Below are 288,358 nucleotides of genomic sequence, written 5' to 3' on the forward strand. Positions count from 1 at the left end.
ACGTATTCCACTTTTGTGTGTCCAAACGATAGCAACACGACCACCAAAACCAGATGTAAATAAATACGTTTTAAAAAACGAATATCGTTCAACATGATGGCAACATTACGATAACGAGGTATTTTTACTTAAGGCTATCATACTTTTTCATACGGGCCTGAGCAGATATTTAACGGGTCCCAAAAATCAAAAACATGCATGTATCCTTTTATAATATTTTTATTGGTTTTTCAATAATTAATAACTTTGATACATTCATAATAAAAAGGCTTTTATTAATATAAAGTTCTGTTGATATAATTACTCAAAACTTTTCAACGTCCAGTAAAAAGATAAAACACGTATTTTAGAAAGAAAAAACACCGGACAACGCGTAGATGAAGAGTGCAGTAATAAAAATCTGTCTAATCGTCAGTTTCGTCATATGTAGGACTACTTGGTGAATAGGCTGGGCTTGTAGGGCTGTATCCTGTTGAAGAGGGAACAGTCGGCGAATACATCGGACTGGTTGGGGAATAGTTCCTTGAAGTTGGTGTATAGTTTGGACTTGTGGGTGAATATTTGGGACTGCTCGGTGAATAAATTGACATATTCGGGGTGTAATGCGGACTTGTCGTTGAATAGTTGCTTCCAGTTGGGCTATATTGGTTGGCCGGAGAGTGCTGAGGCGAACTTGGTGAATATAGCGGTGAAGTTGGTGAATATTTGGGGCTTGCCGGAGAATGTTGGGGTGATCCTGGGGTGTATTGTGGACTTCCGTCGTAGGACGGCGAAGGTGGCGAATAAGTCGGCGAAGTTGGCGAGTATTTGCCTCCTGTTTGTGAGTATGCTGGGGATGCGGGAGAATAGTGTGGGGATGCTGAAAAATTGGGAGATGTAGGAGAATACGATGGCGTATTCGGGGTGTAGTTTGCCGATGATGGAGAATACGACGGTGATGCCGGCGAATAACACGGCGATGTCGGTGAATATGATGGACTTGAAGGGGAATAAGAGGGAGATGTCGGGGAGTAACTCGGGGAGTTTGGTGAGTAATTGGTGCTTGTGGGAGAATAAGCACTGTTGGGCGAATATGTATTTGATCCACCTCCCGAAAATGACGGTGTCGACGAGGATTGATACTTCAAAGTTGGAGAAAAAATCGGGGATGTCGGTGAATAACCGCTCGATGTTGGAGAATAACCCGTTGACTGTGGCCCGAAATTGGGCGTTGTAGAAGTGAATCGTGGGCTTGCTGACCCATAGGCTGGACTTGTTGGAGAATAATTGGGGCTTGAAGGTGAATATGTTGGCGATGCTGCTCCGGGAGACGAAGCGGTGTAATGGGGACTCGTTGGCGAGTACGCAGGTGATGCACTCGGAGATGGTGGGAAAAACGGCGACATCGGTGGTCCAGGAGAGCTTGGTGAAGATCCTGGATGACCCGGAGACCAACTTGGTGACATTCCAGAGGCATCTGATTGTGCAGAAGGAGAGAAACTCGGCCCACCTGGAGTCATGCCGCTTACTATAATAAAAAAAAAAAAACAAATTTAATTTTGTCATAAATGCAATAATTTAAAGTGTAATTTACTTGTTCCTGATGGTGGCGAGAAGAATCTCGGTGTACCACATTGCACCCATGGTGTCATAGGTGGGGTCATGCTTGGTGTTGATGCTGCTCCAAAGAACATACCTCCGACTAGATTGCCAGCACCTAATGTACTGGGGATTTCAATTCCAAACCGACATTTCTCTGCGTCTAACAGTAAATCAAAGCAACCTAAAAAAAAACAGAAAACACAGTTTAACAAAATAAGTAAGCAATGACAACAACAAAAATAAATAGCTTACCAGTTCCCATTTTTGGCAACTGCCCCATAATAATATTCTCAGAGACACCTCTCATAGGGTCGGTCTCTGCATGAGCAGACGCATCCATCAACACATCAACAGTTTCTTCGAAGGAACATCTCATAAGAGCACCAGTATCCTGTCTGTTGATACCGTGCCGAGTGATGGCCATCAAATGGCCCTTCGCTGTCATTACGTCACACAACAAAGCCAAATGTCGGTAGTTCACGTACAATCCGTAGAACTGCAACACAGCATTCATTTCCTTTTCAACCGACTTACGTACAGCCTCTATTCCCAATACTTGGAAAATTTCACAAATATCATTGGAAAACGTTCTCACAGGGTCCACGTCCCGCTCACTCAGAACCTTCATCATTGATGTACCATCAGTTTCCAGAAGCCACTCTCCAATAGCCTTGAATTCACCAGTTTCCGTGATGACAATACGCTTCTTACTGTCTGTTTGTGGTAAATGCATATACACTTTGCCAATGGCCTCGATACCCTGCAGGGTCATGTCGGACAACATATTTGCCTCAATGCAACGCAGGAACATGTCATCTTCCATCTTATCCACGGCATCCTCCTCGGAGTCTTGGAATTTGTTTTCTTCGTTGTTCATTATACGAATTCGGAGGACGAGTTTATCTGCATTGTCGTCATTAAAGATGCAGTTCAAGTCATCTCCGAAGCCAGCGTTAATCTTCTCCGCAATTTGTTCCATTGTCAGTTTCTTATCTGTCATACGCTTGCGATCGAGTTCGATACGCAGCAACCACGGAGATATACGTGTGGGGTCGAAATCAGGCATTTCGTAGTAAACATTGACGAACTCCTGATCCTCTGATATGACTGTGCGCTGCGGATCTGGGTCGTAGTAAATAGCTGTGTTTGCTGTGACCTTACGCAAAGTTGTGTGCTCCAAGCGACAGAGGACGTTCTTGGCTTTTTCTGCATCACGAGCCGCACCTCCAGTAAGGAACACCGTTAGGGAAGGAGCCTTAGGTTTCTTGGATATATTGATAATTTCCTTGAGACGCGGTACACCCAGGGTTACGTTCTTCGACGACACACCAGCAAAATGGAAAGTGTTCAATGTCATCTGTGTGGCAGGCTCTCCAAGTGACTGGGCAGCCAAAGCACCCACCATCTCACCAGGATTTGCCTGCGCCTGTTGGAAGCGTGTTTCGATTTCTCCGATCAACCACTCAAAGGCCTCAGTAGAGAGACGGAATTCTTCCGCCACATACTTGGTGCACAGAGTTGAACGAACCAAGCACTGGAACAGTAACGTGGCGTTTTCGTTGGCTTGTTTGGAAAGCCGATCGTTGCCTACCACTATTACACAACGCTGCAGAAGATCCCTCACACCATGAATTACTCGTAGTGGACTCAAATCAGTGGGTACACGTTTGTTAATATGGAAAATCTTCTGGACATTCCAGATCATACGTTGCAAATTACAAGGCAATACCACCTTTGATTCTCCACTGGGGAAAATTTGTCTTAGAGCCTCACGATCACGGCACAACTGTTCCCATTCGGTCTCCAACTCTGGGAGGGCGTTATTCGATTCGCTTAACTCCTTTATGACATCATCGGCGAAAACCTTCCGCATGTATCGTTCATTGGACCAATCAAATTTAAACCTCTTCTCAAATGACTTATTCGAAAGTTTGACTGTCGGCAAATTCTGAAATTCGACAGTTTCTCCACACAGACCATCCTCACCATAACGCAACTGAATCAGCTGACCCACTGAATTACGTACTGTACCGTCATAGTTTACCATGACAGACTCCATAGCCTTTATCAGACGACGCTGAATATAACCGGTTTCAGCTGTTTTTACAGCAGTATCAATAAGACCTTCTCGACCTCCCATAGCGTGGAAATAGAATTCGGACGGTGTCAATCCGGCAAGATATGAATTTTCAACGAAACCCCTGGATTCAGGACCGTAATCGTCTTTGATGAAATGTGGCAGGGTACGCTTACGAAAACCATATGGAATACGTTTACCTTCGACGTTCTGTTGACCCACACAGGCAATAACTTGGGAAATGTTAATGTTGGAACCCTTGGCACCAGACACCACCATAGCCTTCAAATTGTTGTATTCTGTCAACGATTTCTTAGCAGAGCCACCAGTTTTGTCACGAGCATCGTTCAAAATACGATTTACTTGATTCTCGAAAGTCTGACGTAGGGTATTACCTATTAAGGAATACAAAAAGCTTGATTAGAAACGATAGTAATATTTTATTTTAAAGTTATAGGAAATATTTAATTTTTCCGAGAGCATTGTGTCAACTAGAGCATGTTTAACGTTCAGGAGCATTAGGAAAATAGGGAAAAATTTAAGGGGACATATACAGGTTCACATTTGTGAACCACACATTTGTGGTTAAAAGAGATTCTCGATGTCCGGTTAAAATTAGAATCTCTACACTTGAAAGTGAGTATGAAGTTGAGCTCAAGGATAAACTGATGAGCATTTTTTTTTTTTTTGTTATACGGTCACGTTGGTGTCTCGACACTATTTTATTAATTTGATAATTAGACACTCTTTGGACCTTCGAGCAGATTTCCCATGTTGGGGACAGACAACAGACTAATGCTGGGCAGAGACAGAGAGGCCCGTGTAAGCATTTACGAGTCAGGGTTGCAGTTTATGAGGGGCTGGATAAGTTCCTCCTCTAGAATGACAGACAATGAGACATAATTAGGCACTGAAATATTCGTACATTGTATTGGAAGCTCGAGTATTACAGCTAGGCCACGTAGAAAACCAATGCATATTGGTTTACAACCCTCCATCATTTCTGTGTGCGAATAATTCAAGGGATGTTAGCGATCTACAGCTGAACTAATTAGGACGCATTTGTCATGAGAGTTACTCTTGACCGGGGCGTTACCATGGTGTGAAGAACATTCTTGAAGCTGATACAATGGCGATGCATTTTAAAACTGTATCGACAGCGGGGGTGAACGTTCATACTCTTAGCTATGCTTACAGGATGTGCATGTGGTTGAACTTAACTTTCCACACATTGTGGATTTTTTCAAATTGATCAATAGGAATGCTTGTGTTCTAGCCAATATTACGAAAGCCGTTATATTTGCAAGCCAGGTTTAAAATTACTGAAAAAGATTGTCTCCATAATTTTATATGGAAGACACTCAACTTGGATTACGAAATGCTCAGCAAATTCCAAGCTGGTTTCTGACCTGGGTTTTCAACCACAGATCATATTTTTGTTATAACTAGTACTGCTACAAAATATATCTAGAAGAATAAGAAGCAGTATGTGTTTTTTGAGGACTTTAAGGCATTGATTTTATAAACTGGCATCGATCGGAGTTTCAACAAATTGTTTAATGTTGTACATGAAATGTATGGCTTCATCTTCAGTGCAGCTGTATAGGATGGTTCTAAGTTTTCAGAATGGTTTGATACGCCCGCTGGTGTACCACAAGGATGCATTTTGAATCCTATTTTTTTCGTCTTGATGTTGTAGCTGATATTTTAGGCAGGGCGTAAACTTTGCGGGAGATCCCATAAAGGTTCTTCTCTAAGCAGATGACTTGGAGCTAATATCAGACAATCCCTTTTCGCTTTAACTTCAAAAACAAACCATTTTAAACGTACTTCAAGACATGGGATCTTCAAATTAAATAATGATCTTTTGAGAATCGACAGACAGGAAGACAACGGGAGGAAACTTGGCCACTCAATAATGAGCGGATAGATGTGGTGACAAAATTCAAATACTTCGGCGTATTGTTATCATCGAACCAAAACATGCAAATTAAAAAAGGACAAAATTGGCAATTAAATTGATGTGGTCGAAATTTTTCGCAAATCCAATTATTAATCTTGCATCTAAATATCAAGTCTCTAGAGATACTGTCAAAACGTCTATGTGTTAGGGAGTGCAGGCGTTTGGGGTCAGTCGGATTGAAAAATTTGGACCTATGACATACGAGTACATGTAGAAACTGGTTTCCATCCTAAAACCAGTTTATTTAATAAAATTAATAAAAAGAAATGAAAAAAGTCTTCATAAATCAATCGCTTTAAGATCATTGAGAACCAATTCTTTTCACACAGGACATCACATTATTGCTATCTGAGATAATCGTTCGCGATTGGAAGGAAATATTTTCAATGAAAAATATGTGTCCACCACTTAACTAGAGCATCATTATCAGCATCTAAACTGTTCTACAAATGCCTCAACCATCAATTGCCTACTAGAGAAAGTTATTTCAATAGTAACTACTCATCTGAATAAATCTGAATTTTTACCTCACAGAGCAGATCTTTCGCAAAACTGTAATCTATGTGTTGGCAACGTGAAACCAACTACTTTTATATGACTTACGAATACTACAAAGATAGAAGAAATAGAAGAAAGAAGAACTGTCGGTTTTATGATGTAGACGAAGAAGGACATAAAATGTCAGCTATCTTAAATATAAATTAATTTTGATACATTTACTATTTTTTTGATAAATAAAAACATTTTTGAATTACAGAAAATTGATAACATACAAACTTAATTTTAATGACTTTAAAAACATAACAAAGCGGCGGCGAGGTAAACAGTATGTAGATTGCATCTTGCCACGAAAACCACAAGAACTTCAATTTGAGGACACAGTCACAGAACTCAAGAAACTTTTTGACACAAAAGAATCGCTGTTCAGCATTCGCTACAAATGTTTGCAAATCACGAAAAATTATGCTGAAGATTTTATTGCTTATGCAGGAAAAGTAAATGCAATGTGAACATTTTAAGCATGCAGCCATGTCGAAGAATCAATTTAAGTGTTTGATCTTTTTAATTGGTTTAAATTCATCCACTTATAATGACATTCGTAGCAAGTTACTTTCGATGCTTGATACAGATGCCGAAATAACACTGGAAAAATTAATCACAGAAACTCAGCGAATTTTGATTGTGAAAAGTGATTCGCACCTTTTAGAAACAAAAGATACAGCCATCAATGCTGTTTCTTCTAAAAAGGCACTCGCAATCAATTTTCTTGCAACAGCATTAGCCAAATTGATCATCAAAACTCACAAGTACAACATAAACGTATCGACACACCAAGAAGACCAATTTGGCAATGTGGTGCCATGCATTTTGTCAAAGATTGCACATATACACAACACAAGTTCAACATTTGTAACAAGCAAGGGCATAATGATGGCTATTGTGCATGTTTCCAGAAACACCTCAAGGCCCGCTAATAACAAATTTAAGAGCAACAAAAAGCAAGCCTTCAGGCAAAATGTTACAAAATCAAGTCCGCATAGTGTTGGCAACTACACTTCGAACCGAAAATTTGTCACAGTCGAAATATCTGCGAAGCAAATTAATCTTCAATTCGATACAGCAGCAGACATTACGATTATTTCGAAAACAAATTGGGTCGTCCTAATCTACAGCCATGTAAGCGCAGCGCATGAGGTGCATCACGAAATATACTTCCACTCATCGTCATGATAACTACACAAATCCGGCACAAAAACGAAGTAAAAATAGCTTCAATTTATGTCACAAGTCTTCCAAGTTTAAACATTTTCGGAATTGACCTAATTGAAGAATTTGGCTACTGGAACTTACCCATAAACTCTATTTGCAACGCAATCAAAGCAGATATGAGTATGGATTTAGTTCTTAAAGAGGTCCAGACAAAGTTTTCGGATGTGGTTTCTTCAAAAACAAGACACGGTACCATATTTCAATTGCGGTAAGAGCTAAAACCTGATTCCAAGCCTGTTTACATTCCAAAAAGCGATGTTCCATATGGAGTTGCAGATCAAGTAGAAGCTGAATTGAAGAGACTGGAAAGCTCTAGTATCATACCACCAATCACACACTCAGATTGTACTCAGCACGTAAACCTAACAATAAATTTCGTATCTGTACAGACTACTCCACAGGTTTAAACAACTGCTTGGAACCAAATGCTCATCCAATTTCTACACCCGATGAAATGTTTGCTAAGACATCAAATTGCTTAATATTTAGCAACGTTGACCTTTCCGATGCATACATCCAATTTGATTAAGAGAAACTTTTCACCATAAACACACAAGGGACTCTTCTTGAAGAATTTTTTAGCCCCTGGATCGAAGCCAGCATCCGGGCTGTTTCAAAGAGCAATTGAAATACCTTGACGACATCTACATCGCAACAAAAACATTCTACGAGAACTACAACTTTCTTATGGAAATCATAAAACGTCGTCCAGATCCAGCAAAAACGATTCTATTCAACTTATGCCTAGACCAACCAAAATTTCTAAATAATAGGTGCAGTGAATTATTAAGTAATATACCATGTCTCACGCGCTCTCACACTTTTAGAGAAGCGTTATAGTAAAATTGAGAAGGAGGATCTTGCTCTCGTTTTCGCGTGTAAAAAGTTCAACAAAATAATTTATGGTCGTCAATTTTCACTGCTTACGGATCTCAAACCGCTCCTCAAGATATTTGGATCAAAAAAATGTATTCCTACACACACCGCCAATCGGTTGCAAAGATGGGCTCTCATTCTTATGAGCCATGATTTCCAAATACAACATATACAAGGAAGTTGGAAATGTTGATGTTTTGTGAAGACTCATCGATTTCATAGTGACACAAATCGAAAGTGAAATAAATACTATTCTTAAAGACAACATTGTTCACCTGCAAGTCACACTCAACATGGTACGAAAATAAACAAGCAAAGACACTACGCTTCTTAAAATTTTCAATTGCATTGAAAATGGTTGGCAAAAGTCTTCGAAGAACCTTCATTTAGTAGATAACTGCCTTATGACATTAGATAAGAGTTATTATTCCTGCTATTTTTCAAAGAAGGATCCTTAAACAGATACACAGAGGTCATCAAGGAATACAGCGCATGAAATCCATAGCACGATCATACGTTTACTGGCCCAAAATCGATACAGACATCGAGAACCATGTCAAACAGTGTCACTCAGTTCATGGCCAGTACGACAGGAACCCTTGGAGAGGATTCACATAGACATCGGTGGACCAGTTCGAGGTAAATATTATTTGGTAATGGTAGACTCTTATTCCAAATGACCGGAAGTAGCACAAATAACGACAATAACAACAACTGAAATAATGAATTAACTACACGAATTTGTGAGCAGATTGGTCAACCAAAAACAATTGTCCAATTTCAAAAATGTTTGCCCGCAGTCCAATGGGCAAGCTCGCTTTGGTTACATCATAAAAAGAGCTCTAGCTAAATCATATACCGAGTACTCCACGGATGATAAAACAAACTTGCTTGTATTCCTTTTAAAGTATCGTGCTACACCTAATCCAAGCGCATCTCATGGTAAATCCCAGTCTGAATGTTTCATCGGTAGAAAACTTCCAACTCCTTTGGATTTATTTAAACCGAAAACAACAACAGAACAAATGAAGAATTTATCCATGCAACAAGCATTCAACAAAAAACACGGGGCGAAGCCAAGGTACTTCAAAGCAGGTGATGAAAGTATTTGCAAAAACATTCCACATTAACAAATGTTTTGAAGTTCAGGTGTGATAATCGAAAGAATAAGCCAAGTGTTGTATAACTTTCTAATTCAAACAAATCGACGAAACCAATTGATAAGATCTCACACAAATCAACTAAAGGGACGTTTTACGGAAGATATGCCTAAGGCTGACTCATGTCCAACAAATTTTAAGCCTGATGATATTCAACCCACTATTAAAGACGTTTCTACTAGTCCCAATTCTGAAGCAACTAGAAACCCGATTAAACGCAATGCAGATAAACTTCAAGACTGCACTTCATCAAGATTAGAAGAGTTAAACAGTCCTGTGCTACGCAGGTGGTGGGGTGTTGTAGGATCTGAGGGCTTATGCTGCAACTTTTCCTACACACCAAGTGTTTACTTTACCTCCTCTTGGTAACTACCGGATACTGGTTATATCTTTAGATATAACTTGCGAAACTTGTAAGCGCGGGTGCAAAATCGGGAAAAAAGTACCTTATCAACGGCCCAACAAATTTGGTGGTTAGAGCGAGGGGCTAACAACCCCTCTACAGTGAAACACTTGAAAGTTATGAGAGAGATACCAGCCTCGGATAATGAACCCCCTCATATGGTAATCAGACCCGGAACGGCAACGGACTACGCATTGAGAGTTTGAACCTGGAATGTAAGAACCCTCTACACTCCAGGTGCAACTCATCATTATTTAAAATATTTCCATCACAGTATAAGGCAGATATTACTGCGATCCAGGAATTACGAAAGAAAGTAGTTCAACATCATTGGAGAATGCAGAAATGAGAAAAAGACCCTGCGAAGAAAGAAAAGAGCATCCGCAGTTTCTCAGCTCAAAGATCTAGAGGAGTCTCGGGCCAAGAACAACACCCGGCGTTTCTTTAAAAGGTCGAAGCAATTAGCTTCTGGTTTCAGAAGGAAATCTTGTCACTGATGCACAGGAAATTGTAGATGTTTTCAAGCAGCACTTCCAACAGCTTGTGAATGCGCAAAATGTCGAGCAAGATAATGACGAAACAGAAGCAAGACCAGTCAATGAAGACCCAGTCCCAGCCCCCAGCAGAGAAGAGGTAGAAAGAGCCATCTAAAAACTAAAAAATAACAAGTCCGCCGGGTCGGATGGCATACCCGCGGAACTCTTTAAACATGGAGGAAGTGCATACCCACTGACTGGTCGATAAGCTCCATATGCCCCATGTACAAAAAAGGCGACCCGATGTTATGCAAAAACTACCGTGGCATATCCCGGCTTAATGTTGCATACAAAGTCCTATCCAACGTACTGTGTGGGCGTCTTAAATATTTCTGCAACACAAATATCGGCACGTACCAGTGTGGCTTTAGGCCATGCAGAACAACGATAAACAAAATATTCACACTGAGGCAGATCCTGGAAAAGACGAACAAATTTCAAGTCGAAACGCACCATCGACTTTAAAGCTGCTTATGATAGAATTCACCGCCAAGAGCTTATGATGGGGATGTCTGAATTCGGTATCCCGAACAAACTGGTCCAGCTGTGCCGCATGACGCTAAACAATGCGCAGTGCAGTGTGCAAATGGGTAACAGTTCATCCGAGTTATTCCAAACTTGCGCATGTGCCTTCTTCAATATAGTCCTGGAGCAGATGGTGCGTAAGGCAGGTGTGAGCACGGAGGGCACTATTTTCAACAAATCCACCCAGCTCCTAGGCTATGCGGACGACATAGACATAACCGGTCGATACAAGAGAGCTGTGCTAGGAGCCTTCACAGCGATTAAAGAACAGGCGAAACTAGTTGGTCTTGAAGTGAATGAGGACAAAACAAAGTACATGTTATCAACAAACCAAGCAACATCTGTCCAACGCCTAGGACAAAACGTCACTGTTGGTAGCAGCAATTTCGAGGTAGTTAAGGAGTTCACCTACCTTGGAACAAACATCAATCCCACGAACGACGATCCGAAGAAAAAATTACCCTAGCGAACCGCTGCTGCTTCGGTTTGGCCAAACAACTGGGTTCAAAAATCCTCACTCGAAAGACAAAGTGTCTGCTATACAAAATTTTGATTTTACCAGCCCTACTCTACGGCGCGCGCCAAATGCTGGACGATAAGTAAAAAAGGGGAATTGATACTGGGCAATTTCGAAGAAAAATTCTTCGACGGATTTTTGGTCCCGTAAGCGGCGATGTCGAATGGAGAAGAAGATGCAACCGAGAACTGTATGAGCTGTACCAAGATGTGCATGTAGTCCAGAAGGCCAAGAAAAGACAACTAAATTGGCTCGGCCACATCCAGTGAATGGACGACAACGCTCCAGCCAACAATCTCTCAGCCCAGCTTCCAGGTTCAAGACGACAAGGAAGACCGAACCTACGGTAGAAGGACCAAGTGACTGCGAATGCCAGAGCGCTTGGTCTCGGTGACTGGAGAGTGCATGCGAGGGATCGTTCACGATGGAAGACTCCAGTATCTCAGGCTGAGACCTTTCATGGATTCTGAGCCGGATAATTGAGTAAGTAAGTAAGTACTACGCAGGTCTACAATGATAAGCCGTCCTCCGAATCGCCTTGATCTTTAATTCAACACAGAGGGATGTTGGCAACGCCAATCCAACTACTTTTATATGACTTACGAATACGAAGAAAATGGAAGAAAGAAGGGCAGTCGCCTTTATAATAATTTAAACGAAGAAGGACATGAATGTCAGCCATCTTAAATATATTTAAATTTACATATTTACTATTTTTTTGAATTACAGAAAATTAATAACATAGAAACTTATTTTTAACGTCTTTAAAAACATAACAATTACCTTTCTTGAAAATTGATACAAGGAATAACTTTTTCCATATACCAGAAAATTTTGCTATTTAGGTAAAATTTTAATATGAACGTTAGGGTTTCAAGCTAGTTGGTGAAAAGGAGTGCAAGTTACGAAAAGCAACAGAGTCCAACGCACTGCATGTCTCTGCATTAGCGGGGCATTGAGAACCACACTCTCAACAGCGTTAAACACTCTCCTCGATCTGACACTCCTCGACATTTTCAGCAAACAAGTGGCAGTGAGTACAGCTATACGACTCAACGCATCATCTCAACATTTTGAACCTCTTTGGTCCTATACCAAAGTACACGTGATCCAACTTCTGATAGCCGCATCTTCTCTGACAATTAGGCTGCTATTAAATCTCTTGACGGTGTCTCAACCAAATCTCAAACGGCCCTCGATTGTCGATCGTCTCTTATAGAGATGGCGCAGTAATTTAACATTCACCTATGTTGAGTGCCGGGCCACAGAGACATCACGGGAAATTGTAGAGCCGATGAACTCGCTAAAAATGGAACCGTCATACCTATTTCGCCTGAAAGGGAGGAGATAGGTATAACGATAGCTACATGTAAACTTATGCTAAAGAAACAGCTTTTGCGATAGCAAACTCAAGGTGGCACAATTTACCAACGTGCGCAACCACAATACTCATATGGCCTTCACTTGACCTAAAGCGCTCTAAAGACTTGTTATCTCGAAGTAGACTTCATATTACCTCACTAGTAATTCTCTAGGTTCATGTGGTGTAACAATGGGCCTTTCTTTTGGCCTTATTCTGGGTTCTGTATCTGCAGCCACTTTAACCTAACCTATCCTAACTTAACCTCCACTTGATATTTGCCTTCTTCCCAGCGTCTTGCATTAGCTAGAGTTTACATTTAAAATTTCCTGGAATGTCCCTATGGCCGGCACCCGGCAAAGGATTATTAAACTGTTGTGCCATCTCAATTAGAAATGATCGTAAGTTATGGATTGTTATACAGTTTGTTGAGATAGCTTCCAGAGATTTAATGGCGGCCGGATTATCTAAGAAAATCGGGATATTAGATGTTGATATGACGTTTTCTTTCAACGACAAGACTTCTTTTATCGCCAAAAGTTCCACCTTGAACATGCTACAATGATTGTGAAGCCGGAACGAGAGATTTAATTTCAGTCGTTTACAGTCACACATCCACCAACCTTTTCATTTGTTTTTGAAGTTGACTGACTCGTCTTCGAGGAATGCCATATCCTTCCAGAAAGATGTGGAAGTTTCTGTCGAATTGTAGTTGGGGGATGTGCTTTGAAATTGGTTCTTAAGCATTACTGAGTGGCAAATGTTGTTAATAATCCATTGAGACGATGCTTGCAGCTATTTGTTTGCTCAGTGCGATGGGGTCATGCTGAATGCTTCTTATTCAAACAGTTTTGCATTATTTCCGCTTTATCACCTTTCTTGAAAGTTGGTATAAAGAATAACTTTTTCTATATAACAGAAAATGTCCCTGTTTATGAACGTAAGGGTTTTAAGTAAAGCAGTAATCATTCAAAACAGAAAGAAGGTCTGGACCGTACTTTGTAGCACACAGATTTGACTCATCAACTATTTCAGAACTTGACTCCTTGCAATTGGTCGCAAAAGCGTTACAAATATCGACTGTTTTTGTTTTAATAAAAGGTTCTTTAAAGAGTTTGCTTTTAACAGACTCTTAACTTTTTTCACCAGCATGACGATCAAACTTTTCCCTTGCTAAGCAAAAATCCTCATATCAAACACTCCTCGTGGGTGGTGTGCGGTAATGATCACTACAGCTTACTTGAGACTTGTCAAGATGGGGATCAGCTAAGATCAGGAGAAATTGTTCGTTGGTTTTTTTAATTTTTAATAACCATAGATGGGTTCCCTGATTTTCAGTGGCAGTGTACGTGTTTCCATAATCCGGTTTGAAAAATAATAAATAAACCAGATGATACCGTGCTCATTCGGACTTCTTGGCATGGTATGTATTATTTTCTTGGCTTACCCCCGTAATCGGTTCTTGTCGGGGCTGATTTTACCCTTTCGACCTACTCTTAGGAGCTTTATTTATTTTTTCCTTCTATGAACGTTACTGACATTACAAACTTTGGACCATCCGCCGACTTTGAGGATGAACTTTTCGCCTCAAGCCAGGAGACCGTAACGGGGAGCATTCATACATAGCACTGGAACTTTCGATGCTGTGATGCTCTTCCCAAACCCTCAGGAGCACAGCGAGCACCAGCCATAGCACTCTTGTGCTTCCTTAATCGACCAACCAAGCCAAACCTCGGGGAAATAAAAAGGAAAGAGGCTAATTTTCACGAACTAGTTTAATAGAGCCACCTTCATTCTTCTTGCCAAAAATGAAGCGGCTGGAACAGATCATGAAAAGGATGCTGAAGACAAAAATAAATTACCAAAAGAATATTGACGATTACAATAACCTTTTGGGTACTTAAGAAAAGGCCTTAAGTTTGAATTAAACCAAGTTTCTGTCGTGTGGAAATGATTGTGTTAAGAAAGATATCATAAGTCTTACTACGAGAATTACTTACTTCCTACTAGTGGAACCATTTTGAGCTTTTTATAAAGCGAAGGAAGTAGAGTCGTTATTCACGACGACGCTGGTAACCCTACGAAAACCACCACTAGGAGCATCCTGGAGAGGTTTACTCTTTGTGGTAGTGGAAAGATCATTATTCACGAACTTTCCACTACTGACCTGAGGAAGCGTTTTCACCAATGATACATGCTCTTCCGCACTAGAAGATGGGCAGTGACTTGGCACAAACTCTTCTCCAATGTTTGTCACAGGAGTAACGACAGCCAACGTTGCTGCTAAACTGACGCCCGGTGTAGCTGGAGTACCGGTATCGGTTTGACGTTTTTGTTTTATATCCATTTGATTCCCACAAGTATGCGAAGTAAATGGGGGGTCTGTCTGTGCAGAGATTCGCTTACACAGATAAGGCTAGCTAATCCGTATGTCGCCTGGTATCCGGAAACTCAATGACTAAGCTATTTTTAGAAATTGGGCCCTCAGCCTGGCTGATCATCGGCACGGGTTGTTTAACACCTTAGATCCAGCCTAATTGAAGGGAAGGATATATTTTGGAAAAGGAGAGACGAACAGCAAATAAACCGAGTGTCCCAGGAAGGAAAACTAGGTATTGACAGACAGTGATAAACTATACAGTCAGGGGATAAGGTGCCATCAGCCAGCATAATAGCACAAAGCCGACGTAGGAGGAGGTAAGGATTGAGAAGGGAAGTGGGGAGCGATCTTTGGTTTCAGGCCTCTTCTGGAGAAATAATTGCCGAGAATCATTGACCTTACTCAGCTTCTTCAACTCGACAAGTTCGACGCTCATGTATATTCGGGTTCCTAAATATATGATATTTTTGTAGTTAGTCTTCAGACGTAAAGTTTTCTACCTCAGTTTTGTTTACTAACAATTGTATTCTACTAACATCATGGCTTAAGGGGAGTGTGTCTATTTCAGAATGTCTACAAGATTAACACTTTGGCAGCTATCCTAACCTTTCCTAGCTATTTGTTCAAACATATTCCGTTCAAAAGTTTCAAGTCTTAACAGGTCCTTAAAATGATTTTCGCAGTATCTGTTTCACCCACTATAAAAATGTATACAAAAGTCAAACTAAAGCAAAGAAGTTTACAACAGAAAAGCCATTAAAGCTTATTGTCTTGCTCTCAAGATCTTTTAACCTATGCAATCATATTTAATAGGGATTAAAATAAGTTTGTTATCTCATATCTCTAACCTGGTGTTGGTTCAAGTTCCATGTTGTGCGCCTTCTGAATAACACAGATGACATCGTCTTTGGCCTTCTTAATGGACATCTGAATCTCGTTATATGTCTGAGGATCAGCAATTGTATCACCAATACCGATACTGTGGCCCTCCAGCAACAACCAGTTATTGATGACAGTCTGAATGTTACCATAGAAGCGACCGGCGATCTCGTGTCCCAATTCCAAGAAAACAATATGCAGCAACGATCCTGCCGAAGTACCCAAGGTCTTCTTACACAAAATACCCATTATCAAGTCTCCATGCTCGACCATGACTTTGGTGTCTCCGGGTGAGATCCATTTGTACGGTCCGTCATCTTCTTCATCAGGATGGGTTGAATGTGTACGAATCATGTTGACGTTGCCAGGAATAATCAGCGAGAATATTTGCTTGCCCGTCCACAATGGACGCGGCTTCAGAATACACGGTTGCGGTACCTTGCCATCCCAAGTTGGCAAGAACATCAGTAGATTCATGACCTGTTCGCGATTTATGAACACATCACGCTTGGTCATCTTTCGAACGGCCGTCAGGGTGTCCTGCACAATACCCATGACAGGTTTATTGGCCTGCGGTGTAATAATCTGTCGAGGAGTGATGTGAATGTTCTCGACCTCGGCACGCGTCTCCATTGACTGTGGGACGTGCAGATTCATTTCGTCACCATCGAAATCAGCGTTGTAGGGTGAAGTACACGACAAGTTCATACGGAATGTCGACCAGGGCAGAACCTTCACACGATGCCCCATCATACTCATCTTGTGCAGCGTTGGCTGACGGTTGAAGATAACCAAGTCGTCATCTCTCAAATGCCGCTCTACCTTGTAGCCGCATTGCAAATGCAAGTCACTGGGTTTAGGGTGGAAACGTAAATCGATACGCTCTCCATTGTCCCGGACAATGTATTTTGCTCCAGGATACTGCGAATTACCACGTCGCACCAATTCCTGCATTCTGTCAATATTAAACGGCGTCACCAACTCGGGGAATGTTAGATTCTGGGCGATAGATCGGGGGACACCAACCTGATCGATACGCAAGTTAGGGTCAGGTGTGATGACAGTACGAGCGGAGAAATCCACACGCTTTCCCATCAAATTACCACGAATACGTCCTTCTTTACCCTTGAGGCGAGTTTTCAATGCCTTCAGAGGTTTTCCGGACTTCTGCATGGCCCGAGGCATTCCCGGCATATCGTTGTCTACTAGAGTTGCCACATGGAACTGCAACATTTTAATGTTTTCTTGAATAACGTGGGCGGCAGCACCCGACGCTTCGTTCTTCTTTAACTCGTTGTTGGCCTTTATGATGTCGGCCAGTTTGTGCGTCAAATCATCCTGATTCTTGGCTGCGCCGAACATGACCACAGCCGGACGGACGGATAGCGGGGGAACTGGCAACACTGTGACTATCATCCAATCGGGGCGTGCGTACTTAGGGTCCATGCCCAGGATGAAGCACTCCTCGTCCACTATGTGCTTAAGGATTTCCCAAACCCGTTCGCCAGTTATGGCAATTTTCTTCTCCTAAATACGCGCAAAACCAAAACAATGTCAAGTCAAGGACTAGCAATTTCGCACAAGATTTCAATTACCTGTGAATCTTCATTGACGTTCTTCCATTCGGCAGTCAACTCAAGTCCTGTACGGCGGATAGAAGGCTGGTAATGACCACAACCTCCGTGGCCTTGCTTCTTGCCCGGATCCACTTGGTGGCCTTCCTTAGTCATGTCCATGTCTTCACCACCCTCGCACACGGTTTTGCCTTTGCACAAATCGTACACATACGCCAATCGCTTACGAGGCTGACCCTTGGATTTCATGACAATTTCTTTGATCTTTGGGTTGTTCGGGGAGACCAACATTTTGGAACAGTAGAAGCATACACATCGTAGGATCTTGATGGTTTTTGTTATGAAACCAATGTGAAAAACTGGCTTTGCCAGATCTATGTGGCCGAAATGTCCAGGGCATTCTGTCATATTTCCGGCGCAGGTTTGGCACCTTGAGGTACGATCGATGACACCCTGGCGGGGATCCATGAGTCCACCAAGTTTGGGACGACCACCTTCCATGGTTTCTGGGAACATGACTCCCCCTTCGGTCACAGACATGCGACGCTATGAAAACAATAATGGAGATTGTGACTACAGGGTGCAACAGTGGTAACTCTTACTCATGTCGGGGTACTTACGATTTCATCAGGGGATAAAATACCGAATTGCACTCTGCGAACCTGGCGAACAGGAGCTTTGGAATCGCTCGACGCCATTGCAGTGTCTATTTGGGAATTTGGTTAGTTAATTTACGTCTAAATCCCAATTTTCTTCTTAAATTTTTCAACTTAGTGCGATGCGAAGATGAAAGTTTCTTTGAAAAGTCTGTGCGTCACATATATGTAAAGAAAAATTTTAGAATGAACAATTAAATGGAAGAAATATTGTTTTGATGGACATATTTCATATCAAAATGAGCGCAATTTTGTTATTTGTTTATTTATGTTTATGCGGTTAATTAAAGAACTCTTGTGCAGTCGGCAGAAACAAATATTCACCTGAAAGTTATTGCAACGACAGCACAATGGTACAAGCAAAACTAGCAGACATGTTGGTTTTCTTTCAACTTTCTGCTGCTATCTGCTAAAATGCTGCCAAAAAGCCAGTTTAAATTTTAGTACAAAAGAGAGAGAAAGGTAGCAGAATTTTTGTGTTTGTTTGGGCTAGTTCGGGAATTAGTTTAATGGTGCTTTCACATCGATTCATAAAATTAAACTAACTTCTGGGAGGCATAGGGACTCAACTTATAGGTAGAAATATGGAACACATGAGGACAGTTGAGAATGGTAATAAGTTTTAACTTTGTATATATATTTGAATAGTACTACCATAGAGGAAATATATTATATGACAACTATAATATATTAATTTAATTACAAAGATATAACCGTTTTAAATAACATATGTGTTTAAAATAAGGAATTATATGGAAACCAATAAAATTTAAAAATTCAAATAAGATACAGTTAAAGGTTTGTTTAATCAAAAATCTTCGTTAATTATTCTTGCTCTATATCTGAGCGCAATTACACAATATTCATAAAGTCTATTAACGTTCATATGATTCAATTCGTCCAGTACTTGCTCTTCAGATAAAACATCGCTCCCAAGAACGCTTCTTCTGGTTTCTTTCAGAGTTGGGCATCTTCCCAAAAAGTGAATGACGTTTTCTCTTTCTCTCATGTTGCAAATGCTGCATTCTATTGGTAGATCAGGTCTGTGAGGCATGAAGTTCAAATTGATAAGCTCGCTGCGAAGTCTGACCATTGTAGCGATAACATTAACCTTATTAGAGTCACGAAAATAGTTTTTCTCTGCCAAATTGTGATTTAATCTACTGTAAACTGTTCTGTAGATGGAACTGGAGGCTTCAGCTATATATTCAGCTCTACATTTCTCATCCACCTTCGAGATTACATTGTAGAAGAGAGTCTTGCAATTACAAATGTTTTCCAGGTTTAAATCAAAGCTTAAATTGCATTCTTCAGCTGTGGATAAGATGCCTTAACGATTTGATCTAGCAAGCGAAAGTCCGTATTTTGGCGATTGTGTAGATTCGTGTCCAAACGTTGTCTATATAATGAGGCTTTTGAGAGTTTCCAGTTGAGTCTAGAAAGTAATTGGTCGATGTTATTTACTATAGTTGAATGTCCAGTCATCCGCAAGGTAACGACTATCGGCAGATGGTCTGAGTATGGAAGTTCTCGCACCTCGAAATCAGTCACAAAGGGTTCCCAATCTTCGCCTATCATTGAATAATCAATAGATGATGAACCTTGACCACCAACAAAAGTAAAATCACCAGAAACGTCACTGGGCATTGTTTCATTAAGAATTCTCAATCCAAACGAGTCACATAGTTCAATTATTCGTTTTCCTCTTGTATTGCACACTACATCTTTAGTCTGCCTATTAATTCCTTTTGCTTTGTTAATTGTTCCTGCAACTTGACCGATTCTCCCGTTCAGATCCCCAATCAGCATTATTTTCGATGAACTAATCGTATTAAATATCTCGTGATTTTGATTGAGAAACTCACACTCCAAGTTTACTAACTCTTTTTTGTAACCAAAGTAACATCCTCCACTTGCTCTTCCTCTTGTTTGACTTCGCATTGCTGGAAATCCAGCATCATTGATTTCCGAACTTTCCGAGGAGCTAACATCGACTCGGACCACTAGGCAAAACAGGGAGGTGCTGGGAGAAGGGACAACGTCGAACGGCTACAATCGCCAGAGATCGCCAAATCCTTTTCCGACCGAGTTACCAGTAACCTCGCTTAAAGTTCTCTGCCGCAAACCCAATGTATCGATAACCAGTGGCAACGTTGCCAAGATGCAATCAGAGAAGCCGCCTCTGATGTGTGTGGTTTCAAGAAGTCACCGACAAGGAACCCCTGGTTTGATGAGGAATTTCGGCAGGCAAATGCAGCCAGACAACAGGCACGCAAAGCGGTGCTGCATAAAAGGACGAGAGCTGCTCATAAGCTCTATGAGCAGAAGATGTGAGAGGAACACCGACTTCTCAAAAGGAAAAAGAGAGGGCATGAGAAGCGTGCGGTCGAAGATGTTGACAGGTTTAAAAGCAGGAATGAAGTTCGAAAGTTTTATGAACAGGTGAAACGAAATTTACAGGTACATAAACCTAGAACCGAAGGCTGCAAAGTGAAAGTGGAAACATCATAGTGCAACCGCAGTCAATGCTGAGGATATGGAAGGACCACTTCTGCGGACTGTATTACGGCGACAACGAACCGAATTCCGCTGTCAGGCAGGACTTAGATAAAGTAAAGATTGCCATATCTAAGCTGAAGTCTAATAAAGCCGCTGGAGCAGATAGCTTGAGAGCCGAGCTCTTTAAAGCAGCTGGGGATAAGCTGGTTAGGAGCATGCACCAACTTATCTGTAAGATATGGTCGGAAGAAAGCATGCCCGATGAATGAACCTCAGTATTGTTTGCCGGATCCTGAAAAAAGGAGACCCTCTAAACTGCACCAACTATAGAGGAATCAGTCTATTTAACATCGCCTAAAAAATCTTTTCTGCCGTAATTTGTGAACGTCTAAAGCCCATCGTCAACAACCTGATAGGTCCTTATCAGTGTGGTTTTAGACGAGGAAATTACACAGTTGATCAAATATTCACATTACGGCAGAAAAAAACTAAGAATACCAAATCGACACCCACCATCTTTTCATCCATTTCAATGCCGCATATGACAGCATCTTCAGGGGCGAGCTGTATAGAGCCATGTCCAGTTTCGTCATCAATGCCAAACTCGCCTGTTTGTGCAGGAAGACCATGGAGAATTCACGCTGCTCCATAAAGGTTGAAAACAACTTAACAGAACCTTTCGATGTTAAAAACGGCTTCAGACAAGGTGATGCGCTGTTATGTGATATTTTTAACATCGTACTTGAAAAAATAGTGCAGAGCTTACACGTCAACACTAGATGTACTATCTTTTAAAAGTCTGTCCAATTACTAGCATATGCTGATGAAATTGACATAATCGAAAGAACTCAGCCTGATGTCAAAACCAAAGTGTTGCTATAAATGACCCTTATCATCCCCGTTCTGCTATACGGTGCAGAAGCATGGACAATGACAAAAGCGGATGAAAGCACCTTGGGTCGGTTCGAGAGAAAAGTTATTCGTGTGATCTACGGTCCTGTATGTAACGAAGGGGAGTGGGGAAGATGGAACGACGAGCTGTATGGGCTATACAGGGACGTAGTTTTAGCCAGAAGAATAAAATTCCAGCGACGAGCGTATGGAATCCAATGCTCTGGCTCGGAAAGTCTTTGAATCCCCATGGGGCAGCGCAGTAGAGGAAAACCGCGGATCAGATGGCGCGCACAAGTGCAAAGCGACCTCACCCGACTTGGAGCGCGAAACTGGAGACATCTAGCTAGGGACCGTGCTAGATAGAGAAGTTTGTTGGGTAAGGCCTTACTTCACACAGGACTGTAGTGCCACCTTAAGTGAGTAAGTAAGTAAGTAAGATATGCTTTATGAACTCAAACACTAGGAAACATAAGATATTTGAAGCTGTTGCAGAAAGCATCCTTTTTAAAAAGTTGCAGACATTTTTAACGCATTATGTGAAGAGAATATTTCGCCTGCCAACAAATACTCAAAATTAAGTAATAATGCTGAAACCGGACTAGCACCTCTATTTATGAAGACTTTAAAGATATTTTCAGAATGCCTGAATACCGACATGTTAAAAAATTAGTATTAGCAATACAAGACCAAATCACTGGTACAGTGAGTGGTCGTATCTCGCGGAAGGATGCAATTTAAATACGATAAATAGATCGTAAAATAAAGCTCTTATGTGCAAGGTTATAGCAGCGGTAGCTGAGAAGTGTACAGTAGAATATGCAGCTGAAGCAGTTGTTAATAACAACTTTCAGGGTGGTTAAGCCTAGTGAAAAGAAAAATACTTGTCTGATGCTACTATGGTCATGCTAAGAAACGAAATATTTCACTACTGAACTTCATTTTGCTTCATTTTTGTATATTGCAATTTAGCAAAATTTCTCCAAACCAGAACAAATATTCTTGGAAGTGACTTTTTTTATTTCGGCAGGAAACTGCATTTTTATACTTTTAGTCTTAAAATAATGTACTCCTCACATTTTTATTCAATTATTTTCTCTTGTCATTCCTAACTCTCCACCAAATATTTTGGTACACCCAGTGACCTCACTAGTTGCGGAGATGGTATACAAATTATGCTCCATATACAATTTATAAGTTTAATTATAATTTATTACATATATTATATATTTATTACATATATTCGCAGTATCATATTTTATAAATTTATTTTTCTCATTTCATTTTTAACTCTCCGCCAAGCATTTTGATAGTATCACTGTCTTGGATCTGCATAATGGCACTTAAAATTGTGAATACAGCTTTTCTTACATTAAAGTTTGTCTCATTTGAATTTACAAACAGAACAAATTTATTTTACAAAAAGTGAATTGCCGCCCTTAAGTTTTCAACGGCGTGATCTTATAAAACCATTAATTTTAGTACACAATAGGCGCCCTCTACATTTCACTTTGCCTTTCGTTAAATAACACCGGTTTCGTTAAAAACTGCGTTAAATTGATAACCAGCTGTCATCTGTGCCCTAGCCAAACTAAAAAACATGTCAAATTTTCAAGACATTTTTCTCTCTATCTCAATCATTTCATTTATTATTGGTTTTTGGTTTAAAAGCCACCCCATTACAGCGTGTGGAAAGAAAACTTGACGATAAATTAAAAGCTAACCAATACCAAATCCAAATGACAAATTCTCAATTCTGGAAATGTTTCCTTTTCCAAGGTTAACCCGCTAAGGAATCTCCAGAAAAAAGTGTGTTTATAAACAATTAGAGGCAGAACAATAGCAAATAGGATAAGCGCAACTTCCCTGGTAAGGGCATTAAGCCCACAGTTTACGCAATTTATTGGAGAAAAAAAGAAATAGGTTATATGTAAAAGATGAATGTGGCAAAAACCACCGAAAATGGATCGAGCTCAAAGAAGTTTGCCAAGCCCCTGCATCTGCAACGGTTGGAGGCAAGTCTTGACATGGGACCTTTCATGGCATTCGCCCATAAGATGCTTTCACAGCCGCTAGCCAGCTCTGACTCGGACACTGATGACGAAGAACACGAAAACGATGGTGTGCGTAGAGCTGGTGGCCGCTTCAAAGGCATCAACGGCTCCAAGGAAGGTAAGTTGACGACATTCTCCTCGAAATTGTATTCCATTCAACTCATTTGATCAATCTGTAGAACGACAAAGTGATAAAGCTCATGTATACAATCTGTCCAGTGTGACCAGCGAGAGGGAATGGCTGTGTGACGCTCTGCTCAGTGACACCGAAACTGATTCAGATATCTCCGATGAGGATGACCACATCAAGGATATGCTCAGGAGCCATCTACGTGAGCAGAAGTACCGGGAATCATACTATAAAAAAGAAAAGGTAATTTGAATTGAATCCTACAAGTAAGATCGTCCTCTAGACATTCTATGAACATTCAGAACACCCAATACGGCTACTATGGCACGGGGCTGCTATCCGCTTATGACATGTTTCCCGAGCACCAGCGATCCATCGTTGGAGTCCGAAAACGACGCAAGGAACGGGAGAAGAAGGAAAAACCACCGAAAATTCCAAAACCGAGAAAACAACGACGCAGCAAACATGGAGACGCATCGGGATCAAACGATCCTAAGGCTCAAAAATGGGCAGCATCTCAGCATCTGCTGCAAATTAAATCGGAATTCGGTGAGGATGACATGGACTCAAAGTCCCGCAGTCCAATGGGTTCGCTCAGAGTGCCTCACTCCGGCCGTGGGAGGAAGAAGAAGTCGGCAATGGCAAAAACCCCCGAACTCATGGCTGCCAGAAGACGCAAAGTCTTCCAATTGATGTCGAAAAAAGAACTCGGTAAGATACAAAGGGCCAAAGCCAACAATCATAAGGAAATGCTGCAGGGTTGTAAACGCGTGGCTACCATGTGCATGAAGGTGACCCGTCAGAAGGCGATGCAATCGCAGAAGATTATGAAGGAGACAGTTTGGCGGGCAAAGCGATTGACCCGTGAAATGCAAGGCTACTGGAAGCGGTATGACAGGGTTGAAAGAGAAACACGCCGACGAATGGAGAAGGAAGCCGAGGAACAGCGTAAGATCGATGTTGAAATTATCGAGGCCAAACGACAGCAAAGAAAACTCAACTTTCTCATAACCCAGACTGAACTTTATGCGCATTTCATGTCAAAAAAGCTCGGATTTGGCACCGAGGAGGAACAATTGAGGATCTTAAATCAGCTCGACGAGGAGATAAATCCCCGCTTATCGGCCTACGATGACTACGACTCGGAATTGATGAAGCAACTAGCTCAGCGACATGCAGCCGAGGCCTTCAACACAGATAGAGCTAAGACGCAACAGTTTGATGTACAAATCAAAGAGGTATGTTTTAAAGTTGAAAGTCTTGAATTTACAGCTTCAATATAATTTTATAATTTTAACAGGAAAGTGAAGAAGAAAACCCATCAGAGTCGATGGACTGCAAACCGGACTTACCACAGCCCAATATCTTCCGAGGAACTCTAAAAACATATCAGCTCAAAGGAATGACCTGGCTAGCGAACATTTACGACCAAGGAATCAGTGGAATTCTGGCTGATGAAATGGGTCTTGGCAAAACGGTTCAATCCATAGCTTTTCTGTGTCACATAGCTGAGAAGTACGGAGTATGGGGTCCCTTTTTGGTCATTTCGCCAGCGTCGACGTTGCACAATTGGCAACAGGAGATGCAACGGTTCGTACCGGATTTCAATGTAGTTCCCTATTGGGGCTCTCCCAATGAGCGAAAAATTCTGCGGCAATTCTGGGAGCAGAAGGATCTCCACACGAAGGATGCCAGTTTTCACGTCGTCATTACCAGCTACCAGTTGATCGTATCAGACTACAAGTATTTCAATCGAATCAAGTGGCAGTACATGATTCTGGACGAAGCGCAAGCTATCAAAAGCTCCTCATCGATGCGCTGGAAGCTGTTGCTTGGCTTCAACTGTCGCAACAGATTGTTGCTAAGTGGGACTCCAATTCAGAACAGTATGGCCGAGTTGTGGGCTTTGTTGCATTTTATAATGCCAACCCTGTTTGACTCGCATGATGAATTCAACGAGTGGTTCTCGAAGGACATTGAAAGTCACGCTGAGAACAAAACCGGAATTGATGAGAAGCAGATCTCAAGACTTCATATGATCCTTAAGCCATTCATGTTGCGGAGAATCAAAAAAGATGTGGAGAACGAGCTCTCGGATAAAATCGAGATAATGGTCTATTGTCCATTGACCACTAGACAAAAGCTTCTCTATATGGCTCTGAAGAAGAAGATTCGCATTGAGGACCTTTTGCATTTTACAATTGGAGGCAATGATGGACATCACGTCGATAGAAATTTCACTTCGAATCTCATGAATCTGGTCATGCAATTCAGGAAGGTGTGCAACCATCCGGAGTTGTTCGAAAGGAGGGATGCCAAGAGTCCGTTTTCGATGAAGTGTGAGGAATATGTTATGCCAAGATTGGTGTTCAATGAAGCTTTACTTAGTTGTGCGGCTTCGGCGTTGCCAAGCAAAAAGCATCTTTTGTACAATAGGTTTGTTTTTTTATAAACATGTTTTTTTTTTTGAGTGATACTAACCACCTCCTCTAGATTTAACATCTTTAAAACTGAACACGTTCAAAGATCTCTGTTTTATGAGAAACCACGTAAAAAATCTCAACAATACCCGAAGTACGTAGACGTAGGATTGGACTCTGCATTCAGTTTTAGTCGATTTTGTGATTTCAGTCCAAAGGATATTGAAGACATGACAGTTGCGGGGCTGATTGGATTGTAAGAAATCCGTTTTGTTTTAAGAACTTTTAGAATCTTTGTTTTCTTTTTACAGTTTGAAAAATTATTTGAAAACTTTGAGAGAGTATGCAGATTACGCTTATCGATTGGAGTGGTGGGAAAACTATTCCCCTACAAAAACAATGCTTTTGGAACCGCTTTTGCAGAATATATTGGACCAACGATTGATGGCAAAGTGTAGTGCGCTAAAGGAGTTTATTTTCACAAGAATGGTAAGTTTAGTTTGTTTTGTTATATCAGATAATTTCAGGTGCAAAACTCGTCAGTTAAGAGAACCGCTTTTTTGCTCACTGTAATTTTTGCAATGAAACAATTAAGTTACATTAACTTTCCCAACGTTTGGCAGGGTTTGCTGCCTTCTTCAAATGTACTTTGTTAACGCAAAAAATATACAAATGATCTTAGTTGTTCCAATGGGATACAAATACAATAAAGTTTACTCACTCAAGAAAAATAGGAAAACAATTTAATATTAATTATATTAATTAATATAAATTAAAAAATAAAACTATGAATAGCACTTAGCACTTCTAAAAATCAAGTTAAGTCAAAATTGAGTCAGAAATGTTTTGTGTGTCTTGTTTTCGGTTCACGTTGTTTTTATTATTGAGAATATGTAATGTTTCTAACGTGTATCCTTTCGAAACATGTTTCTCTGTCTGTAGAACTTCCACGCCTTTAAAGTTTGGAGAATGACCGCTTTCAGTGCTGTGACTGGCCAGTGCTGTCTTCTCAGAATTTTTTAGTTTTATGTCGGATTTATGATTCGAGATGCGTTGTCTAAGCATTTGTTTTGTGGTCCCAATATAACACAGGTTACACGGTTCATTTGATTTACCAGTGCAGTTAATTTTGTAGATAACATTTGTTTGTTTGTCCTTATCAGGTTTCGTCTTGAGACAATGGTCAAGTATTTTGTTTGATTTGAAAGCAAGGCGAACCTCTGTCAATTTTTTGGGATTAAATTTTTTTAAGTTTTCGGATAGAGTTGGAATGTAAATCATGGTTTTGTGGTGCGTTGTAACGGGTTCATAAATATTTTGTTGTGTAATTTGCATTTTGTATTTTAAAAGAAAACTTCGAATTATGGTAGAAGGATAACCAGGATTTTCTCGTACATCACTTATTTTGAAAATTTGATTCACGAGATTGGACGCAGTATTGATGATAATATTTATGCCTTGCTTGGTTTGATCGGAAATTAATTAGTCACCCAGATGCTGTTGGTTTTTGATACCAGTCGAAAAGCAAACGATTTTTTTCACGGTAGATTTTTACATCTAAGAAGGGTATTGTTTTGTTAACCTCATTTTTGATTGTGAATTGAATTTTTGGGTGAAATCCCTTTAGAATTTTTAGTACTTTGTCTATGTTTCTTTTATCCATTATTGCAAATATGTCGTTAACATATTTTGCTATGAACGTAGGTTTTTCTTCGATGTTATTTAAACCTTCATCTAAAACGTGGTCCAATGGTCGGAGATAGTGGGTTGCCCATTGGCATCCCAAAAATTTGTTTGTAGATAATGTCTTTGTATTGAAGAAAATTGTTTTCTTTAAGACAAAAGTCTAGAATTTCAATAAATTTGTTTTGTGCGATCTTCGTGCTTTTATTTATTCAGCCCTATCATGAATTCCATCGTAATCGGAAATTTTTACGAATCCCGAAAAACTGTATCATGAAATCCGTTCGTAATGCAAAATTGTATGAGATTTTCCACTACCAACGGATTTCATGATATAGTTTTTCGGGATTCGTAAAAGTTTCCGATTACGATGGAATTCATGATAGGGCTGATTGTATCCCATTTCTTCTTGACAATGGTGATAGCCAGTTGAACGTGTATGTTAGTGAACAATGAGACTGCATCAAACGAGACTAAAATATCATTTTGACTTAGTTTTACATTTTTTGCTTTTTCAACAAATTCAAACGCTTGAATTTGTTATCACGCACTGTAAAATTTTACCAACGTACTTAGATAGCTCATAGCATGGTACAATCATGGATGACGTAATCGGGCGCAGAGACATGTCTGTTTTGTGAATTTTTGGCAATCCGTAAATAGATGGGAGCTGTGCGGTGTAAGTGGTCATCTTTGCTTTCTCTCAATCGTCAATATAATTGTTGTTTTTCAGCCATTTGACTATTTTATTGTTTCGCGTTTGAAGTGTTGTTGTTGGATTATTCCTTATTGTTCTGTAGGTGTTGCGGTCAGACAATAATTCAACCATCTTATCTTCATAGTCTTTGCGTTTCATAGCGACTGTGACCTTACCTTTTTCAGCTGGTACAATGTCGATATTCTTGTGCTGTTTACATAAAGTAAATATTTAGCAATTCTATCGTTCTTTTGATAACGTATGAACAAGTGTAACATGCTGCTGTATTGTGCTCTCATGAGTTCTTGTTCTCTCTTTCGTCTTGTATGCCTCGAATTACTTCTTCTCCTTCGGCTATGAGTTGAAAAAGAGACTATGTTTATCAATTGGAAGTTTGAATTTTTCCCAAGTGATGAAAGACATTTTACCTCTAAGGGAAATTGAATGCCTGTACGATTTTCAAACCATTTTCCATGTAATTGAATGTTAAATTCTTCCCATACCGATATTTTGAGAGTGTCTATTGTGTGTTTTTGATTGTTGTTTTTTATAAAAAATAAATCTCTTTGTGAAATTGTTTTTGTTTTTTAATAAATTGTCTGTATTCATTTTCTGGTATATTTACAATACAAATAAACTCAATTTAATCAGTCACTATATTTCCTCAATAGTGACGTTGGCTCTAGTGCTGAGTTTAATTTTTTTTTATCCAACAAACTTCTTCATTTAGCTCGGTCTCTCCCCAAATTGGGTGAGAGAATAATTGCTTACAACATCAACACCTGGCTATGATCCTTAATTTGATGGCTTGCTGCCCCTCGCATTGTATATTCGCTTAGTTTTTGAAATTAACCAAAAGGATTTACGCAAAGATTTACTTGCTCTTATTTGGCGAAATCATTCGAGTGAGTTCCTCTTTCTAAGCTACCAAGACATAACAAATTCACTTCCTTGTTAACCTTGGGTATTGGCTTTGTTTATCTATACTCGTACATTGATTTTTTGAGTAATGTAAAATCAATACCCTATGCATAAAGGATAAACCACAGCCACCACAATACCCTCACAAGGGGGCCATCCCAACATATGTTCCAGGAATTAACCAGGGGGCCTCAACATATCCCGTGGAACCACATCTTCAGTGGTATGTTAGTTTAGTCTTTGATGAAGTGACATCTAGGGAAGATAACCCTAGAAGTGACCGCCCGCCGAGCTTTATCTACAATGTATATCATTCCTAAAAATAATTTTTAATTCCACTTCAGACTTTTTACTTGCGACATATAGGAACTATATGGCAAGTTTTGCATTCGTGCAAAATTTCGAACTCGAGATTTTAATCAAACATGATATTACGATGGTAGAGAAGTCGAAAAAAGTGGGTCCCGCGATTCCGTCCGGTCGGTTTTGTCTGTCTGTCCACGCTTCTACAGCCTAAACCATTGGGTCGATTGAGTTCAAACTTGGAAGTTAAGGTTTTGAGCAGATTCGCGTTAGGCGTTTTTTTATTTTTTTTTTAAGATCAAAACTAACAGTGGCCCCCATACAATTTTTTTGGTCAAAAACCGAAAATTCGAATTTTCTCAAAAACAAACCGATAGATTTTTTTTAAATTTTCTTTAAAATTTAATTTTTTAACTTGGCTTCTTTTTATAAGAAAACCATATTTTTGTATTGCTCAGGAAAGGTACCGCTCATAGAACCGTTATTTTGTTTTTTAATTTTCTCAGCAACCTATGACCTGATTTTAATAATTTTTTTTCTGAATAAGCTCCTATATTGTTTTAACAATATTTGATTAACAAAAATGCAATTTTTAATTGTTTAAATTTTTTAAAAAATATTGAATTTTTATTTTTGAAAACTTTATATCTCAAAAACGGGTCAACAGTTTTTTAGGAAATTCAAACGTAAGACGTATATTTACAATCACTAAACAACTGCATTCCAAAAATATTTTTAGAACAAAATTGGAAAATTTTATATATAAAAAATTAATTTAAAAAAAAACCGCTCTAACGATTTTCAAAATAAAAATTTGAAAAATCAACGGTTTTTTTATTTATAAAATGGCATTTAAATTTTTGAAGACAAACTTATTTTTCAGGTAAAATTTTGAATCTTAAAATATTATTTTTTAAATTATTTTAACTGTGCATGAGCCCGAAACAGCGCATTATTTTGGCAAAATTGTAATTACATTCCTATCTTTCATCCAAATTAATGCATTTGGTACACATTCATATGATATATTTAATCAAGAATCTATTTTAAAGAGTCTATCAAGAAGTATTATCTTGGTAACTTCGTATATGTGATTTTAAAATATTATTCTTTACGAATAAGGTTGTTTCACACATGATTTACTGGCCTTCGCCTATATAAAAAATAAATACTTAGTACATACAAGTTAAAGAAACTGGCCAGAAAGAATATATGTATTTTCTATTAGAATCAGTTTTTTAACGCATACACATTGTACCTATTTATAAAGGCATTACGTACAACTTCTACAACTACTGCTTACGTGTCACTTTATAACTAAAATCCCAAACGCACAAAAGCCTGACTGTAAATAAAACATGAATAGCAATTTCTTGTACCTGTTCGTACCTATGCTTGTTATTTTTTATAATAAACTGAACGTAAAAACTTCATTTTAACGCTGAAAACCTATGGTAAAGAAGGAATGTAGTATGTACCTTCTAGCCACCAATAACATTCCTTCATTATCATTATAAACATGTCCTTATCTATCTATCTGCATAAAGCTAAGCACGCCAAGTGAACTATTCTATGGTCGTTTTAGACATCTACCTGCTACCTAACTACACAACCAATAGGCGATCGCCTTACAATTTAAACATTCATGGTCTGCCTCTTTCTTATCTTATTTATTTTCCATCCTGGTTCTTCTAATATAAAATTACAATAAAGCTATCTAAAGGAAAAAAGCTTTGAAGGAACAAGTTGAATCTATATGAATCGCATCATAGCTTTATACATAATACAAACCAGAAGATCGTACCCAAGTAAAAGCAGACTTATGAAAGTAAATAAAAACAAATATCGGTAAAAGATCCTAAACAGCTGACGTACCTAAACATGGAAAAGTTTGTTTCATCCCCTTATTAGATACAATATTAAGCCATTTTGTTTTTTATATTGATATAAATAAAACAAAAACAAATTCATCAACCTTCATATGGAAGCTTATGTGAAAATATATATTTACAAGGATAGACTCAAATATAATGAAGGAAATTGCGTAGACTTTTTGGGTCGAAAATTAATTATCTCCCTTATTCTGCTGGCTGCTTATGGGAATGGAAATAATATTTTTCTCTCGCTCCCGCTGAATTTCTCCAGTTTCGATACTAACGCCACGCCAACGACTCTGCATCTGGTCGCCCTAAAAGTTTCTGCTCATGAGAGTACTATGGTTTTCATTATGTACAATTGTACATATTGGCATTTATATCTTTAAAGACAAACTTAATTTACAGGTATATTTTTAAATCTTATATAAGTACTTTTTTAAACATACTCTTAGCCTACAGGAGCAAGTTCGTGCGACCCAGTCGTGCATTTTATTTATAATTATATTGAATATCGATGAAATTCACTGATACTTATTGGGTTTGTATAATTTGTATCAGTAAGTCAACCCCCGTCCCAGGAGCATAGGGCGGCAACCAGTTCCTTCCATCTCTCTCTATTCCTAGCACAATACCTCAGCTGGGACCACGTCTCCAAGTTTTGGGACCGAGCTTCCTTCAGACAGATGATCTTCATGTTTCTATTGGCCTTCCAGGCCTCCTTCTACCTTGAGGATTGCATTGAAAGCACTGCTTTGCTATGTTGTCGTCCGGCTTCCTCAATGTGTCGCTAATCGAACGCCTCTCTCTCTGCGCGATATCAACATCCACTTTTGTTTGCCTAGTCCCTAGTTCATCTTTAGATGTAGTTTGTGGCAACCGGATGGTCAGGATGTAGCGTAGACAGCGGTTGACAAAAGTTTTCAACCTTCTCCAGATGTCAGCAGAGCACATCCACGTTTTGCAGGCATATAGCGGCACGGATTTTACGTTGGACTCAAACAAGCTTTTTTCCTGGAGTTCCACACTTTAGATAGAAATTCCGAATGCACTACTGGCTTTATTTATTCTATTGGTGACATCCAGGTCCGTTCCACAATAGAGTGCCAAATAGCTTCCCAGATAGTTGAACTGGGTGACCTCTTCTACTGCCACTTGTCTCACAAAAACCTGTTGTTGTTGGTTGCGGCAGGTGTGCATTAACTTAGTCTTACTGGCATTAATCCTTTAGCCAGTCCAAATGGCTTAATGTTTCCTTTAGGCGCCATTGGATACCCACTCTGTCGTGTTCACCCACCTTAGCAGTCATAACATCATCAATAGCAAGCAAGAACAGATTCGGTGACAATACATCACTCTGTCTCACTCCCTGTCGCACTTCAAATGCGTCGGAAAACTGTCTATTGTGCAAAACGAAACACCTTGCGTTGTTGCAAGACTCTTTTACTATAGCAACAATTTTATCAGGAATGCTCTAGCAACAATCGATCTCCATATAACATCACGACTAACGCGATCGAAGGCCTATTCAAAATCGACGAATATGAGGTAAAGCGGCGATTGGTATTCCGACGATTGTTCAAGAATAATTTGCCAGGTGTTAATGTGGTTGACCACTGCGAAATTCCTCTTGATGCCTCTTGAGCGTAGACTCGATATTAGATTTTATCCTCTCGAGAATGATGGTTGCCATATACTTTAGAAATACGGACAGAATGGTGATTCCACGCCAGTTATCGCAGTTCTTTAGATCAAATTGTTTGGTAGCTTGACGATTACCCTGTCCTTCCATTCCCTGGGAAAGGTTTCGTTTTTCCAAACAGACTCAACAAGTGGCAACAAAATACCGGCAGCCAAGTCGGGGTCTGCTTCGAGGAATTCGGCAGGTATGCCATTCAGCCCAGATGTCTTGGGATACCCACAAATCCTTATCTCTAGATTGCCTCGGTACCGTTTCAGATCCAGCTTCAATAAAAACTCTTTTTACCTTGCCCCACAATGCCTCAATGGGAACATTTGCGTTTAACCCCTCATTTGACAGCTTGACGTTAAGAGTGTTTGCAAAATCACGACAAGTATTTGGGTCACTTAAAGCGATTGTATTAAATTTTTGTCTGGTTGCCGTGTCTGTACGTCTCAGGATAGCAGCTGTTCGCAGTCCAATTTTCGCTAATAGCAGATGATGGTCGCTTCTTGGATCTGCACGTCTCTCGTTCCTCACATCGCAAAGTGATTTTCTCCATCGTTATTGTATTATAAAATGTTGATTTGGTTTTCTGTTCGACCATCAGGGGATACCCAGGTAACTTTGTGGCAGATCTTATGTGGGAAAAAGATCTTATGCTGGAGACCGAGTTCAGTTGAGCGTAGAATGAGCTTTTTTTTTTCTACTGCTGCATCATTCGTCGGAGCGTGACACTGGATGATGGTGAGTTTGCGAATACTGGACTTAAACCTTGCTGTCATTATCCTAGATGAAACTGGTTCCCAGGAAATTAAGTTTTTTTTAGCCTTATTATTCAGCATTATGTCAACATCATTCATCCTTTGACTGCTACCTGTCTCATCCTCCCCAAAATACAGCATCCACATCCGCTTTGTTGCTTCTCTGTGCTCTCCTTTTCCCCTCGACATCGATCGTCTCACTTGTCGCCTTTTCAAGCCTCCCAATATGGGTACAGGCGCTACCTGCTGCTGCCGTTCTTCTAGGTCGGAGTTTTGGGGTCCTTGCACACTACGTTCTGTTCGTCGTTGGACTTCTATTCTTCTAGCTAAATCCACGTGCCTGTTCAGCCCGTACAGCTCGTCTTTCTATCTTCTTCTCCACTCACCTTCTATGCATACGGGACTGTAGATCACGCGAAAAACTTTTCTCTCGAAACGATCCAAGTTGATTTCATCCGCTTTTGTCAAGGTCCATGCTTCTACACCGTACAGCAGGGACAGGATGATGAGGGTCTTATATAGCGTCACTTTGGTAGCCTGAGAGAGGCTTTACTACTCAAATGCGTTCTTAGCCAAAAAAAAAGAGTAGTTAGCAGTAATTCTTCGCTTGATCTCTTTACTGGTGTTTGTGTTCATAATGAGGTTACATCTGTCGATGGTGAAGTTTTGACCAAGACGTGTTTTAGGTCCTTTCTTCATGACAGCGTGTACTTTGTTTTGCCCTCATTAACCGTTAAACCCATTTTTGCCGCCTCTGCCTCAATACTCACATAAGCCCAATTGACATCACGCTGAGTTCTTCCGATTACATAATCGATAAATGTCATCAGCATATGCCAGTAATTGGACAGACTTTTGAATGAAAGTGCCTCTATTGAGCTATTCTTTCAACCGCTTTTGCAGAATATATTGGACCAACGATTGATGGCAAAGTGTAGTGCGCTAAAAGAGTTTATCTTCACAAGAATGGTAAGTTTAGTTTGTTTTGTTGTATTGGTTAATTTCTAGTTTTAAAACTCGTCAGTTAAGAGAACCTTTTGGCAATACGAGAAAGACAAAAGCGACTATAGTTTTAGTTTAGTTATATACACATTAAGATATAATATCTTATTAAAAAGTGATAGCTTTATAATGTATACATGAGTAAGAAAAAAGCTAACATTAGTTGGAATACAAAACTACTACTTACTTACTTAAGGTGGCGCTACAGTCTGGGGTGGACCTGGGCCTCAACCAACAAGCGTCTCCAGCCAGTTCGGTCCCTAGCTAGCTGTTTTCAGTTTCGCACGCCAAGTTGGTTGAGGTCCTCTTCCACCTGGGTGCGCCACCTGAGTCGCGGTCTTCCTCTACTGCGCCGTCCCTCGGGATTGGATTCGAAGACCTTCCGGGCTGGAGCGTTGATGTCCATCCGCTCTACATGACCTAGCTATCTAAGCCTTTGGACTTTAATTCTGCTAACTAGGTCAGTGTCGCTGTACAGCCCGTACAGTTCGTCGTTATATCTTCTCCTCCATTCTTCATCTATGCGTACGGGACCAAAAATCACCCGAAGAATTTTTCTCTCGAAGCATCCTAAGCCTCTCTCATCTTTCTTTGACAGGGTTCAGGCCTCAGCGCGATAAATGAGAACCGCGATGATGAGTGTCTTATAGATGGTGATTTTAGATGCTCGAGAGAGGACTTTACCTCTCAATTGCCTTCTAAGTCCAAAGAAGCAGCGATTTGCAAGAGTTATTCTTCGTTTGATTTCAGCGCTGGTGTCGTTGTCTGTGTTAATAGCGGTGCCTAGGTAGACAAAGTCCTTAACTACCTCAAAGTTATAGCTGTCCATGGTGACGTTTTGTCCAAGACGTCGTCGTTCAGTGTCCTTTTTTGATGACAGCATATACTTGGTCTTGCCCTCATTGACCACTAAACCCATCTTCCTCGCTTCCGTCGCAATGCTCAAAAACACTAAATTGACATCACGCTTTGATCTTCCAATTATGTCAATATTATCTGTCTGCGTATCCGAGTAATTGGATGGACCTTTGGGAGATTGTGCCTCTAGTGTTGACGGTTGAGTTTTGCACAATTCTTTCCAGAACGATGTTGAAGAAGTCGCATGACAGTGCATCGCCTTGTCTAAAACCTTTTTTGACATCAAATGCATCGGTAAGATCTTTTCCGACCTTGATAGAGCAGCGTGCATTCTCCATCGTCATTCTGCACAAACGGATAAGTTTGACAGGGATGCCAAAACTAGACATTGCTCTTCCCTATAGATGCTGTCATACGCGGCTTTAAAATCGATAAAGAGATGGTGGGTATCGATTTGAAGCTCCTGGGTTTTTTCCAAGACCTGCCGTAGTGTGAATATTTGGTCGATAGTGGACTTTCCTGGTCTGAAGCCACACTGATAAGGACCTATTAGGTTGTTGACGAACGGCTTCAGACGTTCACATAATACGGCAGAGATGATCTTATATGCAATGTTAAGGAGACTGATGCCTCTGTAGTTGGCGCAATTTAGAGGGTCTCCTTTCTTATGTATCGGGCAATTTATACTGAGATTCCACTCATCGGGCATGCTTTCTTCCGACCATATTTTGCAGATGAGTTTGCTCCCTACCAAGTCATCGCTTGCTGCTTTAAATATTAAGGCAGCGATGCCGTCAGCTCCAGCAGGTTTGTTTTACTTCAGTTTAGATATAACTATCTTCACTTCGTCTTGGTCGGGTAGGCGGAATTGTTGTTCTGCGTCGCCTAGGTTGAGTGGTTCTATTTCCCTTACAGCGGAATTTGGGTTGTCATCACCGTTATATAATTTGGAGAAGTGGTCTTTCCATATTCTCAACATAGACTGCGGTTCTACTACAATGTTCATCTGATCGTATTTACAGGCTTCGGTTCGTGGCTGGTACCCTTGGAAGGTTTTGTTAACTTTTGGTAAAATTAACGCACCTCATTCCTGTGTGACATCCCTCTATCTCCTCGATCGCGCTTCTCATGCTCTCTTCTTATCCATCTAAGAAGCCGGTATTCCTCTCTTCTCTTATGATCGTAGAGCTTGCGAGCAGCTCTGGTCCTTATGTTGTTTCGTAGCGTGCGCTTGCCGGCATTTGTCGTCAAACCAGGGGTTTTGCTATTCTGGCCGTGTGAAACCTAGCACTTCAGAGGCGGCATCTTTGATGCCTGCATGTTGCCACAGGTTTTCAATGCTTAATGCAGGCAGCATAGGACTCCTTAAGAGGTGACTAGAGACTAGATCAGAAAAGAACATGGCAGTTTCTTGCGATTGTAGCCGTCTAACGTCAAAACTTCTCACAATACTTCCTTGTTTTGGCTTGGATCGGGATATCCGTAGCCGTACCTTGGCTACAACGAGGTAGTGGTCCGAGTCAATGTTGGCCTCTCGGAATGTTCGGATATCCTGGATACTGGAGAAGTGTCGTGTGTCGATCGCAATGTCGTAAATCTGGTGGACGGTTGATTGATCAGGAGATTTCCATGTCCCCTTGTGGATATTGAGATGCGTGAACTGCGTACTAGCTACCAGAACGTCTCGCCCCGTAGCGAAATCGACCAGCCTGAATCCGTTGTCGGAGGTAGTGTCGTGCAGGCTGTATCTCCCGATTATGCCATCAAAGATGTCTTCTCTTCCTAGCTTGGCATTTAAATCTCCTAAGACAATTTTAATGTCATAGCCAGGGCACTGCTCATATGTCTTGTCCAAGAGCTCGAAGAATATGTCTTTGGTGTCTTCATCTTTCTCCTCTGTTGGGGCATGCGCGCATATTAGGCTTATGTTGGCGAATTTAGCTTTGATGCTGATTGTCGTGATGCGCTCGCTCACACTGTTGAAACTCAAGACTTTTTGCCTAAGCCTAGTTCCAACAACAAATCCACACCCAAATAGACGCTGTCTTTGTTCTCGGTAGCAGTCGCCGTAGTAAATTTCGCAGTCTTTTAGTTTGCGTTTGCCCGGTCCATCCCGTTCCATCTTGGATGGCTGTAATATCTGCCTTGCAGCAGTTTAGGGCTTCCGCTAATTGTTCGGCTGCACGTGGTCTGTTAAGGGACCTAACATTCCACGTACATATCCGAAGTTCGTTGTCCTTATTTCGTTTGCGTTGGTTGGTTGTCCCCCTCTCTCGTTTCTGGGATTGGGACCCAATTTCCAGTTGAGGTACTAGGCACCCGATGTTTACCACGGGGAGGTGAGAGTAGGAGTTTATAGACAGAGGTGGGTTTTGAGAAAAACCTGTGGCGCTTGTGTCCTATTGAATGCACTTGTCTACCATTTGAACATCCACAGAAAAACAAATCTTTCTCAAACAACAATTATTCTAAAATATTGGCTCATTTAGTTTGGCTGAAGTCACCTACACAAAAAGGTGTAATAACCAGATGATGCAATAAAAAAAAAAGCTTTAGCTTCACTTTAATCAGTACTTTCATTTAATTTTAATTTCCCCAAATTTAGACATCATCTGAAAGCTCTATATACACATTCGGCGATTATCAAATTGCAAACATGCAAGAATCAATTGAACATCGTGTCATCCGCAGCAGAAATCGGAAAATCACTGAAATAAGATCTCCTATCGAAGGAAATCTTCTGTTCAAATCAGAACTTGACACTGATGACGACTTCGCCAGACCAGTGGTAGTTAAAGAAGAATCAAAAACATTTACATCTCCCCCAAGAGGTCGACCTCCAAAAAATCCAGATAAGAGCGTTAAATCTTCTACCATTCTTCTACCGGAGTTTCCTCATATACCAAAACCACCGAGAAAATTCTTTTGTGAAGCAATTGAAATGCCGCGGTTTTTGTATGGTTTGGGACAAAAGGTTCAAGCTGTCAAAAGGAGAACTTAGTAAGTTTTTGTGTGCCTCTTACTTATTTAAGAATTGATTAATTGTATCTATTTCAACTTAGTTGTGAAAGTCGAGCAGCAGAATGGGCTCACATTCGTCACATTCAATGTGATAATCAAGAAGGTTATAACTTACTTCACAACGGATTGGAATTGTGTAAGCCTAAATATGGTTGGTCATCGATTGTGATACCTGATAAACAGACTCTCGTCTCCGACGCTGGAAAACTAGCTGTGTTGGATAGTTTATTAACACGTTTAAAAGCCCAAGGACACAGAGTTTTGATTTACTCGCAAATGACAAAAATGATTGATTTATTAGAGGTAAGTAGGTCGCTATTTAAGTTTATAGTCACGCCTATGGTAAAAGAAATTAAGGAAGACTAAACCAATTACCTATTAAAATATTTAGGAGTACATGTGGCACCGCAAACATCGTTATATGAGACTGGACGGTTCGAGTAAAATTTCAGCACGTCGTGATATGGTTGCCGATTTTCAAAATCGTGCTGACATATTTGTATTTCTTCTATCGACACGAGCAGGTGGATTGGGTATCAATCTGACGGCAGCTGATACTGTAAGTATTTTAGTTTTTAGTTTAATTCTTTTTATCAAAAACTGTTTTTAAGTTTTCGGCACCAAAATATTCTTATTTTATGGTTTGATGCTAATTTTTAAAATATTTCCTTTTATTTGTGGTTCGAATCAATGAAAAATTGTTGTCTTTATGTAAATAATAAAACCGTATTCGAAGCAATTCCATATTTCGTAGATCCTATAGCAAAATTGTCAATTTTCAAAATTTTTCTTTAGACAAAAATTACCATTTCTGAGGCGAAATCAGAAATGAATCAAAATCACCATTAAATCATCTCTTCAGATCATGTACATTTGTCTTTAATTTTCCAGACAGCATAATTCTAAAATGTTAAGACTTAAAATATCTTGTAAGCGCAGTAAAATAAGGCGAACAAATCGCTCATAATACGGAATTTTTCAAAATCATTTTAGCACATGAATACATCTCTTTTCCTAACAAATCTCGACACTTTCTCAATCTGGTGTATCAAACATAAGAGCTTAGAGCTCATTACTATCTTCGAAATTATCTCATACAAATAGTAAAAAATATAAGAGATCTTGATCTTTATGTGACCGGGAACTCAAGTTTCTAATTCATAAGGCTAACTAAGCATTAAAAAAGAGGCTGGGATGCGACCCACACTGATAACTTCCACTCCCGTCTGTCGATTTGTCTTGCGTACTATTTTTTGTAGATTCTATTTTTTTATGAAAAAATGGTTCGATTTTTATAAAATAAATAACAACTGGATGTCGAAAATAATATTTTCTGTGAAATAAAAATAGTTTGAAGACAATATTTTAATTTTTTTTAAATCTATTTGAGTCGTAAGTAAATGTCTACCAAGTTTTATTATTGTTGTTTTTTTTTGGATTTTATTTAATAAAAACTGTCAATTCGATTTTTCTCAAAACGTTTTCCGAATGTTGAAAACAATGTTTCTGATAAGATAAAATTATTTGGAAGCCATAATCTCAAATTTTTGAAAAGATATTTGAGTCGAAAATCAATGTTTACCAACTTTTGTTAGGTTTTTAGTTTTTTTGTAAAAAAAACTTTCGATTTGATTTTTCTCAAAATTTTACTTAATGTTGAAAGGTAAAGAAGTTTATAGCCAATATCTCCAAAGTTTTGAAAAGATATTTGAGTCGAAAATCAATTCTTACCAACTTTAAATAATGTTTTTTGTTTAGGTTTTTATTTTTTATAAAAAAACTGTCAATTTAATTTTTCTCAAAATTGTACCAGATATTAAAAACGTTATTTTTCGTTGCACAAAATTGTTTTGGAGATCGAATCATTCCTTATTCGTAAAATTTTCTAAGTAACAAATGTTTAGCGTCATTAACCAAAGTTTTCACCTTTTTTAAACTGCTATGGTAAGAAAACCACCCACGCAATTTTCTTGAGAGCCTTTTCTGCATCTTTTTGCAATATTATCTGTATAACAAAATTTACTTGAAGTCGATATCTTCTCTGGTGCTTGACCTATATGCGACTTAAAAAACGTCGCAAATGTACGGACGTACGAACGTATGTACTCACGCACGCACAGACGTCTTCCTAAAAATGTTTTATTTCGACCCTAGGGACCTTGAAACGTCGAGAAATGTCAAAATTTTCAATTTGACAAATCGGACCAATTACAATAACTTCCTATGGGAACTTAATAAATAAATTAGTTCGCGCAACAGTCCATTGAGAACTCTCAACCATTCCTGTGTGCCGAACGGCTAATTTGAGAAAGAACTTTTCATGACAAGAATTACTTTTGGGGACTGTGTCAATACCTCGCAAGAGGCAGTACCCGTGAAAAAAATCTAGATGGCACAGGCAGGGATTGATTTAATGATTTTCTAAAGAATTTTGTAAGACTTACTTGATTAAGCGTTTCAGATTTGGAGTTCATGTTTGAAAGCTCGCCCGTGTGTATATGTCAGGTCATTCAATAATACATGGGTTGTAGATTACTGTTTTGATTGTTAGAGTCCGGACCAATTTAACGTTACTACTAAAGGCATAACACTAGTAGTGTGTATCTATTGTAAAGACCTCATAAATAAATTTATACAGTGATATACTTAGAAGTTCGTCTGTTTTATTTTAAGGTTTTCTTTTTATATTGCAATGACTGGTAATTTTAGAGTAGATTATAGTAATGTTCGTGGGCTGAGATCGAATTTTCTGTCTATGTACATCCAAACCCAAGTAGGTGTAGATTACGATCCTGCTGGATTTTTTATTCATGGGTATTGCTTGGTGCCAATATTCTTCTCACACCATGTTCTCGCCATATATGTTGCAACTTTTAACACAATAAGGTCATTGTACCAACTTTCTCTTTTATTTCATGTGGTTAAAACTTTCCATGAATAAACACATCATTCACTATTGTTTTCTTTATCGGAGCCAAACCTGGACAGAGTTTCGACTTCTCAGAAGTTTGATGCTCTGTCTAGCTCCATAGAAATAATTGTCTCCCTATATCCTCACACTGCAATCGTTATTACGGGCGATTTCAATGCTCACAATTCTTCATAGCTTCGCCATTCGGGGCAGACAACACCCGCAGGAATGTGTGCTGAGATTTTTGCTGAGTTTAACCATTTTACTCAGCTTGTCAATGAGCCTACTCGTATATGAGACGTTAACGGCCGAGCAGAAAATACAATTGACTTGTTTCTCACTTCTGATCCTGATAAATACACAATCAGTGTATTGACGCCTCTAGGCACATCGGGCCACAGTGTCAAACAAATCCAGTCAAAAAAAGAGCTCAAAAAAAAAACTGGTTGGCAGTATGAGAAAGCCAACCGGGACTATTTCAATAATTTCTTCATGATCTTTAACTGGTCGCTATGCTTCCTCGGGAGCGACGTAGACTCCAATACAGTATGATTCATCTGGAAATGGAAACCTTTATCCTGAATAGTGTTAAAAGTATTAAACCCAAGGTTAAATCATGTTTCGATTTGAATTGCAAAGAGGTTATCAAGGAGAAAGAGGTGAGCTTCCGGTGTTTTAAAGCCAACCTAACTGAGGAAAACTGGAAAAGGTTCAAGCAAGCCAGAAAAGCCTGCAACGGCTATATTCGAAAGACCAAATTTTTACATGACCTAAAATTACGGCTAAAAATACTGCAATGTCCCAAAGGCAGTACGAATTTTTGGTCATTCGTAATAAACAAGAGGAATTCTGCCTCTTCCTCGGTTCTTACGCTTGTTGTCAATGACACTCCTTTATTTATAGAGCCAACTTATTTGCAAGGCAGTTCGGAGAAAATTCCACCTTACCAGATAGTGTCATGGCTTCCCCAGTTCTTGAACGCGTAAATGATTCTAGACTTTTTTTGTACTCGAACTGTGGTGAGAGTTCTAAAAGATCTCAACATTCATAAATCCGCTGAATAGTTTGGAGTCAATTGGTCCAGGTTCTAAGTTCATGAGGTTGTTGTTGATATATATATGTATAGATTCATTAAATTGATATATACATATAGGCATAGATTTGTTAAATTGTCGTCCGCTGATGATGGTTCAACAGCTGAGAACCAAAATGCATTCGTATTGAATAAAAAATATTAAAATTTTAAAAACAACAACAAATTTTGCCATTTTATTATGATTTTTGCGGTCAATAAGGAAAAACCTTTTTTAAATAATTGCAATGTTCAGGAATTCAAAACCGACACCTCCTATCCAACCCTTCCCTCTTTTCCTTTTTTTTTTTTCAAATTCATTTTTATTTATTCATTCTTAAACCTATCTTAAAGCTAGACAAAAATTCATAAAACTAGCCTAATTATCCATAACTTACAACTAACTTAATGGTCCCATACGGACACTCTAAGTTAAACTATAACACTTAATACTAATGCCTTTCGGCCCTAAGATCTATTTTACTTCATTTAAAAAAACTAATATCAATATCCTCTTCCCTCTTTTCCTAATGATCGCACTGTGTCTTTGGCATATTAAAGGTATACAAAACCCTTTTAATGTTTGCTAATTATAAAAAAAAAATTGGTTGATTCTGAAAGAATGACAAGGTCATCGACGTATAATAATACATTTACGCTGCAGCTAGCTATTCTTATTCCACCAGGAAGTTCATCAGCAACATCATTTATAAATAAAGAGATCAATAGAGCGCTTAGTGGGCATATTTGTTTGACTTCCGTGCGGGTGCTTAACCATTCTGATAAGCTCAATCCATCCCAAACAGCAGCCTTCCCATCTAAATTACTATAATTCGAATAGACTAGAATGATTCGTTGTTAAAGTTGACTTTGTTTGATAAGATCGCGTTTTATGTAGATACTTGTGCCCTTTAATTTGGAATCATTCCTGTATTTAGTTTCATTTGTATTGTTTTGTTGTTTTGGATGAGCTTTATAGCATGTTGCATATCGGGAACTCCGTTTCCTAACAAAAGTTTGGTTACTGTGCTAATTCACTCCGGTGGGTGTTCACATTCACTTGATAGAATAAAGATTAACGGTTTGTTTTTTATCTCGCGGCTTATATCATTTATTTCAAATGAATTTAATTTTTGGAAAAGGTTAGGTTAAAGTGGCTGTCCATAATAGAGTAGGACATTGTGAAAATTTCCAATTCTCTTTGCGAAGATGATCGATTTATTTGTTAAGATTTTCAATATCGTCTTTTGTGGCCATATTGGCCAGGGTTGTTCCCTAAATCGCATTATTCGGATAAGGCTACTTAATCCGGAGGTCGTCAGGTATCCGGATACTCCGTTAGAGGCTAAGCTATTTTTTGAATTGGGCCCCCAACCACGCTGATCATCGGCCCGGGTCGTTTAACCCCTTAGATCCAGCCCAATAGTAATAAGAGACAGGAAGAAATAGTAAAGGAGTCAATTAATGTTAAGAACATGTACGTGAATGATAAGGACCGGTAAACAACAGTTGAGCTATGTTACCTAGGATGATAGTACTGAAGAGCGGAGCGCTGTCTAGCTTTTTCGCCATCACAGCATGGGAGATGAGGATGGGAATTGGTGACGTAAGCGTTGGCTTGTATGACTGTAGAGAAGTAGAGCATATGAAGGTTCTTTGGTTTCAGGACTCATCTGGAAAAAATATCTCGAGAATCATCAACCTTACTCAGCTTCTACAACTCGACAAAGCCGACTCAGAAGTAGAAGTCAAATTGACCTAACATTTTTGGTTTATTATTTGTGGTCCTTTAAATATATGTTTGTTATTCTGTTATTTGAATGCAAAGATTTTTTTTAATTTTGTTCAAAAGATGACTATATGTATTAGTTTTTCAAAGATGACTATATGAGTTTCTTAAAGATGACTATATGAGTAGAAATTAGGGTGGAGTGAAAAAAATGTTGTCTTATTTTTTGATATATGTACATATATAGCCAAAATGGGTTCTATTTGGAACTTAAAAACGGCAAAAAAGTTTCAGATGGATCAAAGAAGTTTTAAAGGATTCACAAGTCACTTGAAAATACTAATAACTTCTGTAGAAATGTGTTGTGTCAGAATCCAATTTATAGAACATTTACTTACTGTAAACATATCATGAATACAAATATAATAATAATCTTTAGTTTCCCTGTTCACAGCCTTCTTAAAAAACGTTGTTGCTTCATTCGATATTTTGTACTGTGGCGAACGGTAACGTTTAATTTCAGCGGAAATAAAAATAAATTTATCATAAAAACAATAATATTTATTCTTATCCTAGTTTTTATAAGTTAAGTTTAAAAGTATCATATATTGCAAAATAATATTTGATTCAGAAGCTATATTGCAAAAATGTTAACTACAAGACACAAGTCAAAAGATTTAATTTTTGGTAACTTAAAACCATTAAAACAATGATGCTTGTCAACTTTTAAAGATATTATAAAAGAGTATTTATATATTCTAAAAAGCAACCAACCATTTCAGAGGTTTCTAAAATATTAGCTCAAAACGAAGTTGAGGTATGGAAAGAAGCTTCCTTGCCTACTATTTTTCATTCGTCTATTTTTAGAAAAATTAGACAACATCACGAAAAATATAAAAAAACACCTACAAAAATAAAAAGGAAACGAAAAAAGAAATAAGCTGGAAGATTTTAAATTTCAATTGCAACCATTTTTGAATCAATCTGATAAACTTTTCGAAATATGCTCTTGCCAGTATGACTTATCTCTCCTGACAAAAAAAAAAAAAAACAAAGACAATCAAACCAAACACAAACCAAATGCGATTAAAACTACCTAGTTTGGGAACTGCTTGCGATCGAACAGGTGTATCAGATAGAAATGCAGCTATAATCGCAAGTAGTGTTTTACAAGACGTTGGCTTAATTTCTCAAGAAGACCAATCAAAAGTCAAAGATCATTCTAAAATAAAGCGTTCGAGGTTCGGAATCAGACAAAAATTACAAACAAATGTTCTATACAATCAATCTCAGCTTGAGGCCATTTATTACTAAAACTATGTCAAAAGTTGGTGAAAACACGTACCACACAATTTCTGTTGAAAACCATATATCTTTTGTCCAAGAACCTGGTTCACACTACATGGGACATCTCTCTCCTAGCTATGGAAAATCAAAAACTATTTGCGAGCCCATAATAAGTTTTTTGATTCGAAACAAATTTCATTGGTTAACCTTGTTGCCATAGGCTGTGACGGAATTGTTTCAAATACTGGTTTCAAGGGTGGTGTAATCAGATTGATCTAAGAAACACTAAAAAAGTCTTTGCAATGGAACATTTGCTTGGTTCATTGCATTTCGACAACTTTTACAAAATTCGGATGGTCAGACAACAGGTCCATATGGGTTTTCTGGGCTTATTGGCAAGAATTTAGAATGTTGTGAAAAGATGGATCTGATAAATCCAATATAAATGGCCTGTGTGTGACCAAAAATACCTTCATAATATATGTCAAGCTGTAGCTGCGGGAAATGTCCCAGTATCTTTATTGTCAAGAAACCCTGGAAAATTATCACATGTTGGTAGTTTTAGTTAACTTTGTTGGACGTGTTTATGCTCCAGTATGGTTTTAAATTAAGTCATCCTTCTTGCAAAGATGGCTTGTATTACTTATGGAAAACGATTTCATTGTTGCGATATATGCATCTAAAACTGACAAAATCATTGACCCTGTTATACAAGGAAATGCATTTAACGCTCATCCTTGAAAACTTGATTTTAACTATGATGGCCGACTCGAGAGTAGCGATCCGTGAGTTAGCGCTCAGACGATTGTAGAAAGCACAATCACAAGAAAGTTTTCAGTTCCTAAAATAAACTTTAAAGCCAATGATTATGTGCATTTAATCAACTGGCAGGAAGTTCTGGGTGGTTTGGAAAAAAAAACTAGCTAAACGCTGCAAAATTATTAGTTTTTGCTTTATATTATACTTCCAACAAGCATATACGTTTTCAAGAGCGTTGTGAACCCTCAAGACATTTTTTGATCGGACTAAAATTTGTTGTGCTCTTTTTTGATGACTAATGGCACCCTTCCTGGTGTGTACAAGAAAAGAAAAAAAAATGAAATTTCATTCCACCCTAGTAGAAATGCCTTAACTTGTACCTCTTACCACTATGAAAATTAACACTGACAACGTTAAAAGTTTAGAATTTTTCTCTCAAATCAACAGGATATGTTCAAAGTTCAATGGAATGGCATCATGATCAGTCGTAAAAATTCTTTACCAAAAATTCATGATTTTGGTTTTTCGATTCACAGTCAAACACACTGCACTACATCACACGACTTAACACATCGCAAGTTAAAAGTTAATAAATTAAATAAAAACAAAAACAACATAAAACAGCTAAACCGTTTAAAAATCTCAATCGTTTTCTGATGTGAACCTAAATCGATCTCGTAAATTTCCCACATCACCATCATCATCACCCTCAGCGGGCTATTTTACTCGTAGTGGTGAGGTATTTATTTGTGAATTTTATTTCCACATAAAAATAAAGTAGAGTGTTCCAAAACGTGAACAAGCTTGACAAATTTTAAGCATTGAAACCGCACCACAAACATATTTAAATTCCAAGCATATTCTCTCATTTCCGAACAACTTAACAAAAATAAGAAATAACCATAACAACAAACCATACAGAAGTTAATTCTCCCCGATTTAATCCCAAAATCGTGGATACAAATCGTTTTCCCATCACATAATCTCAAAAATTAAATAAAAATAAAAAAGAAATACTCGTGGTGCTCCAAATCGAAATGAAATGTGTGGACATTTAACCGACACGGGAGACACCAAATTCCAGGTGGCAACAAAGACAACATACAATATAGTATATAGCTACCTTTCGGAAGGGTTACCTCTTTCAACTATGGAACCATTTTGCAAAAGCATCAAGGGCCGCTGTTGTTGGTAAGTTGGTTGGCTGGTTGATAGCATTTTCCCAGAAGCGATTTCGGCAACCGAAACATCGTCTCGAATACCAATCACTACAACAGCTATCGATGCCCCACAAATGGTTAATTTATTGCTGAAGCAAATTATAGATCTTCTCGAGTGATTGTAATACACATCAGGCAGAGTCAGTTCTATTCTATGCACACCTCCTTCAGCATTTGATCTTGATCGTTGGGTTGTCTGACTATGAGGGGGGACATAGCATAGCAGTTGCGCGGAGTGTGAGTTTGAAGGGAACTTCTTCGCGAAATGACCCCACTATCAAAGAATCAAATACAATACCCATAATAAATTCTAAGTAATTCTCTAGTTTTTAGCGTGGCTTGAGCTGACTATAGATTTGATAGTGGTGAGAGTTTGGCGCATGCGTCATGCCTAGAGGCAGATGTGGGAAAGATTATCAATTGTGTATCGTGGTGTTGGGTTGGTGGGTGATGTGAACATCCCCGCTTCAATCCCTTCTTTCTAAGAGTTGTCATTATTTATTGATCGCACCTTTAATCGGTAGCGATAGCGATACATGGATTGAAAGAAGCTCTTCTCTTGAATGTGTCTCTACTCGTTGTAACTTCTTATGGAGTAGTAACTGTGTACCTTCGGGTCTTAACAACAGTGGCATACAATTTTTAAGAAGCAGTAGGTACAAAAAAGAGGGATCAGCACCAAAGATGATGAGCAGTTGTTGGCGTTGCAAGAAGTTTAATTGATTTATGAAGTAAGACCGAATACGACATTTGTCGTTTGCACATACAGAAAAGCGCTTTGTTTTTATTTTTCTTCTTTTGCAAAAGGTAGATGTTGATGTTGTGTGTAGAGCTCTAAATCTCGGAACTGGATAGGTAACCGGTTGGTTTGAACTTTATGTACTGCTTAAATCGAAGTGTTGTAGGCTTAGAGTGCTTTTATTTGTATTTTTATTTTTATTTTCATTACCAAAGCGACTCGTTTATGGAATTTTCATAACAGGTTGCCTTTGATTTTTGGATTGGTTTTATTCATTTTTGTTGGTTTTGTTCTTCGCTTTACTTCCAATAAGAAATTGTGCAAGGGAATTGTTAGAGTAGACAGAAGTTTGAAATTCCTTAGAAATACGTGGATAGCCTTATTAGCAATAATACTATCTCAAAGAAGACAACAACAGCGATGCGAGAAGTCTTGTTTTGGGAGTGTTTTGTAATGCGAATTATTTTTCTGATTTTAATTGTTGTTCGTTATTTTGCATAAGGACGGGAACATTATGGTGCGGTTTAATGAATTGTTGCCAATTTGTATTTATGGTTTGAGTCTATGAGTGATGCAATTCTTTGTCTGTTTTTTAAGGGAGTTTTTAAAATTTTATATGTGCATATATAGAAAAACAACTTTCAGGCTACATACAATAACAATTTAGTGATACAAATATTTCAAAATGCCACCAATGTTAGATGTTTATGCTTTGTTATTTGGATATCTCAACCAAGGAAAGTTTGTGTTATAAATTATTTGTTGAATTTATAATTTATATTCTTTGTCTTGTGTTTAGTTCGAATCGAACTACAAAATCGATCTTTCACGTCAGATGAGATACAACCTTTTATAAATCGAAAAATACTTATAAAGGGTGATTTTTTTGAGGTTAGGATTTTCATGCAGTAGTATTTGACAGATCACGCAGGATTTCAGACATGGTGTCAAAGAGAAAGATGCTCAGTATGCTTTGACATTTCATCATGAATAGACTTACTACCGAGCAACGCTTGCAAATCATTGAATTTTATTACCAAAATCAGTGTTCGGTTCGAAATGTGTTTCGCGCTTTACGTCCGATTTATGGTCTACATAATCGACCAAGTGAGCAAACAATTAATGCGATTGTGACCAAGTTTCGCACTCAGTTTACTTTATTGGACATTAAACCAACCACACGAATGCGTACAGTGCGTACAGAAGAGAATATTGCGTCTGTTTCTGAGAGTGTTGCTGAAGACCGTGAAATGTCGATTCGTCGCCGTTCGCAGCAGTTGGGTTTGTGTTATTCGACCACATGGAAGATTTTACGCAAAGATCTTGGTGTAAAACCGTATAAAATACAGCTCGTGCAAGAACTGAAGCCGAACGATCTGCCACAACGTCGAATTTTCAGTGAATGGGCCCTAGAAAAGTTGGCAGAAAATCCGCTTTTTTATCGACAACATTTGTTCAGCGATGAGGCTCATTTCTGGTTGAGTGGCTACGTAAATAAGCAAAATTGTCGCATTTGGAGTGAAGAGCAACCAGAAGCCGTTCAAGAACTGCCCATGCATCCCGAAAAATGCATTGTTTGGTGTGGTTTGTACGCTAGTGGAATCATTGGACCGTATTTTTTCAAAGATGCTGTTGGACGCAACGTTACGGTGAATGGCGATCTCTATCGTTCAATGCTAACAAACTTTTTGTTGCCAAAAATGGAAGAACTGAACTTGGTTGACATGTGGTTTCAACAAGATGGCGCTACATGCCACACAGCTCGCGATTCTATGGCCATTTTGAGGGAAAACTTCGGAGAACAATTCATCTCAAGGAATGGACCGGTAAGTTGGCCACCAAGATCATGCGATTGGACGCCTTTAGACTATTTTTTGTGGGGCTACGTCAAGTCTAAAGTCTACACAAATAAGCCAGCAACTATTCCAGCTTTGGAAGACAACATTTCCGAAGAAATTCGGGCTATTCCGGCCGAAATGCTCGAAAAAGTTACTCAAAATTGGACTTTCCGAATGGACCACCTAAGACGCAGCCGCGGTCAACATTTAAATGAAATTATCTTCAAAAAGTAAATGTCATGGACCAATCTAACGTTTCAAATAAAGAATCGATGAGATTTTGCAAATTTTATGCGTTTTTTTAAAAAAAAAAGTTCTCAAGCTCTTAAAAAGGCTTTTTGATACCATGTTAATTCATTAAGCAGGTTTTATTCTTATCATGTTTGTTTTACACTTTAAAACTTTCAAAAAGTAGTTAGCTTATAGCAAGCGTCAAACTACGATCAAAGGCCCATCATAAGTGCATGTGTTAGTTGTAGGTACAAATTTGAAACTGCTTCGTCAATATTAGAAAATGCTAACGTATCAGCAATTCTAGAAATGGTTAAAATTAAAATTAGATCTTCTGAAGTCAAAATTATATAAGCAATCAAAATAATTACTGTGTTCAGTAAAGTGATTACTTAAGTCAAGAAAATTGTCCAAAGGGGGAGGGGGTGAATTTTATCAATATTAGTAATTCCTGATCTAGATTCAGAACAAAATACTAAATCGAGAATCTGATTTTCTTCATCATATCTGTAAAATCTTGACTGAAAAGTTCTGTGTCGGAAAAGCTTGAATTAAGCCAAGTTTCTGTCAAAACGAATACGTCTTGTGGGAATGATTGGGAGTTAAGAAAAATGTCAGCAGTCTGTTAGGTTTTTTACTTGGTTTTCAAAAAAACACCTCCTTTTTGACTTTGTGTAAATTCTTTCACCAAAGTCTCTGCGGGCCACAAATGGAATCTAAGAACGTGGGATTCGTTACTATTTTGAAGGAGAAAATAAAGCTATTTGGGTTGCTGATCTTAGTATACCTAATGGATGAGGTACAAGGTATGCTCTTGGTAGATACTAAGTGCGAAGTTAAATCTTTGATAGGGATGGTACTGTTTATTACTGTAACGGAGTCGCTACTGGGAGCTGTAAGTATTGTGGTGATGTTGACATTTGTTCTTTTTGAGGGGGAGAAGAATTTCTAGCAAGCTCAGAGTTTTTTCGGCTTCTTTTTTCAGACTTTTTCTTTTGTTTGTCAGGTTCTGCGTTAATAACACCAGAACCTGATTGCTCGAGAATATCTTCACCTGCAGAAGAGAAAGTAGAAGTAATATAGAGTTATCGTAAATCATTTGTCGAAGTTGAACTATCAACCATGGTGTTGGTTACAGAGTATGCATTAAACTTGCAAACTGCAGTGTTGAATGACTTCAGTAGCTCTTCAAAATCTTAAGAAAGATTTAAAATGTCAGCCTTGAAGAAGACATTTCAAAAGCTAGTTGGGACAGCTTACGGGAGTCATGACAGTACCAGTAAGCAGATTTTAAATTGGATATTTTTTCAATAAATGCATTCGTTGAACCAACGCATTCTGCATGGTAAAGATTACCAAAGGGACCGAAACAGCAAATAGTTGATTATTATTTTAACCCTCTTGGCATTTTTTATTGTAGCAATAATAGTCTCGGGGCGGGACTCGTATGCAGGTGTTTCAAAGAATCTTATCTATGGCACGCTCTTGCTATCTGATCTACGCAAGGGCTTGAAATTTCAGTTACAAAAATGTTTTCAAATAAAATTAAAAAGGTGGAATCAGTTCAATCCAACGAAGAAAGTACGGGAAAATTAAATAGGATACAATTTAAAACAAAGAGCAGCCACACATGGACAAGGGAACACTTTGGAAAAACAAAAAAAATACTGTACACCTTACCGGAAAAAACTTTTGTTTCAAACAATATATCATAATTTAAACAAAATTAAAATTGATTAAAAAACTATTGAACACAATTATTTCATAAACTAAGTAAATAAACAAAAAAAAAATGCACTTATTCAGTGAAAATTGACACCACTACAAATACTTAAACACGATTTCTATAGGAAAAATTAAAAAAAAGATAAAACTTTTAGAAAACGCGACTAATGATTAGAACCAGTCTCCACTTTTTTGTTTAAAAATGTTCCCTGATTACAAAAACGGTGTTCAAGACGTTTTACTTTCGGCCTTCTGCTTGTCAGACACTTTTTAAGCTTTTTTAAATGCATTTTTGAAATTGTTTTCTTGTTGAAAACTGCATTTATCAACTTAATCAAACATTTGTTTGCAATACAAACTTAATACTACCTTATTCATTCCCTATTTGGGTTTTACCAAAAAAAAACCTTAGGGTTTGAAAAATAACGGCAAATAAAAAACGAAAAAGCTTGTTCCTATCCGTGTAACACGAGGTGTATATAATTATAAGAATGGTATACCAAAATATCAGAAAACTTTCCCCGATTACTAAAATGTATGTTCAAGAAGTTTTGGTAGCAACCATTTGCTTGCCAGACGTATTTTAATAGTTTTTCAAATGCATTTCTCAATTTAAAACCCGATAACTTTTCTCTTATAATATGTAACCAAAATATGATTAAACAAAAATTGGTTGCCACGATATCTTAAAAGTGGACAGACTACAAAAATGTCTGAAGACTTTAAGAAATGAACCACAGAAATAGAAAATGACAGTTATACTTTTTCGGATACAACACGTCAGCAGAGTAAAAGAATTTTTAACACTTGCGCTGGTAAATATGCATCCCAACCCATCGAAAAGTTTTTGCTCAATTTAAAGTAGATCCAAAGAGATTTGAAAACAAAATTCTAAATTTTGCTTCAGTATACAAAAACACAAAGGCATGTGGACAAATTTAAGAAATAAAAATGGTAAGGAATTTGATAGGAATTATAGTTGTTTAGCATCACAGAGTTCCTCCAAATTTGATACGAAAGAAGTTTGTATTTTTCCAATAGCTCCCATTCCTCAATGATTTGGATATTTATGTGAACCGATAATAACATTGTAAAACTGAAATAAGTGACCGGAATCGCAGCCCCTGAAACCATTCGAAATTTCTGTGTAAACGAAAATGGAAATAAAGACACTGAAAGTGGAGGTATTGATAAAAAGGAGGATCCTCCTCACCCTCCAATTATCGACCGATTGCACTTACTTCCCTTATTTCTTATTATTATCTTAAGAAATATACCGAAGACCGAAAGCTTCTTAGTGACCGACAGTACGGCTTTCGCAGCAATAAGTCCATTGGTTATCTCATGGTTCATCTCACCGAACAGTGAAGCATCGTTTTGTAAAAAGTAAGATTATTGCACTTGATATTTTGAAAAAAATTTGTTAGGGTTTGGCATCAAGCTCACTTATCGAAAATGCGTGCTTTCGGTTTTCATGAATCCCTCCTCCATTGGATTAGTAATTACCTTTCGAATCGTTCAATACAAGTGGTATTGGATGGATTAAAGTCTTAAAACCACAAAATAAATTTGGTGTGCCCCATGGCTCTATTCTATCTCCAACACTCTTTCTTATTTTTATCAATGATCTGCGGTCTGCAACTTCTAATCGAATACATTGTTTCGCTGACGATAGTTCTCTTAGCTTTTCACATTCGTTTTCAGACTCACATCCCACTTTTTCAGATGAGGAACTGCATCGACCAATCTGACATCTGACCTAAATAGAACTATACAATATGGAACAAAAAATCGTTAATACGATATCCATGGATAGCACTTGCATTCAGGAGACTGAACAATGAACATCCTGATATTTTCAGTATGTTTATCACTAACCACCTATTGTGGAATAATCACATATAACTCCCATCTAAACTGGTGCTGCTGCAACTTTCTTAAACCTCTAGGGCAGTATTGAACGTAGGGCATTTAGATTGATTGGTGATAATACCATCATCGCATCATTTATGTCGCTCGAACATCGTCGTATAGTTTCTTGTCTTACCTTTTATATCGTCACTTTAACAGTTAACGCTATTGAAATAGCCAGCTGCATTCCTTCCCTTAAAGAGTTCAACGGTTGGCTACTGATAGACCATCATTACCAACGAGCGGTGTCTAACTGGATCTTTTGCTCATGGACACAAGCCTGACAATAACTGACACTGTGGGTCAAAGACCAAGAAACTGTTTACGGACGATCGAGTACGGCAGTGACCACTGCGGACTCGCCCCAGTTATAGGGCTTCCAAACGAGCTTGTGGATTTGGAGAAGTACGTGCCGGTGCACTCTTACAATTATAGAAAGACTCACTGGCCGCGCTTGACAATCGTTTTAGCGAGAGAACTTCGGTCTAGAAACATATCTCCACCAATCGACAGGAATTGGACACATGATGAGATTGACAGATATTTACAACAAATGGACGAGACAATCCAACGAATCATGGCAAGAACTATACCGAAATATACCGAAATACAAGGAACGAGACACTACGAACTTGAACGTGACTAGAACGTTCTGAATAATGCATATTATTCGGTCCGTTGGAAAGCAGCTGTGGTACATCCACTCCCGAAAAAGGGCAAGTATAACTCCAATCCGGCGAATCTCCGGTCGATAAGCCTGCTGCCAGGTATCAGTTAGGTATTAGAGAAGGTTATAAATAGAGCTCTGTCCAAGTGGGCTGAGAACAACAAAATAATTCCGGGTAATCAATTCTGCTTTAAGGCGGGACATGACACTATTTATGCTGCGTCTGAGTTTGTTTCTGATATCCAGTGGAACTAATCTAAAAGACAATGTACGGGTGCTTTTCTGGTTGATTTGGAGGAGGCCTTCAAAACGTATGGTTAGAGGGTCTAAAGTTAAACAGACTTGGCATATGTAAACCACTGTTGTATAGCTTTATGACATGCTTAATGGTAGACGGTTTATTGTGAAAATTGGCAATGAAACATCTACCAAAATCTTTAGTATTAAAAATGTTCAACAGGGAGCGATAAAATCGCCGATTTTATTTAGCATTTACAACAGTGATCTGATAGCAAGTCTGACTCAGGCAATAGCGTTTGCCGATGACCTAATTGCGTACAGAACGGCTTCAAAAATTGAGGTTATCAATACACTTTTGCAGGGTGACTTCGACAAGATTCAGCAACATTGCGATGACTCGAAGTTGAAAATCAACATTCGGAAATGCGAAACTATTCAGTTCAGGACTACGCTGTATGGAGCCCCAAGGGATACGAGAAAAAACTGGAAAAATCTAGTGATCGTTGGATAAATCGACAGCCACTGGCGAATAAAAGTGTAGTAAAGTACCTTGCCATCTGGTTGGCTAACTACTTTTATTTCGACAGACATATAAGTGCTGTTCTGGCCAGAGCTAGGGGAGCCTTTGCCCTGACAAAACGGTTCTTTTTTATCAGCCGTCTTGACAGCAGGGTGAAGGTGATTTGCTTCATGGCCCTTATCCGGCCGATGATTGCCCATTTCAAATGGAAAAGATTCGGGTCTTTGAGAAACAATGTCTACGACGTTGCCTTTTACTACACAGAATACCAGAGTCGGATTACAAACTTTACTATTCCAACCGGGTTCTATACAACAGAGCCAACATAAACAAAATAGATAATTTCTTGTTGAAGCTTGGTAGGCGTCACATTGCGAGAGCGATGTCGTCGACTAACAGCTTATTTTTTGGGGCTTTCTACCCCGACAATGAGTACTACGAAGGTACACGTTTAAGTGGCAACATTCCCCCCAAAGCTTTTCTCTATTTAGACAATCGAGGGCTGATACAGGATAGGGAGGCGGTTCTGCTAATCTACCACGTCAGTCGTAAAACTGTAGATAGGCGACTCCTTTACAGTGGAGACGTCCTCGCACTGAACGGAGCCGAGCGTTTTCGGTTCAGTAGGACTGTTTCCGAAGAGATACGGTGAGGCAGGAGAGCCAGTATTGGTGGGTTCAAATTGAGACTGTCATTTAAAGTTTCTAGTTTTTAAGTAGTATTATTGGTTTTGGTTACTTTTAAGAAGCTTAAGTATTATAATGAATTTCGGTTTTTTTAAATTTAGTTTTAAGTTTTATATAAAATAAAGAATAATGATAAAGATACCAAGTTTTTTTTTTAATTTTCTTGGTTTTAGATTAAGGTCTTGTTATTTAGTATTAAAATTGTTCTTAGGCCGAAAAGCAATAGTTATAAGATAATGTATTAACTAAGAGCACCCGCATAGGGCCAGTACGGTATATTTTTAAGTTTTGGAAATTAACGCTGAATTTTAGTCTAGCTTTAAGGTAGCTTTAATATTTTAATAAAAAAAAGAAGCTCAACCGTAATACTAGCGCTTCTAGGAACGCTCATCAGTATAACCACAAGCACAACTTCGGTCTTCCTGTCAAATAAAGAGATTCGTTCCTTAGCCGTACTACGCGAATGTGGAATGCCTTACCACACTCTATCTTTCCTAGTCACTGCAATTATCAGGAATTCAAAACAAATGTGCACCGACACCTTCTTTTAATCCCTCTCTCCCTTCCTAATGCTCCCACTGTGTCTCTGCATAATAAGGCTAGTAATATCCCCCTGAGTGTGCACCTATTTTTACCTGAGTTGTATAGAAGAGAAAACATTATATTTAAACCACTTACGCCACGAATTCATTGAATATAGGTTAGGTTATAGTGGTTGTCCAAGATGGAAACTTACACACTTAGGCCAGTTTATTGGCCAATTGTGATACCACATGAATCTTGAGGCTTCCTCCTAAGCTCAATGGAACCAGTTAGAGTCCCTTACGAAACGTGAGAGGCTGATTATACCGATATGATTTAGATCGTTAAAGAACGATTCTCCTAGGTAATTCTTCGGTTTTCGAGCTAGAGCAGGGCATGTGCAGAGAAGATGAAGAACCGTTTCTTCATCTTTCTCGTCCATACAGCTTCTGCAAAAGTCATTTGAAAATACGCCTAGTCTCGTGGCGTGTTTTCCTATTAGACAGTGTCCGGTTATGACACCTATTATCGAGCTTATATGCGATCTGCTTAGAGAGAGCAAGCACCTTGAACGTTTTAAATCCAGTGTTGGCCAGATGTTTTTTGTGGCTTGGCACGTGGTGAGGTTGTTCCACCTGGTGCCTGCCCTCCTCGCAGCGTCTTGCATTAGCAACAGTTTACAAGTAGCGATTGGTATGCCAGTACTTGCCAAACGTGGTAGGATGGGCTGTACTGTACCATTCCTGGCGAGTTCATCTGCCTTACAGTTACCTGGAATGTCTCTATGGCCCGGCACCCAGCAGAGGTGAATATTAAACTGTTGCGCCATCTCCATTAGAGATGATCGACAGTTATGGACTTGTATACAGTTTGTAGAGACAGAGTCCAGAGATTTGATAGCGGCCTGGCTGTCGGAGAAAAGACGGATATCAGATGTTGGTATCACGTTTTCTTTGAGCCAAGACAAGACTTCCTTAATCGCCAAAAGTTCCGCAACACTCTACAATGATTGGGAAGGCGGAATGAGAAACTTAATTTCAGTCGTTCAGAGTAAACACCACCACCAACCCCTTCTTTGGTTTTTGAGCCATCTGTGTGAAAGTGGATTGACTCATCCTCCAAGAATGTCCTATCCTCCCAAAAACATCTGGTAGGTATAGAAATCTGGAAATTTCTGTCGAATTGGGGGATGGTATGGTCTGTGTGCTTTGGAATTGATTGTAAGTACCTTAGAATTACGGAGTGGCCAATGTTGTTGTTAGTCCACTGCGACGAAGCATTGAGGCGAATAGCAGAGCTTGCAGCTATTTGTTTACGTCAAGAGGTGTAAGGTAGAGCAAGGTGTCCAGTGCCGCAGACGGGGTCGTGCGAAGCGATCCGCTTATACATAGGCAGGCTGAACGTTGGACTTTATTTAACTTATCCCTGTTTATACCTTTCTCTAAAGCAGTCCACCATACTGCCACACCGTACCTTAAAATCGGTCTGATTACCGATGTGTATAGCCAAAGCGTGAGTCTGGGTTGTAAACCCCATTTATTACCAATAGCTTTTTTGCAAGAAAAGAGAGCTACAGTAGCTTTTTTGACTCTTTCCTGTACGTTGCGTTTCCAATTTAGTTTTTTGTCTAAGACAAGACCTAGGTACTTAGCCTCGTCTGAGAATTTTAATTGGATTCCTTTAATGTAAGGAGGGTTGACAAATGGAATTTTGTATCTTCTCGAAAATAAGACCAAATCGGTTTTGTGTGCCCAAAGTATTAGTCTGTCTAAGGCATTTTGTAAGATTTCTTTTAGCATATTAAGATGCTTTCCTGAAACTGCTATAACAACGTCGTCCGCATAGGCTATCACTCTGAAACCCTCCGCATCCAGACTAGTTAGGATTTCATTCACCACTAGGTTCTAGAGGAGAGGGGATAGAACACCACCTTGCGGTGTCCCTCTACTAACGAATCGTCTGCTAGAATTATTCTGCTAGTAAGCATTAAATGAATTAACTCCCGAAGCGAACTCTCTGCATTTAGAGATGTCAGTCCAGATGTGTCCACGTTGTTAAAGGCACCTTCGATGTCAAGGAAAGCAACCATAGTGAACTCTTTATGATGGAGGGAATATTCGATGGTGCGTACTAAAGTGTGTGACGCTGTTTCCACCAATTTACCTTTACAATAGGCATGTTGAGACGAAGACAGAAGTCTTGTATCGATACGTGCCCTTAAATGGATATCAATCAATCTTTCCATGGTCTTAAGAAGGAATGATGATAGACTTATAGGTCGTAGATCTTTAGGATCGACTTGGGAGCATTTACCTGCTTTAGGTATAAAAACAACTTTAACTTCTCTCCATGCCGAGGGAACATGGACCAGGTAAATACAGCTGGTAAAAATTGCCTCAAGGATTGGTGCAATTATATCAGAAGCTTTTTGTAATTCGGCTGGTATTATTCCATCTGGTCCTGCAGCTTTAAATGGTTTGAAGCTGTTGAGAGCCCATTGTAGCTTATCCTTTGTGATCAGACCTTGTGGATATGTTGTATTTGAACTTGAACGTGTAAAACTGTTGCAAGTTTCGGTAAGAGAACTACCAGGAAAGTGAGTGTCCAATAGTAAGTTCAGCGATTCATTACTTGAATTTGTCCAGGAGCCGTCTGTATTTTTCAAGCAGCTTGGCATAGCTGGATTAGTTAGAAGAATTTTCCGTAATCTAGAGACTTCAGAAGTTTCTTCTATCATGCCACAGAACGATCGCCAAGAAGATCGCTTGGATTTCATTAGTGCCTTCTTGTAGATTCTTAGGGATTCTTTGTAGGAGTCCCAATGAGAGGCTAGTCTTGCAGCTTTGGCTCGATTGAAAAGATTGAATATAAAAATACTAAAATAAATATTCCCGAATTATTATTTGAATAATCTGATTTTGATTCAAATAATTACTGATGTTTCGAGAGCTCTGAATAAATTAATAAAAGCAAAACATCTTATTCCAGATTGTTATGAAATTCAACCTTTTCTAACGGTCTAATCAAAATTTTTTGTAAGTTATCAAAATCTCACACCTCCCACTTCAAAAAAAAAACGTCATGATTTTAATAAACTTTGACAAATCTCCAAGTTTAATATCAAAAAGATAAAATCACACAAGTGCCTGCTTAAATTTAACACTTAAATGACCTACTTGTGTTGATTAAGATACAAATCAAAACATTAAACATTTTTTGTCGTACAAAACTCACGATATCATAAATTGAATAATAATTGTAGCTTGTCAAATCCGCTTTAAATACATTTTTTACCATAGCTAGAAGCTTATCGATTTTAATTGTTTGTATGGTATTAAATAAACAATAAGTCATTTATAAATCATCGTATATTATAGACGATGATAGTGATCGTGAAAAATGTCCTTATCTAAATTCCAGAGTTATAAATATTATACCATTAGCTACCACTAAATCAAATATAAAAAACAAATGTATTTAAAAAATAGAATTTTATATACATATTTCTCAAAAGTTTGAACTTCATGCCAACCATTCACGTACTAATTGGGCAATTTTTAGCTTAGATGCTTGCATTTCACTTGTATCCGATGAGCTGATAGATCCGAAATCCTTACAATGAGCATATACTATGAACAAATCAAAATATATGATCTCATTAAAATGTCAAGGCTTGAATTATAAAACTTACATGGTATAACGGTAGCCTTGTCGGAATCCGTGATTCCCATTGCACTCCATGGATCCAACTGACCATGAGTAATGTAAACATTTTCTACATTTGGATTCAAGCCACCGAAGTATTTATTTGTGTTATCAACGTTCTTGTAAATGGTCTCATTTGTAAATTGAGTGCCGTACACATCGTTGCATGTCGCTATATACAAGTCTTCAGGAAACTTGCTTCCAAATGGTTGAGCTGATGAGCCCGATGTTTGATACCAGCCGTATTCATTGCATGTTTGGTAATACCATTGCCGCACTGTAATAATTATTGGTAACAGAAATTAACAATATTTCATTTTGCACTATTTCAAGACAGTCAAAAGTAAAACCAATCAAGTTTCAAATGACTTTATCTTAACTTACTCATTCCACTTGTATAAGTTGATTCCGACAGAGATGTCAACAAAGCCTTATATGAAACATCCGAACAGCCTGAGTTGCCAAAGTTTCTCAAAATAAATTTCGCAACACCTGTTACATCGTCTTCACCCTCCATAATGCTCTTACAGGTATTTTGAATATCATTTTTGCTATAAAGAACAAAAGAAACAAACTAAATACTTTGGATTACAACTTATTAATAAATTACCTATGAGTTTGGACAACACCAGCAAATATGTCAGAAATTTCACTAAATAATGTCCAGACATCCAATTCTTTTGTTTCGTCAAAATTGTTGCAGATTTTAAGCATTGCTTTTACTTCAGCACTCCGTTTGCTCACAATCATATTCTCCAGTTCAGCTATTCCGTTTTTGATTCTGTTGTAGCACGCATCTCCTCCGAGTAGTTTAATTGATCTACCAGTAACTTCCTTATATTCTGAAAGAATTTTAGGAGCATTAATTTAGGCAGCTATTTCAGATGCCTAAAAATATTGCCACATGACAGGTGAGTTGAAATTCATTTTCACAATCAGGTTCAAAAACCTTTGTTAAAAATGTCGAAGAAGTCTATGCCTTGAAATTTTAGTAACTTAAGTGGTTTCAGTTTTAGTTTTAAATCTTACCAACGAAGTCTACTTTAGCAAAAAGTGGAGCACTCGAAGACCAAGATCCAACTATTAAATTGGGGTACAAGCGCTTGAACCATGTCACCATTGTAGCTGAATATGATCCACCAGTCAAAATGACTTTAGAATTTTCCATTCCTTCAACCGTCTGCTTTGTGGTTGTTATAAAGTTAGCCAAGTCGGCTAAAGCTTGTTTTACATCCAAGTATTTAAGATTCTCAACGCTTAGATTACTGTTAAAAAAATATAAAATATGCAAACTTAAGTATTTTCGTAATTGTCGAAATATAAAATATATCGAACTCAGTCGGTTTGCTTTGTCCGTAGTATCTATGTTCTGTGTAAAACATGGCTCCATTGTGTTCCTTGGCCATGTCATACATGTGTCCTCCTGTTAGGTAACCACTTGAAATAGCCCATTCCCCGCCAACAAATATAAATATCGGTCCACCTGGCACAAAGAATTCATCGTTCGACATGTATCGCTATTGAAAAGAAATTTGTTCTACTAAAGCCTGATTTAAAAGCTGTGTAAGTGTTCAAACCATTCGCCAAGTCCTAGTTTCTTTTGAATCAAAATTATCTAACTTTTGATCTATCCATTTGATGGTGGCACTTGCCCGGCTTTTACTCAATGGCGGCGGAGGTTCTTGATGTAAGGTTCTGAAGGTTTTTTCGAATATGTTTGAACTTGCACCTTTAGCAGTGAGGCAGATAATCCCAAAAACCACCAACGATATTGTTAATTTCATCCTTATAGTTAAACGACCGACTCCGACAGATTGAATGAACAATGAAAACTTCTTGTTCTTAACATTAACCATGCACATCAAGCATTAGTTAGTTTATTATAATCCCTGACGATAAAGGTGTTATCGATTTAAGTTTTATAACTTGTTTAATGTTTATTGTATTTAAGTGATTAAAGCTGTAGTAAGGTTTATTAATGAGAATAATTGACAGTGAAACTTATCAGTTAATATGACTGTCAACTCGATTAGACTTTGTTAAATCGTTCCCAAAGATAAGATTTGGTATATGATTGAATGTAACAAGGGTGCAATTTGGTATGACACAAATCCGGTGTTTAATCGTGGAACATAGTTTAAGCTTTTTTTTTTTAGTCTAAAGCCATTTGCATATAGCTTCAATGAACATTGATCTACAGTCTAAATATGATTGGTCGACCAGCAACGATCTTATATTTAATCCTGAAAAAAACCAAAGCTCTTTCAATATCCAATAAAATCTCAAACCTTAAAAATTCCCTTCAGTTACATCAAATAATTCTATAATTGATTATGTTACACAAGTCAAAACTTAGGATCGATCTTTAACAATAGACTAACTTGGGATGCCCAGCCCACGTTGGAACTGTTGTGTCAAAGATTTATGCTTCACTCAGAGGACTATCTGTTATTAGTTCAATTCCACCCACTCATACTAAATCAACATTTGTTAAGTCACTCGTTCTACCTATAAATACATTTGCGTTCAATCTCTTTGCAGACCTTGAATCTCTTTCGGCTTACAAGTTAAACTTACTTAATTAGGTCCTCAGACCTGTTAAGTCCGTTGGGAACCCCTTAAGGGGCATAGGGCCTCTACTACGCCTACGCGCCATCGTGTACCGTTCTCGAAGATGCGTTTCAGCTCTCTCCAACTCTTGCCTTGTGACGTTGATTCCGCCTCGACTGTCCGGCGCCATGTGCTTCTGGGTCGTCCAGCTCTTCTTCCTTCTTGTGTGAGCGCATTCCACTGCATTGCTTGGCCTGCAATGCAGTCATTACCTTTTCGAAGCATATCGGTATTGTTAAAGGTTTTTTAATTGGCGCGGATAGATTTGGCGCCCCCCGTTGCGGCCATTTTGCTTTGGTGACATCTGTCAAATCTTTTTTTTATTATTTAGTTGTTTATTCCAAATCATCATGGCAAGTTACACGATTGAACAGCAGGTTCAAATGATAAAACTTTATTTTTAAAATGCCTTGAAATTTTAGTAACTTAAGTGGTTTCAGTTTTAGTTTTAAATCTTACCAACGAAGTCTACTTTAGCAAAAAGTGGAGCACTCGAAGACCAAGATCCAACTATTAAATTGGGGTACAAGCGCTTGAACCATGTCACCATTGTAGCTGAATATGATCCACCAGTCAAAATGACTTTAGAATTTTCCATTCCTTCAACCGTCTGCTTTGTGGTTGTTATAAAGTTAGCCAAGTCGGCTAAAGCTTGTTTTACATCCAAGTATTTAAGATTCTCAACGCTTAGATTACTGTTAAAAAAATATAAAATATGCAAACTTAAGTATTTTCGTAATTGTCGAAATATAAAATATATCGAACTCAGTCGGTTTGCTTTGTCCGTAGTATCTATGTTCTGTGTAAAACATGGCTCCATTGTGTTCCTTGGCCATGTCATACATGTGTCCTCCTGTTAGGTAACCACTTGAAATAGCCCATTCCCCGCCAACAAATATAAATATCGGTCCACCTGGCACAAAGAATTCATCGTTCGACATGTATCGCTATTGAAAAGAAATTTGTTCTACTAAAGCCTGATTTAAAAGCTGTGTAAGTGTTCAAACCATTCGCCAAGTCCTAGTTTCTTTTGAATCAAAATTATCTAACTTTTGATCTATCCATTTGATGGTGGCACTTGCCCGGCTTTTACTCAATGGCGGCGGAGGTTCTTGATGTAAGGTTCTGAAGGTTTTTTCGAATATGTTTGAACTTGCACCTTTAGCAGTGAGGCAGATAATCCCAAAAACCACCAACGATATTGTTAATTTCATCCTTATAGTTAAACGACCGACTCCGACAGATTGAATGAACAATGAAAACTTCTTGTTCTTAACATTAACCATGCACATCAAGCATTAGTTAGTTTATTATAATCCCTGACGATAAAGGTGTTATCGATTTAAGTTTTATAACTTGTTTAATGTTTATTGTATTTAAGTGATTAAAGCTGTAGTAAGGTTTATTAATGAGAATAATTGACAGTGAAACTTATCAGTTAATATGACTGTCAACTCGATTAGACTTTGTTAAATCGTTCCCAAAGATAAGATTTGGTATATGATTGAATGTAACAAGGGTGCAATTTGGTATGACACAAATCCGGTGTTTAATCGTGGAACATAGTTTAAGCTTTTTTTTTTTAGTCTAAAGCCATTTGCATATAGCTTCAATGAACATTGATCTACAGTCTAAATATGATTGGTCGACCAGCAACGATCTTATATTTAATCCTGAAAAAAACCAAAGCTCTTTCAATATCCAATAAAATCTCAAACCTTAAAAATTCCCTTCAGTTACATCAAATAATTCTATAATTGATTATGTTACACAAGTCAAAACTTAGGATCGATCTTTAACAATAGACTAACTTGGGATGCCCAGCCCACGTTGGAACTGTTGTGTCAAAGATTTATGCTTCACTCAGAGGACTATCTGTTATTAGTTCAATTCCACCCACTCATACTAAATCAACATTTGTTAAGTCACTCGTTCTACCTATAAATACATTTGCGTTCAATCTCTTTGCAGACCTTGAATCTCTTTCGGCTTACAAGTTAAACTTACTTAATTAGGTCCTCAGACCTGTTAAGTCCGTTGGGAACCCCTTAAGGGGCATAGGGCCTCTACTACGCCTACGCGCCATCGTGTACCGTTCTCGAAGATGCGTTTCAGCTCTCTCCAACTCTTGCCTTGTGACGTTGATTCCGCCTCGACTGTCCGGCGCCATGTGCTTCTGGGTCGTCCAGCTCTTCTTCCTTCTTGTGTGAGCGCATTCCACTGCATTGCTTGGCCTGCAATGCAGTCATTACCTTTTCGAAGCATATGTCCAATCCATTGACACTTACGTCTCCGTATTATAGATTCTATAGATTCCTGACCTGTCCTTCTATGAAGGACCTCATTTGACATATTGACCAGAAAATCCTTGGGATGTTACGAAGATAACTATTCACGAAGGTTTGCAGCTTTCTTGTTAAGGCTGAAGTAACCTTCCAAGTGCTGCAACCAAAAAGGAAGCACAGATTCGACATTTGTGCAAAACAGTCGTAGCTTTGTTCTTAAGCTGATAGAGTTTTTCCTCCAAATTTTTGACTGCATACCGAACTCCTCTTTTGCTTTGCCGATGCGGCAGATGACGTCTTGTTTGGTTCCGCCTTCTATAGAAACGATGCTTCCAAGGTATTGAAAGCTTTCCACTTTTTCCATTTTTGTTTTTCTCGGAATTAATTTCCAGCCCCACAATTTCTGCTTCTCTCTCCTCACTTATTGTCATTTGATGGAGATCCATGATCCTATGAGAGAGTAAGCAAACATCTCCCGCGTAATCCAAGTGCTTTAAATAGGATGTCAAAGTCCATTGGATCCCTCCGCTACCTGACAGAGCTGAGCGCAGTACATCGCTTATCACCAACAAAAACAATACTGTCTGACTCCGCTTCGGATTTCAAAATCATCTGACAACCTACCATAGTGCAGAACTTGACACTTGTTCAATAATGACCCGCACTGTGTTGATATGATCGAGTGTGGCCTCAAGGTGTTCTCTGAACTTTTCTACTATTTTGGCAACGGCTGGTAAAACGTAAATTCCTCTCCAGTTTTCGCACTTTTTAAGATCGCCTTTTTTTGTGAGCTTGAAGGTAATTCCCTTCTTCCACTCATGGGGAAGCTTTCTGTGGTCCAGGCTTCTTTAAAACTTAAAAGCTCTGCTGAAATTCCGTCAATTTCTACCGCTTTGTTGTTCTTAAGTGCTTTAATTGCGGCAACGATTTCATCTTTTCTGGGAAGTGCGGTGCGGATTCGGGGATTAGTTTCTTCAGGCGCTTCAGAACTTGTCGGTTGCACGTTGTTTGCAAACACTCGGTTTAAAACCGGGGAAAAGTGTTCTTTCCACCTTCTGACTTGTTCATCCACCGAACTTATCACAGTACCGTCTACTTCTTTCACCTGGTGTGTTACTTTGAGCTATGTGCACCGGTCAGCTCTTTAGTTATTCTGTAAACGGTCTGCTGTTTCACCTGTTTGCAGCATCTTCTGCTTTTTGCGCCAATGCGTTGATGTAGTCCCGGCGCACACTCTCTTTTTCATGCGATACGAGGTCTCCAAAAGTTAAAGGTACCATTTTATGCCACTGACTGCTCGATTTGTTTTTAACCTGCGTCAACTTTTTAGCTGTAACGTAGAAAATTTCCTCAAATATCGGTATTGTTAAAGGTTTTTTAATTGGCGCGGATAGATTTGGCGCCCCCCGTTGCGGCCATTTTGCTTTGGTGACATCTGTCAAATCTTTTTTTTATTATTTAGTTGTTTATTCCAAATCATCATGGCAAGTTACACGATTGAACAGCAGGTTCAAATGATAAAACTTTATTTTTAAAATGAGTGTTCGTTAACGCAAACGTTGCGCGCATTACGCCCATTTAACGTTCGGTGGCCAAATTTGAAACGACGAGTTCAGTTAACAACCAGTAAACAACCGTACGTTTAAGGAACGCAAGATCGGCCGAGAACATCGCTGGGGTCTGTGAAAGCGTACAGCAGTACCCGAAGCAGTCTATTCCTCGCCGTTCACAAGAACTCGGTCTTTTGCAGACTTTAACTTGGCTAATTTTGCGTCGGGGCTAAGCCTACATAAGTACAAGATCCAACTGACCAAGAGCTCAAAATTCATGACCATAGACAACGTCGTTTCTTTGCTGACTGGGCTTCAAATCATTTGAAACAGGACCCCAATTTTGACCGACAAATCATCTTTAGTGTCGAGGCGCATTTTTGGATGAATGGCTGTGTTAAAAAGCAGAATTGCCGTATATGGGAAGACACCAATTCACAAAAAGGCCATAAAGTTACCGTTTGGTGTATATTTTGGGCTGGCGTGGCTGGCGGCGTAATTGGTACGAACTTTTTCTTATGGCTCAAATTGATCCAAAAGGACCTAGACGATATATGGTTCCAGCAAAACGGGGCTACGTGCCACACAGCAAACTCCATGACATCTATACACAACATCTACCCGCCCTTATTGAAAACCCCTATAGAAATAAAATCGAAGTACATTTCGTGTTACATGGATAGGGACAACATCTTGATTTACATTTAAAATCGTTTAAAGAAAATAAAATACTAAAAATTTATGGTTTAGGTAAATACTGGTTTTATTTCCTGAATTCTGAATTACGTCAAGTAACCTGTGGATTCATAGAGTGCTGTCAGATAATTCAGCGAATTTGGGTCCATGACCGTTTTATGGCTTCAATAATCTCTTCGGTCTTTTGGAATTGCCGTGCTTCTTCGTAGACTTTTCTTGAAAGCTACCCCCTTACGTTTCCCAGGATGTTCAGTTCAGGAGAATATATGGGCCATGGTAATAAGTTCACATTTTGATTCCGAATCCAGTCTTTAGCTGTCCGTGCGGTATGAATTGATGCATTATCTTGTTGGATTAATTTAACTATAATTAAAAGCCTGACGCAGCTCTCACTATCGCCCACCTTTCCTGAAATGATGTGACCTTCTTGGGTCTTCCTTTGTGATTTTGTCATACCTCGCAGGGTCCTTGAAGTAGTTGTATACTAAATTTAAACTTCTTCTAATTTTGTTGGCTTTGCCGGCAAGCTCATATTTGGTCTATTTTCTCCTTACTTCTTCTATGGGTAGAGTCTTCTTGATTCTATCAAATTAACACTCGTACTAAGCTCCCTAACAATCAGAGTAGCCTTTTATTTTATTTAAAATACGCTTATAGGAAAATTTAGATCTTGTTCCTATCCATGTGACATAAAGAAACAGGTACTTTTTATGACCTTCTTCGGAAAAACCGGCTGTGGCATGTTAGTGCGTTCGACTGTCATGCTAGAGGTCTTGGGTTCGATCCCTGCCTATGCCACCTAAAGTTTTTTTTCACGGGTACTGCCTCTTGCGAGGCATTGACAAATTCTCCAAGAGTAATTCTTGTCATGAAAAGTGCTTTCTCAAATTTGCAGTTCGGATTCGGCTTAAAACTGTAGGTCCCTTCCATCCCTGACAACAGTACTCGCACACAGGAATGGTTGAGAGTTGTCAGTCACTAGGCCCTAGTTTTCAAACGGACTGTTGCGCCACCCAATTTATTTATTTATTAAAAAAACCCGCTAGAAAAAGAATGGTACTATGTAGTTTTTTTCAACTGGTAAAACTATTTGGGTCAACCTTTTATTTTCACGATTGGTGGAAATAAAAAGGTGTTAAAAGCTTCATCGCACCTGTGAAGGAGGTGTTGTTATATTGAAAGCGCTTAAATGTTTAGGTCAATCATTTGTTTGTTTGTCTCCGACGTTCTTCTTCATTGTTATAAATGATCTTTTGTCTAAAACTTCTAACCCACTAAATTGTTTCGCTGACGACAGTGCCCTCAGCTTTTCATATTCGTTTTTAGATTCTCATCCTTGTACTTCGGATGTGGACTATCAACGGCAGCGTATGATAAGCTCATTAAATTTTGATCTTGACAGCATTGTTCAATCGGGAATCAAAAACCGTCCTAGGTATGTGCATCACAAACCACTTGTTGTGGAGTGATCACATATCTGATATCGTCAAAATACTACTAAGTGTTTAGGTTTTCTCCGACGATGCAAGAAGTTTTTTACCCCTTCTGATCTGGCTATAATTTACATAGCTTTTATTCGTCCAATACTTGAGTACAACTCTCATATTTGTGCTGGTGCTGCAATAAAGTACTTGAGTCTTGTGAATAGAATTAAAAAAAGAGCTCTAAAAATGATTGGAGATCGTTCTCTTACCGAGACATTTGAACACCGCCGCAAGGTCTGATGCCTGTCATTGATTTATCGTTATTTTTATAAACAATGCTCTATTGAAATAGCCAGTACATTCCTCCCCTTAAGCAATTCAACCGTAATACCCGTACTGCTAGGAATGCCCATCAGCTTAACCTTGAGCCCAATTTCGGACGTACTGTTAAGTTCAGAGATTCTTTCTTTAGCCGCACTACACGAATGTGGAACGCTTTACGAGGCTCAATATTTCCCACACAATGTGCAGATATTCAAAACCAATGTGCACCGGTTTCTCCTTTCTTATCCTTTCCTAACTGCTCGCACTTTGTTCAATCATTATAAGGGTATTCATAAATAACCCCTTTAATGCGCGCACAATATATACAAAAAATGAAAATGAGAACACCGAAAAAATTTCCACTGAGCAACCAAGAACTCATAAGTAATTAGGTTTCTTCTCTAACCATTTTTTACCGTTATATTAACAGTTCATGCTCTAGAGAAATAGCCAGCTGCATTTCTCCCTTACAATTCAACCGTAATGCTCAACATTCTAGGAATGCTCATCAGTATACCCTCGATCCCAACTTCCGTCGTACTGTCAAATACAGAAATTCGTTCTTTAACCGTACTACGCGAATGTGGAATGCCTTACCACACTCTGTCTTTCCCAGTCATTGCAATATTCGGGAACTTAAAACTCATTTCAAACTCTCTCTCCTTTTACTAGTGTTAGTAATATTTCTTTGAGTGTGCACTTGTTGTTAAAAAAGTTAAAAAGAGGCTGGAATGCGACCCACACTGATAACTTCCCATCCCGTCTCTCGATTTGTCTTGCTTAAAAGTTTGTAGGTTTTCGTATTGGGTTAAAAAAGTTGTTAGTTAAATTATTTTTACAAATTTTAAAATTACCAACAATATTTTTCATATAAATAAATAGTTTAGTTTGAAAATTTTGTAGAGTTTAAAGACAATATTTTTAATTTTTAAAAGCTATTGGAGTCGTAAGTAAATTTTTACCAAGTTTTAGTATTTTTTTTTGTTAGGTTTTTATTTTTTAGATTTGTCATTTAGATTTTCCTCAAAATTTTACTGAGTGCTGACAACAATATACTTAAAACCCAATATCTCAAAGTTTTGAAAAGATATTTGAGTCGAAAATTAATTTTTACCAACTTTTACTAATTTGTTTGTTTAGGGTTTAATTTTTTGTAAAAAACTGTCAATTGGATTTTTCTCAAAATTTTATTGAATGTTAAAAACAATATTTCTTAAAAGATAAAAGTAGTTTAAAGCCGATTTGAAGCTCCTGGGTCTTGGAAAAATCGATACCCACCATCTCTTATCGATCTTAAAGCCGCGTATGACAGCATCTATAGGGAAGAGCTCTACCGAGCAATGTCTAGTTTTGGAATCCCTGTCAAACTTATCCGTTTGTGCAGAATGACGATGAAGAATGCACGCTGCTCTATCAAGGTCGGAAAAGATCTCACTGATGCATTTGAAAAAAGGTTTTAGACAAGGCGATGCACTGTCATGCGACTTCTTCAACATAGTTCTTGAAGGAATTGTGCAAAACTCAACCGTCAACACTAGAGGCACAATCTTCCAAAGGTCCATCCAATTACTCGGATACTCAGATGATATTGACATAATTGGAAGATCAAAGCGTGATGTCAGTGGAGCGTTTTTGAGCATTGCGACGGAACCGAAGAAGATGGGTTTAGTGGTCAATGAAGGCAAGACAAAGTATATGCTGTCATCAAAAAAGGACACTGAACGACGACGTCTTGGACAAAACGTCACCATGGACAGCTATAACTTTGAGGTAGTAAAGGACTTTATCTACCTTACTTACTTACTTGCTTAAGGTGGCGCTACACAGTAAATCCGTCCGAATCCGAGGCTTGTTGGTGCTTCGCAACTATGAAAGCTTTTACGTGGCCAGGAAGTCACCCCGACGCACAACCCCCAACCTGGAGGGCCAGATCCTAAGTATAACTCCAAGGATGGGGAGCCGGATAAAACCGCTCCTTACAGGCCTGGGCTCCAAATAAGTCCAAGAAGCCCTATAAGGTGTTCACTAAGTAGTTCAACCTTACTGGAACTGTAGGGACCTTAAAACGTCGAGAAATGTCAAAATTTTCAATATGACAAATCGGACCCATTACAAACTTCCTATTTATAAAACAAATATAATTATATTAATATAATGAACAATATTTTTATTTTTTTATTGTATTCATGTATAATAACTTAAGTTCATAAGCATGAAGCTTAAGTACTTAACCAATCACGTACAAGTTGTGCAATTTTTTCTTTTGACGCTTTCATTTCCTCCGTGTCGGATGATTTGATTGAGCCAAAATCTTGGCAATGAGCATGTACTAAAATTAAGAATATTTTTTTTTTTTAAACCAGAAAATTCGGGGTAAAATTATGAATCTTTCTTACGTGGTATCATCGTAGCCTTATCCTTATCAGTGATTCCCATAGCATGCCATGGATCCAATTCACCATGGCTAATATAAACATTTTCCACTTCAGGATTTAGACCACCAAAATATTCGTTGGTTTTATCGGCATTTTCATGCATCGTTTTGTTATTAAATTGATCGCCATAGACATCATGACAGGCTTTAACATATAAATCTAAGGGAAACTTCTTTCCAAAAGGTTGAGCTGTTGAACCGGATGTCTGATACCAACCATATTCGTTGCATGTTTGATAGAACCATTGTCGAACTGAAGAGTAAAAAAGCAAACAAAAAGATAGATTGACCACTAGTGACGTCATGAGAGCTTTGTATTTTGAACTTACACATCTTATTAGGATTGTTATCAGTTTTTTTGAGATCCAAAATCATATCTTCATATGAAACATCTGAGCAGTTTGAAGATCCACTGAAAGAAGCTATATAATTGGACATTCCTGTTAAATCATCTTTGCCTTCCATTATTTTCTTACAAGTTCCTTCAATGTTCCCTTTACTAGTTTATTTTTGAAATAAGAATAAATGTACAACCAAATACATGAACTGCACCTTTTTTCTTACCTATGGGTTTGAACCACTCCAGCAAATACATCCGAAATTTGACTAAAGAACGTCCAAACGTCTAATTCATTGTTTTCATCGAAAGTATCGCATATTTTAAGGAGACTTTTCATTTCTGCAGCTCGATTGTCAGTTATCATTTGTTCAATTAAATCGATACCATTTTTAATTCGATTGTAGCAATCTTCACCTCCGACTAGTTTAATTGATTGTCCAGTAACTTCCTTATATTCTAAAAAACGGGAGTGGTTCAAAATATTGTATTTCAAAATGTATGATACTGTTTCGTCAAAATGCTGTCTTAATTTCGTTTTTAAATTTAAGTTGAAAGATTAAATTGTTTTCTCAACTAATTCCTCGAAACTTTTATCACCGTAGAACCTCAATCAACTAATTTCTATGAGCGACTCATCGTGATGTTGGATTTTTGATTCGATGCTGAACCACTTTTGTATCCAACTAAAACCCCATATCCCTTATTTAAGCTTAAAACAAGTTTTCCCAACACCAATTTAAACAGAAAATGTGGAATTTGAAAAATTCCAAAACTCAATTTAAAACTTACCAACAAAATCAGGCTTTGCGAAAAGAGGTGCACTCGATGCCCAAGCCCCAACAATCAAATCAGGATACAATCGCTTAAACCATGTGACCATTGTTGCTGAATAAGAACCACCTGTCAAAATAACTTTTGAATTTTCCATTCCCGGCGTTGTTGATTTGACAGTTCGAATAAAATGTGCCAAATCAGCTAAAGCTTGTTTTACATTTAGATATTGAAGGTTTTCCGTTTGAAGGTCACTTTCGTATTAACAAATTATTAACAAACTTTTAAAAATAGATGATACAAAATTAAATACCTGGTCGGTCTGCTTTGTCCGTAGTATCTGTGTTCAGTGTAAAATAAATATCCCTTATGTTCCTTTGCCATATCATGCATATGCCCTCCTGTCAAATATCCCCTCGAAATCGCCCATTCCCCTCCAACAAAAATAAATACTGGTCCACCTTCTTCGAAGTATTGTTCATTTGCCATATATCTCTAAAAGGATAAGATGTATCTTAGTTATTAATGTGTAATAAATAAATTTTCTATTCGTCAAACCATTTTCCAAGTCCTTGCGTCACTTTCATTGAATTGATCCAATTTCTGTTCGATCCAACGTGTAGCGACGTCAAAACGGCTCGTTGACGGAGGTGGTGGAGGCTCCTGATGCAGAAGATTAAATGTCCTTTCGTACATTGACGAACTATAACAACTCGAAGTTGTAACAACTAAAATCGCCACAATTGTTGTTATTCTGATCGTCATTTTGCTGCAGTTGTTGTTCGAGGGAATGATAGTTTCTGTGAAATTCAACTGACTTTTATTCGTGTTGCTAATGAAGGTTCCGTTGTCTAATGTTCACTGATAAGCAGAGTTAATTTAAATATTTAATCTTGAACTTAAATGGGGGTTATCATATGTTCCGGTGGTAATTATTTTCATTTAAGTGGTTGAATATATGATAGAGGTAGGGAATCCACCATTTAACACCTATAGACGACTTTTAAGAAATGTTATGGCTTTGGTTTAAATTTAAAACAAAAAAAACTAGCTTAAAAAACAACTAGAATGTGAGAACTGATTAATGGGTTGCAATTATAAGCTTTGAAAGTTTGTTTCACTGTCGTCTAGATACTTGATTCGAATTTTAAGCGCATTTATGTGTCGATTTTTAAAGTCAAATGGCTGCTGACTCTTAAGCTTTGAAGAGATGACAGTCACGGAGTTATATTAATAAAACTAGCGATCCAAGAGCTTTGATTTTCATTTTCGGAAAGTTCTTTGAGCAATGCATTTCGAAGCTCAAAATTCTAGAACTGGTAAGGGCAGGACATTGACAGACAAAATGCATCACAGTTTTCCTTTCATGTTGGTCTCCGAAAATATGCCAGTGATACCCAACTTTGGTCAACGTCCGGTACATATTGCAGTGGCCATCGCTTTATCATCGCAAGTCATTCCTAAAGTTCTCCGACCTATAAGTCTATCATCACTCCTTCTTAAGACCTTGGAAAGATTGATTGATATCTATTTAAGAGCAAGTATTGATACAAGACTTCTGTCTTCGTCTCAACATTATTGTAAAGGCAAATCGGTGGAAACAGCGTTATACACCTTAGAACGCACCATCAAATATTCCCTGTATCATAAAGAGTTCACTATGGTTGCTTTACTTGACATCGAAGGTGCTTTTAACAACGTGGACACATCTGCACTAACATCTCTCAATGTAGAGAGTTCGCTTCAGAAGTAAATTAATTTAATGCTAACTAGAAATATAATTAACTCAAAACTGGGCACCTCTTCTGGCAGACGATTCGTTAGTAGAGGGACACCCCAAGGTGGAGTCCCCTCTACTCTGGCACCTAGTGGTGAATGAAATCCTAACTAGTCTGGATGCGGAGGGTTTCAGAGTGATAGCCTATGCGGACGACGTTGCTATAGCAGTTTTAGGAAAGCATCTTAACACCCTAATAGAAATCCTACAAAATGCCTTAGACAGACTTAGGGCTGATCGGTGTGGACTGGGTGTTAACCCACACAAAACCGATCTGGTCTTCTTTTCGAGGAGATACAAAATTCCATTTGTCAACCCTTCCTACATTAAAGGAATCCAATTAAAAGTCTCAGACGAGGCTAAATACCTGGGTCTTGTTTTAGATAAAAAACTAAATTGGAAACGCAATGACAGGAAAGAGTCAAAAAAGCTACTGTAGCTCTGTTTTCTTGCAAAAAAGCTATTGGTAATTAATAGGGCTTATAACCCAGAATCACGCTGATGTGTAATCAGTAATCAGACCGATTTTAATGTTCGGTTTGGCAGTATTGTGGACTGCTTTAGAGAAAGGTATAAACAGGGATAAGTTAAATAAAGTCCATCGTTCAGCTTGCCTATGTATAAGCGGATCGCTTCCCACGAACCCATCTGCGGCACTGGACACCTTACTCTACCTAACACCTCTTGACATATTAAGCAATCAAATAGCTGCAGGCTGCTATGCGCCTCAAAGCTTCGTCGCAGTGGACTAACAAAAACATTGGCCAGTCCGTAATTATTAGGTATTTAGAATGAATTCCAAAGCCCACACACTACACCATCCCCCACCTGCAATTCGACAGAAATTTCCAAAATTTCTGGGAGGGTAGGGCATTCCTGGAAGACGAGTCAATCCATTTGTATACAGATGGTTCAAAACCAAAAGAAGAGGTTGGTGGAGGTGTGTACTCTGAACGACTAAAATTAAGTCTCTCATTCCACTTTCCCAATCATTGTAGCGTGTTCCAGGCGAAACTTTTGGAGATGAAAGGAAGTCTTATACTGACTTAAAAAATACGTGATATCAACATCTGATATCCGTATTTTCTCAGATAGTCAGACTGCTTTAAAATCTCTGTCTCTATAAACTCTATAACAGTCCATAACTGTCGATCATCTTTAATAAAGTTGGCACAGAAGTTTAATATTCACCTTTGCTGGGTGCCGGGCCATGAAGACATTCGAGGCAGATGAACTCGCCAGGAACGGTGCAGTGCAGCCCATACTGCCACGTTTCGCACACACTGGCATACCAATCGCTACTTGCAAACTGTTGCTAATGGAAGACGCTATGAAAAGGCAAACACCAGGTGGAACAACATCGACACGTGTCAGTTCACAAAAAAACATCTGGTCAACACTAGATTTAAAGCGTTCAAGGTGCTTGCTATCTTTAAGCAGATCCCATATAAGCTCGATAAAAGGTTTCATAACCGGACAATGTCCTATAGGAAAGCACGCCACGAGACTAGGCGTATTCTCAAATGATCTTTGTAGAAGCTGTATGGACAAGGAAGAGGAAGAAACGGTTCTTCATCTTCTTTGTACATGCCCTGCTCTGGCTCGAAAACGCAAGAATTACCTAGAAGAATTCTTCTTTAACGATCAAAGCAATCTAAATCATATCAGCATAATCAGCCTCTCACCTTTCGTAAGGGACTCAAACTAGTTCCATTGAGCTTAGGAGGAATCCTCCAGATTCATGTGGTATCACGATGGGCCATTAAACTGGCCTAAGTGTGACCGTTTCCATCATGGACAGCCACTTTAACCTAACCTAACATATCGCTTTATAATTCCAAGGTCTTTATAAAAATTCGATTGAAGGGTTTTTGTTTTAGATGGGCCATATCATCGTGGATATTCTAAAGTCCGTTAGACTTTTCCACCTGCGGCGGTCAGATTATTTCAGAAAAATTAAGGCAATTTTGCCGTTCATATCTTCAAGAGGAACATTTACCCTTTGCGCAAGTGAGCTTGCCCGTTTGGTTCCATTAATGTCACTATGATCTTTAAGCTATATAAAAGAGTGACGCGGGGGTAGTTGTGTTTCTATTTTGGTTTAAGTATTTTGCATGATTCTTTGATTGCTAGTAATTCATCTGGCACAATCAGGTAGCCAAACGACTTAGAAACATTTATGGACTCAAAGAATATTCCTGACCCAATCCCCATTCCATCTTTGACCCGTCATCAAAGATAGAGTTATCGAAGTCTTCCGTAACCTTGCCATTCCTTCCAACCCCAGGGGTGCAGTAGTCGGTATCCTTCGCAAAAACATCCGTAAGAATTTTACTTTTATTTAGCGTGCTGCACGATAATAAAGGTGTAATGTGAAGGTATGCAAGTAGGAGGTGCAGGATAACATTTAAGGCATCTGTTGGGCAGGACGGTTCAGTCGGGGTAGGGTGAATGCAGGTATTTTAGTTTTGTAGAGAGCATCAGTTCAGTTTTGCTCTGATTACGTGGTGCTAAATGAAATCCTAACTGGTCTGGGTGCGGAGGGTTTTAGAGTGCTTGCATATGCGGATGACGTTGCTATAGCGGTTTCAGGAAAGCATCTTAACACCTTGCAAAGTGGCTTAAACAAACTAATACTTTGGACTGACCAGTGTGGACTGGATGTCAAACCGAACAAAACTGATTTAGTATTCAATTAAAGTTCTCAGAAGAGACTAAGTATCTGGGTCTTATCTACGACAACAAACTGAATCGGAGGTAGTATTTTTTGCAAAAAAGCTATTGTTAATAAGTATAGGACTTACAGCCCCGAACTACGCATTAGTTATACACATCGGTAATCAGACCGATTTTAATGTGCGTTATGGAAGTATTGGAAATTGCTTTAGAAAAGGCTATACGCCCTGAAAAACTAAATGCAGTCCAACGTTCAGCGAATCGGTTCACACGATCCTATCGACAATACTGGATACCCTACTCTTTCTAAAACCTCTTGATATACTTAACAAACAAAAAGCTACAAGATTTGGTATTCGCATCAATGTTTTATCGCAGTGAGTTAACAACAGGTTCCTAGAATCAATTTCAAAGCACACAGACTACGAAGGGCGGATCCCCACTCTCCGCTTAAAAATGTTCTTTAATGTTTTGAAAATTAGGATAACAAAATTTAAATAACATAATTTGTACGAGTATATTAATCTAACCTTTACACATTTCAATTGCTAAAATGATAACTTCAGTTATCAAATTGTTTTAGAACACTGTTGTCCAGCAAAATATGGTCTAAATATTTAATTTGTATGACTCCCTACGTATGAAAGCATTCTCAGATTCCAAAAGTTTTCTTAAGAGCTAAAACACAATAGTTTATAGGGTTTTTTCTGTATTTCACGCAAAAATGTAAGAAATTGTTTTGACACGTAGCTTTTGTTCCAAAAATAAAATATACGTTTCTAGTATCCATTTCTATTCATGCTAAGAACGCTAAAAAATTCAAAAATCCAGAAAGTGAGAGAGGATCTCATATGAAGAAATGTCGGGCTTTTTTGACGAAGTTTTTTCGAACTCTATTTTCGGGAGTCTATTATTACTATCGCTATCAGTCTGCTTACTCGTATTTTGATCTTAAAGGAGTCAACAAAACTTAAAAATTTTAGAGAGAAAAATGTTTGGTTCTTGAATTTAAATAAATAAGTAAACAAATAAGTTGGGAAGAAACGTTTGTGTGGCACTCACCAATTACACGTTTCAGAATCTCTTTTCACTTCAAATCTCAAGAGATTCAAAGCTTGTATATCAATATACATATATGACCCGTTTATTATGTTTTTCAATTAGCCATTAGTTTAACAAAAGTGTCACTTTTGCTGTTTTTGGGACATTTATATTATTGAAATTCGTGTTTAAATATTAGTTCGAGAGCATCCAAACCAAATTCACTTCAAAAGTAGATTTATTAATTTTTAACTTCCCATAGGAAGTTATTGTAATGGGTCCGATTTGTCAAATTGAAAATTTTGACATTCTCGACGTTTCAAGGTCCCTAGAGTCGAAATAAAAGATTTTTAGAAAGATGTCTTTATTACGTCTTCCATAGCTAAAGAACCAGAAGAGATATCAACTTCAAATAAATTTTGTTATACAGATAATAAGGCAGAAAGATGCAGAAAGGGCTCTCAAGAAAATTACCTGGGTGGTTTATTTACCATAGTAGTTTAAAAAAAAGGTGAACATTTTGGTTAACCCTAAATATCTTACGAACCAAAAACGCTAGAGCCTTGAATTAAATTTTATATAATAAACTGAAATGTGATCTCAAAGAATAATGTTTTTTGAAAAAATGTTTTAACGGTTTTTTTTATAAATAAACTCCAAAATTTAACGAATAAAACATAATATCATCTCCAAAACAATTTTGAGCAACGGAGAGTAATGTTTTTGAAATTTGATAAAATTTTAAGAAAAATCGAATTGACAGTTTTTTTACAGAAAATAAAAACCAAAAAAAAAATTAATAAAAGTTGGTAAAAATTCATTTTCGACTCAAATATCTTTTCAAAATTTTGAGATATTGGCTTTAATTTACTTTTATCTTTCAAAAAATATTGTTTTCAACATTCGATAAAATTTTGAAAAAAATCGAATTGACAGTTTTTTTTACAAAAAAAATAAAACTCTAAAAAAAACAATACTAAAACTTGGTAAAAATTTACTTTCGACTCAAATAGCTTTTAAAAAATTAAAAATATTGGCTGCAAACTTATTTTATTTGATATTTTATTATTTTATTTTGAAATAAATAAAATGCACGACTGGGTCGCTAGAACTTGCTAATTTCTTCCAAAAAGTCTGTTTAAAAATATTTTCTACATTTTAAGATTTAAAAATGTACATAGTTGCAAAATAAGTTTTTTTTTCAAAAAAATTTAAAGCTATTTTATTTTTCAAAAAAATTCTAGATTAACTTATTTGTTTCAAAAATCATTTTAAATGTTGTCTTACAAATATTTTTGCTAAATAAAGAGCTTATAAATACGTGTCCATTTTAAATTTAAATTTCGTCAAACAAAATCAATATTTGTTTAAAAATAAAAAAAATACATTTTGATCATCATCATCGGCTGAAAACCTTAATTTCAGTCAACACAATTGTTTGGACTGTAGGAGCCAGGAAAGACAGACAGACGGATGTAATCGGGGTACCCACTTTTTTCGACTTCTCTACCGTCGCAATGTCATATTTTATTAAAAGCTCTAGTTCGAAATTGTTTACTAATGCAGAACATACCATATAGTTCCTATATGTCGCAAGTAAAAATCCCTATTTATGTGTGTCAAACAAATTTAATAATAAAATTGACGACTAGTTTAAGAAATTTAAAGGCAACTTCATATAAAATTGATGATCTCTTATTCAAGGTTTCTTCTTAAGAACCTGAATATTTGCTCTTTTTCTTAGAAATAATTTTTATGAAAATAATTAAAAGCATTACTAATTTTTTTTCAAATTCTAAATTGAGTGAAAACAAACATTTTAGTTGTTTTTGACAGCAAACCACTTTTTGGTGAATGTCGTTAAGTTATTATTAAATCTATAGATAAAATCTTTACTTATAGAACTTAACTGTATAACCTTTATGGCTCATATGACCCCGCCATTGCAGACTACACCATCCTCAAACTGCAATTCGACAGAAACTTCCAGATTTCTATACTTTCCAGATCTCTCTGGGACGATAAGGCATTCCACTTTGATAAAAAAAAGTCAGTCCACTTGGATAAAAACAAATGAAGGGGTAGTGGTCTCAATCATTGTAGCGTGTTCCAGGTATAACTTTTGGCGAAAAAAGAAGTCTTGTCCTGGCTTGAAAAAAACGTTATATCAGCATCCCATATCCCAGATAGTCAGGCTGTACTAACTTTATAATAGTCCATAACTGCCTTAATAATTTTTACCATATTAACTGAAACAGTCTTTCACGTTTGGTAAGGGAATCAAACTGGTTTTATAGAGCTAAGAAGAAAGCCTCAAGATTCCACAATGTACCACATTGGGCCATTTCAATGGCCTAAGTGTTTCCCACCCCATCATGGACAGCCACTTTAACCTAACCTAATCTAACCTCGTTGACGTAGAAAAGTTTTCTCATGAAATGAAATCTTTAATAAAATAAAATTGGACTAACCAAGAATATCATAAACCCTATCAATGAGATTATGAAATCAAACAGCAAAAATGTATGTATGCTTTAAGACCTATTTTGAAAACACTTAGAATTGGATTTCTCCAATATTTTGTATATCCTTCAAAAAGATTTAAATTTTGTTATCATGCAAATTTTGTCTATGCCTCCTTGTTTCCTGTCATATTATGGATATCCTTCTTTTAATGTCCTTCGGTAGCTAGAAATTAAATATCCACCGGATATATCGAACATGATTTCCCTCCGATTTTACTCCAGTAATTGGATTCGGCACGAAGAAAAGAAAAACCTTTCGGCTCAAATAGTTAAACACAAAAGGATCACGTTTGTACACTTTACGAAAAAGGATGCGTTGTGTTCCCATTTGCATTGTTCCTTCGCTCCTTCATTCTACGAGTATATTGGCGCATCTCTTTGAATTAAGAATTATCTCATTCTTTTTTTTTCCAATTTTCCTCACGTGCATTAAATTGACTATAAAAAAGACACCCTTACGTCGCGTCAATTGAACAGAATAAATTTATTTGTGTCTTGAATTTCTTTTGATATAAAATAAAATAAACCTTGTGCATTGTTGCATATAAATTAATATTCCATCCAACCCCTTTTTTCTAGGTTATCTTCTATGACTCGGATTGGAACCCTACTGTCGATCAACAGGCCATGGATCGTGCACATCGCCTGGGACAAACTAAACAGGTAACCGTCTACCGGTTGATCTGCAAAGGTACCATCGAAGAAAGGATTCTACAAAGAGCGCGGGAAAAGAGTGAGGTATGTTTTTTTTTTTTTTTAAATAAAAAACATTAAATTACAACAATAAAGAGCACTACAATGAACAACAACAACAATAACAACAACCCAAAGCAAGAAATAATAATAATTTAAAAAATTACAACCACTAACCGATTGTACTTGCCCGCATTTGTTGCGCACGTGCTGCATGCGGTGCGCGGCAATGCCTCAAGGCGATGGAACATGATCACTTTTAATTCCATTTATGTAAATTTCAACCGGAAGCTTGGTTCCGATAGCGAGACGGGCGTGTGATCTTCAAAATATTTAAAATTAACACAAAACATAAAGAATAGACATAGAATAGAATATTATTCGTTATTACACATCTTTTCCAGTACCGTCTTGAATGGCGCCCGTTTTATGAGATTTTTAATATTTTATAGTTTGCTCTTTGCTTCTCTTGCATTTCAATGGATTTGATTGTTTTATTTGATAAACGATAATATTAAATTTTTGTTTGGTTTTACTTTTTTTTTGTTTTTAGATCCAAAGAATGGTTATAAGTGGTGGAAACTTTAAGCCAGATACACTTAAGCCAAAGGAAGTGGTGTCTTTGCTATTAGATGACGAAGAAATCGAACTCAAGTGTAAGTATACAGTGCGGTTTAATTGGTGATACACATTCAAATAATTATCGAATTATATTTTATTTTCAAATTATTTTTCTAAGAAAGACAAATAAGTTTTTAGGTATCTAGTTTTAGAAGTATACTAAGCACTCGTAGATATTAAGATCGATTAAAATTCTTTTTAAATAAAATCTTCCCAAGCCTTAAACTAATTCTAAGAATTAAACAAAAGTATTTACAAAAGACAGATGAAGGTTAAAGACAAGTAAGGAAAGAGTTGGTGAAGAACTTATTGCGGTCCTTAATTCCTACTTTGTTAACCGTCTTAATCGTTTCAAGGGTAATGTCAAGATGCAATGGAAAGTTGTCAATAACTTACTAGGAAACAGCCAAAAAGCAATGAAATTAAGAATGTTTTAATAAACAACAATATAGTCAATGATAACAGCGAAATAGCTAATAGTTTTAACGATTTTTTCTTAATATTTCGGATAGCTTAAAACCATCTTTTCTATTACAATTGTAATATTTTATCAAACTTAAAAGAAGATAGAATGCAAGTAAATAGCTTCTGTTTTCAAGGAATCACGCTCGTAGATGTTTTTAAAATGATAAGTGAACTAAAAAATATAAATTCTTGCACCAGTGATGGTATTTCTAAAAGGAATTGCACGGGAAATTGTTGATATTTTGAGTTTTACTTTTAATATTAGCGTTAAGAGTGGTATATTTCTAAAGTTGTTAAAATGTGCTGAAGTAATTCCACTATTTAAAAAAGGTAATAGAGAAAATATTAGTGACTAAAGACCAATATCGTTACTTCCTACCCTTTCAAAGCTTTTTTAAAAATTAATAAAAGTGCGAATGCTTTCATTTTTAGAAAAAATTGCAATTTTTCATCCGACCAGTTTGGATTTAGATCCGGTAAATCTACTGAAGATGCTATTCTAAAAGTATGCTGTAACTTATACAATGGTGTTGAACAAAATCAATCAAACATGACACTTTTCATTGATATGACCAAAGCGTTCGACATGGTAGACCATGATTTGCTATTAGTAAAACTTTATAATGCGGGATTTAGGGGTTCCACTTATGAGTGATTTAAATCTTATTTGGTAGGCAGAGAGCAAAAGGCTCGTGTTAATGGAGTTTTTAGTTCATCGGTTCTTTTTAAGAATGGAGTTCCACAGGGATCTGTTCTTTGACCATTATTATTTCATATTTATATGAACGCTTTCACTTATGAGGAAAAACCACCTTTCGAATGTATAGTTAGAATGAATGAGGACCATCAAATGCTCAGAATCTGGCTTGCAGCTCAAACTAATAACGAGTGAAAAAGCTAAAATGATGCATTTTGAGACATTAGGATACGCTTTTGATGACTAAGAAGTTTTCTATCATTCATACGATTGTAAAAAATTTAGTTTGCTGCTACATATTTGTGGAAGAGACAATTTCAAAGGTTCTAATCTTTGCTCGAAAAACTGTTTTAAAATTAATTATGTTGATTCATTTAAATATATAGGGGTACAAATCGACAAAAAACTGAACTGGAAGTGTCATGTTGAAACAGTACGAACCAACTTGACTGTAGTAACTCGAAAGATGTATCTTTTAAAACCTTACTGTTCACGTAGTGTTTTGTAAATGATTTATTACGGACTTGTAAACTGCAATACGGTATAGCTAATGGGGAGGAGTTTACATGAACACTTTTGAGTCCCCTTGGTTGCTCAAAAACATATCGTAGGAATCATAATGCGGTGGAAATCGATTCACACATAGCTGCCCTTTTTCTTGTGACCTATCCAAAATACTAAATTAAAATAAAATAAAATAATTTTTCATTACTGAATAAAAATTAAAAAACTTATAAAATACTTTGTCAGTTATTCTCAGTTAAAAATTATATATTAGATCAATCAACACTAAGTTTATAGTTATAGATTGATTGTATTGTATTCTTTTTCCATCATTTAATTATATAATTTTATATTTGTTAATTAATTATAAGTGAAATGAATGCAAAATAAATTTAATTGAATTGAATTGGTCCGCGCCACTTTTGCATGTGGGCTAATTAATTTGAAATTAAACCCCTCTATTTTAGACCTTGATATTGAACAATTCATTGTAAATGTTAAAATAGTGAATCCAAATTTTTTGTTTCTGTGAGCTTAATTCCTCCAAAGAGCAATTTAGATTATTATAATATTCATTTAAATAACTTAAAATGAATTTTAGATAATTCAAAATATTCACAAATAGTATTGTTTGTAATATTAGTTGACCCCCGAAGAAAACTTTTTAGTTCCATTAGCTGTTTTAGTTGTTATAGAATGTGTAGTTAAAGACTTTTTTATTCAATACATTTCAAATCCTATTCAATTCTCAATATAATAGTCTTAATCGGATTCTTAATTTGATTCTTGTTGATAATGATTTTTTTTATATGTCTTGATAAATATAGTTTCGCAGCTATTGAAAATTTAATTTATCATGTGTATATCTATTGATGAAAAATCAGTTTGTATTATTATTTAAAGAAAGTACCTCTGTCCCGAATAAATAATGAGTGTATTACCGGCAGACTATTGTATTGTGTCTGCTAATCATTCAAAAACACCCAGTTAAAGAAAAAGCTCTTATGAGAATTGTTTGGCAATATGAGAAAACCAACTGAGACAGCCTCAATAAATTCTTCAGAAACTTTAACCGATCCCAATGCTAACTCGATAGTAACTTGGATTACAGCGGAGATATAGATGCAAATTTAATTTTTGTTGCATTTATTTATTTATTTATTTATTTTATTTTGAACGCTTAGTAACTGTAAGATACAATATCTTATAAGGTAGTAACAAGCTTATAAATGAGAATGACAATGTAATTATTATAATTAAATGACATTTCAATTATTTATATTATGATTATTATTATAATATGAAAAGTTTAATAATTTTCTATACGGTCTATGTAAGTATGTAATATAATTTTAAATTGAAAAGTAATTTATTAAGTCCTTTTTAAGTCTTGTTGTGTTTTGATTTTCTTTAATAAAGCGTGGAAGGGAGTTCCAGAGGCGAACTGAATTTACAAAAAATTGACGCTCAGAAGTTAAGCATGTATAGCGAGGGTGAACTAGTTGACGAGTCCTGTTAGAGGTGGGGAAACATATTCTGTCAAAACAATATTGTGGTTGTTGTGTGTGCAATATATCGGAGAGGAGGATTAAACAACGAAGTTTTACATAATTTTCCAAGGGCATATTTAATAACAGGGAAGAATAATTAGATATTCTGTCATACCTACGTAAACCAAAAGCATAGCGAACGATATTATTAAATGCAGTATTAAGTTTGCGTTTACTATCATATCTACAGTTGCAATATAACTCACATCCATAAATCAAAATAGGTATAAGCAAGGTCTTTGCTAGCAGTATTCGTGTTTTTACTGGCGTAAAATACTGGGTTACCCAAAGTGTACGTAGAGCACCATACATTTTGCCGACAAGTCCGTTTATGTGATCGTCCCAAGTCAAATATCGATTAAATGTAACGCCAAGGTTCTTTGCAGTCTGTACGTATTCGATTGGACCATTACTTAACATAATTTGAGGAAAGTAAACAAGATCTAAGTTCTTTCTTGAGATAACTAAGCATTTAGATTTCTTCGGATTCAAAAAAAGACCATTTAAATGGGACCAATTTAAAATTTTCTCAAGGTCCTCATTGACATTGGAGACTCCATTGTCAATAAGTCCGAGAGGGCAGCTTAGATATAGTTGGACGTCATCGGCATACAAGTGGCAGGAACTATTATCGATCAAAGATGGTAGTTCATTTACATACATTGAGAATAGTAAAGGACCCAGTATCGATCCTTGAGGAACGCCAGATAACGTTGGTAGAAAATTGGACAAACTGTCACCAGCTTGGACTGCTTGCTTTCTATTGTTTAAATATGAATATATGAGCTTTGTGGCGCCTGTTGAGAAATTAAACTGCTGCATAAGCTTGTTACAAAGTATGACATGATTAACTGTGTCAAATGCCTTGGAGAAATCAAGTAAAACCAAAAAAGTTACATCATCCTTATCCAACGATTGCCTTATGTCTTCAGTTACGTTCAAAAGCGCAGTCATACAACTGTGCTTTTTGCGGAAACCAGATTGTTGCGAGGTAAGCATGGAGTTAGTCGTAAGAAAAGCGTTGATTTGTTTCTGCAAAATTTTCTCAAAAACTTTAGATAAATAAGAAAGAATTGAAATAGGTCTGAATTCGGTTCCTTTAGAATTTTTAGGAAGTGGTAAGATTTTTGCCACCTTCCAAATGTCAGGATAAACTCCAGACATTAAAATGGAGTTAAATGTAAACGTGATGTAGGGCAGCAAAAATGGCAGAATCATTTTTATAAATTTTGGATCAATTCCGTCCAGACCAATAGCATTAGACTTGATTGAGAGTAAGCTTTCTACAACATCAGTAGGATCTACTGCTCGAAAACCGAAACCAGGATGATCTCAGTCTTCCGCAAACGAGACACCCCCAGAAGTGATTGGCAAAGGCGAAAGTGACGGTCGTGAGGCAAATGCTTCGTTAAGTGTGTTTACATCAAGACCTACAGCAGTCGCATTTCTCAACTTTCCAATGCCAACGTTTCGCAAGTTTCTCAATAGTTGTCGCCCATTCAGTGAAACATTTAAATGCTTAGAGAAAATTTGAGATTTAGCTGTACGAATTTCTGCAATAACTCTGTTCCGAAGAGAACAAAATGCGAGTCGTAACTCGGGCAATCGATACCGCTTCCAATTATTAAATGCATGATCCCGTTTTTGCATTAACGATCTTAAATTATTTGTAAACCAGGGCTTATCATTTTGTTTCAAAATTTTTGTTTTCAAGGGAACATGAGTGTCGTAGAGAAGATTTATCTTGTTCGTTAAGAATTGAACTTGTTCATTGGAAGAAGGCATGTAAAAAATGTTATCCCAATTGATGGCTCTTGTATCTTCCTCCAAGTGCAGAACATTAATATTCTTAAAATCACGATATGAAATCTGTTTGACGGCATATATATAAACTTTATTGTCAAAAATATTAAGTCATGCCTTGAAAAAGCCGGTGCGGAAAGTTGATCATACAAAACCACATCCCTAATCTCACTAACCAAAAATAAGTCAAGCAGTGTCGCGCCCCCGTCAAAGAAGTGAGTCGGAGTCACAGTATTAACTGGGCTAAGATTGAGTGCACGCATGTTATGAATTAAAATGTTTGATCTTAGTAGATTGCAATTAAAATCTCCACATAAAACTATATTTGGAAAGCCCAGAGAGATTTCTTCTAAAAGTTCAGAAAATTGTGAAAGTTCTATATGCTTATTTGGCCTATAAATTGCTCCTAAAAGTAGATTGCTTTCGCTTCCAAAAACCTCAACGAATAAATATTCAATAAGACTACCTCTCTCAGAAGAAAACTTTAGTTTAGATTTTATAGAAGATTTTATATATATTGCCACACCACCACCAACACGATCTGCTCTATTGTTCCTAAAAATGCGGTAGCCCCCAACAAAACACAACTCGTCACCAATATCATCTCTTAACCATGTTTCAGTAACACAAATAACATCTACATCTGAATTAATAAAAATGTCACGAAACTCGTCAATTTTCGGTAACAAACTTTGAGCATTTATATGACAAACCCTAAGACCACATTTCTGCTTACTCAGGACCCAAACCATAGAATTCAAATTACTTGAGTTATTCATTATACACAACAAAACTGCAAAAAAGAAAATTCAAATAAATAGACCGACAAAAGTTTATGAAGAAAATTTGAAATTAAATTAAAATAAGAAATATTATTATAAATTTAAAAAGCAAAGTGTTTTAATAATAAGGAAATTCAACAATGCATTAGACATTTTATCGCGAATAATTTGAAATCTGTCAAACTCAAAGAAAACTTATGATTTGATCCGAGCTGTAAGGTTATTATAAGCAGATGTGTGAGTTTCCGTTGTTATAAAACCAACTCCATTGAGCAAAATCGGAATAAGCTCAGACAAGCTAGAAAGAACTGTAACGGCCATATAAGACGAACCAAATTTGACCATATATTACGGCAATGTCCCAATTTAGTCAAAATAGTAAAATATCCCAAAAGTAGTCAAAATTTCTGGTCATTTTTATAAAGCGTGCAAACCAAGACGTCATCTTGGGTTCCAATGCTTGTCCACAACGACACTCCCTTTGTAATTTCGATTGATAAAGCCAATTTGCTGTTAATTTGACTCTAGCAGACAAAGTCATGAGTCCTCTTGTTCTTGAGGACGTAAACGGTCTTATGGGACAAATCTTCTTTGGCACTCGTTTAATTCCAAGAGCACTAAAAGACATTGACATAAATCCTGATTGTATCCCCTCTATTCTTCTGAAGGAGTGTTATTTAACGCTGGCAAAACCACTGCGTAAGCTTTTCCATTTCTTCTACTCTACAGTTCTCTTTTCGAGGGGATGGAAAACACCATTTGTCAAAATATCGTCCAGTAGCACGCACGTGTCATCTTTCAAAGGATATGAAATCGCCGATTAAACACAGCTTAAGAAATATCTCGAAGAACGGAAGCTTCTTAGTGACCAACAGTATAGCTTTTGCAGCGATAAATCCACTGGTAATCTCACCAAAAAGTGAAGCAAATCCTTGCATCGTTTTGGAGAAAATAAGATTATTGCACTTGATATTTCAAAAGCATTTGATAGGGTTTGGCTTTAAGCTCTCTTATTGACAATGCGTGCTTTCGGTTGTCATGAATGCCTTATTGATTGTATAAGTAATTATTTTAGGGTCTTTCAATACAAGTAGTATTGGATGGGTTGAAATTGTGTAAACAACAAAATAAATATTGGTGTGCCCCAGGGCTCTGTTGTATCTCCAACACTCTTTCTCAATTTTATTAATTATCTCCTGTCTGCAACTTCTTATTCAATGCATTTTTATACTGACGATAGTACTCTTAGCTTTTCATATTCGTTTTCAGACTCACATACCGCTTCTTCGAATGTGCAACTACAACGACAAAATATGATAAGCTTATTAAATAAGAAGATTAAAAAACCGAGTGGAATTTAATGCTTCGAAAACTAATTGCTGTTTTGTATCGTCGAAGCGAGATACATACCCCTTACCATTGTTAATGGATTTCACTTGTATCAATTAGACTGAACACCACGCTATTTTCGGTATGTGTATCACCAAACGCCAAAAATTCTGCAAGGTATTTTATATTCTTAAAGCGATGCAAGAAATTTGTCTCCCTGCTGTTTTCTACTAGAATTATATACGTCCAAAGCTTGAGTATAACTCCCACCTCTGGACTGATGCTCCTGCAACATACTTGAGCCTCTTGGACAGTAATGAACGTAGAGCATTTAAATTGATTTGTGACAATATCATCATTGCATAATTTACGTCGCTTGAACATCATCGTTAAGTTTCTTGTCTTACCCTTTTTTTAAAGTTATTGGTAACAGTTTATGCTCTAGAAAAATAGTCAGCTGCATTTCTTCTATTAAACAGTCCAACCGCAATACTCGCGCTTCTAGGAATGATTACCAGTATACCCTCAAGGCCAATTCTGGTCGTTCTGTCAAGTACAGAGATTCGTTCTTTAGCCGTACTACGCGAATGTTGAATGCTTTACTAATAGTATTTAAGTTATGTATAGACTTTAAAGCAAATCATTTTGCTTTGAATCTGGACAATATGTGAAAAACAATGTTTAAAAAAAATCAACTAACATCAAAAGTTTTTGTTATAAATAAAAGAAAATATTTATTTTTGAAGTGTGTCTATGCAAGAGAACTGTAGTGTTTCAATCTATTAAATTTACTATTAGACTTAAGCATTAATTACTTTCTATCTATTTTTGATTCAACTGTATTTTTATTCTCTTTTCTATTTATAGATCGTCAAAAAACTGAAGAAGACAAATCCGATGAAATTATGGGTAAGGATAACAGCGACAAAAAAAGAAGACTCACTACAAAAGTAAGTGGAGATAAATTTATTTATATTTTTAGTTTTAACGTTTAATATTTTTTAAACTAATGTTTATTATTTTGCTGTTGTTGTATATGCATTTTTGTTTATAAACGTTTTACTTACCATTTGTTAAGTTCATTAAATTTGAATTTAATTTAATTTGAAGGCAAACTTCAGAAAAGTTGCTGATTTAGGTCCTTAAAAAATTAAAAATATAAATAGTTAAATACGGTGGCTCCCACGAATAATCGGTGAGATGTAGTATAAATTTTCGTAATGCCATTTAACACGTTTTTATATTAAACTCTTATACAGCAACCCTATCATTAAACACCTCACATAATCGGACACCTAATATTTAATAAATATGATTTAAAATCACGAAAATAAATATAAACCAGCATAAAAGTGTTCCTATATGCGTTTCGCCCCGATGTAATGGTTGGGCTCATCAGAAGATGACCGTTTTCCATTGTCTCATATAAATCGAGATTCCATATAATCCGAGCTACATAGAACAACTGCAAATTATATAGTTGCTACAAGTCTTCAAAGAAGATAATTTGTAGCTATTTTTATTGCCTTTGAATGATAAATATTTGACTGTTAACCTAATGATTTAATGGCTTCCACCAGGCGTTATTGAACAGACACATTTTTGGCATAATTCAGAACTTATTATTTGCCTCTCTTTTTAAAGGTCCGTCTTGAGTTTATGCTTCGAGAGTTCTTTTGAGCAACTCGTCGTCCCAGTTTATCCATTATATGTTCGATTGCATTAAGTTCAGGTGACTTTTTCTGTGTGTTTAAGCACCTTCGTGCTTCGGTAGAAGTTTTCCTGGTAGAAGATGAAATTGTCTTTTCTTCTAAGTTTACTAACACTGCACCGCAAATGTTGTTTTAAAATATTGATGTTAGACATTTTAATCTGCACAAAATGTTAGTTCCGAACACTAGGGCAAGAGCAGATCCTCACAACATGGCCGAACCACTGCACCCAGTATCTCAAGTTAGCTTATTTGCATTCCGCCATATACAATCATTCTTCTTTCCAAACCTTTAGGTTTAAATTTGCTTTCGCTCGTGAACAAAGCCTAATATAATTGTTTGTCATAACTCGTAAGTCTAAAGGTTTGTTAGATATTTATAAGTAAACTTAAGTTTTTCATTTCTATTTTTTAACTGATGTAAAGCTTTTTATACACGTCTTGCATGGCCATTACGGTCATTACTTTGATCAAGCTGCTTTTTGTGTTTATGGTTTCAGTTTTTTTTTTCGAGGTCCCTTTGAAAAAAAATCTTTGGAAATTCTGAAGATAATAAGGGATTTTTGTTGTTAAAAAGTAGCTTCTCATCGTACATCTCCAGGTTCTTTTTTTCGTTTAAAAAAAAATGAATTTATGTCATTGATTTTTAAAGGGCTCCGTTGCATAATTTTTGCTATATTTGATTTGGCGTTCTGGCTACATACAAAAGAACTAATCTTTTAATTTCCAAAGACGTTTGCTTTCGTTTTGGTGTCATTTCGCCGTGGAGCTGAAAACTACCTTTAATTTAAGTAACAGTCTTCGGTATTACAAGGTTAATGATAACATAGCCATTCGCAGGGCCGGATTTAGAGGTCCAAAGACCTCGGGGCAATAAAGGAGCGGAAGCCCCTTCGAACTAAATTATTTTCAAAATAAAGTTAACCATTTTTTTCACCTACGTTTTTCAATAAATAATTTCTTGCGAAACCAAGTAGATTTCTTTAGTATTGAAAAAACACATATAAATTTAAACGAAAAAAAGAATTATCTGAAATTAAATTTAGGGTTAACGAATGGAACCTTTCAATATTTTTTCGCCGAAAAATCGTTCATGACTTCGTTGAAATCCAGTTCTCGCAGTAAAATGCTTTCAATCCTCAGGAGAGAGAGCTTCGATAGACGGGTTTGTCCCATTGTGCCTATTTTGTATGAATTTCATTTTTGAAAATGAGAGCACTCCAGTGCAATTTGTTACCATCAGAACCAAAAACATTCGCAATGCAATTTCGAGGTTTGGGAATGTAGCTCTGAAATTTTGATTTTCGAGAATTTGATAGTAAAATAGTTCCGGCCATTGATCTGTTCCATAGTCCTTTTCCTTTTTGCATGAGTCAATAAAAGACACAAATTAAACCAACTCATTGCCAAGACTAGGCTCTAAGTCATCCGGATACTCTTTCACCAATGCCTCTGCTGCAGCGTGCAAATTTTCAGCATCCATCAGGAATCCAAATTTCGAACGTACACCTTCATAGGCATTCAATCTTTCAGTAAGAGAAACGGATAGCTGGTCAATCACTGGGATAAAGGCCGATACTTTGTATTTTTCCTTGGGTGACAGATTTGCGTCTTGTGCTTTCCCGTAATCGAGCGGATTCAAACTCACATTTCTCGTTCTGGTTCGGGTGCGTGATTGTACATATTCATCAGGTTGGGATATTTTTTTGGCTGCTTCCTCGTATTTATCAAAACCATTTCGTTTGGATTCCACGAAAAATTTCAATGATTCTAGTGCACGCATTGCTGATTTAAGAATCATTTTTGGGCGTTGCAACATCTTGTTTGTAGCGTTGAATCGCTCCAAGATATAGTTCCAAAATGTTGTAAACAAAGCGGTTTCAAGACCACTTAATTTCTGTAGAAGGTTCGTTGCTCCATTCCTCACGATGTGTTTTTGCTCATTATTGGAAGGTAGTTAGAGCTTCTTCGATTTCCGAATAGCCGTTGACTAAGGCTTTCGTAGCTTGAGCTCGACAAGACCAACGATTGTCGCTGAGCTTTTTCAGGACTAAAAACTGGCCGCTTTTCTTGTCCGACCGATAATTTCTAATCAGAATTCGGTGCCGATCTGTACTGGCAGTGAAAAGCGTATATGAGAGGCTAAATTGAGGAGTTGTTTTTGTTTGTTTTGCTAATTAATAACTTGAAATCCAGTTTTCTTTTATTTAAAATTAGTTTAAGATTAAATATGTTCCAAAATGGTGATCAAGTCCTACTGCTTGCAATAATTTTCGTGGAGAAATTAAATTGCAAAAATAGGCGTTATCTTTGTCCGATTAGTTGTGAGAGCCACTGTATGTACACATACTCTCAAAACTAAGTGTACACAACAAAATTCCATATTTGTTGGTATTTATTTTTTTTCTAAACTTCCTTAGTTAATATTTTTGTATGTTATATAAACAAGAGAAACATTTCTTAAAACAATTAACAAAACAGAATAACAATTAAAAAACTAAAACATTTTTCAAATACATGGCACAAAGTTAAGCGTACACTTGTAGATCAAAGCAAGAAGAAATGTTAAAGTATGTCAAAATTGGAAGATTACTATTTTTAGGGCCACAACCTGCAATTGCCAAAGCATCACTTCGACAAGATCTTTTGTGAAAGATGGGGGTATTATACCCTTAAATTTCGGGGACCTTACATTTCAGATGAATTATTAACTAATTAATTAAAATTGAGGAGGGGTCTTGAGCTGGTTTCAGGCATTATAACGCAATCATTCCTGAATTCAGTTTTACAGCGGATTGTGGATTCGGCTTTCTCCTAGAAAGCAATAATAGTTTCAATACAAAAAAGAAATTGCCAAACATTAAAAGTAACTCATTACTATTTGTTTTTGTATATGAGTGTACCCCTCATAAGAATGCTGACTAGCAGAAACAACTTTTCTGCTAGAAAATTCTTTGGAAGAGGGACACCGCAAGGTGGTGTTCTATCCCCTCTCCTCTGAAACCAGGTGGTAAATGAAATCCTAACTGGTCTGCATTGGTGATGACGTTGCTATAGCGATTTCAGAAAAGCATCTTGACACCCTTAAAGAACTCCTACAAAATCCATTAGACAAACTAATCCTTTGGGCTGATCTGTGTGGACTGGAAGTTACCCTACACAAATCCGAATAATTCCTATTTTTATGGAAATCCAAAACTCTATATGATAACCGTTCCTATATCAGAGGAGACTAAGTACCTGGGTCTTATTTAAGACAAAAAACTAAATTGGAAACACAATATACAAGAAAGAGTCAGAAAAGTTTCTGTAGCTCTCTTTGCTTGCAAAAAAGCGATTGGTAATAAATGGGGTTACAACCCCAAATCACGGATTGATTATACACATCGGTATTAAGAACGATTTTAATGTACAGTGTAGCTTTAGCTTTAGAAAAGGCTTTAAGCCGCCAAAAACTAAATAAGATCCAACGTTCAGCTTGTCTAGGTATAAGCGGATAGCTTCCTACGACCACAACTGCTCCGCTGGATACCCTACTCTACCTAACACTTCTTGATATACTTATCAAACAAAATAGCTGCAAGCTTAGCTATCCGCCTCAAAGCTTCATCGCAGGGGGTTAGCAACAACATTGGCCAATCCATAATTCTATAGTATTTAAAATCAGTTCTAAAGCACGAAGACTACACCATCCTTCAACTGCAATTCAACAGAAACTTCCCGATTTCTATACCTTTTCGATCTTTCAGGGAGAAGAGGGTATTCCTAGAAGACGAGTCAGTCCCCTTTTACACGGATGGATCAAAAACAAATGAAGGGGTTATGTGTACTCTGAACGACTGAAATTAAGTATCTTATTCCGCTTTCGCAATCATTGTATCGTGTTCCAGACGGACTTTTGGCGATAAATGGAAGTCTTATCCTTGCTCAAAGAAAACATCTGATATTCGTATTTTCTCAGATAGTCTGGCCGATATCAAATCTCTGGACTCTGTTTCTACAAACTTTATGACAGTCCATAACTGTCGATCATCTCTAATGGTGCCAGGCCATAGAGACATTCCAGGAAATTTTAAATTTTAAACTAAAGCTAATTAAAGACGCTGTAATAAAGGCAAATATCAGGTGGAATAACATCACCATGTTTCAAGTCACTAGATTCAAAGCGCTCAAGGTGCTTGCTATCGCTTAGCAGATCGCATATAAGCTCGATAATCGGTGTCTATACCGGGCACTGTCTAATAGGAAAGCACGCCATGCGGCTGGGCGTAATCTCACATGACTCTTACAGAAGCTATATGGATGAGAAAGAAGAAGAAACAGTTCTTCTCCTTCTCTGTACATACCCTGCTTTAGCTCAAAAACGCAAAAATTACCTAAGAGAATTCTTCCATAACGATCTAAATGGTCTCAGGCATATTCAAATAATCAGTCTTTCACGTTTGGTAAAGGACTCAAACTGGTTTCATTGAGCTTAGAAGAAAGCCTCGTGTAACTAGCCTAAGTCCTACTCCATCAAGGACAGCCACTTTTCCTAACCTAACGCTCAATTTTTGGAATAACCATACACACGTGTTCCTAAAATAAAACAAAATTGTAAAAACGTTTGCACTTCGAATGTGATATCTACACTAATATTATAAAGAGAAAAGATTTGTATTTTTGTATGTTACGAATAAGTTCAAAAAGAACTGGACCGATTTTAATAATTCTAAATAAACAAAGGCTATATTTAGTACTAGCGGCCCGACCCGGCTTTGCACGGGTAATCAAAAATAGTTGCAACTCTAGTATCCTCCACACTGTTTCGTTCAAATAATGTTTGTTTCAGGGACAAGTTTTTTCCATAGTTGGTATCGACTTAAGGAAAGATTGCTTTTCCCACGGAAAATTGTATGTGGCACTTTCTCGAGTAGGATCTCCTGAAAATCAATACGTTTTGTTGCCACCTACAAATACCACAGCCAACGTAGTGTACAGAGAGGCTTTAAGATAAGCATACAATTGTTTTCTAATTTAATGATTCGTGGTCGTTTTAATTAGCATGCTTATAACTTAAGTATCTGTACCTTTTTATGTCTACCCCTGCAAAGCTGGAACGGGCCTCTAGTGCTTTTTTTTTATAATAAACACACACTTAAGGGGATACTAATACCCTTCCCTTATTATGCAGAGGCACAGTGTGAGCACTAGGAAGAGGAGAGAGGGTTTAAAAGGAGATGTCGGTGCTCATTGGTTTTGAATTCCTGAATATTGCAATGACTAGGAAAGACAGAGTGTGGTAAGGCATTCCACTTTTGCGTAGTACGGCTAAAGAACGAATCTCTGTATTTGACATTACGACCGAAGTTGGGCTCGAGGGTATACTGATGAGCATTCCTAGAAGCGCGAGTATTACGGTTGAACTGTTTAAGGGGATGAATGCAACTGGCTATTTCACTAGAGCATAAGCCGTTAAAATAACGGTAAAAAAGGGTCAGACAAGAGACCTTACGACGATGTTCAAGCGAAGTAAATGAACTTATGATGATATTATCATCTATCAATTTAAATGCTCTAAGCTCAATACTATCCAAGAGGCTTAAGTAAGTTGCAAGAGCACCAGCCCAGAGATGGGAGTTATACTCAAGCTTTGGACGTATGTACTCGTAAGTCTTGTAGATAACAGCCAGATCAGGAGGGGTGAAATATTTCTTGCATCGCCTAAGGAAACCCAAACACCTTGCGGCATTTTTGGCGACATCGCGTATGTGATCATTCCACAAGAGGTGGTTCATGACACACATACCGAGAATATCGAGGTGTTCAGTCTCATTGATGCAAATGCCATCCATTGATAATGGCAATGGGGTATATCTCGCTTTAACGATACAACACAGCATTGGGTTTTCGAAGCATTAAATTCCACGCGATTTTTTAATCCCCATTGTACAATGCTGTTTAGGTCGGAATTTAATGAGCTTATCATATTCTGTCGTTGCAGTTCCACATCCGAAGAAGAGGGATGTGAGTCTGAAAACGAATATGAAAAGCTAAGAGTACTATCGTCAGCGAAACAATGTATTGGATTAGATGTTGCAGACAGAAGATCATTAATAAAAATGAGAAAGAGTGTTCGAGATAAAACGGAGCCCTGGGGCTCACCAGCATTTATTTTATGGTTATCAGACTTGAATCCATCCAATACTACTTGTATTGAACGATCCGAAAGGTAATTACTAATCCAATGAAGCAGGGATTCATGAAAACCGAAAGCACGCATTGTCTATAAGAGAGCCTGATGCCAAACCCTATCAAATGCTTTTGAAATATCAAGTGCATAAATCTTACTTTCTCCAAAACGATGTAAAGTTTTGCTCCACTGTTCGGTGAGATGAACCATGAGATCACCAGTGGACCTATTGCTACGAAAGTCGTATTGCCGGTCATTAAGAAGCTTTCGATCTTCAAGATATTTCTTGAGCTGATAATTAATCAGCGTTTCCATGACATTGGAAAGAAGGGACGTAAGTCAAATCGGTCGGTAGTTAGAGGGTGAGGAAGATTCGCCTTTTTTGGGAATAGGCTGGACAAATGCCGTTTTCCATCCGCTCGGAACAAGACCTGAGGAGTAGGACAGATGAAAAAGCTTACGCAGTGGTTTTGCCTGCGTTGAAGAACACCTCTTCAGAACAATAGCGGGGATACCATCCGGACCAGTGGATTTATGTGTGTTTAGATCTCTTAGGACTCTTGCCACAGTACGAGTGCGAAAAAAGATTGGTCCCATAGAATCACTAACTCGCTCAAGTACAGGCGGAGTCATAACACTCACTATCAGCGTAGAATTGGCGGCGAACTGCCTAGCAAAGCTAGCTTTATAATTATATAAATAGTTCAAAATGCAAACATTTGTATTAAAATTTCTTCAGGCCTAAATTTAGTTTTTAACAGATATATAAAAGCTATTTGCATATTTTAACTAGTTGTACAACTAGTAGTACAAAAATCTTGACATCTTTTAAAACTTTTTCGATGTTCATGGTATTCGTTGCCAATGATATTAACTAAACTTAACATCTGTCAATGTAAGACATTGCACATTATTTCTTTCGTTTCTTAACTCGTTAAAAATGCCCAAACGGCAGCAATGATTCCAGATCATTTATTCTGCTACATCGTTAAATAATTTCTGCACCTAATGATTTATTCCATTCATTGATAATATGTACAAAGGTACAAAGATAAAAAATAAAAACTGTGATTGTTGGTCGACAACTTACAAATCATTCATTCATAGAACGTGGCATCATCCGGTGTGGCGTGGCGGCAATGACGAGGCTCAAAAAAAATTATAAAAAAGTTTTAATCCAACCAAGCAACTAAGGGACCAATAACAGCCACAACAAGAAACTTCTTTGGTCCCTAGTTATAAAAGGGAGCCAGCACCGGGACAGACACAAAGTAGTTGTCAATAGGTCTTGTACGGTTTATGATTTCAAAAGTGTTCTTGTTTCATTATACCTATACATAAGTTGAAGACATACAGCATACTCGTACATACCAAGATCAACGATCAACCTTACCTAACAGGGTACTTCTTGTTCTTAAGTAAAGTGTAGCAAATGTAGACGAACTCTTCATCTTCGTTTGATATACCTTGTCTTGTGGTGGTATATGCAGCATTTTTTTTCTGTTCTTTCTTTTAGTAATAAAATAATCAGTCTTCCATTGAATGAACAGTCATTTACCGAGACCGATGATGGCAATGCCAAGAAGACACCGTCCTGTCTTCTTTCCTTGTCTTGAAAATCTCGATTAACTTTATACAAAACTTTGCTTCTTAATACAATACAATTTATTTGTATATACAAACATACTTCATATTACAATAAATTTTAAAGAAGAAAAAAGCATACAACTCGGTCTTATGAATCAGTTGTTATATTTTCAAGAAGATACAGTTTTGTCAGACATCTAGAAGAATTGAGTCTAGACTTTTATTTATTCGTACTTCAAGATTCGGTTTTAGTACAAAATATTGAAACATAGATTTAAAGTGCGATTCAAGTTTAAAAATAATTAATAAAATGCGGCTGGTATGCGACCCACACTTGCTTAAAACTTTAACTAAATATTTATAATAATATTTTGGGTGGGATAAATAATTTCAAGTCAATGTCTTTCTTTGTTCTTCTAATACTTCAGTCAATAACCATTTCTTATCTTTTTTTTTTGTTGTTTTTGTAGGTTTTCGTGTTTTGTTAAAAAGTTGTAAAATTATTTTTTCTAAAAAAATAACATAAAATTAACAACAATACTTTGCATACGATGAAAAGAACTAAAACTATTCTTACCAATTTTAGATGGACTTCTTAAAAAATGTATTTCTTATATAAACAAATAAATAGAGATTGGATTTTTCTTAAAACAAAATCTTCCTTTAACAACAAAATTTAGCATAGAATGAAATTATTTTAAAGACAATACCTTCATTTATCCATCAGATATCGAGAATGGAATATTAATTTTTACAAATCTATGTTTTGAAAGTTTTAATTTTTATGAAAAAACTGACTTGTATTTTTATAAAAAATTCACTGAATGACGAAAACTGCATTTAAAGTCCAGTCATTTAAGCTCACATTAGGTAGGATAGGTTTAGGTTAGGTTATAGTGGCTGTCCAAGATGGAAACGGACAGACTTAGGCCAGTTTAATGGCCCATTGTGATACCACATGAATCTTGAGGCTTCCTCCTAAGCTAAATGGAACCAGTTAGAGTCCCTTACGAAACGTGAGAGGCTGCTTATACCGATATGATTTAGATCGTTAAAGAAGAATTCTCCTAGGTAATTCTTGCGTTTTCGAGCTAGAGCAGGGCATGTGCAGAGAAGATGAAGAACCGTTTCCTTCTCTTCCTCGTCCATACAGCTTCTGCAAAAGTCATTTGAGAATACGCCTAGTCTCGTGGCGTGCTTTGCTATTAGACAGTGTCGTAGGTTATGACACCTATTATCGAGCTTATATGCGATCTGCTTAGAGAGAGGAAGCACCTTGAACGTTTTAAATCTAGTGTTGGCCAGACGTTTTTTGTGACTTGACACGTGGTAATGTTGTTTCACCTGGTGCCTGCCCTCCTCACAGCGTCTTGCATTAGCAACAGTTTACAAGTAGCGAATAGTATGCCAGTACTTCCCAAGCATGGTAGGATGGGCTGTACTGTACCGTTCCTGGCGAGTTCATCTGCCTTACAGTTACCTGGAATGTCTCTATGGCCCGGCACCCAGCAAAGGTGAATATTAAATTGTTGCGCCATCTCCATTAGAGATGATCGACAGTTATGGACTGTTATAGAGTTTGTAGAGACAAAGTCCAGAGATTTGATAGCGGCCTGGCTGTCGGAGAAAATACGGATACCAGATGTTGATATCACGTTTTCTTTGAGCCAAGATAAGACTTTCTTAATCGCCAAAAGTACCGCTTGGAACACGCTACAATAATTGGGAAGGCGGAATGAGAGACTTAATTTCAGTCGTTCAGAGTACACACCACCACCAACCCCTTCTTTGGTTTTTGAGCCATCTGTGTAAAAGTGGATTGACTCATCCTACAAGAATGTCCTATCCTCCCAAAAAGATCTGGTAGGTATAGAAATCTGGAAATTCCTGTCGAATTGTAGTTGGGGGATGGTGTAGTCTGTGTGCTTTGGAATTGATTGTAAGTACCATAGAATTACGGAGTGGCCAATGTTGTTGTTAGTCCACTGCGACGAAGCATTGAGGCGAATAGCAGAGCTTGCAGCTATTTGTTTACGTCAAGAGGTGTAAGGTAGAGCAAGGTGTCCAGTGCCGCAGACGGGGTCAGGCTGAACTTTGGAGTTTATTTAACTTATCCCTGTTTATACCTTTCTCTATACCATACTGCCACACCGTACGTTAAAATCGGTCTGATTACCGATGTGTATAGCCAATGCGTGATTCTGGGTTGTAAACTCCATTTATTACCAATAGCTTTTTTGCAAGAAAAGAGAGCTACAGTAGTAGTCTGTCCAAGGCATTTTGTAAGAGTTCTTTTAGGATATTAAGATGCTTTCCTGAAACTGCTATAGCAACGTCGTCAGCATAGGCTATCACTCTGAAACCCTCCGCATCCAGACTAGTTAGGATTTCATTCACCACTAGGTTCCAGAGGAGAGGGGATAGAACACCACCTTGCGGTGTCCCTCTACTAACGAATCGTCTGCTAGAAGAGTTGCCCAGTTTTGAGTTAATTATTCTGCTAGTAAGCATTAAATGAATTAACTCCCGAAGCGAACTCTCTGCATTTAGAGATGTCAGTGCAGATGTGTCCACGTTGTTAAAGGCACCTTCGATGTCAAGGAAAGCAACCATAGTGAATTTTTTATGATGGAGGGTATATTCGATGGTGCGTAACGCTGTTTCCACCGATTTACCTTTACAGTAGGCATGTTGAGACGAAGACAGAAGTCTTGTATCGATACGTACCCTTAAATGGATATCAATCAATCTTTCCAGGGTCTTAGGAAGGAATGATGATAGACTTATAGGTCGTAGATCTTTAGGATTGACTTGGGAGCATTTACCTGCTTTAGTTATAAAAACAACTTTAACTTCTCTCCATGCCGAGGGAACATGGACCAGGTAAATACAGCTGGTAAAAATTGCCTCAAGGATTGGTGCAATTATATCAGAAGCTTTTTGTAATTCGGCTGGTATTATTCCATCTGGTCCTGCAGCTTTAAATGGTTTGAAGCTGTTGAGAGCCCATTGTAGCTTATCCTTTGTGATCAGACCTTGTGGATATGTTGTATTTGAACTTGAACGTATAAAACTGTTGCAAGTTTCGGTAAGAGAACTACCAGGAAGGTGAGTGTCCAATAGTAAGTTCAGCGATTCATTACTTGAATTTGTCCAGGAGCCGTCTGTATTTTTCAAGCAGCTATGGCATAGCTGGATTAGTTAAAAGAATTTTCCGTAATCTAGAGGCTTCAGAAGTTTCTTCTATCATGCCACAGAAGGATCGCCAAGAAGATCGCTTGGATTTCCTTAGTGCCTTCTTGTAGATTCTTAGGGATTCTTTGTAGGAGTCCCAAATTAGGTAAGAGTCTCGGAATTCGAGATACCCAACTGTAAGTCTGTTAAAACTTTTATATTCACACTCTTATAGTTGTCTCAAAACCTACATATGGTAGGGTGTAAGCAACTATTAAATTTCAAGGTCAAAGGAGGCCACAAAAATCTTTTTTTGCGTTTTTTTTTTGGAAATATCTCTTTTCCTATGGGTTTTTAGCTATTTGCATTTATTATCAATGTAGTACCCGTGGCATGATGGTTAGTGCGTTGGACTTTCATGCGAGAGGTCTTAGTCCCTGCCTGTGCCACCTAAAGTTTTATTCACGGGTACTGCCTCTTGCGAAGAATTGACAAATTCTCCAAAAGTTATTCTTGTCTTGAAAATGTGCTTTCTCAAAAATTGCCGTTCGGATTCGGCATATAAACGTTAAGTCCCCTCCATCTCTGCAATTACTTGCAGGATGGTTAAGAGTTGTAAGTCATTGGGCCCTGATTCTCTACAGACTGTTGCGCCACCTAAAAAATATATTATGATCAATATTGTAGAACACAAAATTCTCTACAACATTTATTTAAAAAAAAATGTATATATTGTTAACAGTTTTCGAGATAAGGGGCGGAGAACGCGCGGTCACAACATCACTTCAGGTCAACCGTTGCCTCCGCTCGAAATGATTATAAATATTTGTCAATTTTTATTAACTATAATGTTATATTTTATCATTTTTTCCTAACTTATCCACTTTTTATTCAGTATTAATTTATTTAACAACACTTACCTGCCCATTTAATTGCAGAATTAATATTAATAACTTCTTATATGATGGAAAAAAAAAACAAATAAATTGTGAATTAATCTTTATATTAAAAAACATCATTGAATAAATTTGTTTTTATTGAAAGTTAAAAAATTTAATTAAGGGTAAAAAAACAATTTATAATATTAATCATCTTCTTCCTTTTCATCGTCGTCTTCTGGCTGCTGGTAAATTTGAAACTAGTCTTCATTATCGTCTTGAACGACATTTGTCTTAAGTTCTTTCATGATTTCGGGGTCAAAGGTTCCATCTTCGTTATTGTCGCTCTGATATTGACCATTGAGACAAGATTGCCCATTACATTGACCACAAGCTAAAGAGCATTTCAAGTCTGCTTTCCTGCATCCGCATCGCGAACCACAACCACTCTTGCAGTCGCAGAAAATTTTATTTAGCAAATCTTCTAGAGCAGGTGGTAAAATTGTCATGATAGGCTTCAGAAAATCGTTTCGCATTGTCCAACCCCAACCTGGGGTTCCAAATCATATCCTAACCTAGTTTGATCTTGATAATATACATGGCTGAAATGTTGATAAGTAGCTGCACTTGTTGGTGTAATATTTGAAAGCTACAAAGGTTTATTTAGTTTTGTAGACTTGACGTAATGCATATAACGAAGATGATCGAGACTTTTTACAGATTTCGGAGCATTATAGACTGCCAATAAGGTTTGAGTTCCGCTCTCTAATCTCTGGGCCGAGCAATTTTCTTCCTCAAATACTGCAGCTAGTTCATCCAAATTTGTCAGTTTCTCAAAAAGTTTTTAAATATGATTTGTTTCCCTTTTTAAAAAGCGCAGAAGTTGTGTCACAGCCACTTAATGCGTGCAGAAATAAAACATGTTTTTTGGAATGAGGATATTTATCAAAAATTTTAGTCGATTTTATCTCCGTTTTTACATTTCCTTTTCCAACTTTTTTAAAGAAAATTTCTTGTTTGTAAGACAGTGTACCCCAAATTAAAATGAAAAGTAAATGAATATCTTGACTAATTATAACTGCAGTTTTTTTAGACTTTGATTCTTCAATTGCAGTTTCAACAATAAGAACTTGCGCATCATCTCTGGCTTGTTTAGTAGTTATATTTGCAGCTTGTAATTTTTGAATTAACATATTTATGTACTTATCTTTGTTACTTCAATTTGATAAGAATTGTTCTTGAGTAACTGGAACAACCATTGCTCCATCGAAACAGACTTCATACGTTTTTGAAAGTGCAGCAGTTCTTCTCCGCTGCTCCATAGCTTCTACGTTGTTACTGTAGTCTGAATATCCGTCAAACACAAGAATTATTTTGGAACTGTAATGCCTTTGTAAATAATTCATGTATTTATCAAAAATCATAGAAAAAGAATCTTCTCTGCTCCATACAACATAAATTAATGCTGAAAAAAAAGTGGATAAGTTAGGAAAAAAATGATAAAATATAATATTATAGTTAATAAAAATTGACAAATATTTATAATCATTGATTTATCGATAGTTCATCAATTATATATGGCGCGTTTTCGACCGGAGGCAACGGTTGACATGAAGTGATGCTGTGACCGCGTGCTCTCCAGATATTTCCAAAAAAAGCTCGGAAAAAAATATTTCTGTGACCTTTAACCTTGAAATTTAATAGTTGCTTACACCCTATCATATGTAGGTTCTGAGACAACTTATAGGGTGTCAATGTACAAGTATTTACAGACTTACATCTGGGTATCTCGAATTCCCAGGTGAACTTACTATAATAACTGGACTATTTCTATAGGATGAAATAAGTTTGAAGCCAATATTTTTATACGGCTAAACCATGGTGAGAAAAGAATAAAGGCACTAAGCTATAACCGTTAAGGTTAAACTCCGAGTGGTCAGTGGTTTCATCACCAACCTGAGTTTCGCTTAGTGTCAAAACAGCTGGGCTGTCCAAAACAGTATGAACGTATGCATCATGAAAATGTTTCCTAAGCCCATGAATGTTGCAATACTGAACACAAAACTTACCAGCCATAACAATACACAAAAACACAAACAAAATAAAACAAGACAGTTAACTATGAGGTAAATTTAATTTGGGCACCAAAACTTCTTAGTTGCAATTTACCTGTAGTGTGATGCCTTAATGGTTAATTGAAACTAATCCGCTCTTGAATCCCAACAAAAATTTAACCGCAATTTATCAAGTAATTATTTCGCATAGTCTATTGCCGCACTGTATTTTATGTATCATTAGTAAAAAATGTGCCGAACACTACGTCATCGTCAGTTCCTGCGCTCGTTTCCAAAGACAATCCTTTTGTTAGCTTGATTGGTAAACCCAATTTGCTTGTAGCAAAGTTTGCTGTTAATTCGATGCTGCCAATGAGTGACATGACTCCTTCTATACTTGAAAGCGTAAACTATTTCATGGGACGAATCTTCTTTCGCACTCGTACAGTTGCTAGAGTACTTAAAGATCTTGACATTCACAAATCCGCTGGCCCAGATAGTATCCCCGCTAAAACTCTTCTGAAGAGGTGTTCTTCAACGCTGATAAAACACAGCGTAAGCTTTTCCATTTGTCCTATTCTACTGGTCTCTTTCCAAGTGGGATTAAATCTGCATTTGTTCAGCCTGTCCCTAAAAAAGGCGAATCCTTCTCCCCTTCTAGTGCAATTGCACGTACGTCCCTTCTTTCTAAGGTCATGGAAACGCTTATCAATTTTCAGCTTAAGAAATATCTTGAAGAACGTAAGCTTCTTAATAACCGGCAGTAGGCTTTTGTTGCATAGGTCCACTGGTGATCTCATGGTTCATCTCACCGAACTGTGGAGCAAATCTTTACATCGTTTTGGAGAAAGTAAGATTATTGCACTTGATATTTCAAAGGCATTTCATAGAGTTTGGCACCAAGCTCTCTTATCGAAAATGCGTGCATTTGGTATTGATGAATCTCTTCTTACGTTGGGTTAGAAATCATCTTTCGGACCGTTAAGTTCAAGTAGTATTAGACGGGTTCAAATCGGATATCCACAAAACAAGCGCTGGTGTGCCCCAGGGCTCCGTTTTGTCTCCGACTCTCTTCCTTATATTCATAAATGATCTGTTGTTAGAAATTTCTAACCCACTTCATTGTTTCGCTGATTACAGTACACTCTGTCTTTCATATTCGTTTTTAGATTCTCATCCTTGTTCTTCGGATGTGGGCTACCAACGGCAGCGTATGATAAGCTCATTAAATTCTGATCTTGACAGCCCTAGCTAACTGTGGGTACTTTATTTCTATCAATTCTCAAGGCTATTTAATAATATTGAGATCAGATGAGTACGGCAGCTATTAAAGGGAGTGCATATTTTGCTCATCTGTGAAAGACCTAGCGTGGGGCGTTTTTGAGCATTGCGACGGAAGCGAAGAAGATGGGTTTAGTGGTCAATGAGGATAAGACCAAGTATATTCTGTCATCAAAAAAGGACATTGAAAAACGACTTCTAAGACAAAACGGCACCATGGACAGATCTGAATTCGAGGTAGTTAAGGACTTTGTCTACCTAGGCACGGCTATAAACACAGACGACGGCACTAGCGCTAAATGGAACGAAGAATAAATAACTCTTGCAAATTGCTGCTTCTTTGGACTTTGAAGGCAATCGAAAAGTAAAGTCCTCTCTCTAGCATCTAAAATCACCATCTATAAGACACTCATCATCATTCTTCTCATTTATGGCGCTGAGGCTTGGACCCTGTCAAAGAAAGATGAGAGCGGCTTAGGATGCTTCGAAAGGTTTCGTATGCATAAATTGAGAATGGAAAAGAAGATATAACGACGAACTGTGCGGGCTGTACAACGAAACTGACCTAGTTAACAGAATTAAAGTCCAAAAGCTTAGATGGCTTTGTCATGTAAAGCGAATGGACATTAAGGCTCCAGCCCGGAAGGTCTTCGAATCCCTAAGGAACGGCGCAGTAGAGAAAAACCGCTACTCGGGTGGCGCACTCAGGTGGATGAAGACCTCAACCAACTTGACGTTCGAAACTGGAGAGAGAGAGAACTGGCTGGAGACACATGTTGGTTAAGGCCCAGGTCCGCCCGGACTGTAGCGCCACCTTAAGTAAGTAAGTAGTGCAAGACCTAGATGCAGTAATTTTAGATATAAAGACCTTAACCTTAACTATTCCATAATTACTGACAGCTTTCAATATAACATCCTCTCCTTCACAGTTGCGATAAAGCTTGTACAGTGAAACTTCCATAAGTCGAACTCTCAGAATGAAAGAAAAAAAATCGAGCTATAGAAACTTCGATTTAAAGAATTGAGAATTTAATTTTATTTTATTTTATTAAATGGAATAAATAAAATTTAAGAAAACACAATGATTTGTGATTAACAGAAGCTTAAAAAAAATCAGTAATCATTCGTTGGCGTTTTTCATTCATTCATTCTCGTTAATAACGTTGAAAAAACGATCTGGCTCGTTGTTTTCAGTAAGGAGAGCATTACGTATTGTTTCCAAGGCTTAATGGACCTTAGCTTGTTTCGGCTGCACAGTTAAGTCTTCACCTGGATCTGCATAAGCATCAACTTCGTCGTCACTGACGGCTTCCACTTCATCAGATGGAACCTATGCCAGATGAACAGATGCCTTTGACTATGATAAACAATAATTTCACTTTCCAAGTTAATGTACTCTGGAAGGCTGCATTTTATGTCTTGTGTATTTTGTATATGCTCTTGCATTTCTCTGAACTCATTTATGGGTACACCAAAGTCTGCATGGATTTCTCTTAGCTCTGCCAAAATTAAATCGTCTTCTTCATCCCAATGAGAAAGTTTGCCAAATTCGTATTGTTGTCAGTTCCATTGCTTGCAGTCTTCTTGATTAATTGAGGCACACTCTCCAGATTGGGTTTTTTGAACAATGCCAAATATTGTAAACATACATAAAAACTCTGTGTGTACAATTTGTTGTCACGCCAACCTGTTCTTGCAGCAAAATCAGTTGATCCTATTTAAATTGCAAATCTTTTAGCCTCCTCCTTTATAACTGTCCCTGAAATTGGGAGGTTTTCATTCCTGGCTTCTATAAACCATTTGAAAACAGCCTTGCCAACACGATCATATTTTAAAAGATTTTTTTCTCATTGAGGTTTTTTTCTTTTCGTGAAGTTTCAGCATTTTTTTTTGTTTTTTTTTTTTCTCTGTCCTTCAGAGGAAAGTGTACTTTGCAGTAACGCATATTTTATTTCTTAGATTTTCTCTTTTTGACATTTTAAATTCGTGAATTGCTGCTTTTGAAAACTAAAAAAACTAAACAAATCTAGAAACTTTTGCACATAAAAACTAACTAACCCTTTCATAACCGAAGTTCAAATGAAGAACGTACAAACTCTGAATAGCCAACAAAACTTAAATAATTATAGTAGCCTTAGTAAATTTCGAAAATTACTAAAATAAAATGAGATTTCCCCAATAGGAGAAAAAGTTCGAGTTAAAGAGACTATTTGGCATCAAACAGAATCTAAAAAGTTCGATTTATAAAGAAATTCGACTTACAGAAGTTCGAATTATGGAGGGTAAAATTCATGAAAATAAGGTTGAAAAATCAAAGTTCTCAATAAATTTTTGAGTTATAGAGAAATTCGACTTAAGAAAGTTCGAGTTATGGAAGTTCGACTGTAACACCTTTTTATTTTCTCAAATCGTGAAACATTCAAGGGAACATCTAAAGGAAGTCGTTAAAATCGACAGTTTAATACTTGGAAAAAATGCAAAAAGTGTTTTCGAAAATGTTTACGCGTATTCAGTTGAAACGGAGTGAAGCTACATTATTATATAAAGCTTTAAACTGTTTGCAAACATAATTTCTCAGATTACTGAAATATGTATATTTATTTTAAAAGACAAAATATTCCCTTACAAATTAAATTAAAGTTGGATAAGGATTTTATCTCTCAAAGTCTTATGTTTTCTTCCAAATATTTATACCCTACTCGCATTAGAGAATGGCAGACAAGTTGAAAGTAACTTCTTTCTGATATACGACAATTAATTGGACGATGATCTGAAGACTGGACGAAAAACGTGAAACAACCGACACACAGCAAATGCAATCAAATTTTGACAGCTACAATAAACAGGTAACCTCGATGGAAAAACAATTAGTCTAAATGATGCACCTTGACATTAGCCGAAAAATGAACCGTGACGCTTACACTCATTAGGAAGACCGAATAATGGACATGAAACCACCAACATTATTATTTACTTTTTTTTTCCTTACACTCACATAAAAATATGGAAAATCCACCTGTTCCGAGACGAGCAGGTTCAAAGCCAAAGAGTGACGAAAAACGACCAACAACCAACAACCAACGACGCGACGCGACGACACGGTCGATGCAATCGGACGTCATCTACAACACAATCGAATAATAATTGTATTATGAATTTCCCGAGGGTCATTATTTTCTCCAAAATTATAATTTATGAGAACTTGATACGCTTGCACATACAAATAATGGATGAGGAGGTATATTCGGTTGCATTTTAAAAGGACAACCCATAACGGTTGTTTTAAGGGTAAAATTATTTAGTGCAGGAGCGTTTCATGACAGGAAACGGGTGTGAGAGGATCGTCAGGAGAAAGTTGTGACTTTCACTGTATTATATAAGAACAAAAATTAAAAACGCTAGTCCTATCATTTGGAGTGGCGATTGTGTGTTTTTGAAGTTTGGTGTATTCTAGGATTGATTGTTCTGGAATTGTAAACTACAAAAATCTTACAAACTTGTATTCCTATATTGAGGTAGCAATCGTTCTATATGCATTGCATATCGTCGTCGTTCTAATAAAACTCCCTAAGTCCATTTTTTGTGTTTTGAGATGTTTGCATTAAAAGTTTGAAATCAACATGCAAATTAATAGATTTTGGGAGTTTTAATTCTTTATAATTTAAAAATGGTGCATCGTTAAGCTTAGGGAGTTTTGAAAAACTATAAATTTTGTCATTTGCATGAACTGTAAAAATTAATTATATTTCTGATTTTGATAAAATATGAGAATTGTTAATCCTATTCCTTATTCAGTTCAAAGTATTTGTGAAGTGCCAGTTTTTAGTAGTTTTATAGATGATTGCTTTTGTATACAACAAAACATCCGTAGTCTCAGAAATTTTTTTTTTTTAATTTCCTAGCTCACATTGAGTCCTTTAAAAAATTGCCAGCTTTAATAGTTCTTACAGAGATTTGGGTTTATGAGAGTGAAATGAGCCTTTATAATATACCGGGTTATTCGATTTTTGGTTGTCGCAATGAATCTTATTCGTCAGGTGGTGTTGCAGTTTACATTGATGAAAATTTTGTTCGCCAATTCTCAAAAAATCGACATTTGAAGCGTGGATGTTGTAAAGTTGTCGTTTTGTTATCAAAACGAAAACTATACAATGTTATGTTTCTACAGATTGCACGCGTTTAGTAAAAGTTTGTTTATAGAGGAACTCAGTCAAATTCTTTGTATAAATAAGACTTGTAATTTAATTTTGATTGGGGATATTAACATTGATATCTTAAACGGATCCGACAAAGATAGTAATAATTATTTGTTTCTTATGGCTTCTAATGGTCTTGCATTGACCACATTTTTACTCGTTTTAAAGTCAGCAATAAATCCAAATTTTTTGGAAGTGTTCTTGACCTAAATATTACTGATCATAAATCGATCATTTTATTTAATGAGTTACAAAATAATCTGAATTCTACTTCAGTAACACAAAGAAAAGAGCATTATATCACCGATTACATATTATTGCGGAATATTTTGAAGCATGAATTTCGGGATCAGGTTTATTCGGAAACGGACCCATCAACTTCGTTTGCTATTTTTATCACAATCTTGCAAAAACATATAGAGTCATGTACTTCTGTGTCGATACAAAATTCTAATAAAAAAAAATTTCTAAAGCCTTGGATGAATAAGAGTCTCCTTAAGCAGATTTAAAAAAAGAACACAATTAGTATTAAGCTAAAAAAACATCCAAATAATGTAAAGCTAAAAAAGTATTACCTCACACTTTGCAAAGTTGTTAGTACAAATGTTGAATTGGCTCGCGAAAAGTATTATTGTAACTTATTTGAAAAATCAAAAGGCAATATAAAAGATGACTGGAAGGATCTTGACAGCATTTTAGGTAAAACAAAAAAGCCTAACTGATGTTAACTGCATATCAAATAAATTTAATGAATATTTTACTGAAATATCTGAAATATTGAAGCCATCTAGTAATACCGGTAATAATTGTGATTGTTATAATCAACATTGTCCAGATGCTGAATTCATACAATCAAATAGCTTTGCGTTTAATTCTATAACCTCTTTTAAAACCTACAAAATAATTCTAACTTTAAAAAATAAAAATTCTTGCACTTCAGATGGAATATCTAGTAACGAACTAAAAAAAATTGCATTCTATGTTTCAGATGTTTTGAGTTACATATTTAACTTAAGTGTTGAACAGGGCTGTTTTCCTGAACAATTTAAATGCGCTGAGGTTATTCCCCTCTTTAAAAAGGGAGATAAGAAAAATATGGTTAACTACAGACCTATTTCTATTCTTCCTACTTTTTCAAAAATGGAGTACCACAGGGATCTGTACTCGGCCCTTTACCAATCTAATTCGGATTTTAATTGTGTTTTACTAATTGAAGAAGATCTCGAAGTTCTAAGAACTTGGTTTTCTAACCATAAGTTAATAATTAGTGAAAAAACTAAATTCATGACTTTTAAAACATCTGGCCATCCAGTCTGTAATCACAATATATTTTTTCATGCTTCGAGTTGTAGGCAATTTAGCTTTCCAATTACAATTGTGGTAAACCTAATTTCCAACATAAATTTTCCAATTCTTGTTTCAAAATTGATTCTGTGAATAATTTTAAATATTTAAGTGTAACAATTGATTCAAACCTCAATTGGAAAGATCATAGTTACAACATCAAGAATCATTTGATGCTCATAGGCGAAAAATGTATCTTTTAAAACTATTCTGCTCTAAAAAGGTTCTAACTTCAATATATTATGGTCTTGCGCACTCTAAACTACAATATGGGTTATATAGCTGGGGTGGTTCCTATGCAAATACTTTTAGACCGTTATTAATTGCCCAAAAACATCTTATTAGAATTATTTGCAACAAAAATCGTTATACTTAAAGTTGGCCTTTATACAAGGAATTGCGGATTCTACCTTTGAGACATCTTTATATTTTCAAAGTACTCAAATATTTTTTCAAGCAAAGCGGTAATATTCATAGTAGAAACTCGCAGTTATATAATATAAGAATAAACAACATGCACCTTGTCAATGAACCCACTGTTTTTTTATTTCAGTATATTCCAAAAACATCTGTATTTTTAAACCAAAATTAACTCACCAAATTTGAATACGAGGCTGAAAAACATGTTTCAGGGGTTAACTCGAGCTTAACTCTGAAACTAGGATGATCTTGCACTACAAGGGTTTTGATTATTAACTTCCCATAGGAAGTAATTGTAGTGGGTCCGTTTGGTCAAATTGCAAATTTTGACATTTCTCGACGTTTCAAGGTCCTTAGAGCCGAAATAAAAGATTTTTAGAAAGCTGTCTGTGCGTGCGTGCGTACGCACGTTCGTAAGTCCGTACGTTCCCGACGTTTTATTCGTCGTCCATAGCTCAAGAACCAGAAGAGATATCAACTTCAAATAAGTTTTGTTATACAGATAATAAGGCAGAAAGATGCAGAAAGGGCTATCAAAAAAATTGCGTTTGTGGTTTTTTTACCATAGCAGTTTGAAAAAAAAGGTGAACATTTTGGTTAACCCTAAATATCTTACGAACCACTGACGCTGGAGACTTGAATTAAATTTGATATAATATATTATAACATGATATCAAAGAAGTATATTTTTTGAAAAAAATCCATTTAACGGTTTTTTTTATAAATCAAAAAAACTGAAAAACAAATTTGTCACCTTCAAAATTTTACGACTTAAGTATGATTTCGTCTCCAAAACCATTTTGTGCAACGAAAAATAACGTTTTTAGCATCTCGTAAAATTTTGAGAAAAATCAGATTGACAGTTTTTTTTATAAAAAATAAAAACCTAAAAAAACATTACTCAAGTTGTGAAAAATTGAATTTCGACTCAAATATCTTTTCAAAATTTTGAGATATTGCCATAAAACTACTTTTATCTTTTAAACAAATATTGTTGTCATTATTTAGTAAAATTTTAATTAAAATCGAATTGATAGTTTTTTTACATAAAATAAAAAGTTAAAGTAAATTTAACAAAAGTTTGTAAACATTGATTTTCGACACAAATATCTTTTCAAAAATTTCAGAAAATGGTTTCGAACTAATTTTAACTTATGAGAAATATTGCTTTCAACTCAAATATCTTTTCGGAACTTAGAGATATTGGTTTTTCACTACTTTTATCTTTTAAAAAATATTGGTTTCAACATTAAGTAAAATCTTATTGAGAGTTTTTTTTTACAAAAAATAAAAACTTAAAAGAAAATTTTACAAAAGTTGGTAAAAATTGATTTTCGACTCAAATATCTTTAAAAAAAAATGAGACTATGTCTTCAAACTAATTATTTACTTTTAAGAAATGTTGTTTTCAATATTCGGAAAAATTTCGACAAAAATAGAATTGACAGTTTTCTTACAAAAAATAAAAACCTAAACAAAATTACTAAAAGCTTGTAAAAATTGATTTTCGACTCAAATATTTTTTGAAAACTTTGATATATTGGCTTTGAACTACTTTTATCTTTTAAAACAATTTTTGTCAACATTGAGTAAAGTTTTGAAAAAAATCTTAATGATAGTTTTTTTTACAAAAAATAAAAACAATACTAAAACTTGGTAATCATTCACTTTCGACTCGAATAGCTTTTCAAAAATTAAAAATATTGTCTTCATACTTTCTTATTTCACAGAAAATATTGTTTCCGATATTCAGTATTTTTTTTTATAAAAATCCAACAGTCGGTTTTTTCTTAAAAAAAAATAAAATCTACAAAAAATAGTACCTACGCAAATTTGGTTAAAATTGATGTTCGTTTCTTGATATCACTCAAATCAATTTCATTTATCCAATTTTTTAAAAATTTCAAAAATGAAAATAATAAAAATTAGTTTTTGACTAAAAATGTATTTAACAAAACTAGATTTTCAAACTAAACTTTTCCTTTATATAAATTGATTAATTTTAAATTTTTTTTAAGAATAATTCAACTGACACAAAAACCTACAGCTTATAAGCAAGAAAAATCGACAGACGATATGGGAAGTTATCAGTTTGGGTCGCACCCCAGCCTCTTTTTTTTATAATGATTTTGGGAAAATGGCTACCTCAGCATGTTCGAATTAATTCCATCCGAAAGGCCCAATTTTCGACCAATTTTTTGTAGCAATTTGCGTCGTATGTTAGCAATACCTCACCGAATATTTTCTCCCAAGGCGTCAATTGTCTCAAGTTATCTGCGTAGACAAGTGATATCACATAACTCCCAAAAAAGCCCAACGGTGTTAAATCGCACGCGAGATAAAGCGCTCGTCTAAAATTTCCTTCAATCAATTGATTGTTTTATTGGCAGTTTGACATAAAGCGCCATCTTGTTGGAACCAAATGTCGTCCACATCAACATCCTCCAATGCAGGCGTGCGATACTTATGATGGTCATTCGGCTTTAATTCGTACGCGAGTGTGATATTGTAAGCCCGCACATCAAGATCCTTCCGCAAAATCTTCCATAAATTTGTTGGGCACAGCTCAAATTGTTTCGTCTTCGTGAGACTGTGTATGGACTCATTCGGGTCTTCTTCAATACGTTGTTCAGTGCTTGACGAGCTGACCGAACTCGCACAACAGGAGAGGGCGTTGCAATACATGTACGTTAAAAATTACATTCAATCTCGTCATGTTAGATGTTCTGATGGTACTGAGGCACTTTACAAATGGTAGCTAGGTAGAAATGGCGATCTCAAGCCAACCCAGCCTGAGATCCAATTAGCGCTGTAGTGCGCCGTTCTGATACCAAAAACTCGTTTGACCTTTGATTAAAAGGGATAGATTGATAGAAAAGCTTCATAGCGATTATGTTAGAGCCATTTTGTCGCATTGAGAAAAAAGATTAGGTCTCGAATATTTGTCTCAGATAGCTCATCAAGTTCTTGAAAGAATGCTTTTCCAAAGTATATCATTCTAGTGTTTGCCAAAGCAGGACATTTGAAGAGGAAATGGATTATCGTTTCACTTTTTCTTTGGTCCCTACAACTACGGGAAAAGGTGTTGTAAGAGATACCCAACTTCTCTGCATGAACTCCTATATGCCAATGTCCCGTACAAACCGTAACAATCCTGGCTATGTCTTGGCCTTCATAGAAGATCGTTTGTACGGGTTTTATTATAGGTGGGCCATATCTTCCTAGATATAATGCAGTTGGGTAAATTGTAAATTTAAAATTGCAATTTACCCACTTTACTAATATTGTATAGATATTTTTGAAGTTGCTAATAAATGCAGTGTCGGTACTTTTATATGCCACCAACATTCCTTCCAGTGTCGTGACTTTTGTAACATCAATGTCGATTATTTATTTAGCGATTACTTAACAATAGATTATCTATAGTACATCGAACGTTCGTCGGTCTTCAAAGTTTTTTTTGGTAAAGTAAAGAACATTTGCTTAAGAAAAGATCAGCCCTATTATGCTATTCACGTGGATCGTATATTCGATTCACCTGTTCGATTCCCTCTCACACTGCCCTTGCATTCTGCTATCCATCGGCTGAACTACATTATCCTAAACCAAACTTAAGAATTTTGGATAAATTGTTTTGATTCATACAATAATTAAGTTGAATCAATCGAATTGTTTAATTTGTGTAATTTTTGGAAATGGACAGTTTTGGACGTTTTATTGTAAGCGAATCCTCAAACAGAGAGCTTCAGAGAAATGTTAGAAAGCCTTTCATTGGTGGCTCTAATAGGTTCAGCCTGTCTCTTAGGCTATTCCAAATTTCTCGGAGGTCTTCGGGTTGTCGTTTTGCATTATATTTTGCAACATCTGTATTTAATTTAATTACAAAAATTATTGTTGCAAATTGTTCCATGTGTGTCGTTTAATACTAATCTTTTATTTATAAAAAAAAATATTCTAAATTATGTAATAAATTAGTTTTTACTTACATTTTGCTAACAACGATTAACAAACCAGCCATCAAATAAAAAATCCGCTACATTTCATATGCGGATCTGAATTGTATAGAATAAATGCGTTCACTTGAATAGAAGAATAGAGCGCAGTATTACCGACGTTACCGACATACTCCACTGATTCATTTCGAATGAATAGCAGAATAGTGATTAGTGAAAACTCAAGAAAAATTCCCCCCGATGAATAGCAGAATAGGGCTGGAAGTCCTATAGTTCGTGGTGAAGATATTGATTTGGAGGATATGAACCGTAAATTCTCTACTTCCCAAACCCAATTTATTTGTATGCTCTCAAGAATTGCAGAGAACTATAGTATTAACGCGTTTTTGGTTAAAGCGGTTGATGAGTATCAAGTAAGAAAAGCACTTTTTGCTATAAAATAAAAATAGACTGGACTTGACAATATTCATCCTGTCCTTATTAAAATATTCCTACCTTACATAACTCACTTCTTCCAGACAATTATAATGACTCTTGATATCCCATTTTTTTACGATGCCCAATATTATCCCTGTTCCAAAACAAGGAAAGAAAATGGTGTACAGACCCATGCATAACCTTCCTTTTTATATAAGGTTTTTGAAACTTTTATAAATAATCAATTAAAAAAAGATTTGTCTTGCTTAAAAGTTTGTCTATATGTATACGTATCAATTTTTACCATATTTGCGTACTGTTTTTTGTAGATTTTATTTTTTAAGAACGAACTATAAGGATTTTTATATACAAATTACTGAATATCGAAAACAATATTTTCTGAGAAATAAAATAAATTTTAAGCCAATATTTTTACCAAGTTTTAGTATTGTTTTTTTTTAGGTTTTTATTTTTTTTTAAACTGTCAATTCGATATTTCTCAAAATGTGTCCTAAAGTTAAAAACAATATTTCTTATAAGTAAAAATTAGTTGGAAGCTATAATCTCAAATTTTTGAAAAGATATTTGAGTCGAAATTCATTTTTTACCAACTTTTGTTAATTTTTTTTCGGTTTTTAATTTTTTGTACAAAAACTGTCAATTCGATTTTTTTCAAAATTTTACTGAATGTTGAGAACAATATTTTTTGAAAGATTAAAGTAAATTAAAGCCAATATCTCAAAGTTTTGAATAGATATTTAAGTCGAAAATCAATTTTTACCAACTTTTATTAAATGTTTTTTTAGGTTTTTATTTTTTGTAAAAAAAACTGTCCGTTGCACAAAATTGTTTTGGAGATGAAATCATATTTTAGTCGTAAATTTTGAAGGTGACAAATTTTGTTTTCTTCAGTTTTTTTGATTTATAAAAAAACAGTTAAATGGATTTTTATATATTATATATTTTTCAAAAAATATACCTGTTTGGTATCACGTTACAATATATTATATAAAATTTAATTCATGTCTCTAGCGTTTTTGGTTCAGAAGATATTGAGGGTTAAACAAAATTTTCACCTTTTTTTCAAACTGCTATGGTAAAAAACCACCCACGCAATTTTCTTGAGAGCCCTTTCTGCATCTTTCTGTCTTATTATCTGTATAACAAAATTTATTTGAAATAAATATCTCTTCTGATTCTTGAGCTATGGACAACGAAAAAAACATCGCGAACGTACGGACGTGCAAACGTACGTACACTCACGCACAGACATCTTTCTAAAAATCTTTTATTTCGACTCTAGGGACATTGAAACGTTGAGAAATATCAAAATTTTCAATTTGACAAATCGGATCCATTAAAATAACTTCCTACGGGAAGTTTAAAATATATTAAAGACAAAAAACTCTTGACTCCTCTGAAGCCAAGATTCTGTTCTGAAAATAGTTGAGTTTAATCTTTGCTAAATTTTTCTGATGACATAAGACAGGCCTTAGACAAAAAAATGTACTAGTCTAGTCAATAAACGAAAAAAATGAGCTCACCCCAAAAAAAATACAACGGTTTTGAAACTTGGCACACTTACTAAGGGATGTCCGGTGATGACCCAAAAAAAAGTCCCCAAGAATCCGACATGAGCTCTAACGGCAGTTAATAGAAACATGGAGATTGTTTCAGTTTTCACGTTTATCTCGAAAACTATTTGTCGTATCAAAAAATGTTGTTCCACAATATTAAAACTCATTAAATTTTATAAAAAAAAAGCTTTCATGATTTTTTTGTATCTGTTATAGTTTTTAAAATAACTCTAGTGGCAGTGAAGAGAAACATACGGTTTTTTCGGTTTTTCGGGTTTATCTTGAAAACTATTTGTAGTATCAAAAAATAATCTTCTACAACAGATCATTCAATACTAAGCCGTCTTGCCTTATTGGTATACAGAAAGCTTGGTTCTAAGAAGTTGGTAAAACTTATATCAAGCTTATGTTTTTTCTTCATACTACGAAGCTCAGTTGTTGGAAATATCAGCTAATTGCCACACGCGACCAGGTTATAATGGAACAAGTCAACATGAAATAGAGGAAATCCAAAATCTCATGAAAAATTTTCTTGATGAATCTCCTTCGCTATGTGCACTAAAACAAAACCCTCATTTGATCCAATAGTGAGAAACTACAAACAAATTTTAACAAACTCAAACCTAATGGACCAACAGCTGCCTTATGGATTCAGTTGTTTAATATGATTACATTCCTTAAAGATTTTATTCAAGCTTAGCGGTCTGGCGATTGGAATGCCCATATTAACTGCGTGAAGAATATGATCCCATATTTCCATGTCGCCGGACACTTCTCGTACGCCAAATCATGTCACCTGTATTTGCAGGACATGATGAAACTGCTTTCTGTGATGACCCCAGATGAATTTATAAACCTTGTGTAAGAGGGTTACTTTACTATGAGAAGAACTGACTGATTTTGGACAAGGATGTTGTCGAACCAGACGATTCAACAAACTCTAATGCGTATAATGAAGAGTGGATGGCTTGACAACAAGGCGTGGAATCACTGATAGTGTACTTACTTATGAAATTTTCCCATCACTCGAAGAATTCACTGGCGTTCTTTTTTCTACTAGTGAGCAACATGAAGATTTTGGGAAGGCACGCAAAGTTAGAGACAATACAGACATTGCAAAGTTGTCAAATTGGTTCCAAAGTCATCCTCCAATTCTAGTTACAAATTGGCATTGTTGGAGGTGTTAAAGTAACTTGCTACAATGCTTATTCTTTAAGCAATGAACCATATAGTGGAAGAATTTCAGAATCAAGAAGGGATATAAAAATTGAATTCTACAGTTTTTTTCTTGTTGACAGTTGCAGACACACAAAAATGCATACCATATTTTTTTAGGATAATTTAATAAGCTTTTTTTCGTGTAAAAAAAGCATATGTGAAAAACTGAAACAATCTCCATGTTTCTCTTAACTGCCGCTAGAGCGCATGTCAGATTCTTGGGGACTTTTTTTTGGGTCATCACCAGACCTCCCTTAGTAAGTGTGCCAAGTTTCAACACTGTTGGATTTTTTTGAGGTGCAAACATTAATTAACTGGACAATACTGAGATAACCTTATACTTGATTTTTCGAAGGCATTATAACCTCCTCTGTGATAAACTGACTACTTATTTTAACTTCTCTAACACAAGTTAAAACCTTATTTATTCATATTTGACCAACCATATGAAATCCGTATCTTGTAATGCTAAACTGTCTTCGTTCCTTCCTGTTCCTGGTGTTCCTCAAGTATCAATCCTTCTGCCTTAACTGTTTTCGTTGTTCAATAATGATCTGCCTTTTGTTCTTCTGTCAATGATATATCTACGCTGATGATGCTCACTTATATTATTAATTATCCTGAGAGCTTGATCAAGGGTGCAATGGCTAAAATGAACATTGATCTACAGTCTATTATTGGTCGACCCGCAACGGGCTTAAACTTAATACTGACAAAACTAAAGCTCTTTCAATTTCGAATGAAAAACTCAAAACTGAAAACTTTCCTTCCGTCATATTAAATAATTCCATACTTTATTAAGTAACACAAGTCAAAAACTTAAGATTCATCTTTAACAATAGACTTACTTGGAATACCCACGTCGATACTGTTGTGTCAAAGATTTATGCTTCACTCAGAGGACTTTGTGTTATTAGATCAATTCTAAATTCTAATTAAAGTTGGTTAAGCCACTCGTTCTGCCTATAATTATGTATGGGTTCGATCTGTTTGCAGGCCTTGAATCTCTTTTGGCTGAGAAGTTAAGGGTATCATTTAATTCCACTGCTCGACTTGTTTTTAACATGCGTAGATTTATTCGTGTCTCGTTTCAGGCTCGTCAACTTTTTAGCTGTAACCTGCAAGCTTTCTTTAAGTATCGGTGTTGTATCTTACTTTTAAATTTGACTGTTTAAAAAAACACAAGTTATCTATCTAATAGACTTAATAATTGTTTCTCAAGAAGTCTTATCTCATTGCTCCCAACCACCCATACTTATTTTACTTTGCGTTGGCAGGCTGTGGAATAATCTTCCCAGCAATATGAGGTCAGGAATCGAAAACAGAAAGTTCCAAGATATTTGCTTTGAATATGTCTCAAACTCGAATTTCTACTATCTCCTCTCGTAGACAAATATTTTTGTTTTATTCCTTAGTTTTTAAGCTTAAAAAATTACTTATAAATAAAATATGAAAACCCCACTGTAGCTCTTTAAACAAAACTCTTCAGACTTTTAAATAAAAAATATGATTATTGTAGCTCTGTATCAATAAATACTCTTCTTTTTCAATCGATGACCATCTTTAAAAAAAAAATGTCCCTCTTTTACAGATTCAGCCTGCTGATGGTTCGACTTCTACACCTGACAGCCAAGCTGCCAAACGCATCAAACTGGACATAGACGATGATTCAAATATTGACGTAGGAGCCAACAGCCCCGTTCACAGCAACGACCTATCGCACACAGAATCTTTTGTGCCTGGGGCAACTCCAGTTATGCGAAATGATGAATCCAGCAATGAGGCTCTGATCGTCGATTGTGATACACCACTTAGACGAACATCACCAAGTAAGTTGTTTTCAAAGTCCATACAAATTTGTTCCCAATCAAATCCTAGTAAATTGAATATTTTTATTGCCAAATAATTGGCAATAGCACTACGATTGCAATTAGCTTTCGCTTAAGACTTAACTTGAAGGAGAAACTCGCGAACCCAGTAGTTGACGATGTTAAACGATTTTATTATAGGCATGGCGCGCGGCGGCATGCACGGTCGGCAGGGTTGTATGAGATTTCTTTGGTTGGTAAAAGGCAGGCTTGAATGAACATTATTACTTCAGGGTATTTGTTTATGAAAATCGACTAAAAATCGAATAATTATAAAAATCATTAATAATGTTCAACTTTTGAGTGGGTTTATCTTAAGGTTTTGATCTAGTTATTCAATGATATCTACTTTTTATTTTTGAAAACGAAGAATTTCCCAAAGTTAATACAAAAATCTGAATTCTCTACAATTTAATGGCCGAGAAAACAACGTTTTTTCATTTATGAGCCGTATAGGCGAAATACACTTAATTACACTCGTCGACAAAGTTCTGTTCTTGACAATAAAATTGCACTCCTCCAAATTACTCTGTCACTTAGGGTTTTTGAGATACCAATTTTTATCATTCGATTAAAAGTCTTTTTGAGGCTATCTAAAATCATGAAGTACTTTTTTAATAACATTCCAAATCTATAATACCTTTCTTCGATATTCCAATTGTGCTTAAAAGGTTTTATGTAGAAAAAGGCAAAACGGATTGAAAGTAAATAATCTAATTCGTTTCTTAACCAATTGTATTATACACAGCTTTTTAAATATGATTAATATGAATACGAACTTCCAGAAACTAATTAAGATACTGAAGTTCGAACGTTTTATAAGCAGGTGAAACGAAATTAACAAATACATAAAGCTCGAAACGAGGGCTGCAAAGACGAACGTGAGACATCATAGTGGAACCGCACTCAATGCTGATAATATGGAAGGACCACTTTTGCAGACTGTATAACGGCGACGACGAAACGAATTCCGCTGTCAGGCAGGATAATCCATTCAACATAGAGGACGAAAGCCAACAATCCCGTCCTCTCGACTAAGACGAAGTAAAGATTGCCATATCTAAGCTGAAGTCTAATAAAGCCTCTGGAGCAGATAGATTGAATGCCGGGTTCTTCAAGGCAGCGGGAGATAATTTGGTAAAGAGCATGCACCAACTTATCTGTAAGATAAGGTCGGAAGAAAGCATGCCCGTTGAATGGAACCTCAGTATTGTTTGTCCGATCCTGAAAAAAGGAGACCCTCTAAAACGTGTGAACGTCTAAAATCCATCGTCAACAACTTGATAGGCCGTAATCAGTGTGGTCTTAGACCAGGAAAGTCCACAGTCGATCAAATATTCACATTACGGCAGATCCTGGAAAAAACTCGAGATCACCAAATCGACAGCCACCATCTTTGCATCGATTTCAAGGCCGCATATGACAGCATCTACAGGGACGAGCTGTATAGAGCCATGTCTAGTTGTGGCATCCCTGCCAAACTCGTCCGTGTGTGCAGGATGACCATGGAGAATTCACGCTGCTATAAAAAGGTTGGAAACAACTTAACAGAACCTTTCGATGTCAAAAAAGTATAGAGAAGGTGATGCGCTGTATTACGTCAACACTAGAGGCTTTATCTTCCAAAAGTCTGTCCAATTACTAGCATTAGCATATGCTGATGAAACTGACATAATCGGAAGAACTCAGCGTGATGTCAATGGGCTTTTGAAAGTTTTGAAACAGAGGCGGCAAAAATGGGTTTAACGGTTAATGAGGGCAAAACAAAGTACATGTTGTCATTAGGACCTAAAACACCGACGTCTCGCTCAAAACGTCAATATCTAATTTTAATGTAGTTAAGGACTTAATCTACCTAGTAACACAGAAAACCTGTGAATACAGAAAACAGCACCAACACTGAGATCAAACGAAGAATTACTCTTAGGTTAGGTTAGGTTGGAGTGGCTGTCCAGATGTCATTGACACACGTAGACCTCAAGGGTCCATTGTGATACCACTAATGAGGTTACTCATGGGAGAGTAATGAATTTAAACAAACCATTTTGTACTTTTAATAAAGTTAGAGAGACGTTTTGTGTCAATCGTTGCCAGTTCACTGGTGTTATCGAAGAAGGGATTACCGAGAAAGTAATTCCTTCTAATGGAGAGTGCTGGACATGTACATAGAAGGTGTTGGACTGTTTTCTCTTCCTCCTCGTCCATGCAGCTTCTACAGAAGTCATTTGTGTAGACCCCTAGCCTCAGAGCATGACTTCCTATGAGGCAGTGCCCCGTTATTACTCCAATTGTAGAGCTTATACTTTGTCTGCTCAGTGATATCAAGCTTTTTGACCGTTTTAAGTCAATACTTGGCCATATTCGCTTGGTTGCATGGCTGGTGGTACTTTGTGACCATCTAGCATTTGTTGTTTCTAGAGCATATTGCTGGAGAAAATATTTGCATGTAGCAAGTGGTGTTTTTGTCTAACATAAGGAAGAAGTATTCCGTTTTTGGCGAGCTCATCGGCTTTGCAATTTCCCGGAATGTCTCTGTGGCCCGGCACCCAAATGAGGTGAATGTTAAACTGTTCCGTCATCTCCTTCAGAGATGATTGACAATCGTGGACTGTTCGAGAGTTTGTGGAGACAGACGCGAGAGATTTAAGAGCGGCTTGGCTGTCCGAGAAGATTCGTATATCCTTACAAGATATAACGTTTCCTTTGAGCCAGGATAGTGCTTCTTTAATCGCCATTACTTCTGCCTGGAATACACTACATTGATTGGGAAGTCTATAGGATAGACTGAGATTCAGTTGTTCTGAAAAGATACCACTTCCAACTCCGTGATCGGTCTTTGAACCGTCAGTGTAGAAGTGTACCGCATCGTCTTCCAGGGGTCCCTCTTCTTCCCAGGAGGATCTTGAAGGGATGGACACATGGAATCTTTTACCAAATACCATTTTTGGGGTGGTATAGTCTAAGCGATCTGGGATAGATCTGAAATTGTCTAGAATGGTTGTATGTCCAGTATTGTTACTGGTCCATTGAGAGGTGGCTCTAAGCCTTACACATGAGTTGGCAGCCACCTTTTTAGAGAAGATGTCAAGTGGTGTTAGGTTTAAAAGCACTTCCAGTGCTGCGGTTGGTGTTGTGCGAAGTGCTCCTGTGATGCACATACCTGCTGACCGCTGGACTTTAATGAGTTTATTTAGATTTACCATCTTATCCAGTGCGGTCCACCATACGACGGCTCCATAAATGAGTATCGGCCTGATTACCGAAGTGTATAGCCAGTGGGTTATTTTTGGGGAGAAGCCCCATTTTGATCCTATGGCCTTTTTACAAGTAAAAAGCGCTACAGTAGCTATTTTGACTCTTTCATCAATATTTGCCTTCCAATTTAGTTTTTTGTCTAAAATGAGGCCCAAATATTTAGCTTGATCGGAAAAGCTTAATGGTATTCCTCTAGTCTTGGGTGGGCTAATCTGAAGAATTTTATATCTTCTCGAAGAGAGTATTAATTCTGTTTTGTGTGGGTTGACGTCCAATCCACATTGCTTAGCCCTAGCCCATTTAGTTAGCCTGTTTAGGGCATTTTGTAGAAGTTCCGAGAGAACTTGGGGGTGCTTCCCAGATACGGATATCGCAACGTCGTCAGCATAGGCAATCACCTTTAAACCCTCTGCTTCCAATGCTGTAAGCAGGTCGTTTACTACCATGTTCCATAAAAGAGGCGAAAAGACACCACCTTTGGGAGTGCCTCGATTCACCGATCTGGTGGTAGTAAAACTTCTCATGTTAGAAATGATTGTCCTGCTTTTAAACATGAGACTTATAAGATCTATGAGTGACTTCTCTAATTTCAGCTTATCCATTGCTGTTGTGATCGCCTGGTAACTGACGTTGTTGAAAGCTCCTTCAATATCTAGGAACGCTACCAGGTTGTATTTTTTGTATTCGAGGGAATGTTCAATAGTACGTACCAGCGAGTGAAGTGCTGATTCTACTGATTTTCCCATAGAGTAAGCATGTTGAGGTGTGGAAATGAGACATGGTTTTAAATTATGTCTGATATAAATTTCAATCAATCTTTCCAAGGTTTTAAGAAGGAAGGATGATAGGCTGATTGGTCGTAGATCTTTAGGGTTAACATGTGAGGGTTTCCCTGCTTTGGGAATGAAGACTACTTTTGCCATTCTCCAGGCTTTGGGAATATATCTCAACCTTACACAGCTTGTCAGAATGATTTGCAATGGTGAAGTAATCATGTCTGAGCATTTTTGTAGTTCGGCCGGAATGATTCCGTCTGGTCCTGGAGATTTATATGGATCAAAGCTGTCTATGGCTCATTGCAGTTTTTCCCGTGTTATTAGATCAACTAAATCGCTTGTATAAGCTAAAGACTCTGATGTTAAGTCATTGATTATGTTAGAGCTACCTGGAAAGTGGATGTCTAATAACAGATTAAGAGATTCTTCATCTATGATAGTCCACGTGCCTGCTTCTGTATTTAAAGCCTTGAGGCTTCTGAAGTATTTTCTATTTTACCACAAAAATTCCTCCAAGAAGACCTCTTACTCTTTCTTAATTCTTTTATATATTGCTTTAGAGCTTGTTTGTATAAGTCCCAGTCAGAAGGAGATCTAGTGTACTTAGATCTGTTGAAGAGTTTGCGACAGCTCTTTCTGAATGGTTCTAGTTCTTTACGCCACCAATAAGGTTTCTTTTTACCCTTTAAAATGGTTACAGGACATTAAGATCTCATTGATTCATTTAAGGCTTCGGGTGAGATGATTTACAGAAAGGTCTAGTTCATCTTTACTGGAGGAGCTTTTAAGAAGGTTGTGATTAAGCAGTTGTGCTAGTACTTCCCTATAACGCTCCCAGTTAGTATTCCGGTGATTTCGAAATCCCGTAGATGTATTTGCTACATCTTTGAGCTCAAACTGAATGTATTTGTGGTCAGAGAAGGAATTCTCTTTTGAGACATGCCAGTTTGAAGAATTACTCTTGCTTACGACTGTTTCTTTGGAATTTGAAAGCAATTAAGTAGTGTAGCCCTCTTTAGACCGACCAAAGTATCGCTATATAAGATCTTCATCATCCTCGTCCTGCTTTAGGGTGCAGAAACATGGAACCATGGACTACGACAAATGCAGAAGAACGTTTTTGTCGTTCGAGAAAAAAGTTCTAAAAAGTGATAAAAAACTCAAGACAAATCATCAATTTTAACCGCATTTAGGATGTAAATATCCCAATGTAAGACTACAATTCCGATCATAAACAAAAACTATCAAATAAGTACATCATAATCAAAAAGCTGTCTCCTAGTTCTGACTACTTTTTGTTTTTCTTCAGTAAATTTCATTTATTCGTTTTTGGAGTGGGGGGGGGGTAAACATTGCAACTGATATCAATTGGGTTGCTTCTACATTATAAACTACATTATTCACAAGCAGTGTGTGCTCATGTTACACGTGGGATGCAACAATATCGGCAGTAATTAATCTGCAATGTGAATCGTTTAAACAATTATCAACTTATTTCCTTCATCATCATTGTGCCTTACCTATACGATTTAACAAACTTTCCAAAATGTTGTTACAACTCAGTCTGTTGCGTTGCGTTTATGTCTTCTTAACCGCATGTTATTTTTCCTTTTGCATCTTGTAAATATGTTTTGAAGAATATGGCAAAACATGGGAATTTGATTGCGCGATATGGTCAGAAAAATTCAAAATGCACCCAACTGACCGACATAGGCTTAGCTTGCTTATCTCATATGAGAGTACATTTTTAAGGTTGTTTCAATCTATAGTGAGGAAGAGAAATCATATTGCTTAAAGTTAGTGGGTCAATCAGACAATATTAGAAATTAATCATCTTACAGGGTGATTGGTGCAACCGTTTAGGTTTCCGAGACAGTTTTCTAAAAAAATGACTTAAAACAAACAAACAAAAATATTAAAAAAATAACGTTGCTTATTAGTCCAGTCAATGCACGAAAAAAATTGCCTTCATCTCTAGAAAATATCCAACAGTTTTGAAACTTGGCACACTTACTAAGAGATGTCTGGTAATAAACAAAAAAAAGTCCCCACGAATCCGACGCACGTGAGCTCCAGCGGCAGTGAAGAGAAACATGGAGATAGGTAGGTAGAAATGGCGATCTCAAGTCAACCAATTAGCGCTGTAGTGCGCCGTTTTGATACCAAAAACTCGTTTGACCTTTGATTAAAAGGGATAGATTGATAGAGAAGCGATTATGTTAGAGCCATTTTGTCGCATTGAGAAAAAAAATTAGGTCTCTAATCTTTGTCTCAGAAAGCTCATCGAGTTCTTGAAATAATGCCTTTCCAAAGCATTTCATTCTGGTGTTTGCCAAAGCAGGACATTGGCAGAGGAAATGGATTATGGTTTCACTTTCCCTTTGGTCCCTACAGCTACGGCAAAAGGTGATGTAAAAGATACCCATTTTCTCTGCATGAACTCCTATAGTCCAATGTCCGGTACAAACCGCAACTGGCTATGTCTTGCCTTGGCCTGCATAGAAGATCGTTTGTACGGGTTTTGTTATAGGTGGGCCATATCTTCCTAGATATAATGCAGTTGGGTAAATTGTTCCACCTTCGGTTTGATTTAGTTTGGTAGATAGAAAAGATTTAAGCCTTCATAGCACCAAGAGGAATGCTAACCATTCCCGCAAGTGAGCTATGAAGGGCCGATCCTTGCCTGGCTAGCTCGTCAGCCCGTTCATTTCCCACGATACCACTATGGCCCGGGACCCAGACCAGGGTGACACCGAGGTTAATATTCAGGTTCGCAATCTCAGCGCGACATTGCTGGACCAATTTAGATGAGGATATGGCCGAGTTAATGGCTTTGACAGCTGCCTGACTGCCTGTAAAGATAGCCACATTTCGGTTTTGGTTTGGGTTTTGTTTAAGTATATCTTACATACCTCCCTTATTGCCAGCAGTTCAGCCGGAAAAACGATAGCAAAGTCAGGAAGCCTAAAGGATTTGGCTACATTTAGGGACTTAGAAAATAACCCAGAACCAACTCCGCACTCCATCTTTGAGCCGTCAGTAAAGATGGTTGTGTCGAAACCTATCGACACGATGTAATCCTAACCTTAAAACCCTTACTAAGGCTCAAAGTAGGAGTACAGTAGTCAGTGTCTACCGAGATAACATCTGAGGGAATCAATTTCGTTGTGTTGCTGTAACCATAAGGTTTTGACAACCAGCTGTTTGATTCCTTTAGCCTGCAGGAATGTATGTATTTAATAAAATGGTCGATTGGTAGAAGATCCAAAATAACGTTTAAGGCGTCCGTTGTGCAAGTACGCCTGGCCCCTGTGATGCCCACGCAAGCTGTTCTCTGAACCTTCTTTAGCTTATTAATATTAAAGCCTTTGCTAAGAGCAGGCCATCATACAATCGACCCATATGTTAACATTGGACGTACTACGGCTGTGTACGTCCATAAAATCATCTTCGACTGAAGTCCCCACTTTTTGCCGAAAGTTTTGCTGCAGGCGTAGAAGGCAACACAGGCCTTCTTAACCCGTACTTCAATATTTAGTTTCCAGTGACCAGAAGCCATAGAAGAGGCGAAAGAACACCACCCTGGGGTGTTCCCCTACTCACGTGTTTTGTTGCGATTGTATTGCCTAGAGAGGCTCTAATCTTCCTACCACTGAGCTTGGAAATAATCCATTCTCGAATGAAGTCTTCAACACCGAACTTAACGAGCGATTCTTCTATGGATTCTATAAGGACGTTGTTAAAAGCACCTTCTATGTCTAGGAAGGTGGCAAGAGTAAATTCTTTATAATGGATTGTTTGTTCTACAGTACGCACTACCTCATGGAGGGCAGTCTCCGTAGATTTGCCCTTAAGATAAGCATGCTGAGAGCTTTCGAGAGGTCGTCCAACTAGGATTTTTCTAATATGGTTATCAAGAATGCGCTCCAAGGTTTTAAGCACAAAAGATGTTAAGCTTATTGGTCTGAAATCCTTCGCGGATTCGTGACCTCGCTTACCCATTTTCGGGATAAAAACTACTTTGACCTGTCTCCACGACATGGGCACATGTTTGAGAAGGAGACATCCTTTGAAAATTTGTTCCAGCCGTGGAGCTGCCACATCATGCAACTTTTGAAGCATAACTGGCAGTATGCCATGCATGCCTGGGGATTTATATGGAGAAAAAGTATTGATGGCCCACAAAATATTTTCTCTGGTTATGACGGAATTGACTTGCTCCATATGAGCTACGTTTAGCTCTGTGGTTTCAAGCGATTCGGGGTTATCACTCTCGCAACCCGGAAAGTGCGTCTTCATCAGTAGCTCAAGAGATTCGGCTGGAGAGGCTGTCCAGGTTCCATCAGGCTTTTTTAGAAATGAAGGATTACAATGTTCCTTCGATAAAACTTTGCAGAGCCTTGCGGAGTCCTTTATGTCTTCGATTGGTTGACAGTATTCTCTCCAGCCTTGTCTTTTGGCTGATGACAGGGAGAGAGTCTTTATAAGGTTGGTAAAACTTATGTTTGTGGCAGATATTGAAAATTGTCCTCGTCATTTTCCTAAGACTCGACAGTTCTTCATTCCACCACGAAGGAAGGGTTTTACGGCTATATTTAACTGGGCAAGAGACTCTATAGAAGTTTTAAAGGTTTTCACCTTTGATTCAAGGGCTCCTATCGATTCAGTGAGATTCGGTAAGTTGCTTAGTTTGGAATTTGCAATTTGACTGAATATCGTCCATGGAGATAGTTTCAGTTCTTTGCTTTTATCTCGAAAACTATTTGTCGTATCAAAACATTTTGTTCTAAAAAATTAAAGCTCATTAAATTTTATAAAAAAAGCTTGAACGATTTTGTTCGTATCTGTTATAGTTTATTAAATAACTCTACGGCAGTGAAGAAAAACATACGGTTTTTTCGTTTTTTTGAGTTTCTCTTGGAACCAATGTCTGTATTATCTCTAATTGTACGTGCCTTCCCAAAAGGTGAAAACCTTTATTAACTATACTATAGCACTTTGAAAACCCAACATTTTTTAATGAATTCGTATGAAAAATATAAATTTCAAATAAACCAAACTTTAAAAGTTTCGAGCATAATTTTGTTTGTTTAAATACAGTGGGAGTGTTACGAAAATAGGGAGGGATTTAAGAAGAGATACCGCGGCACATTAGTCTTAAAACTTTCAATATTAAAATGTGAGGCTAAAACAGTATTCGGTAAAGCATAAATGGTTAAAAAGGAATCTCTATACTTCATAGTACGTCCGAAATTGAACTCAAGGGTAAACTGGGCATTTCTGGGTATTACGGCTACTTTGTTTTTGGGTAATGGACTTGACTAATTTTTTGGATCCTATTTTAAACTTTTTAGGGGCACCTGCCCAAATATGCGAGTTATATTCAAGTCTTGGACGTATAAAAGCTTTTTAAACTATGGCCAGATCAGAAAATGTGAACAATTTCTTGCAACTTCGAAGAATCCTACGCACCTATTGATCATTGATAGTGGCATCTGGGTGGGTTTCGGTTTGACGACAGGACACGGCATTGAGTTTTTGAAGCGTAAGCTACACGTTTCATAGTTCCCATTGGACAATGCTGTCTAAGTTTAAATTTAAAATCCGAATGACAAGGATGTTGAAAAGCTGAGGTACTGTCATTGGCGAAACAATTGTATGCAAAAGAAGTGGCAGATAAGAGATCGTTTATTTACTCGTAGATAAGGAAAGGAGTCCGAGACAAAACGGGCCTTGGGGGACACCAGCATTTATTATATAAGTTTCAGATTTGAAACCATCCAATATAACTTGTATAGAACGTTTAGAAAGGAAGTCCCCAATCCAACGGAGAAGAGAGTTTTCAATTAGTTTGAAAATCAGTTTTGTTAAATACATTTTTAGTCGAAAACAAATGTTTACCAATTTTATTAGAATTTCTTAATTTTTACAAATTGGATTAATAAAATTAATTTGAGAGTTATCATGAACCGAACATCAATTTTTACCAAATTTGCGTACTATTTTTTGTAGATTTTATTCTTTTATGAAAAAACGGACTGTTGGATTTTTATAAAAAAAAACTACTTAATATCGAAAACAATATCTTCTGTGAAATGAAAAAAAGTTTTAAGACACTATTTTTGATTTTTGAAAAGCTATTTGAGTCGAGAGTAAATTTTTACCAATTTTTAGTATTATTTTTGTTTTTAGTATTTAATTTTTTGTAAAAAAACTGTCAGTTTGATTTTTCTGAAAACTTTACTGAATGTTGACAACAAATGTTTTTAAAAGATAAAAGTAGTTTAAAGCCAATATATTAATGTTTTAAAAAAGATATTTGATTAGAAATTTAGTTTTTACCAACTTTCAATAATGTTTTTTTTAGGTTTTTATTTTTTTATAAAAAAAAAACTGTCAATTTGATTTTTCTCAAAATTTTACTAGATGTTAAAAACGTTATTTTTCTTTTTATTGTTAATTAATTGTTAACAGACACAATCATTGTTTCGGAGATATAATCATTTTGTATTCGTAACATTTTCGGGGTGACAAATTTTGTTTTCAATTGGATTTTTCAAAAAGCATACTGGTTTGGTATCACGTTACAATATATGATATAAAATTTATTTCAAGTCTCTAGCGTTATTGGTTCGTGAGATATTTAGGGTTAACCAAAATGTTCAACTTTTTTAAAACTGCTATGGTAAAAAAAAACCACCTACGCAATTTTCATAAAAGCCCTTTCTGCATTTTTCTGCTTATTTTCTTTATAACGAAATTTATTTGAAGTCGATTTCTCTTCTTGTTCTTGAGCTATGGACGATGGAAAAAAGTCACGAACATTATGGAGAAATTCCATAAGTTGATAATAATTAATCCACGTTTCATGACCATGGAAAGATACAACGTGAATGCTATTGATAGATAGTTCGAGGGGAAGGAGGATTCGCCATTTTTAGGGACGGTATGGACAAATGCTGTTTTCCATCTGCTTGTAGAAAAACACCTTTAGGCTCGTTTCACACTACACGGTTTTGACCGTTCGGAAAAAAACCGGACGGCATAAACCGGATCAATGGCTAATTGAACATTATACGGTTTTAACAGTTCGGTAAAACACGATATATGCAGGTTTCCTGTGCTTAGTATACTAGTAATCATGTCTTGAAGTGGCTGATCGAACTCTGCTGCACGAATAAAATCGTATGATGTGAAAACATGCATTTCGTCACGTACGCCACTAAGCTTATCGCGCCGTCCGGTCCGGCTGCCGGTTGCTATAAGGCGAGGCGCCGGTATTTTTCCGTGCCCGTATAATTTGAAAGCGTATATACTCTTTTTCGCGCCTCTAACAAGATGCCGTCCGTTTTTTTGCCGTACGGTCAAAACCGTGTAGTGTGAAACGAGCCTTAGACTAAGAAAGATAGAAAAGCTTACGCAGTGGTTTTGTCAGCGTTGAAAAACACCTCTTCCGAACATGTGTTTTTTGTGTATGTCAAGGAAGGAAGATTCATCCCAAAAAATCTTCTACGCTCTCAAGATCTCAGGTGCCCTATAATCTTTTGGTTGGTGTACCAATATCGTTCAAACTTTGGGCTATCCACAAACTATTAGTGATTTATGATTGGTTTTGTCTGTTATTTTTTAACATGCAAGATCTTGAAGTCACTGTTATTATCAGATTTCTCGGAATCAGGAAATGATTTCTGCAAAGTTTGTTTAACTTTCTTATACAATTTATATAGTCTTTTCTTACTCCTTCATATTGTTTCTTATTTAATTTTTGTTTGCAGTTATCAATTGATAACTTTCTTGAAGTCGTTTAATCATTAATTCTTGTTCACAGGAAAAGTAGTATAATTTTATTTATTTTCCAAAATCTGCAACTTCTTACACAATATCACGAAAATATTGACGAATTTTTCTAAAAACGGACGTATGAGTTTTTATAAGAGTGAAGGCTTATTTTATATCTCAACGTCATTTTGAAGTACCTTTTCCGTTCCGAATCCACTGAAACCGATTTCTCCTTTCTGTTTTTATTTCTTACTTCAACTAAAATATTTAAATAGTCTTTTATTATATGCTTAAAGGTCGGCAAACATCACACTTTTAAAGGTTCTGGTTTCAATCAGGTTCAGGTCATTGACTTTTTGCCTAGTAGTAGACATTATTTAATTGACGAGTATTCAATACAGTGTATCCTTAAAATGTTTGTTAGCTTAATAAATATAAAACAATTCCTCGCACCCAAAAATAGCGAATTAGAAGAATTTATTAATTATATGAATGAAAATAAATATTATTTATTTTTCCGAACTCATGAAAACGCAAAATTAAATCAATTTGTATGGAGAGCGTTTTTATTAGTTTTTTAATACTTTCCCATGTTTTTTTAGACCATAAGCTCATAAAGCTTAATTCTTCTTAATCTCCGAATGTGGTTTCTTATATTCAAGACGGACTCCATTTCAGAATAAGTATGACTTTTTAGTTTCTGGTTGAACAGCGTATTCTGTAACCATTTCTATTTGTAAGTCACGATGTAGATCGGTATTTCTTATGTACTCAGGTGCATTAACTATTCCACGAAGGACTTTGTTTTGGAAATTTGTTTGGATTGATAAATCAGAGTTGTTACCAAGTAACCAGTACATTTTTCTATATTTCAAGTTTAGTTCTTCTCTTTTATTTTTGATGTGCTCTTTCCACTTTAGCTTTGCATCCAAAGTCATTCCAAGGTATTTGGCCGTATTGGCGTAAGGTACAGCTTGATTATTAATGATTATTGGAATATTGTTTATCTTTTTATTTGTAAAGTTTATATGTGAAGATTTTGTTTCATTGAGTTTGATAAGCCATTTTTCGGTCCAAGCCCTCACTGTGTCGACGGCATTTTGTAGTTTTACTGCTGCCTTAGAGACACATTTGTCGGGTACCAAAATTGCGGTATCATCTGCAAAAGTAGCCATTATGTTGTGATCACGTTGGAATATCCCTTGTGTATAGTAAATACAGGGTAGGGCCTAGGACACTTCCTTGTGGTACACCGGCTTCTACGAGTATTTTCTTCAATTCCGAGTATTCTTGATCGTATCTTACTCTAAACAATCGGTCTAAGATGATTTTAATATTTCAAAGTACTGCCTGGAAAGATCTCTTTGCAGTTTGTACTCAAGACCCTCATGCCAAACCTTGTCAAAAGCTTGACAACACTTAAGAAAATATCTTAACATACTTGTTTTTCTTCTAATGCTTTTTCTATTACATCCCATATTCTATGAACTTGGTCTATCGTGGAATGTTTATTTCTAAAGCCAAACTGATGGTTTGGGATTAACCATCTTTCTTCTATGATTTTGCTAAGTCTCCTCAGAAGAAGTTTTTTAAAAACTTTGTCACTTCTGTAGGTGGTTTACCTTGCTTTGGTATGACAATTACTTCAGCAATTTTCCAATGGTGCGGGACATACCGGTGCTTAAGGCATGCATTTATTATATATTGGAGTTTAATGAAGGGTTTCAATGGCATTTCTTTCATGACCTGAGCAATAATTAGATCGTAACGTGGTGATTTTTTATTTGGTAGTTGATGTAAACACATACTTTGAATTTCTTTAAGTCTTTCAATTATCATTTCACTTTCATCTATCTTATCAACAAGCTGTAAGCTATTTTCAGCCGCGTTTGATGAGTATGGCTTAAAAACATTCGCAAGATGTTCAGCGAAAAGGTTAGCTTTTTCTTTCGGGTTACCGATCCATTTCCCATCTTGAGATTTTAACGGCGAGTTTTGTAACTGCGCTCTTTTCAGGCGCTTGGCTGCTTTCCATAGAGAAAAATCGGTTGAAGTATCAGTCGTTAAATTCCTAAGGAATGTACTGAGTAAATCATTTTTGAATTTGTAAATTTGTTTTTTAAGATTGTTGCATATACGGTTAAACGTTGTTTTATCATCTGGAAATCTAGTATTTTGCCATTTTCTTCGAGCTCTTCTTTTCTCTATTATCAACTCTCTTATCTCTAAAGGATATTTTATTTCATTTCGTCTTCTATTAGAAAATTTGTGAGTACTTTATTACTAAACGTATTAACTCCATGTTTGCGCTAAAAACTTGTATGAAAGAAAGAATGTGATTGGATTTTAGTAATTAATTTTTACCTACCAATAACATTCTTCATTATCATCATAAACATGTCTGTATCTATCTATCTGCATAAAGCTGAGCACGCCAATGAACTACTCCTCATTCGTTTTAGACACCTTCCTAACTACACAACCAATAGGCGATCGCTTTACAATTTAAAAACACATGTTCTTCCTCTTTCTTATCTTCATATAATTTATTTTCCATCCTGGTTCTTCCAATATGAAATTAAAATAAAGCTATCGAAAGAAAAACGTTTTGAAAGAACAAGTTGAATACACAAACAATTGTGTTCGTTAAGTATGCTTACAAGTATTTTTCATTTCCGGAATGAGTTGTCCTAGGATGAGTTGTGTCTTGGGATGAATGGCGTTTTTTTGACAAGTCAATTGGCATTTATAACTTATTTTACAGGTATATTTTTTAATCTTTTACAGGTTCCTTTTTTAAAAGACTCTTTGCATACAGGATCAAGTTCGTACAACCCAGTCGTGCATTTTATTTCTTGATGTATACAAACCTTCGGAGCTCTTTAATTTAAAATTGCACGAACAAACATAAATCCGATCTATACACGATTTTTAATTCGAGTAAAATTTATCAAAAGCACAGATTTAAAACAAAAAAATGAACTTATATCATTAAATTAACAGCGAAACTATTACCTAAAGCTTTCGTTTTAGAGAGTTTTTACTATGGAAATATCTATTTTACTAATTACACTACCGGTCAAAAGTTTGAGACCACCTTCAAAGGGTTGGTTTATTTGTACCTGGCGCTTGGGTTTATGAATGAATATAGGATTTTTTTACCTGCATTGTTAACTTAGACCATTCATAAAAGGTGCAAGTGAAAAAAACCCAGATATTAATCCTTTTCTGTAAATTATGAGGAATTTTGTGAAAAAAGGTAAAAAAAACGCAGTATTGGGTTTTTGGCATCTATTTGGATTTCCCATAGTTTTTAAATTTTATGACTTTTTACATTCAGTTTGGAATTTTTTTGATTGCGGTAATATTAAAGGGTAAAAAAATGTAAAATTTGAATACCTACATATTCAGAATTTTGTATTTAATGCTGGGTTTGATCAAATTTAAATTTATTTGAGACTATGATCTTCACCACTAAACAAAGTGCCCATTATGGTAAAAGTTAAGGAATTAACTATTGAAACTCGATCTGCGATTATGACCCTTATTGAAAAAGGCTATTCGCAAAGAGAAATCGCCACAAAACTGAAGATATCCAAAGGAGCAGTTCACAGGACCATACAGCGTTACTCTAGTACCGGCGGTTTTAAGGATAAACCGAGGTCAGGACATGCTAGAGTTACGACGAAAACAGAAGATCTGCATATCATCACCATAAACAAGCGTTCTAGGAAGAAAACAGCACCAGAAATACGCGCCGAGATTATTGAAATCCGGGAAGAACCAGTATCTGTATCAACGATACAACGAAGGCTAAGGCATGCTGGACTTTCTGGGTGCGTTGCAGTGCGGAAATCACTTCTACGACCCCAAAACAAGATCAAACCGTTGGAATGGGACAAAACCCATAAGGATTGGACAGATGAAGACTTCAACAAAATCTTATAAGGCGATGAGTCCAAGTTTGAGATATTTGGCTCAAACCGCAGTGTGTACTTCAGGAGCAGTGCTGAACAGAAGATGCTACCAGACTGTTTGTTCCCAACTGTAAAGCACGGGGGCGGTTCAGTAATGGAGTGGGGATGTTTTTCCTTCGATGGAGTAGGAGATCTAACACGGGTGATCGGAAGAATGGATAAAAAAGTCTATAAAAGATATTGGAAGACCACGTTTTGGTATCTGGACTCCGATTAATCGGTGCAGGTTTTTTATTCCAGCAAGACAATGACCCGAAACACACTTCAAAACTTTGCCGGGGATACCTGAAACAAAAAGAAGATGAGGAAATTCTAAAAGTAATGGTATGGCCACCGCAGTTTCCAGATATTAACCCCATTGAGCTCTTATGGGAAGAGCATGGTGGAAATGTCCGAAATCACCACATAACATCGGAATCTGTTCTTTGGAAAACTCTACAAAATTGCTGGAATAATATTCCACAAGAAAAAATACAAAACCTTGTAAGAAGATTGCCCAGAATTGTAAAAAAAAATATTTAATTTAGAGGAGGGTTTTTGATGAAAACTGAATTTAGAGCTTTTATTGGTTTTTTAAATAAATAATTTATGTGTAGTACAAAACTAGTTTATATTTTTCTATCATTTACAGCTAGACATGCTCTTCACTTTTTTCACATATTAACTTTTTTCCTAAAACTTCACTTTAGGGGTTAAAACTCGATATTTCTCAAATTTCAGAGGTGGTCACAAACTTTTGACCGGTAGTCTTTTACTTATGTATTACTTTGTTATTAACGTGATAAATATATTAAAATATAAAATATAAATATTTTAAAATCTTTTGTAATATATAAAAAAACCTTTATACAACCATTTTCAAATTTTCAATTGCCTTGTGAAGTCTCTAAAACGTTTTTGATCGATCTGAAATGTTTCCCCTTTCAGTTATTTAGAATACTATTCGCATTGTTTAAGAACTCAAAATCTTTTAACAAAAAACAAAATTTATTATATATTATTCAATTATTTAATTTAAGTAGGCTGAGAGTGTCATATAGCCTTAAACCCCATGGTTAAAGAATTCCAATACATCGATTAATGTACAATCGTGTGAAGAGAAAAATCCATTTAAGTATTAGGGCAATGAAGTGTAAATGAATTCAACTTGATTAATTGGTTGTAGAACAAAAACAATAAAACACAATCAACAGGTGTACTTTTCAATTTATTTACTGAAGTTTTTCTTAATATCAGCACTTCGAGTTGAAGTTGTCAAATGAAAAATAAAAATAATTAAGTTCGAGTACCTAACTGGTAACTTATTCAATTCCTACCAAAGACAATATATCGCTTGCTACGATTTGGAATAATTTTTTTTTGTGATCATGTCTTGACTTAAAGACTTGAATATTTATTGGAGATTTGTTAATACACAAAAAATGAATGTGCAAAAGTTTATACGATGATTTGTTCTTGTCTGCTGTACTTGATCTAAATTTTGAATTGTTTTCAATCACAAGTCAAGCTTCTGAGATATCGAGAAATCATTTCAAATATTTTAGAAAATAATATATTTAATAATATTTATAAGCAGTTAAGTTATTTAAAAACTTCTGAAAAAATTCCTATAATACGCAATTAGATTCAACGAGAAACCAATCAATTTAAATGCTCTACGTTTAATACTGTCCAAAAGGCTTAAGTAAGTTGTAGGAGCACCAGCTATATACTCAAGCTTTGGACTTATGTATATATGTCCTGTAAAAAATAGCTAGCTCCCTTAGGAAACCCAAACATCTTGCGGAATTTTTGGCGACATTGCGTATGTTCTCATTCCACAAGAGATATGTACATGAATATAGAGATGTTCAGTCTCATTGCTGCAAGTGCCATCCATAGATAATGTCAAGGTGGTTGTATCTTGCTTTAATGATTCAAGACAGTATTGGGTTTTAAAAGCGTAAAATAACAAGCGGGTCCACATCCAAAGAAGAGGGATGTGAGCTCGAAAAGCTAGGATTAATATCAGTCAGCAAAAGAATATATTGGATAAGAAGATGTAGACAGAAGATCATTAATGAAAATGAGAAAAAGTGTTGGAGACAAACCACAGCCCTGAGGCACACCAGCTTTTATGTTTTGGCTTAAAGAATTGATCCCATCCAATACTACTTGTATTGAATGATGCCAAACCCTCCCAAATTATGTGAAGGTTCGCTCCACTGTTCGATGAGATAAACCAAGGGATCACCCGTTCACCAATTGATGCAAAGGCCGTACTGTCGGTTATTAAAAAGCTTTCGATCTTTGAGAACTTTCTTAAGCTGATAATTAATCAGCGTTCCCATGAACTTGAAAAGAAGTGAAGTAAGTGCAAAGGGTCGGTAATTGGAGGGTGATGAGGATTCTCCTTTTTCTAGGAAGGGATGGGCTGGACAGATGGAGACAAATGGAAAAGCTGCGTAAGCTTAACCTCTTCAGAACAATAGTGGGGATACCATCAGGGGCAGCGGATTATTGCATGTTTAGATATCTCAAGATTCTTGCCACAGTAAGAGTGCGACAAAAATTAGTCCAATAGAATCACGACCGGCGAAGTCATAAAACTCACTGGCCGCGTTGAATTTGTGGCAAACGGCCTAGGAAAAAGATTAACTTCCTTTTAATAGCTAAAAAATGGAGTGTCATTGACAAAAAGCGTAGGAACCAAAGAAGAAAAGGAATTCCATATGTTTTTTTTACAAATGACCAAATATTTTACTGCCTTTTGGACATTGCAGTATTTTTTGTCGTTTTCTTTGGTTATCATAAACTTAGTCTTTTCTTGGCAGGCCTTCCTGACTTGTTTGCACTTTTTCCGGTTTTCGTCAGTTGGGTTGGTTTAAAAACAACGGAAACTTTCCTCTTTGGGCCTAATAACTTCTTCGCAACTCGCATTAAATATGCGATTCCTTAGGTCTTATATTTTTTAAGATGTTGGGGGTTAAAGCTCTCATATCAGGAGTATCAAGCTTATGATCACATCAGCGCTGGCTTCGACGTCACTATAGAGTGAAGAGTTAAAGATCCTAAATTATTTATTGAGACTCCCAGTTGGCTTTCTCGTATTGCCAAACGGTTCTCTTAGGACCTCTTTCTCTTACTGAAAAGCTTTGTCTAAACTTCAAAAACTTCAGAAATGTTTTTTGGGTCTATCTAAATTTCTTTTTTTCTGTAATTAAGTGAATACCAATTCTAAATGTTACACAAAGTTTTAATAACTCTTTTCTTTTGTAACTGTCGATTGCAACGTTTTTCAAGAAATTTAGAACTTTGAACAGTAAAAAAAAACGACTTTAAATATTAACCATCAGTACTTTATGATTAAACAAGCTTTTAACACACAAAAAACTTTAGAAAAATGTTCAATATTTTATATGCATATTCGTCAAATATACTTACTTAAAATATTTTTTAATTTGTATTTATTTGCTTTGAAGGTATTAACTGTTTTCCATCAAGATCCAAGAAAATGATGAAGCGATTGAATTAGAATACATAAATTATCAAGAATAAACTCAAACTCTCAAGAAAGCATGTTAAAACGACTCTCAAGAAAAAAAAATTAATTGTTTTAAAATTGATACTCGCACAATATAATATTTCAACAAAAAATTCATTTAAACCAATTTCAAAAATTATGTACATATGTAAAAAATAAAATATTGAATTGAAGCTTTAAACGTTTCCGTCCTTTAACAGTTTCAAAAAATACAAATGCAGTTTATCCCAGTCATGTCTTTTGGGTTCGCTTTGCTTTTAAAAATAAAGCAAGTCGTCTAAAACATTATGTCACAGATGATAAATGATGGATTTACCAATAAGCCTGAAATTAACCAGCAGATGAAGTGAATCCTAATGCTCGCCTGTTTCCTTGCCATAACCGGACATGAGGAAACCATTTGAGGAACTTAAATGTTTAATTAGAAATAGTCTGCAGGCATTAGGTTACCGTAGGTCTTTAAGAAAACTTATAAAAGATGTATCATTCTTCACCATCATAGCGCAACCCAGTCGAAAAAACTAAATTTTCGAAGACTTGACGCATTATATTGATAAGACATACCCAGTATAGCCTTGATTTGACACCTAACAACTTTTTCTTGTTCTTGAACAAATTAGAAGGATCTTTAGACAAATTTTTGAAAACCTGTCGATTTAAATTAAACGAGAAAACACTAGGTCTCAGATAGGGTCCTTGGACTACTGACCGAAAGCCCCCCCGTCATTTTAAATTTAATTTTTTGGGTAAGCGCTTTGGTCGGTTATCATTTGGGTTACTCAATTTACGGCTCTAATAAATTTTTTGCAATTTAAAACATAGCATACATTTTTAAAATGTAAAAAAACGTACTTTATCTTAAATTTTGTCAATATTTGGTAACAGTTGTTGTACTTCATTAATTTTATTATCAAAACTATTAACAAATTTCTTATAATTTTACTCTAAATTGACGTGTTTCCTTAAAACTAGCATCAGCCAAATAATGCAATCGCTTCAAATGATCTCGCCACTGCTTCGGTTTCATTCTAACCCGGTCGGGTGGGGAATAATCCCTTGGTGGATAAGGACAATGTGGTTTGATAGGGTAGGCTTTTGAAATTGCCATTCTTCTTGTATTCAAATTAATTTTATATTTTAAAGCACTACGACAAATAGGGAATCTCATCCATCGCCAGAAATCAAGTTCCAACTCTTCGTGATACCACCAATGTGGTAGTTTAACATTTTGAAAAGGTCGTCCTTTATCACGATGTGGTGGCTTTCTGTAATGTATCTTTGGCGAGTATGGATAATTTGGTGGAGGAGGAGGGATATATTTTTCACGTGGCCATTTCGGCACACTCAAATTCTGGGTTCGACACATTTTGAATATCACTTTTCTCCTTATTTTACGTGGCTTAAAACTTTTTTTTCTCGTTGCTTTTGATTTGATTGATTTGGTTGTTTGTTTTGGACAATCACATTTGGGAAGAGTTCGCTTCTTTGCCCATTTCAGAAATTTTTTCTTAGCTTCACTCGACATCGGACCTGGTTTTTGAAAACGTGTGGGTTTCGGTTTCGGCTGGGGAAAATAACGATTTTTCGGAAGAGCATTTTTAGCTACCCAAATGTCCCATCGTGATCTTGGTTTTTCATTTCCATCATTTGGATGTACTTTTGGATTAGCTGGATCAGTATGAAGTTGTGATTTAGGCATATTAAAAAATTTCAAACAAAAATTTACATTATCTATAAGAAATTTACAAACAAATATTAATAAAATTTAATTTGAAGTCAAATACAAACTATTGTGATAAAAAAACTAAAATGTTTTCAGTATTCGTATGAAAGATCTTTTGATTGTTCTGTAAAATTGTTTCATAACATACTAATGAAAATTAAGTAGAGTTTCAGCAATGTGCTATGCTACGAGAAAGAGAAATATTTAATGTGAACAAAGCATTATGCTGCCTCAAATGCAAAAAATAAATGAAAACGTTAGCAACCCTTGCACAGTAAAAATATTGCTTCAATCAATTCTCCACTTCAACTGAATGTGCACAGGAAATTTTGGAAATACTTTTTCCAAAAATTGATGCATACTTTTTTGTTGGTTTGTTGGCTACTGCCTTATCGAAATCAATCACTACTTTTTCTTTCGCCAACTTACAAAGCTTTCTACTAGGAACAATTTTACATTTTTTTGAGTCAATTGACGTAAAAAATTAAAATTTTTATTGGATTGGAACAAAAAAAGTTTCTGTTAAGTTTTAGTAGTTGCTGCTTCCACCTTTCATTATTTCGTAAATTAGTTTCGGTATGAATCCTACAGCCTTTCGATATTGCACGGGTACTGCCTCTTGCGAGGAATTGACAAATCGTCCAAGAGTGATTCTTGTCATGAAAAGTGTTTTTTTTTTTTGCCGTTCGGATTCGGCATAAAAACTGTAGGTCCCTTCGATTTCTGACAACATTACTGGCACACAGAAATGATTGAGAGTTGTAGAGCACTAGGCCCTGTTTCAAGTTTGAAATTCATAAAATAAGTACTGGTGTCCCAAAGGGCTCCGTTTTGTCTCCGACTCTCTTCCTTATATTTATAAATGATTTTATGTCTGCCACTTCTAATGCATAAAACTGTTTTGCCGACGACAGTACCCTCAGCTTTCCATACTCCTTTCTAGATTCACAACCTTGTCCTTCGGATGTGGAACTTAAACGGCAGCGTATGATAAGCCCAATGGCCCAATGGGGTGTCAGAAACCGTGTAGAATTTAATTCTTTGAAAACTCAATGCTGTCGTTAAAGTGTAACACAAACACACCCCCTATCTATGAGCAGCACTTGCATCCAGGAAACTAATCAACTGCCAGTACTAGGTATGTGTATCACAGATCACCTTTTATGGAATGATCATATATTTGATATTGCCTAACATGCTGCCAAGTGCTTAGGATTTCTCCGACGGTGCAAGAAATTTTTCGCCACTTCTGATCTGGCTGTAATCTACAAAGGCTTCATCCGTCCAAAGCTTGAATTAAATTCGCGTATCTGGGCAGTTGCCCCTTAAACAAGTTTAAATCTCTTGGAAAGAATAAAAAAGGGCTTTAAAAATAATAGGCCAAATAATGACGATACAACTATAATCGGAACATTTACATCGCTAGAACACCGCCGCCGCAATTTTTCATGCATTTCGTTGTTTTATCGATATTTTTACAAACAATGTTGTGTTGAATAAGCCAGTTGCATTCTACTCCTTAAACGGTTCAGCCGTAAGACTCGCACTTCCAGGAATGCTCATCAGTTTACCCTCAATTTCGAGCGTACTGTAAAGTATTGAGATTCTTTCTTAAATCGCACATCAAGAATGTGGCATGCTTTGGCAAACTCTGTTTTTCCTCCCATTTTGATGTTCAGAACTTTAAGACCAATGTGCATCGGTATCTCCTCTTAAATCCTTCCCTATTTTCCTAATACTCGCATATAAATATACACATATAAAGGGTACTAATAACCCCTTAAGAGCCAGCAGTCATTTTTGATTTAACGACCTCAAGCTTAACTGTTCCATAAAAATTAATAGCTATGAATATAACAACACCACTTTGACAGTTACGATGAGGCTTTAACCACCTTTTCATTTTCTCAAGTTGTGCAATTAAAATGTTGACCCATCAGGGCTATCGAAATTAAATAGCTTTATCGTCTGAAAAATCACGATTCTTTTTCCAGATTATTTGAGATTTCAAAAACTCATAACTTTCCCTTGTTTTTTAAGTAGTTTTTTTTTCTTAAGTTTGATTTGTTTAAGATGGCTTAAATTTTAATAACTCTGAATCTGTGGAGAAACTTGCGATTATACTAATTTGTTGTTTTATTTTTGGCCCAAAATCACAAGAATCATCTTAAAATTGTTCGTCTTCAAGCTGATGTTTTTTCAGATCTTCTTACCTCTCTTCATGTTTTATCTGCACGAATCTTTTTTTTTTGTGTAAGAATAAAAGCCATTAAGACTACGGCCAATTTTGTGTCTAACCGAGTCAATTTTAGCTTTTGAAGCACTGCTGAAGAATCAGAAATTGAATTTTTCTTAAGGCACTAAAAGTGTTGATTTAAACTATTCAGTATTTAAAAATTCTCATTAACAACCGTCAAATTGTCGCTGTACTTCCCGAACAGTTCGTCGTTATATCTCCTCCTCCATTCACCATCTATGCGTACGGGACCAAAAATCACCCGAAGAATTTTTCTCTCGAACCATCCTAAGACGCTCTTAGTGCCATAAATGAGAACCGGGATGATGAGTGTATTATAGATTGTTGTTTTAGATGCCCAAGAGAAGACTTTACTTCTCAATTGCCTTCTAAGTCCAAAGAAGCAACGATTTGCAAGAGTTATTCTCCGTTTGATTTCAGCGGTGCATAGGTAGACAAAGTCCTTAACTACCTTAAAGTTATAGCTGTCCATGGTGACGTTTTGTCCACTACATCGTTGTTCAATGTCCTTTTTGTTCACAGCATATACTTGGTCTTGCCCTCATTGACCACTAAACCCATCTTCTTCGCTTCCGTCGCAATGCTCGAAAACGCTTCGCTGACATCACGCTTTGATCTACTAATTAAGTCAATATCATCTGCGTATCCGAGTAATTGGATGGACTTTTGGAAGATTGTGCCTCTAGTGTTGACGGTTGAGTTTTGCACAATTCTTTCAAGAACGATGTTGAAGAGGTCGCATGACAGTGTAACACCTTGTCTAAAACCTTTTTTGACATCAAATGCATCTGTAAGATCTTTTCCAACCTTGATAGAGAAGCGTGCATTCTCCATCGTCATTCTGCACAAACGGATAAGTTTGACAGGGATGCCAAAACTAGACATTGCTCTGTAGAGCTCTTCCCTATGGATGCTTTCATACTCGGCGTTTAAATCGATAAAGAGATGGTGGGTATCGATTTGAAGCTCCTGGGTTTTTTCCAAGATCTGTGAAGTGGTGTGAATATTTGGCCGATAGTGGACTTTCCTGGATCTTATATGCAATGTTAAGGAGACTAATGCCTCTTTAGTTAACGCAATTTAGAGCATCTCCTTTTTTATGTATTAGCAAACTATGCTGAGATTCCACTCATCGGGCATGCTTTCTTCCGACCATATTTTGCAGATGAGTTGGTGCATGCTCCCTACCAAGACATCGCCTCCTGCTTTGAATAGTTCGGCAGCGATGCCGTCAGCTCCAACAGCTTTGTTTGACTTAAGTTTAGATATAGCTATCTTCACTTCGTCAAGGTCGTGTAGGCGGAATTGTTGATCTGCGTCGCCGAGGTTGAGTGGTTCTATCTCCCTTACAGCGGAATCCGGTTCGTCATCGCCGTTATATAATTTGGAGAAGTGATATTTCCATATTCTCAGCATCGACTGCGGTTCTACTACGATGTTCCCCTGATCGTCTTCGGTTCGTGGCTGGTACCCTTGGGAGGTTTTTTTTAGCTTTTGGTAAAATTTACGAACCTCATTTCTGTTGTGACATCCCTCTATATCCTCGATCGCGCGCTTCTCATGCTCTCTTTTTTTCCGTCTAAGAAGCCGGTGTTCCTCTCTACTCTTCAGTTCTAGTCCTTTTGTGCAGCGCCGTTTTGTATGCCTCTTGTTTCACTGCGTGCGCTTGTCGGCATTCGTCGTCAAACCAGGGGTTTCGCTGTGGTGACCGTGTGAAACCTAGCACTTCAGAGGCGGCATCTCTGATGGATGCAAGGCAATGTTGCCACTGGTTTTCAATGCTTAATGCACTAAGCATAGGACTCCTTAATGTCATAGCCAGGGCACTGCTCATATGTCTTGTCCAAGAGCTCGAAGAATATGTCTTTGGTGTCTTCATCTTCCTCCTCTGTTGGGGCATGCGCGCATATCAGGCTTATGTTGGCGAATTCAGCCTTGATGCGGATTGTCGTAATCCGCTCGCTCATACTGTTGAAAATCAAGACTTTTTGTCTGAGCCTAGTTCCAACAACAAAGTTACAAAGGATATAAAACAAATAGAATGGTTCACGCCAAAATTTTATAATATATTTTGAAATTTAATTACGTACATAGGTATGTATGTATCTAATTTCGTTTTTGAAACACTCCACAAAAACTACTTTTTCGGCTTGCAGCGCACTCCTTCTATCCGGTTCGCTTTGCCAACAGCAGAGTTAGACAGGAAAACAGGCTATTTTCTTAGTGCTTTGCAAATTGGGCGGCCCTTGGTGCCCTTTTTTCTTGTCGGCCCAAATTATCCCAAATGATAAGAAAAAATGTGTAGCTTGTTTAGTCTGGGTATGGCGCATACGTAAATCCTTGTTAAGACGTCCTGCCTTGGTCTTGCCAGAACGTAAGGCGACTCGTACCACCACGACAACGGCCACGTGTGCTTATCCGGGTTCGATATAGATTCGATAATGGTCTGCCTCACTCAATGGTTATTCACAATTAAACTACGTTTTCAGTTTTTAATTTATAAGTGCACAAGGTCACTTTGAGGTTCCGAAAAAAAACTTTTTCTTTGTACCTACAATACTGGATATATTGTGGCACCTGACTGGCTCGACTTTGTTTGATCAAATTCTCGACGGAATTCCCCAAGAAAAATCTTAACCATAAGGAATTATATCGAGTGACGTACATCTCTACCTGTCCCTTTCTTTTGGTATTCGCAAAAATTCCGGCCATTTTTTTTGTCTATATATATAGTCCCCCCGTTCTTCAACCATTGGGCTATCCCAATCCGTCATCTGCCTCCAATATTATATATCTAAGAATTGTCAGATGCCAAAACAAATTTTTACTTCCGTATGGAGTTTTTTCTTTCTTCAAAAAAAGTTCCCAAAAATTAATAAACCTACAAAGGAACCATACCACGCTCCAAAAAAACCATATAAATAACATAAAAAAAGCAAACGCCATAACCATAAGCAACACGGTGTGGAAAACACGACGGCAAAAAAAAAAAAACAAAACAAACAACAATTCGCATCTTGGGATTTTACCGAGATGGAGTCCGTTGGTCAGCAGTGTATCAGGAATTACAGGTGAGTATTTTCATCATAGCTACTGCTTCTCTATTTCCAGTTTATGGATGTCTCTCAATTGGAACCCAATTACAATGGCCTTCCAGAGATCCATCACCTCAACACCCCAATGGATGCCCCTACCAGCCTAGAGTCGGTGCCCAGCTAAGTAGACCATATTGTTTTGGGAATCAGGAGCTTTCCTACATAATGTTTATAGTGAAGCTCATGATTCTCCGTTTCTACCCTTCCTTGAGCATCACTAACCAAATTTCCCTTTTCTCTTCCACGTACTCGGATGCAGTTTTGGTTCCCATTATGGTAACTTTGAAACAAGAGTTCCCTCCGGCTAGACGTATAGGTTAGGTTAGGTTATAGTGGCTGTCCAAGATGGAAACGGACACACTTAGGCCAGTTTAATGGCCCATTGTGATACCACATGAATCTTGAGGCTTCCTCCTAAGCTCAATGGAACCAGCTTGAGTCCCTTACGAAACGTGAGAGGCTGCTTATACCGATATGATTTAGATCGTTTAGATCGTTAAAGAAGAATTCTCCTAGGTAATTCTTGCGTTTTCGCGCTAGAGCAGGGCATGTGCTGAGAAGATGAAGAACCGTTTCCTCCTCTTCCTCGTCCATACTGCTTCTGCAAAAATCATTTGAGAATACGCCTAGTCTCGTGGCGTGCTTTCCTATAAGAAAGTTTCCGGTTATGACACATATAATCGAGATTATATGCGATCTGCTTAGAGAGAGCAAGCACCTTGAACGTTTTAAATCCAGTGTTGGCCAGATGTTTTTTGTGGCTTGACACGTGGTGATGTTGGTCCACCTGGTGCCTGCCCTCCTCACAGCGTCTTGCATTAGCAGCAGTTTACAAGTAGCGATTGGTATGCCAGTACTTGCCAAACGTGGTAGGATGGCCTGTACTGTACCGTTCCTGGCGAGTTCATCTGCCTTACAGTTACCTGGAATGTCTCTATGGCCTGGCACCCAGCAAAGGTGAATTAAACTGTTGCGCCATCCCCATTAGAGATGATCGACAGTTATGGACTGTTATATAGTTTGTAGAGACAGAGTCCAGAGATTTGATAGCGGCCTGGCTGTCGGAGAAAATACGGATATCAGATGTTGATATCACGTTTTCTTTGAGCCAAGACAAGACTTCCTTAATCGCCAAAAGTTCCGCAACACTCTACAATGATTGGGAAGGCGGAATGAGAGACTTAATTTCAGTCGTTCAGAGTACACACCACCACCAACCCCTTCTTTGGTTTTTGAGCCATATGTGTAAAAGTGGATTGACTCATCCACCAAGAATGTCCTATCCCCCCAAAAAGATCTGGTAGGTATAGAAATCTGGGAGTTTCTGTCGAATTGCAGTTGGGGGATGGTGTAGTCTGTGTGCTTTGGAATTGATTCTGAGTACCTTAAAATTACGGAGTGGCCAGTGTTGTTGTTAGTCCACTGCGACGAAGCATTGAGGCGAATAGCAGAGCTTTTTAACTAAATATGTCAATAGGTGTAAGGTAGAGCAAGGTGTCCAGTACCGCAGACGTGGTCGTGCGAAGCGATCCGCTTATACATAGGCAGGCTGAACGTTGGACTTTATTGAACTTATCCCTGTTTATACCTTTCTCTAAAGCAGTCCACCATACTGCCACACCGTACGTTAAAATCGGTCTGATTACCGATGTGTATAGCCAATGCGTGATTCTGGGTTGTAAACCCCATTTATTACCAATAGCTTTTTTGCAAGAAAAGAGAGCTACAGTAGCTTTTTTGACTCTTTCCTGTACGTTGCGTTTCCAATTTAGTTTTTTGTCTAAGACAAGACCTAGGTATTTAGCCTCGTCTGAGAATTTTAATTGGATTCCTTTAATATAAGGAGGGTTGACAAATGGAATTTTGTATCTCCTCGAAAATAAGACCAGATCAGTTTTGTGTGGGTTAACACCCAGTCCACACCGATCAGCCCAAAGTATTAGTCTGTCTAAGGCATTTTGTAAGAGTTCTTTTAGGATGTTAAGATGCTTTCCTTAAACTGCTATAGCAACGTCGTCAGTATAGGCTATCACTCTGAAACCCTCCGCATCCAGGCTAGTTAGGACTTCAATCACCACTAGGTTCCAGAGGAGAGGGGTAGAACACCACCTTGCGGTGTCCCTCTACTAACGAATCGTCTGCTAGAAGAGTTGCCCAGTTTTGAGTTAATTATTCTTCTAGTAAGCATTAAATGAATTAACTCCCGAAGCGAACTCTCTACTTTTAGAGATGTCAGTGCAGATGTGATTGCAGATGTGTCCACGTTGTTAAAGGCACCTTCGATGTCAAGGAAAGCAACCATAGTGAACTCTTTATGATGGAGGGAATATTCGATGGTACGTACTAAAGTGTGTAACGCTGTTTCGAGCGATTTACCTTTACAGTAGGCATGTTGAGACGAAGACAGAAGTCTTGTATCGATACGTGCCCTTAAATGGATATCAACCAACCTTTCCAGGGTCTTAAGAAGGAAGGTAGTAGATCTTTAGGATTGACTTGGGAGCATTTACCTGCTTTAGGTATAAAAACAACTTTAACTTCTCTCCATGCCGAGGGAACATGGGCCAGGTAAAGACAGCTGGTAAAAATTGCCACAAGGATTGGTGCAATTATATCAAAAGTCTTTTGTAATTCGGCTGGTATTATTCCATCTGGTCCTGCAGCTTTAAATGGTTTGAAGCTGTTGAGAGCCCATTGTAGCTTATCCTTTGTGATCAGACCTTGTGGATATGTTGTATTTGAACTTGAACGTATATAACTGTTGCAAGTTTCGGTAAGAGAACTACCAGGAAAGTGAGTGTCCAATAGTAAGTTCAGCGATTCATTACTTGAATTTTTCCAGGGGCCGTCTGTATTTTTCAAGCAGCTTTGCATAGCTGGATTAGTTGAAAGAATTTTCCGTGACCTAGAGGCTTCAGAAGTTTCTTCTATCATGCCACAGAAGGATCGCCAAGAAGATCGCTTAGATTTCCTTAGTGCCTTCTTGTAGATTCTTAGGGATTCTTTGTAGGAGTCCCAATGAGAGGCTAGTCTTGCAGCTTTGGCCCGGTTGAAAAGTTTCCTGCATTCTTTCCTGAGCGAGTCAAGCTCTGAGGCCCACCATTGTGGTTTCCTCTTTCCTTTTATGTGTATAAGTGGACAAGCAATTTCTAGTGATCTGTTCATAGCTGAGGTAAGGCCATTGACTTTGTTGTCAAGTTCGTTAGCGTAAGAGGAAGGACTAGATAGTCCAGGTTCTAGTAAAGTCTGTAATGAGTTCCTGTAAAAAGCCCAGTCAGTTTTTCGATAGTTTCGAAAAGTCAATGGACTCGGGTTATCATCCACATTTATATTGAAGTGGATATATCTATGATCAGAGAACGAGTGTTCTTTGGATAATTTCCAGTCCAAGATCATATGGTGTATGCTATCTGAGACAAGAGTTATGTCTAAGACTTCTTGTCGAGTTTTAGTTATGAAGGCGCGACAAGGTAATCGATTCGAAAATTCACACCAAACAGAAAATTTATTTGGATGCATTTTGACTTCGTTTGCATTTTGTTGACGTACCACGTAAGTGGAATCGATTTTCGCCACTAAACCTTAAAAATTCGACGTGGAAGGACGACTATTTACATGTTGTGAAGAAGACAGAAGCTAGACGTATACTCTTGTGTTTTTTTATTTTTCGAGTATTTGTTATTTACACTATTATTTCGCTTCAGCGCATCCGTAACATGAATCGTCTGAATCTGCCCAATAATAACTGTACAGATGTCATATGGATTTAGCAAATTGATTAAAGTTTAAGTAGCCATTGGGTGGTTTTAACTTCAGCAAATTGTAAAGAGATAATAATATGTTCAAACCGTTTAAAATTGGGTAAATTATCTTCCACTAAAAATGGAATTGATAATTTACTAAATCGTTTAAAATGTTGCTCCAATTTTTATAAAATAACAAAGAAAAAAAAAAACAAAATCGACTATTGTGCTTACATTTAATTATAAAATCAAGCATTAATTTGACATAAGCTTTCGTAGTTGTCAAATTAATTTGAACTTAACACGAATTTGACTACGTCAAATTAATTTAGATTTTATTAATTTTCTTATATTTATCAATCTAATACCCACGAATTCTCAAGTGGTACGGTAAAGGTTGTTGTTCTTTAAGTTTTTCTTGTGGTTGAATTTTATGAAAAACTTCGTCAGTTCTTGAAGTAGTACTACTAGTATGACGAGAATTCTTAAAATTCGAATCACTTAAATATTCAAGTCGTTTCTTATGTTTGTTCCACTGTTCGCTTGTCATTCGAACTCTTTTAAATGGCTCCGGTACATAACAATGGGGTTTGATTGGAAATTCCCTTGGTTTTGCTAGGTTTTCGATGCGATCTGAGATTTTATATTTAAGCGCCTTCCTGCTAACACTAAATCTCATATTGCGCCAAAAATTCATTTCTGATTCTTCATGAAACCACCATTTCGGTATTATAAGACTTTCTAAAGAACTACCATTTTTTACGGCATCATTCATTTGATTTCTTGCAAAGTTAGTTATTGGTGAGGAAGTATTTAGCTGTGATGTAGATAAGTCGAACTTTTCACGTTTTTGCCTAGGATTTGCAAGTTCATTCATTCTTTTTTGAGATCGTTTTGGTAGAGGCTGCTTTTTTATTGGACCGTTGACTATATCTTTATTTGAAAACTTTTTGGTCTGCCTTTCTTTTACCCAATTATTGAATCTTTGCCAATCATTTTGTGTCATAGGTCCTGGTTTTCGAAATCGTGTTGGCATTGGATGAGGCTCGGGGCTTTCATAATTTTTACGTTTGGCGTTTTTTTCAACCCATTGCGATTTGCTGCTTGCTAAACTATGTGTCAAATAACTATTAAACTGTGAATTTAAGTTTGGCATGTCGAAAATTTAAAAATAATACTTGAATTTGAAGTTTTTCCTCAATTTGATTGATTTAATTATTTTTTCAAAGATATCAAACACATTGTATGTACATATGAAATATGGTATACTTCTTAATAAGTTCTAAGGTCATTTGTTAAAATTAAAGCAAAAGTAAATCCGGACAAACTAAGACAAGTGTTAAGATTGATCAGATTTATAAAAAAGGCATTGCCATGTCAACATGACAATAAATAATCTCTTAAGCCCTAAAAGAGAAAACTTCGAATTTATCTAACAACAAACAGACCAATTTTCATACTCAACATAATCGGATTTACTTGAATACGTGTGTCTCCTTCTGTGCGTTTTTTTTTTTCGTTTCATTGGATGCATTAAATTCTAACGTACTTAATGTGTTTAAGGGTAAGTGATGAATCAAATTAAAGATACAGATATGTCCATTCATATCGAAAATGTGAGAAGCCTAAAAAATATAATTATTTCATTTGTGATTTCTAAAAAAGTGTAAAATAGATGAAAAGTTCAAAAAATAATGGTTTTTGGCGAAATATGACATTCATGAAATAATATTTACTGACCAGTTTTTAAATGCAAGTTGAGTCTGGGTTTACTTAACAGATTGTTTTGAGTTAGTTTAGTTTTAGTTGACTCTTTATTTCATTAGATAATTAATAACATTTTTTTACATATTCAATTTAGATATATAATAAAAAGCTTACTTAAGTCTATATGGTTTTGGCCTATGGTCGTCTACAAGACTGACATTTTTGAGTTTAAATACAATATTATAGCACAAAAACATATCTAAATTCCTATCTAGATTTGTATCTTCATTTATTATACAATTCCTATAACGAAGAAGAGCGACACTATAATTGTGTAGGGCATTTCATCCGACATTTCCGTTTAGTATGGCAATAAGCTCGGCTTCATTAAGGCTTTTTTTTTTCTCCAAAATATCTCACCCTGAACTCTTTCATGACTGGACAGATCGCAATAAAATGATGAATGTCTTCTCGTATGTGTTGTTCAAATGGTAGACATGTGCGTTGTGCATTCAAGAGGACACTAGCGTCCACAGGTTTTTCTCAAAACCCCACCTCTGTCTATCAACTTCTACTCTCACATCCCCGTGGTGAATATCGGCTGCCTAGTACCCCAACTGGAGATTGGGTTCCAACCCCAGTTGTTGGGGGCAGCAAACGAGAGAGGGGGGAAAGGTGTTTCCAGCCGGCAGCGGAGGAATTCCCGAGATGGAATTGACGGTGTCGTCTACAGTTCCAGTAAGGTTGAACTACTCAGTGAACACCTTATAGGGCTTCTTCGACTTATTCGTAGCCCAGACCTATAAGGAACGGCTCCCCATCCTTGAAGTTATACTTAAGATCTGGCCCTCCAGGTTGAGGGTTGTGCCGTCGGGGTGACTTCCTGGCCACGTAAAAACTTCATAGTTGCGAAGCACCAACAAGCCTCGGATACGGACGGATTTACTGTTGATAACCTACGCAAACAAATTAAGGACAACGAACGTGGGATATTCACGTGGAATGTTAGGTCCCTTAACAGACCATGTGTGCCGCACAATTAGCGGAGGCCCTAGACTGCTATAAAGCAGACATCACCGCCATCCAGGAAATACCATGGGATGGGCAGGGCAAATAAGAGGATGGAAAACTGCGATATTTACTATGGTGACTGCTACCACGAAAACCAACAGCGGTTATTTGGATGCGGCTTTGTCATTGGAGCCAGACTTAGGCAAGGAGTCTCGAGCTATAGGTGCATTTATGAGCACCTCATGACCATCCGCATCAAGACTAAATTCGGCAACATTAGCCTGATATGCGCGCACGCTCCCACAGAAGAGAAAGATGACAACACCAAAGATATTTTCATCGAGCTCTAAGACAAAACATATGAGCAGTGCCCTAGCTACGATATTAAAATTGTCCTGGGCGATTTTAATGCCAAGCTAGGAAGGGAAAACATCTTTGGTGGAATAATCGGGAAGAACAGCCTGCACGACAACACTTCCGACAACGGATCCAGGCCAATAGATTTTGCTGCGAGGAGAATTGTCATGGTAGCCAGTACGCGTTTTCCACACCTGAACATCCACAAAGGAACTTGGAGTTCTCCAGATCAATCTACCGTCAACCAGAATGCCCATATTGCTACCGACGCCAGACACGCTTCCAGCATCATGGATGTAAGAACTCTCCGAGGAGCTAACATCGACTCGAAACACTACCTCGTTGTAGCCAAGGTAACACTTCGGGTTTCCAGACCCAAGGCAAAACAGGGAGGTGCTGGAAGAAGGTACAACTTTGAACGGCTACAATCGCCAGAGATCGCCAAATCGTTTTCCGACCGAGTTAGAAGTAACCTCTCTCGAAGTTCTCTGCCGCCAACACAATGTATCGAAAACCAGTGGCAACATTGCCAAGATGCAATATATAATATGCTTGGTTTCAAGCAGCCACCAACAAGGAACCCCTGGTTTGATGAGGAATGTCGGCAGGCAAATGCAGCCAAACAACAGGCACGCAAAGCGCCGCTTCATTAAAGGACGAGAGCTGTTCATGAGCTCTATGAGCAGAAGAGGCGAGAAGAACACCGACTTCTCAGAAGGAAAAAGAGAGGGCATGAGAAGCGTGCGGTCGAAGATTTTGAGAGATTTAAAGCAGAAATGAAATTCGAAAGTTTTATAAATAAGTGGAACGAAATTCAAAGGAACATAATCCTAGAACAGAAGGCTGCAAAGACGAAAGTGGAAACATCATAGTAGAACGGCAGTAAATGCTGATAATATAGAAGGACCGATTCTGCAGACTGTAAAACGGATTCCGCTGTCAGGCAGGATGATCCATTCAACATAGACGACGAAAGCCAACAATCCCGTCCTTAAAATTGCCATATCTAAGCTGAAGTCTAATAAAGCCGCTGGAGCGGATGGCTTGAATGCCGAGCTCTTTAAAGCAGCTAAGGTTAATTGATGGTTAGGAGCATGCACCAACTAATTTGTAAGATATGGTCGAAAGAAAGCATGCCTGATGAATGGAACCACAGTATTGTTTGCCCGATCCTGAAAAAAGGAGACGCTCTAAACTGCACCAACTATAGAGGAGTCGGTCTACTTCGCCTATAAAATGTTCTCTGCTATAATATGTGAACGTCTAAAGCCCATCGTCAACAACCTGATAGGTCATTATCAGTGTGGTTTTAGACCAGGAAAGTCCACAGTTGATCAAATATTCACATTACGCCAGAACCTGGAAAAACCCAAGAACACCAAATCGAAACCCACCATCTTTTCATCGATTTCCAGGCCGCATATGCCAACATCTTTATTGACGAGCTGTATAGAGCTATGTCTAGTAATAGCATCCCTGCCAAACTCGTCCGTTTGTGCAGGATGACCATCGAGAATTCACGCTGCTCCATAAAGGTTGGAAACAACTTAACAGAACCTTTCGATTTCAAAAAAGGCTTTAGACAAGGTGATGCGCTTTCATGCGGTTTTTTTGAAAAGTACAGAGCTCCCTCGTGAACTCTGCAGGCACTATTTTTCAAAAGTCTGTCCAATTACTAGCATATGCTGATGAAACTGACATAATCGGAAGAACTCAGTGTGATGTCAATGGGGCTTTTTTGAGTATTGAGGCAGAGGCGGCAAAAATGGTTTAACGTTTAATGAGGTCAAAGTACATACTGTCGTCAAGAAAAGACCTACAACACCGACGACGTCTTGATCAAAACGTCACAATTATCTAGGAGAATTCTTCTTTAACTATCTAAACGGTCTAAATCATATCAGCCTCTCGCGTTTCGTAAGGCACTTAAACTAGTTCCATTGAGCTTAGGAGGCAGCCTCAAGATTCATGTGGTATCACAATGGGCCATTAAACTGGCCTTATGTTCCCGTTTCCATTATGGACAGCCACTTTAACCTAACCTAACCTAAGAGAGTAAGTGATTCATGAATCGATCTTGCAAGGTAACAGGAGTAAATTCTATATTATAAATTGTCTTCTTAATGGTACGCACTACCTCTTGCAGGGCCGTCTCAGTAAACTTGACTTTGAGATGAGACAATGGACTGTTGCGCCACCTTTTTTTTTGACAGGAGAAAATCTTCAAAAAAAGTGTGGGACTTTTAACCACTAAAACCACCTCTTCATCAGGACCAATCTTGAATTATCGACTTCCGATTTTTCTCTCTTAATTTTGTACAATCACTTTGGGGGAAGTTTAAACTTTTAATACTTTCCCATGTTTTTTTAGACCATAAGCTCATGAGACTTGGTTCTTCTTAATCTCCGAACATGGTTTCTTATAATTAAGACGGAGTCCATTTCAGAATTAGTATGACTTTGCAGTCTCTGATTGTGCGATTCAGCGTATTTTTTAACAACTTCTGTAACCATTTCTATTTGTAAGTCACGATGTAGATCGGTATTTCTTATGTACCAAGGTACATTAACTATTCCACGAAGGACTTTGTTTTGGAATTTTTGGATGATTTCGGTATTTGTTTTCTTTGTACAGCCCCATAATTGGATTCCATCTGTCCAAACAGGCCTTAGTACTTGATTATAGAGCATTATTTTGTTTTGGTTTGATAAATCAGAGTTGTTACCAAGTAACCAGTACATTTTTCTATATTTCAAGTTTAGTTCTTTTCTTTTTGATGTGCTCTTTCCATTTCCACTTAAGCTTTGCATCTAAAGTCATTCCAAGGTATTTGGCCGTATTGGCATAAGGTACAGCTTGATTATAAATGATTATTGGAATGTTGTTCATCTTTTTATATGTAATGGTTGTATGTGAAGATTTTGTTTCATTGAGTTTGATACGCCATTTTTCGGTCCAAGCTCTCACTATTTCGACAACATTTTGTAGTTTTACTGCTGCCCTAGAGACACATTTTTCGGGTACCAAAATTGCGGTATCATCTGAAAAGTATTATGTTGTGATTACCAACTGGAATATCCCTTGTGTATAGTAAATACAGGGTAGGACCTAGGACACCTCCTTGTGGTACACCGGCTTCTATTTTCTTCAATTCCGAGTATTCTTGATCGTACCTTACTCTAAACAATCGGTCTGAGATGTACGATTTTAATATTTCAAAGTACTGCCTGGGAAGATCCCTTTGCAGTTTGTACTCAAGTCCCTCATGCCAAACCTTGTCAAAAGCTTGAGCAACAACTAAGAAAATAGCTGAACATACTTGTTTTTCTTCTAATGCTTTTTCTATTACATCCGATATTCTATGAACTTGGTCTATCGTGGAATGTTTATTTCTAAAGCCAAACTGATGGTTTGGGATTAACGTTCTTTCTTCTATGATTTTGCTAAGTTTCTTCAGAAGCAGTTTTTCAAAAACTTTTGCCATAATTGGTAAAAGCGATATTGGTCTGTAAGCCGTCACTTTTGTAGGTGGTTTACCTTGCTTTGGTATGACGATTACTTCAGCAATTTTCCAATGGTGCGGGACATACCGGTGCTTAAGGCATGCATTTAGTATATATTGGAGTTTTATGAAGGCGCCATTTAATATTCCTTAATGCTGTTTTCGAATTTCGAAATATTTGGAGTAGCTTCAATATCAATATGTTCGGTTGTTACATTGGACAAAAATAAATAAAATTAAGCCGAACTTGTTCCAGTATGTTCTCTTATTCACGAACTTATTTCTATTATTTTCGCGTCACTCAGTAATAAAATTGCAAAAGTAGTTATGATCCGACAATAAATTTTGTAGCAAGTTAACTATCTAAAAAATGAATACCTTGAAAGTCTGATGTAACGAAAAAATATAAGCCCTAACCTTGTTTATAAGCAAACATGGAGATTCATTACCAAAGGGTAAAAAATGCGTTTTAATTTGAATTAATAGCTTTTAACTTATCCTTGAACTTCCTTTACAATTTTTGCTAATTCTCAAAACTAAATACACGAAGAAAAATGTATGATAGAGGAAGATATGAAAACTCTTACATATTGATTAATATTCCACTTAACAGGTTTGTTTTATTAAAAAGCTGACAATGGGATACAAAATTAAAATTCTATTTCAAGCCTGCGGGTCTATTAAATGTGATCTTAGGTATTATTTAAAACATATACATCCAAAAGATAAAGTGTATTGATAAGAATAAAATTTGATTCAAAAATATGACCTACCTAACTTCTAGATTTATTGATTAAAACAAAAACAATAATTTTATTGATAAAGCTTTTGAGGAAAGTTGTTCTTTTCCGTTCAAAATTTAAGAGGGTTATATTGATATAAAAATAACATTCATTTCCACACAATGTAAACAGTTTGATGTCGCTTTGCTTATCTTTAAAAATGACTGCAAGTAAAAATAAAAACCTCAACCCGTTGGAGGAAATAGCGAACTCACTTGAAAATACATTTGATTTTCATCGAACAATGGGAACATTTGATTGAAAAGTTTGATAAATGTAAAAAAATAAATTTAAATTCTGAGCTTTACATGCTTTGATACATAGAACGCGTTTTAATGCCACTAGTCCCTACGAGCTAATACGCCACCTTATTAACTTCCCATAGGAAGTTAATGTAATGGATCCGATTTGTCATATTGAAAATTTTGACATTTCTCCGCGTTTCAATGTTCCTAGAGTCGAAATAAAAGATTTTTAGAAAAATGTCCGTGCGTGTTTGTGTACATACGTCCATACGTTTTCGATGTATTTTTCGTCGTCCGAAGCTCAAGAACCAGTAGAGATATCGACTTCAAACAAATTTTGTTATACAGATAATAAGGCAGAAAGATGCAAAAAGGGTTCTCAAAAAAATTGCGTGAGTGGTTTTTTTACCATAACAGTTTAAAAAAAGTGAACATTTTGTTTAACTCTAAATATCTCACAAATCGAGGACGCTAAAGACTTGGATTAAATTTTATATTATATATTGTAACGTGAAACCAAACAAATATATTTTTTGAAAAAATCCAATTAATGTTTTTTTTATAAATCAAAAAAAACTGAAAACAAAAATTGTCACCCCTAAAATTTTACGAATACAAAAGCATTTTATCTCCAAAACAATTTTTTTCCAATGGAAAACAACGTTTCAACATCTGGTAAGATTTTGAGAAAAATCAAATTAAGAGTTTTCTTATAAAAAAGCAAATCCTAAAAAAAACACTACTCAAAGTTGGTAAAAATTGAATTTCAACTCAAGCATCTTTTCAATAATATGAGATATTGGCTTTAAACTACTATTATCTTTTAAAAAATATTGTTATTAACATTTTGAACATTTTTTAGAAAAATCGAATTGACAATTTTCTTACAAAAAATAAAAACGTAAACAAAAAAATTTGTAAAAGTTGGTAAAAATTGATTCTCGGCTTTAATATCTTTTCATAACTTTGAGATATTGGCTTTAATTTACTTTTATCTTTCAAAAAATCTTGTTGTCAAGATTGATTAAAATTTTAAGAAAAATCGAATTGACAATTTTTTTTACAAAAAATAAAAACTTAAAAAAAAATTTAACAAAAAGTTGGTAAAAATTGATTTCGATCCAAATGTCTTTTTAAAAATTTGAGATTATGTCTTCAACCTAATTTTAACTTATAAAAAATATTGTTTTTAACATTCTGAACATTTTTTAGAAAAATCGAATCGACAATTTTCTTACAAAAAATAAAAACCTAAACAAAAAAATTTTTAATAATTGGTAAAAATTGATTCTCGACTTTAATATCTTTTCTAAACTTTAAGATATTCTTTTTAAACTACTTTTAACTTTTAAAAAATATTGTTGTCAACATTTAGTAAAATTTTGAGCAAAATGTAATTGACAGTTTTTTTTACAAAAAATTAAGACCTAAAAAAAAATCAATACTAAAACTTTGTAAACATTTATTTTCAAAAATCAAACATTTTTTCTTAAAACCTTTTTATTTCACAAAAAATATTATTTTCGATGTTTAGTATTTTTTTTATAAAAATCCAACAGTACATTTCTTTATAAAAATGTAAAATTCTCAAGAAAAAAATTTGGTAAAATGTGTAAAAATTTAAGAAATGGCACTTAAATTGGTAAAAATTTGTTTTCGACTAAAAATCTATTTAACAAAACTAGATTTTCAAACTAAATTATTTTTTTATATTTAAAATATTGTTGGTAATTTAAAAATTTTTAAAAATAACTCAACAACTTTTTTAACCCAACATGAAAACGTACAAACTTTTAAGCAAGACATATTGGCATACGGGATGGAAAGTTATCAGTGTGGGTCGCATCCCAGCCTCTTTTTAATTTTGTATTTCAACGCGCGCCGCCATATCACATATACAGCTGTGAAATGCAATTTTCAACATTTGCTCTTATTACACTCAAACAAAGTCAAATTGGTTTTATTTCATCTTTAACGGTGTGGTTTGTCAATTAACTTTGCATACACTCAACCTTTCACCTACCTCAAATCCTCTAGAGTGTCCATTGACCAAGCATGGGGGTTGCCTACCTTACATACCCCAACGTAAAAATAAGTTGGTCTTATTTCTCAAAATAGTTCGGCTTTATTTCACTTTGTCAGACTTTCACTTGGCCAACTGCGGCCTTATTTCACTTTTTTAAGATGCATGAAGTTTTGAAAGTTGGTCTTATTTCACTGCACCTTGAAGTTAAATACCCGAAACTAATAGACCCAAAATGTTAACAGTTGATTTAATAGAATGTTTAGAGTTTTTTTCTGAAGAACAAACACTGATCTGAAGCTATTTGTCCCACTGTTTCCCTTTTTAACTGCCTGACCGTGCTGACGAATTTTTGATGCATAAATAGATTGGGTGATGGTAGGGGAACATGCAACTGATTTAATGAATTCTTTACGTTTTACTGTGCTGTTGTATAGATACTTACCTGTGTTACCAGTGTTTGCGTGGTTATTCAAATTCTTGACAAACTTTTCTAGATTTCAATTGCAAGCTCGTTAAGGAGCACAGCTATGGAAAAGTAGGCAATCTTCTTAAACCTCTTCATACATTGAGTAAGAACTCAAAAGAATGTTTTACTGTTACAAAAAAATAAAAATATAAAGTTATATCGAGAACACAGAATGAATTTTGCGATTAAAAATAAAATAAAATAAAAGATACAAATATCCATAACACATGATATAAGTTAGGTATGAAAAGGGTAATCTAGTTTTTGAAAAGGACTCACAAAAAAAGATAGATTACCTTTTGATGGGTTAATAATGGTATCATTTAGGTTATAAATCAACCTTCTGCCGTGAAATTGTTCGATTAAATGTGTATTATAGTAATCGTATAACCTTGACCAAGGTGTGGAAGTGCTGCGAACATATGCTCATTTTATTTTACTTTTTCTAAAACCAATTAAAAACAACCGAATCGATCTATGGCATGTGTTTTAAAAAACATCATGTTTGTTTTAGTGTTTTTTATTTATAATTTTCGTCCGAAAATAGAAAATCCGATCCTGATGCATTTTGTAAAAGGATACTTTGTGAGTGCTACCAGCATAAGGAAGTTGCATTCTCGTTTGCTTACCTAAACATCTTGCGGTGTAGTTTAATAATACTGCAGTCTTTTACACACTACATCCAAAATATAGTACAAAAAAAACATGATGTGGCATACAAAATTTGAACATAAGGGAATATGTTTTTTTTTACGGACCCCAACTTAGCTATCTTAAACGTAATTTTTAAAGAGCATTTGAAAAAATACTTTTGAATGTACACACCATTATAAGAGTCGAAACAAAGTCAAAGATTCTTGGATATAGAAAAAACATCTTTATTTCTCTACAAAGTCTCCGTTTAGCTCGACACACTTTTCCCAGCGATGTAAAATAGCTTTGATACCCTGTTTATACAGGGTATCAGTCAAGTTCCTCAAAATAGCCATCAACCGCAGACCCCAACTCTTCATGGTTGGCACATCTTTTACCACCGAGCCATTTTTTTAATTCGGAAATGCAAAATTATCTGAGGGGGCTAAATCTGGAACAATTTGACTATAACTCGATTTACAGTAATTAAACTGGTGTCTTGATGAAATAAAACTTTCTTTTTCTCCAAATGAAGCCGTTTTGGTTTTGTAGCACAAGCCCTGCAAGAAGTTCGTGAAAATACTCGCCGTTAATTGTTATTCGGGTTGGGTTCGAAATCCTGTATGGATCAAAACACTGTATCTCAAAATAGTGTATTTCAAAATACTGTAGCTCAAAATTCTTTATCTTAAAATTCTAGATACCAAAATTCTGTATTTTAAAATTCTGTAAATAAAAATCGTTTTGATAATGTAAAAAAGGCGCACTGGAAATCGAGTTCTTTTTTTGTTCTTCTCTATAATAGAAGCTTAAGAGCGGAATTTTGCAAAAATACAGTATTTTTGGATAATAATTTGCTCATACAGCATTTTAAGAAGAAGAATTTTGAGATACAGTATTATCAGATACAGTATTTTGACAACACAGCATTTTGAGATACAGTATATTAACCATACAGTATTATGAATATACAGTATCATACAATAAAATACAGAATTTTAACCATACAGTATTTTAAAATACAGTATTTCGACCCGCTGCGCTCCCTTGTTATTAATTTCTGAAGATAATCAATGAAAATTATGGTTTTGACTGTTTCTTCGTCTCAGGTGTGAAATGATGGACTCATGTTTTATCCATAGTTATACATCGATGCAAAAGCTCTGCTTTATTGCTGTGAAACTTCGCCAAATACTCGATTAAATCAGCGTGTCGAAATGCTGTATTTTAAAATACTGTATGTTCAAAATTCTGTACCGCACGATACTGTAGTATGGTCATAATACTGTATGTTTAATATGCTGTGTTTCAAAATGCTGTACATTTAAAAGAATGTGTCTCAAAATGAAAAATTATTATGATGTTTTCTTAAAAAAAGTAAAGTGTTCAGCATTTTGAAATACAGAATTTTGATCATGCAGTATTTTGTACATACCTTTTTTTAAAATACGGTATTTTGATCCATATAGTATTTCGACCCCAACCCATTTTCGTTCCATTGCATTGTGAGTAACCGCGAACCCATCTTGCGCACAGATTTCTCATGTCCAATTTTTATTTCAGTCAATTTTCGACATACAGAGCTTTTTGAAATTACTACCATGTCTGCTAGCTCGCGCACTTTCAGTCGACGGACGCTGGGGCCGGTTGTATGGAGAGCGTAAAGGAAATACAATTCATTAATAAACTAATATTTTACAAAGTAGATAAAGAAAAGTATAAGTTTTTAACGTTCTTTTTTTAATAAATTCACAACAGGTAATGAGCTCATAAAACTCATAAATGGATCAGATGAGATAAATAAACGATTAAAAATATTAGTAATGTTGTTATCTTTTCTGGATGTCTTTCTACTAAAATATTCCCGGTATGTTTTAAAGTTCTGTTCCTGGCCTCTTGGGCCTGATAATTTCTTGGTTATTGATAATTTTAGGATTTTGTGTACAGTTGGGGTCATTGGCATCCACGGATATAATTCTACATATAAAAAAGCGGCGCCTTGGCAGTAATTTTTGAATTTTTCAGAGTTGATAATAAAGCTTGATATGGCTTGTAGTATCATATAAAATAGTCTTATACACTGAGCCAAAAAACAACGTAAAATCAATGGAAACCACTTTGAATCAATGTAAAATCACAATATTTATAGCCTCAAGTAGAAAATGATTGAATCAAAGCAGATACACTTTGATTTTCGATTGTTGTGAAATCGTAGTAAAATCAATTGAGTTCTGCTTTGAATCAAAGTTTAAATCACAATGTTTTTAGCCTAATGCCGAAATATATTGAATCAATGTTGTTTCAACTTTAATTTGAGTGGCTACGTAACCAATTAACGTTAACGTTTTTCCTCACGTTTCAACTTAGAATCAAGTATGAACGTATTTGAATTAAATACGTTGTAACTTTAAATCAAATATGTCGCCACTTTGAATCACATACGTCGCCACATTGAATCAAATGTGTCGCCACTTTGAATCAAATATGTAGTCACTTTGAATCAAATATGAATCCAATTTCAATTAAGTACTTAAAAACGTCGAATTTTATGTAATTCGTATTACTTTTCAATATAATTTCCTTTTAATTTGGAATTTAATTGCAAAGTAATACAAAAAATATCAAATTTGGTGTTTTAAAACATTAGGTATTCCTGTAAATGAAAATGGAAATATTACAGATTAAAGGGAAATTATTTTAATTAAAAACAGAATACATTGTCTTATGTTTTCGGGATTAATATCATCATTTTTCAATGAAGTAATTGTTATTTATATAATATACTAGGTTTAAATTAAAAAATAAATGAAAAATGTATTGTGTTTTTATTTAACATGATAAGATTACCTGAGATCAGCCGTATTTTCTGAAAACTAAAAACAAAGAATAAACAGCTGAAAATTGGAAAAAGGACAAGCAACCTTTGGCAAAAATTTAAGAAAGTTAATGCAAACTTTACTTAAGGCTTTTGAAAAAAGATACATAGATTTTGATCTTATTGTTAGATTCGTATTTATTTATTTCACAATTCTTACAAAAATAATTCTTACACTTACATATATTTTGGATAAAGCTATTTTTTTTTTCAATTAAAAGTTTGCAGAAGGCTTATTTATTGGTTACATTTGTTACAAATATTTATTTTTGGTAAAAGCTTTTCCATTATTTATGGATTATAGATGTAATATTACTAAGGTAAGCTTTACCCTTCTTATGTTTAGCTTCAAACCGCATTACCCAGACGTAATTTAAAGGCCCACATTTTTTAATTGCTGAAGGGTAATGTACCAAAAAGTGGTGTTTGGGTTTTAAAGTTCGCCCAAACAACTTAACACAATGCGTATGGTGTTCTTAAAGTTTTCAAGTCATTATCACTAAACTGAGTTTTAAATAACAAATCAAACATTTTTACAAGTTTTGCCAACAATATCCAGTATGAATTTTTTGGATCAATCAAATCACCTACCATTAATGGCAAAAAATGAAGAAAGCACAATACTTGACAAAGTGTCATTTTCAAATTAAAGGATTTTAGTCTTTTCATATCGATGGGAGAAGAAAGATTTCCTATTTCGGTTTCCCCGTATTGAAAAATTTGTTTTCTGCTATTCAAAATTTGCAAAGATATATTTTTATGTTCAATTAAGCCCATTAAAATGTTACAAACATCATATACGATAACCCCTTCCAGGACGTCATGCATCCAATCGAAATAAAAATTATGAACAGGATAAAAAGCTACTTCATTCCCAAACTTTTTTAAATAATTTTATGAATTAAAAGCAGCATGGAATAAAAACTTTAACTGGGATTGTAAATACTGAGGAAGAGTTAGAAATGTATAATAGCAAGCACATATAGATGATGTGTGAGTAAAGGGGATTATAATTTTGAAAATCGTCAAAATATAAAGTATAGGGTATAATGAAATTTGTTTGAAACATCTTTTTTTGATATGATCCTGATTTAAATGCTTTTCTTGATTTTCTAAGGTAACCTTCAAAATTCCTGGTATATCAAAGAGTGACTTAAACTGAAAACGAAGTGACATCATATAAACATTAATAGATTTAACATCAAAAGTATGGATTCTCTGAACTACTTTCTCAGATATTTTGTTTTCTATCACAGATGATTTTGGTACTATGGTAAAGGGAAAACGCATTTAATTCAAAAGTGATCATTACTTGAATTAAAACAAATTTTGAGATTGATTTAATGTCGTTAAAACTTTGATTTGAAGTAGTTCCGTCATTGAATGAAAAATAAATATTTTCTACTTTGAATCAAATTTGTTTCAACTTTGAACTTACGTTGTTTCTTGTCTATTTTTTTTTATTTGATAAGGGGAAAAAGAGTTTGAATTAAAAGTTCCCACCGCTTGATTTAAAGTTAACTAAGTAATTTCGCCAGTTTGATTTAATGATGTTTTAACTTTAATTCAAATTATTTCACCTTTGGATCAAAAATTAAAATGTTCTACTTTAAATTAAAGTCGAAACGCATTTAAAACTACATTTTTTCGCCTTATTTTTTTTTAAATTGTTATGATGTAGAGAAAACGAATTTGAATCAATGTGCTCATTAATTAATTCAAAGAGACCAAATTTTGTTCCGACTTTGATTTAACAACGTTTTAACTTTGATTTAAATGACTTCTTCTTTGAATAAGAAACAAAGATTTTCTACTTTAAATTAAAGGGGTTTCGTCTTTAAATCAACGTTGTTTTTCGTTTGAAATATTTTCAACCAAAAAAATACAATAATTTGAACGCGTTTATTTTTTATTCATTCATCATTTTATATTTCGTAGTAAAACACCTTGTTTAATAGGTTTCGTATTTAAAGCTAAGTAGTTTTACTTTGATTTATAGTTGTTTTTTCGAAGTGGCCTACAACGTAAATTCAAAAGGAATCGCATTACAATTTACGTTGCCATTTTTCTCTGAGTGTAAGCTCCGAGAGCTCCTGTCACTTTTGCAGACGTTTCATAATTTTGGAAAAACTTTCGAGCTACGTTTCGGTCATTGCTTTTTCCGAAACCACGCTTTGGTTTGTCTACAATGAGAGACATTTGACTCTTGAATTCTGTCTGTATTCTAATTTTATTTTCTTCAAAGATTAATTATTTTTTTTACTGACACGCCAAGAAGCTATTGGTAATTTGTATAAAAGATGCAATATATACTCAAAAGTTCTAATCCATGAGTGTAGTACAGAAATGCCAAGTGTTTCTTTTTGACCAACTAGATTAAGATTTTAGTCTTTTGACGTTGCACCACATAAAAAGCATCTGAGTGTAGAATTTGTATCAGTTAAAGAATTGCATAATTTTCCATCAACCTTTATATGAATTTCCGTTTAAATAAACTAATGAACTTATTAAGTTCCTGATTTTGCTACCAATTTTCTCTTTTTTTTTCTTAACAAGTTCATTAGTTTCTTTTCCGTATTCAAGATTAATGTACTTTTGCTTGTACTGCTTATGTCTGGAACTTCCACCGAACCCCTATTTTGAAATTAAAACAATCTCGTCAGATAGATTTACAGTGCAAAACGAAAAAAATATTTTGCTGAGAATTAAGTAAGCGATTGGCTGTGTGGTCAAGCAGCGACTGAAGAGACATAACAGCTTTAGTTTCACTAACAGAAACATTATTAGGATAGCATAAAGACTTTTCTGCCTGAATCATTTTATATGATGGAAACAGATCTATTGCACAGTTAAGCTTCAATGATCATTGAAAGTGCTTCTCGTGGTGACAATTTTTTAATTTTTGAATTAATATTTAAATAAAGGCAATCTTTTCCGTAGGTATGTGACTCTGCAACTTTCTTAAAAACTTCTGCTTTTTGACTTTTACCTGAAGCTCTGAAAGGCATCTAAGCAGCAAAAACCAAGGCATTTGCAGGAATCTCAAAGCGCAAGCTAGTCGTTTTTCTACGTTTTGTTTGACCACTGCACTCTTCAAACTCTAACGTACGTCTTCCAATCCCCACAATAGGAACACATGATTTTTGGAACATAAAACTCTGTTCCAACCAACTTTTTTTATTTGCTACACGTCGTTTATTGTTCTTAGAAAACATTATCCACTTACTACGTAGATGGGTCTTGAAGTTCCGGAGCTCTGTTTTAATTTTGTTTCTATTGTCAGTAAGGCAAGCCGTTACTTCCATAACAAAGTCAACAATGTGATCAAATTTTTTACCGAAATCTTTGTCATTACTACTTATAAATTTATCCAACAACATTTTTTTTTTAATTACAATTTCTGAAAAGATTTTTTTTCAACCTACACAACCTCGTTTCTTATACAATTAATTAAAAAACTTCAAATTGCAACAGAGGCTTTCACTTCTAGCTTTTGTTTCTTCTAAAAGAACATCTATAAGTATACATACTCATTTTAAAAAACCTCTATTGCAAATAAGCACAAACATGTTTAAACATTTTATATGGATATTTGCACTTTTTAACTTTTTTTTTCCCGAGTTTTATTATTTATGTTGATAAAAACACTTTTTTCTTATCTACTCACCTTGATTAATCGATGAATTTTTAAACCCACTGATTTTTTTTTACTCTAAATTGACCGATTAGAGCACAACAGATCTTTTTATTTACAAAAGCACAACCTAACAGGTTGTTTTCTAGCACCCTACTGCCTCTCCGACCTTCAAAGGTTTACAGATTTATAGAAAATTATTAACCACTCTTCCAAATTTTGCATTTTGATTTGATTACAATTTTTTGGATTTTCTTTACCATTTCCGGCGTGGTCACCTTATTTGGTCGAACGGTGCGATGTTGGCCTTGGCAGCTCATCCAGTATTTTACTGTTGTAATCGAAGGAGTAGACTCCCCCAGAGTATAATCTAGCTCCACTTTGATATTGAAAGCAGTTTATCTCATAACGATGACTAAATTTGTTCATGTTTACAAATTCACTGAAAGTGTTCACTATTCAAACTTAAGCCTTATAAAGTTGGTACTCCTTACAATAGTCATTCTTTCAAACATCAACCGCCTTCTATACGTCATGTCGGGTACCTCTAGGACTACACTAATTATATATTCTCATTCTCATATAGAATTCAAGTTTAAAATACCACTCTACGCATGTTTTCTCGCCTATAGGGCGTTTTTTTAGGCAAAAAAATATGACTAATTTATTGCTATAGCCAAGATCTTGGCTAATAGATAAGGGTTTGGCAATCACCCGCTAAATAATTTGTTTAGAAAAATATAAAAAATGGGTTTTAACTGAAAAATATCCTTGAATATGAAAAATATTGTATAACTAACTCGTAGTGTTTTTTGAAAAAATCCAATTAATAATAAATAAATTGGCTGGCGCAACAGTCCGTTGTAAACCAGGGCCTAGTGACTTGCAACTCGCAACCATTCCTGTGTGCGAGTACTTTTGTCAGGAATGGAAGGGACCTACAATTTTAGGCCGAACCCGAACGGCTAATTTGAGAAAGCAATTTTCATGACAAGAATTAAGAAGAAGAAGAAATTGTCAATTCCTCGCAAGAGGCAGTACCCGCGAAAATTATTTTTTTTAAATTAAGGTGGAACACGCAGGGATTGAACCCAAGACCCCTTGCATGACAGTCCAACGAGCTAACCATCATGCCACGTGTACTACAAAAATCCAATTGATAACTTTAAAAAAGAAAAACAAACACATACAAAAACAACTAAAAACTAAAAAAAGTAATTTTCGACTAAAGTGTTTTGTGAACAACGAAAGGTTATAACTTCAACCTTTTATATATATTAAACAGAGTGTTGTTTCTAATATTTTCTAACACTTAGAAAAATTCATGTTTCTAATTTAGAATCTACATACCTAGATCTGTTTATTGCCAGTAAGCAACCTTTACTTTATGACCAATTATCAGTTTCAGTGTTTTCTAGACATGAGCTTTTTTTTCTAATCTACGAACTTTACTAAATTTTGATGTTATGACTGTAAATTTGGATCCTATTTTTTCACAGTCGTCACCTGACCAACAAATTGAATATATCAACACTCAACAGTAATGTGAATATTCAATATGCATAATAATTTAAAAACTAAAAGCTCCCTTCCATTCAGGAATCCTTGTTTCGCCGAAGAGATAAAATTATAATTGAAACACTGCGATTTGGCCTACAAGCAATGGAAGAGGTTTCGTGTTGACATTTCTTATCAACTAAATTGTGTTTCGAAAAAAAGTCGTTTTATAATTGCCGAAGCACCAAACAAATTTAGCTGATATTTAAGCCAACATCACTTTCAATACCACTACAGCAAGCAGTTTATAATAGAGAAATTTCAAATAGACGTTTAAATTTACTACTATTTGTTTGAAGATGTGGTCGAAAGTGTCTAGCCTATTAATTGAACTCATATATTTAATTGAATTTTGTAGACAAATTAGTTTCATATTCAATAGAAAAAGGCAAAGATTATACCAGTGTCTAAGTCCCTAGGTATTTTCAAATACCTATATTTTTCAACCATGAACATTTCTTAACTTCCAAGAAGTTCGGCTTTCGTAAGAAAATTAGTTGTATCACAGCGTTAATAAGTGTCACAGAGGATATTCGAAACACCATCTTCAGTATATAACATTTCAAGACTTTATGATTTCCAAAGGCCTTTGATGTGGTAAACCATTCTTTACTTTGTGAGAAACTCTTAAACTAGTTTTACTTTTCTTCTATTGGAGTCTTACTAATAAACTCTTACTTAACCAATAAACTACAATCTGTCGAATTCAATAAAACTCTTTTCGTATTTTTATTAAATTGTAGTAGAGTACCACAGGGATCTATTCTCGGTCCGCTGCTATTCTCCATTTATTTCAATGAACTCCTTTCTATTGTTAAAACACTGCACTATTCATTTTTACGCTGATGATGCTCAGTCTTACTTAAGTTGTCCGTTGAGACTTATCCAACATACTGCAGTTTTATTGAATGAAGACTTTGAAGTAATTAAACGCTGGTCGGACAATCATGGTTTAGTTCTAAAGCCAACATAAATCAAAAAGTTTTGTTATTTCTAGGAATAAGCGAAAGCATTTATACTTTCTCGCCATCATCTTCGTTGGAACCGCAAAGAACTTAGCTGTAGTTTTCAACCGAAAATTTACTCGGACGCTGTTGACTGTTCTGCGCCATGTGCTTCTCGGTCGTCCAGATCTTTTTCCTTCTTGTGTGAGCGGATTCAACTGCATTGGCCTGCAATGCAGTCGTTACCTTGTATGTCCAATCCATTTCCACTTACGTCTTCGTATTAAATATTCTATAGTTTCCTGACCTGTCCTTCTATGAAAAATTTGATCCTTAGGATATTCACGAAGGTTTGCAGCTTTCTTGTTATGGCTGAAGTAACCTTCCAAGTGCTGCACCCACAGATTCGACATTTGTGTAAAACAGTCGTAGCTTTGTTCTTAAGCTGATAGAGTTATTCCTATAAATTTTTGACAGCATACCGAACGCCGCTTTTGCTTTGCCGATGCGGCGGATGACGTCTTGTTCGGTTCTGCCTTCGATGGAAACGGTACTTCCAAGGTATTGAAAGGTCTCGACTTTTTCCACAGGTTGCGAAAAAATATTTATTTGAGAGGATGGGTTCCGAGGCTGGTCATTTTTGTTTTGCTTCTCTGTTAACACTTGTTGTCATTGGATGGAGATCCATGATCCTATGAGAGAATAAGTAAACATCGTCCGCGTAATCCAAGTGCTTTAAATAGGATTTCAAAGTCCATTGGATCCCTCCGCTACCTGACAGAGCTAACCGCAGTACATCGTTTATCACCAACAAAAACAATATTGGCGACAGAATACAGCCCTGTCTGACTCCGCTTCGGATTTTAAAATCATCTTTCAACCTACCATCGTGCAGAACGTATCACTTCGATTCATCATATGCTGCTTTAATAATAGCAATTAGTTTTCTGGGATGCCTCTACTCCGCAAAGCTAACCAGATATACTCCCTGTTAAAGCCATCAAAGGCCTTCTCGAAGTTGATGAACAGCAGGTGTAGTGGTGATCAATATTAAATGCACTGTTCAATAATGGTCCGAAGGGTGTTAATATGATCAATACAGGAGGATCCAGCGCGGAACCCTGCTTGTTCGGCATCGAGTGTGGCCTCAAGGTGTTCATTGATGCGTTCCAGAATGAATTTTGCTACTATTTTGGCAACGGCTGGTAGAACGTCAATTCCTCTTCAGTTTTCCCACTTTGTAAGATCTCCTTTATTTGGAAGGTAAAGGAAGAACTACGATATGGCAAGAAAGTTGCATTGCTGGCCTAAGCCAAGTTTTAGGCAATTAACAACTACGCGATCTGCCATGCCGTAGGCACCCCAAAAGCTTAAGAATAAGCATAAGAATAAGCATAAGAATACGTTACTTACTTAGTTACTTAAGGGTGTTCAAATTTTTGTAATTCTGACTCCGAAAGTAACAGAAAAATAGCTGTTGGAGTTAATAATGTGGTACGGTATGTCTATAGGATACGGCGGCGCCGTTTTGATTCAAAACAGCATTAAAAAACCCTTAACTTTATTTTCGGATTTACCTCTAACCCACCAACCAGTTGACTTGTTGTCAATTTTAAAAGTCTTTTAGTAATTCCCCGGTTTAAGTATCTAACATATGCACAACAGATCTTTGTAAACTCTGTACGTTTAATGTACAATATAAAAGCTTCACTGTATTGATAAGATACGAATAAAATACAAACTAAACTATGTAAATGTAGCTACTTCAAAATTAATTTGTTTTTATTAAAATCTGTTTTTATTATTTCCAGGCATGTTCAATCACTTCGAATCAATTGGACGTTCGCGCAGACGTCACCATCCACGTGGAACAAAACGAGGACGACCGCGAGGATCTCGTCGCGGCGGCGGAAATGGTTCTCTGTGTAGATCAGGCTCAACCCCAGTAAGATCGACGCCATCGAATGAATCCAATTTGGGTGGTAAGTAAAGTATCCTAATTTTTAAATAGATCCCCGGAAAAGGATCTATACAACCGAAAAATATAGCCAACATTTAGTTTTTAAGTACCTAATATACCAGAACGGAAACCCTCAAGTAGCATCATCTTAATCACGATTTAACAAAATAAAGCATTTAAAGCAGTCACGTAGAAATGTATACACATGCACATCGACAATCCGTCCTCCCTTTCAACCTTTTAATAAGGACCTGTCATTCGTTTATGACACAACACTTATATATTCCTGTTGTCTACAGCCTCCCCCATTCCGGATTCGGCTTGGCTCATGTTACATTGTTGATGTGTGTGCGACTTAACCGCACGTGCTTCCCCCATCTTCCACTCTTCTTTCTGGATTCTGGAATTGTATGCATGTTTTCTTTGGGGTGATGTGCATAGTTATCTCACACCTCGTCACAACCATTCAGATAGAGCCAAAGTCTAAATATTTGCACAGATCAGATCCTGGGATAAGGTACAAGAATCCGGAATATTTTGCCGATGATTTTGTCCGATAATAAAATGCAGACATTTAGTCTGTCCCTACATTATAATGTACCTTATACGGAAAATCCCCAAACAAGGACGAATGTACTTAACGGCTAATGGATGTTTATGATTAAGTATCATTGCTCGGATGGGAATAACGTTGGCTATCGTCCTGGTGATGCCATTCCATTCCACTCCACTCCATTCGATGTGATGTGATGCAATGGCCATGGCGATTGTTGGCTTTCATAATGTGGACAATTGTTAAGCAGCTTATAGAAATGCATTTCTCTCCGGCGTCTGTGATGTACATTTGCACGCACTGCAGAGCGTTAATTGAATAAATCGGCTTATGGCTGATTGTGTCGACCGACCGACCCCAAAATGTATACATTTTTGCAGGATAATTGCAGTAAGCTCATTGGTATTGCTGGGATCGAACCGAGTAGCCACAGATCCAGCATGTGCCAATTTTCCATACTTCTCCGCATCGTCACCGAAACGTGCCGCCATACTATGCAAAGCAGATTCAAAAACATCCTGCCGAAACGTGCCTGTATTTGCATTTGTTGCATAATTATTTTATTAAAGTCGTTGTTGCGAATTGCATTATGTTTCATTTGTATCCTTGTTTTCCGAGCGTGATTAGCTTTAATGTAATGGATTCTAATATCACCTTTTTTTGTAACCCTCTGAATAGGCACAACAACAGAGCATCTTACGAACAGCGGTGAGGGTGGATTTGTGCCGACTATTACACCCGTGAAGAGAGGTCCTGGCAGGCCACGATTAAAACCAGGTGGTCCGCCTAATCCAGGTACACGGGGCACTCCAAGGCCGAGGAAACCAATTGGACCGTTAGTAGTACCGCTTGGTCAGAGTCCTGCAGCTACACCTGTAAATCGTAGTCCGGCAATCAGCCCAGCTCCCAGTCCGGCTTCAGAACGCAGTGCCTATTTTCAGTCCAACGAGGGTGAAAACTGAAAATTAGTAATTTAAAAAACAAAAACTATTTTATTTTATTTCCTTATTTAAGCAAGAAAAAAGTATGTATGTATATACAACATTGTATTATGTAATCTTGAGTATAAGAACAAATAAAATGTATTTCCTTCAAACAGAATTTTCGAATTGAATTAATTATTGATGTTTTACTGATGTGTTAGTTAAACAAGTGCTATATAAGTAAAAATGCAATTCTGAAAAGAAGTGAATATAACGTCCACTTAAGCCAATCTATATATAATATATAAAGGGTGATTTTTTAGCTGTTATCTTTCTGGTTACACTGGTTTAAACAGCTTTCGGCGTGTTTTGTTTCACTGTCAAACATCTTCAGTTTGGTCTATGGGTACGTAAAAAAGCAGAATCGTCGATTTTGGAGTTAATATCAGCTATAAGCATTGCAAGAGCTACAAATGTATCCAAAAAAAGTCACAGTTTGATGCGGTTTATGTGCTGGTGGCATCATTGGACCGTACTTCTTTAAAGATGATGTGAATCGTAACGTAATTAAGAATGGTGAGCGCTACCGTGAGATGATATCCAACTTTTTTGTTGCCCAAAATGCAAGAGCGTGACTTGACTTTCAACAAGACGGTGCCACATGCCACACAGCACGCGGAACTTATTGGGAGGCGAGTTCGGTGAATATTTATTTAAAAAACTGAAAAAAATGTTTGTCAGCTCGAAAATTTTGCATATAAAAAATGATTTCATCTCCAAAACTGTTTAGTGCAACGAAAAATAACGTTTTTACCATCTGGTGAAATTTTAAGTAAAATAAAATTGACAGTTTAAAAAAAAAAACCTAAAAAAACGTTACTCAAAGTTGATAAAAAATGAATACCGCCTCATATATCTTTTTAAAAACTTGAGATTATGGCTGCTAGCTTATTTTATTATGGACAGACGGGATGAGAAGTTATCTGTGTGGGTCGCACCCAGCCTCTTTTTAACTTCCCATAGGAAGTTATTGTAATGGGTACGATTGGTCAAATTGAAAATTTTGACATTTCTCGAGGTTTCAAGATCCCTAGAGTCGAAATAAAAGATTTTTCGAAAGATGTCTGTGCGTGCGTGTGTACGTACGTTCGTACGTCCGTACGTTCGCGACGTTTTTTTCGTTATCCATAGCTCAAGAACCAGAAGAGATATCGATTTCAGAAAGATGCAGAAAAGGCTCTCAAGAAAATTGTGTGGGTGGTTTTTTTACCATAGCAGTTTGAAAAATAGGTGAAAACTTTGGTTAACCCTAAATATCTTACGAACCAAAAACGCTAGAGACTTGAATTAAATTTTATATAATAAACTGTAACGTGATACCAAACAAGAATATTTTTTGGAAAAATTTCATTTAACGTTTGTTTTTTATAAATCGAAAAAAGTAAAAAAAAATTGTCACCTCCAAAATTTGAAGACTAAAATATGATTTCATCTCCAAAACAATTTTGTGCAACGAAGATTAATGTTTTTGACATCTGATAAAATTTTGAAAAAATCGAATTGACAGTTTTTTTTATAAAAAATAAAAATCCAAAAAAAACATTATTCAAAATTGGTAAAAATTGAATATCGATTCAAATATCTTTTCAAAAACTTGAAATTTGGGCTTCAATCTTATTTTATCTTATAAGAAATATTGTTTTTAACATTCTGAAAAATGTTGAGAAAAAATCGAATTGACAGTTTTTTTTACAAAAAAAAAATCTAAAGAAAAATTAATAAAAGTTTGTAAAAATTGATTTTCGACTCAAATATCTTATCAAAACTTTGGGATATTAGCTTTAATTTACTTTTATCTTTCAAAAAATATTGTTGTCAACACTCAGTAACATTTTGAAAAATATCGAATTGACAGTTCTTTTACAAAAAATTAAAAACCGGAAAAAAAATTAACAAAAGTTCTTAAAAAATGATTTTCGACTCAAATATCTTTTCAAAAATTTGAGATAATAGCTTCTTATTAATTTTTACTTAAAAATCGAATTAACAGTTTTTTTTACAAAAAATAAAAACCTAAAAAAATGTATAAAAACTGGTAAAAATTGATTTTCGACTCAAATATCTTTTCAAAAATTTTAGATATTGGCTTCAAACTTATTTTATCTTATAAGAAATATTGTTTTCAACACTCAGTAAAATTTTGAAAAAAATCGAATTGACAGTTTTTGTACAAAAAATTAAAAACCTAAAAAAAAATTAACAAAAGTTGGTAAAAATTTACTTTCGACTCAAATAGCTTTTCAAAAATTAAAAATATTGGCTTCAAACTTATTTTATTTCACAGAAAATATTGTTTTCGATATTCAGTAATTTTAATATAAAAACCCAACAATCCGTGTTTTCATAAAAAAATAAAATCTACAAGACAGACGGGATGGGAAGTTATCAGTGTGGGTCGCATCCCAGCCTCTTTTTTATAAATGTTTAATGGCAAAATACTTACCTATTCACTGGTAGTAAAAGTTTCCTGGTACACTTCCAACAGCTATATAAAGCGAAGATCGGTTCCAAAATGTGTGGCCTAGTCCTAGTGATTGGCAGTGTATTTTGAACATACAAAAATGTAGGTGGGCCTAAGATTTTAAAATTTGTTTGGTATAATTCTTTCTCATCATATTTGCTTCTTCTTATATTTTTCCATTTAAGCCACACACACACATATTATGTAGTTCATTAAACAATTTATGGACTCAATTAGAATTAATGGGAGCATAGATGTACAAACCGTTTATGAAGACATTAAATTATTCACACGTAATCCAAAACCCATACTCTGAATAAAGTATTTCAAAAAAAGATATCTCTTTATGTCTTGCTTTGTGTCATACTCCCGAAACAGTCAAGTTCAAGATTCAAAATAACCATAATCCCATTGCACTGACTCACGCACAAAGATGCTAAAGCGACAGCATCACCACATCATAAAGATCTTAAACGCAACAGTGATCCTACCGGTCGTTTGACCTTACTCCAACCCTACTCTATATGTCTCCTCTTATGTTAGACGAAGGAACGATGGCTCGAGATGATGAAAACAAAATCTGGTAGTTGGTCTAAGGTTGATTCTTTAAACAATATATAACTGTGGTGGTTTTGAACTCTGCTTATAATTCCTAACATTTAATATCTACATTTTATTAGGTCTTATAATGACAAGAGCCAAATAAGATACTTTGAGGGAAAAAAGGTTTAACGACATGCTCGTGTTGCCGACGACCGACGATGATGACCAATTAAGCATTATTTTATTGGGTAAGATGTTATAATTATATTAAATGAGATGATGTTGTTTTTGTCAGACAACAATAACGCATGAGAAAATCTTTTGATCCCAAGAACAAGGTCAAACCTATGAGTTTTTGGTTTATGAAAAACCTAAAACAAAGATTTGTTAACGTATTTAACAGTTTTATTTTTGTTGATACAGAAAAAGAGTTAAGGATTCATATATTTATATGAAAAGATCGATTATTTCACCTGAAATTTAAGAATCTATTTTTTAAAGATACTAATTGAAATGTGTTGACCATTCATTCATCGGATCAACATCTTAACTTTAATTTATTCATTGGCATAAACAAAAAGAGATAATACTGCTTTATTATAAATACATATCAATAGGACTCAAAGCGGAAGGAAATTTGATACTATGATACGTACTCGTAGATACATATAACCAGGTATAAAAGATAAATTAAGAAAATGTCAAAGGATAATTTCGGTACCGACAGACGAAGGTTGCTTGGGTGGGATATTGCTCTCCAGTCATTGCTCTAACTGCAGATAATACAAAAGTACATATGTTAAAAAAGGGAAAAATATTTCAATCTTTTGGTGGTACTTAGTCAAATCTCCACAAACTTTTGGTGAGCGGATGTGGCTGTTATAATTCGACGAATTGAATTGATATATAAAGGACTTAGAACGTTAGAAAGAATTTCAGCTGGAGTATCTGGATGGAATCCAGTCAATTTTATGTATATTCGTCACACATGGGCACACTTTCAATTGAAATAAAAACAATCAAAGTTTATAAACTTCAAATCAGTTTTTCTTATTTTGGCCGAAGTAAGTTTTGTTTCTTAATTTTCAAAATCGGTAAGCATCTACACAGTTTACAGAAAAACCCTTAACCTTATCAGGAGTTCTTTTTGCTCCCTGTTGCTTCAATTAGAATTTGACTGTGCCTTTTATAAAATAACCATAAAAACTCGCCAATATTACCAATTTCGTTTAGTTATCGTTTAAAAATTGTTACAACTTACATATTTCTTTAGCTATTCACAAGAAAATATCTAAACGACACAAAATTGACATATGATTCGAAATATTCGACAGTCAAAGTTTACTAATTTTTAAATTTTGTTAAATGAACTTTCGAATGAATCAGCAATCCTTCGAATCGATCAAATATCAAAATAAAATCTTCTCGAACTCGAAATGATCTAAAACGAATCTCAAAATAAGCGTGAGTGATTGCTGGAGAACAAAGTTTTTCCTACTCTGACCATAAATTTATTCATACTTTTTACGCCATACCACTGGCTACGGATTTATGTTTCCAAAGAGAAGTTTCAGAGTTTTTCCATTTTTTCCGCAAGTTTTTGGCTTCGAAGATGTGCAAAACCTTTTTCAAAAGTAGTTATAGGAGCACCAGCCCAGAGGTGGGAGTTATACTCAAGTTTTGGACTTATATATGCAAGTTTTGTAAACAACAGCCAGATCTCCTCTTCCGATGAGTCACATTTTTATATCACCTTAGGAAACACAAACATCTTGTGACATTTTTGGTGACATCGCATATGTATGTGGTCGTTCCACAAGAGTTTTCGTTTTGTATTCCCCATTGAGCAATGCTGTTTAGGTCAGAATTTAATGAGCTTATTATATTTCGTCGTTACAGAGGGATGCTAAGAGTACTATCGCCAGCCAAACAATTTATTGGATAGAAGTTGTGACTGGTGATTATTAATACAAATGCTAAAGAGCGTTGCAGAAAAAAGAGAGCCCTGGGGTACAGCAGAATTTATTTTGTGGTTTTCAGACTGGAATCCATCCAATACTACTTGTCTTGAATGATCTGTAAGGTAATTACTAAGCCAATGAAGTAGGGATTCATGAAAGTCGAGGGCAACCATTTTCGATAAAAAAAACCTGATGCTTAACCCTATTAAATGCTTTTGAATTATCAAGTGCAATAATTTTACTTTCTCCAAAACGATGTGGACCCACCGCTGCGAAAGCTGTATTGTCTGTCATTAAGAAGCCTTCGATCTTTTTGGGGGTAGGCTGGATAAATGCTGTTTCCCATCGACTAGTAGCGAGAATCGAGGAATAGGACAGAAGAAAAAGCATATGCAGAACACCTCTTCAGAACAATAGCGGGGATACCATCTATACCAGCAGATTTATCTATGTGATCTTGTAAGACTCTCGCCACAGAAAGATTGAAAACAAAGATTGCCACATAAAATAACTAACGCTGTCAATAACAGGCGGAGTCATAAGTTTAATTAATAAAACCATTGATTCCTAAAGAGCTAAAACAGACTGTACAGACATTTTATAAAATTTACCATTTCCCTGACTTTAAAAATTGTCTTTTAAATTATTTTTTTTTGAAAAACAAACTACGAGTATATTTGCACTGTACTGTAATCACCAACCACCAGCTGGTGGTTTATTTTCTTGCAAAAATACTTTTTACAATTTTTAAATTAGTTTTCAATTGTGACTGTGAGCGAGATCCTTTTCCTTGCGACGAACAAGTAATGTTCAATTTATTTCATTTGAAAGAACATCAATTGTTGTTAGTGTAGGCGAACTTCAACCAAACAGGTACGGGATATTACTCTATTATAAGAACTTAAGAAAAAAAGTATAAGGTACACCTGAGACAGAGGCATAAAAGATCCAAAACACACCTGTCTGATATGTATTTGTAGCTGGATAAAAATAAAACAATCTGAAAACTGCTTGTCTATTATGTTGCTTTGTATGTGAACGCATTTTCAGGTGATAAAGTCTTGGAACGGTTCAAAACTCAAAATCTATACTCTTTGTAACAAAAAATAAAGATATTCGATAGTGTGAGAAGAAAAAATAAAAATTGTGTGCCTCATTGTTTGACATAGTTGCATTCACTATATTGGTCTTAGAACAAAGTTCCAAAAAATTGTGTTGTTGTTTTTTTTTTTTTTGTTTTGAATACTATAATTGTCAACAATATTCCAACTGGGATGCTACTCTCTGCGTTGTGTAATTATTTTCTTAGTGGATTTCGAAAATTAACCTTGATTTTCCACTTATGAAAATAGTGTAGATTATTATTAGATTAACAGCAATAAGCTAGACAAAAAACGAGCTGTGTTGTCAGCAAACAAAGCAAATTTTGCGTTTGCGTCGAAAGATGGCAGAGCGGACACATAAACTTTGAAATGTATGGGTCCCAGCACAGACCGCTATGGAACTGAACTAACTTTATCATAAAATATAGAGTTTACACTGCCTGTGTATACAGCAAATTTTCTGTTTGGTAAAATGTTGTATTAATTTTATTAGATATGTCGGAAAGCCAAAAATGATAATGTGTAAATTAACTTGTTATACAATACAGTGTCAAAGGCTTTTTCAATGTCAAAAAATATCAGACGAGTAGATAATTTTGAATTAAGGTTACTTTTGAGGTGATTTTTAACTTCCCATAGGAAGTTATTGTAACAGGTCCTGTTTGTCACATTGAATTGAATTTTGACATTTCTCGACGTTTCAAGGTCCCTAGAGTTGAAATAAAAGTTTTAAGAAAGATGTCTGTGCGTTCGTACCAGTAGAGGTGTCGACTTCAAATACATTTTGTTATACAGATAATAAGGTAGAAAGATGCAGAAAGGGCTCTCCAGATAGTTTAAAAAATAGGTGAACATTTTGGTTAACCCTAAATATTTCACGAAGCAATAACTCTAGAGACTTGAATTAAATTTTATGTTATATATTTTAACGTGATATATTTTTTTTGGGAAAATCCATAAACGGTTTTCTTACATATTTTTTTTACAAACATTAAAAACTTAAACAAATTTACAAAAATTGGTAAAAATGGATTTTTGATCTAAATATCTTTTCAAAACTTTGAGATTTTGGCTTAAACTCATTTTATCTTATGACATAAAATAAGTTGTTCTGAACATTCGATAAAATTATTTTAAAAAATCGAATTGAAAGTTTTTTAACAGAATATAAAACCTAAAAAATGTTTTCTAAAAGTTCGTAAAAATTAATTTTCGGTTCAAATCAGACATAAAATATTGTTTTTGACATTCAGTGAATTTTTGATTAAAATCCAACAGTGCGTTTTTTCATAAAAAAATAAAATGTACGAAAAACAGTACGAACAATTCGTAAAAATGATGTTCGGTTCTCGATATCGATGGTGAGGGTTTTGAGTGGGCGAAAAAACGGGCTTAGGGTTTGCCACATTAATGCGCAGAGCTTACTGCCCAAGATCGATAAGTTTCGGGATCTATTCGAGGAATCCGGTGTGAAAGTTATCTTTGTCTCGGAAACATGGTTCTCGTGCAATGTTAATGATCAAATGTGTTCACTGAAGGGATATAAAGTTTTTCGAGCAGATAGATTGGGTCGAGGTTCAGGGGTGGCAATTTATGTAAAGAATATTATTAAATGTAATTGCACTGTGCTTCCGCTTCCGACAGTAAAATTGAGTATGTGTTTGTAGACTTGATATGCTCTGAAAACAAACTTCTTGTAGTAGTAGTATACTTCTGTAGTATACAGACCAAACAATAGCACTAGTTTTTTGCCTTTAATAAGCCTCTTGGAAGAAGTTTCTCTTACCTGCTCTGATGTGCGGAGACTTTAACAGTAATCTTTTAGTTGATACTAGTCTTCCTGAAGGGTTGAGTATTTTTGGTTTGCAATCAGTAAATACTACCATGCCAACACATTTCTCAGGAAGCAGTTCAACGTTGCTCGATCTGTTCTGGGTAAGTGATACTCAAAAAGTTGCACTTTATGACCAACTTTCTGCACCAGGTTTTTAAAGACATGACCTGATATCTCTTGCATTCGATATTCATATTTCTTCATATTTAAGAACATTCCAGTTCAGGGACTTAAGAAATATTAATTTAAATGCATTGGAACACCAAGCTAGAAATGTAAATTGGGAAGCTTTGTATTATATGCATTCAACAACGGAACAAGTACAATTCCTTAACGAAAATATTAAATCCTTAAATCCTGTTCCTTTAAAAACAGTAAGAACTGACGTTTATAGGCCTCCTTGGTTCACTTCCAAAATCCGATTTCTTATACAGAAACGTGATGAAGCTTATAAATGTTGGAAACGATATAGACTACAGGAACTAAGACAAGTTTACTGCTCCCTAAGGAATACAGTAGTACAAGAGATAAAAGCTGCTAAGGCCACGGTTTTTTCTACACGTTTAGGTTCATCTTTGAACAAGCGTCAGTTGTGGAAGAATTTAAGAGAAAAAGGCATTGGTAAACTTAAAGGTGACGCGGTTGAAAATATCGATGGTAACGTCTTAAATCGTTAATTTGTTTCGTTACCATCCATACCCGTTTCCATCAACGTTTTAAAGTCAAACGATGTAAGACTGGGCGAGAGGGCCATAACCTCAACATTAAGTTTTGGTTTCACCATCATAAATGACACAAATATGATGAGATTCATCCCATATTTTTAAAAGTTACTTTGCCGATTCTCTTTATATACATAACTCATATTTTTAATTACATTCTTACAACAAGTGAATATACTCCTCAATTGAAACTTGCAAAAGTCATCCCTATCCCAAAAAATTCAAAAATGGAAGATTTTAGGCTCATAGCCATTTTGCCTTACATCTCAAAAGTTTTTGAAAGATTGGTACAAAGACAAATGAATACGTATTTAAGTCGTACGAATCTATTAACGCCAAACCAATCTAGTTTCCGTAAGCGACATAGCTGTAATACCTCGCTCATAAATGTGACAGAAGATTTGCGACAATCGATTGATGAAGAAAAAATCTCGTTTCTAGTTTAACTAGACTTTTCCAAGGCTTTCGATTCCGTAGACTTCTCTGTTCTGTGCAACAAACTTTATAATGAGTTTAGTTTCTAATCCAATGCTGTAGATTTAATCAAATCTTACTTGAGTGGAAGAAAACAAGCAGTTGATATAAATAACAATTTATCCGAGTTTTTGGCAACTACTAGGGGAGTTCCACAAGGGTCAATTTTAGGTCCACTCTTGTTTTCTGTCTCGTTATTTTACGGAAATCATTAGACTTATCCTACTTGCCATTGGTATTCCTTAACAATACTCCAATTATATACTCTGAGACAGCTAGAAATCTGGGTATTCTTTTTAATCGCTGCTTGACGTGGGATAATCATATAAATTCAGTCATAGGAAAAAACGTATGGTGGTTTACGTTCCCTTAAAGCCTTTCAATCTTTAACCCCTATCAAAACTCGAATTAGGGTGGTGAAAGCATTAATAGTACCAATTCTTATTTATGGGTGTGAAAGCAAGTGTAAATTAAATGTAGTTTTCAACAGCGCAGTTCGTTGTATCTATGGTTTACGAAGATATGAGCATGTTTCAGCGTTTGCAGTTAAGCTTTTCAACATGACATTTAACAGTTTCCTGGAGCTTTGTACTCTACTTTTGTTTTCTGATATTTTACTAACGCATGAGCCTCGCTATTTGTTCGAAAGAATACGCCTACTTTTAGTAGATTCGGACAACTCTTTTATCCGCGGTACTCATCCTTAACATCGGAGATCCAATTTTCTATAAATAGTATTCGTCTTTGGAATTATCTTCCACGCGATATTAGGAGTATTGAAGATCCGCGAAGGATGAAGATAGAAATTAGAAATCATCTATCGTCTTTTAATGTTTGAGCATTAATTATGATTAGAATTAATTTAATTAGTTTTCTTCTTATTTTTCTTTGTTTTATTTTGTTATAGAATAAATTTTAACTACTTTGAATTATCTTTTATACTACTTATAAAAATACTTTTTGTAATAATAGATAGATAGATAGATATTTTATTTTCATAGATAAATGCTTTTTACAAATTATTGTTTTTGTTTTTATAATACGCAGCTTGCTCAGAGATTTGATATTTAATTTATATCTTACAACTGAAAAATTTTATAATATTTTAAAGATATTTTGAATTGGAAATTACATTTGAAGGAAAACTATGATTAAAACCTTCATTTAATATGTTTTATGCAGGGTTTTATATAAAAGGGAAAAAATGACTAAATAAAAATAAAACTTAAGATCTAAAGGAATTGCCAGGCTATGGGGCATAATATTTGCATTTTTAAATAATAATTGTAACAGGGAATAAATAATAAATATATAGACAATATAAATAAATAAATAAATTAATTAACATATGAGAAAATAAATAAATAAATAATGAATAATTTAAACAATAAAAAATAATAATACAACAAAAACATATATTCATGTATATTTATAAATAAATAAATTATATACATTTATTGGTTTATTAAATTTTGTATTAATACATTTTTAGAATCGCTACATCTTAAATTAAATTTTTGGTTGAGAAATTCAATTTTTCTTGCAACTGGATATACACCGGTTTGTTTATGTAAGAGTTGAGTGGAAAAAAACCAAGGTAGATTTGCCATCATTTTCAAAGTTTTGTTTTGTGAAATTTGTAGCTTTTGAATGTGCGATTTTGCACAAGTTCCCCACACTGGACATCCATACAAAATTATAGCTTGAAAAACTACTTTACAGAGGATTATCTTATTTGATTTACTCAGGGGTGATTTCCTACATATAAGGGGGTAAAGCATTTTAGTAGTTATACTTATCTTGTTTAGGGTTTTTGTGATATGGTCACGGAAAGTTAATGTCTTGACTAAGTATACACCTAGATACTTGACAGAATTAACCCACGGGATATCACAATTGTTAATTTTAAGCTGACCAAGTGGTAAGGCACAGGCTTTTCTTTTTCTAGTGAAAAACATGGCCTGTGTTTTTTCAGCATTAAGCTTAATTTTCCATGATTTAAAATAATCGTAGATTTTGTTTAAACCATGTTGCAAGTCGTTCTCAATTTCATGGCCAAAATTATTTGAGCTATAAATAGCGGTGTCATCGGCAAACATTGCTATTTCGCAATTCCAAATTTCTGGAAAATCAGCTACGTAGGTAATGTACAATAATGGAGCCAATACTGATCCTTGGGGTACACCCGACGATATATTTTTTAATGATGAATGTATGTTATTCATATTTACTTTAAATTGTCTGTTTCTGAGAAAACTTTGTATTATTTTTACGAGATATAAAGGACAACCAAATAACTTTAATTTATGAAGTATCCCGTTATGCCATATGCTATCAAAAGCCTTTTCAACATCCAAAAGGACAAGACCTGTAGACTGTTTTGCACTCATTTTTTCTTTAATGTGTCTGCAAATTCTAAGGACTTGGTGTGAGGTGCTATAACCCTGTCTAAAACCAAATTGTTGGTCTGGTATGACATTCGAGGTGTCAAGAAAATACAGAAATTTAATTTTTATGACCTTTTCATATATTTTGCTTAAGTTACTGAGCAGACTTATTGGACGATAACTATTTGGGTTATTTGGTGGTTTTCCTGGTTTGAGAATCGGTGTGATTTTCGCGGTTTTCCATTTACTTGGAAAGTATTGCAACTTGATACAAGCGTTTATAATAAAGCATACAAATGTTATTCCAATGATTGGTAGCTCTTTAAGGTAAATATTTTTAAGAGAATCTATTCCTGGTGCTTTATTATTACGCATATTACGTATTATATCTTTTATGTCTTCGTTGGAAACGAAGACATCTGTGGGTAAGGATTCATTAGTATGGTTTAAGCCATTTATTGTGTCATATACTTCGTTATCAATTGAACTGGTTTCATTAATCAACGGATTATTAAAATTGTTTTCAAAAGAATCTGCAAAAACTTCTGCCTTTTCTTCACTAGTAATTAGCAATGTATTATTGTGTATTAAGTGAGGAACAAATTTATTTTTATTTTTAAGTACTTTTGCAATTTTCCAAAATGGTTTCGAATTTGGATCGAGATTGCAAAGTTTTTCATTCCATGTTTTGTTTCTGAACTTAGAAATTTCGAAGGCTATTTGTTTTGTGTATATATTCATTTCATTAAAATCACTAACTTGTCTATATATTTTCCACTGACTTCTAAATCTATTTCTTAGCTTGATTAAATTTAAAATGTACTGTGGAAGAACAGATGTTCTCGTAGTTTTTGATTTTTTAGGAATTGACTCTTCAACACATTCAAGTAAGGAATTTGTAAAAAAATCTATTTTTTCATCAATTTGGTGGGAACTACTTATACTATCTATATCACAGGGTGTATTTCTAAGGTGTTGTTTGATTTTTGTTCTATATCAATTCCAATTTGCATTTTTAAAATCTAGGTATTGCACATCTTTTATTTTACTATTAAGAAGAATATCACAGTTTATTGGAATATGATCTGAACTCAGAGCGTTAATTTCCACAGGCTGAGTAACGATTTCAGGCGAGTTCGTAATGATCATGTCCAATGTTGATGGCGAAGACTTTTTGTTGGTTGGGAAGTATGTTGGCCCATTTGGATAGAGCAAGCTTACTGGATACCTCATAATGATATCCAGTAGCAAATTTCCCCACTTGTTTGCTCTTTTGCAACCCCAATTTCGATGCCAGCAGTTGAAATCACCCCCGAGTAAAAATTTGTCATTAATGGTGATAAGCTTTCTAAGATCACTCTTAAAAAAGCTTATCATTTGAGCATTAGAAGCACCCCCGGGAAAATAAATAGAAATGATTTTAAATTTAGTATTATCATTCAATATTAATTCAATACCTATTGTTTCAAAAATATTAGTTTTTACGTTTGGTACTAAATTATATAATAAATTCTTTTTGACTACGATGGCAACTCCACCTCCTATCTCATCATCGGTACGATGACGATCTAATCTATGACAATAATAATTATTGTGTGAGAAAGAGATGCTACTATTAAGCCAGGTTTCACACACAAGACATATATCGACATCATTATCACAGAGATAATTGAAAAACTCAGTACATTTATAACGAATACTCCTGGCATTCCAACATAAAACATTAAGAGAGTTTGATTTACTTAACATGATTGTATAAATACTTTGTCGCAAGCTGCGTTATAACATTAAATTGTTCAAATTTTGTTTTACATACACTTAACTTCGTTATCAGGTCCATAGTAAGAGAGCAAAGTTCGTCTTGAGTGAAAAGATCACTCTCATTGACGGTTGCATTTTGAGGGTATGCAGTTGCATTTTGGGTCCACTGCTGTTTAGGTCCACGTTCTTGGAGAGCGGCTGGAGTTGCTGATGTTGTAGGCATAGAAGATCTATTCTGCCTTGGGAGGGTAGGAAAATCATGTGTGCTCATGTAGTTAGGCACAGTTCTACTATGCTGGTTTGGCTGAGCGTGAGTCATTGCTGGACTTCTCTTGTATTTTGTTTTACCTCTTATCTCGAGGTATTTTTCTCTACGGGGACAGCTGATATCAGTTGATTTGTGATTTCCCTTACAATTTGCGCATTTGAAAATGCCTGTAGAAGTACACTCGGTAGTTTTGTGGGGTTGAGAGCAATTTGCACAGTAGGTTTTGATACTACAGTTTCTCTCACCATGACCATACATTTGGCAATTTTGGCATTGAGTAATTTTATTTTTTAGTCTTCGTTGAAACTCCCAACGAACTTGAGTACGAAGAACGTGACGAATATTTTTTCTTAAGTCCGCAATTTTGACACTTTGCCTTTCAAGGAAAACTATATAAAACACTTCAGTATAATGGTCATAGTTCTTTTTAACCATTTTAATATCTTTGCATTGTAAGCCTAATTTAGATAGTTCGAATTTGAGAGTATCGATTTTTACTTCGTCTAACCCAAAGAGAACAACTTTAAACGCTCTTTCACTTTTGAGGTCGTGAGTGAAATATTGACACATCTTGTCTTTTAATGCCGCGCAAACTAAATTAAAGGACGTTATGCATTCATAATAATAGCTTTTCACTAGCTTATAAGATATTGTATCTTACTGTGTTAAGCAAACCATAATAAATTGTTAATTGTATATCTGATGAACTATATGAGGTTTTGACTTCAAATTAATTTCATCCGTCCAATTTGTATTTGTTTATATAAGAAATAAAACTTTTAAGAAATGCTTTTAAAATTGGTATTGGTTTTCGACTAAAAATCTATAGGATTTTGATTTTGAAAATAATTTAGAACAAAGTTGAGTAGTCTTTATCTTTTTATTCAACAAAAACCTTAGGGATGTATACTATCTATGTTTTTCAAAAATAAGAAATACATTTTGAACTCATGGTATTAAATAAACAAAGAAAACAAATAATTTAGAATAGTACATAATACAATATAAATTTTAAAAATTATTTTTTTTCAACTTTTGACCGCCTTGTTTTTTATTTTTAACTTCTTTTATGTTTGACCGCTTGATTTTTCCAATTGACGATTTTCACCTCTGCTTATTTTCTCAATTGTGGTAGCAACATCTATCATTTACAACTGTAGGACAAATTCGTGTGTCCCAATGTCAATTTTTTTTCAAAAATGTTATGTCAACATTTTTGTCATTCCCAATAGTTTCCAATCATTATTTATCCCTATGCCAAGTTTTTCCAATAATAATGGCGGACTATGTATGTAAGGGGGGTATACTGCCCTCTGATTGGAATCACTATGGAATTTTGGGTGGGTGCGAGTTTGGGTATATTGAAAGTACTTTTTGCATTTTAGCACTAAAATCAAAGAAATCCCCAACAAGAAAAAATCAAGTGTGGCAACATTGAACAAAAAGGGGGAATAAATGTCAAAACCAACCATTTTTGCTTTTTTGTTTGTTGTATACGAAAAAGTTTACTTTTAACATTGTCATTAACAGATGAAATTAAATTATAAAATTTATTGAAGACCGAAATCAATTGATTTAAAGGGCTATTGTTGTGGATATAATAGAACCATTAATTAATTTTAAAATAAAACAAAATTGGAGATATTGTCTATGTTGTGAAAGTGTAGGGAGGTTTATTAGCAAAAGTCTCTGAGAATAAGGAGGTGGTGTAAATATTTGGGAAAACGGAAGAAAACGAAGACAAAAACGCATAAATCTTTTTTGGATACTTTCAAGTCTGTCAATATGGACTGAATAGTATGGTGCCCATATAACACAGCCGTATTCAAGTATTGGCCTTACAAATGATACATAAAGAAGTTTTAAGACGTATGGGTCACGAAAGTCACGAGAAAAACGTTTAATAAAACCTAGAATTTTGTTAGCTTTTTTTACTATAAAGTTATAATGGTCACAGAACGTTAATTTACTGTCAAGAATAACACCTAAATCAGAGAAAACGGAAAGCTTACAAAGGGAGGAAGAATCTAATAAATAGTTATAATCTATAATTGTTTTTTTGCGTGTAAAACACATAGTTTTACATTTGTCAATATTCAATAAAAGTCGGTTTGTATTGCACCATTCCCTAAAACTATGAAGATCTTCTTGAAGCTGTGAGCAGTCATTAATTGAACTAATAGATTTGAAAATTTTAATGTCATCAGCGTATATTAAAACGGAGGAGTTTTTTATAACGGATGTTATGTCATTTATATATAAGATAAATAATAAAGGACCTAAATGGCTCGCCTGTGGAACACCAGAGTTGACGTAAAATTGGTCGGAGAATTCATTTCTGAATATAACGCTATAACTTCTGTTCTTGAGATACGACGGGATCCACGTCAAGAATTTGTCGTTAAATCCTAAGGCCTTAAGTTTATGGACTAAAGTCTTGTGACACAATTTGTCAAAGGCTTTGCTGAAATCTGTGAATACGCAATCTACTTGTTTACGATCTTCGAAAGAGTCAAGGCGGAAAGAAGTGAAGTGAAGTAGGTTTGTAATTGTTCATTTATTCTGGACGAAACCATGTTGATTTTCACATACAATTGAATTACAATTAAAGGATAACATCTTACAGATAATGGACTCAAATAGTTTGGGAATAACGGAAAGTTTGGCAAGTTTTTTTATGAATCGGAGTTATAAATGCACTTTTCCATAATAGTATGAAATTTGAGCTTCTAAGAGATGCATTGAACAAAACAAACATAGGGTACGATAAAAGAGACACACATTTTTTTAAAACACATGATGGTACTCCATCAGGGCCAGGGTGAAAACAGTCATCAAGTTCTGAGACACAACGAACAATTGAATCCTCACATATTGTCAAGTCAAGTGAGTTAAGGTGAGGATAATTTTGGGCTGGAAAGAACGAATCGGGAATTTGAAGAGAAGGAGGCACGTCGAAAGAATCTTTGAAGAAATTAGCAAACATATTTGAAATTATTTGGGAGTCATGACTTGTTGTGTTATTAAAAGACATAGAGTTTGGGTAACCGTCAGTTTTTCTTTTACTTTTCAAAAAATCCCAGAAGTTTTTTGGGGTCTGTTTCAATTCATTTTCAATTTTTATAATATAGTCAGAGTATAGAATATTGGAGTAGTCAATGAAAATATTTTTAAGTTCGGAGTAAATCTTGAAGTCTTCTTCTGCTCTAGTTTTACTAAATTTTAGCCATGCCTTATTTCTTTTATTTTTTAAGTTTTTTAATTGAGTGTCAAACCATGGTGGAATTTTAGATTTATAGCGAGATTTCCGTAATGGCGTAGTTTCATAAAAATAGTTAAAAACAATACTATAAAAATTTAGACACATGTCAACATTACACAATAAGTTAGGTAGTTCATTAAAGTTACATTTTTTAAAATTGAATTCAAGTTTTTCATTTGATGTATTAGGGATATTGCACACATTTATATTCAGTGATATATTTAAAGCTGGATGGTGACGGTCTTCTTCTACTAGTTTAACATCGGCTGGAGATACAGCTACGTCAGTATTTATCGTGTCGGAGAAAAATATTAGGTCCAAATATTTGTTGTATTGATTGGCAACTCCATTAAATTGAACAAGTCCACAAGAAGCTAAACCATCAATAATTGTGAATTCATCGGTGCTCGTTGGACTGATAGGTGTAAAATAGTTGAAATCTGATGATTTTGTCCAGTTGAGGTTCGGAAGATTGAAATCACCTATGATGAGCAGTTCATCATTAGGTTCCATTTGGTCGTGGATCTTCTCAGTTAAATGCATGCAATTTTCATAGACAAAACTGGTAGATCTTGGAGGTATGTATACTGAGATGATGAAGAGATAACCTGTTTCCAATTTGATTTTTATACATAGCATTTCGACGTAAGAAAGATCAAAAGTATCAACCAAAGTGCATATAAGATAGTTTTTTACCGCGAATAGTATTCCACCACCGACTGTCTCCGAGTCGCTCGATTGGTGCCTATCTCGTCTAAAAACTTGGTAAGTTGAGTCAAAGAGTTCGGTATCTATGAAGGAATTATTTAGCCATGTTTCTGTAAGAGTAATTATGTCATGTTGTAGATTGTTAATATTTTTATAGATCGTATTGATCTTTGTCCTTATGCCATTGACGTTTTGGTAATAAATCAAAACTTGTTTAATCTGCCTCTTTGATAATAATGCATTGTCCGGGTCTCTTGAAAAGGGTCAAAGGATGACGGCTTTATATTATTATTTTGTTTATTCTCGAATTCGTGTATTACGATCCCTTTCGGCCAAAGCGATGTTGAGTTTAGAAGGTGGAAGATTGAGTCTGGAACTCTTATCTTAAAAGATGCATATTTCGAGTGGTTTCGATGAATCATTTTCTCAACTTTTAATAGCGACGTATCAGTCTTGTTCGAAATAAAGTTTTTAATATCGAGGGCGTTTGTTGAAGGGGCAAGTTTAGATAAAAATAAAGTTCGATGGCCTTCTACTACTTTCAATCCACATGAGGTAGGTGAGTTTAGATGAGTTTTCTTTGGAAGGGATGAAAATAACAATGAGTTTGCTAAAGTTGATGATGATGGGTTCGCATTTGCGAGTAATGGCTCTATTGATGATATTGAAGTTGCTTTTGCTTTGATCGGGACAGAAGATGTTGATAAGGTTAGAGTTGATTGAAGATGTTGAGAAGGGAGTTCTGATGCAGAGGAAGAAGCGGCCCTGGCAGGCTTCTTCGTTGAGGGATTAGCTTCACTATATTGGGCGTCACTTTCGTCAATTTTCCGCTTTAATGATGCTGCATCGTTTAGCGATCGGCTATGAGTCATTTCATTTTCGACACTATGAGAATCCATGTTGTGAATTGTGTCAGTTTCGTCAGTTATTTGGTTTAAAGATGAGGTGTCATTTAGCGATTCACTATTAGTCATTTCGACTTCGTTATTATGAGACTCAATATTTTGTACTGGTGACAAAGTGGTTATTTTGTCAACTTTTTCGGTAACACGAAGTAATTGGTTATGCAGCTTTTCTAGATTATATTTGTTTTGTATTATGTCGCGAGTAATGTTAATCTGTGCAAACGGATCGCACTCGTCACAGAAAAAGTAAAAAGATTTCCTTTCCTTGAAAAGCTTAATAGTACTATAAGGGGCGTCAATACATTTCATGTAATATGATCGTCGACAGTTGCCATGACATATTATTGAATCAATCAAGTAGTCCGTAGTTTGATGGCATATGGCGCAAGAAGACATTAAGATGAGTGTATGTAGCGACGACGTTGCTGGAGGATTGCGAATGTACTTGAGGCGGCGATGCCAAGCTTCAACTACATTTTGTGTGCGAGGAAATTTATTTTTGGACAATCGACAACTGACTTTAACTCGGGTCCATGTTTTCTTTTTTCCGCATCCGGAAAGTTGGTTTTGAATCAGAAGTAAAGTTTGGAAAAGTCGTAATCTTCTGAACTTTTGCTAAGCTCCGAAAATTACACTCAAATGATAAAAACAAATATGCATTGACGGAGGTTGAAAAAAAATAGATGTGGGGATTTCGTTTGTGGAGTATCGGCATTGGGATTTAGATCCTGGGGTTTTTATTTTTATAGATTTTTTACTTGGGTATAATGATTTTGGGGATTTTTAAAAGTGTGGGAATTATGTTTTTGGAGATTTTGAATTTGGCATTATGTCTGTATCTTGACAAATCTACAGGCAGGATGGGAAGTTATCAGTGTGGGTCGCATTCCATCCTCTTTTTAATTCTTGAAATTTGATGGCTTGAGGAGTGACTAACTCTAAAGCCAAATTGCGCATTAGGGTAAAGGTATATATTTGCAACCTCAATATGGTTTAGTAATCGTCTATTATTTTCTTATCAAACAACCTTAGTTAATAAGCTAATATGCCCATAGCTATAAAGATTATTCTTTGCTTTACTAGTTTTGCAGATAGCTATAAGTTTTGCTTTCTTCCAATCATTCGGGAAAGAATCATACAACAATTTAAAAGTATCTTATAGTTACTTGCTGTTGATTGTAAGGGTTTAAACAACCAGTTGCTCAAATTAGAAAGACCAGATGATTTTTTGGTTTTAAATTGTTTAATCAACTATTTTACAGATTAACAATTTTGTAAAAATAGAATTTTACTGTTCTTATTTTTCGAAACAAAGATTTTTTGTTATTTAAAAATTGGTACCATTTATAAAATAACACTATTAATAAACTTACAATTTATTTAAATTTATATGGTTCATTTTTTTAAAATTGATTTATCAATCATATCTCCTTCTCCCTTTGAAAATGATGTACGAGTATGTATGGTATGCATGGATAGACATACCTACATACCTATTTAATATATGTACCTCTTAACTAAAATTTAAAACACAAGAACTTGCAAACCTGTTGACCCAGTTTTTCTTTCATTCACTTGCATTTTATTCAAATTCAATACGAAAAACAAAAACATTGCAAAATTAAACACCCAAACCCAAAAATATATTCAATACCCTATCGATTTGAGTCTTCTTTCGTGTTTGTAACATATTTTAATAACTTCAAGTAGTGTATTTACATACATACATTTATATTCGTTAAACTAGAATATGTAAAAATTAAAACACGAACAAAAATTATAGCACGCGATTATTGGAATACGATGGCAAAGTCATGCAATGTTATCGAACATTATTGTATCCAATAACTAAAAATATTGCAACTGGAAATATTGCGGCAAGCCTCATACTTTATTATATATAAAAGTACGGAATTTATTTGGAGTAACCTAAAACTGTTCTCATTATTTGCAATTGAAAGAATGAAGTAAAATTTAAAAAACATATGTACATGCACATTTAAAAAATATCCTCCTTTTTTAGTAGCATTGTACATTGTTTTTAACAACCCTGCCAAAAAAAAAATGAATATCAATAATTTTTTCGTTTGTTAAAAAAAAAGAAGTTGATGTTACTGCTTGATTTTTAAAATTATCCAGAAATTTTGTTTTTATAGTTAACGGGCACTCAAGGGGTTATTAATAAAATAACCTTAACATCTTTAAAGTGTAAGCACAGTGCGAGCTTTAGGAAAATAGGAAAGCATTAGAGAGGAGATATTGGAGAACATTTGTCGTAAAGTTTTTAATATCAAAATGAAATGGAAAAAGAGGCTGGGATGCGACCCACACTAATAAATTCCCATCCCGTCTGTCGATTGGTCTTGATTAAAAGTGTGTCTATATGTACTTGTATCAATTTTTACCAAATTTGCGTACTATTTTTTGTAGATTTTATTTTTTACGAAAAAAAACGGACTGTTGGATTTTTATATACAAATTACTGAATTTTGAAAACAATATTTTCTGTGAAATAAAGTTTTATTTTTTGTAAATAAACTGTCAATTCCATTGTATTCAAAATTGTATCGAATGTTGAAAACAATTTTACTTATGAGATAAAATTAGTTTGAAGCCAATATTACAAATTTTTGAAACGATATTTAAATCAAAAATCAATTTATACCAACTTTTATAAATTTTTTTTTAGGTTTTTATTTTTTGTAAAAAAACTATCAATTCGATTTTTGTCAACATTTTTCAAAGTCTTGAAAACAATATTTCTTATAAGAAAAAATAAGCTTGAAGCTTAAATTTCAAGTTTTTGAAAAGATATTTGAATCGATATTCAATTTGTACGAACTTTGAGTAATGTTTTTTTAGATTTTTATTTTTTATAAAAAAAAACTTTCAATTCGATTTTTCTCAAAATTTTATCAGATGTCAAAAACATTGTTCTTCGTTGCACAAAATTGTTTTGGAGATGAAATCATATTTCAGTCGCAAAATTTTGGAGGTGACAATTTTTTTCTTTCAGTTTTATTGATTTATAAAAAAAACCGTTACATTGATTTTTTTTTCAAAAAATATACCTGTTTGGTATCACGTTGCAATATATTATATGAAATTTAATTCAAGTTTCTAGCGTTTTTGGTTCGTAAGGTATTTAGGGTAAAACACAATTTTCACCTTTTTTTCAAACTGCTATGGTAAAAAATCACCCACGCAATTTTCTTGAGAGCCCTTTCTGCATCTTTCTGCCTTATTATCTGTATAACAAAATTTATTTGAAGTTGACATCTCTTCTGGTTCTTGAGCTATGGAGGACGAAAAAAACGTCGTGCACGTACGTACGTTCACACGCACGCACAGACATCTTTCTAAAATTATTTTATTTCGACTCTAGGGACCTTGAAACGTCGAGAAATGTCAAAATTTTCAATTTGACAAATCGGAACCATTACAATAACTTCCTATGGGAAGTTAAAAAAAGTTAGGTAAAAACATTCCACATTCTCGTTGTGTGGTCCAAGAAATAATCTCTGTTCTTAACAGTACGTCAGAAATTGAGCTCAAGGTTAAGCTGATGTGCATAGTAAGAAGTGTGAGTATTACTGCTGAATTGTTTGAGGAGGGGTATGCAACTGCCTAGATCGACAGATAGCTGTGTGTTAAAATAAAGGTAGAACAACGAAAGGCATGAAACATTGCGGTAGTGTTCGATTGATGTGATTGCTTCGGTTATAGTTCTATCGCCTATCATTTTCGAAGCTCTTTCTTGGATGCTATCCAACAGACAGACTTAAATTTGTTTTAGGGGCACCTACCCAAATTAGCGAGGCTTTATATATTATAGCCTGATCAGAAAAAAAATTACAGTACAAAATTACTTGCACCGTCGTCGGAGAAATCCTAGAAACCAAGCAGCGTTTTTGGCAATATCGAATTTGTCATGATTCAATGCAAGTGACACTCGTTGATAGTGGCATCGGAAGTGGGTTATGCTTTAACAACAGGAGACAGCGTTGAGTTTTTGAAGAATTAAACTATACAAGGTTAATAATTCCCCATTGGTCAATGCTCTAGTAGAGATCAGAATTTAATGAGCTTAACATACGCTTCCATTTAGTTTCCACATTTGAAGGAGAATGATGATGATGATTATCTAGAAACGAATATGAAGAGCTGAGAGTAATGTCGTCAGCAAAAACATTTTAATGAATAAGAAGTGACAAACTAAAAATCGTTTATGAATATAAGCAAGAGAGTGGGGAAAAAGCGGAGTCCTGGGGGACAACAGCATGCTTTTTATGAGTTTGAGATTTGAAACTATCCCATAGAACATGTATTGAACTTTCCCAAAATAGTTTTTAATCCAAGGAAGAAGAGATTCATCCATACGAAAAGCACACAATTTCTATAAGACAGCTAAGACAGCTTGGTAAACTATATCAAATGCTTTTGAAATATCAAATGGTGGACCTATTGCTACGAAAGCCATGCTGTCTGTCATTAAGAAGCTTCCGCTCTTCGAGATATTTATTAAGCTGATAAAATCAGCGTTTCATGACCATGGAAAGATATGGCGTGAGTGCTATTGGACAATGGTGGGAGGAGGAGAAATATTCGCTTTTTTTAGGGACGAGTTCGACAAATGCTGTTTTCAATTCGCTCGAAAATGAGAGAAGGGAATATGGAAAAGCTAACGAAGTGGTTTTTGCAGCGATGAAGAACACCTTGGGATACTATTCACTCCAGCGGATTTGTGTGTGCCAAGGGGTTTCAGTACTCTTAAAACTGCACGTTTACACTCTCAAGAACAGAAGGACCCATGACAGACTCTGGAAGCCTGAAAATGATAGCAGACTGTGCTGCAAGCATATTGGCTTTATCAATCGAGTTAACATAGGGCGTCGACAAGCGTTGAAACCGAAGTTGACGTGGAGTTCCTTATGTTTATTCCAGAAATGTGTACTACTTTTGGGAAATTTTACTACTTTTTGTCGTAATTTCTGGTCATGCAAAAATTTGGTTGGTCGGATATGACCGCTGCAGGTATTTCTAGCTTTTTTGAACTTCTTCCGGTTTTACTCAGTTTAGCTTTATAACTATTTAAACTTACGTCTCAGATCCTAATTACAGCTCGAATCAAACAATGAGTTCCTTTTGGGTTGATTTATTTTTTATATTCGGGATAAAATATCTCATTCCAATTAATAATTTGTGTATGGATAGAAATTGGTATAGACACTGAGGACATCTTTATTAGTAAGTGACAAAAATTCCTTAAAAAAATACAATTTATTAAAGTTCTTGTTTTTAGAAAATGTCCGTTTTTAGATTTTGGTCTAGTTTCCTAAATCCTACAAAAAAGGTATTGTTTGCGTATTGTGCCATAACAGTACTCTGTATCCAAAAGCACTTTAGGTAACAACACAACAACGCCGTCTCTCGGGATTAGATAAGAAGACCTTCCGAGCTGGATCGTTGATGTCCATTCGCTCTACATGACCTAGCCATCTATTAACTAGTGAAGTGTCGCTGTACAGCCCGTACAGTTCTTCGTTATATCTTCTCCTCCATTCTCCATCTATTCATACGGGACCAAAAATCACCCGAAGAATTTTTCTCTCGAAGCATCCTAAGACGCTCTCAGTGCCATAAATGAGAACCGGGATGATGAGTGTCTTATAGATGGTGATTTTAGATGCTCAAGAGAGGACCTTACTTCTCATTTGCCTTCTAAGTCCAAATAAGCAGCGATTTGCAAGAGTTAATCTCCGTTTGATTTCAGCGGTACCTAGGTAGACAAAGTCCTTAAATACCTCAAAGTTATAGCTGTCCATGGTGACGTTTTGTCCATGATGTCGTTGTTCAATGTCCTTTTTTGATGACAGCATATACTTGGTTTTGCCCTCATTGACCACTAGACCATCATCTTCGCTTCTGTCGCAATGCTCGAAAACGCTCCACTGACATCACGCTTTGATCTTTTAATTATGTCAATACCGTCTGCGTATCCAAGTAATTGGATGGACCTTTGGAAGATTGTGCCTCTAGTGTTGACGGTTGAGTTTTGCACAATTCTTTCCAGACCGATGTTGAAGAATTCACATGACAAAGCATCGCCTTGTCTAAAACCTTTTTTCAAATGCATCGGTGAGATCTTTTCCGACCTTGATAGAGCAGCGTGCATTCTCCATCTTCATTCTGCACAAACGGATAAGTTTGACAGGGATGCCAAAACTAGACACTCATCGGATATGCTTTCTTCCGACCATATTTTGCAGATGAGTTGGTGCATGCTCTGTACCAAGTCATCGCCTGCTGCAGCTAAGATATAGCTATCTTCACTTCGTCGAGGTCGGGTAGGCGGAATTGTTGATCTGTATCGCCTAGGCTGAGTGGTTCTATCTCCCTTACAGCGGAATTTGGTTCGTCATCGCCGTTATATAATTTGGAGAAATGGTTTTTCCATATTCTCAACAAAGACTGCGATTCTACTATGATGTTCCCCTGATCGTCCTTACAGGCTTCGGTTCGTGGCTCCAACCCTTGGGAGGTTTTTTTACATTATGGTAAAATTTACGAACCTCATTCCTGTTGTGTCATCCCTCTATCTCCTCGATCACGCACTTCTCATGCTCTCTTTTTTTTTTTCATCTAAGCAGCCGGCGTTCCTCTCTCCTCTTCTGCTCGTAGAGCTCGCGAGCAGCTCTAGTCCTTTTGTGCAGCGCCGTTTTGTATGCCTGCTGTTTCGCTGCGTGCGCTTGCCGGCATTTGTCGTCAAACCAGGGGTTTCGCTGTGGTGGCCTTGTGAAACCTAGCAATTCAGAGGCGGCATCTCTGATGGCTGCAAGGCAATGTTGCCACTCGTTTTCAATGCTTAATGCAGGCAGCATAGGACTCCTTAAGAGGTTACTAGAGACTAGATCGGAAAAGAACATGGCACTCTCTCGCGATTGTAGCCGTTTAACGTCGAAACTTCTCACAGTACTTCCTTGTTTTGGGTTGGACCGGGATATCCGTAGCCGTACCTTGGCTACAACGAGGTAGTGGTCCGAATCAATTTTGGCTCCTCGGAAAGTTCGGACATCCTCAAGTTGATTGATCATCAGATTTCCATGTCCCCTAGTGGATATTGAGATGTGTGAACTGCGTACTAGCTACCAGAACGTCTCGATCCGCAGCGAAATTGATCAGCCCGAATGAGTTTTCGAAGGTGGTGTCGAACAGGCTGTATCTCCCGATCGTGCCACCAAAGATGTCTTCTCTTCATAGCTTGGCATTCAAATCTCCTAAGGCAATTTTAATGTCATAGCCAGGGCACTGCTCATATGTCTTGCCCAAGAGCTCGAAGAATAGTGCATTGGTGTTTTCATCTTTCTCCTCTGTTGGGACATGTGCGCATATTAGGCTTATGTTGGTGAATTTAACCTTGATGCGGATTGTCGTAATCCGCTCGCTCACACTGTTGAAACTCAAGACTTTTTGCCTGAGTGTAGTTCCAACAACAAATCCACAACCAAAAAGACGCTGTCTTTGCTCTCGGTCAGTCGCCGTAGTATACATCGCAGTCTTTTAGTTTGCGTTTGCCCAGGTCATCCCATCGCACTTGTTGGATGGCGGTAATATCTGTCATTTGCTTGGGTTGTCACCAGTAAATCCGTCGGTATCCGGACTTTAATGTCTACCATGTCTACCATTTGAACATCTGTCAAAGTTTTAAGCAAGGCATAAATCCACAGACTGAATGTAAAGTTATCAATGTGGGTCGCATTTCCACCCCTTTCTTTAAATCCTGAATTTTTAAATTTTTCTATTCGATGAATTTGACCGATTATATATATATTTAATTTCTTTAGGATTTGTTTAGGCCATATCTTAGGTGGCTCAGCGGAAAGAAAAATATTTCAATATCCAGTAAAGGCACCGACCGACTTTGAGAGGAAGTGTTGTAAATACAATTCGTATTTTTAGATCTCCATTTAGTTAAACTATTATGTAACCGTCGATGCACCAAATGTTCTTAAAACAAATCAAGTCAACTTTAAGATAACAAAAACTTAATTTTCTTGTTTCATATCTATTCGGTGGAATATTTTCTCACATTTTGCATCACAAAAACAAAAAAACCAACCGTTTTAACGCTCACGCCCCAAACTTATAGCACATTAATTAACATATTAAATAACATAAATGCTTTTCCATAAAACATAAAACAAAAATAAGAATTTAATTAGAAATTCATAATGGCCATTGTGTAGACGTTAATTTTTAAGTTTTTGTAGAAGTACAAACCGGACGAGTACGAAATTTTTCCAATGCAATTTGTATTCAATTTATTCAGATGTTCGTTCCCAGAGACCCAGAGATCTATTTCGGGGATCAGTGTCTGTGATTTAAGCCACCAAACAATCAAACTCTTAGCATATTTTCACCTTCCCATAAGAGTCCCCACTACCGATCGTCATCGTCGTCGTCGTCGTGAACCGCCTTAATGTCATAACTTAACACCGATAGTTTAAACAATTGAATTATTACTGCCATATAAGAGAAAATCTTAAGGTGGGGGTGGATGGGCTGAGGTCTAGATTTATGGCTAACAACAACAGCGAAAAGACCAACTTTTTGCTTTGTTGTACGTTTTGTACGCCATTGTTGTGGAGCAAAGATTACATTTTGTTGGGCCGTTTTATGAGATCCGAATTAATGTTATCAAATTATTGTTGCACGGTTGGGTTAATTTTAGCCCGGTAGTTCGATGTGGTTTCTGCTAAAGCAGCAGCATTTGGGGCGAAGGCGGTGTGGTGGTGGTGGTGGTGGCGATGGCGATGGAATGTACTATGACCAACCAGGGTGCTAATTATTTATTTTGTTATGAACCTTTTGTAAGATTCACACGCATTAATTTTTCAAAGCAGAAGAAAAAAGTCGTTAATGGGTGCACGTTTTGTGTTCCAAAAAGTTTAAAAATATAAAATATTCAAAGTAAAATGTTTTTTCGAGACATAAAGCAAACATTTGAAACAAATTAAACAAAAATATCAGAAGTGGTCGTTTTTGTTCAGTCTTTTGGAAAAATCATTGTAATGGTTTCTATGTATAATAAATATTTTGTTTTTTACTTTTGTTTGTTTTAAGAAAAAAAAGGTCCACATACACTGCAGTGTCGATTACTATCTTTGATAACTGTTAATGGTTTTGGTGTGATAAATAATAAGCGTAACACTCCAATTCGGCAATCGGGTCATTAATTATGTCAGGTTCATGAGTTAATTGGTTTAGGGCTTCGTCTATGGGTTCCGGTCAGTTTGATAAAAACGTTATTAAAGTTAGCTATAGTTATATTTATTTGAATAAATATTCTAGACTTATATCACAGAACATAAGACATGTGTTGGATTTAGAGAACTTTGAATAGTTCTTTCTTGAAAACTTTCGTTACCCATTTAGGGCTTTGTTTTTTATTCAAACATTTTTTTCTTGGCCTTCTCATTATATATACAGCATGGGCTTTCAAATATCAACATGCTATGAACATTTTCAGTTGGGTCAGTGTGAGTTAAAAAAATCTTTTTAGTCTCATATCCAGATCAAATATTTAACTCACCTTTGACCTCTTTAAAATTACACCTAACTCTTATTTCAAATAATAAGAAGAAAGAAAAAATTTGTAAAAATAAAATGTTTTTTTTTGGTTTTTTTCAAGCTTTTTTCGATTTGATTTTCTCATGTGCTATTCTCCCTCTACACAACCTTAAGCAATTTTGAAATTTAGAACTTAATGGTGTTTTATTTTGTGTTGTTGTTAAACCTTTAATATGAAAGACATTAACCCATTAAGAATTAGCGGAGGCCCTAGAATGCTATAAAGCAGACATCACCGCCATCCAGGAAATACGATTGAATGAGCCAAGCAAAAAGAAGATGAAAAACTGTGACATTTACTACGGTGACTGCTACCACGAAAATCAACAGCGCTTATTTGGATGCGACTTTGTCATTGGAGCCAGACTTAGGCAAGAAGTCTTGAGATATAACAAGACTTCATGACCATCCGCATCAAGGCTAAAGTCGGCAACATTAGCCTGATACGCGCAAACGCCCCACAGATGAGAAGGATGACAACATTAAGGATATGTTCTTCGTGCTCTAAGACAAAACATATGAGCAGTGTCTTAGCTACGATATTAAAATTGTCCTGTTAGGAAGGGTGGAATAATCGGGAAAAACAGCTTGCACGACAACACTTCCGACAACGGATTCAGACTCATAGATTTTGGTGCGGGGAGTAACGTCATGGTAGCCAGTACGCGTTTTCCACACCTCAACATCCACAAAGGGACTTGGATCAATCTAGGGTTAACCAGATTGACCATATTGCTATCGACTTCCAGCATCATGGATGTCCGAACTTTCCGAGGAGCTAACATCGACTCGGACCACTACCTCGTTGTAGCCAAGGTAGCAGTCTGGGTTTTCAGACCCAAGGGAAAACAGGGAGATGCTGGGAGAAGGTACAACGTCGAACGGCTACAATCGCAAGAGCGGCAAATCTTTTTCCGACCGAGTTACAAGTAACCTCTCTCGAAGTTCTCTGCCACCAACACAATGTTTCGAAAACCAGGGGTAACATTGCCAAGATGCAATCAGAGAAGCCGCCTCTGATGTGCTGGGTTTCAAACAGCCACCAACAAGGAACCCCTGGTTTGATGAGGAATGTCGGCAGGCAAATCCAGCCAAACAACAGGCACGCAAAGCGGCGCTGCATAACAGGACGAGAGCTGCTCATGAGCTCTACGAGGAGAAGAGGCTAGAGGAACACCGACTTCTCAGAAAGACAAAGAGGCTACATGAGAAGCGTATGGTCGAAGATGTTGAAAATTTTAAAAGCAGGAATGAAGTTCGAAAGTTTTATGTACAGGTGAAACGAAATTCGAAGGATCATAAACCTAGAACTGAAGGCTGCAAAGACGAAAGTGGAAACATCGTAGTTGGACCGTGGTCAATGCTGATGATATGGAAAGACCACTTCTGCAGACTGTATATCGGCAACTACGAACCGAATTCCGCTATCAGGCAGGATTATCCATTAAACATAGACGACGAAAGTCAACATTCCCGTCCTTCCGACTTAGACGAGGAGGAAAGATTGCCATATCTAAGCTGAAGTCTAATAAAGTAGCTGGAGCGGATGGCTTGAATGCCCAGCTCTTTAAAGCAGCTGGAGATAAGTTGGTTAGGAGCATGCACCAACTAATTTGTAAGATATGGTTGGAAGAAAGCATACCAGCTGAATGGAACCTCAGTATTGTTTGCCGGATCGTGAAAAAAGGAGACCCACTTACCTGCACCAACTATAGAGGAATCAGTTATCGCCTATAAAATCTTCTCTGCCGTTGTATGTGAACGTCTAAAGCCCATCGTCAACAAAATACCTTATGGTCTTGCAGTGTCAAAACCAATTAGTATTTTGCCAAATTCATCTGCAACGTAAAAATCAGCAACAATCTTTTGATTTGGCACTTGGACAATGGCAGTAAATTAACCAATAAATTTCAATTCATGTCCACCATATCCTCGAAATTGAAAATCAACTTCTTCTCTACTTTGTGACGTCTGAATATGTTTAGCTTTTACCCCAAGCCATGATACTCGATCAATGATGTTGCGTTTTGCTCCCGAATTCACAATAGCTTTAACATCAACGAAACCAATATTGCACCAAAGTATGTTGTAGCCTTCATTTTCATCAGTATCAACCATGAAAATATTGGTGTTTCAGCAATTTTTAAGAGCTAAGAGCATTTCGTTTCACTTCTTATTGTTGTTTTTCGACTACCTCAAAGATTTGCGCCATTCTGACAATAGTATCCAGCTTGTCATTTCCTCTCTCAAGTATTTTGCGTCGCAACGTATGGGAAGAACATCCACTTGTAATTTGGTACCTACTACTGTAATCAAATTGGCTTTCAAAATTAAACCGGTCAGCTTGTTCACTTAAATGCATCAAAAACATGCCTATACGTTCATTTTCACTTTGGGTGATTTGGTGAAAAATGTGTCGTTCAAATGAAACATTCTGTTTAAGTTCAAAGATGCAAAATAGTTTTAAGACTGCTTCATCATATACATTATCAGGGAGCGAAGCATGTTCTGTCTGAACTTTGGGGCCAGCATAATGAAGCATCCAGCTCAATTTTTTTCATCGTGTTCCAATGAAATTGCTAAAGTTTCAAATGATCGAAGCCAATCCTTCCAAAAAAAAATAAAATTTGTTCTTTTCCAACTGTTCAACTTTTTTTCCTCAAATTTGATCCTCGACGACTTCTCTCCCCACATCTGAATATTCGTTTTCTTTTTTAAACTTATTATTCTTCAATCTTTTCCACATTTTATTCAACCACCTTTTTTTTGCACATCAAGTTCATCGACTTCTCTATTTTCAACTTATTTATTCAATTCGATAGTAAAAATTGCTCAAATAGAAATAATATATGAATATTTTAATATTTATTTATCTTTTTGGTTCTTTTATTTTCTCATCGCCAGTGTAACATCTAGGTCTGCTTGCCTTGTTGGTACATTTATAAGTAAAAATTCACTTTCCAGTAATGCCTTAAAAATTATTTAGGACTGTTCGAATGAACATTTTAAGACCAGTTAGTTTATATATTTTAGAATGAAACGTCGATATTACACATACTAACATTTTTAAAATATGCTTTTTTACGGTAGATTAAATAGCGCGCCAGAAATACATTGTGTTTTCAATGTCAGCAACACATGCCCGAAAAGAAAGCTATGACGTATCCCCATTCCTTGCCGCCAAGGATTCATGTTTTATATAAGATTGTGCATATTATGATGCATGCGGTTAAATAATACAAAAGGAAACCCTTTATTTCCGAACAATGCATACAATTTTGTATTTAGCAAAATTGTTAATCTATTTTTTCTGAGGATATTAACAGTCCCTTCCTTACAAATTTCATCTTACACAATGCACGCAATATAATCGACTTTGAGTTTTTATCGTTTACCTCCTTCAATATCAACATTGAACAGAGCTGATATTCTAAAAAAGGATTAGATGAAGATGAAGACTTTTGCCTAAATCATTTTCTTCTCCACTTTACAATAATGAATGCGTAAGATTGCGCCATAGTTCTTAAGGCATCCCAAATATCGTCAAAGAAAAATGATGAAAAATATGGGAACCAGACAGGATTAGATAGATACCTTTAATTTACTGCTTCAAATGACTTAAAAAATCCTTTAACCCGTAAGATTTTTAAATGAGAGGATGGAGACTCCCTGCTTCTTTTATTTTTTATAAATGTCTATCGTCTAAAGATTTTCATCGGATGATGTAAGAAGTTCTTAGGAAAATTTAAGATATGGTCCAAATTTTACCTAACCTTACCTACAACTAGAAGTAAGAATGAAATGAAATTTCTTAGAGGATCTTTTTTTTTTTTTTTTTTTTTGTTGTTGCCTTAATACTCCCTCATAATAGTTGAAAGGATCACATAGCATCCCGTAGCACGCAGATGTGCAGATGCATTTTTCAAAAGATCGACTATTTTTATATGTTAGGTAGAAATTTAAAAAATAGAAGTCGCAGAAAACTGGATTGTTTTATTTTTTGTCTGATGTTTTAAAATGCTCTAAGGACATGATATTGGTTCGAAGAGTGTTTAAAACATAATATTGAAAGACGATCCCTCTTAAGTACGTGTGGCTGAAAATATTTTAGTTTATTGTGGTTTTTCGGAACGACAAAAATAATTACTATGATGCGTTTATTTTAATGCACATACTGTACCTAGTGGTCCTGGTCCTGTCGTTTTGGTTTACCCACAGAGGGAAGTTTTTCTTAAAAGAGCATCAATAATGTGTGTCGTATTTCCATAATCTATAAATTAAAATGAAATAATATTTAACTGTGTACGCTTTTCAATAATTAAAAAAACAATTGGAACTAATATAAGGAAACATACGTTTTCGAACGTAGTTAATAAAGTTACTCTCATTTAATTTCATTTCATTTATGCCATTCAAAGTCTTTAACGTGTTGTAACTTAGATATGCGTTAAAGGTACAACCAAGTACATTTATCTTATACGCGGGAACAAGATCATAACGCTTAAGATTGTACACGTATCGAATTATGTTGTTGAAGGCATTATTTAGGTTTCTTTTAGGTTCTAAGCTATGACTGCAAAATATTTGGCATCCCTAAGTTATAATCGGTATAATTAAAGTTTTTGCTAAGTTAAGTCTAATATCTTGTGGTGTATCCTTCTGTGTGCAGGAAAGACTATCAACGTACTCGATTACCTGGTTGCTAATTTTAATACATTGAGATTTTGTTGGGTTCAACCTAAAGTTATTCTCCTCTGACCAACAATAAATTCTATATAAAACTTCATTAAGTAGGTAAGCACCGTTTTCAATCATGCCCAACTCACAACTTAGGTGAATCTGGACTCCTTCTGCATACAGATCAATTGACAAATAATGCACCTGAGTTTTAAGGTCATTAATACACATGCAAAATAGTAATGCTCCTAGTATTAATCCCTGGGGAACTCCAGAATAAAGATCCAGCAATCCTGAAATGTTTTTCTACAACGACAGCTTGTTTTTTTTAAATCAGAAGCTGAATCTTTAAATCAGAACAGTCTTTTCATTTTGGAAATAAGAACACTCTGATTAACTGTATCAAAGGCTTTGGAGAAGTCAAGTAATCCTAAAAATCATACTTGATCATGGTCAATAGCACATCTTAGATCATCAGTTACTTTAATGATAGCAGACACACAACTGTGATTTATTCTAAGATCTGATTTGTTAACACATGAGTGATTGTTATTTTTTGAAAAATTCGAGATCATAAAATTTAAAAATTTTCTAAATATCTCATGAACCAATGACGCTAGAGACTTGAATTAAATTGTATATCTTATACTGTAAGGTGATTCGTAACAGGTATATTTTTCGACAAAAATTAAATTAACCGTTTTTTTTTAAATCAAACAAAACTGAAAGAACGTGTCACCTAGAAAATTTTACGACTAAAATATGATTTCGTCTCTTAAACAATTTTGTGCAACGAAGAATAATGTTTTTGACATCTGATAAAATTTTGAGAAAAAATAGAATTGACAGTTTTTTTTTGTAAAAAATAAAATGCTACAAAAAACATTACTCAAACTTGGTAAAAATTTACTTTCGACTCAAATAGCTTTTCAAAAATTACAACCATTACGGAAATTTCGCTATATATCTAAAACTTCACCATGGTTTGACACTCAATTGAAAAACTTAAAAAATAAAAGAAATAAGGCATGGCTAAAATTTAGTAAAACTAGGGCAGAAGAAGACTTCAGGATTTACTCCGAACTTAAAAATATTTTCATTGACTACTCCAATATTCTACGAGTATACTCTGACTATATTATAAAAATTGAAAATGAATTGAAAAATGATCCACACTTAACTCAATTGACTTAACAATATGTGAGGATTCAATTGTTCGTTGTGTCTCAGAACTTGATGACTGTTTTCACCCTGGCCCTGATGGAGTACCATCATGTGTTTTAAAATAATGTGTGTCTCATTTATCGTACCCTGTAACGAACCCGCTTGGGTGTAAACCTCTCTCTTTCTTACTACCATTACAACCTCGGGCTACAGGCTCCCGGGGCTGATCCTGGCAGCAGAAAGGAGAGGGTGTCCAGGCCACGGTAGTTTGGCATGCTTGCTTTTTGTTTTGTTCAATGCATCTCTTAGAAGCTCAATATTCCCACTATCATGGAAAAGTGCATTTATAACTCCGATTCATAAAAAAGGGTCTAAGAATGAAATAACGAATTACCGGCCGATTGCCAAACTTTCCGTATTCTTAAGGCCTTAGGGTTTAACGATAAATTCTTGACGTGGATCTTGTCTTATCTTAAGAACAGAAGTTATAGCGTTATATTCAGAAATGAATTCTCCGACCAATTTTACGTAAACTCTGGTGTTCCACAGGGTATCCATTTAGGTCCTTTATTATTTATCTTATATATAAATGTCATAACATCCGTTATAAAAAAAACTCCTCCGTTTTAATATACGCTGATGACATTAAAATTTTCAAATCTATTAGTTCAATTAATGACTGCTCACAGCTTCAAGAAGAGAAGAGGAAAGAAACTTCACACATTCTTCGTTGACTTTAAGGCTGCCTTCGACTCGATAGGTAGGAAAGCTCTATTTTTTTTAATTGAGTAACCTAGGCATAACAACGAAAATGATCAAGGTGTTGCAAAATCTATATCTTATTATCTTACGGCGGTATGGGATGGAAATACTTTGTCAAGTTGGTTTCAGACGTAAACAGGAGTCAAGCAGGGAGGCCTACTGAGCCCAATACTCTACTCAATTTTTCTTGATGATCTCAAAGATTCCCTACCTGGTGGTATAATGTTTGATGGTCTTGCAATAGAGCTGCTACTATATGCTGATGACATTGTCATAATATTAGAGAGCTCCAACATGTTGCAGTTGATGATCAACAAACTACAGCAATGTTGCTACTTATAGAATCTTCAACTCACAGCCCTATTATGGCTATCAACTATCAATTATTTGATAACTGATAACTTCCTTCAATTTATTGATAATTTGGTATTATGAGTATCGATAACCATAATAGGGCTGTCAATACGAGCAAAAAATGATTTTTCGCAACGGACGAGGACAATTTGCTGGAAACGAAAAATGGACTTGGAACAATGAAGATCTCGAAATAGTCAAGGAGTATAAATATCTTGGTGTACTCATGACACCACAACTGTCTTTCAAAAACACTTGCAGAAAAACTAAAAGAATCAAAACGCACGATTAATAGTACCTGGAATGGAGTGTTGAGCAAGAGGAATATCCCTCCGAGCTCGAAGTATAAGACTTTTGATGCAGTCATGAGATCCATAATGTGCACAAGTCTGGGGGATATACCAATATGAAGAGGTGCAACAACTTCTTAAATATTTTGTCAAAAAAATCTTCAGATTACCATACAACACTCCAAACTACATGGTACATCTGGAAAAAGGTTTACCACCACTTTATATACACATTCTCGAACTTCATTTCAGCTACATCCAGAAAGTCATGGCACTATCGAGCAACCTTCTCCCTCACAAAGTACTGAAGTATCTCCAAAGGGGAAATCTGCAATTTTTTAATTACTGGGCTAGGCTAAGCAGCGCCCAAGGAGTAAGATACAAGATCTAATATCAAAATTAGAAGAGTCTACACGAAATGAATTTAAGAACCAAAGCGAACAAAGCCAGTCAAGAATAATATACACACTATTGCAGCATGACCTTGGTCCGAAGAATTATTTTGATGATAGATTTAACCTAGATATGATATCTACCATTTTTAAAACCAGGGGAGAACTACTATACTTAAATTAGCTGCCATACATCAATGAAATGATGTGGAGTGCACTATGTGCAACTTAAGAGTAAGCGAAGATGTACAACACCTCTAGGGTTCCTGTCCCATACTAAGCCCAATAAGAAGAGCAATCTGGGACAAAAATACACTGCCGTTGGACGAAATCCTGCAAATCTTCAACGGAGAAAACTGGAATCTTCTATATAACTTCTTAAAAACTGCACTAAAGTACCGGCAACAAATTATGAATGAAGCACATCTATATATTTTCTTAAAAGTAAAGCTAGATGGTCAAAAACATTATTTAAACTTTACTTACTTTTAAATTAGTATATTTGCTATTATAGAGCTGGCTTCATAACCTAAGAATCTCAAATTGATTTTCGCAAAGATTTTTAAAGTAGTAGGAAAAAAGAAATGGGTCTGTAATTTTCCGTATATTTTCGTTCTCTCGTTTTTAATTAGTGGGGGAAATACCTTCGTTAAACACATAGATTGAAACTTTTTTGAAAAATTCCACCTGAAGTGTAAAAAATTTTGCCTCTTTAAGGATGAGATAGTCTTGTAGTTTCAAAGGAGGTAATACATTGAAAGGCAAAATTATGACTGCAACAATTCAGTTTCAAAATTGTTAACAATTAGATATGTGAATCCATTAAAGGTTTTAATTTTTCAGCGATGGTTGTAAGATATTCATTAAGTTTGTTAGAAATGGACTAGAATCTGTTAAAGAAATATCGTTTACAAATATAACTTTATTAATTAAATCAGAAACCAAAGTCCAATTTGGTTTTTTATGATAATGCGACAAACTAAAACTGTAATACTAACTTTAATTTCTTATTTGTGAAATTGAAATACAAACGAGGTAAACTTTCAGAAAGAAAATAAAAATTCTTATCGAGTTGAAAAATCATACTTATTTTTCTCAAATAAAAACAATTATGAACCTAATTAATTACTGTACATTAAAAGACATACAACTTGGTCAAATAGGTCAGATGAACGTCGCTTGTTGTCTCTATATCATGTCTCTCTAAATATATTAACAAAAAAAGTAACCCTACGTGTAAGACAATTTTGTTACTCGAAATTGGAAAAGAAACTACGAAACACACAAATAAAAAATAATAAATCCAAAAAAGCATTCCCCCAAAACTAATTTATTGTTTAGTACCTACTTTGTATCTTTGTTTTCCTTTTATTTGTAATTTTGTTTGTGGTTACTCTTTGGTTATATAATAAATGTTAATTAAAACAGATGTCTTGAGACATAAACGCGCACGGCATTTTATGCTCAAGTGAATTTACATATTAAACAAAATGCACAAAATTTAACAAATTAAATGGACTGAGCGCACACACACAGACACAAATGTTTTTATCCAATTCAATCATTTTTTAATAACCCCTTTTCCCAAAAATAAGAATACAAACTTAAGACAATTAAATTTAATTCTTTTTCTAAAGTAGTGCTCACGAAGACTATGATCTTTTATTTGTCGTTCTTAAGATTCCATTCATTTAAGTTTGAAAAAAAAAAAATTAAAAAATGTGAAATTTTTATTATTTTATCGTATCACTATCACCTGGTGATTAACATAAGAAACAGTTCATCAAAATATGTATATCCTTTATAAGTGGAAGCCTAATTCGCTGGTTAGTTTTTGGCAACTTTAATTGCCAAACTTTTCGCCTGAGCACTTGCACTTCTTTCTTTTCATGATAATGATTTCTTCTGGGAAGTCGAATTGGAGCATGACTAGCACGGAACCGAAGTTTCTATACATATGTAAATGGAGGAAATGCAAAATACGGAGAAAGATCATTGGATGTCCCATGAAGTATTAAAAAATTGCGTGTAGAAATTAAAATAAAATTCTGACTTTAAAAGATAAGATGAAGGAATACAAATGAAGTAATTGCAAAAAGCAATACTAATTTGAACCCCTCTCATCATCAACTTTAGTTTCGTTTTTCATTTTAAAATAAAAGTCTTTCTTGTTTGTGCTATTTATTAATTTTGAAAAGTGCTTTTGGTAACTTCTGAACAATTTGCAGCTGCGAAAATAATCAAGTTGTAAACAATTCTTCAAAAAAACTAACTGCCCATTTTGTGAGGTTAGAAACTGTGCATTTTAAGATTCGTTTTGGGAAAAAATATTTTTGTTTTGTAATATAATAATTCTTAATTAGAATTTCAATATACTTTGACTGATCACTTTGTAATGTAGACTCATAAAATCCATTTGTAATTATACATTACAGGTTATTACGCTCAAAATTTTTGGGGTGCCTGGAGCATGGCAGATCGGGTAGGTATTGATTGCCTAAAACTTGGTTTAGGCCAGCAATGCAACTTTCTTCGTGGTGGCCCCCGGGCAATGATTTGTGTATCCTAATATACATAAGTTAGCAAAAATTGCAAGGGCAAAGTTTCCTGACGCTTCAGGAAGGGTTAAGGAGATTAGCACTCTTCGTAACTGAACATCATCCCGCTACAGAAACCGAAATTACTCCTCGTATAATTAATGATAACTCGTTGACTACTTTTGGCCATCGGACCCGGAGAAAGATTGGTTTCTGGAATGTGAGGACGCTTCTGGACGTAGGAAGTGAAGGCCCGCATAATGCAAGACTCCTCCAATTAGAGAGAGAATTTATGCGGTACAGGATAGATATCTTAGGGCTAAGCGAAGTGCGATGGTTGGGATCGGGCAAATACAAGTCACCGACACACGTGAAGCTGAAGTTGTGTTTCTCTTTGCAAAGACGACAACCAGAAGCCTTATTTCTTGGGAGCCCCTTGGGGAAAGGCTTATCCATCTATGTTTCAGAGTAATGTACGACCATTATTATATTTATCATTATACAGTGAAAGCAGTGAGGAAGAGAAAGAATGCTACTATAGTAAACTAGGGCCCCCCTACAACAACACTCACCGCGGAGATATAATTTTATTAATGGGAGACCTCAATACTAAGGTTGGCAGTAACATCAACGGGCTAAGTCATGTGATGGGTGCTCACGGAGTCGGCAATTGCAATGATAATGGTGAGAGGTTCATTGACTTCTGCAACGCCAATAGCCTTGTGATTGGTGGCACTATGTTTGAACACAAACTTTGTCATAAAATTAGCTGGGTGTCGACGGACAGGCAAGCGTCTGCCAACCAAATTGACCGCTCCGCGACTAGTCGACGCTTTGGAAGCAGTCTCTTGGATGTACGAAACAGATGAGGCGCCGATATGGGACTTGCCCGTGACCACCACTTAATGATAGCTACCCTAAGATTACGTACAGCTACAGTTCGAAGATCCAACGGAACAACACGAGCCCCCAAATTCAACATCGCCAGACTAAAGGATCCCACGACCCATCAACAATTTAGGGACCACCTGTCACACGAAATGAGAACAATCAGCAGCACAGTATACATGACGACATCTAACACCATTGGAATGCTGTGCTAAATGTTTTCATTTCAAGTGCTGACAGAATAGTCGGTCGGAAAAAGGGAAGCAACAACACTTGACAGAAAAATCTTGGGCAAGGATCAACGCTCGGAAACAGGTAAGGCCTTGAATAACTGCTGCACAAGAGGAAGAATGAAACAACCTGGAGTCCTCGTATCACATGAAAAAAAACAGAGGTTCATCGTAGCGTGCGCCACGACAAGCGTAACTAACACTACAGACAATGCTGCAAACAGGTGCGACAGCAGGACCGTTTACAACTAAAGAGCTGACCGGTGCACACAGCTCAAAGTAAGAACTGGTGAAAGAAGAAGACAGTACTGTGATAAGTTCGGAGGATGAGCAAGTCAGTAGTGGAAAAACAACTTTTTCCCGGTTTTAAGCCGAGTGTTTGCAAACAACGTGCAGCCGATATCTTCTGAAGCACCTGAAGGAACAAATTCACGAATCCACACCGCCTGCAGGACTTGATGGAATTCCCACCGAGCTTTTACAATCAGCGCCAACGTCATCAAGTGAACTGCTTCATCCGCTAATAAAAGAAGCCTGGACCACCGAAAGCTTTCCCCATGAGTGGAAGAAGGAAATTATCGTCAAGCTTCCAAAAAAAGGAGATCTTACAAAGTGCTAAAACTGCAAAGGAATTTGCGTTCTACCAGCCGTTGCCAAAATAGTAGCAAAAGTCATACTTTAACTCATCAAAGAACACCTTGAGGCCATACTCGATGCCAAACAAGCAGGATTCCGCGCTGGATCCTCCTGTATTGATCATAACAACACCCTGCGGATCATTATTGAACATTGCGTTCAATATCCATTACCACTACACATGCTATTTATCGACTTCGAGAATGCCTTTGATAGCGTTAACATGGAGTATATCTGCTTAGCCTTGCAAAGGAGGGGTATCCCAGAAAAACTAATTGCTATTATTAAAGCAGCATAGGATGGATCCAAGTGTCACGTTCTGCACGATTTTAGGTTGTCAGATGATTTTGAAATCCGAAGCGGAGTCAGACAGGGCTGTATTCTGTCGCCAATATTGTTTTTGTTGGTGATAAGCGATGTACTGCGCTCAGCCCTGTCATGTAGTGGAGGGATCCAATGGACTTTGACATCCTATTTAAAGAACTTGGACTAGGCGGACGATGTTAGCTTACTGTCTCATAGGATCATGTATCTCCATCAAATAATAACAAGTGTGGAGAGAGAAGCAGAAGTTATGGGGCCGAAAATTCATTTCGGTCAAATCAAAAATGATCAGCCTCGGAACCCGACCATCCTCTCAAATAAATATTTTCTTGTAACCGGTGGAAAAAATAGAGAGCTTTCAATACCTTGGAAGCATCGTTTCCTTCGAAGGCGGAACCGAACAAGACGTCATATGCCGCATCATCAAAGCAAAAGCGACTTTCGGTGTGCTGTCAAAAATTTGGAGGAATAATGGGTGCAGCACTCGAAAGGTTACTTTAGCCATAACAAGAAACCTTCATAAATAGATGTCTTCGTTACATCCTAAGGATTTTATGGCCAAACCGTATTTCAAATGAGGTCCTTCATGGAAGGACAGGTCAGGAACCTATAGAACCAGACAAGAAAGAAGAAGAGCTAGACGACCGAGAAAAACATGGCGCATTACAGTCGAGGCGGAATCAGCGTCACTAGGCAAGAGTTGGAGGGAGCTGAAACATATCTCCGGAAACCGTACACGATGGCACGTAGGCGTAGTAGAGGCCCTTTGCCTGAGGACCTAAGTAAGTAAGTAATTACGCTCTAAATAAGTTTATTCCTTATCAATTCTTTTCTCAAAGATCGAAATCAATAGTTTAATCAGTTAAGGTAATTTGTGATACATAAATGATAGTCAAGGTAATCAAATTTGATCTATGTAGGGTGATAGTCAAATTAGTAGCTAAGATGCTGTCACTACAAGAATTTGATAGTCATTTTCCTACACATACATACATACATATGTCCTTTTTATATAAAGCTTATACAAACTTATAAAAACGAAAGGAAAATTTTCTTAGTGACTTTTTTTTGTTAAAAAAAAGAAAACATTCTTGAGACTGACAAAGCTTGACATGAAAACTTCCACCAGAAAAGTAAGAATATTATTAAAACGCAAGCAATTTGAAACCTTTATTTAGATATTTTATAGGAATCATTTCAAAATTTCACCATAGCAACAATGAATTGTGACAATTCTAATCTGCAGTTTTTAAATCAAATTGAACTGAATTGAAACAAATAACACAGACAGGGGGCTCAGTGATAATCAACTTGACTGTCAAAAATGTGATAGTCACTTAGCACCCTAACTAATTCCGCCCCAGTTATACTTCAAGGAAAGTTTTGTTTAGAGCAAATGTTGGTTTTTAAGTGTTCATGAGTTAAAGGTTTATCTTTCACTTTCACTCACAGCATTGATTTTTCAGTGGTACGAGCAAAACGATGATGCAGAGGCCTTAAATATTGGAAACCATTGCAGTCTCTTCAAACTTCTTCACTATTTTACCAACAACTGGACGATTATGTTAGTCACGTTATATGGTTGTGGCAGAACTACCATTTTTGTATTAGGTTTTAACAAGTTGTATGCGTTGTGCTATAGTTAAATGATCCATTTTCTTAAATATCAGACTTTTAACTGACAATCGAAAATTAGCTTATCAACTTACATAGTTTGACAGATGTCGAACTCCAGCGCTATACTTTTGTAACCGCAAAATGGATAACTCGTAATAAAATACATTTAAAACAAATCATAACATACTTCCTACTTCGGACCTTATACGCTTTGGGAAAATATGTTAAAAACAACTTAACGAATTAGCTTATTCAACTTATGAGAACATAACTAAAAGACAGCTTTAAGTTCTCGATATGTTATGTAAATACCCTTAACTTTCATTAGAAGTTAACCTCACACTTTTAACACCAATACTAATGATATAAAAAGTTAAACAATTTACTATAAAATAATCAATCAAAATACCTACCTACACAATGTAAAAGAAAATCCAACTTATGATTCTTCACAAATCATAGTGCAGCATAAAACAAAAGAGCTGACGTACAAACTATCTTACTTACTGAATGCACTAACATCAATTTTTCGCCATTTACTTTTTTTCAAGAATTCCTTCGAACTGTTCGTTTTTCCCAGTTAGGTAGTTTGTACATTCATTTTACGGTGACATCCATCGCGTCGCGGCTTACACTCAATGCTAACGGGACACATATGATTCGTTTACTTTCACACACAATACAATCGCACACAAAGCTTCTTTGGGTCTGTCTTTCAAAACACGAAAACATAGTCGCCAATTCTCTTCTTTTTTTTAAATTGAATTCATTTGCGTGCCACATCTGCCTCGAACGCCCTTTACCCATAACATTTAGTATATTGAACGCAACGCGGTCGCTCTTATGAATAAATTGTCCATCCTCCATCTTCCGCACTTCAGTAAAAAGTTAAAAAAAAAATAAAGTACTTAAAGTTGAGAAAAGAAAGGTGAAGAAGAGTATAATGCATGATTGTCCTCTCTCTGGATTGATCATTATGTTGATGTGGACCCTTAAATAGGTGACCCTCTGGTTTGGTGAGCACACTTAGAACCATCAGTTTATATTTATATAATGGACACAAAGTTAATGCATCAAAAAATCATGCTCCCGCAGTGACACAATTTTCATTATATAAGTTTTATTAATGTCAACACGATATAAACAATTGTACTTTTCGAGTGCACATCCGTATATCTTTGCAAAGCAAGCCAAGCAACAAGATATTCTTTTGTGTTGAGGTTTAGACTTCTGGGATATTGCGTCGTCGTCGTCGTCGTGAATGTCATCCATCGATGTCAAAGAACATGACAAAGAAGAAGAAGAATAGCCATCTAACAGGAGTGTTAAATAGAAAAGACCTATAGATACTCTTTTGCTTCTGATTCATACTTCATATACCTAGAGAGTACACTCTTCGTCTATATGTACCTTTACAAAAATTTTTGTTTTGTATACACATTTGCTTGTGTCTGCATTTTATATCTTCTTTCACGGTTTTTATTTGTGAAATAGGGATTTTCTTCCTTATATACATATTACATATACAGTATTGTTTTTCTTCTATTTTTTGATGCAATCGTGAGAAATATGCATCCTATAAATTATTACAATATTTTCCACTCTCTTGGAGATATTTGGCGGAGTTTTATTTGCTTTCCTCAATTTCATGCATTGCATCGCAATCGTAGCTATATGGTTCAGAGCGCGGAAGGAATTTTGTGTGGCACTTAAAAGGCATAAAGAAGGAATGTGTGTCACATGTAGAAATTCTACTGCACTCGAGGACGGGCATTGTGTTATAATCTCAAAAACTGTACACGAATATGCGAATTTTTTATAAAGGGTGTTTTTTAGACGTGTGGTTTTCAAAAAGAAAGAAATTAAGCTTTTTAATAAAGACACCGGTTTGCCTTTACGTTTTAATAATGATTTCGGGAAATTGTCGCTCCTGCTAACTCGGGTAAATTCGATAAGACAGTCACAATTTTTGCAGCATTTTTTGTCAGCAACAACTTTTGGAATATTCTACTTCAAGGTGTCAATCGCCCCACACTTAACTGCAAAGACAGGCGACCCCACAAAAAATTGTCTTGTATTTTTAAATCTCTCGATCTTGAAGACAGAGGCAAAAGACTCGAGATAACGCGCGTAAGTCTATTTATTGTGACATAATAAATCATACATAAAGTAACAGCTTACAATAAGACTAATTCCGAAAAAGTGTTACCAGACTGAAAACCTCACGTCTTAAGAAAACACCCGTTGTTTAACTTCGTTCGTGGCATAAGATATGAGAAATAGATGGATATATATACGAAGTTTCTGCTCCGTCTATAAGTTCGGGTGTAAATTCTGCAATATATCTTTTTTGTATCATATTTGTGCAAATTTTTGTTGATTCGTGAAGGTGAACAAAAATGGACCTTATGTAGCTCGCATAGATATCAATGGTCACAATGGACGTGAATTACATAAATCGTGGCACTTGAATTACGAATCTAAGCCTTGATAACTCCACTTCATGCTCAAGGTTGTTGCCATCATAAAACAATTTAAGTTATTGAAATAATAATATTGATAACCAGTTATGTAAGCCGTTTTGTAGACAAGATTTGTATTTCTTCTTAAAAACGTTTAACAATATTGTTTAACTACAAATAACGCCATTACAATTCTGCCGTATGCCTGAAGTAGCAATTTTCACTGAAGTGATACAAATTATCTACCAAACTCACAAAAATCATACTGATTCTTTAGTCGAGGGACACCGCAAGGTGGTGTTTTATCCCCTCTCCTTTGGAACCTGGTAGTAAATAAAATCCTAATGGTCTGGATATGGATGGTTTGATAATGCGGTTTTAGGAAAGCATTTTAACATCCTTAAAGAACTCTTAGACAAACTAATACTTTAGGCCAGAGTGGGCTGCGTGTCAACCCACTCAAAACTATTTTCGAGGAAATACAAAATTCCAGATGTTAAAAAAAATAACTAGAAGCTCTGCTGTTGGCCTGAAAGCTTCATCGCTATGTTAACCAACATTGGACACTCCGTAATTTGTGAGTATTTGCATCAATTGCAAAGCACACAGACTGCCCATTCTGCAATTCGACAGAAACTTTCAAATTTCTTTGCATTTCAGATCTTTCTGGGAGGATAGGGCATTCCTTAAAGACGGGTCAGTCCACTTTCACACAGATGAATCAAAAACAAATGAAGGGTTTAGTGGAGGTGTGTACTCTGAACAACTGAAATTAATTCTTTCATTCCGCATTAGCAATCATTGTAGCGTGTTATAGGCGGAACTTTTGTCGATGAAAGAGTCTTGTCAACAACTTATATTCTTATTTTCTTAGACAGTCAGTCAGGCCTCTATCGAATGTCTGGACTCTGTCTCTACAAACTCTATAACAGTCCATAACTTTCGATCATATCTAATAGAGAAGGCAAAACGGTTTTATATTCTCCGTTGCTGGGTGCCAGGCCATAGATTAATTTCAGATGAATTCAACAGAAATAGTACAGTACAAACCATTCTTTTATGTTGGGCAAATGGTGGCAAACCAATCGCTACATATAAACTTTTACTAATGCAAGTTGCTATAAAAAAGGCAAATATCAGGTGGACTAATATAACCAAGTGTCAAGTCACGAGAAACATAAGGCCTTCAATAGGTTTAAACCGCTCATGTAAGCAGATCGCATGGAAGCTCCAAAATCGGTGTCATAACTGAGCAATTTTATGACACGCCACACGGCTAGGCGTATTCTCAAATGACTTTTACAAAAGCTGTATGAATGAGGAAGAGGAGGAAACAGTTCTTCACCTCCTCTGTACATGCACTGCTCTAGCTCCAAAACGCCAGAATTACCTACACAGAACGAAAAAAGTCATCGTACTGGCTATTTTGGTAGTCAAATTGACTATTTGGTAGTTAGTTATTAGCCGATAATCCCGGTACTCAATTGAACACTTTTCGGTTGAAATTTACAGGTACATAAACCTAGAACCGAAGGCTGTAAAGACGAAAGTGAAAACATCATATCGGATCCGCAGTCAATGCTGAGGATATGGAAGGATCACATCTGCAGGCTTAAACGCTGAGCACTTTAAAGCAGCTGGAAACAAGTTGGTTAGTAGCATGCACCAACTTATCTGTAAGATATGGTCTGAAGAAAGCATGTCCGATGAATGGAACCTCAGTATTGTTTGCCCGATCCTAAAAAAAGGTGACCCTCTAAACTGCACCAACTATAGAGGAATCAGTCTACTTACCTAAGCGAATCAGTCAGTTCTCTGCCGTAATATGCGAACGTCTAAAGCCCATCGTCAACAACCTGACAGGTTCTTATCAGTGTGGTTTTAGACCATTAAAGTCCACAGCCTATCAAATATTCACATTACACCCACCACCTTTGCATCGATTTCAAGGCCGCATATGACAGTATCTACAGTGACGAGCTGTATAGAGCCATGTCTAGTTTTGGCATCCCTGACAAACTCGTCCGTTTGTGCAGGATGATCGAGAATTCACGCTGCTCCATAAAGGTTGGAAACAACTTAACAGAACCTTTCGATGTCCAAAAAGGCTTCAGACAAGGTGATGAGCTTACACGTCAACACTAGAGGCACTATCTTTCAAAAGTTTTGTCAATTTACTAGCATATGCTGATGAAATTGACATAATCGGAAGAACTCAGCGTGATGTCAATGGGGCTTTTGTGAGTAATTAGGCAGAGGCGGCAGAAATGGGTTTAATGATTAATGAGGGCAAAACAAAGTACATGCTGTCGTCAATAAAGGACCTACAACACCTACGTTTTGGTCAAAACGTCACCATATGCAGAAGTAACTTTGAGGTAGTCAAGGACTTCGTTTACCTAGGCTCCGCTGTAAATACAGAAGACAACACCAGCGCTGCGATCAAACGAAGAACAACTCTTGCTAACCGCTGTTTCTTTGGGTAAAGAAAGCAATTGAGTGTTAAAATCCTCTCTCTAGGAACCAAAGTCTTGTTATATAAGACCCTATACGGTGCAGAAGTATGGACTATGACAAAAGCAGATGAAAGCGCCTTGGGCCGTTTCGAGAGAAAAGTTCTTCGTGTGATCCACGTCCCCGTATGCATAGAAGGTGATAAAATGACGAGCTGTATGAGCTGTACAGCGAGGTAGACTTAGCCAAAAGGATAAAACTCCAACGACTGAGATGGCTGGGTAACGTAGAACACATAGAATCCAATGCTCCGGCCTAGAAAGCCTTCAGATCCATGCCCACAGAAGCGTAGTTGAAGAACACAACTGATTAGGTGGCGCGCACAAGTGCAAAGTGACCTCACTCAACTTGAAGCTCGAAACTGGAGACATCAAGCTAGGGACCGAGCTAGATGGAGAAGTTTATTGGGTGAGGCCCTAGTTCAAACAGGACTGTAGCGCAAAACAGCAATAAAAAATGTGAAATATTAATCGATTCTATCCAATCTAAAAGCCAAATTTTGGAATCTTTCTAAAAACTTAGATGGTTGTGGAAAAAAGAAACTTTTTGTCGAAAGGCATACAAAGATCGATATTTATATCAGTCAAAGAGTAATTGATCTCTTAACAATTTTTTTCGCAAAAATAAAATTTTGAGCAAAAAGTAGTAGTATAGTACGACTTAGTATTGATTTCGTCACAAATTCAAAAAACTTTTAATATTAGAAATAATACAATTGGCGTTTTTTTGTGTTTATAAATTCATCAAATTAAATCGAAACCTGATAACTTTCGAATCAGTGTGAGAGGACTTACCATCTTTTGGAATGAAGATAACATTGACTGCTCTCCATATAAGAGGAATATGTGTTGTGTCTTTAGAGCATTTGATCATCTTTGGGATAATTCCATCAGGCTGTGGACACTTGTATGCTGAGAAGAATTCAGTAGCCCATGACACGTTTCTATATGACACGTTTCCCTTGTGCTTTCTAATCTGTGACTTATTACTTACACATCCTGGAAACTAAGTATTGATATGTAAAGCCAGAGTTTAAGAGCTAGAGTCAGTCCTGGTGTCTTCCAGTTTTTTTTTAAAGAAACCTGAAGCGATTTGTGCCTCTGACTTACATTTTTTGAGCCTAGCAGCGTTAATTGTTGCCCCAATGTCATTACAGAAACTACGCCAGGCTGCTAATTTTGCGTAGATGGTTAAATTTTTTGTTCATTATTGTATTTGGCCCTGTTTAGTAGCCTCCTTAAAATTGTCCTTAGGATACTTACTTTTAGTTCATTTCACCACCATGAACTTTTGTTTTCCTTCGAATATGGGGCAAAAATGATGATGATCATCCTAATGCAAACTTAGATTTCGGTCTTACCAGCGTTTCTCTGCTACTGATTTAGCCCTTCTGATATTGGTATAAAAGGGATGAACGAAACAACTATAATAAGTCCTCCTAGAGTAATACTTGTCAATAAAAGTACATTCTCCTTTCGGATTTCGCATAAAAGCTGTAAGTTCCTTCCATCCCTGACATTACTTCTACTCATTTGAGAGTTGTAAGACACAAGGCCATTGTCCCTACGAACTGTTGTGTCACCTAATTTATTTATTTTCATGTCAAAATTACAAATACAACAATGTAAAAAAAATATTGTCTAAGGATGTTAAATACGAAGGACTAGGATTTTGATATAGAGGACCTTTCGGTCTTAGTTTTAGTTTTTGATAAATCAGAAGACGACTTTGGCGTAATGATTATGATTACTTTCTTCTAATGATTAAGTTATGAATAAATCAACCATTTTCACTATTAAATATAGCTCAGTTTAAGAAACCAATGCTTACATTTAAAACAAAAGAAAATTCGGTTGTATCAAACGCTACCGAATTGCTTTCTATCAATCCAACAATAGCACCAAAGTCACAAGCTCTCAACCGTTATCGACTGATGATGGTAGCTGCTGCAATATTTGACGTTACTTAATGACGATGCTGTTCAATGGAAGTGATGAGGTTTGTGGCTGTTGCCATGTCATTTATGGGCTCCCTCTGGCCTAGTCTGATGGTGTGCGAACTGCGATTATCTTTCTTAAGCGCCACAATAATATTATTAAATGTCCATCTGAGCGTGTGCGCGCACATTTCTGCAACTGCTTCTACTGGAATGGAGACTTCCTGCTTCTTCTTGTTTTTGTTTTGTTAAGGTTTTTAGGCGACGACGTTGACGGGAAAGACGATGATGAAGTGAAGAAGACGACGACGACAACGCGAAGACACTTCCCTGAACAAGTCCAACGTATTGACGGTTACCACACGTTGAAGTCGTCATCGTCGTTGTCGTCTTCGTTCAATACGGTGTCGCCAGTGTTTTTGTAGTTTGTTGAATTTTTTCGTCTAGTACGAATCAGTCAATTGTAGTGATGATATTTCAGAGAGTTTTCTACAAACTGAATCTATGCTAGCTATAGCTGCTCTAGACAAGATGCATTGCTCCCTAGCGCCACACAGATGGACATACGAAGAAATTAAATTGATTCATAAACATTGCTGATCCTTATGATCATCTCCATCAACCATCAGCAACGGTTGGCTGGTTTGCTAAAAGTGGACTTCAAAACTAGACAAACTAGGTACATACAAATCGGATGGCATAATGAGATTTTATGCACTGGGACAGGTTTTGTTTTCCCTGTCGCGCAGGTTTAATGGCGGCGGCGGCGGTGGCGTTGTCTACGCTACATACAAAGCTGCAATCCTTGGGATTTTCCAATGAAAAAATAATTTTATGAAATGAAAAATGTCAACATATTTCCAAAGGATTTGTATGTTTAACTACAAACATTGTCACAAACACATAACCATACGCAACACACACGTGTAAACGTAAATACATCATGAATATCGATTTCGATTGTTATGTGGTAGGTATTATTTTTTAATGTTTAAGACGCGACTTTTTCCGGCCCTTGGAACGGATGCAAGTTGTACCACAGCGTGGTGCGGTGGTGTTGATTCGATTTCATTATCGGTTCGGCAGTTTTTGTTGCGGCCGACTTCTTGGGACATCGCACTGAACGACTGATGACAGGAGTCCTTTACTTCTTGGGGCATTCTTGTAGGTAGGTAGGTATACGTTGTACACTATGAACAGATGCGTACATGATGTGCACGTAATTTTTAACTGGTTTAACAGAGTGGTGCGCATATACCGCAATATACTGCACTGCCCCTTGCTATACCATCAGCAAAGCTAAAGCTTTAAACCAAGTTTGATTTCATTTTATAATGAATGGACGGATGCCTAATGAATAATGTATATATCTTTGAGATTGTTTTCTTTTCGTGTTTATTTGACTATTTCCAACGTCTTGAATCGGTGTCGGTAAGTGCACAGATGCTAAAAATGTCCGACTTGGTTCGGACTACTAAAGCAGTTAGTTACAAAAATGCCACAGATAATTATGCGTGCCGATGAGGAGATGGAATCTGGCCATTGGAGCTCGTGCGAGCCAGGTAATTAAATAAATTGTACTTCTGTGACATGAAAACTTAAAGGGAATATTTTTAGTTTTTCTTATTTTTGTTTGTATGTTTATTTTTTACTTTATTCTGTTGATGTTTTGTAAAAATTGTAGGTTTAAAATTTTATTACGAAATGATTTAAGACTGATTTTCAAGACAGTTTTGATTGGAATGCAATGTTTTCCGTTTTCAAATACCATAACATTATGTATGTACGTATGTTTTGTGTGTACTCATATATTTGAGTTTTAATTTTAGAATAACTTTGAATTTATCTAGAATCGAATGTTTTTTAATAAGAGACATTTAATTCAGTAATAAAATGAATTTTAAACTTATATTTTGAAACACATTCATCACCAATCTTTAAGCCTTATCAGAAGTTACAAGAATTAGTGTGTTACAAGTTTAGATACCTAAAGCGCAGTGGATATAATGTTTTAAAAAATGGCAGAAATGACAATTAAAATGTATTGAAGATCTTGGAGAACGTGTTAAAAAACAAACAAAACATTACATATGAAATATTTTCGTCTCAAGTATATTTTGGTATAATTTCTTTAATTTTAGTGTTGTGGCAAAATGTGTAAAAAAAAAACAAATTACTCAACAAAAAGTATTTAAAACCAAGTAAGTAAAAAGGTGAAAATTACTCCATACGTAAAAAAAAATAAAACAATCGTATGTCTTCAAGTGTATTAAAAGCTGAAGTTCTGGCATCCCATCCGATCCTTGTTGACATGTCAACATGACTTGCACTCGTTTCATTACGCTTGCCCAGACACAGTCGCTAAGCTTGCCATATCCGACAAGCTTTTCACCTGGGATTTGGAGCAGGGGCTAAAGTGTGGTACTCTTGATCCTATGGAGGCATTAAAAACAATATTCGGCAGTAATTGTTCGATTTTAAATAATTTAGAAACTTTTATGAATGAAGTGCACAAAGTAAACAAAGTAAGAAATGTCAACGTTTATGTCAGTCCCGAAACGTCAAATGGGAATGTACACGAAGTTAGCAACGTTCCACGATCAAGTCTACCAGAATCAAATTAATACTTTAGATTTAAGAATATTAGGATATAATATATCAGGGCTAAAAAATAAATTTTTTGTTATGAATTTCTTTAGTTATATTAAAAGCTTTGATATATTTTTACTTGTGGAAACGCATGTGTTAGATAATGAGATAGAGAAATTTGAAGGTATTTTTAATAATTTTAAGCTAAAATGGGTGCCAGCGGTGAAAACAAATACGTATGGGAGAGGAAGTGGAGGGCAGGTTCTTGGTTTCCGAAAAGGACTTTGTGGATTATCCTTAAATTTTGTGCAAAGGGAAGAAATTAATATATTGGAGGTCACGTATAACGGTTCGAAAGTGTATATCACTCCTATATATCTAAATTGCAATCACTGGCAGTGAGATTTCGACAAACTATGCGACGGACTTTCATCCTTAAACTCCGGGGATCTATTACTTGTCGGTGACTTTAACGCCAGGATTGGCTGCTCACAGAATAATTTTTTAAGCGGATCAGCTGGAGTTATTTTTAATTCAATTCGTCAGTCAAAAGATGAAGTATGCGATGGTAAAGGTACTAAGATATTGGATTTAGCGGACTCTTTAGATGCTAGAGTTTTGAATGGAAGTTGTGCAGGAGATGTTAAGGGTGAATACACATTTATCCGAGGAACGGCGTGTTCAGTCATCGACTATGGGATAGTTTCTGGAAGGTGGAATGATCTTTTGAGAAGTTTTAGTGTTGGGCAGCAAACTTTTTCGGAGCATATGCCTTTAGAAATCACATGCAATTTAAGGCCGGCAGATGAATTATCTTGTTCCAAGTCGCTTGAGCTCCTTCCAAAGCTACATTGGAGTAATAGTTCAAATTTTGTACGGGCTTACCAAACTAATTTAAATGAGGAACTGAGAAAATATAGTTCAGAGGGTGATAATTTAAACATGACCAGACTTACTGACATAATGAAAACTGCAGTCCCAGTAACCAAAAACTGGAAGCAGAAGAATGATTTTAAACAAGAATGGTTTGACTTGGAATGCTTTAAGGCAAGAAAAAAATCATTTACTTTACTAAAGCTTCTGAGAAAATATAACTTGCATGTCTTTAAGACTATGTATGCGTCTGCGAACAAAGAGTACAAACACATCTGCTCTGCCAAGCGTAAGCAAAACGATGAACAAACCATACAACGCTTAAACTCAGCGATGTCTTCAGCAGAATTCTGGAAAGCGGCTAAAGCAATTAACGGACGGCCCAGTAGAATAGGATCTTCACTGCACGCAACCGAGCTTCAGGATTATTTTAAAAGTTTACTTAACACTGCGCAGTTTTCACCCCTGCCTCAATATGCTGCTCCGGTTTTCTTAGACGATATCCTTGATTTACCGTTTACAGTGCTGGAACTTCGGACTGCTTTAGAAAAAACCAGATCTGGTAAAGCCCCAGGAGATGACAGGATTCCTTCAGAATTCTATATAAACTGTACGTCCGAGTACCTGTTTTCACTCACCAAAGAATTCAATAGAATTTTCGAAACCGCAGAGGTGCCAGCCTGTTTTAAAAAAGCAATTATCTATCCGCTGCATAAGAAAGGTGCGTACGATAATCCCGAGAATTACAGGGGCATTTCTTTTTTGAATTCTTCAGTGAAGTTATTCAGTGCACTTATTTTTAAAAGGCTAACAGAGTGGGTTAACGACAGAAACATACTCAACATGTTCCAAGCTGGTTTTAGGAAAAACCACTCGACTGTAGATCAGATTTTCACCTTATTTCACATTGCCGATTACTTTAAAAGCAAAAAGAAGAAGCTATATGCTTTCTTCGTAGATTTCAGAGCTGCTTTTGACTCCATTGCCCGTGCAGCGTTATTCTATAAGCTCTATACCTGGGGTATCTCAAGCAAAGTTGTGAATCTGCTGAAAGCAATGTATGAAAACAATGTGTCTTATGTATGGGACGGACAATTTACATCAGAGGACTTTGAAGCGGAAATGGGAGTAAGGCAAGGTTGTGTGTTGAGTACTTTGCTGTTCATTTTGTTTATAAATGACATTGTCGAGGAAGTGGGGGGGGGTATTGAGTTCGGAAGTTTACGAATACCGTGCCTCATTTTCGCTGACGACATAGTTTTTCTGGCGGAATCAGTTGACGGAATGCAGCTCATGATCAACCGTCTGGAGCGCTACTGTGATCTTTGGAACCTGACTGTTAACCTTGGAAAGTCTAAAATGATGATCTTCAGGGATGGAGGTGGAAGATACTCGAGAAACGAAAGGTGGACCTACAAGGGTCAGAATTTGGAAATTGTTCGAGAGTATAAGTATCTCGGTGTATTGATCTGTGCTAACCTTAACTTTAAAAAACATTTCGAAACTAAATTAGCTGAGGCAAAGAGAGCTATTTCTTCCATCTGGGGACGTTGTATAGAGAGTAGGTTTGTGGACCATAGCGCAAAGATCCAGATATTTCGTGCCACTGCTTCTTCCATCATGTTGTATGGTGCTCAAGTGTGGGGTTGCTGGCAGTTTGAGGTTGTTGAAAAGTTTCAAAGATATTTTCTTAAACGCATTTTTCGGTTGCCGGCCTGTACTCCAAATTACATGGTGCACCTTGAAACTACAATGCCACCGTTATTCTTAAATACGCTAAAAATAAACTTCGATTATATAATGAAGCTGCTGGAGATGAATGAAACAAGACTACCCAAATTGATCCTCAAGTCGATAATTACTTTAAGAGGCAACCTCGTCAAAAAATGGGAAGAAATAGGGGTTGAGTGTGGAGAAAGGTTACAGATTCAACCAGGTATCGGACCCACTATTCTGAGAAACATGTTTCAAAATTTACTGGGTGGTGTAGCGCGCTCAGCTTACAGTGGTTATACCTTGGAAGCTCAATCTTCTCAGTATAGGACGATATATAGCCAGCTCGACTACAACTTACAAGGAAGCTCCTACTTCTTAAACAGATTACCGCTTTCAATGATAAGTACGATATTTAAAGTAAGAGGGGAAATGATCAACCTTAACTACATTCCACATCGTCCGGACCTACCTATTTTGTGCGATATTTGCAACCTCAAGGAAAGAGAAGATATTTATCATTTTATTGCCAGATGCCCGATTCTAAGTGAATTTCGAGTCAGATTCTTCGGTAAATCCATAATGACTATGAGCGAAGTTTTAAGTATTTTGAATGGAAGTCTTGGTTGGGAGAAATTGTATAAATACACAACGATGGCACTGAATTATAGAACCCGAATAGTCGAAGGCGACTTTTAAATTTTAAATTTTATTTTATTTTTCTATTTTAGTAAGAAATGTATAATATTGTTATAATGTCATTCTGGTAGACGGCTTTAAGCCAAACCATATTAAACTATGAAATTTATTGTGGATATAATTGAAATATTATAAATAAAGTTTCTTTAAGTAACTAACTAACAGTCGCTAATTTGCTTGGTTCTGTAACAGTCCGTTATGAACTGGAACTTGCTCTTTTTAACATGAAAACAATGAGTCCCCAGGAATTATGGCATTCCCGTTGAATTTCTAAAAGACTCATCTTTAGAATACAAGCAATATCTTCTTTGTTTTTACAACAACTTGTACGATTCTGCTTGCGTTCCCACAAGCTTTAATAACGCTGCTATATTTTCAATATTTTAGAAAGGGGATGCGGAGGTATTTCAATATTAAATTCCATTAGAAAAGTATTTGCTAGAATCCTATACAAAAGACTTATCAATTGGGTAGAATCAAGCAATCGCTTGAGTATGTTTCAAACTTGTTTTCGTGAGGTCTTTTTAAAGGTTGACTATATTTTTTCTTTAACGAGCATTGCTTACAACTTTATCCAAAAGAAAAAGAAGATGCATGCTTGCTTTATCCATTTAAAAGCTGCATTTGAAACCGCCAATCGACAAGCTCTCATTTACAAAATGGCCTCACTTGATACATCTAGGAAATTTCTAAATATCAGCGACAAATTGGTTTGTAAAACTTTTGCGACAATTTGGGATGGAGTCGAGGTTTTAAATTGGTTTCAAACGACTGCAGGAGTTCCCCAAGGATGTATTCTCAGCCCAATCTTGTTGGCCCTCTACATTGATGATATTTCAGATATTTTATCCGGTGGAGTTTGTTTTTCTGATATTCATATAAAAGTACTTCCTTACGCGTATGACTTGGTTATGATACCAGATAACCCATTTTTTCTCCAGCTACAAATCAATAGGGTCCGTCCAAACGTACTGCAATATCTGGGACTTAAAATAGACTCAGAAAAAACGAAGATAATGGTATTTTAGGCACGGAGTTGTAGAAGGTTTAGAGAAGAAAGTTGGTTCCTGAACAATTAACCTATTAAAATAGTACAGGATTTAAAATATTTAGGAGCGTTTATGTCTGCTAACGGTAGCTTCAATAAACATGTTCAACGTAGGAGTAAAGAAGGTAAAGTAGCTCTCAACATAATGCGGCGAACTTTCTTCTCAAACAAAAACATAGACTTATAATCTAAATGCCGAGTTTTCCAAGCAACCATCAACACTTACTTGTCTTACGGTATTCAACGCCTTTTTTTCAAAAGATTATTTCGGTTTCCTAGTTCGACTCCAACCAATGCAATTCATGTTGAGTCTGGAATTGCCCGGACTTATGGTAAACATTTAAAATTGCATTCAGATTATATAACAAGAGTGATGAGTAAACCAAGTTCGAATCTTCACACATCTATCATGAAGGTTCTTCTGCAAACAGAATCAACGCCATTTAAGGAATGCAACTTGCCCGGTTGCATAATGTTTCTCTTGATTATTTGTACGTGATATACTAGCCGAAATTTTGGACAGAGTATGCCAAAATCGGACTAAGTGGAGGGACCATTTGAGGCCAACATTTCACTGAAATGTTCCATTCAAATAAAGATTTCATCCATTTTTTCGAATAGTATGTGTTTTTTTTAAAACATTCCTATAGCTTTTAAAAAATCAACCTTTAGTTAGAAATTATATCTTTTTCAAAATCCAGAATTTTACACTATACACAATTTAAAAAAATGTTTAGGGAGTAATTATTTTAGATAACTATTTCATTATCAAATACCGAAAACTATTTGTCTATATGTTTTCTAGTTTTTGACATAATTGAAAAATTTTAAACCTATACTTCTTCCTTAAACCTAAAAGTTTCTTTAATTTAAGAAAAGATTCACCAGAACTACGGGGGTTGCAGGGTTGCAGCATGCTCCTTCTTATGCATCTTACTGTTCGCATCGTAAATTATTAAATAACTTTTTAAAGTTCTTCTTTTTTCTATAAACGCAAAGCTCCTATTTGTATCAAGAATTCCTCCTTTGAGTAAAAGATTTTTTATTTTTAGTTTTTGAAATTCTTAACACTTTTTTTTGAAGAGATTTTTGGTATTTACTTTCAGGATTAATTTTAATGATAAATTCATCTTGTTGAGTCCAGTTAAGCAATTCATTTAGTGTAAAACAGAATGCACTTCGAAAATGTAGAATTGCATTACATTCCGCGTCCCAGTCAATTAGTTTTTAAGAAAGTCAAGAGTTAGTAAAAAATAGTGACGTCAATTTTCAATGCGTTCAAGCTATGTCAGTCTCCGTACTAGTGTCACTGTTGAGTTCGTTAAGTTTGTCATTAATGGCCAAGCGCCGAGGTTGTTTTGGTGGTAACACATCTTTTAGGTGTTTATTGCAAACGTCGGGAGGTTCGACGTCCATTAGTTGCAGTCCTACACTTTATTTTCCATCAATCAAACCTGGGTATACTTTTTTCAAATCTAGTAAAAATTCCATTATTTAAGATTCCAAGTCGTCGAATTAATCAGAGTAGCTCTCTACATCAATTACTTCTTAACGGTATTTATAATTTTTAATTTTAGACTTTTGAAGTCAATTATTTCAAAAAAAGTTAATTTAAAAAACTTTATTTAAATGTTTTTATCAAGTCTAGAATTTTTCTTTTGAAAAGGTATAATTTCTAACCATAAGCGTTGTAGTTGTTTTAAACAATTTTTTTTTAGATTTAAAGCTTAAACGAGGGGAGGTAGATCCCCCTGGTTTTATTGAGCCCCTCTACCAAAAACCGTTATTATATCTTGTCGCCATAGTTATCGTTCTCGTGCCAAGCAGCCAAACTGAAGTTTAACTACATAAAATTAAGAAATGTCTACTTGCCGCAGAAAGGAAGGAAGGACTTGTTTTTTTCATCATCAAAAGTATGTTTGCAAGGAAAAGAAATAACTCAACATCTTAAAAACCCATTTCAAAAATGTTTTGCATAAGAATTCTACTCAGTATCAACTCTTATTCAGTACTCATCCTATAGGATAGTATACGCACTAAGTCCAATATTTTCAAATACATTTATGCTTAATTTTATAAAATATTTCAATACTTTACCGAATCCTTAATCCAATATTTTCCCATAGTTCAAAGAACAACATCAATTAACCATCCACTTAAATAAAAAACCACACAAGAATTAGGCCACACACTTTATATATGTAAATATGTAGGTACCTTACTCAAAACAAGCTCTCAAGTTTCTTGGTAAAATTTTTATGGAAAAAAGTTGCCTCGTGCAACATCGCATATGTTTGTAGAACCGCACGAAAGTGATCCATACAATAACCAAAAAACACCATCATCAATCCCCCAACATCATTGAAGTCTTCTTACCTCTCAGTTTATTTTTTAATTCAGGTGATGTAAACAAACAGGTGAAATGATTTTTCACCGTGCACACCTAACCACACATCAGTGTATAACATACCCGCACATTTTTCATTTTGCAACAAAAATGAGAAGATTTTTGTCCCTTCGTATATCTTGATCTTGTCTTTTGCTGGTTTGTTGGTTTGAGTTTGTATCTTGTGTAGTTTGGTTGTTCATCCAAAGTTTCTTAACAAAAAAAAATAAATTAGGAACACATTTAAATTTAAAAAACAAAAAAAACATTGAGCAGTGTTTTCGTGGACAGTTGAAGTTTTTTTTGTCAATTTCAATTTTTGAGGTACATTCTTTGAAGTATAACATCAAATATCAGGTGTATACCATTTTTATGTTTATTTTAAATATATCTTAAAAGTACGTCTTCTTGAAAGAGAAGGAAGTCTAAACTACACTCGTGTGCAAAATTATTAGAAGCTATTACCATACATTGGATACACTTTCGTAAACGGATGGATATCACTTGTCAACAAGGTGTTCTTGCTGGCATTAAAATTGGTTTGGGTGGCCTTACTTCAAATCCGACTCCAAAAATAAATATCACGTCAGGTTTTTGAGATAACCCTTTTTAAAATTTGGAAAAACTCGTATATAAGGATTTTTGAGGTTATCTAAATTTACGAAGTATCGCTTTTTCCATAAAACTCGTGATGGTTTTAAAAATCTATAATCCTTTTCTTCAATATTCAGTTGAAATATTTACATATTTGTCTAAAATTCGTTAGATTTCACCAATCTTACAAAAATCGAACTACACTGAGCTTAAATGGTTTTCAACAGAAAAAGGCAAAACGGTTCGAAAATAAGTTTTGTTATATCAACGAATCTGTTGTCTTTACAATTGTAATGTATCAAGTTTTTGAAATAAGTATATTAAATATACAAATATAATGTTGGAAACGTGTATTATTAAAACTTGTGCAAATAGTTTAAACTAGAGTTTAGATTCGAAATCAGCACCAAAAATTAAGTCAAAACCATATTTTCCAAAAATAGTAAAGTATCAATTCCAAGTTTTTATCGAAACTTCATATAGATTCAAATAAAGACTCTAACAAATGAGAATTTCCAGAAACGAAGCAAGATACTAAAATGCTTTAAATTGTACCTTTAAAAGCCGAAATCATCCTACAATTTATTGTTAAGAGATATTTAAAATTTGTATTTAACATTAAAAACTCACGATTTTGGTTGCTTTTAGCATTTTTAAATGGCATATCTGATATGATAGACAAAATTAATGGCCAAATTCGAATTTAGAATCCTTTAAAAAATATAATTAAGAGAATTGTTTGAAACAAAAAATTAATATCGTAAAACGATTTTCTTAACTTTAAGTACGGACCCAAAATGCTCACAACTATAATCATTGGTACTCGTAGGTGACTTGATCCACAGTTCATCCAGATTTGTTATAACTGTGATATCAGAAAATTGAAATAGGGAGGGAAACCACATCAAATGCATTGCATCTTGACGCCTACTACGACCATCTAAACTCAAATATGGTTACGAAATTAAAATATAATTTGACGCCTGAAATTTGGAATTTTATTGTCGGAAGCGAAACCATTTGTGATGACATGGATTTCAAAACATTATCTCTGCATATTAATTGATAACATACAAATGAGCTTTCGCGCTTAAATCGCGATAATGAGCAGGTTGAATTTAAACGTCTGTCAGTTTCAATTTCATCTAAATCAAATGGGGTGGCACAACAGTCCGTTGTGAACCAGGGCCTAGTGACTTACAACTCTCAACCATTTCTGTCTGCGAGTACTGTTGTCAGGAATAGAAGGGACCTACAATTTAAGGCCGAATCCGAACGGCTAGTTTTGAGAAAGCACTTTTTCATGACAAGGATTACTCTTGAAGGATTTGTCAATTCCTCGCAAGAGGCAGTACCCCCGAAAATTATTTTTTTTTTTAAATTGAGGTGGCACAGGCAGGGATTGAACCCAAGACCTCTTGCATGACAGTCCAACGCACTAACTATCATGTTACGGGTACTACTAGTTTCAATTTCATATTTAGGAAAATTTTCGATAGTATTAATTTATCTGTTCCTACGAAAACAATTCATGTTCAAATAGTAGACATGTGCATTCAACAGGACACAAGCGTCCACAGGTTTTTCTCAAAACCCACCTCTGTCTATAAACTCCTACTATCACCCCCCCGCGGTGAACATCGGGTGCCTAGTACCTCAACTGGAGATTGGATTCCAACTCCAGTGGAAAGTTTTTGGGGGCAGCAAACGAGAGAGGGGAAGAGAAGTGTTTCCACTAAGGCACCTCTCCATATCCAGGCGGCAGCGGACGAATTCTCGAGATGGAATCAATGGTGGCGTCTACAGTTCCAGTAAGGTTGAACTTCTTAGTGAACACTTTATAGGGCTTCTTCGACATATTCGGAGCCCAGGCCTGTAAGGAGCTGTTTATCCTGGCCACGTAAAAAATACCTTTAGTTTCGAGGCACCAACAAGCCTCGGATACGGACGGATTTACTGTTGACAACCCACGCAAACGAAATAATTACAACGAACTTCGGATATGTACGTGGAATGTTAGGTCCCTGCAAGGCAGATATTACAGCCATCGAAGAAGTACGATGGGATGGACCGGGCAAACGCAAACTAAAAGACTGCGATATTTACTACGGCGACTGCTACCGAGAACAAAGACAGCGTCTATTTGGTTGTGAATTTGTTGTTGGAACTAGGCTTAGGCAAAAAGTCTTGAGTTTCAACAGTGTGAGCGAGCGCTGATCGGGAGATACAGCATGCACGACACTACTTCCGACAAAGGATTCAGGCTGGTCGATTTCGCTGCGGGGCGAGACGTTCTGGTAGCTAATACGAGTTCACGCATCTTAATATCCACAAGGGGACCTGGAAATCTCCTGATGAATCAACCGTCAACAAGATTTTCCACATTGCGATCGACGCACGACACTTCTCCAGTATCCAGGATATCCGAACATTCCGAGAGGCCAACATTGACTCGGACCACTACCTTGTAAAAGCCAAGGTACTGCTACGGATATCCCGATCCAAGCCAAAACAAGGAAGTACTGTGAGAAGATTCGACGTTAGACGGCTACAATCGCAAGAGGTTGCCATTAACTATTCCGATCGAGTCTCTAATAACCTCTTAAGGAGTCCTATGCTTCCTGCATTAAGCATTGAAAACAAGTGGCAACATTGCCTAGCAGCCATCAGAGATGTCGCCTGTGAAGTGCTAGGTTTCACACGGCCACCACAGCGAAACCCTGGTTTGACGACGAATGCCGGCAAGCGCACGCAGCGAAACAAGAGGCATACAAAACAGCGCTGCACAAAAGGACTAGAGCTGCTCGCGAGCTCTACGAGCAGAAGAGGAGAGAGGAACACCGGCTTCTTAGACGGAAAAAAAGAGAGCATGAGAAGCGCGCGATCGAGGAGATAGAGGGATGTCACAACAGGAATGAGGTTCGTAAATTTTACCAAAAGGTAAAAAAAACCTTCCAAGGGTACCAGCCACGAACCGAAGCCTGTAAAGACGATCGTAGTAGAACCGCAGTCGATGCTGAGATGACGAGGACGAACCGAATTCCGCTGTAAGGGAGATAGAACCACTCAACCTCGGCGACCCAGGTCAACAATTCTGCCTACCCGATCTTGACGAAGTGAAGATAGCTATATCTTAACTTAGCAGCAGGTGATGACTTGGTAGGGAACTTGCAAAAACTCATCTACAAAATATGGTTGGAAGAAAGCATGCCTGATTAATGGAATCTCATCATAGTATGCCCGATACATAAGAAAGGAGACCCTCTAAACGGCGCCAACTACAGAGGCATCAGTCTCCTTAACATTGTGTATAAGATCCTCTCTGCCGTAAGTGAACGTCTGAAGCCATTCGTCAACAACCTGATTGGTCCTTATCAGTGTGGCTTTAGACCAGGAAAGTCCACTTTCGACCAAATATTCACACTACGGCAGATCTTGGAAAAAACCCAGGAGCTTCAAATCGATACCCACCATCTCTTTATCGATTTTAAAGCCGCGTATGACAGCATCTATAGGGAAGAGCTCTACCGAGCAATGTCTAGTTTTAGCATCCCTGTCAAAATTATCCGTTTGTGCAGAATGACGATGGAGAATGCACGCTGCTCTATCAAGGTCGGAAAAGATCTTACCGATGCATTTGATGTCAAAAAAGGTTTTAGACAAGGCGATACACTGTCATGTAACTTCTTCAACATCGTTCTGGAAAGAATTGTGCAAAACTCTACCGTCAACACTAGAGGCACGATCTTCCAAAGTTCCATCCAATTACTCGGATACGCAAATGATATTGACATAATTGGAAGATCAAAGCGGATGGACATCAACGCTCCAGCCCGGAAGGTCTTCGAATCCAATCCCGAGGGACGGCGCGGCGCAGTTGAGGAAAACCGCGACTCAGGCGGAGCACCCAGGTGGGAGAGGACCTAAACCAACTTGGCGTGCTAAAGTGGAGACAGCTAGCTAGGGACCGAGCTGGCTGGAGATGCATGTTGGTGTATTCCCAGGTCCGCCCCGGACTGTAGCGCCACCTTAAGTAAGTAAGTAAGAAAACAATTAATAAACGAGCTGTTATTCTTCCTCGTCAAATTTTGAATTTTATTAAAATAAGAAATGTGTTTAGAAGGAACTGGCAAAGATACCGACAACAGCAGGATTTTCAACAAATGAACGCATCACCAACACACATCAAGGAGCTTCAAAAACAATTAATAAACGAGCTGTTATTCTTCCTCGTCCCATTTTGAATATTATTAAAATAAGAAATGTGTTTAGAAGGAACTGGCAAAGATACCGACAACAGCAGGATTTTCAACAAATGAACCATCTCAACAAATTAGTAACAAAATTAATATCAAAATTCAGGAACATAGAATGGATCTAAGAAATGTTTTGGAACATACATACAATAATTAAAAAGAAAAATATTCAAATATCACCACTTGAATTGTCCGGAACAGTTCATACTTCTAACGAAGACAAAGAAAATACACTTGCAAACACTTTTGCTAGCCTGCCATTATATTCAATAGAACTTCAATAAGCTTTACTGCAGAGGAATTCATTTCTGTTGAAGACATTGAATATTTGATATGTGATCGTAAGAATAAAAAATCTCTTTGAAATGGATGGTATTCTTAATCAATTCCTTAAAGAACTTCCAATGAGTGGATTTGTTTATTTAGCTTCCCTAATAAACGCCTGTATTAAAATTCAATAAAACAATTCCTGCTGGGGTTCCTGAAGGATCAGTGTTCTCCCCTACTTTCTTTAATATCTTTATCTCCGATTTTCCAGTCTTACAAAATTGTGAATTTGGTATGTATGCAGATGACATTATGATATTCTCATCCGATGGAGATCCTGACAATATAAAATCAATATTTAAACTGATTTAGAAATTATTTTCGAGTATTACAAACATTGGACAATTAAAATTAATGCTGGGAAAGTCAAGCTATCTTTTTCACCAAAAAAGAAAGGATCGTATTTTTTTAACCAGACGTAATATCAACTTTAATAACTGTGATATACCTTGGGTTAACTCTGTCAAGTATTTAGGTATTGACTAAGATAAGAAGTTGACCTTCAAGGAACACACACAAATAAATAAATAAAACAAATGTCGGCATGAAAATGTTATATCCACTTATTAACCGAAGGTCATTACTTAGCAAACGCAATAAACTTATTATTTTTAAAGCCGTTTTTCAAGCAATACTTTTATGTGAAATGCCCGTATGGGGTAATTGTGCTATAATGTATGTTCGAAAATTGCAAATTCTTCAAAACAATATTATAAAAATGATGCTTAATCTCTCCTGGCATTTCTCAACCCAAGCCTTGCACATAGAGGTAACAAACGTGTTAAAAATAGACAAAAAAGTTGAAATTCTTAATAAAAATTATTATATGTGTTTTGTGTTTATTTATTAATTAATGTACCTAATTTAATTAAATATTCATTCTATTGTCTACTTATTTTTTCTATACATTTTTTCCCATTTACTAATTTATGTATATATTTATTTATTTATTTATGTATGTATTTCAGCGACCTCTTAGACATCTGTCATGTACATTTTTGCAATGAGGAAGTCGAAGGCTTATGGATGAGACCAATTTCATGTTTTTTTTTCCTAAAAGTTTAAGAACGACAAAAATGCGTTTCCGGCGACCTCTGGAATACAAATTTGGCCACATACACGTCCAGATGCATTTTTCAATTATTGAAAAGTTGAACTTTTTATGCACTTTTTTTAGAAACGAACGTTCCTGTTATCACATTTACTAAGACCACCTACAACTTAGAAATCAAATTCCTTTCAAGCCAAAAATTAGTTCACATATCAATAAGTAAAATGAAATCCATATTAAAAACTCAAGAGAAAACTACGAACAACAACCCTTATTTAACTCTTAAACCTAATATTTCATAAACTTACAATTTATTTTTCTTAAATTATTATGTTTTTTATAATTAGGTGGTAGTTCCGAAGAGTGCAGAATAAGATTTAATCAACCAGAAAAAGAAAAATTTACATAAAACGTTTGTGATACATACATTTTCAATAAGAGAGTTCTAAAGAGTTTTCATGAAGCCTGTAAATTGAATAACATCATAAACCAAACATCATTTTTAGAACATTATTTTGGCAAAGTTGAAGTTTAAGATTGTGAGTTTTGGCACAATTTGGTTACAAACAGGAGCACCATTCAGGAAGAAAGAATGGAAAATTAACTTAAGCATTAAAGTTTGATTTCATTTGCTTAGTTTAGAACTTCTACATATCAATGGGAAATAATTCTTTTATACAGTTTAATCTTATCAATAGTAGTTGATATACATATTTTTGATAATTTCATTTTTGTCTATTATTAGTTCAAGGTGCCCGCATTCGAAACTCAACAATGTTTGGGAGGAAACAAGAGTTTCGATCAACGTCTTGTAAACCAATAGCTTAGGTTTTGTGTATTTGCTCTAATATTGTGTAAAATAATAAATTGAAACCTTACCGATGCAAAAATACATCTTAAAACTGCTGTTCTAAGACTGATCTACAAAAGTGAATTGAAAACCCAACTGACAAATTATAGACCGATTTCAATACTCCCTTTCCTCGAAAAGTGTCTTGAAGGTATAGTTGTTAACAGATTGCAAAGTTTTATCGAAAAGCATTCATTAACAAAAGTCAGTACGGGTTTCAAAAGAACAAAAATACATGACAACTGCTTTGTGAATATGCTGACTGTATAAACGAGAGCTTAAATATGGGAGGTAAGGTACTTGTACTGTTTATGGATTTCAGCAAAGCTTTTGATACACTCAACCATGGAAAACTTTTGGAAGCGTTAGCAACAATAGGAATTCGAGGTTGGCTGATTGGATGTCGGACCATCTTCACAATCGAAAGTTCGCCGTCAAAATAAAAGATGTTAACAGTGAATAAAAGAATGTTGATTATGGAGTTCCACAAGGATCTAATTATGTTCATCCTTTATTCCAATGAACTTCTTAGTGTTTTCAAGTTAAGTATCCCGTTTATTTTTGCTGATGACACTGCAATTGTTGTCCTTGGAATCGGCCACAATGATAATGCAGATTTAATTCGATGCTGCTGTTCGATAGTGTCACGACAACGGATTGGTAATAAATCCTTCTAAGACAAAACTTATTCATATCCGAAGTCCAAATGTCAAAAACACAGCAAACAAATATATTTCAGGAATGATCTCTGTCCAATCACGCCCACAACATGCATTGAAGTTGTTGAACTCTATAGGTATCTTGGAGTTGTTATTGATTGCCATTTCCTTTGGAACAAACATATTGACAAGCTAAGTACTGATCTGAAGAAGAGTCTCTACGCACTTTAGCATTTAAAGTACCATCCTACTGAAGGTTTTCTTGGACAAGTTTTGTACGCATTGAGAGAGTCAAAGTTGAAATATGGCATACTTGCCTAGGAAACACATCACCAACACTTCAAGAAGCCTCAAAAACTTCAAAATTCAGCTCTAAGAATAACACAACAAAATAACAGACAGCAAACTGAAAACAAATTCCGAGTACTTAAATTCATGCAAATTTATAAGATGACCAAAATACTAGAATATAATGGCAACAACATAAAACATAAAAAAAGGCATCAACTACGGATTCGAAATATCTTTCTGGCCTAAAGTCTATCCTTATTAGAAAAAGATAACAAATTTGTTCGCATTTTAATAAGTGATCAATTTTCATTTTCAGAAATATCTTGAAGAACAAGAGCTTTTTAATGATCAGTAGTAAAGCTTTTCTAGCAAAGAATCCACTAGTTATCTTACCGAACAGATGAACATATATTAACATCGTTTTCGAGAGAGTAAAATTATTGCATTTGATATTTTAAATGCATTTGATAAAGTTTTGGATCAATGAACCACTCTATTTTTTTATTTTATCAAAATCTTAAAACTAGACAAAAATTCTTAAAAAAAACTAGCGTACATTTTAAACACCATTATCCATTATCTTATAACTACTGCTTTCGGCCTTAGAACAATTTTAATACTAAATAACAAGAACTGAATCTAAAACCAAGAAAATAAAAAAAAATTGGTATCTTTATCATTATTTTTGTTTTATTTTATATAAAACTTCAAACTAAATTTAAAAAAAAACCGAAACGCATTAGAATACTTAAGCTCCTTAAAACTAACCAAAACCAATAATACTACATAAAAGTACTTAAAACTACTTAAGCTATTTTTTGTTGTGTTTTTTTTTTTTTTTTTTTTTTTTTTTGTGCAACACTGACTTCCCTAACCTAATCCTTAAACTTATGTAAGCCGGCCAAGACCAAGACGCCCTAGACAACTTGATGACATTCTCAATTCGAAGCCACTAATACTGGTTCTCCTGCTTCACCCTATCTCTTCGGTCCCTATCGGAAACAGTCCTACTGAACCGAAGGCACTCTTCTCCGCCCAGTGCGAGGTCGTCTCGACTGTAAGGGAGTCGCCTATCTACAATTTTACGGCTGAAGTGGTAGATAAGCGGAACCGCCTCCCTACCCTGTATCAGCCCTCGATTGTCTTAATAAATAAAAGCTTCGGGCGGAATGTTGCCACTTAAACGTGCACTTTCGTAGTACTCATTGTTGTGGTTGTAAGCCCCAAAAATTAAGTTGTTAGTCGTCGCAATGTGACCCTACCAAGCTCCAGCAAGAAATTATCTATTCTGTTTATGTTGGCTCTGTTGTATAGAACCTGGTTGGAATAGTAATGTTTGTACTCCGACTCTGGTGTTCTCTGTAGTCCAAGGCAAGGCGTAGCAGACATTGTCTCTCAAACACCTGAATCTTTTAAATTTGAGATTGGGCAACGTTGAACCATATCGGGCACCCATAGGCAATCATCGGCCGGATAAGGTCCATGTAGCAAATCACCTTTACTCTGCTGTCAAGACGGCTGCTAAAAAACAACCGTTTTGTCAGGGCAAAGGTGACCCAAGCTCTGGCCAGAGCAGCACTCATATGACTGTCGAGTTCCAAGTACTGAGCCAACCAGATGCCAAGGATCTTTACTGCACTTTTATTCGCCAGTGGCTTTCGATTTAGTCCAACGATCACTAGATTTTTCCAGTTCTTTCTCGTATCCCTTGAGACTCCATACTGCCGAGTTTTGAACAGAATAGTTTCGCATTTCTGAATGTTGATTTTCAACTTCCAGTCATCGCAATATTGCTGAATCTTGTCGAAGTCACCCTGCAAAAGTGTCTTGATAACCTCAATTTTCGGGCCGTTCTGTACGCAATAAGTTCGTCGGCGTACGCTATTGTCTGAGTCAGCTTGCTATCAGATCATTGGTGTAAATACTGAATAAGATCGGCGAGTTAAACGCTCCACGTTGAAGACCATTTTTAATTTAAAATATTTTGGTAGATGTTACATTGCCATTTTTGACAATAAACCGTCTACCATTACGCATGTCATAAAACATATACAACAGTTGTTTACTTATGCCAAGTCTGTTTAACTTTAGATACAGATCCTTTAATCATACGGTGTCAAAGGCTTTCTCGAAGTCAACCAGACAAGCACAATCTAAGGTCTATCTTACCGAACAGATGAACAAATGCTTACATCGTTTTGGAGAAAGTAAGATTATATCACTTGATAGAGTTTGGCATCAAGCTCTTTTATCGAAAATGGGTGAATTTGGTATTAATGAACCTCGTCTTGTTGCCTTAGAAATTACTTTTATCAAGTAGTATTGGTCGGGTTCAAATCTGATATCCACAAAATAAAAGCTAGTGTGCCCTATTACTTTGTTTTGTCACCATAACTCTTCCTAAATGATCTTTTGTCTGAATCTTCTAACCCACTTAATTGTTTCGCTGATCACTAAGTTTTTACATTCCAATCCTTTTCTTTCGGATGTGGACCACCAAAGGCAGACAGATAAGCAGCGCATTATAAGCTCTTTAAAATCTGATCTTGGCAGCATTATTAATGGGGATTTAAAAAATGTGTACAATTTAATGCTTTAAAAAATACTCCTACTATACGAGTTTACTTTTTGCAAAAGCGCAACTTTTCTTCAATGCTACTTTCCAAGGGTGGCACTTACTCGAAAAGATTAAACAGCTTTCAGTTCAGTTATAAGCAACATAAACGATCGCTGTTAAGAAGTTAGATATTTTTCGACGATTTAAGAAGTTTTATACCCATTCTGATCTGGCTACAATTTGTAAAGACTATGTTCCATTATCAGGTGCTCTGATAATCCACTTGAGTCTCTTGGACAGAATTCAAAAGCGAAATCTTAAAATAATTGGCGAAAATCGTCTAACTGAAGAATTTGTATCTAGTAAATCAATAACTTAGGTGGCACATCAGTCCGTTGAAAACTAGAGCCTAGTGACTTACAACTCTCAACCATTGCTATGTGCGAGTATGTTCAACGGCTTATTTGAGAAAGAAATTTCCATGACAAGAATTACTCTTGGAAGATTTGTAAATTCCTCGCAAGAGGCAGTACCCGTGAAAAAAATTTAGATGGCACAGGCAGGTATTGAACCTCCTATTTGTATCTAATGCTCTAGTGTAATATCCAATTGCGATTCGCCAGTAAAAGAATTCAACCGTAACATCAGTTAAGCCTTGAGCACAATTTCTTTCGGTTATCCGTTATCATTGCACTGTGCAGATTTTAAGCTTTTCTCTCGAAATTCACAACAGGCATCTGAATTTTTCAAGAGTTCTGTAATTTTTCCTTATTATCTCGGTCATCTTAGGATGAGCTCGAATGTCAGAACTAAGACAGCTCCTGCATATCATGGTTGTTCAATGGATGCAGGAAAAAGTAAGTATAATCATGGCTCTATACTTTTACTGTAATGTTCTAGGCAGCATCGTTTTTAAAGAAGTACGGACAAATGTTCAAAGCACAACAAAAACTCAGTTTTTATGGATAAACAGTCTCACAACATACGCTTGATTATTATCCTGACTCAAAATACGGCAGTTTTTTTAAATTAATATTTCAATATAACCAAAAGTCTTTGCTCTAAAATATTGGCTTATGGTATTTATTTCGATAAGAACCATGATTTTCAAAATGAATTTAAACAATTTGGAAGCGTTGACACCTGAAAAAATAACCGCCAGTTAAAGCTCAATAACTCTAAAAACAAAACACCCATTATAATAACTTTTATTTTGCGAGAATATATAAATTGCTCAAGTGAACTATAACTTTTACGCGCGACTGTTTTCTAAGTACTGTTTGTTTACCGGTGATGGTGTGTTATGTTTTTAGGCTTTGGTCTGATCCAGCGGTATCCGAATCTTCAAATTTTGGGAGGATACGCGTGTGCAGGTGTAATTTAATGTTTAAGTGAACGCTCTTCATCTCCTTTTGGCTTTTGAGTTCAGCAGGTCCCATGGAACTTCGAACAGGGTTCTCGCAGCAAAAAACAAAACAGGTTATTTTTTGAATGAAATAAACTTTTTGGGGATACAATAATAAAAAATTGCACATCACATCAAGAGTAAGGTTAAAGGATATGTATCTTAGGTATGAATAGTGGCAGGGCTAGGGACCTCTCTTCTATACGTAGAGCGCTGATGGTAATAAGAAGGTTTTCGTTTTTTGATAAAAATTGATGTATGGAAGATGGAGGCGGACGGTGGTGGTGGCGGTGGAGGAGGAGAATGCCTGTCGTCCATTCGTTTTTGTGGTTCTTTGGTTGCTAATGCTTGTTGCTGCTACTTTCGTGCCACAATTCGGACTTATGTACGCAGTGGATTTAGGGTCTGCTTGCAGCAGGATGCAAGGTGTTTGGCGTTAGTCTTTTTCTTCTGTTTTATTTTTCGTGGTTAAAAGGTTTTTATTAATTTCTTTTGTATATAGTTTTTTTTTTGCTTATGGCTTTTGAAATCCTTTCAATTAATTTTGTAATCATGACAATGATTTGCACGCAATAGGGCTTTTAAGAGATTGAACACTTATACTTTCGGATAGCTGTGGTCATTAAGAGGAAATTGAATTAATAAGAGGAAGTGAATTTGTGTTCTTATCTCTGGTTAACCGTTTTTGGAATAAATTATAGAAAGATTATTTGGAAGGCAGAACAATATTCTACTACCTCTTCAAGAGATATCAGAAATGTTTTATTGAAGTTTAAGTTTTTGATAATGGTAAACAATTCAATTTATTTAGACTGTTTCAACGAGTTAAAACTTAAGAAATCAATAAAAAGATCATATTGAAATAGATATAAGCTTTTACATTCAATCGAAGTATGAATTATTTTAAATGTATTCACAATACCACAGACAAAAATTAAAACAAATTATTTAAAATTGTTGATCAAAAACTGTGTTATTATGTTGGATGTTTATGCTAATTTTGAGGAATTAGATTTTCACTTTTAAGTACTTAACCCGGTTATAAGAAAATAACACATTTAATGAATTCTCCTTGTTTTTGAAATCCTAAATATGCTGCCTGCATTAAGCATTGAAAACCAGTGAGAACATTATATTGCAGCCATCAGTGATGCCGCCTCTGAAGCTGCATACAAAACGGCGCTGCACAGATGGACCAGAGCTGATTTCAAAAATTCCAACCTACCAACCTCGAAATGAAGATAGCTTTATTGAATCTGAAGTCCAATAATGCTGCTGGAGCTGATAGCATTGCTGCCAAATTATTCAAAGTAACTTGGTTTAGCCAGAAGTTCTTGCTTTACCTCCTCGTGGTGGCCCCCGGACAATAATTTGTGTATCCCAATATACATAAGTTAGCAAAAATTGCAAGGGCGAAGTTTCGTGACTCTTCAGAAAAGTTTACGGAGATTAGCACTCTTCGTAACTGAACTCCATCCTGCTACAGAAACCGAAATTACGACTAGGATAATAAATGATAACTCGTTGACGACTTTTGGCTATTGTACCCGGATAAAGATTGGTTTCTGGAATGTGGGGACGCTTCCAGAAACAGGAAGTGAAGGTCTGAACAATGCCATATTCCTCCAATTAGAGAGAGAGTTTAATCGGTACAGGATACATATCTTAGGGTAAGGGTTAAGCGAAGTGCGATGGTTGGGATCGGGCAAATATAAGTCACCGACACGTAACACTGTACTGCTCTACTCTGGTCATGATCCAGGAAACGCTCGAGAAGCTGGAGTTAGGTTACTCCTTAAAAAAACGGCAGCCAGTAGCCTTATTTCATGGAAGCCCCTTGGGGAAAAGCTTATCAAAGCTAGGTTTCAAAGTAGAGAACGACCCGTCACCATTATACAGTGTTACGCACCGACGAAGCTCGCATCTGAGGAAGAGAAAAAATACTTTTATAGTCAACTAGAATTCCCTACAACAACACTCACCGCGTAGATATAATTTTAGTAATGGGAAACCTCAATGCTAAGGTTAGCAGTTACAACATCGGGCTAAATTATGTAATGGGTGCTCATTGAGTTGGCAATTGCAATGATAATGGTGAGAGTTTCATTGACTTCTGCAAAGCCAATAGCTTTTTGATGGGTGGCACTATGTTTGAGCACAAACTTTTTCATAAAATTAGCTGGGTGTCGACGGACAGGCAAGCATCATCCAACCAAATTGATCACTTCGCGATTAGTTGACGCTTTAGAAGCAGTCTCTTGGATGTACGAAACGGAAGAGGCGCCGATATGGGACTTGCCCGTGACCACCCTAAGATTGCGTACAGCTACAGTTCGAAGGTCCAACGGAACAACGCGAGCCCCCAAATCCTACATCGCTAGACTAAAGAATCTTTCACGAAATAAGAATGATCAGCAGCACAGTTCAGGACGACATCGAACACCATTGGAATGCTATGATAAATGTGTTCATTTCAAGTGCTGACAGAATAGTCGTTCAGAAAAAAGGAAGCAACAACACTTGGCTTTCAGAAGAATCTTGGGCAAGGATCAACGATTGCAAACAGTTAAGGCCTCGAATAACTGCTGCACAAGAGGAAGAATGAAACGACCTGGAGTTCTCGTATCGCATGAAAAAGAGAGAGGTTCATCGTAGTGTGCGCTGCGACAAGCGTAACTACAACTACAGACGATGCTGCAAACAGGTTCGACAGCAGGACCGTTCACAAAATAACCAAAGAGCTGACCGGTACACACAGCTCAAAGCGACACCTGGTGAAAGAAGTAGACGGTACTGTGATAAGTTCGGAGGATGAGCAAGTCAGAAGGTCAAAAAAACACTTTTCCTCGTTTTTAAACCTAGTGTTTGCAAACAACGTTCAGCCAATACCTTCTGAAGCACCTGAAGAAACTAATTCCCGAATCCACACCGCAAAGATGAGATCGTTGCCGCACTCTACACAAATAACTTCTGTAGAAGCTGCATGGACGAGGAGGAAGAGGAAACAGTCCAACACATTCTATGTACATGTCCAGCACTCTCCATTAGAAGCAATTACTTTCTTGGTAATCCCTTCTTCGATAACACCAGTGAACTGGCAACGATTGACACAAAACGTCTCTCTAACTTTATTAAAAGTACAAAATGGTTTGTTTAAATTCATTACTCTCCCATTAGTAACCTCATTAGTGGTATCACAATGGACCCTTGAGGTCTACGTGCGTCAATGACATTTGGACAGCCACTCCAACCTAACCTAACCTGCCGCACTTAAAGGCAACAAAGCGGAAGGACTTGATGGAATTCCCAGCGAGCTTTTACAAGCAGCGCCAACGTCATCAAGTGAACTGCTTCATCAGCTCATAAAAGAAGGCTAGGCCACCGAAAGCTTCCCCCATGAGTGGAAAAAGGGAATTAACTACAAGCTCCCAAAAAAAGGAGATCTTACAAAGTGCGAAAACTGGAGAGAAATTTGCGTTCTAGCAGCCGTTTCCAAAGTAGTAGCAAAAGTTATACTGGAATGCATCAGAGAACAGCTTGACGCCACACCGATGCCGAACAAGCAGGATTCGGCGCTGGGTCCTCCTGTATTGATCATCAACACCCTTCGGATCATTATTGAACATTGTGTTGAAAATCGTTCACTACTACACCTGCTGTTCATCGACTTCGAGAAGGCTCAACAAGACGTCATCTGCCGCTGTGCAAAGCAAAAGCGGCGCTCGGTATGCTGTAAAAAATTTGGAGGAATAACCCTATCAGCTTAACAACAAAAAGCTACGACTGTTTCGCACAAATGTCGAATCTGTGCTTCTTTAAGGGTGCAGCACATATAAGGTTACTTCAGCCATAACAAGAAAGCTACAAATCTTCGTGAATAGATGTCTTCGTAATATCCTAAGGATTTTCTTGCCAAACCGTATAGCAAATGACGTCCTTCATAGAAGGACAGGTCAGGAACCTATACACTCTATAATAACGACTGCATTGCAGGCCAAGCAATGCAGTGAAATCCGCTTACACAAGAAGGAAGAAAAGCTGGAAACCCCAAAAGAACATGGTGCAGGACAGTCGAGGCGGAATCAGCGTCACTAGGCAAGAGTTGGAGGGATAGCGTAGTATTAGTGAGGGCCCTATGCCCCTTAAGAGGTTCCCAACGAACTTAACAGGTCTAAGGACCTAAGAGAAAGAGAATAGGCTATGACTTGGTAAGGGTATGCACCAACTCATCTACAAAATATTCATTCTAGATAAAAAAGTTTGCCCTTTTCTACCAAATAAACAATATTGAGTATGATGCTGTGAAATAAGACTAAGTGAAATTAGACCAACTTTTAAAAATTGGCCTTATTACACTTTACAACAGCGAAATAAAACCAATTTTCAGCAGTATGTCACTGCCTTGCTTGGGCACAACAACGATTGATGCTACGATTGGGGTAGGTGCGAGGTTGACAGTTTCTTCGCATTTATGACAAACCATACTGTTAAAGTACCCGTGGTATGATGGTTAGTGCGTTGGACTGTGCCACCTTAATTTAAAAAAAAATTATTTACGCGGGTACTGCCTCTTGCGAGGAATTGACAAATCCTTCAAGAGTAATTCTTGTCATGAAAAAGTGCTTTCTCAAATTAGCCGTTCGGATTCGGCTTAAAATTGTAGGTCCCTTCCATTCCTGACAACAGTACTCGCACACAGGAATGGTTGAGAGTTGTAAGTCACTAGGCCCTGGTTCACAACGGACTGTTGCGCCACCCAATTCATTCATACTGTTAAAAGTGAAATGAAAGTAAAGTGGCTTTGTTTAAGTGTAATAAGACCAACTGTTATAAATTGGCTTTAATACACTTAATAAAAGTGAAATTTAAGATTTTGACTTATTTAACATGGCTTTATTTCAGTATAGTACTTATGTGAAGTTTCGGCGTCAGCTTAAAACGTTATGTTTGGAACGAACTATCTATGTTCCAATAATTTAGAGAGATGTAAAAGATACAAATAAAAGGGTATTTGTTACCTAAAGATAAGTCGAAGCAGTTGCAGTTCCGTTTTTTTATTATTATTTTTTTTCTTTTTTTCTAATTATAGTTTCAATATTAATTAGGATAACCTATTCTGTTCCCCATGGTTCATGGTCTTATAAAAACTATATACATATATTATGTACCCAAATGGCAAGAACATCCTAAATTTCTTTTTTCATCCGGTCGTTTCTATAGGAAACGATTTAAGCAACAATTTCATGCATCAATGTGTAGATCTAAAAAATAGCTTCTAAAAGATTTTCATTAAAGGCTAGCTACCTAAATTTTCTAAATTCTGTGAAAGAATCTTATATGACTATACAACGAACCTTTGAAAAGAAGATTCCTACATCCTAAACAATCTTACGATAAGTTACCTATGACTATAATAAATCATTCTTAATCAAACATAGGTGAGGATGATTGCATTAAATAAAATGGTTCTGACGAACCATAAGACACCCCAAAGAAAGGACTTTTTTCATCCTAAGAATAGATGAATCAAATCTTGGAATTTTGCCACACTGGGGAGGACAAGCGAAGACAATCGGTATTGTTTTCGTGCCAAAGACACATTCGTGTTAAAGTCATTTATTCATCAGTCATTGTTAGTAATTGTTTTGCGCAACTGAAAATCAACAAAATGACAGTTGTTGTGTTGCTTTTGCGTGTGCGTCGAGATTTATTGGGGATTCTCTCTTCTGTAATAGATAAATAGTTATACCTACATAGGCTATAAGGAATAGGCTCTTATAACAATCAACTATATAGACTTAGTCTTAGCGAGTCTGGAAGTCATATATTGTATACATTAATTTCGATGTTAACCATTCAGGAAGACATGACAATTTTTTGGTTATGTCATGTTTGCACTTCTTTTATGGAAGTGAAAGTCAAACGGCCGGCCCGGCGCAGCGGCTGTTGCTATAAAAATGTGTGTAGGCATTATGTGCAGAAAATATGCGCGCCTTTTTTCTGGTCAATATTGTCACATTCAATTATAGATTTATCTTGAATTAATATGTATGGGTAATGTTTTCTAAGCAAACATTGTTTTACATTCTTTTCTTCGAATTTCATACAATTTCATGTATCGTTAGCATACAAATACAGGCCCAAAATTTTAAAGAACTTATTGTTTAGGGATTAACAATTTACTAGTTAGCAATTTGCTAAATATTTAGCAATTTACTAAGGGATTCCAAAATGTTAAATCTTTCTTTTCGTTTTACTAACTTGTAAATTGCCTATTGCATTTTATTTAAAAAAAAAAACAGCATCTAGACATGTCTTAAATTGACGGTTCGTGAATATAAACTGCTTAAACTGCAAAACATTATAAGAGATGCAGCAGGCGTAATGAAGACAACATACACTATACGAAAAAGTCAGATAGTACGATCAGTCATGTGAAAATCTTAGAAAAAAGGCATTTGCATTGCTTAATTTCCTTAGAAAGTAAAACATTGATTCAATTCGAATTGACTACATCGACACCTCAAAACAGTTTAAGTTGTGCAGAGAAAGAAAGAAAATGTACGGAGAAGACCTGACAAGGAAATTAAGCCATTGCAAATACACCACGGAGTTTTGGAAACTAAAAAAAAAAAAACGGAAATGAAGGACAAACTAAGAATACCAGCATTTCTCTGGAGGATTGCTAAATATCTCTTTAGAACAACTAGTATGGAGTTATGCGACACCACACGCCGAAGTTGATATCCTTGATGCGCAGATATCGGATTTGGAAGTAGAAAGGGTACTAGAGTCGCTTCCCGCAGAGTTCTTCAAATATACTTCCTCCGAATTTTAGCAAAAACTAGCACAAGCACTCAATATCATCTTTAGTTTTGCTGTACATCCCGATTGCTTCGATGAGCCTATTATGTTGCCAATACTCAAAAAAGGTGACCCGAACGACCCAGCAAACTATAATGGAATATGATTTCTTAATGCAAGTTTAAACATTTATACTTCAAAACTTAATAGAAGGCTTATTAACTGGGTAAATTGAAACAACAAATTGAGCGATTATCAGTCAGGGTTGCGGAAAGGGTATTCTAGAGCCGATAACATTTTTATTCATGGATGTATAATACGAAGCAAACTCAATCGTAATGCTAAACTTTGTACATTTTTCGTTAACTTGAAAGCTGCATTTGATACAAATGAAACAGGAAAACGCTGTTCTATAAACCTTACAACTTAGGTGTATCATCCGAGTTTGTTAAAGTACTGAAAAAACTTTACAATCAATAGACAGCTAGCGCTCATAATGGATATTAGAAATCAAAAGAAATCCAAATAAATCGAGGACTATGTCAAGGATGAAATCTCAGTCCATTGTTTTTGGGTTATTTCTTGATGACTTGGTAGATTGGCTTCCTTGTGGAGTGGAGTTTGAAAGCTTAAAAATAAAAGTTATTATGTATGCTGATGAGTGATTACATTGTCATTTTGGCAGGTTCACTTCAGCTTATGATCAATAGGTTATCTGATTATTGTAAAAAAAAGGGGATTGGAAGTAAATTCTGCAAAATCTAAGATAATGATATCCCAAAATGGTGCAGGACGGACCGCAAGGGGAGAAAACTGGAGATACGATGGAGTAGTATTGGAAGTAGTCAATTAGTATGTTTATCTGAGAATGACTCTAACGCTTAATATGAACATGGACAATTTGGAAAATTTTCAATAATAAGAACATATGTAGGTATCAACAAACGTCAAATATTAAGTTTTTAACGCAACTGCAAAAGCAGTTCTGTTTTATGGAGCATAGATCTGGGGTATTCGGAAATACGAAATTGTTGAAAATTTGCTACGATTCTTCCTCAGAAAAGTAGTTAAGTACGTGTATCATTTGGAAATATTGGAAATAGGGCTTTCGATACTCTTTGAATCAACATTGAAGGTGAGCTCTGACTATTTGATAGAAGTGATTATTATAGTCCGAAACCGATTGCCAAATATTATCTTGAGAAGTGTCATGCGTCAAAAAACTGGATTCTACAAGAATTAGATTGATCTCGCTGAAAATTGTAGTATTATTCTAGAACTACATACATTCAGTTCTCTATATGAAAAAAGCACTGTACGAGGTTATCCAATCGATTGATTAAAATGAAAGGAACACATTCATAGAAAAGGCGAGAACATCTACGGAAAGGGACATTTATTCGAAACTTAATTATAATCTAAATGAACATAATTACTTTAGGCTAGATTTTTCAAGAAAAACTATTGGAACTATTTTTAAAGTAATAAGTGAACTTCTTAACCTAAATTGTATGCCAAACAGAAACGATTTGGTTAATATTTGCTCCTTATGCAATATGGGAGTGAACGCATCGGTGTATGTCCAATATTAAAGCAGCTAAGGAGACTCTTTTTTGGAAAAATATGTCTAGGCAACAATGAAACAATAAGTTACCTAAATGGAAAAGCTTGGCTGCTAAACCAAAAATATACCACCGAGGCGATGATCTATAGAAGAAGAATCATAGATACAAATTTTGAAACTACTTTTTTTTGTTTGTATTTCATCAATCAAATTAGCGAAAGTTCTAAAAAAATTAATCGGTTTATTTCAGAAAAAAATCGAATTTTCGAATTTGTTGTCAAGTCCAATAGATAGATAACGTACTGCTTCCATCATAGACTTTTCCTTTACAGTTATTATAGAATTTTGGTTTTCAACACTTTAGTAGAGTATTATACATAGTTTTAAAAACATAATATCTCGATCTACGCTATCGAATGCGGCCTCAAAATCTTAAAAGTAGGCATATTTGTTTGTCTGCTTTACACTCACTAAATTTGTCATTTTCACTAACACAAAAACTGGTAATGTAATAGCTGACTCGAAACTTAGTGGAACATATTTTTAATTCTCAAAGAGATTGATGAAAAGTTGCAGAAGATATTTGTCGAACTCGTCAGCTCAAAACTCATGTGATATAAGATCTTCCCCCGGTGCTTTGGATTACTTAATTTCATTTTTAGGACTGTTTTAACCTCTGTTGCTGCAAAGGACTGGCTCGTCTCTATAGATATTTCACACAATTTTTATAATTTTAAAATGAAGGTGCCGTTTTTTCGAGATTTTTACAGAGAGTTAAGTAACAATTAAGAAAACAGTTGTATGCATAGCATTTAAAAGAAATAGTAAAGAGTTCCATTTATAAATACACATATCTCCTTAAGTTACAAAAAACCTAGGTTCCAATCTTCTGCATCTGGACTAAATCAAAAAAATTGGTAAAAAAACTTTATTAAAAGAAATATAAATTTGTTTGCACGTGGTATATGACATATGTTATAGCCTAACGTTCAACAAGCATGTCTCCTGTCTAACAATAAGTAGAAAAAAGTTATTTCCTTCTTCCGTTATAGCTATTTATTTCTTACACGATATCAAAAGGCCCAACTCTAAAGTTCATGACATCTAAAAAATTGCCGAGACGATTCTTTTATTTAAACGAAGGTCTAAGTACCCAAAAAATGAAACCTGATAAGCATAAATTGTTTCGTCTCGTCTTTTTTGTGTGTCTAATGCTTTCGTATGGCATCTCCCGATTATATAAAGTTCAATATACCATACTTGACCTCCTCTCTACTGCTCCTTGCCCTGAAAGAAAGTAACACTTCATTTTTTATAAATAAACGTATACCTAACGATATTTTGATCCTGCCATGCATCACTGTCACAGAAAAAATCAACCCACAAGGATTAATCGGTATAATAACAATAATCACCGATACTATTCGACAGATGTCATCTGATATCCTTACACAAAAATCCTATTTTTTTTAAAGAATTTTCTAAAAAAATGTATTTTTTTTAAAGAAAATGGACATAGTGCCCCGATGCGATGATAGCTCACAGCACACAAGAAACTTCTGAAAATCATAATTGGTAAAAAAGGACTTACACGGCCATCTGCCTCCTGGGTGCATCGAGACCTTCGTCGTCTTCTTCATCGTCTTCATCGTTGTCGTCATGTCGTGCGAAGCATAGGTATAAAATATACACATATACAAAGAAAAAGATTCTTTGCTTTGAAATCAGTTCGCCATGCCTGCTGTGCTGGTGGTATCATGGCACTCATGGTAAGATAGCCATTGACCGCGAAGCCAATCAAAGTCAAAGCCCTATAATACACACTCCACACACAGCCAGCGAATTAAAAAATATTTAATTACCGAAACCTAAGATCCTAAGGTGCCATATCGTGTGCATAAAATTTACAAATACCCTCTCATCGTGTATGGTTTGCCAGCAGTAACTTTTCAGGCCAAAATACATATGGCACGCGTTTATGTCTGTATTTGAATCATGCCACACGTGAGATGGAGGCATTTAACTTAAAAAAAAAGAGGTACAAACGTCTTCTGTAAAGAGACGACACATTGCTGAGACATCACTGGTATCGTGAAAATCGTGAAAATCCCCCATCTCCACTCAAGCATTCAAATTAAATAGAAAACCAATTAGCGGATTCTCAGCAACTGGCAACGAACTCAAGGTATTACATATATACAATGGCAAAGATAGCCATGGCACCTTACCACTGATCCTCAATTTTATGTTTGTGATGTACGGAGTTCGTAGGCGAATGAGTTAATTGAGTTGTCATCATATGGCTGTCATGAGCCGTCACTTAACCAGAGTATTTCATTCCAATTAACACTCTATCATTACTTACTAAATCGTAAAAGATCTATATAAGGGACGCTTTTCAAAACCTGACCAACCTTCCATAGCATCGCATTGCTTCGCCCATGTCCGCGGAGCGACCTAGCTCGTTATCAAGATTTCAATGATCACCTCACATCAACGTGTGGTTAACGAAACCACCACACCACTTCAGTGCATTCTGATCAAGATCACGACTCACTGTTTAGATATTCTATTATAACTTTTGTAATTATAACAACCTTCTTAATAAGAAAGAAACTAATAAGCTATCATTGGGTATGAATAAACGAAGCCAAAAGAGTGTTGACACTTTAACACAATAGAAATGTTTTTATTTTTTGAAAAAGTCATCCAAAGTACTGTACAAATTTGTATGAATACAAAATACGAGTACATTATCCGTTTAAGAAATCTATTTTGGGTAACGAAATCGATTTTCTAGTTTATGATATTTAGACGTTGGTAGTTCCGCTGGAGTAGTATTCAACATACAAAACGCTATAAAGTCATTTAAAAACTAAAAATTAACTCTGAGATTTCAGAACAAAACCTTAAGAGTATCTCGAAAAGTTTCCAAAAAAAAAACATGGGTGTAAGAAAATTCAAATTTTACTTCTCATTTTGTTTGTTGTAATGTTTTTCTATAATAAATTGTTAAACTAAACAAAACTATAGTTTAATTATACGAAAATAGGCATAAGCTGTAACATTTGTTTGTTATTTTGCAAAAAGTCATTGCCAACAAATATAGTGTTATCCGTTCTTCGCGAAGATCTACATATTACCAACTCAAAATCAAAATCTACGTTCATATTTCTTACAAATTCATTTAACAAAACCAAAAACATGACAATTTTAAATATTAATTATCCTTTACGCCAAAATAGGAAAACGCTAAAGCAACGTCAAAGCAGCTAAATAAAATGTTAACATTATTATCAAAATGTAATCTGACTTCGGACAAAGACTAATATGGTTTATAAAAATGCAAACAATCTTCCTCACGACCGACACATGTCATTGCAATGACATAAACTTGGCTGAACAGGTCTATTCTTGACTCTGACCTTTTTGATACCTCCTATCAAATCAGTAACTGAATTGGGTTAAAATTGGTGACGATAACTTTTACGTTCCTTTTAATATGACAAGTAATATTGAGCTCTCATCAATTGATGTTTTCATGTCGATTGAGCTAGTTTAACGGAGTGAAAAATCATTTAGACCAAATTTTGGTTATTTCAAGGGGATATTACTACCCTTATTATGCAGAGGAACAGTGTGAGTACTAGGAAAAGGAGAGAGGGTTTAAAAGGAGATGTTGGTGCACATTGGTTTTGAATTCCTGAATATTGCAATGACTAGGAAAGACAGAGTGTGGTTAGGCCACATTCGCGTAGTACGGCTAAAGAACGAATCTCTGTATTTGACAGTACGGCCGAAGTTGGGCTCGACGGTATACTGATGAGCATCCCTAGAAGCACGAGTATTACGGTTAAATTGTTTAAGGGGTAGAATGCAACTGAATATTTCACTAGAGCATAAGCCGTTAAAATAACGGTAAAAAAGGGTCAGACAAGAGACCTTACGACGATGTTCAAGCGAAGTAAATGAACTTATGATGATATTATTATCTATCAATTTAAATGCTCTACGTTCAATATTATCCAAGAGGCTTAAGTAAGTTGCAGAGGCACCAATGCCGTGAGCATCAAACTAAAAGATGAAGATTGACATCATACCGCATTAGATAAAGCTCTTCACTATAACCTATATTCATAACAATATTGACAAACTTGAATTTAATTCAAGTAAGTGTAATATTATAGACCTTTTTAATTTGTTAGGTACTTGAATTAATTTTTAATTTTCTTTTTCGCTATTTTTACAAAAAACTCCCATGTACCACCATGGTTTCATTCACAATGGGTAAATTATAATGCAACTTTTTTTAATTCTAAAACGACTAATTACAGACTATCCTAATTCTTTATGTGAAAGTTATATTTCTAAAATAGAAAGTGTCGTTGAATCTAATCCAGATAGTTTCTGGAAGGAAAACTAGTGGCTACCCAAACTCTTTGTCAAGTTCATCGTCAACTAGTCATGAGCCTTAGGTTATCCTAAACATGTTTGCAAACTTCTGTTATATGTGATAATCAGAATGGTTTCGTGAAAAACAGATCCACAGTTACTAATTTCTTGAACTTCTCGTCCTTTTGTTTAGATATTTTTTTAAAAATGTGTGAATTTACTGATTTTAGTAAAGCCTTTAACAAGTTGTGTCAAAATAAATTAGTTATAAAGCTAAACAATCAAGGCTTTAACAATAACTTCTCATCGTATTTAAAAAATAAAATGTATAGTGTTGTATTTCGTAATAAGTATTTGGATCCATTTGTTGTATATTCTAGCGTCGTTCCTAAATAACTTGATTTTGATTATAAAAAGTTCGTCACTTCTTGTTTATGCTGATGACATTAAGCTTAAAAAAGTGTAACATCAACTTCTGACTGTTTACTTTTGCAAGAAGACTTTTTAATATTTAGGAAATTATACAATACAAAGACTAGCTTTAATAAATATTCCAAAACTCACCAGTAGTAGAAAGTATTTGCATTATTTTTGTATAATTTTAAATATTAATAGGTTAATATCGTCTCCATCAGTTCAAAGTAGTATAAGACTACAGCAACAGTTATGCCAAGTATTTAGTAGATCAAGCTCTATAAAAACACGGCTAATTATGACGTTCTACATTATCAAAAATTATAACACAGACCTATTGTAGAGGTAAGCAATACTATTTACACTTGTAACTTTTATTCATGGTCACTTTATTCCAAGGACCAAAACTTTACACTGAATTCATTATCCGAGAACAAGAAATTAATAACAACTTCGGCCAGCCTATGAAACTGATTCAACAACAAAACACATTGAACTTCCTATTAATTTAATAGAACTAGTAAGCTGTCTTAGTTCCGCAAGAGGAAAAACCTCTGTTTTTGACAAGATTCCCCACACAATGCTAAAGAATGCACCAATGGATTTAAAAGAAAGCTTTTTTATATCTTTAATTCTTAGCAACGCAGTCATACCACAAGTATGGAAAACAGCCGGTGTGATACCAATCCCAAAATCCAATAAGAACACCACTAAAATATCGTCCAATATCCTTATTTCCATACACTAGAAAAATATTTGAAAAAATCAGATCAAAGAGGATAATTTGGTTCCTAGATAAAAAAAAATTCTTAGTCCAAACCAAGTGGCATGTAAACAAAAACATTCTGCAATTGATGCCTTACTGCACATTGATTACTATGTTCATCTGCTTTATCGACTAAAAACCATGTTTCAATCCTGTCAATAGACATTGAAAAAGCCTTTGACAGAATTGTAAATCATATTATTCTTAAAAAACCAAATATTTATAATCTCATAAAAACACTTTTAAGTAACCGACAATTTCGAATCAAATCAGGAAATATACTCATCTATCAAAAATCTTTGACACTCTGAGCTAAATTATAAGAAGATATAAAAACTTAGAACACTCTTTATATGCAGATGATCTATAACGCTGTTTACTAAATGCAAAGATCTCACAACTACTGCTTACACATTTTCAAACTTTCTTGCAGATATCTCAACCAGGTGTTCTTATTCCGGTTCAAGAATTTCATTCATGTATAAAAACTATTTCTTCAAAAAATATGTTTTATGTTCAAATTTCAATTCTATAGTAAATGTAAATAAACTCTGTTTGCTTGGTATAACATTCGATTGAAAATTTAATTTTAAGGACCACTGTTTGTATTTAAATAAAAAAGCTTGGCTACCAGACGAGCAGTATAAACAGACCTTCTTTAAAATTATGGATACAAAAAAAACAACTTTTTTCAATTTCATTTTCACTGATGGATCTAAAAACAATCTCGGAACAGCATTTGCTGTTTCCACCACGGACAGTTCTATAATCTCATTGGGACTCCTTCGAACTTCTGCTTCTGTTTTCTCAGCCGAAGCTATGGCTGTTCTAAAAGCAATCGAAATTTCAGGACCGACAAAAAAAAACAATTATCCGGAAATTATTCGCAATAAACTAACTGGCAGCAAGGACAACATTAAGCTTATGTGGATTCCAGGACACGTTGGAATAAGAGACAACGAATCAGCAGACGAAGCTTCTAAATCTGAAACAACAAGTGAACTACTATATACGTTTTACTTTCCAAACAGCAAAGATACGCGAAAAGAAATTATTAAATATTGGAACGAGAAACTTCAAGACGATTGGATGCAATATGTACATCAATATTCTCATATTAATCCAAACGCTCAACATTTCATTTTTCCTACCCAATGCTCATAGAAAAGTTTAAAATATATCTAAGCCTGCGATTGGGCCACACTTATACTAACCACGGTCATCTCATGACAAGAACCGAGCCTGCAAACTGTCATCTCCGTAAAAAAAACGACATAATCACCATTAAACACCTCGTCTATGATTGTTCTAAGATTAAAGAAGTAGCCAAAACAGTATTTCCCGACTCATCATTACCAAATAACCCAACAGAAGAGAACATCAACCATACTTACAAGATAATATGCCAACTAAATTTAAAAAAAATTATTTGAAAACGAATTATTAAATAAAGCTGCCCTACTTTTATTTCCATATTGCATAAATTAATCTTATTGTAGTATGAATCCGAGCTGGTAGTCATGGTAGCTAAAGCTCGCTAAGTATAAGCATTGTAATTTATTTACGTGTTAATAAAGATATACATAAATAAAAAAAATTGTATTCATATAAAGTTAATACGTCTTAATATTGTAATTTTGTATGCACTTTATTTAAGATACTACTTTCAAATATTTCAAAGTGACAACACTTACAACGAGACACCACCGCCATGGTATCATAGTTTGTAGATTTTTCCCAGGCTATGATTTCGGTTTCATTTCGTTTCCGTTCTGCAAATGTAACATGTTTGTTTTTCAAATTTGTTTATTTGATGAAGTCTTTTTTCTTTATTTCTATTTTGATAACTTTACTTTGTGTGTTTGTGAATTTAGTTAAATCATAGGCTATATCCATATTAGACTAATTTAGTAATCGATGAAGTTTTGATGATGGAGTTTTATAGAAATAATAAATATACGTATACCTATGTAAAAAGCGGATGTGAAAAGAAATAAGCGATAGAGAGAGGAACATTTAAATTCAAAGTAATTGGCTATAGGTTATATATTTTTTAATTCAATTCGGGTAAATTAGCACTTATGCTTACTGTAAAATTTAAGTTAATTCATTATTTATGATAGTATTTTGGAAATTTACAAAATTTGTGATAAAATTGAGGTTGAAGGAATAATAAATTGATTGAGTTGTTTAATGAGAAGGGGAATTGTCATATTTAATTTTATTTATTAGAAGATGTATTGAGAAGCTAAATTAAGTTTTTGACCTCAATTTGATATATTTCACAAAATTACAAAAGTTACTGGAAATGTATTCAATAGTTTCTTATAAGTTCTAGATGATACGTTCAAGATACTATGTTATGAACTTCCTTAATAAGAACAATGAGAAGGATCCTTCCAAACCAAAACTCTAGCGATATTTAAACCATGGACGAGAATTGAATCAATATTTGCAACAACAGTGCACTTATGAGCTATACAAGAACTATACTGAAGAGTCATCATAGTGCGAGTTAAATTTTGAACTCACCCAACTTTAATGTTTGATTTAGAAGTACTCTAAAAATGTAGCGATAATCATGGAGGATCCAGAAGGAGGATTTCGTGGTGGTCACAAATACATCAAACTTTTCAATTCTCGAGGGGCGTACTGTAGTGTAAAATTTTAATAATACTCTTGAAAACGCATAATTCTACTTGCAACCGCTCTTAAGGATAAGAAGCCTGTTTGGACCTTTACGCGAATATTTATTAAAATAAGACCTTTAAATTTGACTTGGATCGATATCTTATTTTATTGGCAAAGATAAAGTTACAGAATTAACAATATTTTTAAGTCATTGCACAGCACAGAGGTATCAAATTTTATCTTAAAACTGAAAAATAATAATTAGTTTCTAAACAGCATGTGTATATCTTGATATTTGTAAGTTTGAAAGAAAACATTGCAAAGAAAAACTTTTATTGGAATTTTGTTTATAATTATATCACAGATAGGTTATGCTTAGATTTAATAGAAACTAATCTCCGATGGTTTATTTTATCAGTGAAAAAATAAATAAATAGGCAAACAAAAATAAATAAATAAACAAAATAAATGAAGAAATAAGTAAATAAATAAATAGATTAATACATTAATAAATAAGTAACTAAATAAACAACTAATAAATAAATCAATATACACATAAATTAGTAAATGGGAAAATTGTACAAAAAAAGATATGTAGACAGTAGAATGAATATATAATTAAATTAGGTACAACAAAAAATACATATAATGTTGCATAAATAAACAACATAACAAATATGGCAAATACAAAAGATAATAAATTATACATATACATATAACAAGATATATGAGTAATAAAAGAAAAGAAAAACATATTATTGATAATTTTTTAAATTAGATTTCTAATTAGAGAGTTTTCACTTAATACACAGTTTCTAGAAAAATCTATTTTTAACACGTTTGTTGCTTCTTTGTGCAAAGCTTGGGATGAGAAATGCCAGGCGAGATTGAGCATCATTTTTAAAATTTTGTTTTGAAGAATTTGCAATTTTCGAACATACATTATAGCACAATTCCTCATATGGGCATTCCATATGAAAGTATAGCTTGAAAAACGACTTTAAAAATAATAAGTTTATTGCGTTTGCTAAGTAATTACCTTCGGTTAATAAGCATATATTACATTTTTATGCCTCCATTTATTTTATTTGCTGTCATTTGTGTGTGTTCCTTGAAGGTCAACTTCTTATCTAAGTAAATACCTAAATACTTGACAGAGTTGACCCAAGGTATATCGCAATGTCGCAATGTCATCTGCATACATACCAAATTCACAATTTTTTAAGACTGGAAAATCGGAGATAAAGATATAAAAGAAAGTAGGGGATAACACTGATCCTTGAGGAACCGCAGCAGGAATAGTTTTCGGGACTGCATTGTGTCCGTTAATTGAAACTATAAACTTTCTATCACTTAAGAGACTTTGTATAAGTTTAATCAAAATAGTTTGACATTCATTTATAATGAGTTTGTGTATGAGTGCATTGTGCCAAACAGTGTCAAAAGCTTTTTCCACATCTAGCAAAACTAATCCTTTTGATTTTCTATCTCTGAATTTTTCTTTTATGTGTCTACAGATTCTTAGAACCTGGTGTGACGTGGTATGTTCTTTCCGGAAAACAAATTGATGTATTGTTATGATATTCTTTTCATTCAAAAAAGGTTCTAATTTGCAGCGAATTAATTTATCAAAAATCTTACTTATGCTACTGAGTAGGCTTATTTGCCTATAACTTAGTAGGGTTTTCCAGATTTCAATATTGGGAAAACTTTTGCCATCTTCCATTTTAGTGGAAAATATTGAATTTTAAAATAGGCGTTTATTAGAGAAGCTAAATAAAACAAGTCCACTCATTGGAAGTTCTTTAAGGAATTGATTAAGAATACCATCCATTCCAAGGAGATTTTTTATTTTTAAAATAACATCAAATATTCAATGTCTTCAACAGAAATGAATTCCTCTGCAGAAGAGCTTATTGAAGTTCTATTGAATTCAATGGCAGACGTATCTGCAAGGTTTGTTAAAATAGGATCGTTGTAGAGGTTAATGGTAGTATTATGATTGCTACCATAAGTGTTTGCAAGTTAGAAGTATATAAACTGTCCCTGACAATTCAAGTTGTGATATTAGAATATTTTCCTTTTTAATTATTTTATGTATGTTCCAAAGTGGTTTAGAACTAGGATGTAAGCAACTAAGTTTTTTGTTCCATTCTATGTTCCTGAATTTTGATATCAATTTTGTTATTAATTTGTTGAGATGGTTCATTTGTTGAAAATCGTGCTGTTGTCGGTATCTTTGCCAGTTCCGTCTAAACATATTTCTAATTTTAATAAGATTAAAAATGGTACGAGAATAACAGCTCATTTATTAATTCTTTTCTTAAGAAAAATACATTAATACCACCGAAAATACTTTTTTATAATAATCAACAAAACGTTCAATAATATTTAAAGTTTGACGCAATTTTGAACTTAAATGCGAACGATATACATAAGGCTTACAACTCTCAACCATTCCTGTGTGCGAAGTACTGTTGTCAGGAATAGAAGGGACCTACAATTTTAGGCCGAATCCGACCGGCCAGTTTGAGAAAGCACTTTTTCATGACAAGAATTACCCTTGAAGGATTTGTCAATTCCTCGCAAGTGGCAGTGCCCGCGTAAATTATTATTTTTATTGTTATTTATTTTTTTAAATTAAGGTGGCACAGGTAGGGATTGAACCCAAGACCCCTTGCATGACAGTCCAACGCACTTTTTTTTTTAAATTCATTTTTATTAATTCATTCTTAAACCTATCTTAAAGCTAGACAAAAATTCATAAAACTAGCCTAATTATCCATAACTTACAACTAACTTAATGGTCCCATACGGACACTCTAAGTTAAACTATAACACTTAAAACTAATGCCTTTCGGCCCTAAGATCTATTTTACTTCATTTTAATTTTATTTATTTTGTATTTATTAGAAAATTATGAGAAAAAACTAATATCAAGGTCCTTTTTTATTTTTACTTACAAAACTACTTAAAATTAGGTCCTTAAATAAAACTTAAAGCTAACTTAAACTACCTATTCTACCTATAAACTACTTAAAACTAGAACAACCACAGCAGCAAATCTAACGTGTTTTGTTTTTATATTTTACTGTCTTTTTTGTATGTTTTGTTTTGTTTTCTTTGATTTTTTTTTGTTTTTTTTTTTTTATTGTTTTTTGTTTTTTTTTTGTTTTTTGTTTTTTTTTTTTTTTTTTCTTTTTATTTTTTAATTTTTTTAAATTTTTTTTATTTGTGCCACCATGCCTATTCTACTTAAAACTAAACCCTAAACTATAAAACAAGTATGTAAGCCGGCCAAGGCTTAAACCCCATCCCGACCTACCCATTATCAAGTGCCGATTGAAGCCACCAAAACTGGTTCTCCTGCTTCACCCTATCAGTTCGGTCCCGTTCGGACACAGCCCTACTGAACCGAAGGAGCTCCGCTCCGCCTTGTGCCATGACGTCCCGACTGTACGGGAGTCGCCTATCCACGGTTCTTCGTCTGACGTGGTAGATTAACGGAACTGCCAATCTATCCTGTATCAGACCGCATTTGTCTAAAAAGAGGAATGCCTCTGGTGGAATGAACCCGCTCAAGCGTGCACTCTCAAAATACTCGTCGTTCGGATAAAACGCCCCGAAAATTAAATTGTTGGTCGAAGACATAGCTCTTGCAATGTGACCTCGAACGAGTTTTATCACGAAATTGTCAATTCTGTTGATTCGAGCCCCGTTGTATAGGACCTCGTTGGAATAGTAATGCACATAAGAAGATTCGGCTGTTCGATATAAGCCGGTACAGCGTCGTAAACACTGCCGCTCGAACACCCGGAACTTCTCCATCTGGGAAGGGGCAACGTTGAACCACACAGGACAACCATACACGATCATTGGCCGTATGAGGGCCATGTAGCAAATTACCTTTACTCTGGGGTCAAGCCGACTGCTAAAAAACAGCCGTTTCGTCAGAGCGAAGGCTCCTCTGGCCCTGGTCAGAGCAGCATTTATATGTCTGTCGAAATATAAATACTGATCTAACCAGATACCGAGGTACTTCACTACACTTTTGCTCGCCAATGGCTGCCCGTGAAGATCAACGATGACCATCTTGCGCCAATTCTTGCACGTATCCCTCGTGGCCCTAGCCAACGGAGTCCGGAACAGAATTGTCTCCGACTTCTGGACATTTATTTTCAGTTTCCAGTTGTCGCAATATCGCTGAATCTTGTCGAAATCACGCTGCAAGAGAATTCTAATAACCTCAACCTTTCGGGCCGTTCTGTACGCAATTAGATCGTCGGCGTACGCAATTGCCTTTGTAAGACTACCTATCAGATCGCTGGTGTAAATGCTGAAGAGAATCGGCGAATTCACCGCTCCCTGTTGAAGACCATTTTTAATTGAGAATGTTGTGGTAGAAGTTACATTGCCACTTTTGACAACAAACTTTCTACCGTTAAGCATATCATAAAGTATATACAACAATGGCTTGCTAATGCCAAGCCTGCTCAGTTTTAGGTAAAGACCCTCTAACCATACGGTGTCAAAGGCCTTTTCCAAATCAACCAGGACAGCACCTGTGCATTGTTGTTTTGATTTATTCCATTGGATATCAGAAACGAGTTTAGACGCAGCATGAATCGTGTCATGACCCGCCTTGAACCCGAACTGTTTATCCGGAATAATTTTGTTGTCCGCAGCCCACTTAGTCAGAGCCCTATTAATGATCTTTTCGAAAACTTTGCTGATGCTCGGAAGAAGACTTATCGACCGAAGATTTGACGGGTTGGAGTTGTCCTTTCCCTTTTACGGGAGAGGATGAACCACAGCGGTCTTCCAATGCACTGGATAATATGCATTATTCAGTGCATTGTTGAAGAGTGTGGTGTAAATGTCAATTGCTTCCGTCGGTAAATGTCTTAGCACAACGTTGGATATACCATCGATACCTGCTGACTTTTTGTTTTTTATTGAGTTGAAGATGAGCTGGAGCTCAACCTTCGTCACTAATAAGGGACTTGGTCCCGTTTGCTCGGCGATTATGGCATTTGCCAAGGAATCGTCATTGAACCGCATGAAACCGCGGTTCTCAGATCGCCAATGTGTGATATCATTACGGAGGTAAAAGTGATTAAGTAGGGCTCTGTTTTCCAGGTCGTGGTTGGGGCGAATGCTGACATTCACCTTGTACACTTGCTGGAAAGCAGCTCCCACCGCCTCCACTTTTTCCTTCGGATCTTCAATTATGTAAAAGTCATCGTCAAAGATGGCTTCCTCTGGATCTATTTGCGCAGTCATGAGTACGTCTCTGTTCTCTTCAGTTCTTTGGAGTTTAAGACACGGAAGGTCATTATCGTTTTTCTTCCTGAATATCTTGTTGATTTTGGGGAACATACTAGGGTCACTCGAATTAACTGACCGGATCTTGCGGTCCCAGTACTTGTTAATTGATAACCTGTAGTTCTCCTTAATCAACAGATTGACATTTTTTATTGACGATTTCAGTGTCCTAACCTCCAAGTCGCGTGGGTCTGTGAGTCGTCTGTACAAGTTTTTGAGTCTTGTCAGTAAGCCACTCTTGTGCCTACGTAGTGCGTCAATTGTCGCGTTTCTGTAAGCGTCCATTTGGTCCCGTTCTTTGTACTTTGGGATTGTCCGTTCCATCGTTCGTTTTATTGTTTCGTCCATCTGTTGTAAGTGTTGGTCGATTTCTGTATTTGTCAGGTTTCTGTTGTTTGGTGGGGCTATGTCACTCGAACGAAGTTCTCTCGCTAGGGCATTGGTGAAACGAGGCCACCGCATCTTACTGTAATTGTAAGAATGCGTTGGAACGTATTCCTCCAACTCCACGCGTTCGTTCGGAATCTGCATTACAGCAGCCAGTCCGCAGTGATCACTGTCGTACTCGACTGTCTGTAAGCAGTTTCGCGGGTGATTACCCACTTTGTCTGTAACTGTCAGTCTGGTGTCGTACAGCAAAAGGTCCAGAAAGGAGCCGCTTCTTGGATACGATGGCCTTTCAGTAGCCAGCAGGTCGACGCCATATTCAACGCTGTAAAGATTCATCAAATTAAAAAGATGATTACCTCTGGGATTACTATGTTGATTTCCCCAATCTTTATGTTTTGCGTTCAAATCACCGGCCAAGATAAAATAGTTTTCTTCCAAGCTCAGTTTAAGTTCCCTAAAAAGAATCTGGAGTTCTGAAGCAAAGTAAGTAACCTGCGGAGCTCCAGCCGCATAAGCCGCAATCATATACATCCGCTTCCCTTGTGAGAGAGAGATGCATACGACGCAAACTTCAAGCGTCTTGAGCTTTCGCAATTCATTGTTGTATATGACTTTATAATTAATGCCTTTTCGTATAAAGAGAGCGACACCGCCCCCTTGAGTGGAGTCGGGCCGGTCTCTTCTTACGATATTGTAATTTTTATGAGTCAATTTGTGGTTGTGGTTTAGCTTAGTTTCGCTAGCCATAAACACATCGGGACTGTAGTCTTTCAACAATTGGAACATATTGGCTCTTCGTTCAATCCTAATCAGTGAATTTACATTCACAGCTAGGACTTTTAGGCGCGTCTCCGGCAGCGCGCCCATTATGGTCTAAATTGCGCCAGGCCAGGCAACAAAGAGTAGAGATGATCTACCCTTTTGCCTTGCTCCTTTATCTGACTTTGCAGTCCTGTTAGTTGACCTTGAATGCTCAACAACAAGGCTACAATGTCAGGCTGCACCTCTGGTGCCTTAGGCACAGGGGCCTTTGGGGCAACCGTTGGTGGAGCCTGTCTCGTGTTTCCACTCCCTGACACCATTTGGGCGTAAGAGAATTTGGGATCCACGAATTTTTGTGTTGGAGCCTGTCGAACTGTTCGACTTCTTTCGGCTTTTTGACTGGCCTGTTTTTGTTTAATTTCTTGGACCTTAGGGCAACCCCTATAACTAGCCGGGTGCCCTTGGTTTCCGCAAAGGACACACTTGAGCAGGGTCAAATCCTCAACCCGCTCATTCCCCAGCTTGCACTCTCCTTCTTTGTGGGTTTCTCCGCACCTCACACAACGCAACTGCATATTGCAATTGGCATTGGCATGGCCAAACCTCTGGCACTTCGTACATTGTAGAATGTCGTCGTGCCTTTTTAATGTCTCCCAGCGTACAGCTTGATTGTCGAGAGATTCGATTCTCTCGACACTACTAAAACTGCTTTGGGGCGATAATGTTACGAGGAACATTGGCAGCCTATAACCCCCTCGCCTGGACTTCACCGTAGTGAAAGGCTTGACCCCGATAAAATCGAGATCGTCACTGGCTTTTTGGCGGAGCTCAGCTAAGAGCTCCTCCGGTTCCGTGCAGGAACTTATGCCCTTTAGAAGGACCGTCTTAAACTTTTCACTTTTGGGTGTGTAGCTGAAGAACTCAGCTGTGGCCTCTTTAAGCAATTCTTTTACTAGCTTGTATAGTCCAACGCACTAACCATCATGACACGGGTACCACATAAGTTCCAATTGGCGTCTTTAAAATCTAAATGTTGCACATTTAATAAATTTGGACTAAGGGTAGTATCACAGCAGACAGGAAGATGATCCGAAATAAGTGCATTTGCAGTAGTAGGTGTCCTAAAGCAATGCGGAATATTTGAATTATAAAAATCTATTCGACTTGAAATTTGAACTGAAAATTCTAAAATGTCTTAATCTACAAAAATGTACTTATATATCGATGTTTTATGTGTAAACAAATCAAATAAACTGTAAATATTAACTTTTGAAGTTTATTTTCTTGGGCAGTTTTACATTTCAAATTTAAATAAGTTAGATGTTGCATCTTTGAATCTTTAAAAGAGTTTTACTTTTGCCATATTAAAGTAGCGAGTGCCTTAATTTGTTGTGCTTCTTATTCCTTAAATTTGTTTTACTCATTTTTGTACTAACTTTAAATTTAGGCTGACCGGTGCGGACTGGGTGTTAACCCACAAAAAACCGAATTAGTCCTATTTTCGGGGAATTATAAAATCCCATATGTTGACCCTGCCTAAAGGAATTCAATTAAAGTTCTCAGGCTAGGATGGATCTTATTTTAGACAAAAAACTGAATTGAAATTACAATATACAAGAAAGATTTAAGAATTACGCATTGGTTATACACATCGGCACATCGGTAAAAATACTAATTTGAATCGTCGGTGTGGCTTTGGTGGATTGATTTAGAAATAGCTATAAGCTGCCACCAAACTTAATAAAATCTAACTTCCAACGTTGCCTATGGATAAGCGGATCGCTGTACACGACCTCATCTGCGCAATGGTTACCCTGGATACTGGATAACAGTTCACCTCCTCTGTGTATGTAAAAACACTAGAATTATCTATGAGAACTCTTCTATAACGATCTAAACGATCTCAACTATACCTTATCAGTCTTCACATTTCGTAAGGGACTCAAACTGGTTTCATTGAGATAAGAAGAAAGCCTTAAAATGCATAAGTGTATGTGCTACATCATCATGGACAGCCCCTTTAAGCTAACCTATCGCAAGACTGAATTGATTTTTTTCGATAATTCTTCAGCATACACGTTATTAATTTTCTTAAAACTTTTTAACCTAGACACTAAACCGGTTGTCAAAACTTATTCTAAGACAACTTATTCTAAAGCAGTTGTGTTCAATTACCAATATCGTCCCCGAAATCCTTCTAAGTTGTTGTGTTTTAACACTTAAATGGAGTATATTTAAGAAACTATTATATTGAATTCATTCATAAGTTAGAAGTTGGAATGCTTTGCTTTCCCACAGTTTCCTAAGAATATGTTCTATTTATTAGCTAAAGAACAATTTACAAGTAATTCGTTTTCAAACTACCAAAAAAAAACGTTTTATTTCTAAAAATCACAAAATGAATAACTATTATCTTCTGAATAATATCAGGAAAAAGAAAAAATTGAGTTTAAAAAATAGCAAACTTAAAAAAATACTATAAAACTTTGTGCAAAACGGTAAATAAAGAAATTGATGATTATCGTAATAACTACTATGTTGAGAGGTTTTCTAGAGCTGAAGGTAATATTCGTAAAGAGTGGAGAGTAGTTGATAGCATTCTAGAAAAAAATAGAAATTCTATTAAAGTTGACTATATTGAAATTGACTGACTTACAGAGTCCGATTGGTTGATCATTTCTAATAAACTTAATAAGTATTTTACTGAAATTTCCGAAAATTATTTTCGTATAATACACAACCAAATAGTTTTGTTTTTGATAGAATAACATCAAGAGAGGTTTTTAAAGTTATTATGTCTCTAAAAAATAAAAATTCGTGCACTAGTGATGGTGTATCAAGATTTTGTTGAAAAATGTAGCTTGGTATGTTGTTGACATACTGCCCTTCGTTTTTAACAAAACTGTTGAAATTGGTTGCTTCACTAACCATCTTAAATGTGCAGAAGTCATACCACTTTTCAAAAATTAAATAAAATAAAATAAAATAAATACGAAAATTATTTCGAATTATAGGCCGATATCGCTCCTTTCAACCTTTTCAAACATTTTTGAGAAGTTACTTAAGATTCGAATAGTTTCCTTCTTGGAAAAAATTAATTTCTTTTGTAATAATCAGTTTGTCAACAGAAGATGCTATCTTAAGGGTAAATCAACAACGGGTCTGTTTATTGATAATACAAGCTTTCGCGGTAGTTTTTTCAACCTGCTGAATTCTTATTTAAAAAATAGAAAACAAAAAGTTAAGTGAATCAAGGCTGCTAAAGAACGGTGTTCCACAAGGATCTGTTCTTGACCTTTGTTTTTCTTGATTTATGTTAATTCAGTTTTCAAACTAAAATTAAATGGTACTTCAACTGCTTTCGCTGAAGTCTTTTTTATTAATTCATTTGGGACTAGATTTGAAAGTATTGTGAACATTGAAAAAGATCTGGAAGTATTAAGGTTGTGGTTTACTTATCATTAATTGATTATCAGCTAAAAAAACTGAATTGAGGTGTTTTAATGTATCTGGTTTTAATTAACGGTTTCACACTCACGATTCTGAACAACTTTACCTCTTCATAAGTTTGGTAAAAGTAATTTTATAACCAATTTACACTGCACAGATACTTCCTTTAAAATTGAAACAATTTAACAGTTTAACAGTTTAAGTACCTATGTAGGAGTAGTAATTGATAGCAATATGAATTGGAAGTATCATATTCATATGATCAAAACATATGTACATGTTATTGGTCACACGAAAAATGTATTTTATTAAGTTTTTTTGCTCCCAAAAAGTTTAAAAAAATATATATTATGAGCTTGCAAACTCAAAGTTGCAATAACAAGCTGGGATAGTTACTATGTTAATACTTTTCGACCTCTATTGATTGCACAGAAGCATTTGATACGAATTATTTTAAATAAAAATCCGTTGGCTGAAAGTTGGCCTTTATGGAATAGCTAATTCTACCAATGAGGCATTTATATATTTTTAAAGCTTTGAGAGAGTTTTTCAAACAAAGCGGAAATGTTCCTAGTAGGAATTATCAAATGTACAACCTTCGTGTGAACATTTTGAGCTTAGTTAATGTACCTTTTCCTTATAGAACATAGTTTTCTCATTTTTATACATATATAGCTCCAAATATTTTCAATAAATTGCCCCTATCCATAAGAGAAACCTTTGGTTTTTCATGTCTTAGTAAAAAGGTTAAAGACTGGTTATTCACTTTAAATTTTAATTGTATTGAATTACTAATTTAGTATTTTTTTATAAGCTCCAAAATTGTTAAGTATCTTATAATATTTTGTATACAGTTGCAAGCAAGCTTTTTCATTTTATTATATTTCAATTTTCTTTTTTTTTTTGTATTTTAATTTACACTAATTGTCACCCCACATCAGATACCAATGGATTATTCACCAAAACTTCTAGTTAAAGAATGACCACTATTATTCACCTTTCGTATTAATTAATTGTAGTACAGTTCTAAGTTTAAATGAATGAATAAAAATACAATACAATGCCCGAAATGGTTATATACTCATAAATAAGAAGATTCGTTACAGGCAAACATTTCTAATTACCTCGTCTTAAATTGTGCTGAGCTAAACGAATGTTTTAAAATAAGAATTGAAACTAAACAAATTTTAATTATGCATTGTTTCTAATTCAATTTGGTATTGGTACAACTTGCTTCAATTCCGCAAATTGGAAATATCTCTAATAAACTATGCAATACACTGCGGTCTAACAGAAGAATTCGCATAGCATAAATTTTGTATCTTTTTTTTCTTTTGTTCAATTTCAAATAAATCTCTAAAACACATCCAACTTATACCAACATGTGTTTCCATCATCCTTCACATCCGCTCATCGGTAAAGATATTTTTATAGAACCATTAAAAACCTAGAAATCCTAGCATTTCTTTCCGGAACACAAAACAAATTTATTTGCCATACAAACAGGACATGCAGGAAACAAAATTAAAAAAAAAAAACACAAAAAGTTCTTCCTTTGGCCATCCTATTCGAGTAAATTCTACGGGTGCAGAATGTCGAGAGCGAATCAACAGGCTTCCGGAAGTAGGTTGTTTGCTGGAACACTTGTTGTTTGCTCCATGTGTTTACCGTGAATATTCACATAAATAAATACGGTTTCTGCTGTATATGCGCAGAGATTTCAATCGTTCTTCGTTACTACTTGGTAAGGATACATCTGCATATGTGATGATGATGATGATGATGGTTTCGCTTCGTATAGGAGTGTAAACGAAAAACATGTGGATTGAGTTTTATTTATTTTTTAAAATGAAGTAGCAGCAACAGTGTGTTTCGCCGAAAAAGGACATCCTAGAGGATCAGAATATTCAAAAAACAAAAAAACAACAACACAAACTCTTGGGAAAATGTGAGACAAAAAGGACGCACCTTGAAAGCAATTTGAAACGAACATGTGCATTTGAAATACATATACGAGTGTGAGTATTTAACTCAAAACCATGAGAAATATATTGAATTTTCATTTATTTTAGTAAAAAAGAAATAAAATGTAGCTATCCTGATGTACATAAGGATATGAGAAAAGGAATGTAAAAATTCAATAAGGATGGATTTTAAATATTAGTCCTGCTGCAGGATGGGTGCATCACTTATAGCGTTCTTTCGAAAACATAAATGCATTTTTAGTTTGCAGGTATCTGTTTTTGAAAAGACTTTTTTATATTGAAATTGTGATTGTGATTGTGAACAGATTTCAGATTTCAGGCAGATGCTGCATATCCAAAAAAAAGATAATCAATGATTCATGGGACTTGTTGCATCTTTGATTTCGATATTTGAGTCTTTAAATGGGTATTTTTGGTTTATTTTCAAAATGCTTGCATAGGTATACAAAAATTTGATTGGAAATCAGGTATTTTCAGTAAATTGTTTTCTATAGTTTGTTGCATATTGTGTTTTGCTTGAAAATGCGTACAATTTTACAGAAACTGGTTCAAAGCAACAACATTTTTTCAATATTTTGTGTTCTTGGAGAGTTTAACTGAAGAGTTAAGACTGAATAAACTTAAGTAAAACATACAATGATTCTTTTCCATTATTAGCTAAGACATTTAGCTCAACAAAAAAAGTTGTAGAGTGTAAAACATAAAATGATTAATTTACCAAAATAATATCAATTTAGCAAGTCCTTTGTAATAAACTGATTTTAAATAATAAACTCAATTAGAACTTTTTCAACTTAAGCAGGAAAAAAGACAAAAAAAAACGTTTTTTTAAACATGAAGAACTAAAACGCACAGAAGCGTTTAACAATCTTAAAAAAATAACTATTATACTAATATTCGTGCTGATTTAACACCCTTTTGAGAAATTATTAAAATAGCAAACCCGCAATGCAATTCTCACAAAAATAAAGCATTATTTAAATAAAAATGGTTTGATGTGGAATGCATAAAAACAAAAAAATTGTCTACTAAATACCTCAACCTTATAAGAACCCAGAACCTACAGGTTTTTAGAAAATTATATGAAGATGCGAATTTGAACTCCAAACAATTATGCTATTTGAAGAGAGTTTCCTTTGAAAACTTAAATATAGCCATTATGAATAACACCCGCTCATCTTCAGAGTTTTGGAAGCTGTTAATCACCTTACTAGAAAAAAAAAATATAATCACGCGGGATTTACAGGTATCACTCCTTAGAGACTACTGCATTAGACTTCTCAACAACTCAACAAGTGGTCATTTGGTATAATATGCAGCTCAATCAATCCTCGATGATTATTTAGGTGCCCCTTTTTCGATCGAAGAAGTGAAAGAAGTTGTTGCAAACGCCAAATTAAACAAAGTGCCGGGGGATGACCGTGTCCCTTTCGAATTCTTCCAACACTTCACGGACAAATTTGTCTATTTAGATTAGATTTGGTTTTTATTTTCATAACGTTTAATACAATTGTTCTATAAAGTTAACAAACAAAAACAAAAAGTATGGCTTTTATATGCCGTCTGCCTAGTTGACAAATCATAAAAAAGATAACATAGCTCAATAATATATTTAAAAATGTTCATTTATAATTCACTTCTATAGAGAAGAGCTAGCCTGCAGAATTGATGTAATTTTTTAACTTCCATATAACTTGATTTTTCGTCAGTATTTCGCTACCAAAAGCTTTTAAATCATCCTAATTATTACACAAAATGTTAAGTTCCATTCCACATTCGCTTGCCAAATTCATCCAATCATCACACCAACTTGTTTTGGTTCGTATTACTTGAAGCGTTTCTAACTTCGGAAGCCTATTATTGCTCATCTTCATAACTCTTAAGATGTAATCAACTTGCACTTTTAGGGTTCGTATGAACAAAGGTGATAATCCTAATTCCAACATTATAACAAAGTTGAGTGTATTTGATGGCAGTCTAAAAATTCGCTTAATAAAGTATGGGAGAAGTTTCTCAACTGTTCCATTCTCCAAGTTTGTGCCGCGTAAAACATGACAGACTCAGGTACTACTTTAAATATATTAAACTTGCTGCTATGTGCTATACTTTTGTTAAAAAAACATTTTTTTAAAGTTGCAATAATTGCACCTTTAGCCTTAACTAGTTTCTCTCTTAGATGAATTTCCATGCTCAAATTTTTCGTTAAGTGAACTCCAAGGTATTTGAATTCTTTGACAACTTCAATGACCTCTCCATTATATAACAATTTTTCTTTCACTGAACTGCGGCCTCCTCCTCGTTTAAAAATCAAAATTTCGAACTTATTAAGAATCGCCATCAAACTCTAAAGCTGACAATATTGATACAGGCGGTTAATCATTTAATGCAATGATTCAGGTAATGCTGCCAAAAAGCAATGTCGTCCGCAAACAGAAATGCTTCTCTTATTTGTCCGCGAAGTCTATGCCAACTGGTAAGAGGTCTGTAAGATCTTCAATAAACAAGGCAAACAGACTCGGAGTCAATGAAGAGCCTTGTCTGACTCCCGATTGTGTTTTAAATCCTCTCGACAAATCTTCTCCGATTTCTCTATTTCTTAACATCTGAATTCAACCGAATTTCAAAAGTGAAAGACTATGAAGCTTTCCAAAAATGAATTATCTTCCGGCTTCACAAAAAAGGTTGATATGAGGACCCAGCAAAGCTTTTTTCTGGACCCATTTACAACAGACTGTCAAAGTAGGTGAATACGTGGAAAAATTCTTGAAATATTTTGTTAAAAGAATAACAATAATTCTAATGATAATGGACACCATTGCCATAAACTTTAACTATACTGTAAAGGTAATTGAAATAAAGCATAAATGGATACCAAAACGAGATTTAAAAGCAGCTATTCAAGAAACATATTTAAAAGAAGGAACTAGCCTTGCCACAAGATGTGGCACTACCATAAACATAACATCAACAGACTACCGTCAGAGCTAAGAATAAAGTTTAATGAGATTCTCGAGAAGTTTGAAAACATCCTGTTTGAGAGATATGCAACGGAAGATAGCTCTTTTCTGTTTAGATGCTACTATAGTCGTCTGAGTTATAACCTACAAGCTGCAACAGAACACGTACCATCTAAATACTAACTCACTTAATAAAATAAACATTATTTTCAAATCGAGAAGAGAATTGTTTAATCTTAAATTTGTATCACACTGACAAGAAACGGCCTAAAGTAGAGTGTAGTCCATGTATCTTGAAAACTGAAGATACATTTTTGACATTGATTTGTACATACATTTTATTGCAGTATGCCCAGTTCTCATCGAATCAACGGCGACTGGGGATGTTCAATGTTGACAACAATATTTTCTAAAAGCTAAAAGTAGTTTAAAGCCAATATCTTAAAGTTTTGATAAGATATTTGAGTCCAAAAATTAATTTTTGCCAAGTTTTTTTTTGTTTAGGGTTTTTATTTTTTGTAAGAAAACTGTAAATTCGATTTTTCTCAACATTGAAATTAGTTAGAAGCCATTCTTACAAATTTTTGAAAGATATTTGAGTCGAAATTCAATTTTTAGCAACTTTGAGTAATATTTTTTAGGTGTTTATTTTTTTATAAACAAAATGTCGATTTGATTTTTCTCAAAATTTTACCAGATGTTAAAAACGTCATTTCGTCGCACAAAATTGTTTTGGAGATGAAATCTATTTTAACTCGTAAAATTTTCTAGGTGACTATTTTTTTCAGTACTGGTTTGGTTTCACGTTACAATATATAATATGATATTTAATTAAAGTCCCTAGCATCATTGGTTCGTGCGATATTTAGGGTTAACCAAAATTTTCACATTTTTTAAAACTGCTATGTATAACAAAATTTATTTGAAGTCGATATCTCTTCTGGTTCTTGAGCGAATGTACAGACGTCTTTCTAAAATTCTTTTATTTCGACTCTAGGGACCTTGAAACGTCAAGAAATATCAAAATTTTCAATTTGACAAATCGGACCCATAACAATATCTTCCTATGGGTGGTTAATAAATAATAGATGAGGATAAACTTACTCCGCAGACCAACCTCTTTAAGCCCGGCAATTTTCCAAAATTGCGAGGATATAAGCAGGCAAAAAAAACCATTGAAACCCTCTTTTTTTATCGATTTAAAAGCCGCGTATGACAGCATCTATGGGGAAGAGTTTTAAAGAGCAATGTCTAGTTTTGGCATCCCTGTCACCCCTTTGTGCAGAATGACGATGGAGAATGCTCGCTGCTCTATCAAGGTCAGAAGAGATCTGACCGATGCATTTAATGTCAAAAATGGTTTTAGACAAGGCGATGCACTGCCATGCGATTTCTTCCACATCATTTTTCAAAAGAGTTATGCAAAACTCAACCTTTATTCCGGTACTCCGCTGATGTTGACATAATTTGAAAATCAAAGCGTGATGTCAGGGGTGTTTTTTAAAGCATTTCTATGGAAGCGGAGAAGATAGGTGGTTGGTATATGCTGTCATCAAAAAAACACATTGAACGACGACCTCGTGAACGAAAATTCACCATGGACATCTATAACTTTGAGGTAGTTAAAGACTTTGTCTACCTAGGCACCGCTACAAATTCAGACAACGACACCAGCAGCTCTGAAATCAAACTATAAATAACTTTTTGCAAGTTGCTACTTTATTAATTAGAAGGCTATTGAGTAGTAAAGTCCTCTCTGATCGTCTCACGATGATTCGAGAGAAAAATTATTCGGGTGCTTTTTGGTTCCGTCTGGATAGAACGACGAACTGCACGGGCTATAAAGCTACATTGGCCTGGTTAAAATAATAAGAGTCCAAGCACTTAAATGGCTGGGTCATGTAAAGCAAATGGACATCAGTACACGCAGGTTGGAGAAGAACGCAACCAACTTGGCGTGGAAAACTGGAGATATCTAGCTAGGGATCGAACTGGCTGGAAACGGCTAAGTACGTCCCGGACTGACACCTTAAGTAAGTAAGCAACTATTCTATACGAATAGCACTTTTTCAACATTGATTATTATTAACATCATTATTTTTCTAAAAGTATTTAATTCACTTGCTTTTTTGAAAAACAAATAATGTGAACTTTGAAAATAAATTCGATAACAATTTAATTACAAATATAAAGAAGTCAAAATCCAAGGTTAAGCTAAAAACTTAAAAATGCGACATGTTCAATGGTCATATTAATCTAACAAAAATACTTCCCATTGACTCATCAATAAAAATGTCTGACCAACAATTTGAAAAACATAAATCAAATTGTTAAAATTATGTATACAATTTCAATCCATCACGTAGTTCATGTTTCCAGATGTCACATTAGCTCATTAGTGAGTCTGAAAATGCAATGAATGTATTGAGAACATTCGCACTGAATTTATAAAGTACTCGTTCGAATATATCAAGAAAAACGCCATACTCCATTTCATGCAAATATTAAGATTACTTTCTGTACTGGATAAATGCCTCAAAGGATGTGATACCTATATTAATTTTGACCAAAGTGGTCCGCGATGATCAGTTGATCGTATTTTAATAGCCAAATTAAATCAAATGTACAAACTTCTCCGTGCATGACACCCGCAAGTACCCAAAAAAGATGCGCACGAATAAAAATTAATACAATTTTAAATACAAAAACAAACACAAAACAAAACAAAACCCAGTATGTTGTCGCGCAATATCGGTAATTCGTGAGAATGAATTTATATCACCGACATCATTTTGAAGAATCGAACATTATCAAAACTAATCACGTCCACCTTTTTTGGAAGGTACATACACAAATTCTTCAGTCATTCTCATATGGTTCCACCTACAAAATGACATAGAAATAATTAAAACTCCATAAAGCCTCATACCCATATTCAAAGCCGCCCAAATATGCATTAAATTTTGGAGCGTCAAACGAAGACGCGACCCAACAAAGACCATAACACCATAGAAAATATCCAAAAATCGGTGATTTTCTACAACCCAATCAAATTCACACCGATACGAAACATGAAAATTGAAAATCAAAACGAAGTTTATATATTTTGGGGCATTTAAGAGCAGTTTAAACATTGATTTGTGTTCATGACACAAGCGTGGCCTTAACTTTCTTATATATGAGATCTCTTGGGGTGATATGGGGACATGGGATACCATTGTTGGGTTAATTTACGTTCTTGGACATTCTAATCACGTTTTAAGCTCGTAAGTCGTAACAATTTCGGTTGAAGTCTAATTTACATGTTCACAAAACTGCCATTCGATTCTAAATCAACAAACAGACTTTCTGTAGTTAGAGGCAGTACTGGTACATACATTTACTTGGTTTTCAAGAATTTTGAAGAAAAATGTTACTGCTTGCCTTATTATTAATGCCATTTGCTTTGGTCTCCGTCCACGAGACGACAGTAAAACGATTCTTGGCGGGTCTTCCATCACTCACAGAGATCACTTAGAATGCAAAATGTGGATCGAAGTCTTCAGCTTGGCTCAAAATAATCTGTACAGCATTTAAAATGAGTTCTATTTGGTGGAATCGGTAGCAATGTACTTATTGATACGAAAAAAAAAAGAGTCACACCTTTTTAAGTTTGAATATTCTTTGATTTATGAGAAAACGGACCATTTATTGGGCACATGGCTTACGAAACACATGCCATGATTTTTTAGTGATTTTTCTGTTTCTATGAATGTTATGGTGTTAAATACCATACATGTCCAATAATGTTTAAGGTCTTAAAAATTATAAATTTCATCCTGAACTAAATCAAAAAAATTGATTTAAAATCAAAAACGACAAAATCAACTCTTATTAGAAAAATCAATCAAAATCAAGTTTGCTGTTCAGTTCTTTCGTATTCATTGAAAAATACTTAAACAAATCTTAGGCGCTTGTTTTTAACAATTGATATTGTAGATTTTTAATACATACACGTATTTTATTTCTCATTTGCTTATATTTTCTACCTTATAACATTTTTCTTTGAAAATACGTGATGAAGATAAAACTATGACCTAAAGAGCAACCTCTTTGACGGTGCGACTTTCTTGATTTTTGAAAATCTTATTGAATAAATTTTGTATAGGTTGTATTGTTTACTTCTATTGTCAAAATGCCGCCTGTTGCACATTTTGTGTGTTAAACTATTAAAATGTTAAATAAATTCAATTGGATGTTACATTTTCAAAGGACGAAAAAAAAATACACCTTTTCTCTTTCTCAAATTAAAAAAACGAAAAATAAAAACAGAAAAAAGAAATAAAATTAAAGAACACCTTCCCATTTGCATGTTTAAAGGAAATAAGAAGAATTATAAAGGAAGCACGTTTCACCTGAGAAAGGTGCACAGAGTGAAATAATTGTGTTTTTTTGTTTTGTTGTTGTATCTCTTTTTGGATCCTTTGGCTTCTTCAATGGACGCGACGCGATGATTCGAATGCAGCAAGTAAGAGTCAAATTGTTGTTTGTTTTTATACACGAAATTGAATTTGACGATGACGATAGGTTCGAACGTAATGGCGTCATTCAAAAAGGGTGATGATATAATATTGTATCCTTTTTATGTGTCCTTTTTTATCCTTTTCCTCGAATTTGTTCCCTCTAAATCAAAGGATTTGGCATCTTCACTTCTTTGGTATGATAACACACACACATACTACAACAATTAACCTTTCAGCTTTGATACAGATGTGGCTAAGTTCGAGAGTCCAGAAGGCCTTTTTCAATCCTCAAGGATAAAATTGAATTTTTGAAGGATTTTGGGAAATCATTATAAACTTTTTTTGTTTTGTTTTTTTTTTTTTATTTTTCAAGCAGGGTTTAACACCTGGCCACTAATGTATACTTCTTCGTCCATTGATACGCAAGTTGGTGCATTATTTTATTGCTTGCCATATCACTAAAAAGGGTTATCCTTAATGCTGTTCATCTGTACTATCCTTTTTGTAATTAAGCTGTTATGTAACATTAGGACAGTTGCTGTTGCTGTTGCTTTTCAGTTGAAGTTGCAGTTGTTCTTAATTCCTCTGTCGTCCTTCAGATGTCATAATGTCTATAAGTCATATTTTTTGTTTGATAAAAAAACTGTTCAGCTTTTTCTTTTGACTCTGACATCAGGACTTCAAAAAAAATAGGATGTCTTAGGTAAAACATGTGCGTATTTGGAAAATATAATTATAAAAAATCATTGTAGGCGTATGACACGTGTTATACTTACATACACAGGATGTCTATTGGAAAAAAGGACCAGGTGGCTTTTCTTTTTTTTAATGATCATTTCTAAAGCATAATGCACGCACGAGAAAACAGATAATGCCAGGACGAAGATTAAGAAATGCTACAGGTCTGTATATATGTATATGTAAACCGTGTTGTATGTTAGGTAGGCCTATGTAGGTACCTACCTACCGAAAATGCGTATTTTTTCTTAGGAAATAAATAAAAATACAGATGGTTGTTATGGGTACACATTTTTTCAATTCATTTTGATAAATAATGGTGTCTATTGCTGTTGGCTTGGCATTGATGTTGTTAAGAGTCTATTGTTCAGATTTAACCTTACTGGGAAAACCTGCCTGCTAAGTGGGACTGTACAAAAGATACTTGTTGAATTTGTTTTGCAAGAATCTAAACTCAAACAGTTGATGTAAAAGAATGCACTCGTATATATTTTTTGAATTTTATAAAAGAATAGAACTTGAAAAAAAAAATGGAGGTACAAAATATTTTCAATTTTTTCAGCAACAGCTTAACGCAAATAAAATTCAGTCTAACCTTTTGAAGTTAAATATACAATTAATCAACAAATATCAGTAATTACTTTTGAACTAAGATAATTGTAAAATACAATATTTTCGAAATATATCGTAAGATTTTTATGTCTCTAAATTTCTTTCATACATTTACCCAATTACAAAAACAGCTTGTATTAGAAAAAAACATAAACATTTACAAAAATGATGCTTAATTAAAAATTGAGTTTGAGACTTTTTTAGATATGGTTAATAGTGTCATATTTTGTGTGAAGAAAATATGTTTAAAGCCTTAAAATCAGTACTGCAATTAGGGTCTCCTCTTTTTAAAGCTAATCTGTCTCCTTTTCATAGGGTCTTAGAACTTTTTCTTAGTTTCTGAGAACCTTATTGATTCACGAACCTTTTAATACACCATACATATACATTTTTTAAACATGAAGATTTTAATACGGCAATATTTTTTTTCGAAGTTGGTCTTTTTGACAGTTTCCACTTGATTTATGCGCAGTTCGCTTTACCATACCATAATAAATCGACGAACTGCTGAAAAACTCAATTGTTGATGATATGCCCACACTTGGATCTATTTATGAACCAGTTAAGGTATTGAAGGAAACTTTAGGTGAGAGCATTATCTCGCTTCGTCGTGTGCCTATCGCGGGCGTGGCCTCCAAAATCGTAAGATTTAACACCGCTTGAGCAATTTTTGTGGGGTTATGTGGAGATGCTTATCTACACGGATAAGGCCAGAGAGAGAGAGTACATTTGATGCGATATTGGATGACATACAGATTCTCAGCAGGAATTTACTAGAACATTCTGGCAAGTCCTTATCTATTTATTTGATTAGTTTTAATGGCTTCTTTTTTCCTAGTATAAAAACATTTTGTCATATTAATTTCTCAAGCCTGATTGGTATGGACCATGTGGCCGTCTATCAGACTGACATTTTGAAATATGATTACATTGATAGAAGCACGTCACGTAGAGCGCATGGAAACCAATGCTCCGGCCCGGAAAGTCTTCGAATCCACACCCACAGCAAAGCGCAGTGGAGGAAGACCGCGGATCAAGTGGCGCGCACAAGTGGAAGGTGACCTCACCCAACTTTGAGCGCGAAACTGAAGACATCTAGCTAGGGACCGAGCTAGATGGCGAAGTTTGTTGGGTGAGGCCTTAGTTCACACAGGACTGTAGCGCCATCTGAAGTAAGTGATAGAAATGCAGAAAATGTTCAATTTATTTTTATTCACTTCCCATAGGAAGTTATTGTAATGGATCCGATTTGTCAAATTGAAAATTTTGAAATTTCTCGACGTTTCAAGGTCCCTAGAGTTGAAATAAAATACTTTGTAGAAAGGTGTCTGTGCGTGCGTGTGTATGTACGTACGTACGCTTTTATAAAAATCCAACAATCCTTTTTTTTATAAAAAAAAGAAGATCTACAAAAACTAGTACGCAAATTTGGTAAAAATTGATGTTCAGTTCCTGATATCTCTCAAATTAATTTCATTTATCCAATTTGTAAAAATTTAAGAAATGCTACTTAAATTGGTAAAAATTTGTTTTCGACTAAAAATCTATTTAACAAAACTAGATTTTCAAACTAACCTATTTCTTTATATGACAAAAATATTGTTGGTAATTTTAAAATTCTTAAAAATAATTCAACTGAAAACTTTTTCAACAAACCACGAAAGCCTACTTTTAAGCAAGACAAATCGAAAGAAAGGATGGGAAGTTATGAGTGTGTGTCGTTCCCCAGCCTCGTATTTATTTGATTTTGGTGTCAAATGAAAGATAATTTAACTCCGGTTCGGATTAGGTTTGGTTGCCTAACCAAAAGGTGCCCCAACTCAGGATTGCCTGCATTTGACATGTTAAGACTTTGGTAAGTGTTGAATATTGATCCTATGTTTTGTGTAATCATGTTTATTGTCAAATGAAAGAATATTCAATTCTATTTTCAACATTATAAGGTTGGCTAACCAAAAGTTGGCATAACCCAGGATTACCTTAATTTGAGATTTTAAGTTGAAAAAAAAACAGAAATGAACTATATAAACTGCTCTGTGGTGGCTCTATAATTAGGGCCTACATTATGAAAGAAAGATTAATTAAAAAACAATAGGCATCAACTCCAATGCCTATATCAATCGAAGAAGCTCGAGCTCGCTTTAGGACCACAAGAATGAGGTTGGGTTTTTATTGGCCTTTTGAAACCTACCGGGTTTGAAGGAAACGCTACACCATTTAAAGTTAGGGACATTATCTCTGTATCCAAATAAACGCAAAAATACTTCCGACGAGTAGAATTCGGAATAAAATAAAATATAACTAATGAATAAATATTATTATATCATTTCAATAATTTATTTTTATTATTTAACATGTAATAAAGTTGGAGACAGCCAATTTAAAAATTTCATATAACCTAGTAAATAACTATTATGGATTTAACCAGTTTCCAATTCTGACCTTTAAAAAATGTACGTATTGCTCAAACTCGACATGGCACGGTACGGCTCATCCCTGTTGTAATTGACAAATGCTGCTTTGAAGTCGTTAAAGTGGGGACTTGATTGATGCTGTATTTTAAGGTCTTCTGATAGATTTGGCGCTATGCGATGTTTAAAAGGCTAAATCCTTTGAGTTGGGGCAGATCACCTTTGTTAAAGATCGGCCAAATAGTACTTAAGTTGGCTACAACTTCAGAGAACTTAAAGAGTTTCGCCTGTATTCCATTATCACCAGCAAGTTTGTTAGTGTTTGTTGTAGTGTTTTTAAATGTTCTTATGTTCTTACACTTAAAAAAGCGACTTCATATTCGATTGACCTGATTGATTTAATTGTTTGTCATGTGCTCAATAAATTCACAATAAGATATAAGATTTCAAGGTTAAAAAAGTATATAGATAAAAAATGTACGAAAGTGTCAAACTACAACATAAAATTCCACTCAACTTCTTTTTAAAAAACCATCTGCAACCTCCTGCCGCACCACTTAAACTACATTATATGATACCAATAGAATTGCGCGGAGATAATCAAATCTGGCGTCCAAAGGCACTTATAGGTACTTCTCATCAACATGTGGAATGCGTATTCTTTTACTTTTAGCAAAATTAGTAGAAAAAAAGAAAATAGACAAACAGCTTGCAACGCACGCCGCGTCGCCTCGGTGGTGCACCATTTAAAAAAAACAACTGTTGCTGCCTATCCAATTGGCATAACGCTTCCATCAGGTAGTTTTTTTCGGTCAAATCCTCAACTTAATATCTATGTATGTATATGTCTCCATTTAAAATTTTAAATTCTAAGATACTTATCTACATCTATCTTTCGCTCAGAGCCATGAAATTGTCTACGGTCGCAGATCTTCAATACCACCTACTACAATGCGGCATTCGAATTTCTAAGCATTTTTGTTTTTTTTTTCGGTTCAGGTACCTAATACAAGGACACACACAAAAGCGTAAAGAAATCGTCCTGAATATCGGTCTGCTGATGTTTATCTAGAATTTTGTTGGATGGACGGACGCACAGCCTGTTGCACACACACCTTTCCCTTATCATCAGGTCGGATTCGTAGGGACTATTGTTCTATATCCATAGAGAAGAGTGTATACAGGCATCTCATTTTTACTCTTTAGAAAATTTAGATCTTTTTGGAGTATTTACAACGCCACCAACAACTACCAGGTTTAGGTATCTTGTCTTATCGAACATTTTTATGGAATTCTTATTGTTTTTGTTCCTTAGCTGCAATGTGCCTAGATTTTCACGAAGGAACCAAAAAAACATCTGCCCAATAAAAAAATATATGTATATAATCTTCGATGAGAAAAGGTCTATACTTATAGATATTTAGTTGTTGTTAGTTCTTTGCTTGGTACCTTTAGCAAGCTAGACATTTTAAAAAATGTTGTCAAGGTTAATATAGAGAAATGGATTTCCTTTACAATAGTTCAGAAGATATAGTTGCATTTTGTTTGTATATTTCGCATAACTCTTAAGGCAGTCAAAGTTACACTGATTGCTCTTTAAAACAACATTTTACATAAAGAAGTTATACCCCAAAGTTTGATAACGACATGTGTTTTGTCGATTCATAAGCCAAAAGGAGAAATTGATGAAAAAATTTAGAACATTTTGGTTCATTGAATCAAAAAATCTTAAAAATTAAAAATAATATGCATTCAAACCTACAAGAGGTTGTATCGACGCTCTCCTCCACCTAAATTACGTAATACCAAGGGGAAGAAATCGCGTTTCTATTCTAGCACTCGATTTTGAGAAATCTTTTGATCGCGTATTTATTTATCTTGTGGTAAGAAACATTAGAAAATGAAGAGTTCGTCCCAAAAAGTTCAAATACATTCAATCGTTTCTAACCAGCAGAAAATGTTGGGTCAAAATTGGCAACACGTTTTCAAAAAAAAGTATGCCTTGAGAATGTAATCCCTCAAGGATCTGCTCTTTTGGTTATTCTCTTTGATATCGCTATTGATGAGCTTAGCATATTAATATCTACCTATGAATATACACGAAACAAAAGGAAATAACTAAATGGTCTTCAATGTCAGGCTCTAAACTATTTTTAGAAAATTTAAAACACTTCATGTGTGTTGTAAAATTAGCTGTCAGAATTTAAATTTTTCTCTTAATAATATAGATATTGAAAATGTTATTAATCTATGTAATTATTATAATTATTATTGTGAAAAATAGAAACAACTGGAAACCACACTGTATCTTAAACGGTCTTTGTTATGAAGGGTGATTTTTTAACAGCTATAGAAAAGTTTAAAAAAAAACCAAACAATTCAAAAAAATGCTTAAAATCTTTATATTATTTCATGCAAATGTTGACATTGAATGTCCCCCAAATGGTCCATAAGCTTAGTCTAATTTTGGCATACTCTTTCCAACATTTCGGCCGGTATCTCACGAATAAATACTTCAATGTTGTCTTCCAATGCGTCAATTGAAGCGGGCTTGTCTGAATAGACTTGAGCTTTAACATAGCCGCATACAAAATAGTCTGAAGGCGTCAACTCGCATGATCTAGGCGGCCAATTGAACAGTATCGAACTTAAAATAAAATTATCACCGAACTCGTCTATTAATAAGTCCATTAGTGTACCGTCTTGTTGAACATGTCATGCAAGTCAAGCTCTTGCATTTTGGGCAACAAAAAAAAGTTGGATACCATCCCACGGTAGCGCTGACCATTCACAGTCACGTTACGATTCGCATCATCTTTGAAGAAGAACGGTCCAATGATGTTACCAGCCCATAAACCGCACCAAACTGTGACTTTTTCTGGATGCATTAGTAGCTCTTGCAATGCCTCTGGCTGATATTCAGTCTAAAATCGACAATTATGCTTATTTACGTACCCATTGAGCCAAAAATGATTTCTAGCATTTAGAGGATCTGAAGAAAAATTTGGTTCATCAAATAATGGTGATTTTATTGGCCTTCTTGAATTAATAGCAAAGTTTGATCCTTTCTTGTCCACTCATAATTCAAAATTCGGACATCCTGGTTCAGGAGCAACTTCATATCTATCTAAAACTACTAATGAAGAATTGGTTGATTGAAATATTGGCTCAGAGTTCATGAGAAAACCATTAAACAATTAAATATTTCTAGATATTTTAGCTGGTCTGTAGATTCTACGCCTGATTTGTCTCATGTGGATCAATTAAGTATTGTTATGCAGTATTATAAAGATGGCTATTCTATTGAACGGTTTTTAATGTTTTTGGAGATGCATTATCATACTGGATCCGGTATTGCTAATCAAGCATTAAAGTATCTGAGTGAACATAACATATCAATTTTGAAATGCAGAGGGCAAACATACGACCATGTTCCAAATATGTCCGGTCAGTATAAAGGGATACAATAGCAAATTCTTCTGGCAAATCCATATGCAGTCTTTGTACCTTGTGCATCACACTCTTTAAATGTTAAATGCTGTGGATTGCTAACCTATCGTAGTTAATTTTTTTTTCTGTCGTACAATCACTTTACAATTTTTTTTTCTGCGTCAACTAGTAGATGGC

General features: G+C 35.9%; 6 protein-coding genes across 7 annotated transcripts; 1 reads left to right on the forward strand and 5 right to left on the reverse strand.

The window, feature by feature from the left end:
- Window positions 1-203: 203 nt before the first annotated feature.
- On the reverse strand, window positions 204-18,673 carry LOC129942442 (DNA-directed RNA polymerase II subunit RPB1). Its single transcript, XM_056051369.1, has 7 exons — window positions 18,582-18,673; window positions 18,222-18,408; window positions 17,623-18,147; window positions 15,997-17,554; window positions 1,834-4,053; window positions 1,574-1,762; window positions 204-1,507 (listed from the first exon to the last, which is right to left on the reverse strand). The coding sequence occupies exons 2-7, from the start codon at window positions 18,297-18,299 to the stop codon at window positions 405-407; spliced, it is 5,673 nt and encodes a 1,890-aa protein (XP_055907344.1). The 5' UTR covers window positions 18,300-18,408; window positions 18,582-18,673; the 3' UTR covers window positions 204-404.
- Window positions 18,674-23,238: 4,565 nt separating this feature from the next.
- On the forward strand, window positions 23,239-175,061 carry LOC129953126 (chromatin-remodeling ATPase INO80). Its single transcript, XM_056065994.1, has 15 exons — window positions 23,239-23,819; window positions 23,881-24,074; window positions 24,134-25,069; window positions 25,132-26,267; window positions 26,325-26,507; window positions 26,563-26,740; window positions 38,640-39,034; window positions 39,097-39,358; window positions 39,447-39,614; window positions 81,850-82,008; window positions 82,517-82,619; window positions 90,582-90,664; window positions 121,288-121,525; window positions 173,244-173,414; window positions 174,624-175,061. The coding sequence occupies exons 1-15, from the start codon at window positions 23,585-23,587 to the stop codon at window positions 174,905-174,907; spliced, it is 4,725 nt and encodes a 1,574-aa protein (XP_055921969.1). The 5' UTR covers window positions 23,239-23,584; the 3' UTR covers window positions 174,908-175,061.
- LOC129953158 (putative serine protease K12H4.7) lies at window positions 60,579-62,653 on the reverse strand. The gene is made up of 7 exons (XM_056065998.1): window positions 62,395-62,653; window positions 62,153-62,334; window positions 61,847-62,082; window positions 61,428-61,659; window positions 61,202-61,368; window positions 60,804-61,094; window positions 60,579-60,741 (listed from the first exon to the last, which is right to left on the reverse strand). Exons 1-7 carry the CDS (start codon window positions 62,599-62,601, stop codon window positions 60,635-60,637), a joined length of 1,422 nt encoding a protein of 473 aa, XP_055921973.1. The 5' UTR covers window positions 62,602-62,653; the 3' UTR covers window positions 60,579-60,634.
- On the reverse strand, window positions 71,848-74,039 carry LOC129953142 (putative serine protease K12H4.7). Its single transcript, XM_056065995.1, has 7 exons — window positions 73,810-74,039; window positions 73,565-73,746; window positions 73,270-73,505; window positions 72,705-72,936; window positions 72,470-72,639; window positions 72,103-72,393; window positions 71,848-72,035 (listed from the first exon to the last, which is right to left on the reverse strand). The coding sequence occupies exons 1-7, from the start codon at window positions 74,014-74,016 to the stop codon at window positions 71,926-71,928; spliced, it is 1,428 nt and encodes a 475-aa protein (XP_055921970.1). The 5' UTR covers window positions 74,017-74,039; the 3' UTR covers window positions 71,848-71,925.
- Window positions 141,747-142,764, reverse strand: LOC129953168 (uncharacterized). Of its 2 annotated transcripts, none has more exons than XM_056066025.1 (2): window positions 142,663-142,764; window positions 141,747-142,605 (listed from the first exon to the last, which is right to left on the reverse strand). In XM_056066025.1, exon 2 carries the CDS (start codon window positions 142,571-142,573, stop codon window positions 141,806-141,808), a length of 768 nt encoding a protein of 255 aa, XP_055922000.1. In that variant the 5' UTR covers window positions 142,574-142,605; window positions 142,663-142,764; the 3' UTR covers window positions 141,747-141,805. The 2 variants fall into 2 exon arrangements, with proteins under 2 accessions (XP_055922000.1, XP_055922010.1); XM_056066035.1 differs by having other exon boundaries at window positions 142,659-142,677.
- LOC129953164 (uncharacterized) lies at window positions 151,928-152,922 on the reverse strand. Its single transcript, XM_056066012.1, has one exon. The coding sequence runs from the start codon at window positions 152,846-152,848 to the stop codon at window positions 152,054-152,056; it is 795 nt and encodes a 264-aa protein (XP_055921987.1). The 5' UTR covers window positions 152,849-152,922; the 3' UTR covers window positions 151,928-152,053.
- Window positions 175,062-288,358: the final 113,297 nt, after the last annotated feature.

The sequence above is a fragment of the Eupeodes corollae genome, chromosome 1 (genome assembly GCF_945859685.1).
Source record: "Eupeodes corollae chromosome 1, idEupCoro1.1, whole genome shotgun sequence".
NCBI classification, from domain to species: Eukaryota; Metazoa; Arthropoda; class Insecta; order Diptera; family Syrphidae; genus Eupeodes; species Eupeodes corollae.

Coding starts and splice junctions, on each gene's coding strand:
- LOC129942442 (XM_056051369.1), bottom strand. CDS start 18,299: ATGGCGTCGAGCGATTCCAAAGCTCCTGTTCGCCAGGTTCGCAGAGTG. Junction 17,555..17,622: donor ACGTCAATGAAGATTCACAG/GTAATTGAAATC, acceptor GCGCGTATTTAG/GAGAAGAAAATTGCCATAAC. Junction 1,508..1,573: donor CTCGCCACCATCAGGAACAA/GTAAATTACACT, acceptor TTTTTATTATAG/TAAGCGGCATGACTCCAGGT.
- LOC129953158 (XM_056065998.1), bottom strand. CDS start 62,601: ATGAAATTAACAATATCGTTGGTGGTTTTTGGGATTATCTGCCTCACT. Junction 62,083..62,152: donor GGACAAAGCAAACCGACTGA/GTTCGATATATT, acceptor TTTTTTTAACAG/TAATCTAAGCGTTGAGAATC. Junction 61,369..61,427: donor GGTGTTGTCCAAACTCATAG/GTAATTTATTAA, acceptor TGTTCTTTATAG/CAAAAATGATATTCAAAATA.
- LOC129953126 (XM_056065994.1), top strand. CDS start 23,585: ATGAATGTGGCAAAAACCACCGAAAATGGATCGAGCTCAAAGAAGTTT. Junction 26,268..26,324: donor AAGCATCTTTTGTACAATAG/GTTTGTTTTTTT, acceptor CACCTCCTCTAG/ATTTAACATCTTTAAAACTG. Junction 90,665..121,287: donor AAAGAAGACTCACTACAAAA/GTAAGTGGAGAT, acceptor CCTCTTTTACAG/ATTCAGCCTGCTGATGGTTC.
- LOC129953164 (XM_056066012.1), bottom strand. CDS start 152,848: ATGCCAAACTTAAATTCACAGTTTAATAGTTATTTGACACATAGTTTA.
- LOC129953168 (XM_056066025.1), bottom strand. CDS start 142,573: ATGCCTAAATCACAACTTCATACTGATCCAGCTAATCCAAAAGTACAT.
- LOC129953142 (XM_056065995.1), bottom strand. CDS start 74,016: ATGACGATCAGAATAACAACAATTGTGGCGATTTTAGTTGTTACAACT. Junction 73,506..73,564: donor GGACAAAGCAGACCGACCAG/GTATTTAATTTT, acceptor TTAATACGAAAG/TGACCTTCAAACGGAAAACC. Junction 72,640..72,704: donor GGAGTGGTTCAAACCCATAG/GTAAGAAAAAAG, acceptor AAAATAAACTAG/TAAAGGGAACATTGAAGGAA.